General features: G+C 42.1%; 7 protein-coding genes and 1 non-coding gene across 18 annotated transcripts; 5 read left to right on the top strand and 3 right to left on the bottom strand.

Annotated features, from left to right (window-relative positions):
* Positions 1–3,707: 3,707 nt before the first annotated feature.
* Positions 3,708–6,626, top strand: LOC115147839 (beta-1,3-galactosyl-O-glycosyl-glycoprotein beta-1,6-N-acetylglucosaminyltransferase 3-like). Its single transcript, XM_029690115.1, has 2 exons — positions 3,708–3,914; positions 6,155–6,626. Exons 1-2 carry the CDS (start codon positions 3,724–3,726, stop codon positions 6,624–6,626), a joined length of 663 nt encoding a protein of 220 aa, XP_029545975.1. The 5' UTR covers positions 3,708–3,723.
* Positions 6,627–25,883: 19,257 nt separating this feature from the next.
* Positions 25,884–27,485, top strand: LOC115207120 (beta-1,3-galactosyl-O-glycosyl-glycoprotein beta-1,6-N-acetylglucosaminyltransferase 3-like). The gene has a single exon (XM_029774112.1). The coding sequence runs from the start codon at positions 25,963–25,965 to the stop codon at positions 27,301–27,303; it is 1,341 nt and encodes a 446-aa protein (XP_029629972.1). The 5' UTR covers positions 25,884–25,962; the 3' UTR covers positions 27,304–27,485.
* A 9,171-nt stretch (positions 27,486–36,656) lies between these two features.
* On the bottom strand, positions 36,657–54,992 carry tmem178a (transmembrane protein 178a). Of its 3 annotated transcripts, none has more exons than XM_029776583.1 (4): positions 54,128–54,992; positions 40,112–40,225; positions 37,876–38,013; positions 36,657–37,057 (listed from the first exon to the last, which is right to left on the bottom strand). In XM_029776583.1, exons 1-4 carry the CDS (start codon positions 54,537–54,539, stop codon positions 36,816–36,818), a joined length of 906 nt encoding a protein of 301 aa, XP_029632443.1. In that variant the 5' UTR covers positions 54,540–54,992; the 3' UTR covers positions 36,657–36,815. The 3 variants fall into 3 exon arrangements, with proteins under 3 accessions (XP_029632443.1, XP_029632445.1, XP_029632444.1); XM_029776585.1 differs by having other exon boundaries at positions 54,829–54,992; XM_029776584.1 differs by lacking the exon at positions 54,128–54,992 and adding an exon at positions 43,220–43,841.
* Positions 54,993–58,499: 3,507 nt separating this feature from the next.
* map4k3a (mitogen-activated protein kinase kinase kinase kinase 3a) lies at positions 58,500–145,519 on the top strand. Of its 2 annotated transcripts, XM_029776581.1 has the most exons (34): positions 58,500–58,756; positions 88,558–88,615; positions 97,128–97,218; positions 97,775–97,839; positions 100,109–100,164; positions 100,836–100,883; positions 101,696–101,738; positions 102,433–102,505; positions 106,593–106,724; positions 107,326–107,388; positions 107,815–107,896; positions 109,278–109,400; positions 114,379–114,451; positions 119,185–119,246; positions 120,470–120,532; positions 123,439–123,497; positions 131,791–131,829; positions 133,682–133,741; positions 134,562–134,619; positions 135,009–135,228; positions 136,354–136,460; positions 137,273–137,314; positions 137,717–137,801; positions 138,281–138,360; positions 138,650–138,710; positions 139,320–139,437; positions 139,529–139,587; positions 139,906–140,009; positions 141,451–141,622; positions 141,792–141,860; positions 142,143–142,235; positions 142,437–142,507; positions 142,648–142,703; positions 143,733–145,519. In XM_029776581.1, exons 1-34 carry the CDS (start codon positions 58,661–58,663, stop codon positions 143,818–143,820), a joined length of 2,769 nt encoding a protein of 922 aa, XP_029632441.1. In that variant the 5' UTR covers positions 58,500–58,660; the 3' UTR covers positions 143,821–145,519. The 2 variants fall into 2 exon arrangements, with proteins under 2 accessions (XP_029632441.1, XP_029632442.1); XM_029776582.1 differs by lacking the exon at positions 120,470–120,532.
* trnaa-agc (transfer RNA alanine (anticodon AGC)) lies at positions 105,865–105,937 on the bottom strand. The gene has a single exon. It is a non-coding gene; the product is annotated as a tRNA-Ala (tRNA).
* Positions 145,520–146,284: 765 nt separating the features above from the next.
* Positions 146,285–216,722, top strand: sos1 (son of sevenless homolog 1 (Drosophila)). Of its 2 annotated transcripts, XM_029776579.1 has the most exons (23): positions 146,285–147,325; positions 160,357–160,482; positions 165,331–165,462; positions 169,544–169,708; positions 172,560–172,769; positions 173,087–173,230; positions 173,492–173,602; positions 174,777–174,875; positions 180,357–180,484; positions 183,436–184,097; positions 197,678–197,759; positions 201,571–201,693; positions 203,992–204,095; positions 204,293–204,515; positions 207,783–207,902; positions 209,484–209,646; positions 209,947–210,064; positions 210,405–210,577; positions 211,146–211,262; positions 212,826–213,096; positions 213,788–213,832; positions 214,652–214,773; positions 215,032–216,722. In XM_029776579.1, exons 1-23 carry the CDS (start codon positions 147,239–147,241, stop codon positions 215,608–215,610), a joined length of 4,104 nt encoding a protein of 1,367 aa, XP_029632439.1. In that variant the 5' UTR covers positions 146,285–147,238; the 3' UTR covers positions 215,611–216,722. The 2 variants fall into 2 exon arrangements, with proteins under 2 accessions (XP_029632439.1, XP_029632440.1); XM_029776580.1 differs by lacking the exon at positions 213,788–213,832 and having other exon boundaries at positions 146,286–147,325.
* Positions 216,723–226,667: 9,945 nt separating this feature from the next.
* On the bottom strand, positions 226,668–228,295 carry gemin6 (gem (nuclear organelle) associated protein 6). Its single transcript, XM_029776578.1, has 2 exons — positions 227,955–228,295; positions 226,668–227,649 (listed from the first exon to the last, which is right to left on the bottom strand). Exons 1-2 carry the CDS (start codon positions 228,080–228,082, stop codon positions 227,262–227,264), a joined length of 516 nt encoding a protein of 171 aa, XP_029632438.1. The 5' UTR covers positions 228,083–228,295; the 3' UTR covers positions 226,668–227,261.
* Positions 227,861–242,799, top strand: LOC115208485 (serine/arginine-rich splicing factor 7). Of its 7 annotated transcripts, none has more exons than XM_029776574.1 (9): positions 227,861–227,975; positions 231,146–231,326; positions 231,677–231,853; positions 236,157–236,225; positions 238,956–239,027; positions 239,153–239,206; positions 241,896–241,940; positions 242,389–242,447; positions 242,527–242,799. In XM_029776574.1, the coding sequence occupies exons 1-8, from the start codon at positions 227,915–227,917 to the stop codon at positions 242,444–242,446; spliced, it is 717 nt and encodes a 238-aa protein (XP_029632434.1). In that variant the 5' UTR covers positions 227,861–227,914; the 3' UTR covers position 242,447; positions 242,527–242,799. The 7 variants fall into 7 exon arrangements, with proteins under 7 accessions (XP_029632434.1, XP_029632436.1, XP_029632430.1 ...); XM_029776570.1 differs by having other exon boundaries at positions 227,871–227,975; positions 242,389–242,424; XM_029776572.1 differs by lacking the exon at positions 227,861–227,975 and adding an exon at positions 228,402–228,482 and having other exon boundaries at positions 242,389–242,424.
* Positions 242,800–249,888: the final 7,089 nt, after the last annotated feature.

Genomic DNA, 249,888 nt, shown 5'->3' with positions numbered 1-249,888 from the left:
ATGCTAATGATGGGGATTTGGGCCTGGTCCGGGAGCAACAGTATATCCTTCGCGTCAGACTCATTAAAGAAAACATCTTTGTCCAGTTCCAGGTGAGTAATCGCTGTTCTGATATCCAGAAGCTCTTTTCAGTCATAAGAGACGGTAGCAGAAACATTATGTGGAAAATAAGTTACGAACAATGCGAAAAAACACACAAAATAGCACAATTGGTTAGGAACCCGTAAAACGTCAGCCATCGCCTCCGGCGCCATTATCTTAGCAGTGACTACAATGGTGACTTTAAAAAAGTTATATAGAGTTTAATGGCTGTGATAGGCGAAAACTGAGGATGGATCAACAACATTGTAGTTACTCAACAATATTAGCCTAATTGACAGAGTTAAAAGAAGGAATCCTGTACAGAATAAAAAATATTTCTGCAACAAGGCACTAAAGAAATAATGCAAAACAAATGTGGCAAAGCAATTAACTTTTTGTCCTGAATACAAAGTGTTATGTTTGGGGCAAATCCAATACAACACATTACTGAGTACCACTCTCCATATATTTAAGCATATCACATCCGGCTGTATCACATCTGGCCGTGATTGGGAGTCCCATAGGGCGGCGCACAATTGGCCCAGCGTCATCCGGGTTTGGCCGGGGTAGGCCGTCATTGTAAATAAGAATTTGTTCTTAACTGACTTTCCTAGTTAAATAAAGGTTAAATAAATAATTAAATTGTGGTGGCTGCATCATGTTATGGGCATGCTTGTAATCGTTAAGGACTTCAGAGTTTTTCAGGATAAAAAAGAAACGGAATGGAGCTAAGCACAGGCAAAATCCTAGAGGAAAGCCTGGTTCAGTCTGCTTTCCACCAGATACAGAGCTTGAAACATTTTGAAAAGAATAATGGGCAAATGTTGCACAATCCATGTGTGGAAAGCTCTTAGAGTCCTACCCAGAAATACTCACAGCAGTTATCACTGCCAAAGATTATTCTACAACATACTGAGTCAGGGTTATGAACACTTATAAAAATTAGATACTTCTGTATTTCATTTTCAATACATTTGCAAAAATTGCTAAAAACATGTTTTCACTTTGTCATTATGGGGTATTGTGTGCAGATGGTTGAGACAAAAATATTTTTTTATCCATTTTGACTTCAGACTGTAACACAACAAAATGTGTAATCAGTAAAGGGGTATGAATACTTTCTGAAGGCACTGTACATGTATCTATATTATTCCTCATATTTAAGGAGTGTAATTCATCTTCAAGACTGTCACGGTAGTCGTAGGGTTGAGAACAAAACGCAGCAGGTATATGTACACTCATCTTTTATTAGGATAAGAAGGTAAACCAAAAACGTATACAAAAACACAACGACGATAGACAGTCCTGTAAGGCATAACGCTAAACACGGAAATAACCTCCCACAAAGTGACAGGTGAAAACAGGCTCCCTCAGTATGACTCTCAATCAGCAACAACGATGTACAGCTGTTCCTGATTGAGAGTCATACCAGGCCAACACAGAAATACAAAACTAGAACAGCCCCTTAGAAATACAAACACAAGAACATACCCAACACCCCGGAACACATAAATCAAATACCCCTCTACAATACACACACACACCTCGAACCACCTAAATCAACTACCCCCTCTACATCGACACTTACACCAATAAACCCCAGAAACACTCTACACAAAATATCCCTCTAAACATATACACAAAACCATGAAAACAAATACCCTCTGCCACGTCCTGACCAAACTACAATAACAAATAGACCCCTTTACTGGTCAGGACATGACAAAGACACATTTGTTTAGTAATAGTTAGCATGCATTGTAAGTAAATAATGTATACATTATAATCAAGTAATTGCTAAATAACTATATGTTATGTGTGCTACATAAAGTAGTGGTACAATGGAAGTTCGCAAATTTCACTTCCAAACCTGTAACGGCTGTCGTAGGAGAGAGAGGACCAAGGCGCAGCGGGTTGCATACTCATCATTATAATTTATTAAATAAACGTGAACACGGAAAACAAAGAACGACAGACCGACAGTTTCACAGGCTACAATAATAACAGCAGTGCGAAATACAACTACCCACCAATCCCCAGGTGAAAACAAGCATCTAATATATGACTCCCAATCAGGAACAACGACGTACAGCTGTTCCTGATCGGGAGCCACACAAACCACACAGAAATAGACAGACTAGAAAACCATAGAAAACCAACACTAGAACAATTACTCAACCCCCAGACTACATAAACCAAACACCCCTTAAATAACACACACAACCCGAACCATATGAAACAAATACCCCTCTGCCACGTCCTGACCAAATATAATACAATTACTCCCTCTGCTGGTCAGGACGTGACAAAACCAGATAAACTGTTCACCTCAAGCAAATTAATAACAAGAGAGTAAAAGACTAGAAGTATATAGTCTATTGCAATGTTCCCTCTAATCAGCGCACTTGTCAACATTTCCCTTTCTTGAGGGAATTGTGATCAATCAATGCAATATTAACCACTTTCAATGCAACATACCGAAACAAAACGAACTATGCAAGACTTAGTATGCAAAACTAACTATGCAAGAGATTTTGTTGTAGGCAGAACGCATCGGAGTAGGATTCTATTGCATTGACATGCATGACTCAGCCACACGACTCAGCCATACTCTCTGGGTACATGAGTACGACTCAGCCATACTCATGTACCCACCTGTGCATATTTGTTCACACCCTTTGCTAGATAGTGAGTTATTAGCCCAGTTATAGATAATTTGTAGTCAGCAATGGGGGAGTGATTGCTTCCTTCAAGAGCAGAAAAACTGTACATTTCTAGAGTCTTGTAAATAGCTTTTTTTTGTCTTAAAGGGGCATTTTGAGACAGGCTTGAGTAAGCTAAGTAGCCAATAGGCAGAGGGTAGCGTAATTTGTCTGATTCTCTGTAAAAAATATTATGGGAATAATAATTGTATTCTGTAAAGTGGTTTCTTGCATCAATCAACACAACATCTTCAGTCATCTCCTTGTCTGAAGGACAAGTGCATAAACAGGTTAATGTCAAGCCTTTTCAAAAGTCATGGAATGTAGGCCAACATTGAACACCACACATTGGCTGCTACTGTAGGCTGAATGATAGAACAGCTATTTACATGTTAAAATGTTATGGGATGCCTTTTATCCATTGTTTTTGATGGTAGCCCACTCTAGTAGGTCTACATTATGATCAAATAGCCACAGTAGGCTACTTGACCACTGTCTGAAACTGTAACTTAAAGCGTGTACAGCCTCAGTGTTCACAGTAAACGCGTGCTGGAAGTTGCACTGAATTTTTAGAACATTCAAGTTTGCGCTCAGAAGACCAGAAATTAGTGGGAACATTGGTCTATTAATTGCCTAGTTGCCTTACTCTTTAACTCTCCTTTTCATTTGAAAAGAATGCCACCTGCTGACTGAAATGGGGTATTGCCCCATTGCCCATTTGAACTGATAAGGAACAGTTCATGATCTCTTTTTCGTGATATGTTTGTTTTTAATTAGTAGGTTTGGACTTCATGAGAGCCAGTTTTGTCATAGCGGTTGGTGGTTTTTGCAACTGCACTTGAAGAAACTTTCAAAGTTCATGAAATGTTCCGGATGTACTGACCTTCATGTCTTACATAGAATAAGCCCAAGCTTCTGTCGGAGGCGTTCTACCACGACCATGATGCCCCTGAGTGTGGAGGAGAGAGACTTCCCCATCGCCTACTCCATGGTGGTCCATGAGAAGATTGAGATGTTTGATCGACTCCTGCGTGCCGTGTACACACCTCAGAATGTATACCGTGTGCATGTGGACCAGAAATCCTCAGAGGAATTCAGGACTGCAGTAAAGGCTATTGTGTCTTGTTTTCATTTACATTTACATTTAAGTCATTTAGCAGACGCTCTTATCCAGAGCGACTTACAAATTGGTGCATTCACCTTAAGATATCCAGTGGAACAACCACTTTACAATAGTGCATCTAAATCTTTCGGGGGGGGGGGGGGGTAGAAGGATTACTTTATCCTATCCCAGGTATTCCTTAAAGAGGTGGGGTTTCAGGTGTCTCCGGAAGGTGGTGATTGACTCCGCTGTCCTGGCGTCGTGAGGGAGCTTGTTCCACCATTGGGGTGCCAGAGCAGTTTTCCCAATGTGTTTGTGGCAAGTTAGACAGAGTGTGTAGTTTACGCATCCTATTCGTTATCTACTTCATCTTTTTACTTTCAGTGATTGTGAATTAGGGCTGTGGGGGTCATGACATTTTGTCAGCTGGTGTTCGTCAAGCAAACAACTGCCGATCTCACGGTGATTGAGCGTTAATTAACAAAAACACATTTATCATCTCCGGCTTCCACGCATATCCTACAAGCAACTGATGCACAATGGCTCTCTCAGATATCTCAATTCTTATTAGCCAATGCCCATCATGTGATCGGGTCCTTCTCACAAGCTACAAGTGAAGACAGACACATCCAGGATGCAATTGAATTCTGAGGCGCATATTAATGGTGTTGGAAGAACTGTCCACATTTACTTTTCGTCAGCCAACAAGATGAGTAGGCCTAATGAACAGCGACAGCACTAGCCTATGTAAATCTACTATCCCCCATAGTACAAAGGTCAACCTATTCTATTCTGTTGGAGAATTAAATATTCCAAACATATTCCGGCACAATTGTGGCATGCAATAGATCCCAAATGAATACAACCACTACTATCAACAAAAAAAAACATTTTAAAAGCAATGAGGCTGATGCAACAGATCAGAACGTTTAGCTTAAAATGTTGATAAACTATTAGGCTATTTCTTCACGTTATAAGTGCAGCAATGCCCACAAGGCATCAGGCTAGAAGTGAGAATGTTCCAAAATGCAATCAATTAAAGGGAAACACTATTCTCAAAAGTGACCGCAAATGCGATTATGCATGTAATGCTTTTATTATAAAGGTGCATTTTTATGGTGAAAATGACCTTCCTCAATCTTGAAACTCATGTGCTGCATATGTATGCCAGTTAGGCTCGACACCCGTTGTAAAGCGGATTCATTTGCTTAATTGTAAATAAGTTATTTGGCTACTTTAGTTGTGATACAAACCTTATCAAAATGTATAGGCCTATTGTCTAGGCTACATGAGGTGTGCGACATAAGTGATAATATATCATTCACAAGTGATAGGCTAATATTCTCACCCATCAGACTATTCTTGATTTAATCCTGTCTTTACATATACTAAATAATATATGTGTGAAATTGGTTTTGATTTAGAATGGACCATTATCATGCATCTGTCTCGAAAATACATGTCATCTATGCACTTAAATAGCAAATGGAGGACGCTTTTCCCATGGTTCATTTTCATGCCAGCCAGGTAGGCTATACTCCTATTGTAAAGAGAATCAATGTGCTTAATATTGGGAAAGTTGAGAAATAAATACAATAGAGCTAGCCCATAGAAAGCTGATGGGATACTCCTCTTTTTAATAGAGGCCATCAAAGCTCTGTTTTCTCACTCAAGCCGGATGTGGAGGTTGGCGTGGTTACACGTGGTCTGCGGTTGTGAGGCAAGATGGATGTACTGCCAAATTCTCTAAAACAACGTTGGAGGTTATGTTAATTTATGGAAGATAAATTAACATAACATTCTCTAGTAACAGCTCTGGTGGGCATTTCCTGTAGTCACCATGCCAATTGCACGTTCCCTCAAAACTTGAGAAATCTGTGTCATTGTGTTGTGTGACAAAACTGCACATTTTAGAGTGGTATTGTCCCCAGCACAAGTTACACCTGTGTAATGATCGTGCTGTTTAATCAGCTTCTTGATATGCCACACCTGTCAGGTAGATGGATTATCTTGACCACCTTTCTTTCTTCAAACATGCATACAACATTGTGTAAAAATATCATAAAGTAAAAAAAAGGTATTACCCACAATCCTCTAAAAAGGAGCCACTTTAAGTTGTTCCAAGAACTTCATATTCTTAAGCTGAGAGAAAATATTATGAAATTGAGGTAAATTAAACACAAATTTCCCCAAATAATCATTCAGATTTTGCAGTATAATAAATAGAATTGACATTTTCAACTGTCATGCTTTTTGAACACATTAAAATGAATGTGTTTTTGGCAAATAAGACAGAGAGTGTAGTTTATGCATTGTGGTCTCGAGTGCAGGCAGATCTCAACTATATGAGAGACCTGTTGAAGTCAGCTGTCCAGTGGAAGTACCTACTCAATACCTGTGGAACAGATTTCCCCATTAAAACCAACACAGAGATGGTTCAGTCACTCAAACTGCTCAACAGGAGGAACTGCATGGAGTCTGAGACCACCGTCGACTATAAGAAACGCCGATGGCAGTATCAGCACGATATGACCAATAACATAGTAGTCAGAACGGGCGTTACGAGGAGCCCTCCTCCAATCAGCACCCCCATGTTCTCCGGAAACGCCTATTTCGTGGTCTCCGGGGACTTTGTCCATCACGTGTTTGACAGCCAGGAGGTTCGGGCCCTGCTGGAGTGGGAGAGGGACTCTTACATTCTTGAGCACCTGTGGGCCACTCTGCAACGCCTTTTCTTTTAAAGAGATTTTCACCTGCTGACTGAAATGTGATGTCAAATAGTCCTTAACTGCTCATTTGATTTGATATGGAACATTTTATGATCTCTTTTCTGTGATATTATTGTTTTAATTAGTTGGTTTGGACTTTACCACACTGTAAAAAAATACTTTTAAAACATCCGGTAACTGTTTGCATCTGCTTATTGAGTATTTCCAACATGAGCGGCAGGTAGCTTAGTGGTTAGAGCGTTGCGCCAAGGATATAGCCCATCAGTCGAGGTTGCGACAACAGGAATTAAAGAGTGTTGCGAATTCGGGGGCCATTTTCTACCAAGAATGAACATACTCGCCGATGCCGACCCTGTATCGAATCCCAACACGTCTGCAGTATTTAGCCTTGAATCTTTTTTTAATGCTTTCTTTTCCTTACCGTGACAATCTGAGAGTAGAAAAGTATCGGGCTTCATCCGACAATCCTCGTTCCTCTCAGCCTGTAAATCTGTCATCATCATCCATAACGTTTTATTATGAAAACCCCGTCTCTTTTTGTCAAACTGCTCACCCTCTTCAGAATTCCAATTTATAGAAGGGTAGCCGAAGTGTGTTAAGCCACAGGAGTAAAATCTTGTTCATCTCAAATAAGAGAAATGGCTTAATTTATAAATGTAATATCAAGTTCACATTGAAAACGTAATGTTGGCGAAATTGATCAAGGAAGGAAATCAAGGAAGTAATTGAAGACGGAATTGGAGGAAGACGTGAGAATGACAAATATACTGTAATTGTTTGAAATCAGTGCACAAGGTACACAAGCAGGAAAATGAAATAGTTTATACAATGGAGCATTCAAAGACTGACATTAATTGATCAAAATGTAATTAGAGAATTCAACTAAGGGCTTTTGTGCCCTTAGTGAATTAAGGGGAGAATACTTTTGACACCACAGAGGGACAAACAATTGAACACAAATAATTACAATTATATATAATTCACTGAAAATGGAGAGCGACTGATCGCTTGCTCCATCAGAATGCCAAGCCCATAAGGAGCAGAGGACGGGGCTGACTGAGTGTCAGCCGAGCATAGGTGTCGAGCACGGACAGGGTCCAGCCGGGCACGGGTGTGGACGTCATGAACAGAGGCCCAGCCAAGCACGGGTGTCAAGGCCACGGACAGAGAACCAGCTGGTTGTGGAGTAGTCCGTACAGGAGCGGAGGACTGATGTGGTTAGAGGTATAGAATGGATGCTGGGACTCCTACAAAGTTATCTGATTGGCAGCATGTTTTTTTGCATTACTCTTCATCAATGCCACCAAATACCCATCATACCACAGAGCATTTTCAACAACCTACTTGAAGGTCTGCTTCCTCTAAAGGCTGAACTGCATCTCGTGTGCCTTGTTGCTGGGTTGCCAACTCTGAGCAGTACAGCCCTCCTGGCCAAAACTATCTGGAGATATAGCCCTGGTGTATTCCTTTTTGAACTATGTCTGCTGAAATGGCAAGCATCCTTACTGTCAAAAATAGAATCAAATTCATCAAATCCAATTTTATTCATCATATATACAGAATACAGGGGGGTGTAAACAGTGCAATGAAATGCTTACTTGCAAGCTACCTCAACATAGCCCTTGTCATACAACATGTCTTGGGGGTATGATATTTGTGCGTCTGTAACTTTCTCATTCATCATTATTCACAATTCACCAGGACTATCCGTAATCCTGGTAGCATCCACATTAATGTAGAAGTGTTTAGAAAAGTATTCTATTCTTATTTACAATAAGTGACTCCAAAATGACACAATACATTATTTATCAGTCATTTCTATTGGGCACAAAATAATCTGAAACAACCAAAATAAAGACCCAATGTTTGTAGAGTCACAAGCTTGATGTAATCATTACGTGCTAGGAATATGGGACCAATTACTAAACTTTTGACTACTTTAATACACATAAGTGAATTTATCCCAATACTTTTGGTTCGTCTTAAATGGGGGGGACTATGTACAAAAAGTGCTGTAATAAAAAGTGCTGTAATATGGATGAAAATACCCTCAAATTAAAGCTGACAGTCTGCACTTTGTATCATTGCAAATCCAAAGTGCTGGAGTACAGAGCCGAAACAACAAAACATTTCACTATCCCAATACTTTAGATGGAGTATTTGGCTGTTTTGACTGCCAGAGCCAATTCACACTTTAAAATATAATTTATGGTCCATAGACTAAGGAGTAACGTTAGCCCGAACAGGAACGTAGGACAGGGGACTGACAAGCACAGGTGTGGAGGATAGAGGCCCAGGTCCTGGAGTAGCCCGTACAGGAGTGGAGGACAGGGGACTGACAAGCACAGGTGTGGAGGATAGAGGCCCAGGTCCTGGAGTAGCCCGAACAGGAGCGGAGGACAGGGGACTGACAATCACAGGTGTGGAGGATAGAGGCCCAGGACCTGGAGTAGCCCGTACAGGAGCGGAGGACAGGGGACTGACAAGCACAGGTGTGGAGGATAGAGGCCCAGGTCCTGGAGTAGCCCGAACAGGAGCGGAGGACAGGGGACTGACAAGCACAGGTGTGGAGGATAGAGGCCCAGGTCCTGGAGTAGCCCGAACAGGAGTGGAGGACAGGGGACTGACAAGCACAGGTGTGGAGGATAGAGGCCCAGGTCCTGGAGTAGCCCGAACAGGAGTGGAGGACAGGGGACTGACAAGCACAGGTGTGGAGGATAGAGGCCCAGGACCTGGAGTAGCCCGTACAGGAGCGGAGGACAGGGGACTGACAAGCACAGGTGTGGAGGATAGAGGCCCAGGACCTGGAGTAGCCCGTACAGGAGCGGAGGACAGGGGACTGACAAGCACAGGTGTGGAGGATAGAGGCCCAGGACCTGGAGTAGCCCGAACAGGAGCGGAGGACAGGGGACGGACTGATACAGCTGTGGACCGGATGCTGGTAGAGGGGGTGGGAGTAGGACTAACAGCATACAAAACAAACACATGGGTACAAAACCCGTAGCGCACCAGTAACACATAGCACGAGTACTTACAACATAAACAATTCCCGACAAGGACATGGGGGAAACAGAGGGAAAATATACAACATGTAATTAGGGAATTGAAACCAGGTGTGTGTGAAAACAAGACAAAACAAATGGAACATGAAAAATGGATCGCGATGGCTAGAAGACCGGTGACGTCGACCGCCGAACACCGCCTGAACAAGGAGAGGAACCGACTTCGGTAGAAGTCGTGACAAGCCTTATAATCCTGCAGCACCAAACCAGTCTGATCGAAGAGGTACTCCAAACCTTTCAGCTCCCCTAAAGAAAAACAACTGCATAAATATATGAGAATAAACCGGACTGAGAAGGGAATAATTCTATAATAACATTTCACAAAGAGAAATGTGTTGCTTTTTGTTTTAAATATAAAAGCTGCATTAGATTATTAATTACATAAAAATTATATTGCCATTACCAGTGTATTTGCAAGTAATCACTATAAATACTTCAAATACAGGCTGAAAGGGCTGAAAAGTAGAACTATTAATTTAATTAGATCAATAGATTAAAGACCATCAGAAGACAATCCTTTGTTTTACTTATCTATTACCTTCATAAACTAAACATCATTAATGAAAATGATAACTCCAGATTAGTATGAAAATAGTGGGGTTAGCAGACTATTTTGATGGTCAGAGTCATCGGACGTTAAACTAGCTATCAATCACTTTCAGTGATCATGTTTTAATGTTCCATATTTTTTTCATGTTTTTAATTATTAGCCATTTAACCCACTTTAGCAGTCATTGTTGAACACAGTGTTAATTCTAATAGCAGTAAGTGATCCACAACACCTCATAGCACAGCAAATTGCGTAATACTAATATAGAAATATCCTTTTATTTCTTCAAACATGCATACAACATAGTTTAAAAATACAATACATTGAATTACCCACACAATCCTCTAAAAACGGAGCCACATGTCAAGTTGTTGCAAGAACTTACAATTCTTAAGTTGAGAGAAAATATTAGGAAATTGGAATAAATTAAAACTTCTTAAGGATCGGTGTCCCGCCATCGGTACAACTTCCAGTGAAACTGGAGGGCGCGTAATTCAAATAAATTCGAATAGTTATTTTAGCGGTTAAACATTTAGGTACATAAGTGGCTGAAACCTTAAATTCTTGTTAATCTAACTGCACTGTCCGATTTACAGTAGGTATTACAGCGAAAACATGCCATGCGATTGTTTGAGGACGGCGCCCCACATCAAAATATTCTTTCCACCGGCACAGGTTTCATACATTCACATATAAAGAGTAAATATTCACTTACTTTTTGAAAATCTTCCTCTGATTTGTCATCCAAAGGGTCCCAGTGATAACATGTAGTGTTGTTTTGTTAGATAAAATAATTTTTTATATCCCAAAAAGTCTGTTTAGTTGGTGCCATCGATTTGAGTAATCCACTCATTCAACTTGCAGAGAAAGGAATCCAAAAATCTACCCATAAACTTTGTTTCAACAAGTACAAATACATTTGTGTTTACTCCTCAGACACCCTAAAATGTAATCAAACTATAATATTTCATAAGGAAAGAAGTATGTTCAACAGGAAACCGATTTTAGCAGGTGCGCAACTTCATCATGGTGCGCATTGACACGGATTTTCAAGACTGTGTCCTCATACAAAAACTGTTATTTCTTATTCGTTTTTGAAGTTACAAGCCTGAAACCTTGAACATAGACTGCTGACACCCTGTGGAGGTCATAGGAATTGCATCCAGGGAGCTATTTTATAATATGAGCTTTCTCTTGCATTTCTAAGAGGATGGTCTCTCTCAAAAAAATATCTGTTTGGTTTTTCTTTGGATTTTCTCCTACCATATCTATTGTGTTATATTCTCCTACATTATTTATTATTTCCCCTACATTATTAACGTTTCTACGAACATCAAAGTGTTTTCTTTCCAATGGTACCAATTATATGCATATCCTGGCTTCAGGGCTTGAGCTACAGGCAGTTTACTTTGGGCACGACATTCAGGCGGAAATGGAGAAAAAAGGAGTCTATCCCTAAACACAATTTCCATTGTAGTTGTTTTTACACGCAAATAATTGTTTAAATTTTGCAGTATATTAAATTGAATTTACATTTTCGAATGTCATGCATTTTGAACACAAAAATGTTGTCACGTCCTGGCCAGTATATAAGGTTAATTGTTTTGTAGTTTGGTCAGGGCGTGACAGAGGGTATTTGTTTTATGTGGTTCGGGGTGGTGTGTTTGTGTAAAGGGTGTTTGATTTAGTATGTCCGGGGTTTGGTTTATGTCTAGGTAGTTCTATGTGGAGTCTAGTATGTCTGTTTCTATGTCTGGTGAATTGGTGTTGGGACTCTCAGTTGAAGGCAGGTGTTTTCTATCTGCCTTTGATTGAGAGTCTCATAAATGAGGGTGTGTTTGTGTTTGTGTTTGGTGGGTGATTGTTCTGTGTTCAGCCCTAGGCTTTGCCAGACTGTTTTGTTGTTCGTTTGTTAGTTCTAGTAGTTTTGTTATTTTGTATTCAGTTGTTTTTGTAAGTTAATAAATCTAAATATGAGCATACACGTACCTGCTGCATTTTGGTCCTCATTCACCAACGACAACCGTGACAAATGTTACATTTTACATTTAGCAGACGCTCTTATCCAGAGCGACTTACAGTAGTGAATGCAAACATTTCATACATTTTTTTTTCTGTGCTGGCCCCCCGTGGGAATCGAACCCACAACCCTGGCGTTGCAAACACCATGCTCTACCAACTGAGCTACAGTTGAAGTTAAATCAGAAACCTGCATACTTATGTGAAAATCATCATATTTACCAAGCCCCTGAATACTTTTCTGGGTGGTTTGGACTTTACCAACAACTTTTCAAAAGGAAATAATTCAGCAGAAATAACATATTGTCTTCACACCTCTTCACTTTTTCCACATTTTGTTGTGTTACAAAGTGGGATTAAAATGGAATAACTTTTCATTTTTGTGTCAATGATCTACACAAAATACTCTGTAATGTCAAATTGGAAAAACAATTCTAACAATGGCGTAGCAGTTCAGACGTCCTGTCGTGTCCCGTATATATATATATATTTACATATTTTTTCTTCACTTATCTTTTTACATTTTTTTTATTCTAAATACTCAACCTCAAAGCACTCTCCTGCAACCCGCCTCATCAATTAAAAAAAAAAAAGAAAGTATTATTTACCTCATCTGAATTCCACGACAGAAGCTAGCCAGAGGTTAGCCATTTTCACTGGCTAACGTTGAAGTTCAGCTAGCTACGGTTAGCTGTCCTCAGCTATCCATTAGCTCGAAAAGCTATCGCCAGTTTTTGTACAGCGCGACTCAGACCAGAGCATATCGGACCTATTCTCTCTCCTTTCCTCGATTTCTACCGCAGGCTCTGGACATTTACACCTGGATCTTGCAGCTAACTAGCTGCTACCTGAGTGACTATTGGCAACGTCGGTCACGGAATTAACACACACTATTACGGAGCTAGCTAGCTAGCCAGCTGAAGAGTTCCGTCAGCCACTCGTGGGCTATTCCTGAGCTAGCCAGCTGAAGTGTCTCCTGGGCTACAACTCACCTATCCTGACCCGTTTTACTGCCGATGCGGAGCCCCATTGGGTCTTCACGACTGGATCACCGACGTTATCTGCCCGAGGGAGTTGTCCAACTGGCCCCTCCGTCGCGACGTAACCTGATCGCCCATCTGCGGCCAGCTAATCGTTAGCTGTCTTTTCGGCTGCGATCTGAATAGGTCTGTCGGACACTTTTCTTGGGCCACTATAACTAACTATTTTGCCAACTTGGACAGGTCCCCCCTTCCACACGGAACCCCACTAACCCACAGACGGAAACGCACGAGGCGGCTAAAAACAGACCTCCCTCCCATCTTCCACCAGCTTGCTACCTATGGCCCGGCTAGCTGTCTGAATCTCACTGGACCCTCTGATCACTCGGCTAAGCATGCCTCTCCTTAATGTCAATATGCCTTGTCCATTGCTGTTCTGGTTAGTGTTTATTGGCTTATTTCACTGTAGAGCCTCTAGCCCTGCTCATTATACCTTATCCAACCTCTCAGTTCCTCCACCCACACATGCTATGACATCTTCTGGTTTCAATGATGTTTCTAGAGACAATATCTCTCTCATAATCACTAAATGCCTAGGTTTACCTCCTCTGTACTCACATCCCACCATACCTTTGTCTGTACATTATACCTTGAAGCTATTTTATCGCCCCCAGATACCTGCTCCTTTTTCTCTCTATTCTGGACGTCACAGACGACCAATTCTTATAGCTTTTAGCCGTACCCTCATACTTATTCTTCTCTGCTCCGCTGGGGATGTAGAGGTGAATCCAGGCCCTGCAGTGCCTGGCTCCACACCTACTCCCCAGGCGCTCTCTTTTGATGACTTCTGTAACCGTAATAGCCTTGGTTTCATGCATGTTAACATTAGAAGCCTCCTCCCTAAGTTTGTTTTATTCACTGCTTTAGCACACTCTGCCAACCCGGATGTCCTAGCTGTGTCTGAATCTTGGCTTAGGAAGTCCACCAAAAACTGTGAAATCTTCATCCCTAACTACAACGTTTTCAGACAAGATAGAACGACCAAAGGGGGCGGTGTTGCAATCTACTGCAGAGATAGCTTGCAGAGTTCTGTCCTGCTATCCAGGTCTGTACCCAAACAATTTGAACTTCTACTTTTAAAAATCCACCTCTCCAAAAACAAGTCTCTCACCGTTGCCGCCTGCTATAGACCCCCCTCGGCCCCTAGCTGTGCTCTGGACACCATATGTGAACTGATTGCCCCCCATCTATCTTCAGAGCTCGTGCTACTAGGCGACCTAAACTGGGACATGCTTAACACCCCAGCCATTCTACAATCCAAGCTTGATGCCCTCAATCTCACACAAATTATTAATGAACCCACCAGGTACAACCCCAAAGCCGCAAACACTGGCACCCTCATAGATATCATCCTAACCAATGTGCCCTCTAATTACACCTCTGCTGTTTTCAACCAAGATCTCAGCGATCACTGCCTCATTGCCTGCACCCGTAATGGGTCAGCGGTCAAACGACCTCCACTCATCACTGTCAAACGCTCCCTGAAACATTTCAACGAGCAAGCCTTTCTAATCGACCTGGCCCTGGTATCCTGGAAGGATATTGACCTCATCCCGTCAGTAGAGGATGCCTGGTTATTTTTTTTAAATGCCTTCCTCTCCATCTTAAATAAGCATGCCCCTTTCAAGAAATTTAGAACCAGGAACAGATATAGCCCTTGGTTCTCCCCAGACCTGACTGCCCTTAACCAACACAAAAATATCCTGTGGCGTTCTGCATTAGCATCGAACTGCCCCCGCGATATGCAACTTTTTAGGGAAGTTAGAAACCAATACACACAGGCAGTTAGAAACGCCAAGGCTAGCTTTTTCAAACAGAAATTTGCTTCGTGCAACTCCAACTCTAAAAAGTTCTGGGACATTGTAAAGTCCATGGAGAATAAGAACACCTCCTCCCAACTGCCCACTGCACTGAGGATAGGAAACTCTGTCACCACCGATAAGCCCACTATAATTGAGAATTTCAATAAGCATTTTTCTACGGCTGGCCATGCTTTCCACCTAACTACCCCTACTGCATTCAACAGCACTGCACCCCCCACAGCTACTCGCCCAAGCCTCCCCCATTTCTCCTTCTCCCAAATCCATTCAGCTGATGTTCTGAAAGAGCTGCAAAATCTGGACCCCTACAAATCAGCTGGGCTTGACAATCTGGACCCTTTCTTTCTAAAATTATCTGCCGAAATTATTGCAACCCCTATTACTAGCCTGTTCAACCTCTCTTTCGTGTCGTCTGAGATTCCCATAGATTGGAAAGCAGCTGCTGTCATCCCCCTCTTCAAAGGAGGTGACACTCTTGACCCAAATTGCTACAGACCTATATCCATCCTACCCTGCCTTTCTAAGGTCTTCGAAAGCCAAGTCAACAAACAGATTACCGACTATTTTGAATCCCAACCGCACCCTCTCCGCTATGCAATCTGGTTTCAGAGCTGGTCATGGGTGCACCTCAGCCACGCTCAAGGTCCTAAACGACATCGTAACTGCCATCGATAAGAAACATTACTGTGCTGCCGTATTCATTGACCTGGCCAAAGCTTTTGACTCTGTTAATCACCACATCCTCATCGGCAGACTTAGTAGCCTTGGTTTCTCAAACGATTGCGTCGCCTGGTTCACCAACTACTTCTCTGACAGAGTTCAGTGTGTCAAATCGGAGGGCCTACTGTCTTGACCTCTGGCAGTCTCTATGGGGGTACCACAGGGTTCAATTCTTGGGCCAACTCTTTTCTCTGTATACATAAATGATGTCGCTCTTGCTGCTGGTGAATCTCTGATCCACCTCTACGCAGACGACACCATTCTGTATACTTCTGGCCCTTCTTTGGACACTGTGTTAACAACCCTCCAGACGAGCTTCAATGCCATTCAACTCTCCTTCCGTGGTCTCCAATTGCTCCTAAACACAAGTAAAACTAAATGCATGCTCTTCAACCGATCGCTGCCTGCACCTGCCCGCCCATCCAGCATAACTTCTCTGGACGGTTCTAACTTAGAATTTGTGGACAACTACAAATACCTAGGTGTCTGGTTAGACTGTAAACTCTCCTTCCAGACTCACATCAATCATCTCCAATCCAAAGTGAAATCTAGAATTGGCTTCCTTTTTCGCAACAAAGCATCCTTCACTCATGCTGCCAAACATACCCTCGTAAAACTGACCATCCTACCAATCCTCGACTTCGGCGATGTCATTTACAAAATAGCCTCCAATACCCTACTCAACAAGCTGGATGCAGTCTATCACAGTGCCATCCGTTTTGTCACCAAAGCCCCATATACAACCCACCACTGCGACCTGTATGCTCTCGTTGGCTGGCCTTCACTTCATAATCGTCGCCAAACACATTGGCTCCAGGTCATCTACAAGACCCTGCTAGGTAAAGTCCCCCCTTATCTCCGCTCACTGGTCACCATAGCAGCACCCACCTGTAGCACGCGCTCCAGCAGGTATATCTCTCTGGTCACCCCTAAAGCCAACTCCTCCTTTGGTCGTCTCTCCTTCCAGTTCTCAGCTGCCAATGACTGGAACGAACTACAAAAATCTCTAAAACTGGAAACACTTATCTCCCTCACTAGCTTTAAGCACCAGCTGTCAGAGCAGCTCACAGATCTCTGCACCTGTACATAGCCCATCTTTAATTGAGCCCAAACTACTACCTTTTCCCCTACTGTATTTATTTATTTTATTTATTTTGCTCCTTTGCACCATATTATTTATATTTTAACTTTTAACTTTCTTCAAACTACAAATCTACCATTCCAGTGTTTTTCTTGCCATACTTTATTTACTTTGCCACCATGGCATTTTTTTGCCTTTACCTCCATTATCTCACATCATTTGCTCACATTGTATATAGTCTTATTTTTTTCTACTGCATCATTGATTGTATGTTGTTTTACTCCATGTGTAACTCTGTGTTTTTGTATGTTGTCGAACTGCTTTGCTTTATCTTGGCCAGGTCGCAATTGTAAATGAGAACTTGTTCTCAACTTGCCTACCTGGTTAAATAAAGGTGAAATCAAAAAATAAAAATAAAAAATAAATAAAAACATTAATACATCTTGATTAGATAAGTATTCAAAACCCGGAGTCAATACATGCTAGAATCACCTTTGGCAGCGATTACAGCTGTGACTCTTTCAGAGTAAATCTCTAAGAGCATTCCACACCTAGATTGTACAATATTTTCCCATTATTACTTTTTAAATTCTTCAAGCTCTGTCAAGATGGATGTCTCCGTTGAATATCTTTGGATGGTCTGGTCTTTTTTGTTATCGGGTGTAAGTCTCTGATTGTTCACAAGATGTCACAATATCCTTTCTCTTAGTTGACTGTTTCCTTGCATTCGTTCTGTAACAGTGTTCTTCTCAGGATGGCTAATCAGCAATGTAGATTATCCTAGCGTGGGTATGAGAGCAGTGTAGACAAACTATGACTTGAAGAGAATAACCGGGTGGTCCTGCTTGAATTCACCTTCTTAGATACAGTACTCGACCGTAGCATTGATTGCTGAGAGGTTCTTTTGTCCTCTTCAATCTCGTGTTGCGATTCGGGGTCGTGACTACTCGTGGACCTCGGCTGCAGCGGGTGGTCCTCTAGTCTGATATGTAAATTCTTAACTCACATGTTTTATACCCTAGGGTAGAAAGGGGGCATTTCCGTCTTTATGACACGCTCTCTGCGTTCCCTGGGGCGTAGCTATTTACGAGGCAAGGTATCACAATTTACTATGATCTTGTTAGACAACTAAAATCACAGCCTCATTGTCACAAAAACATAATTTTTAATCTGGATATTTTCTACTGTCGTGATGTTGTATTGATTAATGTGACGACTGCTGCTCGTCGAATGATTAACATTTTATAATTACATGATTAAATTAATCAGGCAATAATTAACTCATTAACCTGGGGCACCATGGGAAAGTTTTAGCTTTATTGAGTTTCTATTTCCCAAATTAACTCAAAGAATATCAGAATATTGATTTCACAACAGTCACTAATTAATCAATTTCCTCTACAGTCTCATTCTGAATGTCGCATAAACCGGGAATCTGCACAAACCCGAGTCTCACCAAATAAGTCCGTACCACACCAATTGAGTTGATTATTTATTTGCTAACAAGCTAAAATTATAATATAAGAGACACATACACAAACACACCGTCTAGGCTATTGATTGATGATCCTCACAGGCCAGTCATGACATCTGTCACGTCCACTCCCACTACTTCAATAAATGGAAGCAGCAGTTAACCCAGACATCTCCCAGATGGTTGGCAAACAGGGACACCTACTTCGTCAACACCATGACCATTTGGCTCATTTGGGGACAGCTATGGATGAGGTCCTCCGCGTTCTTCAATGAGTCGACATTACTCAAGGGGCATCATCTCCAAACAGCGGAGGATTCTCTACCACAAGTTGACCCAGCGAGCCAGTACCCCAGCCCATCCAGCAGTCCGTCCTGGTCAGCGATGCCCGATTGTCCCTCCCAGACAAATATGACAGGACTCCATTGAAATGCCGTGGGTTCCTACTCCAATGCTCCCTCTATTTCGCTCATCAGACGGGATCCCCCACCACAAGAGGTCCAAAGTTGTCACAGTTATTTCTCTGCTGACTGGATGGGTGTCTCTCCGTGGCTGAGCAACGGCGTCATAGACAGCTGGGGCTCTGTCCTTATTGCGGACAGGAGGGGCACCGGCTTCAACGGTGTCTGGTATGTTCTAATCCGGGGGTCCACGGGAGCAGAGGGACTGCCACCTGATCATCCATCTCCCGGGTTAGGTGTGAGTATTCCATCATCATCACTTTCTGCCAAACCCTTCCTAGTAATGATTTCACTGACTGGCTGTCCTTCATGTTTCGCTCCTACAGCTAAAGTGGACTCCGGTGCCCCAGGGAATTTTATTGACCAGGCCCTCGGCTCCTCCCTTAACATCACCTCATACCCGCTCTCCTCTCCTTGTCCAGTTCAAGCACTGGATAGTCAACCACTGGGATCCGGGAGAATCACACACGTCACAGCACCACTCACTCTCACCATGGAATCCATACACAAGATTATCCTTGAAAATCACAGACTGGGCACCCTAATGACGGAATACCTGCATACCCATTCCCTGTGGTTCCACATCGGTTGAGAGTCCTCTGGTTGCCCTTCAGCCCAACATCCCGGAGTTATATCAAGATTTTCTGGAGTTTTTTCAAAGACCCACGCCACTTGTCTCCCTCCTCATTGCCCCTGGGACTGTGCCACCAACCTGCTTGCAGGCTCTGCACCTCCGCTAGGCCGCATCTACCCTCTGTCGGTGGCCGAAACCAAAGCTATGGAGGAGTACATCCAGGAGGCTCTCCAGCAGGGTTTTATTCGCAAGTCCAACTCCCCTGCATCGGCTGGCTTCTCCTTCGTGACCAAGAAGGACGGAGGATTGCACCTGTGCATCGATTACAGAAATCTGAATTCCATCACAATGAAATACTGCTACCCTCTCCCGTTGGTGCCAGCCACAATTGAACAACTCCGTAGGGACCAGTTTTCACCAAGTTGGACCTGCGGAGTGCCAACAGGTGGTCGCATATATCGACGACATCCTGGTCTACTCGGCTATCTTGGAGGAGCCAACTTCTACCGCTGATTCATTAAGAACTTAAGCTTGATCGTCTCTTCTCTCACTTCTCTCCTCAAGGGTGGTCAGCTGACGAAGCCTTCCTCCTATTGAAGGGTCGTTTCACCTCCGGCCCATGTGCATATTACTCAAAAAAATATGTCTCCTGCAGAGAGGAACTATGATGTTGGCGATCGGGAGCTTCTGGCGGTGAAGTTAGAGGAGTGGAGACACTGGCTGGAGGGCGCTCAGGACCTATTTCTCATCCTCACCGACCATCGGAACCTGGAGTACATATGGACAGCGAGGCAAATGAGCCCACGTCAAGCCAGGTGGGCCCCTTTCTTCACCAGATTTCATGCTGACATATCGCCCAGGTTAAAAAACATCAAAGCCGATGCCCTGTCCCATCTCTACGATTCGGGAGAGGTTCCTGTCTTGTGTGCACCCATATTCCCACCCTCTCGAGTCGTAGCCCCTGAGCTCTGGGACGTAGATGTGGACATTCACCAGGGCCTGGAGAGGGACCCCGCACCTGCTGCCTGTCCTCCTGAGCGCACCTACGTTCCCACGGGGATAAGGGGTCGGCTATTGACCTGGACACACACAGCTGTCGTCACTGGACATCCAGGTATCACCTGCACCATTCAGTCCATCTCTGGAAAGTACTGGTGGTCACCTTGGCGCAGGATGTCACTTGTTGTGCCAATCCGAATCCCCCCAGAACGCTTAGGGAAAGTCCTTCAGTGCCTCAGCCTGGTCTCATCTGTCCATTGACTTTGTCACTGATCTCCCCTCTTCTGATGGTTTGACCACCATTTTGGTGATAGAGGACAGATTCTCTAAATCATGCCGTTTCATCCCTCTCTGGTCTCCCTACCACTCACCAGGTTGCTGAGGCACTGTTCCAGCAGGTCTTCCGGCACTATAGCCTTCCGGAGGATATCATCTCTGATCGTGGCCCCCAATTCACATCATGTGTATAGAAAGCTTTTATGGAGAAGCTGGGGGTCACGGTCAGCCTCACTTCTGGGTACCGGCCTCAGTCTAACGGGCAAGTGGAGTGGATGAACCAGGAGCTGGGGAGGTTCCTGAGGATCCACTGCCAGGATACGCACAGAATTCATTGTAACACTCCTCCACAGAGCTGACTCCCTTCCAGTGTGTTCTGGGTTATCAGCCAGCACTGTCTCTGTGGACTCCTAGCCTGATCGAAGCTCCTGCGGTGGACGAGTGGTTCAGGTGCGCAGAAGAGGTATGGAACAATGCCCACAAGAGACTCCAGCGTGCCGTCCACCATCAGAAAGAGCAAGCGGATTGCCACCACAGTGATGCTCCCATGTTCCATGCTGGTAATCGTGTCTGGCTCTCCACCAGGAACCTCCTGCTCCGCCTGCCCTGTAAGAAGCTGAGTCCCCGGTTTATGGGGCTGTTCAAGGTCCTCTGGAGGATCAAAGGGGTACCTTACAGATTAAACTTCCCCACTAACTACCGGATCTCACCATCTTTTCATGTTTCCCTCCTCAGGACGGTGGTTCCTGGTCCCCTGGCTGATGCCGTCCCCCACAACACCCCTCACCTCCCTTGGACATCAAGGGGAGCGCCACCTATGCCGTCAGATCCCTCCTAGACTCACAACGTTGTGGGGGTCGGATACAGTACCTTGTGGACTGGGAGGGGTACAGTCCAAAGGAGTTGTGTTGGTTTCTGGTGGACAACATTCTAGATCCCAACATCATCTGCGATTTCTACCTTCGTCGTCCGGTCCGGCCTAACCTCGCTCTCGGGGCCATCCTCTTGGCCGGTGACATCCTGTGGCTGGAGCCGCGTGTCAGGGGGGCGTACAGTCACGTCCACTCCCACTCCGGCACTCGAGGACACTGGTCTACTAACCACCAGTCCTGGCAACCCATCTTTACGCACACCTGGCAACCATCATTACGCACACCTGCGTCTCATCATCAGTCCCACCTGGACTTCATTACTCCCTTGATTACTTACCCTTTATATAGCACTCTTGTTATCAGTCATCAGGTAGTATTGTTTATGTTCCTGTCAGATGCTTCTTTTGTTTTGTATAGCTTCATTATTATTAAACTCACTAACTGCACCTGTTTCCTTACTCCCTGCGTCTACGTTACAATATCCCTGTTAGTGAGCATTTCTCCTTTGCCAAGATAATCCACCTAGCTGACAGGTGTCGCATATCAAGAAGCTGATTAACCTCTCTAGGGTATGTGGGACGAAATCGTCCCACCTACTCAACAGCCAGTGGAATCCCGTGGCGCGATATTCAAATACCTTAGAAATGCTATTACTTCAATTTCTCAAACATATGACTATTTTACACCATTTTAAAGACAAGACTCTCGTTTATCTAACCACACTGTCCGATTTCAAAAAGGCTTTACAACGAAAGCAAAACATTAGATTATGCCAGCAGAGTACCCAGCCAGAAATAATCAGACACCCATTTTTCAAGCCAGCATATAATGTCACAAAAACCAACACCACAGCTAAATGCAGCACTAACCTTTGATGATCTTCATCAGATGACACTCCTAGGACATTATGTTATACAATACATGCATGTTTTGTTCAATCAAGTTCATATTTATATAAAAAAAACAGCTTTTTACATTAGCATGTGACGTTGAGAACTAGCATACCCACCGCAAACTTCCGGTGAATTTACAAAATTACTCACGATAAACGTTCACAAAAAACATAACAATTAATTGAAGAATTATAGATACAGACTCCTTTACGCAATTGCGGTGTCCGATTTTAAAATAGCTGTTCGGCAAAAGCACAATTTGCAATATTCTGAGTAGATAGCTCGCCATCACGGGCTAGCTATTTTGACACCCACTAAGTTTGGCACTCACCAAACTCAGATTTACTATAAGAAAAATTGGATTACCTTTGCTGTTCTTCGTCAGAATGCACTCCCAGGACTTCTACTTCATCCACAAATGTTGTTTTGGTTCAAAATAATCCATAGTTATGTTCAAATATCCTCTGTTTTGTTCTTGCGTTCAAGACACTATCCGAACGGTGACGCGCCGGCGCGTATCGTGACAAAACATTTCAAAATATTCCATTACCGTACTTCGAAGCATGTCAAACGCTGTTTAAAATCAATTTTTATGCGATTTTTCTCGTAAAAAAGGGATAATATTCCGACCGGGAAACCCTGTTTTCGTTCAAAGACTCAAAGTTGAAAATGGCCTCGTCTCGTGCACGCGTGCGCCCGTCTCATTGTTCTCAGATCGACCACTTACCAAATGCGCTACTGTTTTTCAGCCTGGGATACCAGAGTCATCATTCAACGTTCTGGCACCTTCCGAGAGCCTATGGGAGCCTCAGGAAGTGTCACGTTACAGCAGAGATCCTTTGTTTTCAATAAAGAGAGTGTAGAAGGCCAAGAAATGGTCAGAGAGGGCACTTCCTGTACAGAATCTTCTCAGGTTTTTGCCTGCCATATGAGTTCTGTTATACTCACAGACACCATTCAAACAGTTTTAGAAACTTTAGGGTGTTTTCTATCCAAATCAAACAAGTATATGCATATTCTAGTTTCTGGGCAGTAGTAATAACCAGATTAAATCGGGTACGTTTTTTATCCGGATGTGAAAATACTGCCCCCTACCCTAGAGAGGTTAAACAGCGTGATCATTACACAATTGCAACTTGTGCTGGGGAAAATAAAAGGCCACTCTAAAATGTGCAGTTTTTGTCACAAAACACAATGCCACAGATGTCTCAAGTTTTGAGGGAGCGGGCATGCTGACTGCAGGAATGTCTACCAGAGCTATTGCCAGTGAATTTAATGTAATTTCCCTACCATAACCCGCTCCAACGTCGTTTTCAGTTTACTTCCTGAATTGAGTGAATTGACCACAACCAACCCCAGTCTCTCATGACTGGTTTTAACTATTAAAATTATTAGCTGGAGATTTGGTCCTGGGTGCAGAGATGGCCTCCAACCATGACCTGCATATGGCCAAGTGTTTTAGATGTTCATAATTCTATATAGAATTTTTGGGGGGGTATTATCCAACAATATTGGTTGCGTGGGGTAAGTTGGTTAGAATTGTGTAATTTAGAGCATCATCCCAATACTTGGAACTTCTGAAAAGTGTGGTATTGTAGGCTAGTAATTCTAATAAAAAATATTTCTAGACAGTATAAAGCCATGCCTACTAAAGTTAATGATTACCTACTCATTTTAAAGTGAGGTGTGTGTGTGACATTAATAATTTAACAGAAGTTAGGCTCCCAGGCTATGGTCTGCACAAATAAATAGATAAATAATTGTGGGTGCTCTCAGGTCAGATCACATATACGCTTCTTCAGAAACCTCTTTTAATTATGTTTTGTCTTTATCAACATTTCAACTGATGTGAAACGGCACATTTAGTAAGGATCATTATGCTATGACATAAGTGAGTCTTGAAAGTGCTTTATAACAACATCATGCAAGCTTTGTAACACAGGTAACACACAGAGACAAAGATCAACATAAGGCACGTCATAATCTCTTAAGACACGTTCTTGTTGATCATCTTTTATTTACAGCTCAATTTAAATGTCAATCTTTGAACATCTTTGCCCAAAAGTTTTGATATTCATTCATCATCATCCATTACACCTCATAGCACAACAAACTGCTTAATACCAATATAGATATATATTACTTTTCTTTCTTCAAACATGCATAAAACATTGTGCAAAAATATCATAGTCAATAACAACAAAAAATACCCACAATCCTCTAAAAATGAGCCTCATGTTAAATGTTGCAAGAACATAACATTCTTAAGTTGAGAGAAAATATTATTGAAGTTGTTTTTATATGTAAATAATCATTCAGATTTTGCAGTATACTAAATTGAATTTACATTATCAAAAGTAAATTAACTTTTTTAACACAAAATTTAAGTAAAACCAGAAACATGCCTTCATGTGAAAATCATTACATTTACTAAGCCACTGAATTATTTAATAGCAGTGCACCAACAGGTGGTTTGGACTTTACCACCACCTTCTCAGAAGGAAATCATTCAGCAGAAATAACATCCTGTTTGACTGTGTCATTTGTCACTATAACTGTCAAGCAAAGCCTTGTTCTTGCCTCTCTAATGACACAATTGAAGCAATAAGGAAAGCTGTGATGGGAATTTCAGTTTACTTCCTGAATTGATCTACTGTAATTGACCAACCATTTCCCTATCATAACCCACTCCAACGTCATTTTCAGTTTACTTCCTGAATTGAGTGAATTGACCACAACCAACCCCCGTCTCTCATGACAGGTTTAACTATTACAATTAGTAGCTGGAGATTTGGTCCTGGTTGCCAAGATGACATCAAACCATGACCTGTATATGGCCAAATGTTTTAGATGTTCATAACTCTATATGAAAAAATATATATTGTAATATCCAACAATATTGGTTGTGGGGTAAATTGGTTAGAATTGTGTAATTTAGATGCCATTCATTGGAACTGCTGAACATTTTGGTATTGTAGGCTAGTATTTAATTTTCAACCCACATTTGTTCCAAGTTTAGTACCTTTTAATGTAAAGTATTTCTAGACAGTATAAAGCCATAACTACTAAAGTTAATGATTACCTACTCACTTTAAAGTGAAGTGTGTGTGTGACATTAATCATTTAACAGAAGTGCTCCCAGGCTATGGTCTGCACAAATACTAACAATACATACAGTACCAGTCAAAAGTATTGTATGTGTCCAACAATATTGGTTGTGTGGGGTAAGTGGGTTAGAACTGTGTAATTTAGAGCATCAAGCCAATACTTGGAAATGCTGAAAAGTGTTGTATTGTAGGTTAGTAATTCATTGTTCCAAGATTACTACCTTTTCATTTCAATCGTTTGTAGGCAGTATAAAGCCATAACTACTAAAGTTAATGATTACCTACTCACTTTAAACTGAGTTGAGTGTGTGTGTGAGACATTCATTATTTAACAGCAGTGCTCCCAGACTATGGTCTGCACAAATACTAATAATACATACTTTAGATAAATCATTTTGTTATGGGTCCTCTTAGGTCATCAATATCACATATATACTTCTTCAGAAACCTTTTTCTCATCCTAATGTCTGCTTCAATCTCTCTTCTCCTCTGGAACACTCTGAGACGCCCAACCTGTTCTGAGAGAAGCTCGCTCCCAGCACCTGACCTCCTGCCACAAGACTACGCAGACGACCTGCCAGCCTGCTCAGCCATCATCAAAGGAGACCTGAAGGGCATCGACAAGGAGCAGCTCAGAAGACTTCTGAAAACAAAGAATAAGCCCAAGCTACTGACTGAGGCGTTCTACCACGACGTGACCCGAAACTGTAAAACGTACGTTACAGACAGAGGGTTCGTCATGATGCCCCTGAGTGTGGAGGAGAGAGACTTCCCCATCGCCTACTCCATGGTGGTCCATGAGAAGATTGAGATGTTTGAGCGACTCCTGCGTGCCGTGTACACACCTCAGAATGTATACTGCGTGCATGTGGACCAGAAATCCTCAGAGGAATTCAGGACTGCAGTAAAGGCTATTGTGACTTGTTTTACCAATGTGTTTGTGGCAAGTAAGACAGAGAGTGTGGTTTACGCATCGTGGTCACGAGTGCAGGCAGATCTAAACTGTATGAAGGACCTGTTGAAGTCAGCTGTCCAGTGGAAGTACCTGCTCAATACCTGTGGAACAGATTTCCCCATTAAAACCAACGCAGAGATGGTTCAGTCACTCAAACTGCTCAACGGGGGGAACAGCATGGAGTCTGAGACCACCGTCGACTATAAGAAACGCCGGTGGCAGTATCAGCACAATATAACCAATAACATAGTAGTCAGAACGGGAGTTACGAAGAGCCCTCCTCCAATCAGCACCCCCATGTTCTCCGGAAACGCGTATTTCGTGGTCTCCAGGGATTTTGTCCATCACGTGTTTGACAGCCAGGAGGTTCGGGCTCTGCTGGAGTGGGAGAGGGACACCTACAGTCCTGATGAGCACCTGTGGGCCACGCTGCAGCGCATGCCCTCAGTGCCAGGGTCTAACCCTCCTCACATCAAGTACCATGAATCAGACATGAACGCCATCGCTCGCATGGTGAAGTGGAGTTACCTGGAAGGAGATGTGAGGAAAGGAGCCCCATATCCACCCTGCTCCGGTGCCTCCAGGAGAGCTGTGTGTGTCTACGGGGCTGGAGATCTCCGGTGGCTCCTACAACACCACCACCTCATCGCTAACAAGTTTGACCCAGAGGTGGATGATGTTGCCATTAGATGTCTGGAGTCATACCTTCGTTTCAAAGCAACATATGGTTCATCTGGAAGTATCTGGAAAAAGCTACGAAATGAAAAAGGGTTGCACGTACCGTAATGTACATTTTTTTAAATTGTGTTTTGGTATAATTGTTATATGTGGTACTTTTACCTATTGAATTGAACGCACTGATTGGACATGGCTATGGATAAGAGCATCTGCTAAGTTATACCAAAAATGTCATGTTGCATTTAGAATACACTGTCTATACAACAGTTATATATTTACACAGTCTATATGATGTCAATATAGGTTGTAAAAAAAATCATTATTGGGGTGTTCAAATAAAAATATTTATTTACGACCTATGGGGTATTCAGAACTGGGAATAGTGGCACAGGAGAGTCTGAAACGAATGAAATACCCTAACCCTGTTCAATGTCAGCAGCAATTTCCAGTGAGAAATTAGACAGTCAGAGGTATACCCCATTCCATTCAGCTTCAGGCAACTTTGATGTAAGGCTTGATCACACCTGTACTGAGTACTTCTGTCCGTCATGCCCATTGTTGCTCGTCGATTGTTCACTAGAAAAGGCAATCACTTGGTTGTCGTCACTGATAAACTTGGATAGCTGTGGATTAGTGAGGAATGTGGGCTGAGGTCAGGTCAGATGAAGGGAGAACAAACTGTTTTATTACACACTTCACCTGCCGAGCAACAAAGATGTAGTGTTTAGAGGTGCAAAGAGGAGACTCTGCCTAAAGGAGGGTATAAATAATGGTGCTGGTGGGAACATGTTTTGTCTTTTCAGCTGTTTGACCCAGTGGGTGAATAAACTTGGTTTGAGCTTTGACCAGTTTTTCACTCGGTTTGAACCCTTGACTTTTTCCACATTTTGTTACAGCCTTATTCTAAAATTGATTCAATTGTTTTTTTCCCCTCGTCAATCTACACACAATACCCCATAATGACAAAGCAAAAACAGGCTTTTATGTTAGCACACTTCTAAAAAATTTAAAATTAAATATCAAATTTACATAAGTATTCAAACCCTTTACTCAGTACTTTGTTTTAGCACCTTTGGCAGTGATTGCAGCCTCGAGTCTTCTTGGGTATGACGCTAAAAGCTTGGCACACCTGTATTTGGAGAGTTTATCCCCTTCTTCTCTGCAGATCCTCTCAAGCTCTGTCAGGTTGGATGGGGAGCGTTGTTGCACAGCTATTTTCCGGTCTCTCCAGAGATGTTCGATCGGGTTCAAGTCTGGGCTCTGGCTGGGCCACTCCTGTGTTGTCTTGGCTGTGTGCTTAGGGTAGGTGAACCTTCGCCCCAGTCACCACCATGCTTCACAGGTAGGGATGGTGCCAGGTTTCCTCCAGATGTGATGCTTGGCATTGAGGCCAAAGAGTTCAATCTTAGTTTCATCAGACCAGAGAATCTTGTTTCTCATGGTCTGAGAGACTTTAGGTGCATTTTGGCAAACTTCAAGCGGGATGTCATGTGCCTTTTACTGAGGAATTTCTTCCATCTGGCCACGCTACCATAAACGCCTGATTGATGGAGTACTGCAGAGATGGTTGTCCTTCTGGAAGGTTCTCCTATCTCCACAGAGGAACTCTAGAGCTCTGTCAGAGTGACCATCAGGGTTCTTCTCCCCCGATTGCTCAGTTTGGCCAGGTGGCCAGCTCTAGGAAGAGTCTTGGTGGTTCCAAACTTCTTCCATTTAAGAATGATGGTGCCCACTGTGTTCTTCGGGATCTTCAATGCTGCAGTAATGTTTTGTTACCCTTCCCCAGATCTGTGCCTCTACACAATCCTGTCTCTAAGCTCTATGGACAATTCTTTTGACCTCATGGCTTGGTTTTTGCTCTGACATGCACTGTCAACTGTGGGACCTTATATAGACAGGTGTGTGCTTTTCCAAATCATGTCCAATCAATTGAATTTACCACAGGTGGACTCCAATCAAGTTGTAGAAATAGCTCAAGGATTATCAATGGAAACAGGATGCACCTGAGCTCAATTTTGAGTCTCATAGCAAAGAGTCTGAGTACTTATGTAAATAAGGTATTTCTGTTTTTTTGCTTTGTCGTTATTGGGTATTGTGTGTAGATTGCTGAGTGAAAACATGTACTTTATCTATTGTAGATTAAGGCTGTAACGTAACAAAATTGATGAATGTTGTGTTTATATTTATGTTCAGTATAATTAGTAAAAATGTCAAAAATATAATTCCACTTTGAAATTATGGAGTATTGTGTGTGGGCCAGTGACAGAAAATCTCAATTTAATCCATTTTAAATTCAGGCTGTAACACAACAAAACGTGGAAAAAGTCAAAGGGGTGTGAATACTTTCTGAATGGGAATTTCAGTTTACTTCCTGAATTGACCCCAACCAACCCCAGTCCTCATGACAGGTTTAACTATTAAACTAACTGGCTGGATAAGAGTGTCTGCTATATCAGTAGACAGTATATTTGACGTCAATGGATGTTGTAAAAAAACCTCCTATGACTGGTGTTCAAAGAGGTGGATGATGACCCAGAGGTGGATGATGTAGCCATTTGATGTCTGGAGTCATACCTTCATTTCAAAGCAACATATGGTTAAGATGGGAGTGTCTGCTTAGTTATACCAAAAACATATTGTCATAAACCTGGGACACATAGAATGCACTGTCTTTACGACAGTTAATTCACTAGGCCTACGCAGTATAAATAACATAAATGGAGGTTGTAAAAAAAACTCATAATAGGGGTGTTCAAATAAATCAATACATTTGCCTTTCATATAAAGTTGGTTTCACTAGTCAGTAACACTTGCTATCTGAGCGTCATGTCTGTCATTACAGGAAATGTATCAGTATGTGAAATTGTATAAATGAGAAAACATGTTCAAAGAACAACAGCTGTCAATTCTCATTCCTCCACAACACACCTGTTTTTACAAATGAACCGCTACTGAGAACAGCGGAGTCCCTGCATAACCTTCCGAAAACATTTGAAACCCGACTTCTCTGAAGAGTAGGCCTATCTTAAATAACTTTCACCGCGCACCCGACGCCGTACCACCACAGGGTGACTCACAACACTGTGGTCAGAATGGAAGAGCCCTCATCCAATCATCTTTAAGACAATAGATGCTTGTTCCCAAATATATTTAGATGAATAAAAATATATGGCTCTGGTTGTTCCTAAATCCATGTGAAAGATCACTTGAGTTTATTTTGGCTTGCTATGCTATGGCTAAACATCCACCATCATGTCCATCAGTAACATAGACTATTGTTTGTCTTTCTCTATCAAAATGCTATGGTTGAGTTTTGGTATTTATTTTCTTCTGTTCATGGAATGATTTGTTTTCCAATTTTTTCACTGTTTCCAAACAGATTAAGTTCCAGAAAGTAGATGAAGAAGAAATTAAGATTTCTAATTTATTTAAAAGGTATTACAGTGTTACTAATTTGTCACCAGGAAACAAACCAGTTGCCTTAATTTTTCACTTATTTTTCATGAGTAGACTGCCATCTTCTGACGTGCGCCTGAAATGCAATGGTCAAAAAGGTCTATAATGACCATTTGAATTGATGAGGAACATTTCATGACCTCTTTTCCGTTATATATTGTTTGTTTTTGAAAGCCATTTGTATTGTTGCACAGTCACTAAACTCAGTGGTATTATTGTACCACCACACTATTTTATTCCTATCCGGGCCTGGCCAGTTTGATGTGCAGTTCTCCTTTCTCTCATGACAAATGTTTACATGTAACTCACATATAAATTGTGGAATCAAAGTACATAACTGACAGATGTTATTATACTAATTAACCCCTCCACCGCCACCCCCCCCCCCAAAAAAAATATGTATATGATGATGTAATCCTCACGAGCCATGTGTTTAAGTTTGTGTCTGCAGAGCCATTTACTTTATATTCATATTCTTATCTTTCATTATTTCTTACTGTTGCATTGTCGAGAAGGAACCTGCAAGTAAGCATTTCGTTGGACAGTATATATCATGTGTATCCTGTATATATGACTAATAAAACTAAACTTGTGTGTTCCACTTAAAAATTCCCTGATTGCCGCTCTTTGAGAAAATAAATTGAATTCAAACTGGAATTTCTGTTTACTTCCTCAATTGACAGAATTGAAATGGATTTGACCCCAACCCTGATGTGAGCGGAATATCAGTGACAATGCTCCCTTCTCTTTCTGGCATTTGTGCAAGCTGACGTCTTCTGCTTTACACCAGCTGGCTGCTGTCTTGCTCCAAATGTAGCCAGACCGACTGGCTTCTTCCTCTGTCACTGCTGCTACAGTTTAGGCCTCATGGACTGGCTCAGTTCCTGATCGAGACTATACCTCAGCTACTTCCAGGAAAGGTACACGGACACCTGACTGGCATTGGCACTGGCCTCCACATGCTTCACAGAACTCTGTGACAGATCTGGATGCTGCAGGGCCTGCTGGGTCAGCTCAGGACACGACACAACCTTCTGAGTTAAGCCTAGACAACCAAATTTCTTCAGGATCATCTTGATGGCAGAGGGTTTTCTGGGGTCAGCACACAGGATTGACTCCCAGAGGACTGTGGCCTTGCGCTGGTCAGCAGTTCCAGCACGGTAAGTGGCTATGACTTCGGAGTCAAGAGATGGAGCTGTGGTCGGGTTGTTCTCACCTGAGAACAGAGACTTGACTGGTAGGCCACTTTCAATATGGAGACTGAGGTTCTCTAAGGTGTGTCCTATGGTAACCTCAGCACACAGATCCAAGAAAATGTGTTTTCTCTCAGAAGAGCGAATTAGAAGAGACTAATCCTATGGACACCTGAAAAATGGGGATAGTATTTAGATTTTACAAGCTAGTTGAATTTACAGTATTTCTTAAAGACCCACTCCAGCCTCCCTAGCACCTCAGTTATCACCTGATGTACTTAACGAAAGGTGCATTTCAGTAGCTGGTGCAGATCTCCTCATGACATGGCACAAGTGGAGGGGTGATCCGTTTGTCCTCTATTGCTCCTCTATTGTTCCAGCAATCAAGGGGGAATGCTGATGACATCTGAGTACACCCATCAGAGAGACTACTTGAATAAATTTTTTTCTTCTTCTGAAAAACACTATTTTGCCCAGGTATGTTTACTTCACCCTTACGTGCCGGTTCTTTACTGTATATATACTCGGAATATCGTTTTTCAATGGGGGAAGTAAAAAAAATTGCTGGAGAGGGGTCTTTAACAAATGGACGTCTTGATTTGAAAGGCTCTGGGAAGATAATTTTTTTGACTTTTTAGAGTAGTTGTCATAGGCCTACAGGTCAAACCAGTACACTTTCTACTAATGTAGTTTATGAAAGTTAAATCAGAAAGGCTGGTCTGAATGCATAGCCGCAGGAAGTAGGGGTGCACCCTCAGCACCCCCTGAAAAATCTGAAGAAATGTTGTAATATCTTTAGTTTTTTGTGGGGGGGGGGGGGGGGGGGATTCCCAACAAAATTAGTGCACTGTGCTTTTAATAGTTCTGTATTAGCGGACCAAGAAAGCCGTCTCCTCCTGCTCAGCATCATTCTGTTTCTCCAAACTTCAAATGTTGAAGTTGCTCCAAACGTCAGAAGTTAAGGGTTAAGGTTTTTGATAAGGTCAAAACATAAAGTTTAGGCAAACATTCTGAATTGTTAAATTAAGGTTTTGGAATACGGAAAACAATAAAAAAATGAGTGTGTACCACTGGGATTAAACACGCAACCTTCAGATCCAGAGTCATGCGATTACGCCCATCTGCCACCCCGTCCACAACGCCCTAGCAAAACCCAAGCCTACTGCCCCTAGTGGGCGGTTTTGAAGGCATTTGCCATCATCCTTCGGACATTTTAAAGTGATCTTGAGTGATCTTGAGCCTGATGTGGTGACTATTGGGAAAGCAGCAGGTAAAATGAAAGCGCTTATATCTAACCTGTGCTAATCCCAAATCGTGCAATTATAACAGTGCACACGTAAATAATGTTTCAGAACCATGGACAGTACTGCAATTTGAGGTAAAAATAGAAGACAGTTGATTGCTGATTTCAGCTCCTTGGACACTGAACAGCATTGCACACAGTGCCGCTCCCAGCTCCCACCATAGACGATTATGGCAATACTGCTCCAGATCTCTGGTATCTAGTATTTTAACCATGCTCTGATGTGCTACAATGGTATACTGACAAGACTTTGTCATGAGCGCATGAAGGATCATTATGATATGACATTATAAGCGGGTCTTGAAAGTGCATTATAACAACATCATGCAGGCTTTTGTAACACAGGTAACACACAAAGACAAAGCTCAACATAAGGCATGTCATAAACTCTTTAGACACATTCTTGTTGATCACCTTTTATTTACAGCTCAATTTAAATATAGAAGACTTGAAGCTCAATGTACCATCTCAGAAATGCTGCTCTGCTTCTGACACAGCATGCTGAGTTGAACATACATAACCTGCAAGGTCCACACAAGTCATTTAATGTCCCCACAAGCCATTCAAGGTCCCTACAAGTCTTCCAGGTCAGATAAAGTCGTTGCGAAAGCTGGCCATTCCATGGGGCAGCATGTAACTTTCAGGGCCCACCCCTCACTGTTGGCTGCTCAGAACATGTGTGATGACGGTCCAACGCAAAAGTCTTACATCCATTCACGCGGCGTGTCAACATGATCTCATCCAGTTTCCACTGTTTTCACATTCCAATGTTGAATCGTGCATCATTTGTGTCCATGAGCGAGAAAAATGACTTTTTTCAACTTTGTAAGCAACAATCCCTGTAGTCCTTCGTCTATCATTGTCAGTATTCTTCTCACAGTCTGGCACACATTTTGAAATTATTAGTGATTATGCCTCATCTATTTGGGAAGGGACTGGTTAATGGGTTCGCTAAAAACTTTGTACAATTTGATTGCCGCAACTGAAATTACCAATAGAATCCGTCGGAATGTCATAGGCTGTGGATTACAGTTTTTTTCAATCCCTTTGGTGTAATTTTCACAAGTATGTGGTGCAATTTCACAACAAGCATACAAATCTAAACAGATCATTAAAATGGCTCATGTTTCAAAACTCTAAGCACATTTTCAATTGACTGAGTACAACAAACAAGTTCACAGTTATTGCATCATATCACTCTTTCAATTTGGATGTATATTCAATCTAAGTACCTGCTTTTCAAAATGCAGTATTCCCTTTATTTTTGATATGATTTTCTTATAATTTGTTAAGAATACAATTATCTATCCCTTAATACATCTGCTCAAAACTGAACCAAAATGATGTAATGCCTACTTTACGTATATAATGATGTAATGCCTACTTTACGTATATAATGATGTAATGCCTACTTTACGTATATAATGATGTAATGCCTACTTTACGTATATAATGATGTAATGCCTACTTTACGTATATAATTCGATAACTGCTGAACACTTTACATTTCTATATTTTTACCTCATAAATGTATCAGTTTGACATCAATTTATGTTGTAAGGTAAATCCAAATCATATATGGATGTGACTGTAAATACTACATCATTCTTTGTCAGCCAGTGTGCTCCAATAGGACAAAATGGAAAGAGTCACTCTATGTGCTATCATTTGGAATGATAGTGTAGTGTTGAAATACCTGTATTGTGTATAATAATATATTTCACTCATCATCTGAATTTCATTGGTACATTGTAAGCTGATGAATTTCAAGCAGAGCGACAGGCGATACTGTATTAGTTGACAAGTCACGTAGAAAAGGTGATCTTTCACAATGTTGCATGCGGCAGAAATAGCATACATCACCGTATTACGTTTTTACAGTAGCCAACTGCTTTACAATACCACTATTTCTGATGATTTGTCCTAAACTGTGCTGTATAAGGATTATGAAACTGTTAAACTGACATATTTCTCAACATGCTCACAACCTGCCATTGGATACAAATTGTTAAAAAAAATGGTATGTCAAGTTACAGTCAAATACTGTATGGAAAAATATATTTACCATCTAGTATTCTTTCTATTCAGCACTTCAAAAAGAACAGTTTTGAAATGTGTATCAGCAGTGCACAACCCAGGTATTTCAGCAGTGCATTGTGCACTACACTATAATCCCAAATTGCAGCACATAGTGACTCTTTCCCTTTTGTCCTATTGGAGCACACTGGCTGATGGAGAATGATGATGTAGTACTTACAGTCACATCCATATATGATTTGCTTTTACCTTCCAACATAAATTGATGTCAAATTGATACATTTAGGTAAAAATATAGACATTTACTGTGTTCAACATAGTATTCAACAATACGTTAACTAGGCAGTACATACTTGTGGTTCAGTAGTTATCAGTTTTGAGCAGTTTGATTAAGTGATAGCTTATTGTATTGTTAGCAAATGACAAGAAACTCATATCAAAATTAAAGTGAATATTGCATTTAGAAAAGCAGACACTTAGATTGATTATGTATTCAAATTAAAAAAAGTGATTTGGTGCAGTGAACAAGTGACTTTTGTTTGTTTTACTCAGTCAATTGAAAATGTGAGTTTTGAAACATGAGCGATTGTGATGATCTGTTTTGTTTTTTTGTGCTTGTTGTGAAAATGTACCGCATACTAGTGAAAATTGCCAAAAAGTGATTGAAAAAAACAACATCTGAAAAGGGTAGTTAAAATGACTACATGGTGAGCCGATCATTATCCTGATGTATTGGTGACCAAACAAAATGTGCTCATGGTATTTCATGGAAAACTTTGTTTTTGCATGAATGACTCAGGGGTGAAAGATGTGAAACCCCAATGAATTACACATGTCATCAGGTTAGAGTTTTGTACTTAAGAGTTTTGAAAATATATCACTTACATCTGAAAAAAAGAGGGTTCTTGCTTTTAAAGTGATACTAGTATTTTTATACAATGTCCATTTGATTCAATCTTACCAAACCACCCATAAGAATTATGCCTTTTTCGTATATATATGCTAATATATACACACATGTTTTAAGTGTGGGTTATGCCTGTGGGTATTTGCTTCGTTTCATGTTATTCACTCTCATTATTGTTCTCCATGTCTTGGAGAGAGAGAGAGAGACAGAGAGAGAGAGAGAGAGACAGAGAGAGAGACAGAGAGAGAGAGAGAGAGAGAGAGAGAGAGAGAGAGACAGAGAGAGAGAGAGAGAGAGAGAGACAGAGAGAGAGAGAGAGAGAGAGAGAGAGAGAGAGAGAGAGAGAGAGAGAGAGAGAGAGACAGAGAGAGAGAGAGAGAGAGAGAGAGAGAGAGAGAGAGAGAGACTGTGTGTGTGCTTGTGTACGCGTGTGTAGGTCCATATGTATGTGTGAGTTTGCCTGTGTGCACATACAAACACACACATAACACATCATAACAGCTGCACCTTCCATAACACCTCGATAAAGGATGGCGAGAGTCTACAAAAAAGACCAACAAGATTCTCACATCTCACTGTGGAAACTATGTTTTCATCTCTGGTTTCGTACAAATAAAACATCTCCTCTTATATTGGTCTTCAGTCAGCAACAAAATGTCCACACCAACAATTTATCCTCCGAATCTACAGGGGGCGCTCAATTCTCTCACACTGCTCATACCGCTCATACCGAGGACTCCCGGGCGGTTTTGGAGTGCAGGGCCTTGGTTTGGCTGAAGAAGGGGTAGGTGGTGCAGAGGCAGCCCGATGCCACGGTCAGTCCCAGGCTGACCCAGGCGCAGAAGATGGACCAGCCGTAGCCATGGTCCACGTCGCCGGGCAGTCCATAGATGAAGGGTGGGTTCCGGGAGAGGTCGTAGGAGACGCTGGCGGCGTAGGTGCACAAGGAGATGGTGCAGAAGATCCCTGGAAGGGACACATTTTTAGTTCCAAGATTTTTATTAAAGAGGTCATACAGGATTCAAATAACAACAAAGGACAGGCTAGACAGTTGAAGTAAGATCATGAGGCATTTATAAGTTATATTCTTCAAGAATCAATGGCTATATATTATTCATTAAAAAGTCTAAAAATTGATGTACCAATCCCGAATTGCCACTTTAATAACCATCTGCATGGAATGGTAATTCATGAGAATAACATCAATAAATAAACAAAAAAAAACAACTGAAATGAAAAATGAGCCGTCCTATTGTGTAATGTTGTAAATATGTTATAGGAATGTTTGCATACAACCATAGTCTCCTGTTTGTAGCGATTAGCTATTATGAATGGCTATGGCATGTTTTATTATGCATATTAACACCTGTGTGTAAGGTATTATGAATGCATCTGTATCCATTAGGCATTTACAAATTCTGCTAAAAAGGAGCCTTTACTGTATGTGTTTGATGAACACTTGGGAGGAAGATTTGGACGAGAGAAAGAGAGGGAGAGAGAGCGAGAGAGAGAGAGAGAGGGAGAGAGTGAGCGAGAGAGAGAGGGAGAGAGTGAGCGAGAGAGAGAGAGAGAGATAAAGGGGGAGAAAACTAAAGATAGAGATATAGAGATAAGCTGCTGTAAAAGAGGCACAGAGAGACAAAAGTTGAAACCAACAATGAAAGGGAAAGAGAAGCACACACTCTCTCTATATCGCTGTCTCTCTCTCTCTCTGTCTCTATATATCTCTCTAACACACACACACATAGGAGAGGTAGGGTGTTGGTAGTTGGCAGGCTTTGTACCTGCCATGAGGAAGAGCAGGCCGGAGACGTGCTGGGTGAGGCTCTCCTCCCAAAAGAAGCCCACTGTGGCCACAATGCTGCCACACAGCAAAACGGCAGCCGCCATCCCAAGGAACCCCGCCGTGATTCGCCGCAGATCTGAGACACACACACATATAAACATAGCACACACACACACAAGCAAGTACACAAAGATACAGACACCAGCATACACAAAAGCGAACACATGCACACACACACACACACACACGCGCGCGCACACACACACAAGTGAAAACATTAGCACACATGCACACACCAACATTTCCATGACAACCACCCCCTAGTAAACCCGCTCATGCTACCCCTCAACAGTCTCCAAACAAACACGGGAAACGTTTGATTTTATTAGGTAATACTTAGCTTTTTGTCTCCCCTGTCCTACATTTGTTACAACTCTGTCATAAGAATGACATGACGCCTGTCATAACGTAAAATGGCCAGCAACGACTGTTAAAAATAGGTGAATTTGAATGATTCCCTTAATGCGTCATGACAGAATTGTGCCTTGTTTTTCTGTACATGTTATGGCAAGCATTATGTTACTCAACACCCAACAGTGTTATAGCGGGATATGTAGATGGAAATATTCACTTCTTGCAACTATACTGTAACAACATTATGACACATTGATCATAAATCACATATCCGATACTATACTTTCCCCCCCAAAAAAATGTAGGCCTAGTCTGCATCTCATACATTTGTCAGATCGAGTTGCAGTATCCTAACACAGGATCTTACTCGAACAGGAAAAACACTGGTAACATCCCAAATAACACCCTATGCACTTAATAGGGAACAACTGTGCACTCAAAAGTAGTGCACTTAATACGGAATAGGGTGCCATTTGGAATGCGAACACTGTCTAAAGGTGGCAGGCAGACAAAGAAAACCAATCGTATTTTGACTTTGATGAATGTTCTTCCTCAGACTAGTTGTGCAGTAATAATAAGTGTGGAGTTAATATGTTTTTCTTTTACAAGCTGACATTTACTTCCTCCCTGTGAACATTTTCTATAACCATGTAGTAATCCGGTCATCAGGGGTCGGACACTGGAGTAGGAATGCTAGCTTCGAACGGTTAGCTTAACATATTCAGCATGTGGGTACAGTATTAGCTTCATTACAGATCATGGTTATCTGAAGAGATCACTATGGTTGTCTGAAGGTTCTAAAGGTTCCACAGCATGAAGCCAAATGAATATGGAGCACTGGGATTTGGACTTCCACTGTTATTTCATTATCAAACCTAGACACAACAGACATGTTCAGAACCTTTAGTCTACAGTACTGTACGAAGCACTGAAAAACACACATACAAAACATGTAACTATTTATACAAAAAAACACACAATACAAGAAGAAGAGCAAGTAACAGTAAAAAATTTACCCAATAAATAATGGAAATAATATGGGTAGGGATACAATGATATTGTTTGAGCAAAGATGGTGGTAGAAATTTGCCCCAAATCCTTAAGATGAAAGTTAGGGTCGCTATGTTTTTTGCACCAACCACTACCTGGAAAAGCTCAACTTAAAGGGCCCTAACACTACTCATGACAGACGTCAGACTATCCCATCGCAGACACCAACATAGATCAGTTGTAGGGCACCTAGAATCAAACTTCTCACACCACACCAAGACCATCTAACCATTGTTCAAAAGACTTTTGGCTCAGACCAAACCGGAAATGAGCTAGCATTTTCTACCTCTGGTTCGTTGGGCATTGCTATGGGGGAAATTAATGGGGAAAGAATGGGATTTTATGATAAACTCTGAAAATAAGATCTGAAGTTAACACAGGCTTAGGAGATCTTAGATGTTTTGTTCTAAGAGATAATATCAGTCAATTTACATGACCTTTATGAATTCTAAAGTATTTATGTGCTATATTTTTGATTACATAAATGCTTCAAAATTCACAAAGTGACATTAACTGAGGAAGATTATCTCATCGAACGAAACGTATAAGATCTCTTAAGCCTGTGTTTACCAGATACCTTATTTTTTGGCATATATCCACCCCCCCCCCATACATTTCCCCATAGGCTTTGGCCAATGAGCCATGTTGCAGTTAGCCTCCTTTAGTTCCTACAAAAAGACACCATTACTATTTCTCTCTATAAAAAACAGCTAGCCATGCAAGCGGTTTTATTGCTGATTGTTCTGGGACGTTGAGTTGGCAATACATACGTAAGAGATGCCATTCATCTTGCTGAATGGTTCTCGTCAGGTTGAGCGGGATGTTTCGAAGCCGAATAGGCTGAGAGAAATGGTACTTGACAGTTGTGCATCGGTCCGCAATACCTGTAGAGAGAATGGATTACTAAAAAGCTCTACGTTTTAACATTAGCACGTATGACTTTTGTTATGTGAAATCTTTGCCCTACTTACATATATTTACTTGACATTACCATAAGATGTATATGGCATAATGCCATATTATAATGGTTTATAATCATGTACTGTATAAAAGTTTCATTTAACTTTTAATGTCATAACAGCTTTATGTCAGTGATCGTTAACCTCTACGGGATCCCCCCCTCGGGATGGTTGAGCTAACGTAGGCTAATGTGATCAGCATGAGGTTGTAAGTAAGAAAAAAAAAATCCCAGGACATAGACATATCTGATATGGGAAGAAAGCTTAAATTCTTGTTAATCTAACTGCACTGTCCAATTTACAGTAGCTATTACAGTGAAATAATACCATGATATTGTTTCAGGAGAGTGCACAATTATGAACTTGAAAATGTATTAATAAACCAATTAGGCACATTTGGGCAGTCTTGATACAACATTTTGAATTGGATCTGTCTAAAACTTTGCACATATGCTGCCATCTAGTGGCCAAAATCTAAATGGTGCCTGGGCTGGAATAATACATTATGGCCTTATCTTTTACCAGATCTAATGTGTTACATTCTCCTACATTATTTTCACATTTCCACAAACTTCAAAGTGTTCTCTTTCAAATGATATCAAGAATATGCATATCCTTGCTTCAGGTCATGAGCTACAGGCAGTTAGATTTGGGTATGTCATTTTTGTGTCATAAACCAGGCATTGCATATTATACATTTACATTTACATTTTAGTCATTTAGCAGACGCTCTTATCCAGAGCGACTTACAGTAGTGAATGCATACATTTAATTTCCTTTTTTTTTTTTTATACAGGGAATGCTTATAACAGTGATATAAATTTGATGTGTCAGGTCACATTGTAAAGGGCAATACTCAATAAAACTTTTTTACCATCATTAACTGCCTCAAACTGTGACATTTGAGCTCTTGTATTTCCATGCAATGGCTAACTTGGTTTGAAAATAGTAAACACTGTGACATTTACTTGGCTTTGAAGCAACCTATGACTTGGGCTGTCCAGTTTCCTTTACACGCATGGCAGGCCTAGGTCTACTGTAGAGTTGAATTGGTATAGTAATCAACTATATGCAGGACAAATTCATTTAACTTGGCCTGTGCTGTTGCCTATTTTGTTATCTTTCCAAACTGGACAGGTTTAGACAGGTTTACATAGTGAGTTCTCAGTAACACTTTATAAGGTACCCTTTTTAATTTGTTTATAATGTATTTACAAATGATTAAATAACTGTTATAAGCCGTTTAGAAAAGGTACCTTTATAAAGGCTGCCTATAAAGTGTTACCAAGTTACCTTTGCTGATGTTACAGTGTCTCTAAAGGTGAGCTACTGTAAAATGTTGTCTCTTTCTTATATGAGAGTACAGTTGTCACATGTGTTCCCTCTCCGGCCTCTAGGTCACCAGGCTGCTCGTTATGGCGCCCACCTGTCACCATCATTACACACACCTGCGCATCATCAGACTCACCTGGACTCCATCACTTCCCTGATTACCTTCCCTGTATATGTCACTCTCTTTGGTTCCTTCCCCAGACGTCATTGTTTCTGTTCCAGTGTTTAGTCTGTGCGTTGTTCGTGTTTCTTGTTTTGTTTTATGTTGTGTTTATTTATTAAAACACTCACTCCCTGAACTTGCTTCCTGACTCCCAACGCACATCGTTGCAGAATGACGCCTCACCTAAGGGAAGTATCAGGGAGTGTTTTTATTTTGTTTGGTGGGAATGACGTCGGGTTCGGGAGCCGCTACAGGCTCTCATGCCTCAGACAGATCGCCACGCTCCCCTGCCTCCACCGGTTCGTCAGGCTCTCATGCCTCAGACAGATCGCCACGCTCCCCTGCCTCCACCGGTTCGTCAGGCTCTCATGCCTCAGCCAGATCGCCAGGCTCCCCTGCTACAGCCGGCTTGTCGGGCTTTCATGCCTTCACCGGATCGCCAGACTCCCCTGCTTCCACCGGCTTGTCAGGCTCTCATGCCTCAGCCGGATTGCCAGGCTCCCCTGCCTCAGCCGGTCTGTCAGGTTCCCGCGTCCCAGTTGGCGACAGGTTCCCACACATCAGCAGGGTTGACCGGTCCGCTCCTGATCCCCAGGATCGTCCCTTTGGTTGGCGTCCTGTGGCTGGAGCCGAACGCGCCGGGGAGGGGGTACCTTCACGTATGCTCTCTCCAGCTCTCTAGGTTGCCATGCTCCCGCGTCTCAGGCGGACTGACTGGTTTCCCGCGCCTCAGCAGAGGTGACCGGTCCGCTCCTGATCCCCGGGATCATCATTTTGGTCGGCAACCTGCGGCTGGAGCCGCGCATCGGGAGAGGTTACTGTCACGTGTGTTCCCTCTCCGGCCTCTAGGTCACCAAGCTGCTCGTTATGGCGCCCACTTGTCACCATCGTTACACGCACATGCACGTCATCAGACTTACCTGGACTCCATCACTTCCCTGATTACCTTCCCTGTATATGTCACTTCCTTTGGTTCCTTCCCCAGGCGTCATTGTTTCTGTTTCAGTTTCATGTCTGTGTGCTGTTAGTGTTTCTTGTTTTGTATTATGTTTCGTTTATTTTATTTGCTTCCCGACTCTCAGCACACTCGTTACAACAGTAGACGCCCCATGAGTCCTATGTTGCTGGTGAGAATAGACTCTTTGAACTTCTGTCCTTATTTCCGACTGAGCTCCTACAACTTGAATTGGTGGGACAAAATCTAGACAGTTTCCCATCGAATGAAGCACTGATGCTCTTTAAAACACTTTTTTATTCAAAATCTTAACACACATTCAAAAGAAGTATCATAGGAATCATTGTAGATCAGTCTGTGGTCCACATCTATATAATGCATGGGAACCGCTACCATTTCATACTTGGTAGAAATTATGAAACATCATCATGTGCATATTGAGAGCATGCTTTGAAGTGAGTGCTCACACCTGTGTTTGATCTCTCACTGTGAGGATGAGGCGTGTGAGGCTGCGAGCTGAGTATCTGCATCTCATGCTCAGAGAGTTGGGAGGTTGTGTGTTTATTTACAATAGCCAACACTCTGTGCCTTTGCATAGATATGAGTAGCTCTGTTCGCAGTCCCTGGTTGTGTCCCAAATGGCACCTTATTCCCTATACACTCTTAGAAAAAAGGGTTCCAAAAGTGTTTTTCGACTGTCCCCATAGGAGCACCCTTTTTGGTTCCAGGTAAAAACCATAGACATTAAAATCAGTAGATAGTGATAGCGCTGACGTCATCCATGTATTCCTATGGAAAACTCCCGATTGGCACATGAAGCCGGAAGTATTTTAATTTTAAGCACGCCATATTGCTGAATGGGGCAAAATGGCCCCCCAAAAATTGTTAAGGATCATGGTGAAAGTGGCTGTAACTAGCAAAGGATCATGGTCGATGTAGTCGTTTTCATCCTGCCTGAGAGAGTCAACTGGGAGCCTCCTCGTAGCCTTCCGGCCATGATTGGTCTGTGTCAGCACGTGGTCCTGTGTGACAACAAATGTAGTAGTCAGAATGGATCCCTATTTAATTAAATATCTCGGTTTGTCAAATGAAATCAAATTTTATTGGTCACATACGCATGGTTAGCAGATGTTAATGCGAGTGTAGCGAAATGCTTGTGCTTCTAATTCCGACCGTGCTGTAATGAGTAATCTAACAATTTCACAACAACTACCTTATACACACAAGTGTAAAGGAATGAATAAGAATATGTAAATATAAATATATGGATGAGTGATGGCCGTGCGGTAGTTGGTATAGAATACAGTATATACATATGAGATGAGTAATGTAGGATATGTAAATATTATATAAAGTGGCATTGTTTAAAGTGACTAGTGATACATCTATTACATCTATTTTTTTATTATTAAAGTGGCTAGAGATTTGAGTAAGTATGTTGGCAGCAGCCACTTGTTTAACCCCTGGTCGGGCTCATACGGGACGGACATCCAGCGAAAAATCCTATCGCCATTAGCATAACAAAATGTAATATATATATTTTTTCAAATATAGGACTATGTTATATCGTTTTATAGATACACCTCTCCTGAATTGAACCACGTTGTCCGATTTCAAAAAGGCTTTACAGCAAAAGCAAAACATTAGATTATGTTAGAGGACTATATCGTAAAAGTAGCCACATAGCCATTTTCCGACCAACCACATGCATCACAAATAACCAAAAAACAGCTAAATGCAGCACTAACCTTTGACAATCTTCATCAGATGACACTCCTAGGACATCATGTTACACAATACATGCATTATTTTGTTCGATAAAGTTCATATTTATATATAAAAACAGCATTTTACATCGGCGCGTGACGTTGACTAATTATTTTCCCTCAAATGCATCCGGTGAAACAGCGCTACAATTTACTAAATTACTATTCGAAAACATTTTTAAAATGTAATATTGTCATTCTAAGATTTATAGATGAATATCTCTTGAAAGCACCTGTAATGCCAGATTTAAAAATAACTTTACTGGGTAATGTCACATCCTGACCATATACTTAGGTAATTTTTGTATTATATTTGGTCAGAACGTGGCAGAGTTATGTTTGGTTATGGTATAGTGGGGTTGTTCTGTGTTGAGCTTTGCTTTGCAGACTGTCAGTTTATCGTTCGTTTTCTTGTTTGTTGTTTTTGTATTCGTGTTGATTTCATTAAATGTTCAAGATGAACTCTATCGACTCTGCTGCGTATTGGTCTACCTTTTCCGATGACGATTTCGCACTATCGTCAGAAGACGAAGACAACCGTGACAGAATTACCCACCAAACCAGGACCAAGCAGCAGAGGAACGAAGAGGAAGGATGGACATGGGCCGAGTTAAGGAGGAGCATTGCCAGGGCGATGGAAGAGTTTAGGGAGACCGAGAGGCATCCCCAAGAATTTTTTAGGGGGGGGCACAAGGGCTGTTTGACGGGGCAGGAGCTGCCCGCCAGTCAACAGTCACCAGAGCTGCCCGCCAGTCAACAGTCGTCGGAGCTGCCCGCCAGTCAACAGTCGTTGGAGCTGCCCGCCAGTCAACAGTCGTCGGAGCTGCCCGCCAGTCAACAGTCGTCGGAGCTGCCCGTCAGTCAACAGTCGTCGGAGCTGCCCGCCAGTCAACAGTCGCCGGAGTGGCCAGACTGCGCTGAACTGCCGGAGTGGCCAGACTGCGCTGAACTGCCGGAGTGGCCAGACTGCCCTGAACTGCCGGAGTGGCCAGACTGCCCTGAACTGCCGGAGTGGCCAGACTGCCCTGAACTGCCGGAGTGGCCAGACTGCCCAGAACTGCCGGAGTGGCCAGACTGCCCTGAACTGCCGGAGTGGCCAGACTGCCCAGAACTGCCGGAGTGGCCAGACTGCCCTGAACGTCCCGATTTGCCAGACTGTCCCGAGTTGCCAGACTGCCCAGACTGTCCCGAGTTGCCAGACTGCCCAGACTGTCCCGAGTTGCCAGACTGCCCAGACTGCCCCGAGCTGCCAGACTGCCCCGAGCTGCCAGACTGCCCCGAGCTGCCAGACTGCCCAGACTGCCCAGAGCTGCCAGACTGCCCCGAGCTGCCAGACTGCCCAGACTGCCTGGAACGGCCAGAACCTGAGCCGCCTCCAATATAGGTGGGTTGGGGAGGGGGGGTGTAGCACTGTGCCGTCGTTGACGGCAGCCACCCTCCCTTCCCTCCCTTTAGTTAGGGGGTTAATTGTGTGTTTTTGTTTTTTTCGGTTGGTTTGGTGCATTCAGTGTATGCACCTTTAAGGGGGGGTAATGTCACATCCTGACCATATACTTAGGTAATTTTTGTATTATATTTGGTCAGAACGTGGCAGAGTTATGTTTGGTTATGGTATAGTGGGGTTGTGAGTGTTGGGTTAGGTTCTAGGTTAGGTTTTCTATGTGTAGGTGTATGTCTATGTTTGGTTAATTGGGGTTGGGACTCTCAGTTGAAGGCAGGTGTTGTCTATCTGCCTTTGATTGAGAGTCCCATATAGTGGGGTGTGTTTGTGTTTGGGATTTGTGGGTAATTGTATTTTGCACTGTGTTTCGTTTCACCTGTGAAACTGTCACCTTTCTCCTTTGCGTATTTATTTTGTTTTGTCGTTCCCATCTATAATAAATATGATGTGGAACAGTCAACCTGCTGCGTATTGGTCATCGAGTGATTTCGATATATCTTCCGATGAGGGAGAATACGAGGATCGTGACAGGTAATCACACTTTGCGATAAAAGGGGATGCGATACTCAGAAAAATAGGCTACCGTTACAGGTCAGCGCCATCTTGGAACAATCGCATATCAAATCTACTCTTGTATACTATTGTCAATAATCCCTTACCTTTGATTTTCATCAGAAAGCACTTCCAGGAATCCCAGGTCCACAACAAATGTATTTTCGTTCGAAAAAGTTAATCCTTTACGTCCCAATAGCTTGTTCTTGTTAGCGCGTTCTGAAGGCTGCTCCAAAACTTCTGTCGGCTGCGGGACTCCTCTTTCAATAAAATGCATTTTTTTTTAAATGTAGGTTCGTTCAAACATGTCAAACGTTGTATAACATAAATCTTTAGGGCCTTTTTCAACCAGAGCTCCAATAAGATTCAAGGGGGACGATTGCATTGTCTTTCAAAACATTTCGAAAGGGGAGGGTAGCCAGGGGCGCCGGCGTCATAATGGTGATGGCCCTCCTCATGTGACCACTTTCCACAGCGTCTCATTCAGTCAGTTTTCACAGTAGGAGACTCAAACCACTTTGTAAAAACTGGGGACATCTAGTGGAAGCAATAGGAAGTGCTCAATGAACCATTGCTCACGGTGTGATTTATAGGCAAAGTGATGAAGTTGAGTCCGCAATTCAGAATTCCACATCCTGTTACGATCGGTCTCGGGGTTTTGACTGCCATATGAGTTCTGTTATACTCACAGACACCATTCAAACAGTTTTAGAAACTTTAGGGTGTTTTCTATCCACAAGTTTAAAATGGGCACAAATTTTTTTCAAAAATCGCTGTAGCGCCCCCTATCCTAGGCGACCGTCAAGAGGTTAACAGTCTGATGGCCTTAAGATAGAAGCTGTTTTTCAGTCTCTCGGTCCCAGCTTTGATGCACCTGTACTGACCTCGCCTTCTGGATGATAGCGAGGGTGAACAGGCAGTGGCTCGGGTGGTTGTTGTCCTTGTCCTTTTGGCCATCCTGTGACATCGGGTGCTGTAGGTGTCCTGGAGGGCAGGTAGTTTGCCCCCGGTGATGCGTTGTGCAGACCTCACTACCCTCTAGAGAGCCTTATGGTTGTGGGCGGAGCAGCTGCCGTACCAGGCGGTGATACAGCCTGACAGGATGCTCTCGATTGTGCATCTGTAAAAGTTTGTGAGTGTTTTCGGTGACAAGACAAATTTCTTCAGCCTCCTGAGGTTGAAGAGACGCTGTTGCGCCTTCTTCACCACGCTGTCTGTGTGGGTGGACCATATCAGTTTGTCTGTGATGTGTACGCCGAGGAACTTTCCACCTTCTCCACTACTGTCCCATCGATGTGGATAGGGGGGTGCTCCTCTGCTGTGTCCTGAAGTCCATGATCATCTCCTTTGTTTTGTTTGACGTTGAGTGTGAGGTTATTTTCCTGACACCACACTCCAAGGGCCCTCACCTCCTCCCTGTAAGCCGTCTCGTCGTTGTTGGTAATCAAGCCTACCACTGTAGTGTCGTCTGCAAACTTGATGATTGAGTTGGAGGCGTGCATAGCCATGCAGTCATGGGTGAACAGGGAGTACAGGAGAGGGCTGAGAACGCACCCTTGTGGGGCACCAATGTCGAGGATCAGCGGGGTGGAGATGTTGTTTCCTACCCTCACCACCTGCGGGCGACCCATCAGAAAGTCCAGGACCCAGTTGCACAGGGAGGGGTCGAGACCCAGAGTTTTGAGCTTAATGACGAGTTTGGAGGGTACTATGATGTTAAATGCTGAGCTGTAATCGATGAACAGCATTCTAACATAGGTATTCCTCTTGTCCAGACGGGTTAGGGCAGTGTGCAGTGTCATTGCAATTGCGTCATCTGTGGACATATTGGGGCGGTAAGCAAATTGGAGTGGGTCTAGGGTGTCAGGTAGGGTGGAGGTGATATGATCCTTGACTAGTCTCTCAAAGTACTTCATGATGACGGAAGTGAGTGCTACGGGGCGATAGTCGTGTAGCTCAGTTACCTTAGCTTTCTTGGGAACAGGAACAATGGTTGCCCTCTTGAAGCATGTGGGAACAGCAGACTGGGATAGGGATTGATTGAATATGTCTGTAAACTCATCAGCCAGCTGGTCTGTGCATGCTCTGAGGATGCAGCTAGGGATGCTCTCTGGGCCGGCAGTCTTGCGAGGGTTAACACGTTTAAATGTTTTACTCACGTTGGCCGCAGTGAAGGAGAGCCCGCAGGTTTTGGTAGCGGGCCATGTCAGTGGCACTGAATTGTCCTCAAAGTGAGCAAAGAAGTTGTTTAATTTGTCTGGGAGGAAGACGTCGGTGTCCGTGACGGGGCTAGTTTTTTTTTTGTAATCCGTGATTGGACTGTAGACCCTGCCACATATGTCTCGTGTCTGAGCTGTTGAATTGCGACTCTACTTTGTCACTATACTGACGCTTAGCTTGTATGATTGCCTTGCAGAGGGAGTAGCTACACTGTTTGTATTCAGTCATGTTTCCGGTCGCCTTGCCATGATTAAAAGCAGTGGTTCGCGCTTTCAGTTTTGCGCGAATGCTGCCATCAATCCACGGTTTCTGGATAGGGAAGGTTTAAATAGTCGCCGTGGGTACAACATCACCGATGCACTTGCTAATAAACTTGCTCACTGAATCAGCGTATACATCAATGTTGTTGTTGAGGATATCCAGAACATATCCCAGTCCCTGTGATGGAAGCAATCTTGAAGCGTGGAATACGATTGGTCGAACCAGCATTAAACAGACCTGAGCACAGGCGTTTCCTGTTTTAGTTTCTGTCTATAGGCTGGGAGCAACAAAATGGAGTCGTGGTTAGATTTTCCGAAAGGAGGGCGAGGGAGGGCTTTGTATGCGTCACGGAAGTTAGAGTGGCAATGATCCAGAATGTTTCTAGACCAGGTCGCGCATTCGACATGCTGATAAAATTTAGGGAGCCTTGTTTTCAGATTAGCTTTGATAAAATCCCCAGCTACAATAAATGCAGCCTCAGGATATATGGTTTCCAGTTTACATAGAGTCCAATTAAGTTATTTCAGGGTCGTCGAGGTGTCTGCTTGAGGGGGGGGGGATATACACGGCTGTGATTGTAATTGAAGAGAATTCTCTTGGTAGATAATGCGGTCGGCATTTGATTGTAAGGAATTCTAAGTCAGGTGAACAAAAGGACTTGAGTTCCTGTATGTTGTTGTGATCACACCACAACTCGTTAATCATAAGGCATACACCCCCGCCCTTCTTCTTACCAGAGAGATGTTTGGTTCTGTCGGCACGATGCGTGAAGAAACCGGGTGGCTGTACCGACTCTGATAACATATCCCGAGGGAGCCATGTTTCCGTGAAACAGAGAATGTTACAATCTCTGATGTCTCTCTGGAAGAAAAATCTTGCTCGAATTTCATCTACCTTGTTGTCAAGAGACTGGGCATTGGCGAGTAGTATACTCGGGAGCGGTGAGTGATGTGCCCGTCTACGGAGCCTGACCAGAAGACCGCTCCATCTGCCCCTTCTGTGGCACCGCTGTTTTGGTTCGCCTACTAGGATCCGATCCATTGTCCTGGGTGGTTGTCCAAACTGAGGATCCTCTTCGGGAAAGTCGTATTCCTGGTCGTAATGTTGGTAAGTTGACGTTGCTCTTATCTCCAATAGATTTCCTAGGGTAACAATGTAAGAAATAATACATTAAAAAAACGAAATACTGCATAGTTTCCTAAGAACGCGAAGCGAGGCGACTATCTCTGTCGGCGCCATCTCGTTATTGTAGCAAACTTTTAAATAATTCACTGAGGGGATCGAACTTGACCATAATAAACTGGATTGAGCCCAAAATGGCAACCCTTCCAAATAAAATTTGGCCGTTCAGGGGATCGTAATTTACATAGATTTTCTAGGGCAGACAAGGGCTTTTGGCACCACTAGGTTGCTACACAGTAGCCAACCAGCAGAGCGTGTGACTTCACGCTCCAGACTGGACACCGGGAGCCTGTGTAGAACCCTTTTTGGTTCCAGGTAGAACCAAAAAGGGAACCCAAAAAGGTTCTACCTGGAACCAAAAAGGGTTCTTCAAAGGTTTCTCCTATGGGGACAGCCGAAGAACACTTTTAGGTTCTAGATCGCACCTCAGGGATGCTGGCCTTCTAGGCAGAGTTGCAAAGAAAAAGCCATATCTCAGACTGGCCAGTAAAAATAAAATATTAAATGGGCAAAAGAACACAGACACTGGACAGAGAAACTGCCTAGAAAGCCAGCATCGCGGAGTTGCCTCTTCACTGTTGACGTTGAGACAGTTTTTTTTGTGGGTACTATTTAATGAAGCTGCCAGTTGAGGACTTGTGAGGTGTCTGTTTCTCAAACTAGACACTCTAATGTACTTGTCCTCTTGCTCAGCTGTGCACCGGGGCCTCCCACTCCTCTTTCTATTCTGGTTAGTGCTAGTTTGCGCTGTTCTGTGAAGTGAGTAGTACACAGCGTTGTATGAGATCTTCAGTTTCTTGGAAAATTCTCGCATGGAATAGCCTTCATTTCTCAGAACAAGAATAGACTGATGAGTTTCAGAAGAAAGTTATTTGTTTCTGGCCATTTTGAGTCAGTAATCGAACCCACAAATGCACAGGAATGATGGTTGCTGATAATGGGCGTCTGTACGCCTACGTAGATATTACATAAAGAATCTGCCGTTTCCAGCTACAATAGTCATTTAAAGCATTAACAATGTCTACACTGTATTTCCGATCAATTTGATGTTATTTTAATGGACAAACAAATTGCTTTTCTTTAAAAAATAAGGACATTTCTAAGTGACAGCAAACTTTTGAATGGTAGTGTAAGTATTCAGACCCTTTGTTATGAAACTCGAAATTTTGCTCAGGTGCATCCTGTTTCCATTGACCATCCTTGAGATGTTTCTACAACTTGACTGGAGCCCACCTGTGGTAAATTCAATTGGTTGGACACGATTTGGAAAGTTACACACCTGTCTATATAAGGTCCCACAGTTGACAGTGCATGTCAGAGCAAAAACCAAGCCATGAGGTCGAAGGAATTGTCTGTAGAGGACAGGATTGTGTCGAGACACAGATCTGCGAAAGGGTACCAAAAAATGTCTGCAGCATTGAAGATCCCCAAGAACACAGTGGCCTCTATCATTCCTAAATGTAAGGTTGGAACCACCAAGACTCTTCCTAGAGCTGGCCGCCTAGCCAAACTGAGCAATCGGGGGAGAAGGGCCTTAGTCAGGGAGGTGACCAAGAACCCTGATGGTCACTCTGACAGAGCTCCAGAGTTCCTCTGTAGAGATGGGAGAACCTTCCAGAAGGACAACCATCTCTGCAGCACTCCACCAATCAGGCCTTTATGGTAGAGTGGCCAGACGGAAGCCACTCATCAGTAAAAGGCACACGATAGCCCGCTTGGAGTTTGCCAAAAAGGCACCTAAAGGACTCAGACCATGAGAAACAAGATTCTCTGGTCTGATGAAACCAAGATTGAACTGTTTGGTCTGAGTGCCAGGCGTCACATCTGGAGGAAACCTGGTACCATCCCTATGGTGAAGCATGGTGGTGGCAGCATCATGCTGTGGGGATGTTTTTCAGTGGCAGGGACTGGGAGACTAGTCAGGATTGAGGGAAAGATGAACGAAGTAAAGTACAGAGAGATCCTTGATGAAAACCTGCTCCATAGCGCTCAGGACCTCAGACTGGGGTGAAGGTTTACTTTCCAACAGGACAACGACCCTAAGCACACAGCCAAAACAACACAGGAGTGACTTCGGGACATGTCTCTGAATGTCCTTGAGTGGCCCAGCCAGAGCCCGGACTTGAACCCGATTGAACATCTCTGGAGACACCTGGAAATAGCTGTGCAGCGATGCTCCCCACCCAACCAGACAGAGCTTGAGAGGATCTTCAGAGAAGAACGGGAAAAACTCCCCAAATACAGGTGTGCCAAGCTTATAGCGTCATTTCCAAGAAGCCTCGAGGCTGTAATCGCTGACAAAGGTGCTGAGTAAATGGTAATTTGCAAAATTAATTTACTGAGTAAATGGTAATTTGCAAAAATATCTAAAACCTGTTTTTGCTTTGTCGTTATGGGGTATTGTGTCTAGATTGATGAGGGGAAAAAAACTATTTCATTTTAAAATAAGGCTGTAACAAAAAAATGTGGAAAAGGTCAAGGGGTCTGAATACTTTCCTAATGAACTGTATATATGGTTCTATGTAGAACCCTTCATGCCTTCCCAAAGAATCCTTCTTGCCTTCCAATCATCATATAACCCTTTCTTCCAAAAACGGTTCTTAGGATGTTAAAAGATCTAGGTTAGAAACCTTCGCCTTCCAAAGAATCATGTCTTCCAAAAAGGGTTCTTCTGATCAAAACGGTTCTTGGTAGAACCCTAACCTTCCGCAAAGAACACTTTTGGAACGCTATTTTCTAAGAGTGTATGGGCACAATTCTTCACAGGTTGAAGCAGGTATCAAATGAAATCCACATTGACAGAAATCAAACGGTATGTGTTGAAGCTCGAGGTCCTTCACATGACACCTCAGCTGTTTTAAATGCAAGGTGGCAAGTGGGTTTCGGTGACATTTAACCGCTGGCTTAATCAGAGCGACATTAATCTTGATGGACTGGACACTGCGTGGAAAAGTTATCCTTTCATCCTGATCGACTTTTTGAATTTCAACCTTAAAAAGACTTTGTAGGAACTTGAACTTCAGCACATTGGGCATGAATTCAGTTTTAGAAAAAGGTTTATTCTGGCGTTTCCCTGAAGGAGATCCCTTTATGGTTGTAGGTAGAACACTTTCAATCAAATAAACCTTTTAGATCCCTTTTTTTCCATAGAGAAGGTTCTTAAGAACCCTGTAGGATTCCATGTTGAACACTTTTCCATGTAGAATAAAAAATTGCTTCAAAGGGGGTTCTTCGTGGGTAAAAAAAAGGTGATATCTGGAACCTAAAAGGGTTCTTAGGCTGCCCCTTCCAGATAGAACCCTTTTGCTTCCAAGTAAAACCATTTTGGGTTCCATATAGATCCCTTTCCACAGAGGGTTTAACATGGAACCCAAAATGGTTCTACCTGGAACCAAAAAGGGTTTAACTGGAATCAAAAAGGGTTCTCCTATGGGTTTCTAAGTGTAGCCAGTCAACACTTTGGCTTTTGTAGCCCTATAGATGGCTCTATTGACAATTTCACTGGGATAACAACATAAACAAACATTTCCCAGGCCTGTCTACAACGATTACCACTGTGGGAAAATGAGAGGGAAATAAATGTAAAAATGTTCCTAATAAATTAGCCTATTAATAACCTAAATCATTAGGCTATAATTTCCCAGCACCCTCATCATGATGCGACAATTATAGAAATCATAATAGCCTACTAAAGCAAGCCTTGGTAATGAGTTTGAAATAGCAATTAATGTTCCTGGAAATTAGTTTGGGCGTGTATAATCATGAGCCCTTGTGTATGAGCCCTCATACACCTTGTTTTGACGCAATGCACGTATGCAGAATCATCACCACAGATGGAGCTACCTCGATTAACGGGATGCAAAACAGTACTTGCCTATAGTCAGGGATTATTGACAGCACATTTGACTACTGTTTTTCTTTTCTCCCACTTTTAAGTGTGCACATTAAAACTTACCCTTTGATATGAGTTTATCGATATCCCGGTCCATGCCTTGAAAGTAGCATTTTCTCCAGAGTCCAGAATATGTGGAGAACAACGGACGCCCACATTCCGTCTCAAGAATCCCCATCCCCAGTATCGCCCTCCAGTTCTCAAGTAATTCCTCCTCTCTACTCCCGACGTGAATCGGCTTCATAAGCGCCACGTTCCGTTTGGAGTTGCCGTTGTCCACAAGAGGCAAGTGGTATATAGGCATCTCCCTGTTTTTCTGGTCGTTAGAATCCGACCCATACTTGTCGCAGTTCTCCTTATGCCTTCTGGTGTCTGTCTCGTACCAATGGTCGGTGAAGATAGCGGTGACCAACAAGAGTAAAGAGATAACGCTCATGGACAAGCTCAGAGCCGTTGCAAGAGCTTGTTTCTCCATGGTTTGAACATCAGCGCTCGGCGCTATGCGCACAGTTCAGACGTGTTGACAGTTGGACGCCCTTCTTCCAGCACCTGCTATTCCAGTTACTACGCATTTTTACGCATCCTCTGACCTGCGAACATGGTCCACAGTCGAGAGCGCATTGGCATTGGCTGCTTCCCACCCGCGGGTTGCTGAAAATGGAAGACACAACAACACAGGTGGATCGGTACGGTGTCCGCAAGCGTGCTGGGTGTGGGGTAAACTCCGCACTTGCCTCTCTGTGCTTGAGATTACTAGTGTTTACCTGCAGAAACCACACCACCCCTATCGCTCTTTCCCTCTCCTCAGCACCTGGGCTTGTCCTCTTCGTCCGTGACACAGTCGGGTAAAACTGAGGGCTCCTCCTATTCGCATGGAGAGGAAAATGACCATCTCCCGGAGGCGACATACAGCGTGTGTGAGGGAATGTCAAGGTTGTCCTACTCTTTCACAGTCAGTAATAAAGATGGGTGTGTCTATAAGAGAAAATAATGGTTTCCTGTAACTTAACCCTTGCATCCTCATTTTGATAAAACATCAATTCCCCCAATACACCAAGTAACAAGTAACAGTTTGATAATTTTAATGTGTAAAACTTACATTTCTCTCTCTCTCTCTCTCTCTCAGATGCAGACACACACACACACACACACACACACACACACACACACACACACACACATCAAACATACGAAACAGGCCGAAACGTTTGTCTATCTACCTACCCCTAAATTAAATTAATACTAAAAAGAAACCTTGAATCTCCTTTTTGAGTGCGGACCAGCTACAATGTTGGAATTCTATTACATTTTCGTCAACGCACCTGTTCTGAGCACAGTGGTCACACAAACTATGAATGATATGAGCCATTACTGCAGTACTCTCTCTCTCTTACACATACACACACACACTACCAAAGAATTGACTACCATTCAAAATCCTATTTTCACTAACCCCTAAACCTAACCATTAAACCCCTAATCCTAAACCAGACCCAAACTCCTAATTCTAACCCTAACCCTAATTGTAACCTAACTCCTAAGCCTAAAATAGCCTTTTTCCTTTTGGGGAAGGATGGCGAAAAGTCCCCAATTTTCCTTGTTTTACTATCCTTTACTGTCCCCACAAGGATAGTGAAACCAAATACACACACACCCACACAATGGCCATATCAAAGTGAACTAATGAACAGAGTTCATGAACTGTACATAAAGCTTTCAGGGGACATATCCAAAATGTCAGGATTTTCAACAGTCCCCAAACAAATGATCAATAGCCATTTCAGCATCATGCTATTGCAAATCTATTCTGTCACAGTATCAAAGTCTGAATTGAGCTCATAGTGATTAAATAATTGCCACAAAGCGAGCATTGCTGAAATAGATTTGTGGGTGTTTATTTGGCTTTTTTGATCTGCGCCCTTGCCAGCTCTAATAATGGCCCATTAAAATGGAGCCTGGATGTGTGCCTGGCATGACAAAAATTGCATAAATAAACATGTAAATGATGATGACAATGATTGCAATCTGTACTGCTGGAGTGAACATTGAGCAATTAAATTGGCACATTTCCTAGGTTGACCAAATTGGTACAAATCACAAATAAAATAAAATATTTTGTCACATGCGCGAATACAACAGGTGTAGACCTTAGAGTGAAATGCTACTTAAAACTGCATTGTTGGTTAAGGGTTGTAAGGAAAATAAGTGTAAAGAAAGTAATAAATAAATAAATACTAGAAAAATAATAATAACAAAATATAAAAATAACAAATACTTAAAGAGCAAAAATAAAATAACAGTAACGAGGCTATATACAGGGGGTACCGGTACAGCGTCAATGTGCGGGGGCACAGGTTAGTTGAGGTATTTGAGGTAATATGTATATGTAGGTAGAAGTAAAGTGAGGGGGGGGGGGTCAATGCAAATAGTCCAGGTAGCCATTTGATGAGCTGTTCAGGAGTCTTATGGCTTGGGGGTAGAAGCTGTTAAGAAGCCTTTTGGACATAGACTTGGCACTCCAGTACCGCTTGCGGTGTGGTAGCAGAGAGAACAGTCTATGACTAGGGTGGCTGGAGTCTTTGGCAATTTTTAGGGCCTTCTTCTGACACCGCCTGGTATAGAGGTCCTGGATGGCTGAAAGTTTGGCCCCAGTGATGTACTGGGCCGTACGCACTACCCACTGTAGTGCCTTGCGGTCAGAGGCCGAGCAGTTGCCATACCAGGCGGTGATGCGACCAGTCACGATTCTCTCGATGGTGCAACTGTAGAACTTTTTGAGGATCTGAGGACCCATGCCAAATCTTTTCAGTCTTCTGAGGGGGAACAGTCTTGTCGTGCCCTTTTCACAACTGTCTTGGTCTGTTTGAACCATGATAGTTTGTTGGTGATGTGGACACCAAGGAACTTGAAGCTCTCAACCTGCTCCACTACAGCCCCGTTGATGAGAATGGGGGCGTGCTTGGCCGTCCTTTTCATGTAGTCCACGATCATCTCCTTTGTCTTGATCACGTTGAGGGAGAGATTGTTATCCTGGCACCACACTGCTAGGTCTCTGACCTCCTCCCTATAGGCTGTATCATCATTGTCGGTGATCAGGCCTACCACTGTTGTGTCGTTGGCAAATTTAATGATGGTGTTGGAGTCGTGCTTGGCCATGCAGTTGTGGGTGAACAGGGATTTGGATGGTGCTGAGCACGCACCCCTGAAGGGCCCCCGTGTTGAGGATGAGTGTGGCAGATGTGTTGTTACCTACCCTTACCACCTGGGGGGGGGGGGGCCGTCAAGAAGTCCAGGATCCAGTTGCAGAGTGAATAGCATTCTCACATTGATGTTCTTTTTGTCCAAGTCGGTAGTCATTTAGGCAGGTTACCTTGGTGTTCTTAGGCACAGGGTTTCCTTGAAACATGTTGGTATTACAGACTCGTCATGCTCACATCCTGGTAATCTGTTTGGTCCGGTGCCTTGTGAATGTTGACTTGTTTAAAGGTCTTACTCACATTGGTTACGGAGAGCGTGATCACACAGTCGTCCGGAACAACTGGTGCTCTCATGCATGCTTCAGTGTTGGAAAAGGTTACATTGTGTGGGTGATTGTCTTTGTTGAATACATTTTTTTGTACTGTGCATTCAGATTAGTATAGGCCTAGGGAGTAGGGACAGATCCATCTAGTGACACCTGTTTTTCTCTGGAGGATATTACACAAAGAAATTAAGAATAAGAGTGATGTGTGATATGGTCAAATGTAATTTGCATTGACTAATACAAAGCATTGGCTTTGTATTAGTCATTTTTCGATCATTCAGTAATATGGACTTTTTAATAGTACTGTACAATAATACATTCAATCAAATAGTAAGTTATACATAATACATGTATTGCAAACTTTCCACATGCACAAATGCCTAGTAATTCTGGCTCACAAGACAATAGATTATAATAAATTCACACAATATGATTGACTGTATGGTTATTATTTTGTGTGCCTTCCAGTTTTACTAAAAAGCAATACAATGTATCTATATAGTAGCCTAATGCAGCATATTATCTATTATACCATAGTTATTGATTGATATAATCAAACTCATAAGATCGTTTTTCCAAGTTTATGATCTTATTTTCCTAATTCTCAAATTCTATGCTATTCTATTCTATTGCACTCTGGATATTTGTGAGAATGAGAAGAAATGATCCAGCTGTAAACAAGTAGAGAATTACTAGGGTATTCATGATCCTCGTGTCAAAGACATTTCTGTAGGATACGCAAAACCAAACTAGTCGCTCCTAAACTCTGGTTTCACGATTGAGAATTTGTGGACGCTAAACTGATCCTACATCTGTGTCCAGGGGTAGAATTCTACCAGAGACCCCAGCCAGCCAGCGACCCACCCTCTTGTCGCCCATTCCTTGCATTCCCCTCTTGGACAAGCTGGCTGCGGCGCACGCGCAGTGCTCAGAGGAGGCCATGTTAAAGTTACAGTGAAGTCAGGCTGTGATATTTTCTGACGACGTGTGTTTATATTGTATGTTTTTCGTTATATGTGGTGTCAGTGTTACAACAAATATAGCGACTGGATAACTAAACCGGGGACCGAAAAATGGCTTCCACTTTCGACCTTTCAAGGCGAAATCCGCAGGAGGATTTCGAGCTAATACAGAGAATTGGGAGCGGGACCTACGGAGATGTATACAAGGTAAAAGGGATTTTAGCTATACATTGTCCTCTTTTTGATAAACCATTGATATGCTACCAATAAAGACATTGTTATTAGTAACCTGACTACAATGTAGGAACTTGGAGCAGCCTTCAGGAGTTTAGTCAGTCTGGAAATAACAGTGGTTGTTGAGATAGTAACTACTGTATATCCAAGCTGTTAGCATGTTTACCAACTCGCTACAGATGTGTTCCAATTCACAAAGCCTACCTACTACATCCGTAAGGAATTCTACCTATTATTGTAATACATGTATACGTATCCCGGTCAAATTCCACGAACGATATTGTTATAATGTTTCAATTTGCTTTCACAGTGTTGTCATCGCTATCCTTAGTACAATAGTGGACAAAAGTAGCCTAACATTATTCCTTATACTCAAAGGACCTTACATGTTCTGTTACTTCTTCTATGGTATATTGGCGATCGCACAATGTAATGTGCATCCCGCCACCTACTGTACGGGATGGAAACAGGATTCCCCCACAAAAATAAATAAACTAAACTAAATCAAAAACTTTTCTGATAAGAAATAAAACCGATCTGATGGCTACACAGGCTCAAGGGGAAAGTGGGAGGGCGGGTCTTCTGTAGCCAGTACCCCTTGCAAGTCTTCCGATGTAAAATCCTTAAGTCCCAAAAACGTTTCTGCCACAGCCACAATAATGTCCAGTTTCTTAGACTTCTTTGAGACTTGTGACGTAGAGTTTATAACTGTGGCAATGAACGCCATAAAATCCACCTTTTTTAACACACAGGGTATCTTTTGACTGGCAGCAAACATTTTACTACAGGCTGTGGTCGGTCCACTACCATATCTTCACTAGCATCACTTGTTTTCTCAAACCTTTTAATCACCTCCGCATAGGAGATTTGATTGACCGCTCTAACTTTTGCCACCTCAATCTCCTTCACCCTTACAGGGCACTCTAGGAACTCGGGATCATGATCCCCACCACAATTGAACACCGGCATCCTACACACCATTCTTCAGTATTCTCTGTCTGTCTGCACCTCACTTGAAACATGGCCAAATCCTTTACAATTCTTACACTGCAATGGTTTGGGGAAGAAAGCTCTAACAGTGTATCTTACATAACCAAGCTTCACGTGTAGGTTTTTGCTCTTTATCAAAAACAACAGGACCGACATACTTACTTATTTTTCTCCGTTCACCCAATGGGTCAGACGCCGGGCACCAATCACATCAGGATTTCTCTTCAGGTATTCAACCTGAACATCCGTCGTCACCCCTGAGATGATTCCTTTGACAGGTGATCTACTCCAAAGTTCAAAACTTCTGTTGTCCGGAATCTTTTGAGGCTCACTGAAATCTTCCTCTGTTCTTCAGAAATACAATTAAATCTAAATAAGACCACTCCTGTTCACTCTGAAAAACTCCACTTTTCACAGTGCATACTTCACCATTTTCGACACCTCAAATGGGTCTCCTGCATATATGCATCCTTACTCAACAAACGCATCTCAACAACAAGCAATTCATTATCATTCATATACGTATCCTCCACTCCAATTTTAGACAATTTCCTTTTTGTTCCAGTTTTTGATACTACTGTTGTCCATTCAGAACATTCGTCTTCACCAACTTTTCCCGTCGCGCTGCTTGATTCGACCTCAGCATCCACTTCCGCCATCTTCCCTCCTCTGCCCCCTCCCACATGTTCTATTTAATGCTTAAGACCCCAATAGAATGGCGGAGTCGCCTCTTCACTGTTGATGTTGGTGTTTTGCGGGTACTATTTAATGAAGCTGCCATTTGAAGACTTGTGAGGCATCTGTTTCTCAAACTAGACACTCTAATGTACTTGTCCTCTTGCTCAGTTGTGCACCGGGGCCTCCCACTCTTTCTATTCTGGTTATAGCCAGTTTGCGCTGTTCTGTGAAGGGAGTAGTACACAGGGTGGTATGAGATCTTCAGTTCCTTGGTAATTTCTCACTTGGAATAGCCTTAATTTCTCTCAGAACAAGAATAGACTGACGAGTTTCAGAAGAAAGGCATTTGTTTCTGGCCATTTTGAGCCTGTAATCGAACCCACAAATGCTGATGCTCCAGATACTCAACTAGTCCAGCTACAATAGTCATTTACAACATTAACAATGTCTACACTGTATTTCTGATCAATTTTATGTTATTGTAATGGACAAAAAAATGTGCTTTTCTTTAAAAAACAAGGACATTTCTAAATGACCCTTTACTTTTGAAAGGTGTGTGTGTGTATATATAGATATCTATACACACACACACACACACACACACACACACACACACACACACACACACACACACACACACACAACCGGTCAAAAGTTTTAGAACACCTACTCATTCAAGGGTTTTTCTTTATTTCTAATATTTTCTACATTGTAGAATAATAGTCTTGAAGGAGTTCCCACATATGCCGAGCATTTTTTGGCTGCTTTTCTTTCACTCTGCGGTCCGACTCATCCCAAACCATCTCAATTGGGTTGGATTGTGGAGGCCAGGTCATCTGATGCAGCACTCCATCACTCTTCTTCTTGATAAAATAGCCCTTACACAGCCTGGAAGTGTGTTGGGTCATTGTTCTGTTGAAAACAAATTATAGTCCCACTAAGCTCAAACCAGATGGGATGGCGTATTGCTGCAGAATGCTGTGGTAGCCATGCTGGTTAAGTGTGACTTGAATTCTAAATAAATCACAGACAGTGTCACCATCAAAGCACCCCCACACCATAAATCCTCCATGCTTTACGGTGGGAAATAGACATGTGTAGATCATCCGTTCACCCACAACACGTCTCACAAAGACATGGCGGTTGGAACCAAAAATCGCATATTTGGACTCCAGTCCAAAGGACAAATTTCCACCGGTCTAATGTCCATTGCTTGTGTTTCTTGGCCCAAGTCTGTTCATATTATTGGTGTCCTTTAGTTGTGGTTTCTTTGCAGCAATTCAACCATGAAGGCCTGATTCACGCAGTCTCCTCTGAGCAGTTGATGTTGAGATGTCTGTTATTGAACCCTGGGAAGCATTTATTTGGGCTGCAATTTCTGAGGCTGGTAATTCTAATGAACTTATCTTCTGCAGCAGAGCTAACTCTGGGTCTTCTATTCCTGTGGCGGTCCTCATGAGAGCCAGTTTCATCATGGCTCTTGATGGTTTTTGCGACTGCACTTGAAGAAACTTTCAAAGTTCTTGAAATGTTCCATATTGACTGACCTTCATGTCTTAAAGTAATGATGGACTGTCATTTCTATTTGCTTATTTGAGCTGTTCTTGCCATAATATGTACTTGTTCTTTTACCAATTGGGGCTATCTTCTGGATACCTCCCTCTACCTTGTCACAACACAACTGATTGGCTCAAACGCATTAAGGAAGGAAATAAATTCCACAAATTAACTTTTAAGAAGGCACACCTGTTAATTGAAATGTATTCCAGGTGACTACCTCATGAAGCTAGTTGAGAGAATGCCAAGAGTGTGCAACGCAGCCATCAATGCAAAGTTTGGCTATTTGAAGAATGTCAAATATAAAATAGATTTTGATTTGTTTTGCTCTTTTTTTGGTTACTACATGATTCCATATGTTTTATTTCATAGAAAATAGTAAAAATAAAGAAAGACCATCAATGTGGCACCGTCATAGAATGCCACCTTTCCAACAAGTCACTTCGTCAAATTTCTGCCCTTCTAGAGCTGCCCGCTCAACTGTAAGTGCTGTTATTGTGAAGTGGAAACGTATAAGAGCAACAACAGCTCAGCCACAAAAGGCGTTCTCTGGAGTGATTAATCACGCTTCACCACCGACAGACGAATCTTGGTTTGGAGGATGCCATGGGAACGATACCTGCCCCAATGCATAGTGCAAACTGTGTTTTTCATGGTTTGGGCTAGGCCCCTTAGTTCCAGTGAAGGTAAATCTTAACGCTACATACAATGACATTCTAGATGATTCTCTGCTTCTAACTTTGTGGCAACAGTTTGGGGAAGGCCCTTTCCTGTTTCAGCATGACAATGCCCCGTGCACAAAGCGAGGTTCATATAGAAATGGTTTGTCGAGATCGGTGTGGGAGAACTTGACTGGCCTGAATAGAGCCCTGACCTCACCCTCATTTGAACACTTTTGGAATGAATTGGAACGTCGACAGCGAGCCAGGCCTAATCGTCCAACATCAGTGCCCGACCACTAATACTCTTGTGGCTGAATGAAAGCAAGTCACCGCAACAATGTTCCAACATCTAATGGAAAGCCTTCCCAGATGAGTGGAGGCTGTTATAGCAGCAAAGGGGGGACCAACTCCATATTAATGTCCATGATTTTGGAATGAGATGTTCGATGAGCAGGTGTCCGCATACATTTTGTCATGTAGTGTATGACACCACATTCATGTCATTAGGAATAACACTCATTTTGTATTACATTGTGTAAATACAAAAAACCCTAGAGTATTTCAATTGTAGTAAATTACTCACTTAAAATGTATCAAGTATAATATATTATTTTCATATAAATAAAACAATTGTCCAAAATGTGACGAGAGGATAATATTCAGATGGTTTTTAAAAACCCACACAAAGTAGGCTATTTGATTTCTGTAGCATTGTAAAAATTCAAGCTATTCAGAGACTATTTCAAAATGTTGGTAACCTTTCTCAATAAGATTTAGTACAGACCAGGCCTGACAGAAAATGTAGAAATAGTAGCCTATTTTGACAACAATTCAGTGAACGCAACAAGTATTCGATAGAGAAGATACAACAAAAGATTTGTAGGAGAAATTCTTATTTCACACTGTCACTTTAGTATTGGCATTTAGCCTACAACATGTCATGGAACTTCTGGAAGCACTGCCCCATCCTGCAAAATGGCACAGAACACATAGAGCACCCAAAATACATTTCTACACATCTCTCACTCTTTGCCCTGTGTCCACTCCAGATGCACACCACTCCCTCTCTTGCGCCCTTCAAATTTCACCTGCTTTCAAATTAGTTACAACTCGGTCCTCCCCTCTTCCTGCCACTGTAGCCATATCACAAAGTGAAAGCACAAGCTGCATTGTGAATGCCTTCAGGGACCAGAGCCTGGGGTTTCTGGGAAGGGGCCTTTGCAGAGTACCCCACAATGTACACATTTATGATGGCAATGTTGAGCATCCCCCAAAACACATACTTCCACCATTTTCTGCCTGTGCATCCAACATTGTAATATCTCCTCAGTTGCTCAAGATGGTCAACCCAGTCCATTGTCTTTTTGAAATCCATTACTCTGGAACAGCTCTGGAACAGATAGAAGTTCCTACCACTTTTAAAAACAACTCCAAAACCTCTGTGCTTTAGTCCTAGGCTGTGACATGGCAAATAGGCTCCCATTCTCTGTGTGTGTGTGTGTGTGTGTGTGTGTGTGTGTGTGTGTGTGTGTGTGTAAAAAAAAAAGAAAAGAAATGTCCTCTCACTGTCAACTGTGTTTATTTTCAGCAAACTTAACATGTGTAAATATTTGTATGAACATAACAAGATTCAACAACGGAGACATAAACTGAACAAGTTCTACAGACATGTAACTAACAGAAATTGAATAATGTGTCCCTGAACAAAGGGGGGGGGGGGGGGGTGTCAAAATCAAAAGTAACAGTCAGTATCTGGTGTGGCCACCAGCTGCATTAAGTAATTAAGTACTGCAATGCATCTCCTCCTCATGGACTGCACCAGATTTGCCAGTTCTTGCTGTGAGATGTTACCCCACTCTTCCACCAAGGCACCTGCAAGTTCCCAGACAATTCTGGGGGGAATGGCCCTAGTCTTCACCCTCCGATCCAACAGGTCCCAGACGGGCTCAATGGGATTGAGATCCGGGCTCTTCACTGGCCATGGCAGAACACTGACATTCCTGTCGTGCAGGAAATCACGCACAGAACGAGCAGTATGGCTGGTGGCATTGTCATGCTGGAGGATCATGTCAGGATGAGCCTGCAGGAAGGGTACCACATGAGGGAGGAGGATGTCTTCCCTATAATGCACAGCGTTGAGATTGCCTGCAATGACAACCTGCTCAGTCCGATGATGCTGTGACACACTGCCCCAGACCATGACGAATCTTCCACCTCCAAAATACAGGCCTCGGTGTAACACTCATTACTTTGACGATAAACGCAAATCCGACCATAACCCCTGGTGAGACAAAACCGCGTCTCGTCAGAGAAGACCACTTTTTGCCAGTCCTGTCTGGTCCAGCAATGGTGGGTTTGTGCCCATAGGCGACGTTGTTACCGGTGATGTGTGGTGAGGACCTGCCTTACAACAGGCCTACAAGCCCTCAGTCCAGCCTCTCAGCCTATTGCGGACAGTCTGATCACTGATGGAGGGATTGTGCATTCCTGGTGTAACTCGGGCAGATGTTGTTGCCGTCCCGTACCTGTCCCGCAGGTGTGATGTTTGGATGTACCGATCCTGTGCAGGTGTTTGTTACACGTGGTCTGCCACTGCGAGGATGATCAGCTGTCCGTCCTGTCTCCCTGTAGCGTTGTCTTAGGCGTCTCACAGTACGGACATTGCAATTTATTGCCCTGGCCACATCTGCAGTCCTCATCCCTCCTTGCAGCATGCCTAAGGCACGTTCACGCAGATGAGCAGGGACCCTGGGCATCTTTCTTTTGGTGTTTTTCAGAGTCAGTAGAAAGGCCTCTTTAGTGTCCTAAGTTTTCATAGCTGTGATCTTAATTGCCTACCGTCTGTAAGCTGTTAGTGTCTTAACGACAGTTCCACAGGTGCATGTTCATTAATTGTTTGTGGTTCATTGAACAAGCATAGGAAGCAGTGTTTAAACCCTTTACAATGAAGATCTGTGAAGTTATTTGGATTTATATGAATTATCTTTGGAAGACAGGGTACAGGCTCCACCGCTGATGTGCTCGCCTGTACCAACCAAGTTATCATGACATGACAGGATATGCTATTCCCAAAGTTTCACAGTATCAAACATCAACAACATCAAACCTACAGTGTTTTCAGAAAGTATTCAGACCCCTTGACCTTTTCCAAATTCTGTTACGTTACAGCCTTATTCTAAAATTGATTAAATTGATTATTTTCCTCATCAATCTACACACAATACTCCATAATGACAAAGCAAAAACTGTTTTTATCAATTTTAGCAAATGTATTAAAATAAAAAACTGATATTACAGTTGAAGTCGGTATTTACATACACTTAGGTTGGAGTCATTAAAACTCGTTTTTCAACCACTCCACAAATTTCTTGTTAACTTCTTGCAGATTAGTGGGACGCTACCATTTCGAAAACTTCCGGTGAAATTGCAGAGCGCCAAATTCAAGTGAAATTACTCTAAATATTAAACTTTCATGAAATCACAAGTGCAATACATCAAAATAAAGCTTAACTTGTTGTTAATCCAGCCGCCGTGTCAGATTTCAAAAAGGCTTTACGGCGAAAGCAAGCCATGCGATTATCTGAGGAAAGCGCCCAGCAGACAAATGCATAACAAATCATTTTAACCAGGGAGTTGTGACAAATAGCGATATAATATGCCTTACCTTTTGAAGATCTTCTTCTGTTGGCACTCCAAAAGGTCCCAGTTACATTACAAATGGTCCTTTTGTTCGATAAAGTCCTTTTTTATATCCATAAAAACTCAGTTTAGCTGGTGCGCTTCAGTCAATAATCCACTCGTTTCCCTCCTTCAAAATGAATCCCAAACATTACCAATAAACTTATCCAAACAAGTCAATCAGCGTTTATAATCAAACCTTAATCAAACCCTAATACGCAAATAAACAATAACATTTAAGACGGAGAATCGTTATTGTCTTTACTGGAAAAAAATACCAAAGAATGCACTCTCATTCATGCGCTTGGAAACACTACAGCCAAAATGGGAGCCACCTAGAAAAACTTCAATTTCTGGCTAATTTAAAAAAAAATCAGCCTGAAACTCTGTCTAAAGACTGTTGACATCTAGTGGAAGCCCTAGGAACTGCAATTGTGTACGATTTCGCCCTATTATAAAAGTGCCAGCCATTGAAATCAGTGGTATGATGATTTCTTTTGGGGGGGATGGTTTGTCCTCGGGGTTTCGCCTGCCATTTCAGTTCTGTTATACTCACAGACATTATTTTAACAGTTTTAGAGTTTTCTATCCAAATCTACCAATTATATGCATATCCCAGCTTCTGGGCCTGAGTAGCAGGCAGTTTACTTTGGGTGCGCTTTTCATCCAGACGTCAAAATACCACCCCCTATCCCAAAGAAGTTAACAAACTATAGTTTTGGCAAGTTGGTTAGGACATCTACTTTGTGCATGACACAAGTAATTTTGCCAAAAATTGTTTACAGACCGATTTTATTTAACTTATAATTCACTGTATCACAATTTCAGTGGTTCAGAAGTTTACACACACTAAGTTGACTGTGCCTTTAAACAGCTTGGAAAATTCCAGAAAATGATGTCATGGCTTTAGAAGCTTCTAATAGACTAATTGACATAATTTGAGTCCATTGGAGGTGTACCTGTGGATGTATTTCAAGGCCTACCTTCAAACTCCGTGCCTCTTTGCTTGACATCATGGAAAAATCTAAAGAAATCAGCCAAGACCTCAGAAAAATAATTGTTGACCTCCACAAGTCTGGTTCATCTTTGGGAGCAATTTCCAAAGACCTGAAGGTACCACGTTCATCTGTACAAACAATAGTATGCAAGTATAAACACCATGGGACCATACACAGCCGTCATACCGCTCAGGAAGGAGATGTGTTCTGTCTCCTAGAGATGAACGTACTTTGGTGCGAAAAGTGCAAATCAATCCCTGAACAACAGCAAAGGACCTGTGAAGATGCTGGAGGAAACAAAAGTATCTATATCCAGAGTAAAGCGAGTTCTTTATTGACATAACCTGAAAGGCCGCTCAGCAAGGAAGAAGCCACTGCTCCAAAACCGCCATAAAAAAGCCAGACTACGGTTTGCAACTGCACATGAGGACAAAGATCTTACTTTTTGGAGAAATGTCCTCTGGTCTAATGAAACAAAAATAGAACTGTTTGGCCATAATGAACATCGTTATGTTCATTATGCACGGGGGTGGCAGCATCATGTTGTGGGTGTGCTTTGCTGCAGGAGGGACTGGTGCCCTTCACAAAATAGATGGCATCATGAGGTAGGAAATTATTTGGATATTTTGAAACAACAGCTCTAGACATCATTCAGGAAGTTAAAGCTTGGTCTCAAATTGATCTTCCAAATGGACAATGACCCCAAGCATGCTTCCAAAGTTGTGGCAAAATGGCTTAAGGACAACAAAGTCAAGGTATTGGAGTGGCCATCACAAAGCCCAAGTTAAACAATTTAAAGGCAATGCTACCAAATACTAATTGAGTGTATGTAAACTTCTGAACCAATGGGAATGTGATGAAAGAAATAAAACCTGAAATAAATCATTCTCTCTACTATTATTCTGACATTTCACATTCTTAAAATAAAGTGGTGATCCTAACTGACCTAAGACAGGGAATTGTTATTAGGATTAAATGTCAGGAATTGTGAAAAACTGAGTTTAAATGTATTTGGCTGAGGTGTATGTAAACTTCCAACTTCAACTGTACGTATGTATTCAGACCGTTTAGTCAGTACTTTGCTGAAACACCAAGTCTTCTTAGGTATGACGCTACAAGCTTGGCACACCTGTATTTGTGGAGTTTCTCCCATTCTTCTCTGCAGATCTTTTCAAGCTCTGTCAGGTTAGATGGGGAGCATCGCTGCACAGCTATTTTCAGGACTCTCCAGAGATGTTCAATCAAGTTCAAGTCAAGGCTCTGGCTGGGCCACTCAAGGACATTCAGAGACTTGTCCCGAAGCCACTCCTGCGTTATCTTGGCTGTGTGCTTATTGTTGTTATCCTGTTGAAGATGGCAAAGGGTGGTCACACCAAATATGGATTTGATTTAGATTTTTGTTCTGCTCACTCACTTTGCATTTAGTTAATTGATAAATATAATCTATTAACATGTCTCTTTTTGAAAGCATTCTTACTTTACAGCATTTTTTCACACCTGCCTAAAACTTTTGCACAGTACTGTGTGTGTGTATGTTTTATTATTTTCTTGCTGATAAGGAACTGAGAGTCATGATCAAGGGCTATGCTCTCCCCTGTTATATTTATCAATGTACATTGTATATCTAAATATGGACAGGACAATAGTCTACAGATGATAACTTTTTCATTTTCCTATTGTTACATTCACAGTAGCCTATCTTTAACAAATGTACTTTTCACGCCCAAGAAAACAATCGCTCAAGGGGCTCCCAAAGATAAGTGCTGGCTTACACGGTTAAGGGTTTCTCAGTTTTAACTTATTATGTGAATGTGGGTCATGTTTTGAAATACAAGGCGACATATTTCTGTGTAATCTTTGGCTAAGCTTGAATATTTTAAAAAGACTTCAAGCCTACTTTGTTTTTCTTACCCTTTTAAAAGGTGCATCGATGACTGTTCATATAATGAGTTTATATCCATACTTCAATGTTGGGATTCAACCCACTACTCAATCTTTTCATTCTGAAGGTTTTAGCTTACAAGCACCAGAGTGGCCCGAGTTAGGCCAGAAAATTAGCTACTATACCAATTTTCTATTTTGAAGTAAATTGGTCCATTTCAGAAACCAGCTAAACAGGCCCTCTAAAGGGTTTCTTACTTTCTTTCATGAAATACTTGGGTAATTCTGTCATGACAGTTGGCACACGATTATTAACAAGCACTTATAATAATACGCAAACTTCTTTTTAGCGTCAGTGCCCACAATGCCCCTAAATAAGAGTGGTAAAGGAGATGGCCTATACTGCAATAAATATAGATTTGTTTTAGGTAGGCCTATCACACCAAAAGTGCACTACACATCAAAGATCTTGTGCATTTCCTTTTCCACACTATTTCTCTTGAAATAGGCCTAATTATCATTGTGCTGTAGTATCCATTAGTGCTAAGTCAGGCACTACTTATTTCATGAGAAAAGCATTGTGAAAAGGAAGCCTTACTCAAAGGTAAGGGAAAGGGAAGCAGTAGGGTCAAAGCCCTTGTCATGTGACTGAAACTGGAAAAACAAAGAAACAATTAGGCTATGTACATACTCTCTCTCTCGTGCTCAACACAACTCATTGTCTTTGGGCCATAAACAATGCTTCCTACCTTTTCTCTTACCATATTTTTCCCCCCCGTTTCACCCCTCAAACTACAGTGTGGTCGGAAATGATTGACACCCTTGATAAAGATGTGCAAAAATGACTGGGTCCAGGGGCACCTTGTTAAGGTCAACGGCATCATTAACTTTACCCAGTACCAGGACATTTTAGACAAAACACTGGTTGCTGAAACTTGTCCACAAGTGGATTTTCCAGCAGACAATTGTGGTGGTTAATTTCTGTATTACCAAATGAGGAGAAACAAACTTCACACACCAGTCAGAGTTATACTTAAACTACATCTTTAATAATAAGAGCTTTGCAATAGCATTGACTTTCAACGATTCCCTGTTTCTAATGAACCGTTGAGAGTGACAACACAAAAGTACAAAGATCTTTTATAGCCAAGATACACCCCTCTCAACCTACATGACGAACAACAGATACATAGAATGGTCACAAGGTTAAGATTTGTATGAAAGATATCTATAATACATAGCAGACAGCATCTGCTATGTCAACAGTTTTCATTGTACAGACCAGTGTCTGGTCCTCCGACCCCAAACTGGAACTGTCTCTTCCTGGTGCGGTATAGAACAGAACCGTTAGCTCATCCAATGGTATAACTCAATTGTCAACTCTAGATACTCCCATCTCAAGTAAAACCCCTTCTTGACTCCTCTCCTGGACAAGCTCACTGAGGGGAGTGAGTCTCTAGGTCATATACTATCCCAGGATAAGTGCAACATCAGAGAGGACATACAATGGTTCCATACACTGCCATACACCTCCCCCCAATGCCAAAGGAGGGAGTGACTTGCGCACAGACATTGTGGAGACAAGTTATTGGTTCCCCTTTAATCACGCCATCCCTTCACATGGTTTAAGAATAGGTAAAGACACATTCACATATGAAGACAATGTTCCATCCTGTCCTCTTCCCTTTCTGATATTCTGCATAGCACCAGAGACATGTAAAAGACAAGTCTGACCTCTCCCCTCTCTGTGCCCCAAGTGACTGAGCCCCAGCTGAGGGAAGAAGTGCAACTGCCAACACCGGAGTCCAAAGGGATACATTCTAATAACAAGTATATCACATAAGCATATTATGCAGATAAGACATCTTAATTATCTATGTTACCCAACTAATTCTGATTCATCCGCCACACAATAACCCCAAGCACACATCAAAATCCACAAAGAAATTACCATCTTAGTCTTAGGATTTGAAAACCTGTGATTTGAATTGAAGAACCTGAGGCGCAGACGAAGGATATCAAGGATCTGGAATGATTCTGTATGTAGGAATGGTCTAAGATGTGTTCTCCAACTCATAAAACATTTCAGAAAAGGCTCAGTGCCCTTATCCTTGCAAGGTGAGGTATTGAAACATATTGAAAACAGGGGTGTCAATAATTTTGACCCCTACCTTTTTGAGAATAAATAATATTGCTTTTTAAACAACATATCTTTCTCTGAGCAATTGTATTATTATAATATAATTTCCCCATTTTATTTGTTGCATGTAATATAGCTCAGTATTTAAATGTTATTTTATACAGTCATTTTTGCTAAGTGTTATGATCAATAATTTCAGATCCAACTGTATGTCTAAAAATGCCAATTGAGTTGATCACCAAAATATTGTATTGTAAATGTATTGACAACCCAGTTGACGGACCTTTTTTTTTAAACTGCCTAGATAGACTTGCTATTCAAAGTGCTGAAATAATGAAAGCCATAGTTGTTCCATTTATCTGTTTTATTTGCCTATACCCTGCAACCAATTTCATAGCTGCTGGGTTGTTTTCAGTCATCAGCATCATCTCTGCAAGTGAGAACATTTGGTAACATGGGAATGTACGCTACTTACAGTGCCCTGCAAAAGTATTCATCCCCCTTGGTGTTTTTACTATTTTGTTGCATTACAACTATAATTTAAATTGATTTTTATTTGGATTTCATGTAATGGACATACACAAAATAGTCAATTGGTGAAGTGAAATGAAAAAAATAACTTGTTTCAAAAAAAAAAAGAAGAAAAAAAAGTGGTGTGTGCATATGTTTTCACCCCCTTTGCTATGAAGCCCCTAAATAAGATCTGGTGCAACCAATTACCTTCAGAAGTCACATAATTAGTTAGATTGCACACAGGTGGACTTTATTTAAGTGTCACATGATCTCAGTATATATACAGTTGAAGTCGGAAGTTTACCTTAGCCAAATACATTTAAACTCAGTTTTTCACAATTCCTGACATTTAATCCTGATAACAATTTCCTGTCTTAGGTCAGTTAGGATCACCACTTTATTTTCAGAATGTGAAATGTCAGAATAATAGTAGAGAGAATGATTTATTTCAGGTTTTATTTCTTTCATCACATTCCCATTGGTTCAGAAGTTTACATACACTCAATTAGTATTTGGTAGCATTGCCTTTAAATTGTTTAACTTGGGTCAAATGTTTTGTGTAGCCTTCCACAAGCTTCCCACAATAGGTTGGGTGTATTTTGGCCCATTCCTCCTGACAGAGCTGCTGGTGTAACTGGGTCAGGTTTGTAGGCCTTCTTGCTCGCACACGCTTTTTCAGTTCTGCCCACAAATTTTCTATGGGATTGAGGTCAAGGCTTTGTGACGGCCACTCCAATACCTTGATTTTGTTGTCCTTAAGCCATTTTGCCACAACTTTGGAAGTATGCTTGGGTCATTGGCCATTTGGAAGACCCATTTGCGACCAAACTTTAACTTCCTGACTGATGTTTTGAGATGTTGCTTCAATATATCCACCAAATTTTCCTACCTCATGATGCCATCTATTTTGTGACGTGCACCAGTCCCTCCTGCAGCAAAGCACCCCCACAACATGATGCTGCCACCCCCGTGCTTCACAGTTGGGATGTTGTTCTTCAGCTTGCAAGCCTCCCCCTTTTTCCTCCAAACATAACGATGTTCATTATGGCCAAACAGTTCTATTTTTGTTTCATCAGACCAGAGGACATTTCTCCAAAAACTACGATCTTTGTCCCCATGTGCAGTTGCAAACCGTAGTCTGGCTTTTTTATGGTGGTTTTGGAGCAGTGGCTTCTTCCTTGCTGAGCGGCCTTTTAGGTTATGTCGATATAGGACTTGTTTTACTGTGGATATAGATACTTTTGTACCTGTTTCCTCCAGCACCTTCACAAGGTCCTTTGCTGTGTTATGGGTTTGATTTGCACTTTTCGCACCAAAGTACGTTCATCTCTAGGAGACAGAACGCGTCTCCTTCCTGAGCAGTATGACGGCTGCGTGGTCCCATGGTGTTTATACTTGCGTACTATTGTTTGTACAGATGAACGTTGTACCTTCAGGCATTTAGAAATTGCTCCCAAGGATGGACCAGACTTGTGGCAGTCTACAATCATTTTTCTGAGGTCTTGGCTGATTTCTTTTGATTTTCCCATGATGTCAAGCAGAGAGGCACTGAGTTTGAAGGTAGGCCTTGAAATACATCCACAGGTACACCTCCAATTGACTCAAATTATGTCAATTAGCCTATCAGAAGCTTCTAAAGCTATGGCATCCTTTTCTGGAATTTTCCAAGCTGTTTAAAGGCACAGTCAACTTAGTGTATGTAACCATCTGACCCACTGGAATTGTGATACAGTGAATTATAAGTGAAATAATCTGTCTGTAAACAATTGTTGGAAAACTTTCTTGTGTCATGCACAAAGTAGATGTCCTAACCGACTTGCCAAAATTATAGTTTGTTAACAATACATTTGTGGAGTGGTTTAAAAACAAGTTTTAATGACTCCAACCTAAGTGTATGTAAACTTCCGACTTCAACTCTACACCTGTTCTGAAAAGCCCCAGAGTCTGCAACACCACTAAGCAAGGGGAACCACCAAGCAAGCGGTACCATGAAGACCAATGAGCTCTCCAAACAGGTCAGGGACAAAGTTGTGGCGAAGTGCAGATCTGGGTTGGTTATAAAAAATAAAAATACAGTTTTTACATCCCACGCAGCACCATTAAATTGATTATTAAAAAATAGGAAGAATATGGCACCACAACAAACCTGCCAAGAGAGGGCCACACAGCAAAACTCACGGACCAGGCAAGGAGGGCATTAATCATAAAGGCAACAAAGAGACCAAAGATAACCTTGATGGAGCTGCAAAGCTCCACGGCGGAGATTGGAGTATCTGTCCGTAGGACCACTTTAAGCCGTACACTCCACAGAGCCGTACACTCCACAGAGCTGGGCTTTATGGAAGTGTGGCCAGAAAAAAGTCACTGCTTAAAGAAAAAAATAAGCAAACACATTTGTGTTCGCCAAAAGGCATGTGGGAGAAGGTTCTCTGGTCAGATGAGACTATAATTTTGCTTTTTGGCCATCAAGGAAAACGCTATGTCTTGTGCAAACCCAACACCTCGCATCACCCCAAGAACACCATCCCCACAGTGAAGCGTGGTGGTGGCAGTATCATGCTGTGGGGAATCGGCAGGGACTGGTAAACTGGTCAGAATTTAAGGAATGATGGATGGTGCTAAATAAAGGGAAATTCTTGAGGGAAACCTGTTTGTCTTCCAGAGATTTGAGACTGGGACCCTAAGCATACTGCTAAAGCAACACTCAAGTGGTTTAAGTGGAATCATTTAAATGTCTTGTAAAGGCCTAGTCAAAGCCAAGACCTCAGTCTAATTGAAAATCTGTACCATGACTTCAAGATTTCTGTACACCAGCCGAACCCATCCAACTTGAAGTAGCTGGAGCAGTTTTGCCTTGAAGAATGGGCAAAAATCCCAGTGGCTAGATGTGCCAAGCTTGTAGAGACATACCCCAAGAGACTTGCAGCTGTAATTGCTGCAAAAGGTAGCTCGACAAAGTATTATCTTTGGGGGGGGGGGTGAATAGTTATGCACTCTCAAGTTTTCCGTTTTTTTGTCTTATTTCTTGTTTGTTGCAAAATATTTTTGATTGTGAATCTTCAGAGTTGTGTAAATCAAATGATACAACCCCCCTTAAAATCCATTTTAATTCCAGGTTGTAAGGCAACAAAATAGGAAAAATGCCAAGGGGGTGAATACTTTAGCAAGCCACTGTATATGCGTTCACATTCCAGAAAACACTTGCATGAGTGCAATATCAAGACTATTACGGAGGCCCATAGAGGCTTTCTAATGGTGATTTACATTTACATTTACATTTACATCATTTAGCAGACGCTCTTATCCAGAGCGACTTACAGTAGTGAATGCATACAGTTTTTTTCTGTGCTGGCCCCCCGTGGGAATCGAACCCACAACCCTGGCGTTGCAAACACCATGCTCTACCAACTGAGCTACAGGGATGGGTGGGTTTTTACCTAGATGCAACATGACAGGATTTTGCGCTCCAGTGAAAAAATTCCCGTAGGTACAGATCTAGAATCGGCTGCCCATCACCCAATCCTAACCTTAACCATTAGTGGGGAAAATGCTAAACTGCTCCAAGATCTGTGTCTAGGGGCAACTTCACCCTACTCCCTGTGGCTCCATTAGATTCCTCAACGTCTATCATCCTTGACTTTAAGTTAACATTCTTGCATGTGAAAGAATGCTAATGAAATGTCTGAGTTCCTTCAATGTTTTTTTGTGAGTAGGAGGACTTGGCTTTTCCAGACAGTGTGCTTCAAGAATGACGGAACAAGTACAGTAATAATCTAATAACTATGAATAATTTGCCATTGTCAGGAACATTATTGTCATATGCTGAGACAAAAGTTGCTCTGGATAAGAGCGTCTGCTAAATGACTAAAATGTAATCTACATTTATTTACCTATAGAGAGCTTGGGATTATGAGATTCTATCTGCAGAAAGATGACTCTGAGATAATTGGCTTTAAAGTTCCGAACCCTCATTGGTTTGAATGGTGTCAGCAATTTCTGTCTTGTATTCTTTTGAACTTAACAACATTTTCATGGCGTATTTAGGTAGAGGCAATTGAACAGAACAAGGCTATGTCAAATAACAACATTTTGACAAAAATGCAGATAGAACCTTAGAGTCCCAAGCTCTCGCTTTGTCATTCTTATGACTATGTCATGAAGGCGTTATAACTGTTATTGTAATGGACAGCATACCAGTTGTTTGCTAACAAATGGCTTATACTTAGTGGCCAAAAATATCCTATCACTGTATTTTTCAAATTTTGGACGGTATTTAAGTTTTTCAATAATAAAAGTTCTTAATTTGCTTTATAAGTGATTTAAATGGGTCTTTCTCAATTCAAATTGTTTTATTCAATTCAACCTAAAATATTTTCCTGCATTTCTATCAATTTCTGCATTTCTTGCACTCATTTTGAGGTCATTTCTACGCTGCCACATAGGGCTGCACGATATGGAGAAAGAAAACTAGGCCTTATTTTTAACCAAATGTTGCGATTTGACTTGCGATTTAGATCGAAATACTTGGGTGAACTGTTGGAGTAATGGAAATACACTGAACAAAAATCTAAATGCAACATGCAACAATTTCAAAGATTTTACTGAGTTACAGTTCATATAAGGAAATCAGTCAATTGAAATAAATTCATTAGGCTCCAATCTATGGAGTTCACATGACTGGGAATACAAATAAAGCATCTGATGGTCGCAGATAAAAATACAAACAAAGGTTGGTGCGTGGATCAGAAAACCAGTCAGTATCTGGTGTGACCACCATTTGCCTCATGCAGCGCTTCACATCTCTTTCACATAGTTGATCAGGCTGTTGATTGTGGAATGTTGTCCCACTCCTCTTCAATGCGAAGTTGCTGGATATTGGTGGTAACTGGAAAATGCTGTCGTACATGTCGATTCAGAGCATCACAAACATGCTCAATGGGTGACGTGTCTGGTGAGTATGCAGGCCATGGAAGAACTGGGACTTTTTTATCTTCCAGGAATTGTGTAGAGATCCTTGTGACATTGGGCCATGCATTATTATGCCAAAAAATGAGGTGATGGCGGTGGATGAATGGCATGACAATGGGCCTCAGGATCTCATCACGGTATCTCTGTGCATTCAAATTGTCATCAATAAAATGCAATTGTGTTCGTAGCTTATACCTGCCCATACCATAACCCCTGTTCACAACGTTGACATCAGCAAACCGCTCTCCCACACGACGCCGTACACGCTTTTTGCCATCTGCCCGGTACAGTTGAAACAGGGATTAATCTGTGAAGAGCACACTTCTCCAGCGTGCCAGTGGTCATCGAAGGTGAGAATTTGCCCACTGATGTCGGTTACGACGACAAACTGCAGTCAGGTCAAGACCCTGGTGAGCACGCAGATGTGCCTGAGACGGTTTCTGACAGTTTTTGCAGAAATTCTTTGTTTGTGCAAACCAACATTTTCATCAGCTGTCCGGGTAGCTGGTCTCAGACGACCACGCAGGTGAAGAAGCCGGATGTGGAGGTCCTGGACTGGCGTAGTTACACGTGGTCTGCGGTTGTGAGGCCAGTTAGACGTACTGCCAAATTCTCTATGAGGTGGCTCATGGTACAGAAATTAACATTTGAATTATCTGGAAACAGCTCTGTTGGTCACTCATGCAGTCAGCATGCCAATTGCACGCTCCCTCAACTTGAGACATCTGTGGCATTGTATTGTGTGACAACTGCATATTTTAGAGTGACCTTTTATTGTCCCCAGCACAAGGTGCACCCGTGTAATGATCATTCTGTTTAATCTGCTTATTGATATGCCACAACTGTCAGGTGGATAGATTATATTGGCAAAGGAGAAATGCTCACTAACAGGGATGTAAACAAATTTGTGCTAAACATTTGAGAGATATACACTTTTTGAGCATATGGAACATTTTATGGGATCTTTTATTTCAGCTCATGAAACATGGGACCAACACTTTACATGTTGCATTTTATATTTTTGTTCAATACATAATGTTTATTCTAATTCTATGGTTGGAATATAAATAATAGTGGGCACTTTGAATACAGTGTTGTTTGATATTACAACAAAGGAAAATGCCAGGGAGGAATTATCATGACAGGGTAGGAACCAAAGTGATGGTCAGTGTTTCCTTGGAGACCCTATAATCTTTGGCAACATTAAATGTTTATTCAACTAGCCAAAATATTCATGCTTTGCCTATTCCTCTTTGATTTAAAAGATACTGTTGCACAAACAACATGCTGATTTAGGCCTACTACAGCACTGGTATCAGGCTGTATTAGCTAGCTACGTTTGCTCTGACTCTGTTCATTTATTAGCTAGCTAGCTAGCTACCTAACTAGTGATTAGCATTAGCGGGCTAACACGATTTAGCTAAATCTTGCTAAGAAAATCCTGCATGTGCTGCATTGACCATGCAGACTGAACGCAAGTGTCTCGTGGTCATGCAACAACAACTCCTTGAGTGACATTGGGCAGGGCTAAGTCTGTGTGGAAAGTGGCATGGAGAGAGCGGAGAGGGATGACTCAAGTAGTGGTGTAAACTATAAAAATGGACGTTACACAAGGCATATCACATTTAACATACCAAACTTTCAAATACCGTTATAGAAGGTAAAGTAAAAACCCGTAACCGGTCCGTGCAGCAATACCGGTATATAGTAAAATACGGTATACTGCCCAGCCCTACTTATAGCTGTGTCTCTCTACTATGACATTCATATGACTGTGGCATGAGAGTGTTATAGCATGGTCATGATAGTAAGTGTTAACTGTTATTGTAATGAACACCAAGTCCAGGTAGCAGACAATGTACCGACCCTAACATATATTTATGTAGTTGGTGCTGTATATTAACTAATATACATGGGTTCTTGAAAAATGGGTTCTTGAAAAATAATTGTTTGTGTACAATTGTACAGTTTATGCTCCCTGCGTATAAAAGCCTTGAAAACTGATGGAAGATTGTAATTTCTATGACTCACACGGTGGAGGAACATGTTGCCTGTAACCTACTGTACTATGGTAAGCTGTAAGTGGCACTTCACTTTTTAATATGGAAACGTCTGTCAGGATTTTTCTACAATATATCAATTATATGTGGAAATATGTGTTTGATTTAGCAAGCAGCTGATGAAACCAAGTGAATTCTTTCCTCCCTCTCTCCCCGGATTTAGCTTGTGGCTTTCATTGTCTAGCTGGCTAGGTTTAGGATATTTACTATCCCATAGCAGTGACAAACTTAGTTATGTATTCAACGTATGGCAGTACACAAAATCTAGCTCACTTATTTTGCTAGCTAGAAAGAAATGGCCAGAAATTGATTCAGAAAAGGAGGAAGAGGATAGCTAGCTACGGCATTGGAATGTTAGCAGCTGCCTCTTCAACAAGAAGCAACTGTGACAACATTGATCCTAAAATCAAAAAAGCAGGCTGTATAGAAAACTCCACCGGAGCCACAGAATGGCCGAATTACCACAACATGCAGCCCCCACAAACACCTTGAAAACTTGCTCTATACAGTAACAGTGACGTCCGCGGCCAAAATGACTATTTCTCATAGGCTTGTGCTGTCCATAGCAGTGATCACCAACCTTTTCTGAGTCCAGATCACTTTCGCAGTTAAAAAGCAAGCCGAAAGCTACTGCTCAGATTTTTTTTAAACATGACTTAAAAAAATATAAGCCTATGCAACATTAATAAAAACAGTTCTGTAGGACTGAAGTTTGTGCAGTAGCCTGTATATACTGTATTATCACAGCATATTGACTATGTGCTTAGCCTGACAATATTGTTCTTTTAAGACCATATTATATTCCAAAACACGAGCTTTGATAACAAAAATAGATCAGTTGTTGTATCACTTGCGAGGCACAGCATAAATTGAAATAATTAGCTTTTTTTTATTTTACTGGACTGATGGTGCCTGCATCTGATGGTCAGTCTTAACGGAGGGAGGGAGTGAGCAGCAGAGGGTCTGCCTCTCACTGTCCCTGCTTTCTCCTTTCCTAAGGTGAGACTGACAAGTGAGGGGATACCGTCCTCCCACTCCTTTTTAAATAGCTGAACTGCCTGTTTGGACAGTACATCATGCTTGGGTCGGGTTGTTTTGATAGTTCTGCGGCTTCTATGCATCTAGAAAATGGTTTTGTATTGATTTCAACAATCTGAGGAAGCCCTATTGGGAAGGGAGTGTGTGGAGTTGGGGGATGGAAAGATGAAAAATGGAGGGGAGGGGGAGGCAGATGGATAAATAGATAGAGAATGTGCGGGAAAGTGAGAGGGACAGTGAACAAGAGAGATATAGTGAGAGGCAGAGTGCGGGTCTAAAGGAAATATGGTGACGTTGCATATTTGCGTCGCAGTCCTGGTTTGAGTGGAATTTGTTCGTTCTCTTTCTAAGGGCTGTGGTGGTTAACTGGGAAATGGATTGTGTAAGCAGATCTCCTCAGACAGAGTTAGGCCTCCTTCAAACTCAATGGCCTTGTTAGAATACTTATGCATCCTTCCTTGCTTCCTTGAGGTAATCAACAGCTCTATAAGTGATTGGAAAGATGAAAGCAAGGTTACCACCCCATTATTTCACTGATCCAACCAATTCCGATCTGTGATTACTTCAAGAAAGAAAGGATGCATTTGAAGTATTCCAACAGGGCCATTGATTTTCCTGCATTTCAGGAAGTACTGCATTTCATGTGCTCAACTTTCAGGGGTGTATTCACTAGAAACCAAACAGAAGAAAACAAATGAAATGAGGAGGGACCTACCTGAATTTGTCCGATAGAAACTCGTTGCGAAACATTTTGCTACGGTGTACACTGAATACACCCCAAGTTCAGCTCAACCGGAACTCTTTGAAGTTTGGGGCTGAACTTTGAATAGACATTGACTGGATGTGGTCCAGCAGCAGCCATTGTGTAGAGAGAGTGTAGTGAAGAGCCTACTTGGCATCCAGTCATCTCAGTCCATTTAAGCTGTCCAGAGGCACGGCTATGGGGGGGATACTCTTGATTTGGTTAAGGTGATAAACACTTTAGCTTACTAACCCTCTTGTCTTGATCCTTGTTGACCTGCCTTCACAACACATACTACACTCTCTCTCTTTCTGTCTCTCTCTCTTTCTCTGCCTCTCCTGTTCTCTCTTCTCTTCCTCCTAGCCAATTAGATACTAATCTGATACACATTCAGTCTGTTGAGATCTCGTTCTCTCTATCACTCTCTCACCATTAATCTTTCGGTAGGCCTACATATCTCTTGGTACGTCTTTCTCATGGTATGAAAATGAAATCAAAAGTCTACCCTTAGCTAGGAGACAGTGAAGCCATCCTTTTCATGTGTCAATACAAAGCATATATTTTACAGTATCAATTAACTGTCTTTGTATAAAAAGACTGTTGCGAAACACAGTGTTCTTTTCCTCGGCAAACCCTCATAAATGTTGTCACCCAATCCTTTCACACTTGGAATTTTTCATCAATTATTTACCCGAGTCCCACAACTGGGCCATTGTCCCTTCCTGTTCCGCTATCACAGCGCCGAGATTGGAATCTCCCCATGCGGACCAACCGGGGCTCACGACCCTGACTTTGAACACACCTGGCTCTGATATGTCGTCGGCAGTGCTTTATTTGAAGGGTACCTACATAAGGCCTTCATAACACGTTCATAACCCTTACATAACACATTCATAAGAGGTATATGAGCAGTTCATAAATGCTTATGTCACTACTGCTTTAAAATAGCCTAACACTTTGTTTTAAATATGTCGTCATAATGCCTAGCTACATAAGGATGTCATAAACACTACTTAATTGACGTTACATTAGAAGTTGACAAATGCTGTCACATAACCAGATTCTGTCTGGTATGAAGCACAAGACCCTAAACCCATCTCCTTACTTTGTGCTTGAATGACATGCTGATGACACCTCTATGTAGGCATTATAAAGGAGCTTTTAAATAATGAATAAATATTTCTAACATTACAGAATGGAGTTAATGGTCAGACACTGAAATCACACTAGACTGTCCTTCACAGGCACTTTGTATGAACGTGTATCCACATCCGGGAATCGTCAAAAACACCCTATTCAGGAGTCAAATGCTTAAAATAATAAAAGGCCTCCTTTTTTTGTCTTAGCACCCTTTCGGTTCCCCATCTACCCTTTTTGTGGCTATGGTTAGCATTAGGGATGTGCATCTTTCCCTTTCAAGACGATTCGATACGTATCTAGATACATGGCCTCTGATACGATACAGGAATGATACGTTTTAGTTTGAATTGATTCGGTGCAATTCGATACACGAACATTTGTTGCATAAATACATTAATTTTCCATTCTAAATTCAAAACTACTGCTGATGGCACTCGTGCTGGGCCTCTCTGTGCTGGGCCTCTCTGAGCTGGATCTCTCTGAGCTGGATCTCTCTGAGCTGGATCTCTCTGAGCTGACCTATCTCTCTCTCTCTCCGTTTGTCTGTCTGTGTGTGAGAATTATATACATGTGTAATGTAGGCACCTGTGCTGAGCCATAAGGGAAACAGGGTGTCTACCACCGCACTATCAGATAAGGGAGGCAATGTTTGCTTTTTCTCCCTCCACTTTTGATCTGAAATCACCATCACCCACTAATTAATTAGTAATTTTTGCAGATTCAAAGTGTTTGAGCTAGTAATGTAATCAATATTTATCTTTAAAAAATTAATATGACATAGCCAATGAATATATAGCACAACTTTGGGTTTCACCCATTTTGGGTTTCACCCATTTTTCACCCACCCCCCCATGTCAAACCGTTTGGAAGTTTTCTGTCCTCATGAAATGATCAACTTTACCCTGTATATCTAAAAATGACCAAAACTATTGCTGATGGTAAACCTGAACAATTGAAAATGAAATGTAATGTAGCCTAAGCCCCAATCAGCAGGTATTATAGCCTATAGCCAGATGAGACGTTTCTCAGGCAGTAGTTTAGGCTACTTTATTCCGGTAAAAAGCACTTTTCAACAGCGCATTTGATTACAATAATCTAGCAAATTACATTGCCTGTCACTCAACTAATAAAGCCTAATAATGCGCAAGCCATTTTACAAACATTTGAATGCTGAAGGTGACGCGCGGCCTACCTCTTGGTCAGCTTGCTAAGCCGTGCGCCGAGCGCAGTTTGACTAGCCTACTGATAATGCCTGGGTTGTTTGGCATGTAAAATGACTTGTTCATCAATGACTGTCAACACAGTTGCTTAGTTCGACACTGAAAGAGAGGACGCATCAGTTGTCGACAAATATGAGGTATTTTCGGAAGGTAGATATGAGCAAAACATTTTCGTGTACCGCCGATTCATAATGTTTGAATCAATTTTGTGACCGATTCATGCTAAATTTGGATCAATTTGGGGACCCGGGGACATTTGAACCGGGACCAATGCGTATTGCTGAATCGTTACATCCCTAGTTAGCAGTTGATTTTGACCTTGATCTAGGGTCAGTTTCTTTTTGCATCCTAAGTAATTATCGGGTCATTAATATGCAATTACCATTTATATGTATAATATATGCCTTTTAGCAGATGCTTTTAGCCAATGCGTCATACAGTCATACCCGCATACATTTTTCATATGGGTGGTCCCAGGAATCGAACCCACTATCCTGGCATTGCAAGCGCCACGCTCTACCAACTGAGCTACAGAAGACCATAACGTTATTTAACATTTTATTAACATGACTGACAAGTAGCCTAAATAGAGACCTGTAAAACAAAGTGAAACAAAGACTTGGACCCAGGGGCCTGAGGAGGATGCATGTTCAGATAGAAATGTACTGTGTAGAACATGTTGGATTATCTGTCATGGACAGTAGAATAGGGAGTTGTCAGCTCTATTCATACTATTTCTATCTGCAATGGGGCGTGCTTCTAATCGTTTATTTTTATGTACCCCCCTCTCACAGAGGTGTCACCCAAAGGTGTGAGAGGCTGGACACAGAGGTTTTCTCACTTTTGGACCCTGTGGTTTGGAAAGCTGAGGAAATCCTCTCTGTCAGCTCTTAACGGACCTGTTCTTCAGTAGTCTTGAAAACCCGACCCTAAGCAACCGTAATTATGGTCTGGTTTCAATGACGGACTCTTTAGGTATAGAGTAACTACGTCACTGCCCACATCACGATCTTATCCGCTTGAATAAAATACAAAGTAGTATCTAGCAAGATGGAGATCACAGAGGTTATTTCTAATGAGTGCATTTTGCAAGTTGCTAGTTTGCTTCCGCTACCTTCACTAAAACCACTGCAAAGGTTTTGACTGAAAACTTTGGTTTCAAATTGCAACGTTCTGGCATGTCTGTCTCGTGATTTGTTGAGAGAGTTGTCTGTCTGAAAAGAATCCACCCTGGAATTTTTTTCCCCCTTATCGAAGTTGCCAAACAGTCTGTTATTGAAACCAGACCCTAGTCACTGTTTCCTAGGGTTGAGGTTTTGAGACTTGTTCCTCAGGCCTTGAAGTTGAGCAAGTTGAGCAAACATTGAGCTAGCAACGTCAATATCGCCTGTGAAACTCCCGCAGTGATCACATGCACTTACTGAACAATAAGTCGCTTTGGATATAAAGCATCTGCTAAGTGACATGTTTTATTATATTATAAATATGTCATTGAGTGTCTGTCCAAAGTCAGAAGTACACTGTTGACATTAAAGTGGCTTGGATTCTATCAAACCTGCATTAAAAATTTGTGGCTGTATTTTTGTAAAACATTTTGTGGTTTGCATATTTCAGACGGCAGTCTACCTGGTATTTTATAATGGTCGCTACGCAAAACCATACACCGGTTTTACTTGACTCAGGAAACTGTTAAAGGGTTAGTTCACCCAAATTACAAATTACATATTAGTTTCCTTACCCTGTAAGCAGTCAATGGACAAGGTGTCTTGCTTTGGTTTTGTTTACCTGGCGACTGTCTCCAAGTGCTAACTTTTTTGCATTTAAGGCACAAGTACAATGCAAGTCAATACATGCCATTTTGTAATTTGGGTGAACTATCCCTTTAACATGTTAAATACTTCATGGATGCCTTCTCTCCACTGTAACATTTTTCAGTACAAATTCAAAGGAGTTCTTCTCTTTCCTCACCATGAAAGATTAGCATTTAGCATTAGCCACCCCGATCTGTCATACTCCCTTTGTAAACAAAGCTGCTGGATCAATGGTAGTTCTTGTTTCACTCAGACCAGGAAGTGAGTGGAATTCCACAGCACTGCTATGAGCAGGCATGCAGAAGGGAAATAGGGTCATTCTGTGTGAAAATGGAACAAAACATGACTTATTTCTCAATCCATTTGGAGACAGATGTGAAATGTATAATAAACATCTTTCCTCCAAAGGTCATTTCTATGGGTTACATTTCAGAAAAGTCCACAACGTCAGGGTCATTAGTTGCTCCATTTTCACATTAAATGACCCAATAAAGACAGAAGTGTCTGCCATGAACATCCTCTTTTTAGTCTCCCTCCTGACATGTCTCTGATGTTTGAGTGTTGACTTTCAGGAATATTTTGATCAGACACAGAAAACAACATGCCTCACTACATTTCTGCATTATACTTCCATCCGTTATTCTTACAAACAATGACAGTAATTACATCACACATTAAACACCACATAACCGCTATAGCTGACCACATCCAAAAGCAACAAGCCTACACATTGCCTTGAACATGTATTTATCTCATTTGCTCAAAATGCAGTGAAATAAATGCTGCCCTGGTGCAAAGAACAGGTTGCTTCAGATTCTGCTCTACAGTCTGTGCGAACCCTGTGGCCCGTGTCGTTTTGGCCTATGTTGAGATTTATTTTCTCTGGCTGTAATTACCTGCGATGGTAGCCAAAGGGCCTGCTGTGCCCTGCGCCTGTGCTGCCTAAGCTTGGCTGAGTGCATGGCACTGGGGCGGAGGAGAGTTGGGTCAGCGTTCCTGATGGAGGGGAAAGCTGTATCTTGACCCTGTGTTGCCTTGGCTGAGTGGCACTGGAGCGGTTGGGGTGGGGTTAGTGCTCCCAATGGAGGGAAAGGGGCATGGGAAGGTTGGAAGGAGTAGGGGTTGAAGTTCCTAGAGAGGTCGGAGAAGAATTAGGTGGGGGCCGGTCAGAGTAAAGGTTTCATGGCCTGTCTGCTTCTCCTCCTTTTCCTTTGCCACCGTGACGACATTTGCTCTAAGCTCATTTGCTTTAATCACTCGCCGACAGAGTGCGTAACATAAATGTTCACGCAACGTCCGTCAACAGACTCTGGGATGCGGCAACTAGCGAGGAACATTGTTGCACTGCACTGGGTTTGCGTCACTGGTTATATTGAGGAATCACAATTTCGCAGGGCGGGGCATCCTTTGAATTTCGGAAGGGGAGGTGACGTTTTGGCCCCTTAGACTTGCGGAGAGGGGGATGCAGCCACCAAAGACTTTCCGGCTCCTATCTAACACAGAACCTAATCAAATAGATTACAATTTATTTTTGGTTCAGGGTTACTGAAGTGATGTCCCGTTGAGAGCTATTGAGTCTTGTTCTCCTGTTCTTGACGATCAGAAATCTGAAAAGCCTGGATAGGTGGATTAACATGACAGTGACTTGTTTCCGATTGCCCGTTCTAGCATACTGTACAACTTCAAATGCATGTATTGGAACATAGCCACTTGACTCTAGAAGGCTAGATGATGGTGCCATTCTAGTATCTAACATATATGGAGAAACTAGACAGAGGGGGAAACCCAACGGACTTAACCATACCGAGACCTTGTGACATGATCATCATCAACCAGCCCCTTCCTCTCCCTTCGCCTCCTCAAGGGCACTGGTCGATACGCGGTGGGTGGTTTCCCACGGTCCTCAGCTCTCACCGTAGGGTGGGTGGTGGGATGAGGTGGGGGTGGTGTGCTGGTGGTGGTCGTTGTACTTCACAGGCGCAGTTGGCATTTAACACGCGGTAATGGCCAATATGATTTGCCATTTTCTACGAAATTAGATATCGACCTTTGGTAGAAGTGCCTGTTAACACCACCAGTGCGGTTGATCCCGCTATTGATCTTCGAGCGGTCTACGTTTCCCATAAGGTGCTAGTTAATCTTTTGAAGGTGTTTTTCGCAAAGCGCGTCCAGGTCATTAGTGAAAGACTGAGCAGAAATTTGTATTCAATTTCACCAAGGCTTTTTACAATCGCTTCAAAGGAAGCGCGGAAGTGTCACCTTTGCTGTGACACATGCCAAGATGCCATTATAAGTATGACATTGATTCTTGATGCACTTTGCTCCCGGGGTCAGCTATGTTGTATAGTAAGTCTATCCACAGGAACTTGAGTATCTTATGACTACCCTGCTGGCGTTTTCATTTTATGTGTCATTCTCTCCAAGCTCAGCCCTTCCTGAATATAACATACAATGTGAGCTTGCTGGCTCTGAAGAGTTTTTTTTCTTCATTTTGCGGTGAATGATTTTCTTGCTCATCACATCTGCTGCTAAACTGGGATTCTCTGCATCTGATGGTGGAGCAGATAGAAGGCATGGAAAAATAGACTCAAGTCATTGATCCTGCGTCTTGTTTCCTCCCATGCCTTCCATCCACTGCCCCCCTTGTGCTTTTGTGGAAGAAATTACTTTTGAGAGTGCAGTCTGAACAGGATGAGTGCCCATACATGTTTAATGCTTGGCAGTGGTAACCCTAACCTTAACCCCCCCCCCCCCAACCCTAACCCTAGCTCTAACTTAACCCTTACCTTAACTCACCTCTCCTAAACTCAACCTCAATCCTAAACATATTTCGATTAACCTTTGAATCCGTCAGCTAAATGTCTGCCTTTATGCTTCTTTTCTGTGTTTTGATTTCCCCGTCTAGTAATAACCTGTATTGAAGGTAGGCCTAATGCATTTCTCCACAATAAAATATGCGGATTATCTAAATGATCATTCCCTGATCCTGAATGACCACATGTTGGTTTTCAATCCATAATGACTTGAATATCTTCTCACTGAACACATGAAACATGAGTTTCCTTGTGACCGTCAATTCCGCACTAGTCAGGTTGGGATTAAAACCAGAATACACAGTAGTCCCATTATACCAGAATCTTGAAAAACCGGAGTCATCATGACTATGCAAGTTTTATCTGTAGCTATTTAAAGGCCCAGTGCAGTCAAACGTGATTTCCCTGTGTTTTATATTTCCACACTATGAGGTTGGAATAATACTGTGAAATTTCAGCCTGCTTTGGTGTGATGGCGTTTTGGACACCAGGCAGATAATTAGATAATAGACCAATAAGAAATAGAGTTCCAAACCAGTCTACCAGTAACAGTTAGTTTTCAGTGTTCCTCTCCCCACTCAGACCACTCCTCGACAGTCATAGCAAAATTCTTGCTTGAGAAATTGCTCTTTGCTAAGAAAAGATTTTTGTTTGTTTTCATTTAAAATGGTCAAAAAGAATCACAGTAAGGTACTTAATTGTTACACAGAAAGGATTTTATATTCAGATAAAAACATCTCCGTTGGACCTTTTTAAGTCGTGCCCCGGTTCCAAAACACATCCTCCTCAAGGTATGCTCTTGGGCAGCTTTCCATCAATTGCCCGTGGTTTTCTGTGTGTGGAGACTGGTCGATGTGCTCACCCTCTGTCTTGTTTGTCTTCCAGGCTCGGAACGTCACCACAGGGGAGCTGGCGGCCATCAAGGTCATCAAACTGGAGCCCGGTAAGAATCTTTGCCTCCATCTTCTCACACTCTGGGGTGAAGTTTCCCCTATGTACAAATCTAGGATCAGCTTCCCCTCCACCAATCAGTGGGGAAAATGCAAAACTGACCCAAGCTCAGCGTCAAGGGGCAACGTCACCCTACACCTCATCTCACTGTCTCAGCTGGTTTAGCCTCTCCTGACCTATTATTCCATTTGACTTACTTAAATCTTCTCTCCCCCACCATCCTACTTCTCCAGTCATTACTGTGCCTATTTCTGAGACCCACTAAACATTTGGAGGAATTGACTTAAGACCCTAGGCAAAATACAAAAGCGTTATGCAAATTAAACCCACCTGAATGCCCCAGGCCATATGCATGGAAGTACAGTATATTATGACCCAGTGAGAGCATAACATTAGTGGTTAAGTTGGTTGGAGCATGTTGCTTACAGTAGAGTTGCGGGTTTAAATCCTGTATAGGCCACACACCGGCCTTATTAGCGTAAAAGGCATCTGCTTCATACCTACCATTATTGTTACCCATCGCTTTAGATGAGAGTGGTGTGTGTGTGTTTATTTGGGGCTTTTTCTATAATAGTCAGGTAGGCCTGGTTGCGTCCCAAATGGAATGTGTCCCACGTCAGGCCAGGAATGTGGAGTGGAGCTAGCCTTGGGAGCCATATCAGACCAGATTTACCTTAATCTCAGCCTCAGATGGCAGGGCTTGATTAAGTTGGAGTGTTAGAGTAAACCTGTTGGAGCTTGCGGCCAAGCTCTTTGTCTGCTCCACAATAAGATGATCATTTTCTAATAGAGAGGAATATCAGATTTGGAGTCTCTGTGTTATTTCAAAAGCTGCCTTCTTATATCGAATGCATCAAAATCCAAGATGTACTTATAATTTGATAAGATGATAATGATGGATATGAATTGTTATTCAGAAAAACTTAAAGTAACACTGTTGATATTCTTGTAGAGCTGTTGCTAGTAAGTACCCTGGAGGGATCCCGTGCAATTTCACATTATTGCATAGCAGTGAAACACAGAGCTCAAATGCCTTGTATTATTAAAATGCATTGAATGTCACATCCTGTCACGATGCAACAATGTGTGAAGATTGCAGGCGAAGTGTTACCTGTTACTCTACATCAGTGCTGCTTGTCCATTTGCCTGACACTCTCAGTGGGGTACATGTTTTTATTCTAGCCCAGCACTAACACAAAATATTCAGAATAGGGTTAAAAAATTCCTTATTCTGGTAATTTTCCAACCGGGATTTCTGGAAAACCTGGTAATTTTGGGAAAGTTATCAGAATTTTACAGCCCTAATTCTGAACCCACCCCCCCACACACACACACATCCTTGTTCATAAGGATAAACTAGGCGTGGTATAGACCAACTGACTCACTACTCCAATAACCTATAGAGGCGATGTCTAACAATCCAAAAAGCTATTTTTATTGTAGTGTTTTTCTTAGTTAGCATTAGCAGGCTAACTCATTGATCCACAGTTAGTCATAATTGCTACCATAAAACAGCCTAATTATAGTTGGTTTGTGCTTGGTGATAATCTGTCACCGGTCAGTTGCGCAATTGAATTCTGCTATGAATAGCACGTTATCAGTCTCCTTGCAATCTCTAAACTGCATTCTGTTCTGTTGCTTCCATATGTGGGAATAATAGCAAACTAGCTCTTGGATGCTAACTTTTTTTTGCCTAAGGCCATTTCTGTCTCTTGGCTATGATACGTGGATTGATTAGGTCATCTATTGAGGTTGAATTGATCATATGTAAGTAATGTTAGAATTAGTTTGGTAATGACGTTCCATTCACGTGAAAGCCATTACCACGAGCCCGTCCTCCCCCAATTAAGGTGCCACCAACCTCCTGTGGTTTCCATTCTAGTAATCATAATCTATTCATTTGGTAAGGATGTTTGCTCTGTGTGAAAACGCAACCTTAAGGAAACACTCCATTGCTATCAGCGGTCTCATACTTTTGAGCTACCTATAACACTATTTCCAAGTCAACCGATCGCTCTAACACCTCTTAATACGAAATCGGAGCGGTTCGGATAGATATAAGCCATATCACGAAAACGTTTGAAGACAAAGTGGAGCTATTACTTTATTCCTTATACCTATCCAATCCTTTCAGATCTACAAATGGGTGGCTAGGGGTCAATGTGGAATTCTCATTTTGTACAGTCATATGATATTATATTGGTATTTTACTGATTCTAATTGGTATGGTGCTATTAGAATCCCGAATCAAACAACAACTCAATACATCTTATTAACATTTTGGTCTTAGTCAATTTTCAGAATCATTTTACAGTTAACTGTTGATGCTATAGTCGGGACGAACCAACCCAGGGGGTGAAAACTGGTGGGTGTAGGCTAGGCTAGAGACTAAAGAAATGTTTACTTACATTTTCTTGCTATAAATCAACAGGGATTCACTTTGAGTTTGACTTGTCAGACTGGGTGTCAGAAGGTGGTAGGCTTGATGGACTGTGAGTGTGCGTGAGTGTGTGTGCGCGCAGAATTGTGTATAGGCATGTGTGCGGTTATCTGTTTGTGTGTGTACAGATTTGCAGCCTGAGGCTTGTGGGGGGGTACCATCTGACATTGTGTCTGGTAAGAGTTCAAACAGGAAGAACTAGCTCCTATAGAAATAATGAACACTACTGCAGCCCCTGCTTGTGTGAAGCACGCTTGTGTGTGTTACCAGTAATGTTCCACATTCATGCAGTCCGTTAAATCTACAGTACAGAATAGGATCATAATTTGATTATGATCCTATATTGCAGGAGAATATTCCTCCAGTACAGGACATTTAAAACGTGTGTTGTATTTGCGGTTTTAAAAGGCTTCTGAAGTTTGTAATTTCCACTTTGACATTTCAGACTTCATTTTCCCTTACAAAAAATGTATCAACCCCTACAAAAATGTCCATAAATTATAATAATTCACATTTCCTGTTGCTGCAGGATGATTTTCCTGCTGTAGCAAACTGGCTCAAATGAAGTTACTACATCTGTAGCTATCCAATGTTAACTTTCATCATTTTGTGTTTGTGTGTGTGTGCACGTGCGGCCGTGTGTGTTGTTGTCCTTGTACGTGAGTGTGTTCTTCAACAACCAAAGCTATTCTTGGGCGGAAGGTTGAGGGGTCAGTCATCATTGAACCGCCCCCTGACTCTCCCAATCCTCTCCTTTTAATGTCAAACCACCTCTTTACCATATCCGCTGTGACAGCTCCTGCCTTGCTTTTGGTGTGTGTCCCAAATGGCACCCTATTCCCTATTTAGGAAAAAAAATGGAAATAATCGTGCACTACATAGGGAACTAGGGTTCCATTTTGGAAGCGGCTTTAGTATAGACACACAAGACTGGAGTATTTCTGCAAGGCTTTTGGACTGGGGGACCTCTGTCGTAGCACTTTTAACGTTAATAGGCACTATTGATTTGCTGCAACTTTCCTCTCCCTTCGTGTGTCCGTTCTTGTAAGGACACTGCATACTTCTACAATAACAGGAATTGATTTGGGGTTTATTTGTGGCATATTCTTAGGTTGCGCTTGTGCCATGGGCATTTCAAACATTTGATTTGTGTCAGTTGTATTATCATCCACAGCTGACTGTAAACCATGTTTTATTTATATAAAGGGATAGTAAGCCAAATGACAAAATGACATATTTGTAACCTTACCTTGTAAGCAGTCCTTACAGAGTATCATTGTCTTCTGCATGTAGTCGCTCAAGGCACTTTTTTCAAAGCCCCCTTTATGAAAGACCATCAATGTTAGGTGTGTGAGTCTGTTTATCATAAAAGAACACTGTACTGTGATGTCTCTGTGTTGTTGGGAATACCAGTCACTTCAAGGTTGCGTTTCAAATGACTATTCCCTATATAGTGCACTACTTTTTACCGGGGCCCATTGGGTGTGGACTTATCATTTGTTACATGTTCGTCGCCTAACCCACTGGCTCCAGGTCATCTATAAATCTTTGCTAGGTAAAGCCCCGCCTTATCTCAGCTCACGTGTCACCATAGCAACACCCACCCATAGCACGCGCTCCAGCAGGCATATTTCAATGGTCATCCCCAAAGCCAACACTTCCTTTGGCCGCCTTTCCTTCCAGTTCTCTGCTGCCAATGACTGGAACGAATTGCAAAAATCACTGAAGCTGGAGACTCATATCTCCCTCTCTAACTTTAAGCATCAGCTGTCAGACCCTGTACACAGCCAATCTGTGAATAGTCGACCCAACTACCTCATCCCCATGTTGTTATTTATCTTCTTGCTCTTTTGAACCTCAGTATCTCTACTTGCACATCATCATCTGCACATCTATCACTTCAGTGTTAATGCTAAATTGTAATTATTTTCGCCTCTATGGCCTATTTATTGCCTTACCTCCCTAATCTTCTACATTTGCACACACTGTACATAGATTTTTATGTTGTGTTATTGACTGTACGTTTGTTTATGTGTAACCCTGTTGTTGTTTTTGCTTTATTTTGGCCAGGTCACAGTTGTAAATGAGAACTTGTTCTCAACTGGCCTACCTGGTTAAATAAAGGTGAAATAAAAAAAACGTGACACATCCAAGGGCTTAAGACAACATCCAAGATGGGGTTTCTGATGTCGTTTGAACTTCCCTTGCGGATGTTTAGGGTTGAAATGCTTATTGTCTTCTTACAGTGCATTAGAGGTAGAGAATGCAGCGGACAGGCCTTTGATGGTTTGCTAGATTGACGGTGACAATTGGAGCTAGAAAGTGGTCAGAAGCTTTAAAGAGAGAGAGTGTGTGCCCGCATTTATCAGGTGGACCACATGCTGTGGAGTTCAGCCCGGAGGTCTCTTATTAGCCATTCCCGCTAACGCACTGCAGGAAGCCCATCTAACATTCATGCTGCCAAGGTTTTCGCCCTACCTCTTAAAATGCCAACAGCGCGGCAACACGAGAGGAAGGTGCCACAATCCACCGTGACAGCGTGGAGTGACATGGAGTTGCTTGTCAGTACGCATCACGGCCAGGGCAGCTGGCACTCTCGACAGATGTCGCCATGATGTCCAGGAGTTTGTTTCATGGCGACAGGGTCGATGGCTCGAGGTGTGTCGCCAATGCCAGGACCATGGAAACCTACGTAGGCTAGACATAGGCTGACAGATTGACTATCATAGTGTGTGGAGTGGACAAACACACAGACACACACACACACACACCAAGGGTGGGCGGTTAACACCCTCTAACATGTCACAGTTAACCAACGCTGGACACCATATCCAGCACCTTGTTATATCTGCCTGTCTGTTTCAATCTCAAGTGTAAAACTGTTTCCCAAAGATGCTTTCAAAGCTTTAGCCCAACTAATATTCCCTAGCAACAGTTTGCTGGGGTCTATTTGGCTTATCTCGCTTTAGTGGCGTGCTGTGCAGAATTCAAAGAAGTAATTTAATATTTGCATTTTTTTTTTACTTCTTCCAATTTGTTCTAATTTGTGCTGTTTGATTTTCAGATGGCATCTCGGTCACAGTTTCCTTTTCATTTGGGCTGGCTGCCAGGCTTTATCTTCATCTTGTGCTTTGTGCTGTCTGTGTACAGTCCAACAATCTGGCTTAGAGGCTGCCAAGATCTGTGTAACTGCTCCAATAGATCACAGTCTGTTTCCATAAGGCCCCCTCCACCAAATCTGGATCCTGTTCATTAGGGCATGCAACGGGAAAAGTTTGAAAACATTTTGCAACGGAAAACCAAAATGAGCATTTCCGTTTTTAATTCCTTTTTTCTTCCGTTTGGTGCCTAATGAGCACAACCTTGATGGCTTCCAGTCGTCCATGGTATCTGCCAACTCTAAGCAATTTTCTGTTCTGTTAGCCAACATGAGATTGTGGTTGTATAGCCATCACATTATGTGGTCCTTGCTTGCTATCAGTATATGTGTGCATCCCAAAGGGTGCACCCTATTGCATAGTGCACTGTTTTTGACCAGAGGCTTAAGCTGCACTGGTCAGGGGGTAAAGCTGCAAAGAAACTGACCTTATGTCAGAGCTTAAGGGCAACCGCATTCCATTATCCTTGTGCTAAGGTAAGCTCGGCTCTTCTGGGCTCAGCAATATAAGTCTTTATTCCATGTCAAACATTCACTACTGTTTGATAAATAGCCCAAATAAAAAACGACCATTTGGTCCATACAGTTACAATATGTAAGGGCTTAGTGACCAGAATGTAAATATTAAACACTGTTTTGTAACTGCAGATAAATACTTCAATCCATGTATTTGTAGGATATTGTGATCAAAAAGAATACATAAGAGTCAATGAATGACAGAAGAAAAAAATACTTTTAGAATTATTCATTGTTAACGCCAAGTTCTTAACTTAAAAAACAATGATGTAGGCAGTTCAGCTTACATTACATCTCTGTAGTAAGCCAGTAAACCTCCACTTGTGTTCTAAATATAACATATTTATAAATTGTTTTGAGTCCAAAGACTCATTCTGGCAAGCTCGAGATAAGTGTGCAGGAGTTTATCCAAAGTCACTCCTTTGGTGTTAGCACGTAGAGGCGATTGCAGTCAGTAGTAGGCTTCTCCCCCAGTCCTACATGCCCATAGACGCTGATCTTGGGTCAGTTTAGCTTTTTCCCAACCAATGGTTAAGGTTATGATTGGAGCAGGAGATGCTGATCCTGGATCTGTACCTAGGGGAAACTTCACCCCCAGAGCATCCTATACAGTCAGCCCCTCTCTCCAATCCCCTCTGTGCTGGAAAAATGTCACCGCGTCACTGGAGAAGGACAAGCTCACCACGACAGGAAGCACCAGGGCCATCTGACCTTGGTCACTGTTGAAAGTGAATCCTGGGACACTCCCTCAAGAGGAGGCCGTAAGCAGAAAAAGACCCGCAAAACCTCCCCCACCGATATTTCATTCATCATTGGGTCCGATTAAACTTTATTAATAGTTATTTTTTTGCTGCAGTGCCAACGCTATAGACAACCCTCGCCTTGCATATCCAGCACGTTACATACATTTTAATGAGCCATTACGTAAGCCAGCATACATATTTATTTTCATCTCTCATTGAGACTACAGAAGGAATTTTGAACGCGGAGCAAGCGACCGGCTTAGAAATATTGAATAGTGGCGAGAGAGAAAAAAGAGAGGGAGGTGTACATTTAAAAAGAAAAAAAGATCAGCTTTTTAATGAGGCCTGGAGCGTCCATCATTAAGCCAGCAGTCACACTAAAGTGACTTTGTTCTCTCTCGCTCTCCTCCAAAGCGTTTGTCCCGGCGCACACGTTTATAGACATTGAGACCCGAGACGGAGATCAAGGTCAGCCAAGATCGGCGCCGTCAGGTCCACGAACCCCAGGGGACATTGTCGAAAAAGAGAGATTCTCATCCAATCAACCAGGCCCCGCCGTCTGTCCCTCGGGCCAATCGAAGGCGAGGGAGAGCTTCATGGGCAGTCATTTCTCGTTAAAACCAATAAACGTGCCCAGCTTCTCCCTCTGAAGAAGCATCGGGTGGAGCTGCGCTCGATAGCTCTGCCTGGGAGAAATGCGCTGACCTAGCAACAGTGCTAGTGCTAATGTGCTGATGGAGAGTGCCGGGTTTGAATGTGCAGCACGCATCCCGTATTGACAGAGCTGCTAAAAACGAAAAGCATGCATCCCCAGCGGGTTTTAGTCAAGGGCTATTCACTGCTGCCTTGTCATTGAGAGAATTTCTTATCTGTGAGTGTGTGTGCATGTGTTTGAGTGTGTGTTTTGAGTGCACCCTCAAGGAGACAGGCCCCCCAAAACGTAGCTTCTATTGGTTTCTATTTCCCCAGTTTCCAAGTCCATCACGTTCCCCCGCATTAGAAAAGCGTTGAGTGTCGGGAAACACTGGCCTTCTGGTGGTGTTGACAAGCTGCCAAACTGAATATTCCCAGCCTGTGTAATTATGATCTGTGGAATTGATTCCCCTCGGCGATCGTAGTTGGACGTCGTGCGGCTCATTGATTCTGAGATGTATGGTCCTCATTTGGGAGGTGTGGAGCTTAATGTTTGCAGTGATAGCTTTGCCAGTTTGACAGATGCCTTCATCAAAAGGGACTAGCATAGATTACAAATAACGCATTGATTCTGCTAAATCAATCCTCCGAGCCATTATCTCTGCACATCCGGGTCAGTATGCAGACTAATGCACAGTTGGTACTTGTTTAGGGCCAGAGAGGAGTCTACTTACTTTTTTTTGCCAATTCTCTAAGTTCCCAGCTAGTCTTGCCAGAGTGCTTTGGTTCAGCAAGGTGGTCTAAGCGTGTGTCTGTGTCTGCATAAAAAAATGAATAATTCAAACTTATTTTATGCCATTTTATTCATGTAGAAGCAACTGAAGTTCCTTTTAAAGTTATTCAAGTGTGTTTACATTTATGTGTGTTTGTGTATGTGTTTATAAATGTGTGTTTATGTACGTATGTGAATTTGTCTCTCCTCACCTGCTCTCTCACGTCTGTCGTCTCTCTACAGGGGAGGACTTTGTGGTGGTGCAGCAGGAAATCGTCATGATGAAGGACTGCAAGCACTCTAACATCGTGGCCTACTTTGGCAGTTACTTAAGGTAGCATATTTAAAAACCCGTACCCCGCGTTCCCTCCGTCACCACCCCTAACCTACCCTTCCCTCCTCCACCCCTGCCCTGGCTCAGTCAATTCCCAGCCACTCACAGGCTTGGAAGTACACACACACACACTCACACACAGGCTCAGCGTGGAGTCTTACTCCACTGCAGTCAAGCTACAGTCAGAGCCTCCGGTCCAAGCCTAGCCGCACTAACGCTAGCTAGCGATGTGGCTAATTGCTAGCTCTGGGGAAAGGCTTTGTATTGAACTGCTCAATACAAAGGGAGGTGAGGGAGGTGGAGGGTGGCCATATTGAGAAGTTGCAGGGAAGTTTTAATCCGTTGGTTGCCCGGAGGGCGGTTGTGGCCTAATAGCCAAACCGCATCATGCTGTGTCACGACCTACAAAAGACTCCCAAAAGCATTCATCCTCCTCATACTCTCGCTCTACCCCCCCAGACTCCACCCCGCCCCCTAGCGTTTGCTTTTTACTCAGACTATTTTGAGACGTACAGTGTCGATTGTAATGTCGTTTGTTTCCTTTTGCTCTTTACAGGAGAGATAAATTATGGATATGTATGGAATATTGCGGGGGAGGGTCCCTACAAGACATATATCACGGTAAGCAAACACAACAACATACAGCACACACACTTGAAAAATGACAGCTGGTTCAACCGGTACGATGAAGCCAAATTCAATACGTTTCAGTGTGTGGTTTTAAGCTAATTCCTCACTCAAGCTAGGCGTCCTCTTACTAGGGTACGTCCCAAATGGCACGACCCAAATGGCACCCTATTCCCTTTATAGTACACTACTTTATACCACTGCCCAGAGGGAATCGGTTGCCGTGTAGGAAGTAAGGTTTCTTCTCCTACCACATAACCAGACAGTTAACAGATTCTTATTACTCTTCTTCTTCTTGTCTCGGTCGTTAAAGGGAGAATCTGCAGTTGCTACGTCCATTTTTGGACCTTAAAAGAGATGATATGTACCCATTTTAATTCTGGAAGAATATAATTTAGAAATTGCCTCGCGCATAGTTCAACTGTCTTACCCCATCACAACCCAAAATATAAGCTGGTTTTTACGCCAATGTTTGTAAACATTGTAAGTTGTAAACAAACACTGTATAGGTTTAAAACATGGCTAAAACTATAAGTTTGATGTCATGGATGGTCAGTCCTTTCATCCATAGCTCCATCTATACATTGGAGTAGTTACATTTCTCCAGCCCCATCCCGGAGTTATGTACGAAAGCACTGGTGGCGTGACCTCTTTGTAATTGTTTGAACTGCAGATTGCCCATTTAAAGCACAGGTCATTATAGCGGCTGTCTTAAGCAGCTGTTGTCGCACTTGTGTGTGCGCGCGCACACACACACACACATGCACTCACAGAGACCGTGTTGATTCTGCTCTTAATGACTGTGCTGGGCTCAGTCGGCTGCGAGGCCCCTCATTAGAGAGACAGAACAGCAGTCGACACCACCAAGTACCGTTGATCTCAGCCTCCCACATATCAGCTCCCCGCTGCCACGGAGACGACACGCTGCTCGTAATGTCCCCAACCCTAGGCTCTGTCTACGTCTCCGGAGTAAATAGAGGGTCCCCGAAACGGAAGGCCTTCGAAATGCCCTGTAGTTTCGTTGCGTCTTCACATTCCTTGGACCTTTTAACCTCCGTCGTTTTAGATGTTGGGTATTCTTAACAAGGCTTTAGACCCGCCCTGTAGGCAGGTGGCGGGTGAGGTCAAGGGGGCATGTCGATAGTCTAACATAGCTTCCTCTCCGTCTGCATTGATCTGAACATGGAGGATAGATGAAAGCAGTATGGTAGACCATAGCTGGGAGTATGCTGTCACCTGTATAGGTTCTTTCAGGTCAGTGCCGATGAAAGAAAGAAAGAATATAAAGGTAGGAGGTCATTTTCGACTGAGTTTTCCAATTGAAACAGGGTCAATGAGTTTCCAGCTAACCTGTGTAAATATTTGGAAGTAACGTCATCATTTTTTGGAAAGATAAGCTTGAAATGGGAATGTTATAATTGATTGAACGGACTAACTTGGTGACCCTGCTTTTTGTTATACCCCTTATAGGCCTAAGAGAAAGTTAGTTTAATTAGCCCTGTCATGTGACTGACTGCACCTTTTAATCAGACCCCAATCAACTGGTGCTATCATGGCTTGCAATCTACTTAGTAGAGACTTTAAGAAGATTAGCCTCTCAATGGCATGGCCAAAGCACTCACACAGCCTAGGATTGAAGCAGGATGGTGTATGATGTGTGTTCTCACTCAAACTGCAGGCAGGGCAGGCAGGGCAGGGCAGGGCAGGGCAGGGCAGGGCAGGGCAGGGCAGGGCAGGGCAGGGCAGGCAATTCCGGAGGATCATGTTTGAATAGACAGTTCTTTTATTTGTCTATACAGGCGATCTCATTGAGAATATGCAGTTTATAAATGATATTGAAATCTAAGAAGGACCTAGGAGTCTAGCTCTGTCTAATTCAGTAGCACATCTATTTTTGTTCCGTTTTTAAAAGGGTCCTGTTGTGCCTGGTCTGTTCTATAGTCCCGATAATGACCTTGAAATAACCTAACGTTGCCAGGTAAAGCTGTCAGATCAACATCCAGTTGTGGACCCTATTGTTGATTTGTGGTTGATTTGATGTGATTTGGTTGAAGCTGGGGTTAAATGACACAAATACTTCAAATGTGGCTTGAAATGCTGATATGTGCCCAAATAAGACCTTTAGCTTAAATAATATTAAAGAAATACATGATACATTTGAGTTCAGGTACCAGATGTTGTCTCAGGCACCAACAGCCGAGGAACATTTTGATAAAGCATGTGTGCTTCTCAGGCTCTAACCATGTCTCTCCTTATCTTTCAGTGACTGGGCCTCTCACAGAATCACAAATAGCCTACGTGTCTCGAGAAACTCTTCAGGTACGTCGATTCAGTTTGCCTCCTCCAACGCTCAAGCGTTCACTCTTCTTCTGACACAGGTCTTTCATCTCAAAGTGTTGCCTTTGAGCGTCCTCTTACCTTTGATTTGATCCATCCACTCGAAATGAGACCAAAAACAGCCTTTAGCAATAGGAAAGGAAAGGGGGATACCTAGTCAGTTGTACAACTGAATGCCTTCAACTGAAATGTGTCTTCAGCATTTAACCCAACCCCTCTGAATCAGAGAGCTGCGGGGGGCTGCCTTAATCGACATCCACGTCTTTGGCGCCCGGGGAACAGTGGGTTAACTGCCTTGCTCAGGGGAAGAACGACAGATTTTTACCTTGTCAGCTCGGGGATTCGATCCAGTAACCGCCCAATGCTCTAACCACTAGGCTACCTGCATAGCAACATCGCAGGACTATTGTTGTCGTTGATTTCTTTGATTTTGATACACAACTATTATACTATAATAAATCCATTATTACAAATCCCCAAAAATAAGACTATTGCTTTCCTGGTAAAATGACTGCTCTCATGCTTTGGAAAAGTATATGTGGCTGATTTTGGTTGAATGTGAATTGGCTAAAAAGGGACACCATATTTGGATGGGATATTATTTGTGAAGAGGTCAATGGACTGACTCACTGTAGGCATTTTTCCCTCCACAGGGTCTCTACTATCTACACAACAAAGGGAAAATGCACAGAGACATAAAGGTAAGGTGGGAACATGCACAGACACATAAAGGTAAGGTGGGAACATGCACAGACACATAAAGGTAAGGTGGGAACATGCACAGAGACATAAAGGTAAGGTGGGAACATGCACAGAGACATAAAGGTAAGGTGGGAACATGCACAGAGACATAAAGGTAAGGTGGAAACATGCACAGACACATAAAGGTAAGGTGGGAACATGCGCAGAGACATAAAGGTAAGGTGGGAACATGGCAGATTGTAGCAGGAATACATGGCTTCCATTGCATAGAATAGAATAGAGTGCACAAAGACAAAGGTAAGGTGGGACTGGGACAATAACCGTTTCAAGCAGGAATACATTGTGTAAATTAGAATAGAGTTTATTGTCCTCTTTAAGGAAATAATTTTACACAAGCTTGTACGCACACACAAATAGACCAACAACACCTTTACCCAGACATGTACAATTACATTGACAGTAGTTTTAGTGTGCTCCTCTGGAATTTCTTGGCATAGATGTGCAATAGCCATTATAAAAACATTTCTGACACTAATGGTCACCATTCTAATCCCCAACAAGACATCTTTCAAAGTCACTCCAGGCTTTTCCCGTTTTGGTCTTTTCCCTGTGAAGTTTCCTTTTGATAGATGGCCTTGTTAAGAGACTGCTGCAGAAATGAAATTGCACTGAAAATGTGCAGATACAAGTTAGTTAGATGTTTGATATGTTGTTGAGGGGAAAAATACGTAAAAACGTACTAAACGCTTCCATAGGCCTATGCAACTGCAGATCCATTGTGACGTTTTGATCTTCTTTTATGTGTACAAAGGGAGCAAACATACTGTTGACAGACAACGGGTACGTCAAACTAGGTAAGGAGTCCAGACGTGCAACTGTTTTCTTTGATGTGTGTGTGTTTCAATATGATGAATCATGGCAATTTGGTGAGTGTGTGAATCATCACCTGGCGAAGATTGACAAGCTGTTAATTGCGCTTGGCTGTGAAGAGCACCTTCTGCTTTCACATTCTGTCTCTCTGTCTGTCCTCTCTCTCTCTCTCTCTCTCTGTGCGTGTGTGCGTGCGTGCGTGCTTTCCTATTCAATGTGTGTAATAGGCGAAATCAAGTCTGCGACGCACGCACAGCTTGGACAGTGATAATTGTATCAGTGCTAACACTACGTTTTATATCGTATTCCTTTTGGAATATTACCTGCGCCAGCTTACAAAAGATGTATAATTATTACAATACATGAACATTGCATGATTTTAATTGATTTCAACTTCGTTATGCATCGTTATGCATAGTTTATCATCATCATACATGTATTAGACATTCACTGTATTCATGATAAACTGTTGTTGATTGCATTTGGACATTTATTTGCCATTTATTCATGATAAACTGTTACTGTATTAATGTAACTCTGACTTTTAACAAATCATTTACAAATCATTCATTGGTGAGTAACGACATGTTAAAAAGGCATAATTCATTTTGCTTAATGGAGGCCTCATGTAGATATAACTACAAAGTCAGGCTTCTCATGTCTTTCTTATCTTGGCAGCTGACTTTGGCGTCTCGGCCCAAATCACGATGACCATTGCCAAGAGAAAATCCTTCATCGGCACACCTTACTGGTAACGTCCTTCATCACTTCCCCCCCTCTTCTATCGATTCTCTCTGTCCCTTTATACCCAAGTCAGGTGAATCTATCCATGGATCTATCATCCACCATTTTGTCAAGCAGGATATGAATGTGCCCTTCAATTGATTTTAAAAGGTGTTGGACCCCCTAGAGCCGATTTCCGCGGCCCGCATAATAAAAACATCCCCATCAAAATCCATCAGTTTAAGCTAGAGAGATGTTTTTTTCTGCATTGCATCCGCTGATGTTGCACTTCCGCATATGCAGTTAGAGCGGTGTTTGTCGGACCATGAGACATCCCGAGAATGGGTCTTCTTGCGAAAACGTGTGTAGCATTCGAACGGTTTGGCCTACAAAAACTATTACGACTATTGAAAGATGAGATGCACAAACACAACGGTGTTCTCTGTTTTGCTATACGGCCCCCACAAGCCTCACAAGACTTGTCTGAAGGTACATGTTGAAACATATTTTTATGTAAGTGTATATATGGAGAAAGTTTAGTGACAAAAATTAGGGCTTAAATACACATTTCAATGCTTGTCTGTCACCAGAGATTTTAACAGTTTGAGAATGCTTGACAAAAAGATATGCAAGCCTAAACATGTTTTGCATTTCAAACTACAAAGCTAGTAGAATATATACAGTGGGGGAAAAAGGTTGTCCTCTGAATCATTCAGATGTTCATTGGCAACGGGCATGTATATTCATTCAGACGGGCATGTATATGTATTCTTGATAAGGGGGACCTTGCGGGCGCTGCAGGATTTCAGTCCTTCACGGCGTAGTGTGTTACCAATTGTTTTCTTGGTGACTATGGTCCCAGCTGCCTTGAGATCATTGACAAGATCCTCCCGTGTAGTTCTGGGCTGATTCCTCACCATTCTCATGATCATTGCAACTCCACGAGGTGAGATCTTGCATGGAGCCCCAGGCCGAGGGGATATTGACAGTTCTTTTGTGTTTCTTCCATTTGCGAATAATCGCACCAAATGTTGTCACCTTCTCACCAAGCTTCTTGGCGATGGTCTTGTAGCCCATTCCAGCCTTATGTAGGTCTACAATCTTGTCCCTGACATCCTTGGAGAGCTCTTTGGTCTTGGCCATGGTGGAGAGTTTGGAATCTGATTGATTGATTGCTTCTGTGGACAGGTGTCTTTTTTACAGATAACAAACTGAGATTAGGAGCACTCCCTTTAAGAGTGTGCTCCTAATCTCAGCTCGTTCCCTGTATAAAAGACGCCTGGGAGCCAGAAATCTTTCTGATTGAGAGGGGGTCAAATACTTATTTCCCTCATTAAAATGCAAATCAATTTATAACATTTTTGATATGCGTTTTTCTGTATATTTCTGATGTTATTCTGTCTCTCACTATTCAAATAAACCTACTATTAAAATTATAGACCGATCATTTCTTTGTAAGTGGGCAAACGTACAAAATCAGCAGGGGATCAAATACTTTTTTGACCCACTGTATTTGTTTTTTTTTTTTTCTAAGCCCAATCCCACACATTACCCTAAACTGGGTTTGTATCCTAACCCCAATCCAGCCCCTTACCCTAAACTGGGTTTGTATCTTAACCCCAATCCAGCCCCTTACCATAAACTGGGTTTGTATCCTAACCCCAATCCAGCCCCTTACCATAAGCTGGGTTTGTATCCTAACCCCAATCCAGCCCCTTACCCTAAACTGGGTTCGTATATTAAGTCCAATGCCGCCCCTTACCCTAAACCATGTTTGTATCCAAATCCTGACCCTATCCTCCCCATACACTGATACATCACACTCTTTCCCTGCTTTGAGCCCACCCCTTTCTTTATTCATGTTTTGTTTAGTCCGATGTTTTGTTTTGACTCCTATTTTGTAGTTTTTCTTTTTAATATCTATAAAGCGCAATATCATTTAAAAACAAAAAAATGTTCAGGGGCAGGACGACAGATTTTTACCTTGTCAGCTCAGGGATTCGATCTTTCAACCTTTTGGTTACTAGTCCAACGCTCTAACCACTAGGCTACTTGCCGCCCCATATAAGTATTATTATAATTATTATGCTTGGCGAAAACCAAACACTGCATTCCACAGTAAGAACTTCATACCAACGGTCAAGCATGGTGGTGGGAGTGTGATGGTTTGGGGATGCTTTGCTGCCTCAGGACCTAGACGATTTGCCTTATTAGAAGGAACCATGAATTCTGCTCTGTATCAGAGAATTCTATAGGAGAATGTCAGGCCATCCGTCTGTGAGCTGAAGCTGAAGTGCAGCTGCATCATGCAGCAAGACAATGATCCAAAAACACGCAATCAAGTCTACATGAAAATGGCTAAAAAGCAACACATTTTTAGTTTTGGAATGGCCAATTAATGTCCAGACCTAATCCCAATTGAGATGATGTGGCAGGACTTGAAACGAGTAGTTCATGCTTGAAAACCCACAAGTGTTGCTGAGTTACAGCAGTTCTGCATGCAAGAGTGGGCCACAATTCCTCCACTGCAATGTCAGAGACTGATCAACAACTACAGGAAGCGTTAGGTTGGAGTCATTGCAGCTAAAGGTGGAACAACCAGTTATTGAGTGTAAGGGGGCAATTACTTTTTCACACAGGAGCATTGGGTGTTGCATAACTTTGTTAATAAAATAAATAATCATGTTTTTTGTTGTTGTTATTTGTAAACGCAGGTTCCCTTTATCTAATATTAGGTTTTGATTGAAGATCTGATAACATTCAGTATCAAAAATATGCAAAAATAGAGAAAATCAGAAAGGGGGAAAATACTTTTTCACGGCACTGTAGGACAGACACTTCAGAACAAACTTCCTTTAGATTTTTTGGGGGGTACCATCTGTTGTTCCATGTAGTGACTGTTATTCAGTATGTTCGTATGGGCTAATTCAATATTTAATCAAATAATAGTTTTATTCATTTTTTTTTAATTTCAAGGGGTCTTAAAATTCTAAATCAAATAACTAAATGATCTTTGGTATGACCTTAAAGCAATTCCATATGTTAGCTCAGTAGAACCCCCCGCCCAGCTTAGGCAGGGGTCCGACTCTAGTCTAGGGAGTTAACGAGTCAAACATATTCTGATTATATTGATTTGGTGGTGGTGATGATGATTGATGATGGGCGGCAGGTAGCCTAGTGGTTATGCCTGTTGGGCCAGTAACCGAAAGGTCGCTGGTTTCAGTCCCTGAGCCAACTCGGTGAAAAATGTGTCTGTGCCCTTGAGCAAGCAACTTAACCCTAATTGCTCCTGTAAGTCATTTTTACATTTTAGTCATTTAGCAGACGCTCTTATCCAGAGCGACTTACAGTAGTGAATACATACATTTCATACATTTTTTTTGTCCTGGCCCCCCGTGGGAATCGAACCCACAACCATGGCGTTGCTAACACCATGCTCTACCAACTGAGCCACAGGGGGCTCAGTTGGTCGCTCTGGATAACAAGTCGCTCTGGATAACAGCGTCTGATAAATGACTCAAATGTAATGATGATGTTGGTCTAAATTCTATCATCAAATCCAATTTAGACCAGTGTATTCGATTTAGATTTTTAAAAGTAGCCTGTTAAACAAGTCAAACGATTCTGATTATATTGATTTCAATGATGATGATAATACAATGATGCTGTGATGATGATGAGGATGACTGCTGGTATCATGAAATTAATTTAAGACCAGTGTTTGGGTTACACTTTATAATGATTTTCATGAATAAGCCCTATAAATGCTTATGAATTTTAACACTTACAAAAGTGCTGGCTGTAGCCATTTGGGGCCTTAAGCGAGATTTGGGTGGGTTGCCACCCCCGACCGTGGGGGCAAAACATTTTAATGGCCCCCCACTTGGCCGCCCTAGTGGTCGCGCCACCGCTAAACAAAAGTTTAGAAATATTTACAAAATGTGTTCATGTTTATAAACATTTATAAGCGAGTTATTGGCACAGTGGGTTATACAGTGTGAGTTGAGAGGTCAGTGTGAGTTGGTTGAGATGACCCTGTAGTGTTAATTGCTATTGACTGTGCCAAGGCTATGTGGTGAACGGTTCATTTGACTGAGCCGACTCCCTGTCTGCAGGATGGCACCCGAGGTGGCAGCCGTGGAGAGGAAGGGCGGGTACAACCACCTGTGCGACATCTGGGCAGTGGGCATCACCGCCATCGAGCTGGCAGAGCTGCAGCCACCCATGTTCGACCTTCACCCAATGAGGTTAGTGTTTGGACCCGTTGGCATCAGACCAGGGTTCTTTTTTTTTTAAAGGAGAGTGGACTCTCCTTTCGTATTTTATTGTTTTTGACAGAGACCGTTATGAAATGAAGAGCAGACAGAGAGAAGGGGCCAGTAGGTGCCGGGAGTCTAATCCATGCAGGCAGGGGATTCGTATACACTCACACCCCCCATATGTACTTGGACAGGGAAGCATATATTTTTTGGAACTCTATACTCAAGGATTTTGGATTTGAGATAAAATGTTTCATATGAGGCGACAGTACAGAATGGCACCTTTTATTTGAGGTTATTTTCATACTTATCTGTTTTAGCGTTAAGAAATGAAAACACTTTATGTTGCTAGTACCCCATTTTGAAGAAGTCTGAAGTATTTGGAGAAATTCACTTATAGTGTATTGAAGTAGTCAAAAGTAGACAAACTCGTTGTATGCATTTGCAGAACATAGAGAAAGCGGAACATAATTATTTTAAATGTATGCTTAATAAGTTAGCACCTCTGAGTAAAAGCAAGGATTATAAGTGTAAGGACTGATTCCTTGAAATACACAACTGAACTTTTTTTTTTCTTTTTTTTTCTCAGAGCCCTGTTTTTAATGACCAAAAGTAACTTCCAGCCGCCCAAGTTGAAAGACAAGGTGAAGTGGTAAGTGTCTTTTAGGCTTGCTGCCTGCAACATTACCTACACCCTGGCCAGTTCTATTTCGCTACTTGAACACACCGTCCTCTCCCACCCCAACTCTTATACATTAGAACTGGATGGAAAAGAGACGTAATACATTATTAACGAATCGAATCAAAATGCTGCTAAAATATTAACAGTCAGACACGCCTGTCACGGCGGTAAAGGAGCCTCAGATTCGTGTCGATGTCATTTGACTCAGAGAAAGGCTGTTTTTTTTTTTGTGGGGAGGGGCTGGAGAATTGACAGCCTAACTCGATTTACACATAATATGGGGTCAGGTTTCATCCCAAAGAGGTTTGATCGTTATTAGCATATAAATGGAATATTTATGATCGAATAGGCGGAATATATATATTTTTTAATCCAATTTCGTTCTCCCTCCCCAAGGACCAGTAATTTTCATCATTTTGTAAAGATATCGTTGACGAAAAATCCAAAGAAAAGGCCCTCTTCAGACAAGCTGCTGCAGGTAAGATGATCAGCAATGGGATTGTAGTGACGTCATTGTGTAGATCAAGGGATTTGGTTGCCGCAGTGACAACCCACAGAGCATTGTTAGTAAGTAACTCTTTCAAATGTTCTCAAGGTCAAGATTTAGTGAAACAGTGTGAATATTTGGAACTAGAGCCCTCTTTGCATTTGTTATACGTAGACTGGTTAAACGGGCAATATGAAGTTTAAACAATAACACAGCAGTTACCCCGCCACTGTTTTTGTACACAGCTGAGTGATGGTGCTGGAGAAATGTAACCACTCTCAAATGTATAGAAAGAGCTAACCGATGCAAGGACTGACCATTCATGATAGTGTATCAAAATGATAGTTTTGAAGGTATGCAGTGTTTGTTTTCTAGTAAAACAAGCTTATATTTTGGGTTCTGATGGGGTACAACAGTTGAGCTGAGCTCATGAGGCAGTTAAAAGATTCCTCAAGAATCAATGGGTAAAAATGATTTAAAAGCCCAAAAAGATGTCGCAATCGCAGAAAGTGCTGCAGTTTTTACATAGCAACTCTTATTTACTAGTAGCCTGAGGTTTGTGTTCTTAGAACTCTTCCATGTTTATTAGTCAAATAAACATGGACAGAGGAACCCACCTAACTCTTACAAGCTCAAACCTTTTTTATATTTTATCTTAGAAATCTTGTTTATCAAATCATTTGAAGATCTACTGCACTTATAGTGCCTTTTACACATTACTCTTTAGCCTTTTAATAATCTATTGCACTGGCATGTGATAAAAACAGCATAATATCTTGTGTCATGCTTGTCTGAGGCAAATGGCACCGTATTCCCTATATAATGCACTACTTGACCAGGGCCCATATTTGGGACGCAGCCATAAATGTTTTGTGTCTGTCTGGTGTTTGTATATCAGTTCATATCAGATGCAGCACTTTAGCCCTGAATCGAATTGTCCTAAGGGATGGATAAAGTTGTATCTTATCTCATCTTAGATAACATTTTCCCCATGCCAAGCCAACTCCTATTTTATTCAACTGCTATTTGGCTCAAGAGGGAACAACCATGGCAGGAAATGTATTTATCATTTTTTAAATAATTGAGTGCTATGACTAATTTGACAATATAGGTACAAAAAAAAAGTTTTTTATTCGATTGCATTTCTCATAATGCAATCTTTCTGACACATGGATTTTCTTGACTGAATCTGGCCCATAGTCTCCTACAGTTAGTCCCAGTCCCAGATTTGTTTGTATAGTCTTGCCAACTGCTATGATTATTGCCGCACCAATAACCATAGGATTTGGCAAGACAGCACAAACAGATCCGAGACCAGGCTATCCTACAGTATGAACTCAGCTTCATTGTTGTCCCCTGATGTTTTCCCCAGCATCCCTTTGTCTCGCAACCCCTGAGTCGAACACTGGCCATCGAGCTCTTGGACAAGGCTAGCAACCCGGACCACTCCTCCTTCGACGACCACTTAGATGACGAGCCCGAGGAGCCTGAGGAGGTACAGTGGAGCTGCAGACACTAACCAGTAACCTTTGCCTCTAGCGAGGGTGCTAGTCTGTTTCTGCTATCTTGCCAACTCCTTGTCACTCAGCGTCAATCCAAACATTTGGAATGACTATTCCATAAGGAGTTGGCAAGATAGCAGAAACAGATTGGCACCCAGGCTAGGTTGCCTCGGAGGTTGCCATTTTAAAATGGTGACATCGATTCTCACAGTGGAATAGTAATAATTTAGATTTTTGCTTTCTTTCCTGTATTTCTGGTTACCGGTTTTGATTGATCAAGGCCCTAAATCATTTTAATTGACTGTAGAGGACAATAATTGGTTAGAGAGCATCAAATGTACTTTGTTATACAGAACACTTTGTCACTGTAGGTTTTAGGGGTCAATTTAGTCTGTGTATAATGCACAGCAAGAGCTTGACGAGAGTGCTTTTGCTATTCATAGCCACAGTATTCACACTCAGCAGTACTTTCTATCGTTGCCAATATTATACTAGAATACACTGACTGAACATTCTGTCCTGTTCATTGGCACTGTTCATTGCATATTTGTTAGACAATTACAGAATGTATAATATTATACAGCATCTATATATTTTTGTTTTAATTTTAAAAATGTACTAGCCTTAGCATAAGCGTTAATTAGCCTCTGGCAGCAGTCACTTTGTCCAAGGTCCATAATACCTGTCTGTAGGTGTTGACTGTAGGTGTTGGAATTCTTTAGGCCGTTTCACCCCCTGCCCGGTCCTCAACTGCTCCGGGGTAAAGTTTCCCCTAGGTACAGATCTATGATCAGCTTCCCTTCCCCCAATCCTAACCTTAACCATTAGTGGGGGAAACGCAAAACTGACCTGAAGATCAGCATCTAAGGGCAATTTCACCCTACTCCTCCTCAACTCCTCTCATCAGTTGGGCTGAGTGTATCTGCCTCTCTCCTTCACCCTTAGTTGAAATACAAGAGGGTCGTTTGGCTCATACTGGGGTGTGTTTCAACCTGTTGACCCCCCCTCCCCCTTTCTCTGCAACTCCCACGTATTGCCGTTGGCAGAGAGGTACCGTGTGTGTGTGTGTGTGTGTGTGTGTGTGTGTGTGGAGGCATTGTGGGCCTACATGTATGTGTTTGCCTGCTCTGGTAAATTAGATTGTGTGGACACAGACATAGATGTTTTGTGCATGAGAAGTGTGTTTGGGTGTAACATCAGAAATGGACATGTGCTGAAATTGTTTGACGTGGAGAATGGTGTGATACCATTGGGTCCTTGCTAAAGCTAAAATCTATGCTAAACCTTACCTTTTGAGTACTTAGTCCCACTTAACAGTGGGTGACCATAATAAATATTTACATCAGGTAGTGTAATTACAGTGTAGATACTGTAGCTCTACATGTAAATACAAAGGTATCGGGGACACTTATTGTAAATTGGAACCAAATGCTATTTGTTTTTAACGGTAGACCCGTGTGGCTCAGTTGGTAGAGCATGGCGCTTGCAACGCCAGGGTTGTGGGTTCAATTCCCACGGGGGACCACAAGAAAAGTATGAAAAATGTATGCACTCACTACTGGATAAGAGCATCTGCTATATTAATAAAATATAAAATACAGACAAGAATAATCCTATAATATATCCCAAGATGAAGTTGTGCTGGTGAGGGTCCTTCAACCGCCCTTCGCTTCCGATGGTTTGGCTCTAAATGCTTTTAGTCTCTTCTTCAAAACAACCAGGCATTGAAGGATGTCATTCAACTGCCATTTTGTGCCCTGGAACTGTCAGTTCCACTGTGAGCCCTTCACATAAAGTAAAGTGCATGTCCTCTGATGCACGAGGGAGGACACACTGCTAAATAAATAACAGTGGAAGCCATCCTGGGACTACCTTGGTTGCCCCCAAATGTCACCCTGGTCCCTTCGTAGTGCACTACGTGGGCTGCTGTCAAAATTAGTGCACTATATAGGAAATGGGGAGCCATTTGGGATGCACACCCATCTTATAGTCATGACACAGAAGAAGACTGGCCGCCAACTAATGATTTTCCCCACAGGGCTTAGTGGGAGGGCGGATATAAGGTTGACGACCCCCCCCCTCGGAAGGGTCATTTTCATTACGCATGTGTCATCAAAGTGCGACATTCAGTGGTGTTATTTTTACACCAGCCTTTTTAATCAGGGAAACATGGAAGGTTGCCAGGAAGATGTGACTCACCTGAGTGTCCCAAATGGAACCCTATTCCCTATATGGTGCACTACTTTTGACTAGGGCCCATAGGAGTCTGGTCAAAAGTAGTGCACTATAAAAGGAACAGGGTGCCATTTGGTACTCATGCTCCGTCTGCAAAGACGGTTACACATTTGAATTCTTGTTCTTCTCTCATCATCGTTATCGCTGATTGTCGTTACATTATATTGATCTTATCAGAGAGGAAGAGGCGAAGCAGGATGTTTCACTTTCACCAAAATCTAAGCTTGTCGCATGCCTTCCGCCTTTTTGACAACAATTCCCATTGTTAGGGCGGAGACATGAGCATATATACAGATCTCTGATCTTACCTCTTGATGCTATATACAGTACATTCGGAAAGTATTCAGACCCCTTCCCCTTTTCCAAATGTTGTTCTTATTCTAAAATGGATTAAACAAAATAAAAATCCTCATCAATCTACACACAATACCCCATAATAACAAAGCGAAAACAGGTTTTTAGAAATGTTCACACGTTTTATGAAAAATAATAAACAGAAATACCTTATTTACATAAGTATTCAGACCCTTTGATATGAGACTCGAAATTGAGCTCAGGTGCATCCTGTTTCCATTGATCATCCGTGAGATGACCGTGTGTTGAGGCACAGCTCTGGGGAGGAGTACCAAAACAATTCTGCAGCATTGAAGGTCCCAAAGAACACAGTGTCCTCCATCATTCCTAAATAGAAGTTTGGAACCACCAAGACTCTTCCTAGAGCTGGCCGCCCGGCCAAACTGAGCAATCGGGAGGGGAAAGGACCTTGGTCAGGGAGGTGACCAAGAACCCGATGGTCACCCTGACAGAGCTACAGAGTTCCTCTGTGGAGATGGGAGAACCTTCCAGAAGGACAACCATCTCTGCAGCACTCCACCAATCAGACCTGTATGGTAGAGTGGCTAGACGGAAGCCACTTCTCAGTAAAAGGTACATGACAGCCCTTTGAGACGCGGTGTGAGTGAACGCATGATCACCGCATGTGTATTTCCCACCGTAAAGCATGGAGGAGGTGTTATGGTGTAGGGGTGCTTTGCTGGTGACACTGTCTGTGATTTATTTAGAATTCAAGTCACACTTAACCAGCATGGCTACCCAGCATTCTGCAGTGATACGCCATCCCATCTGGTTTGGGCTTAGTGGGATTATCATTTGTTTTTCAACAGGACAATGACCCAACACACCTCCAGGCTGTGTAAGGGCTATTTTACCAAGAATGAGAGTGATGGAGTGCTGCATCAGATGACCTGGCCTCCACAATCCCCCCGACCTCAACCAAATTGAGATGGTTTGGGATGAGTCGGACCGCAGAGTGAAGGAAAAGCAGCCAACAAGTTCTCAGCAAATGTGGAAACTCCTTCAAGACTGTTGGAAAAGCATTCCAGGTGAAGCTGGTTGAGAGAATGCCAAGAGAGTGCAATGCTGTCATCAAGGCAAAGGGTGGCTATTTGAAGAATCTCACTTTGTTTTAGTTACTACACTTTTTTGCTTACTACATGATTCCATATGTGTTATTTCATAGATTTCATGTTTTCACTATTATTCTAGAATGTACAAAATAGTAAAAAATAAAAAAAAACCTTTGAATGAGTATTCTCATGAGTGTTCTAAAACTTTTGACTGGTAGTGTATGTAAATGTGATATTTCAGTATGTTCTTTTTTATAAATGTGCGAAAACTTCTAAAAACCTGTTTTTGATTTGTCATTATGGGGATTTGTGTGTAGATTGATGAGGGAAAAAAACAATTGAATCTGTTTTAGAATAAGGATGTAACCTTACAAAATGTGGATAAAGTTAAGGGGTCAGAATACTTTTTTTACACACCCCTCGCACAGTCTTCACATTTTGCTAAAAAAGGATTACACTGGATTTTTTACCTACAGATCTACACAATCTACTCCACATTTAAAGTGATAGAAAGTTTGAGAAAAATGTTTAAAAGATGTCTTGATTGCATATGTTAATACTTGGTGGAAGCACCTTTTGGCAGCCATTACAGCTGTGAATAATATTCTACCAACTTTGCACAACTCTTTGGGCAACATTTGTCCATTATTTTTGTCAAAATTGCTTCAATAAATTTGGCTAGGAATCATTGATGAACAGGAATAATTGAACCATATCTCTGATTTTCAAGCAAATTTAATTCAGGACTGAGACTAAACCAGTCAGGAACATTCAACACTTATTGGAATGCCATTCTGGTTTGTCTTTGGCATAACAATGTGTGTAATTGCCTTGCTGAAAAATGTAACTCTCTAGGTTTTCAGAGGACTGAGGCTGGTTTTCCTTTAACTTTTTACATGGGCTTTGCTCCTTTCATATTTCTTTTGATCCTGACAAATTCCCCAGTCCCTGCCGATGACCAGCATACCCATTTCATAAAGCTGCCACACAATACTTGAAAATACAATTTAATCCCTTTTTAGATGTCATTTTAAGGCAGTGTCAGATGCGTACAAGCACATTGAAATAATATCAAACACACATAACAGTGCTTTACTTTCAAATACAGGGTTTTTGTGAAGCTTTCATAAACGGTACTGTAGGTGGAATGTATGTCAGAATGCCTGCATCCAAAAATGCTACATTTTTGACTAATGTATTACTAGCCTGGTCCCTGATCGGTTTGGGCTGACAATGACCTTAAAAGTTGGCAATACAGCACAAACAGATCTGGGACCAGGCTAGTTAGTGTTGTACTGTTTTCCTCACTCCACTTCATCTGTTTTGACAGCCCCCTGTACCGGTGCCGCATCGGATTCGCTCCGGGAACACACGAGAAGGGAAGACCCTCTCTGAGATCAACTGTGAGTGTCTTCAGTAGCATTTGTCTTTATCCCTCTGGTATTAGACTGTTATAAGAATTACATTAACATGCCGTAGTATGTCATAAGCAGTCATGACCAGGGCTGTTGCGGTGACCGTATTACCTCCACACCGGCGGTCACGAGTCACGAAGGCAGTCAAATTCCACATGACCGTTTAGTCACGGTAATTAGGCTTCTCCAAGCTCTGATGCCGCTGATGGTCATTAGTTGCCTATCAAACTTGCTAGCTGCCTGGTACTCAGCATTCTATTGTCCTTCTAATCACTCTGACATCAATGCAAATGTTTTCGAAAATCTAATCAAAGCCCATGAGATCATGTTGCACAACATTTCTATAGGCTATGCAATTGCGCGAGAAAACAGAGTAATGGCCTCTACTAAAAATAGGAGGGTCAGCTTTCTATAGGCTAGGCCTACTATATTTATTTCTCAACTTTCCTAATATTAAGCACATTGCTTATATTTACAACAGGAGTACCTAGCTGGCATGAAAATAAACCACAGGGAAAGCGACCTCCATTCGCTATTTAAGTGCATAGATGACGTGTATTTTTTCCCGCTGCCCCTGTTTCGAGACCGGTGCATGATAATGGTCCATTCTAAATAAAAACAAATTTCACACATATATTATTTAGTATATGTAAAGACAATATTAAATCAAGAATAGTCTGATGGGTGACAATATTAGCCTATCACTTGTGAATTATATATTATCACTTCTGAATGATGCCCAGCATAAGAAAAAAGGACGCTTTTTTAAAAAACTTTTTGAATCATAGTCGCAAACCTCATGTAGCCTAGCCCATAGGCCTATATGTTTTAGTAAGGTTTGTGTCACAGCTAAAGTGGCCAAACAACATTAATGCGCTTTACAAGGGGTGTAGAGCCTAACAGGCATACATAAGCAGATCGTGAGTTTCAAGTTTGGGGAAGATAATTTTCACCATAAAAATTCACCTTTTTAATAAAAGTATTACATGCAATGGTGTTTTCCACTAATGGAACATTTACGCTTATAGCGTACTACCATGTGCGCATTGCAGCGCTTATAATGGGAAGAAATAGCCTAATAGTTTATCAACATTTTAAGTTAAACGTTCTGATCTGTTGCGTCAGCCACATTGCGTAAAAAGTTTTTGGGGATGCTAGTGGTTGTATTAATTTGGGATCTATCGCATCCCACAACGGTCCCAGACTATGTTTGGAATATTTATTTCTCGCACAGAATAGAATAGGTTGACCTTTGTACTATGGGGATAGTAGATTGACATAGGCTAGTGCTGTCGCTGTTCGTTAGGCCTACTCATTGTTGGCTGACGAAAAGTAAATAGACGGGTCTTCCAATATCTTCAATATGCACTTTGGAATTGGATAAGGACTCACTCAGTTGCGTCCCCGATGTGTCTGTCTTCACTTGTAACCTGTGGGTAAGACCCGATCACGTGATGGAGCACTCAGGACAACTCAGAGTATGATATTCTGTTCTTCTGAAATAGACTACATTTTCTTTATATCATGTCTAAAGTAAATAATGGATTTATTGTGAAGGTGTAGGCTATATTAAATTGATTTATTAGACTTTTTAAAATGTAGATGTTCCTAAGATCTGCATCAGTGGCTTGTAGGCTATGTGTGGAAGCCAGGAGATGCTAATGTCTTTGTGCTAATTAATGGTCAATTACCGTGAGACCGACAGTTATTTGCTTGACTATCACCGGAAGATTAAAAACGATAAAAAAAATGTAAACCTTCTGTTTTTGACTCAACGTGTTGTTTTATGGCTCATACACGCATAATAAACAATCTACAGTTCTCTCCAAGCGGATAAAAGCAACTGAATACTTACTTTCGAACTTGTCATCATTGAGTGCATGAGATTACGCACTCGTGCCTGTCATGTAGTGAACGTGCGCTCTGAAGCAAGTTTTCAAGTGCCTGCATGGCTTACCATTAGTTGATTTGATAACAGCAATAAAAACATCAAGTACATCGATCAAATCCATGCATCATAAATTAGAAAATATCTGAAATTAGAAATTATATATTTTTGACAATTTGTTTTGTAATCTAGCAGACACTCTTATCCAGAGCGATTTACGGGAGCCATTAGGGTTAATTACCTTGCTCAAGGGCACATTGACAGTTTTTTCACCTAGTCGGATCAGGGGTTCGAACCAGCAACCTTGTATTTTGTTAGAATTTTTGAATATATTGTGCAATAGGCTATAAGGTTTATTATACAAGGCGTGTCCATCCATTCCGTTCGTGAATCGCAAGTGTGACACAACACACACAACTGTAATGCGCTCAAGAAAAGTATACTGCAAATTTTCACCCACTTTAAATTATCAGCCCAACTTTATGTTGTGTCAACCATACATTCAAATCAAATAATTCCATGTGTCCACCTTTTAAACTTTCACACATGTATGATTGGGGTAATCTCAATGTGGGCAACACTGCAGCTGTTGATTGCCAGCGATCATCATTCATCACGTTGGCATATAATATAATCAATACACGACTTTCAAAGAGTAGGACATTTGATGCAAACACACTATATATACAAAAGTATGTGGACACCCCTTCAAATTAGTGGATTTGTCTATTTTAGCCACACCCGTTGCTGAGATGTGTATAAAATCGAGCACACAGCCATGCAATCTTAGTAGACAAACATTGGCAGCAGAATGGCCTTACTGAGAGCTCAGTGACTTTCAACATGGCGCCGTCATAGGATGCCAAGTCAGTTCGTCAAATTTCTGCCCTGGTAGAGCTGCCCCTGTCAATTGTAAGTGCTGTTATTGGTCTAGGACCAACAACGACTCAGCCGCGAAGTGGTAGGCCACCCAAATGCTGAAGTGCTTAGCGCGTAAAAATCTCCTGTCTTCTGTTGCCAACACTCACTACCGAGTTCCAAACTGCCTCTGGAAGCAACGTCAGCGCAATAACTTTTTATCGGGAGCTTCAGGAAATGGGTTTCCATGGCTGAGCAGCCGCACACATGCCTAAGATAACCATGCTCAATGCCAAGCGTCGGTTGGAGTGGTGTAAAGCTCACCGCAATTGAACTCTGGAGCAGTGGAAACACGTTCTCTGGCGTAATGAATCACACTTCACCATCTGGCAGTCCAAAGGACAAATCTAGGTTTGGTGGATGCCAGGAGAATGCTACCTACCCCAATGCATAGTGCCAACTGTAAAGTTTGTTGGAGGAGGAATAATGGTCTGGGGCTGTTTTTAATGGTTTGGGCTAAGCCTCTTAGTTCCAGTGAAGGGAAATCTTAGCACTACAGCATACAATAATATTCTGCACAATTCTATTCTTTCAACTTTGTGGCAGCAGTTTGGGGAAGGCCCTTCCCTTTTCTTGCATGACAATGCTCCCGTGAAGCGAGGTCCATACAGAAATGGAATGTCGAGATCAGTGTGGAAGAACTTGAATGGCCTGCACAGAGCCCTGACCTCAACCCCATCGAACACCTTTGGGATTAATTGGAATGCCTACTGCGAGCCAGATCTAGTCGCCCGACCTCACTAATGCTCTTGTGGCTGAATGGAAGCAATTCCTCGCAGCAATGTTCCAACATCTAGTGGAAAGCCTAGTGGAAAGCCTAGTGGAAAGCCTAGTGGAAAGCCTAGTGGAAAGCCTAGTGGAAAGCCCAGAAGTGTGGAGGCTGTTATAGCAGCAAAAGGGGGACCAACTCCAAATTAATGCCCATGATTTTGGAATGAGATATTTGACGAGCAGGTGTTCTCATACTTATGGTCATGTAGTGTAGAAGTATACATTTTCCATTGTTTAAAATGACATTCTAACATTTGCTTGCTCGTTTGCTCATATTAGTCTGATGACACCATACCCTACAACGGGAGCAAGCCTGCCAACAACCGAACTTGATGGACAATGTTGATTGGCAGGTGGAATGAGGTCCAATAAGGTTGCAAGTTTATAGTGGGAGGCGGGATCAGGTCAGCACAGTGTTGTCCAATGAGGTTGCGGGGTGAGACCAACATACACATCCCCACATGTACGGACGTTGTACACAATTGTGCACAATGTTCGGGGAACCATTTTGGCTCGTGAGCGCTTCTTTCAAAACTACTGGCTGAAATGATACGAATCCTTTATAACGCATCTTTACAACTGCGTCAAGTGAGTAGCCACAATCTAACGTCTACTAAGGTCACTGTGACTGGTTAGGACATCTATAATGTCACGTTTATAACAATGTAACGAAAGCTTTTCAGATTTCTTCCTGATCGGTCCTTCTCATGACCTTGTGGTTAAGTATGGAAAACCACTTCCTCCCACATCTCTCCAGCTCTCATTTTTGTCACTCAGAGTGGCAGAGACATCACTTCCCAAGAGACTTGAATATTCGCCCTGCATCTGCAAAAGGCATATGGGGAACTGCTTACTGTTCATTCAGGGATTCTATATGTGAGGGTCTAAATATTTGCCATTAAGTTTTGACTCCTTGCCCACAGGGATTATGGGGGAAGGTACCTGCACTAGTAGGAATATGCCCATAAGCAATCTTTAGCGATCTTTAGCGATATGTTGTGCTTATGTTACTGTTCGACGCATGCGTTTTTAATAATTTTTTCTTTGCCAGGCCACTGGGACTATATTTCGAAATGTGTTGTGTGTTCATTTCTTAGGACTGCAGTTTGTTTAATTCACTGTTTAATTTTTTTAACCCTTATAGTTGATCAAGTCAAGTTTGATCCCCCGCTTAGGAAGGAGACTGAACCTCATCACGAACCAGCAGTGAGTGACTCTCCTAACACACACACACACCCAACCCAACACACGCTTGCCCATCAACATTTCACACTTTTCGACCAACCAATCACGCTTTGCTACTGCTATTACTATTGCACTGTTATTATCCCTTAACTGTGCATTGTATTTTGGATGAGGCGTACTACAGAATTATATGTTATATAGACTATATTAACTGTATGTGGTACAATAGGGATGACAGAGGCCTCATGCAAAGCTATATTGGAAACCCAGAATGTGTGCTCCAAATGACACCATATTGTCCCTGGTCAAAGGTAGTGCACTATATATGGAATAGGGAGTCATTTGGGACGTACCCACAGTCAACAGATAGGGGTTGTAGTTTGTGTGTGGACTTCAAAAATACCGAAGGGGTGAGAGACTCGCGTTGTTAAGTACATTTTCTAACCCTTCCAACAATGAAATATCTAACCTAGTCTCAACAGTCTCAACAGTGTTTGAATGTAGCAGTGTTTGAATGTGTGTGTGAGTGTGAATTAACAATCAGTTATAAATTCTGTACACAGTGCCTTCCAATCCTCCAGTCTTGAAGTATTGTCATGTTTTATGCTTTTTTTTCTAATACCCCCCCCCCCCCCCACCCCACACACACACACACACACACACACACACACACACACACACACACACACACACACACACACTCCACTCGGGGGACTAAGCAAAATATTATATTTGTAACTTTTTTTCTTTATTATACTAAATATATTTTTATATTTTTGCATGGAGTGTTTTTCTTTTTATTTATTTTTTTGTCAACAACAAAAAAATCATAGGCTTGTAATACCACGCTCTTTCTCTCTCTCTCAACTTCTGTCTTTGATGTGCTTCTGTTGGAGGGGAAGGTCGGCCACTTGTTTTAGAAGCGCACGTCCATGAAAGTACATTTTCTGAAGGCCCCACTTGCATGGTATCCTTTTGGTCCCCTGGCTAGCCTTTTGGTCCCCTGGCTAGCCTTTTGGTCCCCTGGCTAGCCTTTTGAGTTTCTCACCCCTTATGTGTATTTTTTATTTGTGTATACATTTCTTAACCCAACCATCATCCCACCTCTTCTGAGAACAACTTAAACACCTCAACATTTTTTATGCTGTGTGTGTGTGTGTGTGTGTGTGTGTGTGATTCTTATTTTTTGTAAATACCAGATGACTGTGAATAATCTATATTTTCTTGGTCTGTCTACTAAACAGCCCGACTCTGACGATTTTTTGGACTGTGTGGAAGAACAATACTACACTGCAAGATCTAACATGGTACTTTTTGTTCTTATTTTTGCCCATATTTGACCTCCGTTTTGTGTTGTCTCGTCCTCATCGCAGTTCATATGTTGTCAGTTCACGTTTGGACGCTTTTCACTCTGAAGCCCGCTGTCTTGCTGCTGTCGTTGGCATCCCATAACACTTTCACTTGTCGTTGCATGTAAAGACATAACCTGTGCCCTTGCAACATGTACTCTCTTTTGTAACATATTGTTTGCAGCTTATAGTTCCTTTTGGTTATTACAGCGTCATGCGTCACTGCATATTTATTGATGCCCTGTATACCTTACGGTATGATTTGTATTCCTACCTGGTTTTGACGTGGATGATGAAATAACGCAGTAATATCAGCATGAAAAATCACCAAACAGGTTAAAATGATGAAATATATTGCATGTAAGTCGTCCCCTAGCCTATTTTGTAATAAGTTTTATTTTTTTAGCATATGCTTGTTGTTTACAGGGGTACAAAAGGGCTTTATTTTTAGGCCTTGTCACAATGCAACGCGTCTCTTTTTCAAAGAGATAGAGGTTTAAAGAGAGGGGGATGTTATCAAAGTGCAACGCCCTCTCAATGATGGCAGACTCAGACGAGGGAGGACAGGGAGCTGGAGAGAGGAAGAGGGGTTGGGATGGAGATATAGGGATGGAGAGGGAGAGAGGTTTAGAGAAGGAGCGAGTTTTAGAGAAGGAGCGAGTTTTAGAGAGCAAGGTTTAGAGAGAGTGAGGTATAGAGAGCGAGAGAGCGAGGTTTAGAGAGCGAGAGAGCGAGGTTTAGAGAGCGCGAGAGCGAGGTTTAGAGCGAGAGAGAGAGACCGAGAGCGAGGTTTAGAGAGACCGAGAGCGAGGTTTAGAGAGACCGAGAGCGAGGTTTAGAGAGACCGAGAGCGAGGTTTAGAGAGACCGAGAGCGAGGTTTAGAGAGACCGAGAGCGAGGTTTAGAGAGACCGAGAGCGAGGTTTAGAGAGACCGAGAGCGAGGTTTAGAGAGACCGAGAGCGAGGTTTAGAGAGACCCGAGAGCGAGGTTTAGAGAGACCGAGAGCGAGGTTTAGAGAGACCGAGAGCGAGGTTTAGAGAGACCGAGAGCGAGGTTTAGAGAGACCGAGAGCGAGGTTTAGAGAGACGAGAGTGAGGTTTAGAGAGACCGAGAGAGAGAGCGCGAGGTTTAGAGCGCGCGAGGTTTAGAGAGCGCGCGAGGTTTAGAGAGCGCGCGAGGTTTAGAGAGCGCGCGAGGTTCAGAGAGAGATGTTGAGGTTAAGAGAACGCTTGAGAGAGGGGGGAGAGGCAGAGGTTGAGAGAGAGAGAGATGTTGAGAGAACAAGGGATAGAGAGAGTGGTTGAGAGGAGGTTGATAGAGAAAAGTATCATTGTTTGTCCCATCGCACTCCCCTGTTGAGTTGGACAGGGGAGTGCTGCCTAAGCACCCGCCGCAGATGCTTTTTGTAACAAACGGTACATACAGCAACTATACAACAGCTGCACCGCGGTAAAACAGGCTTCCGCTTAGCCTCACAACCTCCCCACAACCTCTGCATGAATGTGTTGTGATGTGGTAACATTTTACAAAAGGTAGGGTTTATTGTCAAGTGTTTCCCATTAGGCCATACAGCAGCAATGTGCCCTAGAAATATAATATTGTAATATGGAATTTAGCTGATGCTTTTATCTAATCTAAAGATACAATTATGCACACATCTTATGCATATATTTAGTTGGACATATACGCTGTAGTTGTACATATATATTGCCATGATTCACTATGTCATCACGTAGATACTAAAGATGGTAGCTGAACAGTTTCTTAACTGCACCCTCTGAGATTCTGTGTACATTGGGTTCAAGGCTGACACCTGGTTTGTCCCAAACGGCCCCCTATTCCCTATAGGTCACTACTTTTACTGCTCAATATAGGGGATAGGGGGCCATTTGGGACGCAGCCCCGGCATCTCTGTGACTAAGAGACCGTTATTATAGGGGAAGGAATGGAAGAAAAGCAATGGGGACGGTTATCAAAGCGCATCGCCCTCGCAATGATGGCAGACTCAGACGAGGGGGAGGACGGAGAGATGAGAGGCGAGGGATGGAGGAGGGCAGAGAGGTGACAGAGTCACTGAGCTGCAAAGCCTGGGATCTTCTGCCAACTCTCCTTCCCTCCCCCTCTCTTTCTCTCTATAGCTTCCTTCCTTCCCTCTCTCACTCCCTCCCTCTCTCTCTCCCTCCCTCCCCCTGCCTCCCTCTCTCCCTTCTCCCTCTCTGAAAATCCCTCCCTCAGCAGAACGCAGAGCGGTGAATAACGAAATTTCGTCTGATAATCTAGGGGTGAAAAAAATCGATGCGGTTTTGCATGACTGAGAGTTCCGCTCCAAAGGCAGAAGGTGGTAAATCTGATTAAGACAGATGTGTCATCCACACAGTTTATCCAGTCTTTACTGTGGAGATAGAGTTTAAGCATAGAGAAAAGAGTTAAAAGGCCTTTGCCAGTAGTTTACCCCTCCTACTCTATACAATCTTAAAGCTAAAACGTGCTTAACCAATTCAATTGTTATTATTAAGAGGTATGATGTATTTGCATGCATGAATGAATGACTGCCATAGGGCATGCCAATGAATAGAAGTTCACCAACTGAATAAATCAAAAATAAATCACATTGCTTTTCAACTAGAATTACACTATACATAGCACCTCTGCACAACAAAACCTCAATGTCACCTATCACTCAAAAGAGATGGAGCTTTAACATGTCATGATTTAATTTTGGTCCAACCTTATTCATTTATTTCTCATTTCTAATACTCATCATCATGCAGTTATAATGACTTTCTGACTTGTGAGGAATGGAACATGCAAAGTGAAATGAAATAAGACTTCTGTCTTGTGTAACGGTCTTCATTTCTCCTAGGACTTGCAGATGGATTACGAAGAGGGATCTCCCAAAAGCTCCTTCTTGGGAGGGCATAAGTAAGTGAGACTGCATGCATGGAGGTTTCAAAAAGTGCAGTGAAATGCTAATGCTAGCTCTAAACCCAACAATGTAAGCATTTTCGCTACACCCGCAATAACATCTGCTAAACATGTGTATACGATCAATAAAATGTTATTTTTGATTTGATTTGCAGTAATCAATATCAATGTAGTAGTACAAATAACAAGGTTGAACAAAAACACAAGAAATAAAAATAAGAACAGAGGAAAGTAAGTAAGCTACTGTATATACAGGGTCAGTTTCAATACCATATTTACAATATGTAGGGATACAGGAGTGATAGAGGTAGATACAGTGCCTTGAAAAAGTATTTGCCTCCTTTCTGATTTTCTCTATTTTTGCATATTTAATACTGAATGTTATCAGATCTTGAACCAAAACCTAATATTAGATAAAGGGAACCTGAGTGAACAAATAACACAACAATTACATACAGTGAGGGAAAAAAGTATTTGATCCCCTGCTGATTTTGTGTGTTTGCCCACTGACAAAGAAATGATCAGTCTATAATTTTAATGATAGGTTTATTTGAACAGTGAGAGACAGAATAACAACAAAAAAATCCAGAAAAAACCCATGTCAAAAATGTTATAAATTGATTTGCATTTTAATGAGGGAAATAAGTATTTGACCCCCTCTCAATCAGAAAGATTTCTGGCTCCCAGGTGTCTTTTATACAGGTAACGAGCTGAGATTAGGAGCACACTCTTAAAGGGAGTGCTCCTAATCTCAGTTTGTTATCTGTATAAAAAACACCTGTCCACAGAAGCAATCAATCAGATTCCAAACTCTCCACCATGGCCAAGACCAAAGAGCTCTCCAAGGATGTCAGGGACAAGATTGTAGACCTACATAAGGCTGGAATGGGCTACAAGACCATCGCCAAGCAGCTTGGTGAGAAGGTGACAACAGTTGGTGCGATTATTCGCAAATGGAAGAAACACAAAAGAACTGTCAATCTCCCTCGGCCTGGGGCTCCATGCAGGATCTCACCTCGTGGAGTTGCAATGATCATGAGAACGGTGAGGAATCAGCCCAGAACTACACGGGAGGATCTTGTCAATGATCTCAAGGCAGCTGGGACCATAGTCACCAAGAAAACAATTGGTAACACACTACGCCGTGAAGGACTGAAATCCTGCAGCGCCCGCAAGGTCCCCCTGCTCAAGAAAGCACATATACATGCCCGTCTGAAGTTTGCCAATGAACATCTGAATGATTCAGAGGACAACTGGGTGAAAGTGTAGTGGTCAGATGAGACCAAAATGGAGCTCTTTGGCATCAACTCAACTCGCCGTGTTTGGAGGAGGAGGAATGCTGCCTATGACCCCAAGAACACCATCCCCACCGTCAAACATGGAGGTGGAAACATTATGCTTTGGGGGTGTTTTTCTGCTAAGGGGACAGGACAACTTCACCGCATCAAAGGGATGATGGACAGGGCCATGTACCGTCAAATCTTGGGTGAGAAACTCCTTCCCTCAGCCAGGGCATTGAAAATGGGTCGTGGATGGGTATTCCAGCATGACAATGACCCAAAACACACGGCCAAGACAACAAAGGAGTGGCTCAAGAAGAAGCACATTAAGGTCCTGGAGTGGCCTAGCCAGTCTCCAGACCTTAATCCCATAGAAAATCTGTGGAGGGAGCTGAAGGTTCGAGTTGCCAAACGTCAGCCTCGAAACCTTAATGACTTGGAGAAGATTTACAAAGAGGAGTGGGACAAAATCCCTCCTGAGATGTGTGCAAACCTGGTGGCCAACTACAAGAAACGTCTGACCTCTGTGATTGCCAACAAGGGTTTTGCCACCAAGTACTAAGTCATGTTTTGCAGAGGGGTCAAATACTTATTTCCCTCATTAAAATGCAAATCATTTTATAACATTTTTGACGTGCGTTTTTCTGGATTTTTTTGTTGTTATTCTATCTCTCACTGTTCAAATAAACCTACCATTAAAATTATAGACTGATCATTTCTTTGTAAGTGGGCAAACGTACAAAATCAGCAGGGGATCAAATACTTTTCCCCCCCCACTGTATGTGGCTTTGTGTGGAGAGTGCTAGCTACACAAGTTGTGGCTAAGCTAAATTACCATTTAATGATTATTACTAGCACTGTATAAGAACAGCGGACGCCACATTCCTAGGATGTGTGTGGAAAGCGCTAGCTTCACATGTTATGACTAAGCTAAATTACCTACAAATATACTGTATTATTACTAGTACTGTAGAAAGGATGCTACGTTGCTATGTGTGGAAAGCGCTAGTGACACAGGTTGTGGCTAAGCTAAATTACCATATTATATTATTACTAGTCCTGTATAAAAGACAGGATGTTACATTGTTAGCGTGGAAAGCAATAGCTAAACGGGTTGTGGCTAAGCTAAATAACCAAATTATCATATTATTACTAGTACTGTTATGTTGCTCTGTGTGGAAAGCCCTAGGTACACAGGTTGTGGCTACGCTAAATTACCCGATTGTCATATTATTACTAATAATGCATAAGGGTGCCGCATAGCTTTGTCTGGAAAGCTCAAACTTCACAGGTTGTGACTAGGCCCATCTGTTAGTGTAACTGGGAGCAGCACCTCTCGCCTCTGTCTCACTCATGTGTCACTCCATCTGTCTCGATGCCCCACCGGCCTTCTCAAATCTCCATCTTCCCCTCTTATCCCCCTCCCCTTCATTAATGGCTGTCTCTACAAATAAACAATAAAATACTTAAGGAGAGTGGAAAAGTTTGGAGAAAAAAAACAAAAAAACTCTACAGACACTCAAGATTCCCGTCAAACCTCCATGTTTGACGGTGGAGATGGTGTTCTTGGGGTCATAGGCAGCATTCCTCCTCCTCCAAACACGGTGAGTTGAGTTGATGCCAAAGAGCTCCATTTTGGTCTCATCTGACCACTACACTTTCACCCAGTTGTCCTCTGAATCATTCAGATGTTCATTGGCAAACTTCAGACGGGCATGTATATGTGCTTTCTTGAGCAGGGGGACCTTGCTGGTGCTGCAGGGTTTCAGTCCTTCACGGCGTTGTGTGTTACCAATAGTTTTCTTGGTGACTATGGTCCCAGCTGCCTTGAGATCATTGACAAGATCCTCCCGTGTAGTTCTGGGCTGATTCCTCACCGTTCTCATGATCATTGCAACCCCACGAGGTGAGATCTTGCATGGAGCCCCAGGCCGAGGGATGTTGACAGTTCTTTTGTGTTTCTTCCATTTGCGAATAATCGCACCAAATGTTGTCACCTTCTCACCAAGCTGCTTGGCGATGGTCTTGTAGCCCATTCCAGCCTTGTGTATGTCTACAATCTTGTCCCTGACATCCTTGGAGAGCTCTTTGGTCTTGGCCATGGTGGAGAGTTTGGAATCTGATTGATTGATTGCTTCTGTGGACAGGGGTCTTTTTTTACAGGTAACAAGCTGCGGTTAGGAGCACTCCCTTTAAGAGTGTGCTCTTAATCTCAGCTCGTTACCTGTGTAAAAGACACCTGGGAGCCAGAAATCTTTCTGATTCAGAGGGGGTCAAATACTTATTTCCCTCATTAAAATGCAAATCAATTTATAACATTTTTGACATGCGTTTTTCTGGATATTTTTGTTCAAATAAACCTACCATTAAAATTATAGACTGATCATTTCTTTATCAGTGGGCGAACGTACAAAATCAGCAGGGGATCAAATACTTTTTTCCCCTCACTGTACTTATTTCCTTATCACTGTACTTACTACTATGCAGACCCTGGCAACATCTCTGATCCAGTACCACTATGACTATGCTTGTATCTCATGGTCCAGTGGCATAAAAAAAAAATCTGAAGGGCAAACTTCAAGTGGCCCAAAACCAACTGATGAGAATTATACTCAACTCAGCCCTAGAATGCACATTTGTCCTAATAATTTCAGGGAACTGAAGTGGCTTCCAGTTGACCGCCGGGTGGTGCAGATCCAAAAAATAGTTTTTAAAGTGACCTTGCCCCCAGTTACTTGTCTGGGGACTCTCATAGCCATCACACCAGAGGCATTGTTGCCAATATCAGACCGCTGCACTATAGGAGCTTGGCTGGAAAAAGCTATTTCCTTAACACTGGTGCAGGGGAATGGAATGGTGTACGAAACAATATAAAATACATCCCTACGCAAAGGAGTTTTAAGATGAACAAAACAGGCTCATCAGTTTTAACTCCGGTTTAAACCTTCACCCAAATGACAAAATAACATATTGGTTTATGACAGCAATCCATGCTTTGGTTTAGTTTCCCTGGGACTGTTCCAAATGCATTTGTGGCACAAATCCCATTCAAGTCATAGGACCGATAATAGCATTTTTCACGCATCATATTCAAAACATCTACAATTTTAGATACTTTCGGATGATTTGAACATGATGTACGAAAAATGCTAATATCGGTCGTGTGACTTGAATAGGATTTTTCCCACAAATTGTAAAACGTTAGCATGTGGAAACGGTGACAGGGAAACTAAACCATATCATGGATTGCTGTCATACCTTGTCCATAGACTGCTTACAGGGTAAGGAAACCAGTGTGTTCTTTTGTTATTTGGGTGAACTGTGCCTTTAAGAAATGGTTTATGGGTAAAATGCTTTAAAGTGACACAGGCTAAAAGAAAGTATAATTGGATCAATGAAGGTTACTTAGTCATCTATTTTATTCCTTTTACTCTTTCCTCCCTATTGATGAGATGTATTTTAGATGTACACTACCATTCAAAAGTTTGGGGTCACTTAGAAATGTCCTTGTTTCTGAAAGAAAATAAATTTCTTTGTCCATTAAAATAACATCAAATTGATCAGAAATAAAGTGTAGACATTGTTAATGTTGTAAATGACTATAGTAGCTGGAAAAGGCTGATTTTTAATGGAATATCTATAGTTGAAGTCGGAAGTTTACGTACACTTAGCTTGGAGTCATTAAAACTCGTTTTTCAACCACTCCACAAATTTCTTGTTAACAAACCATAGTTTTGGCAAGTCGGTTAGGACATCTCCTTTGTGCATGACACAAGTAATTTTTCCAACAATGGTTTACAGACAGAATATTTCACTTATAATTCACTGTATCACAATTCCAGTGGGTCAGAAGTTTACATACACTAAGTTGACTGAGCCTTTAAACAGCTTGGAAAATTCCAGAAAATGATGTCATGGCTTTAGAAGCGTCTGATAGGCTAATTGACATCATTTGAGTCAATTGGACGTGTACCTGTGGATGTATTTAAAGGCCTACCTTCAAACTCAGTTCCTCTTTGCTTGACATCATGGGAAAATCAAAAGAAATCAGCCAAGACCTCCAGAAAAAGAATTGTAGACCTCCACAAGTCTGGTTCATCCTTGGGAGCAATTTCCAAACGCCTGAAGGTACCACGTTCATCTGTACAAACAATAGTACGCAAGTATAAACACCATGGGACCATGCAGCCGCCATACCGCTCAGGAAGGAGACGGGTTCTGTCTCCTAGAGATGAATGTATTTTGGTGCGAAAAGTGCAAATCAATCCCAGAACAACCGCAAAGGACCTTGTGAAGATGCTGGAGGAAACGGGTACAAAAGTATCTATATCCACAGTAAAATGAGTCCTATATCGACATAACCTGAAAGTCCGCTCAGCAAGGAAGAAGCCACTGCTCCAAAACCGCCATAAAAAAGCCAGACTACGGTTTGCAACTGCACATGGGGGACAAAGATTGTACTTTTTGGAGAAATGTCCTCTGGTCTATTGAAACAAAAATAGAACTGTTTGGCCATAATGACCATTGATATGTTTGGAGGAAAAAGGGGGATGCTCGCAGGCCGAAGAACACCATCCCAACCGTAAAGCACGGGTGGCAGCATCATGTTGTGGGGGTGCTTTGCTGCAGGAGGGACTGGTGCACTTCACAAAATAGATGGCATCATGTGGTAGGAAAATTTTGTGGATAAATTGAAGCAACATCTCAAGACATCAGTCAGGAAGTTAAAGCTTGGTCACAAATGGGTCTTCCAAATGGACAATGGCCCCAAGCATACTTTCAACGTTGTGGCAAAATGGCTTAAGGACAACACAGTCAAGGTATTGGAGTGGCCATCACAAAGCCCTGACCTCAATCCTATAGAACATTTATGGGCAGAACTGAAACTGAACTGAAAGAACTGAAAAAGCGTGTGTCGTGCAAGGAGGCCTACAAACCTGACTCAGTTACACCAGCTCTGTCAGGAGGAATGGGCCAAAATTCACCCAACTTATTGTGGCAAGCTTGTGGAAGGCTACCCGAAACGTTTGACCCAAGTTAAACAATTTAAAGGCAATGCTACCAAATACTAATTGAGTGTATGTAACCTTCTGACCCACTGGGAATGTGATGAAAGAAATCAAATCTGAAATAAATCATTTACTCTACTATTATTCTGACATTTCACATTCTTAAAATAAAGTGGTGATCCTAACTGACCTAATACAGGGAATTTTTACTATGATTAAATGTCAGGAATTGTGAAAAACTGAGTATAAATTTATTTGGCTAAGGTGTATGTAAACTTCAACTGTACATAGGCGTACAGAGGCCCATTATCAGCAACCATCACTCCTGTGTTCCAATGGTACGTTGTGTTTATCACTTTAAAAGGCTAACTGATCTTTAGAAAACCCTTTTGCAATTATGTTAGCACAGCTGAAAACTGTTGTTCTGATTAAAGAAGCAATTAAACTGGCCTTCTTTAGACTAGTTGAGTATCTGGAGCATCAGCATTTGTGGGTTTGATTACAGGCTCAAAATGGCCAGAAATAAATAACTTTCTTCTGAAACTCGTCAGTCTATTCTTGTTCTGAAAAATGAAGGCTATTCCATGCGAGAAATTGCCAAGAAACTGAAGATCTCGTACATCGCTGTGTGCTACTCCCTTCACAGAACAGCGCAAACTGACTCTAACCAGAATAGAAAGAGGAGTGGGAGGCCCCGGTGCACAACTGAGCAAGAGGACAAGTGCATTAGAGTGTTTAGATTAAGAAACAGACGCCTCACAAGTCCTCAACTGGCAGCTTCATTAAATAGTACCCGCAAAACACCAGTCTCAACGTCAACAGTGAAGAGGCGACTCCGGGATGCTGGCCTTCTAGGCGGAGTTGCAAAGAAAAAGCCATATCTCAGACTGGCCAATAAAAATAAAAAATTAAGATGGGCAAAAGAACACAGACACTGGACAGAGGATCACTACCATCATCCCGGAGTCACCTCGTCACTGTTGTGTATATTTTGTTTTTAAAGTACTTTCAAGAGGACTACAATGAAAATACATTTTTAAACTCATCCTCAATGATTTTAATGCCATTGTACTGTATCCACGTGTGATTGTATTGTGTTTAAATGGTCACCCCCCCAAAATATATATTTTTAAATCATAGTAATTATGGTAATATGGTAATTTAGTGTAGTTGCAACCTGTGTAACTAGCACTTTCCAAATAAAGCAATGTAGCGTTCTTTCTTATACAATACTACTAATATGATGTAATTTCGATGCATACATTTTAGCAGACCCTTCCAAAGCAACGTACAGTTAACCTATACCCAGTGTGGCCCGTGCAGGAATCAAACCCACAACTATTGTATTGCAAGCATCATGACATAATTAACTGAGCCATCGGAACCACCAATAGTAGATTGAGTAGCCTACTGCTGAGCATAGTGTGTTTGAGAGGTTGTTGTGCACTAGCAGGGAACCCTGTCAGCTTTGATGTTTGTCTGTGTTTGTTTTTGAATGTTCAGCCAACATTCTTTCTACCTATCGAGAGGTTTCGCCGAGTGCTAATTCATAAAACATAAGTAGGCTTTTTTTTGTTGCTCTTCCACAATCACTTGGCAATTTGTTTGTTGGAGCTGCCCCCAGCGCAAGACCCCGGGTCGCACTAAATAATTCAAATCCAAGACATGGAGAGTCTAGATTGGAGAAACATGCGGCAAAGTTCTTTTACAAAAAGGAATATGGCTCCACTGATATTTTTAGACAAGAAAGTGGCGGTGGTTGTGTACTTTCACAGCATCTTCCGAAAAACGGACGGGAAATCGGCCTTTGAACAATCGACATCAATCTAGCGCCACTTCAAGTCAATAAAAGCCTTTTTCTAAAAGTGCTTTGGTAAATCGTCTCCCTCATCCTCAACCACCCCCTGCAAGTACCTCTTGTGTGCAAATGTAAACATGACAGTATCTATCTCCTTTTATCTGTTTTGTCTCATATTATCTCCTGTCTTTATCTCGCAACAGGAGTCTTCTGAAATCGGTGGAGGAGGAGCTAATCCAGAGGTAGGCCCAGCTGTGCTTTCCTTCCTGTCCCCTTTTTTCTAGTTTTTACTCCTCTTTCTCTCTCTCTCTCTCTCTCTCTCTCTCTCTCTCTCTCTCTCTCTCTCTCTCTCTCTCTCTGTCTCACACACTCTTTCTATCTATCTCTTCCTCTCTTTTCACTGAAACTCTATTTCTCTCTTTCTATTTTTTCCTATCCTATCCTCTCTTCTCATTTCTATCTCTATATTGGGCAAATAAACGTGGCTTCCCTGTTAAATAAAGAATTTAGAGATGATAATAATTTTTATTTTATGTCATCTCTTTCTCAACTATTTTATTCTCATCCCTTTCCCCTCATCTTTTTCTCATCTTCAGCCTCTCTCTCCCTCTGCCTCTCTCCCTCGCATTCTCACTCTGCTTCCCTCCCCCTCTCTTTCTCCTTCCCTCACTTTTTCTCTCGCTCGCTCGTTCTCCCTCCCCCCACCCCTCTCTCTTGAGCCGCTTGCTCTTGCAATACTCAATATTTAATGTGACCTAACCTTCTGCCTCTGTGCTTGTCCGAGTGATATGGACGACTAATTTGCTTTAGAACCACTCCCGTGAAGACCGGGGGGGATTTCTCACCCTTGCTGAGGCGTTAAAGCCGTATGGCCAGTTATAGTGCAGCGGGAGCTGAAAACTGGCAGGGTGTCCGCTATTGTTTATTGTAGTCTTTGTCTCTCGGGTGGTGTGCCACTGGCATGCATTAATTCTCAGCGTTAGGGTAAAAAAAATACACCTCATGCAGGAAAGATACCTGCACACTGATTTCCAATACACAAGTGACGAGCAGGTCAGCTAGCCTGGTCCCAGATCGGTTTGTGCTGTGTAGCCAACTCCTATGTTCGTTGTCTTGCCACACGTGATGTTTGGCAAGACAGCACAAATAGATAGCTAGACTCGGTTCAAAATAAGGCAATGGCTGTTTCGGATGTCTTCTCTACTTTCATCTTTGTTGATGAAATGGCACTTACAGAAGCAGGGCACTCTCAAATGTTGGCCGGTTCACTACTAAAGGCGTCAGCTGCTGGCGGCTATCCAAAGTCTGCTAGGCCGAACCGAATGAGTGTGCTCGGATACTCCCTTAAAAGATCTCTGCTTGAAAACCCTGAAAAAAGCGGCAATAGTACTTTTGTTCATTTTGAGATGCCATAGCCAGTATACACTTCCTCAAAATAGACAGAATGAATCAAAAATAATTCCAGAAATATCATTCATTTTGACGTTTTTGCCGAGTAGACCTTAGTCGTGCAATTTTACATCTAACTAAGATGTTTGGTGCAGTATTTCTGAACAACAAAAAAAATGCATGAAAACGAGTCGCTTCGTTGAATGACAACAAAGACTTTAATTGAGGAATCCCTACTGTTAAACAATCACTGATGAAAAAAGAACTGTGTGCCCGAAAAATCCCTCACCGAAGTCAAAAAACTAACAAAAACCTCACAAAATATCGTCATAATATATACACAAATTCTTCTGATCGGTTTCGGTTGGGAAGCATGTAGACAGACACCTTAAGGTAGACCTCACATTGAAATGGATAATGGTGCTTAGTATCAAATTTCACTGTTGAAATGTTTTGGACATGAGGTGCCTACTAACAATTTAGTAGGATTGTTGTTATGGGGTGGATCTTTCCTCGTCTCTCCAAAGCCCTTAGAAGGGAGCGCTCAGCTGATTCTGAGCCACGATTGAGAAATGCCTCTCTACGACTGTACCTATTCAATACAACTACAAATAATTGTATTGTATTAATCCCAGAGGGGCAATTACAAAGGCATTAATAAAGTTGTATTGAATTGAAATGTACATCCCTCTTCTTCTCCCTTAGGGGACACGAGACTCATTTAGATGATGATGATGGTGGTGACCATGATGATGAAATGCAACAGTAAGTCCTACTGTCTTCAACCGCTTTCTCCTTTAAACTTAACAACTGGCCTCTTAACATTTCATCTGTAAACTGTAGTTATGAATGTTTCATTATGCAAATGATTGGAACTGGCTACTCTGCTTAGGGGCCAGGTTCATGTCCATTAAGCGTTGCTTATTGGACAAGTCCAGATAGTCCGTCTTTTATTTATTCTGTTTTCTTCCATTTGATGCTTAATAATGCTTAATAATGCCTAATAGTGCCTAATGAACGTGACCCAGGATGTACACTGAGTGGTGTATGAACACCTGCTCTCTCCATGACAGACTGAATCCAGGTGAAAGCTATGATCCCTTATTGATGTCACTTGTTAAATCCACTTCAATCGGTGTAGATGAAGGGGAGGAGACAGGTTAAAGAAGGATTTTTAAGCCTTGAGACATTGTGTATGTGTGCCATTCAGAGGGTGAATGGGCATGACAAAATATTGAAGTGCCTGTGAACGGGGTATGGTAGTAGGTGCCAGGCCCACCGGTTTGTGTCAAGAACTGCAACGCTCAACAGTTTCCCGTGTGTATCAAGAATGGTCCACCACCCAAAGGACATCCAGCCAACTTGACTCCTGTGGTATGCATTGGAGTCAACATGGGCCAGCATCCTTGTGGCATGCTTTCGACGCCTTGTAGAGTCCATGCCCTGACGAATTGAGGCTGTTCTGAGGGCAAAAAGAGAGGTGGTGTAACTCAATATTAGGAAGGTGTTCTAATACACTCTACACAAAGGTATAACTGTTAGTACAAAAATGTGTTCTAATAGTTATGCCCTCTCTCTCTCTTAGTGCCAAGGGCTCCACATTACGGCCCAAAGAGCCTCCACCACCGCCTCCCAACGTCAAGGTATGTGTTCTTCAAGGGACTCATTGTCCATCGTATGAGACTGAGACCATAGTGTTTCCTCACATATCAACCTGTAAGATGATCTCTTTTCTAAAGTGTACACACAGGAATCATTTTTGTGGCACCACTTTAAATTGAACATAGCACAACGCTTGTTCATATTTCCTATAGCCCTATTGTGTGCAGTAGAGCATAATACTTTACATACAACGATGATGATTACATGTTGACGCGTGTGCTTTTATGCCGATCACGTAGCATTGTGGGTCACGTCAATTTCAACTTATGATATATCTTTTTTTTTTTACAAATGTCATTTGTTTAAATTCAATTGACTTCCTCCATTAAATGGGAATTTACCAGAACCGTGTTTTGGCTTTTGCTCTCAGCCCATCCCCATTCCACAGGATAGTGCCAACTCCCACGCTCACCATGGCTCCCCTGCTCACCATGGATCCCCCGGTCTCTACGGCTCCCCCGGTGATCATGACGACCACGGGGGGACCATAAAGCGGTGTCCGGCCACAGAGAGCCCCGCCCGCTCCGCCACCCATGTTCCGCCCAGGCCGCCGCCCCCCAGACACACCCCACACAGGCAGCTTAGCTTAGGTAGGTAATGTAGTCTACAGGCATGCTCACAAACTGAATGGGTGCATTCTGGGAGTGGTGGTATCCCCTATGTCAGAAATGCATTAATGCTGGTTTTCTTATATCCCCTGCACTTAATTGGAGAACCAAAGCTGTGGTCCCCTTGAATGAATGAATGAATAAATGGGTTGGTGGGTGAATGAGTCAATTAATAAATGAATTAATCAGTCAGTCACTTCAATTCAACTCATCACAATACCAACCACAATACCCAACCCGGATCACTTAGACAATAAGTGTGATGATGCTGAGATAAAAGCTACCACTGTTTTCATGGATCTCTCCTTCCAACCCTGCCAACATCTATCCACCCACTCTACTAAACTCAAGAAGCTCCACCCCACTTCCTCCCTGTCTTAGCCAGTCAGCTTTTCCAAAGTGGACCCTGTGTGTGTGTGTGTGTGTGTGTGTGTGTGTGTGTGTGTGTGTGTGTGTGTGTGTGTGTGTGTGTGTGTGTGTGTGTGTGTGTGTGTGTGTGTGTGTGTGTGTGTGTGTGTGTGTGCCCCAGCTAGTATTTATAGCCCGTTTAATTAGGAGCAGTGGTGTGACTGGTGTTGTGAGAATGTCACATACCCACTCTGCCACATGAGTCACCTTCCAGTACACACACACTCACACAAACTTCCCCAGTTTCCACATCCTGTCTGCTTCGAGTAGTCTGGTGGCAGGGGCCAACTTTCAAACAAAGCTCCCCATCCCTCACGTGCGCATCGCAATAGTTTTCCTCCCCTCATCAGCTTTCCTTCGTCTGCGCTTGATGTGAAAGAACTGGACTAGTACCTGGGCAATTCCATCCTATTGCATTCGCCTGTCCTGTTGTTTTCAGATATGTCAAGGAGAAGAGACGAGGACGCCACTTTAGACTATTGAGACAAAGTCTTAGTTTAGTCACCGTGGCGATCTTAGTCGTATCAGTGTCTTGTTTCAGCACAATTGTTGGAATTGCTCAGTTCCCACAGAGCCACATTTTCTCTTGCTTCCTTTTCACTCTCCACAGCACCATTCAGATTGTGGCTATCAGGGAATCGTTTAAATAAATCATGTAATATTTAAAAATGAATCCATAATTAATTTCCCTCCCAACAGGCAATGGGTTCAGCTCATCAGAAGTGAGCGGGGATGCTGGTGGTGCCGAGAAGCAGTCTACTATGCCACCTAGCGTCACCACGAGGAAGGACAGGAAAGAGATTCCGGTAACACCATAGTAATGTAGCCTTGGTCAGAAGCTGTGCGTAAAAATTGGTGGCAACACTTTCTGTGAATAACTTGTGTATAATGCACTTAAAGTGGATTTTGTCAAATCCATAGTGCATTATAAGACTTCCTGTAAGCATTGTGTTAAACATACAGGTAGTAAAGTGCATTATATTGGTAAGTGGTCATGGCTGTCATTAATTCATTAATACCTATAGTGAGGTGTTCATTATATACATAATGCATTTTTGCATAATGTATTCATAATGAATTACACACAGTGCTGGTTCATAGAAAGTGTTATTTAGTTATTATGTGTTACTAGAAAGTAAGTTATTTGGACAATAATTTATGTAAATGGTGATTAATTCGTTAACATGTCCGAACAGCTTTGATAACAGGCTTACATTTTCATTGCAACATATATAATTATGCGTTTTTGCATTATGACTAAACGTAAATATTCTCATTCTTCTTAGAAGTGGATTTTTATTTGCACCCAGAGCTCTGAAAAAAGAGCATTTATTTTATGTTTACCTCATTAGTTACTCATTAATAAGCAACGACTCATGAATTAAAGATCACTTACAGTGCATTCAAAGTGCTACCGTGTCATTCCCAAGTTATTACAGCACTGATAAAGACAGAATGATACCATTGTTAACGTATAGTTAAATAGAACTCTATAAGATCCACATATGATTTTTTATATTTAACAATATTACAGTATAATATACAGTATATTTGAACTATGATTGTTAATCATTCTACGCTGACCTTGGTATGATGATGTCATTTCCTGTTTCCTCAGAAACCAATCAGTAATGGCCTTCCCCCTACGCCAAAAGTCCACGTAAGTCTTAACACCCCTTACCTGCTCTTACACACACGCATTGTCAAGTAGAAAACTATAACTCTGCACTATAGGAAAAAGCAAATGAGCACTAAGATACAGAAACAAAAGCACAAATGTGTTGATTACACATTCATTATCCAAATAATTTATGTGAATTGTAATTCATTCATTAGCAACCTAAAAGTAGTAGTGTTGAGTTCATAACACATTTGTAATTACCGTGACTCTCACGCTAGAGATCCTGCCACAACTTTGTTTCAAAATAAGCGATTTATTATATTGTACTGAATTTCTAAAGGGCTTTTCCAGGTGCTCTACATTGTGATATGCTCTACATTGATCAACTATAACTTAACACCTACATTCCTCTACATTTTGTTTTCTATTTTCGCTGCACAGATGGGAGCCTGTTTCTCCAAAGTCTTCAATGGTTGCCCTCTAAAGATCCACTGTGCGGCGTCTTGGATCAACCCCGACACGAGAGGTGGGCCTTGTGCCAATACATTTCTGTCTAACTGCCATGGACCCTGATTCCATCAATTGCAGATAACAGGAAACTGTATTTATGCTGTGTTTTAAGGACAGATGTGGTTTTGTGTCAATGTTCAATGACCGCAAAGGGTATGCAGGGTGTGACAGACCGAGTGCGGTTAATATTTTGACCGAACCAGCTGTGCGATTTACCTTTATCTGCAATTGATTGAATTGAAGCATTTGATAACTTTATTTTTCAGTCTTGCGCTACCAGGCGTCCCACCTTATTCTTGTTCAAGAAAGGCTTGGAGAAACCTAGAGCAGGAGTCGAAGCTAACTTGATTTTAGTTTTACCCCATTTCTTATTTGCAGTTTGCTTGTGCTACTATTAGTTTCCTTCTTAGGCAGTGTCCTAAGCAATGTGTGTATTATCCAAGTTTGCCAGTCTCTCTCTGCTATAATACTTAATCGTTTCATTCTCTGTTTTAGACCAATACCTGCTATTCGGCGCCGAAGAGGGCATTTACACTCTAAATCTCAACGAACTGCATGACTCCTCCATGGAACAGGTCAGTGTCTCATTTCATTTGTATTATCTTTTTGTCAGTAAATTAAAATTGTTCTAACTGCTTCCAATGTTTTTACAGTGTAATGTGTAAAACATAATCAATGTATTTATGTGAAGGTGGAAAATATTCTCTTATCACATCATACTACAGATTATAGTTCAATTTGAATGCTTCTTTCTTTGTGACGCAAGGAAAGGATTTGAGGTTTTATCCACAACTGGTCAATAAGACACGGATTATGATTCATTGTACCACCTATTAAAAACTGAAACATGTTTTTATTCCCTAGCTCTTTCCCCGGAGGTGTACGTGGCTTTATGTCATGAGTAATAGTCTGCTCTCCATATCTGGTAAGGATTCATCATAGAAACCTGCATTGCCACACATTGCTAATATACCTCAACAAATAACTGTAGTGCACACTCAAAGTTTTACGTTGTTTTGTTTTATTTGTAGTTTATAGAATAGAATAGATTCTCCAGACACATCATATAAAATGTACCTTTGGCCACACACACATTTAAAAAAAAATATATATATATTTAACTAGGCAAGTCAGTTAAGAACAAAATCTTATTTACAATGACGGCCTACCAGGGAACAGTGGGTTAACTGCCTTGTTCAGGGGCAGAACGACAGATTTGTACCTTGTCAGCTCGGGGATTCAATCCAGCAACCTTTCGGTTACTGGCCCAACGCTCTAACCGCTAGGCTACCTGCCGCCCCAATGCCAGTGACAGACATTAAAAACATAAACCATAAGCAGCAATATGTCATCAAGAGCATTAGTCTAATTTTATCATTAAATATGCACTCGTAAATAGAAATCGTAAATACTACTTGTCAATACTTGCTTCAGATATACAAGCAGTTAGACACTGCACTGTTTGCGTGAAAATCAAAGATATTATAATTGCCTTCAAAGCATTCAAAGGTGTGTTCGTTGTGTTTTTTGGCAGGAAAAGCTTCACAGCTGTACTGTCACAATCTGGCGGGTCTGTACGAGCATGCTCGACAGATGCAGAAGCTGCCAATGGCCATCCCCACCCACCGGCTCCCAGACAAAATCATTCCAAGGTAAAAGGATGGCAATATCTCAGGGTGTAGGAGTTTTCTGTGGGAAGAGTTCCACTTTTCTGACTAAATGCCTTGTTATTGTGGTTTTTAGGAAATTTTCCATCTCCAATAAGATTCCTGACACCAAGGGATGTCAGAAGTGCTGTGTGGGTGAGTAGACATGGACGTTCTCTTTTTCTCTCTCTCCCCCTCGGTGTTCCTCTCTTTCTACATCCAACCCCTTACTTTCCCACAAGTTACTACGTCATCTTGCTACAAGATTGAGAGTAGTTGCTACACTGTGTTTTTTAGATGCATCACTTCACTACATGTAATAAACACAATACTTCTCCATTCCCCTTATAACCAATTATGACAACAACCTCTTCATCTGAGTACCAATAGTACAAAGGTCTTTGAAATACATTATTGTGGTCACAGCTTAGTATAATTGACAACCCCAGCTGACTACCAACTATTCCCCCTTAGTGAGAAACCCTTACACGGGCCACAAATACTTGTGTGGGGCCTTCCAGTCGAGTGTGGTCATGTTGGAATGGGTGGAGCCCATGCAGAAGTTCATGCTTATCAAGGTAAGAATTTTTGCATATGTGTGCATTTATTTAGCCATCTCTTTGTGTTTGCCAGGCTCACGGTTGACTCTCCAAACCTTTGAGGAGTGCTGACAGCCCATGTCATAGTTATGAGGTTTCAACCAAAAACAATAAAGCATTGACGGTAGCTATGCTAAGACAATCCACAACCTTCCGCTAACTGTCCTATCAAATGGAGGTGTTTGAGATATGTTAAGAGACATCCCTTTACTTTGTAGCCTACATGCCCATGGAGGTGTTCGGGTTTGAGATAATCATGCCAACATAGACTAGGCTACCCTTACTGTGTAATCTACAAGCTAATGCTAACTCTAGCCATAATTTTAGATTAGTGTGCTAGAGTCTAGATCAGGGAGTTTTTAGGTCAGTCAGGATAGTAGAGTTGACAAGTTGCAATTTCGAAATTTGATTGTGCGTCAGCAGTTTTTCTCTTATGTCAGTCACTGATAGTCAGTCAATTAGCCCATGTCAGCAAACACATTTTTCGATTGCTAAAGTTAGTTTAGCAGCCAGCTACTAAACTTGTTATCGTGATCGAAATACCGGTCGGGGGCCCCCATTGATTTTGTTAGTCTCACTTTATCATATTAAAAACTGCAAACATTTCTCTCCACCATATGGAAAAATGTGTAGAATTGCAGGAAATTAACTGTAAAACAAACAATTTTCTTCTCCACCCCATGACAAAATTAGTAGAATTGCAAGAAATGTGTTTTAAAATTGCTAAATCTTCTTTCCACTCCATTGCAAATGTATATAATTGCAGCAAACTTGCATTAAAACTGCACCATGAAATTAACTCTAAAACTTAAAAAATGTCTCTTAACAGAAGGGGGTCACTCAAATGTTTTGATGTCAATTAGCCTATCAGAAGCTTCTAAAGCCATGACATCATTTTCTGGAATTTTCCAAGCTGTTTAAAGGCATAGTCAACTTAGTGTATGTAAACTTCTGACCCACTGGAATTGTGATACAATGAATTATAAGTGAAATTATCTGTATGTAAACAATTGTTGGAAAGATTACTTGTGTCATGCACAAAGTAGATGTCCTAACCGACTTGCCAAAACTTTAGTTTGTTAACAAGACATTTGTGGAGTGGTTGAAAAATGAGTTTTAATGACTCCAACCAAAGTGTTTGTAACCTTCTGACTTCAACTGTATATCGTACATGTTGTCAATAATACTTTGATTGTAAGCCAACCCCATCTGTTTTTACTTTGTGGTTGCGCGCGCATCGGTTTTGTTGGTAAACACCCCACCCATCTACATGCCTAATGCTAACTCTCCTCTACTCCCAAGAACATCAAATTTGAGATTAGCATGCTAACATGCTAGTCTAGACCAATGTATCATAATGATAATGCTAACCCTCTCTTTCTAACATTGACATAGCTAATGCTAACCCTCTCTTCCTAAGAACATTGACTTTCCTCTGCCCTGCCCGATGGAGGTGTTTGAGATGCTTGTGGTGCCCGAGCACCAGTACCCCCTCATCTGTATGGGCGTCAGCAAAGGCACGGAGCTCAACCAGGTGGTACGCTTTGAGACGCTGGACCCCAACACCGCTTGCCCCTGGCTCAAAGAGTCCGGTAAGGTCTCATTCAAAGACTGACCTTAACTCCTCATTGACATAGACTTGACACAACTCTAGAGAAAATATAGTCCTATTTGATTCCATTCATAATGGAAAATGTTTGACGCTAATAAAGCAACAGATTAAATGGTTAGTTGATGTTTTTATGTTTTATCTCCTCCTAGACACTCCACAGACCTGTGTTATCCATGTGACTCAACTGGAAAGAGACACCATTCTTGTCTGCCTGGATCGTGAGTCTAGCAGCATGTCTTGGCTATCCAAAAATCTGATTTGCATTGTAATATTATCTATTTAGATTATTCATGCATTGTACGTTCATTGAATGCATTGCTAATAACATAATGACAATATATTAACAGAGATCATGTTTTATCACTGAGCAGTCCTTTAAATGAGATGGAGGGAAACTCACCTGAATAGCCACCAATGTGTTGCACCCCGCCTGGGTGGACGGCATTTTGTGCCTGAATGTCTTCAGTTTCTTGTAATAGCATCATTGTTTAACTCCTCAGGATCCATTAAGATTGTGAATCTGCAGGGGAGGCTGAAGTCCAGTAGAAAGCTTTCAGCTGAGCTGACGTTTAATTTCCAGATTGAGTCGATAGGTAATCGCCCTTGACCCCTTTGCTAGAGTTTAGCCAACACACACACTGACACACACACACACACACACACACACACACACACACACGTATCAACAGCTATAGAATGGAGAGCAGAGTATCACAGTCATGTTATGATGAATGACATTCTGGTAAAATTTTGAATTTTTCATATGGTATATTAAACATCCATCTTTTCCACAGTCTGCCTTCAAGACAGTGTTCTGGCTTTCTGGAGACATGGCATGCAAGGACGGAGTTTCAAATCTAATGAGGCAAGTTATGTCAATGCCCCGGCTGATGCAATAACTGTATATAATAATAGTATTTGAACTGTGTATTGTTGTTGTAATATGATAAATATGATAATGACTGCGATGACGTGAATATTAGATCCTGTCCATATTCCCACCAGATTACACAGGAGATTTCCGACAACACCAGGATATTCCGACTCCTAGGATCAGACAGGTGAGAAATCCATTTTTAGATTGAGGCTAAATCCATTTAGCAGGGATCATCAACTAGATTCAGCCTCAGGACTATTTTTTTGGGGGGAAGCGGATGGTCAGGGGGCCCGGAACATAATTACAAAGAATTTGTGAACTGCAAATTAACCGCAAGAAGCCCAAATGGATAGAATATGTGACTAAAACATAATCATGTCAAACTTTGCTTACATTTGTATACGATCACAAACTGTATGTCTCTCTATTATGCGTGGGAATACTTTGGAACAGATTTCCAAAATTAAAATCACTTGGAGCTGATATGCTGGTGTTTTTACAGTCTTTTATGTCCGACAATAAAATAACACATTTAAAATAAGCATTTTTTATTTTATTTTTGCTCATAAAACTTGCAAATAAAATCACCACCATTTGGGGAACCCTGTGTTGTGGATACAAATTAATTTAGCGACCACTGCTGACATGGGTACGAATCCCCTCTGTCCTTCTCATCGATCTGTCCCTCTACACATATCTCCCTCATTTCTGAATGTGCTGTCAAATGAATAAATAAAATATGCAAGGTTAATATATAAATATATATATAAATATATATATATATATATATACATAAATATATATATATATATATATATATATATATATATTTTTTTTTTCAGTGCCTCAATTATTGCCTGTAAAAGCTATGGTGGCGTTCCAGATCTTATTTTTTGCAGTCGCATCTCAGAAGATTGCTATATCGTTTTCATGCAGTTCATGCTATGTTTAACACTTATCCAAGCATTGTGAGATCTGATCGTCTGTGCCATCGAGACTGAAGTCGGTCTGCGGCCATAACGTGACTTAGGGCTGTTCAGGAGTATGTAACAATATAAAATGTTCAGATAGAAATGTATTGTGTAGAACAGATATGATTGTCTATCAGATGGAATAGGTACAGTATTTGGGCCGGCTCTATTCATTTTATTATCTGCAACATTAAGAACATTTCACATCACTGAATACACCCATGTTGTACCTTTGATTGCAGGGTTGTGGTGCTGGAGAGCAGACCCACAGACAACCCTACAGCACACAGCAACCTATACATCCTGGCTGGACACGAGAACAGTTACTAACCACCCTGCGCTCTGGGAACCAGGGTCCTGTTCAGTAGGCATAAAACTTTCTGAAACGGAGTGATACAGGGATGTACAATCTGAACCTGTCCAATAAGAAACCTTAGTTTCATTGTCGGTTGCAAAACATTTTTCCATTGTATGCCTTAATGAACATGGCCCAGGATTGGTTTCAGTTACATTTTAAGAGGTTATAAATCTGAATGAAATTCATTCATTGAAAATTGCAATTAGGTTTATTTTTCTATTCATAAATTGGAATTCATGTCCTGAAATTAAACTATGGAACTGACCCCATCCCTGATGGGAACAGAATATGATGAGGAGGACATGTCTGACTCTGCATCTGAGACCAAGGAGTTGCAATCGGACCATTCGTCGAGCAAGCGACCTTGGATGTGTCCGGTTTTTAATTGAACCTTATGATTTTAATTTAAAGTCGACATTTATAGTAACACAAACCCACATTCCTGGATATCACACTATTTCAGTATTGACCAACTTCTGAGCGCATCCATCCTTACCTAACAAGTGCTTGACCAATGTGTTTGTAATTAATGTAAATAGAATATTGAGGTTGTACACTATAAATATGTCATGTAGATAACCATGCTGCATATATTTTGTACAGTTGCCCCCCAACTTGAGAGATCTAAAGAGTTGTTGCCTAATCAATGTGGGGTACTGCTTTTAAGGGCTTGTCAACTAATGTAATTTTACAAAACTTAGTGGTAGGATGTCAAAGAGCAAAGTGTCTGTTCATTTTGATCATGCGTTGCCTTTTTTTAATATGTTAGACTCATTTTGATATGAAGCCATATGCAATGTCATTTTATTTTCACACACTTTAATTCCAACCCCATAGAAAGTTGTCAATGCTCAGATATGCACTGGTTGTGGAATTTTGCACATAGCTGTACGCAATAAAACACTTTATTCTTACATTTAAGGTATGGTTAAGTTGTGCTTATAACAAAGTATCTGCATGAGTGCATTAGAATACATCATACTACACACTTTCGATGTAATCTCAGACAAATTTAACCAGGCAATATACGTTTTTTTTTTTACATATACGCCAAGCTATTGTTAAAACTGCAGTCAAACTGAAGAGACTTTGGGCAGTCGTACCATCTTAGAATCCTTTTCCTTATGGTGGCCAATGAGTTGAATGTTGAATGTTTGCTAAATTGCATTGTTCATATTGTTTGTTCTGGTGTTTGGGCGTCATAGTAAGACCTCTACCTCATGCATTGGGGAGTCAATGGGAATATGTGGGGCCAAATTGAACATGTAACACTAAATGTCCCTTGCTGACTCCATGTAGCTTACACAACTAAAGGAGGGTATGATGAAGTACAAGGATCTTCTGACTTGGTTTCTTTCCATATTGCTTTTGTGTCATGTAAATACAGTAAAATAAAATTGCTTAATTGTGCCTGTACAACTGCTAATATTCGAACATGTTACATATTAAACATTTTAACTCATGATGGGCTAAATTGATTGACTGATGAGCCATAGGAAGCCTGTTTTTTTCTCCAAAATTTTAGACGGTATGATAAAGTATAAGGATCTTCTCACTTGGTTTCTTTCCATATTGCTTTTGTTTCATGTAAATACTGTAAAATAAAATTGCTTAATTTTGCCTGTACAACTGCTATATTTGGACATGTTAAATATTAAACATTTTAACTCATAAAGGGATACATTGATTGACTGATGAGCTATATAAATAAATTAAATAATATAAAAAATAAAAATAAGAAAGCCTAATGTTTTTCTCTGACATTTTAGTGGATATATGTATTTTTAAGCCTATTAAACCTATGGAATAATTTATGCCAAGATGTAGATGTGTATTTTTAACATTGGGAATACTTACTATACCATGAACTGCTCCACCCAATTAGTTAGTGGAGGTATCTGCTTTGGGAAGTCTCCACAAAAAGATGAGTGCTTTCCATTATGTTTTCTCTGGGCTCTGTTAGTCAAGTCTGCGACCCCACCGCGTGAGCACAAAACTAGCACTAGTTCACATGCATCGTTGGTATATTTGAAGTTTCATGTTTTAATGTCACATGCACAAGTACAGTGAAATGCCTTTCTTGCAAACTCAACCCAACAACGCAATAATCCAGAACAATGTATTACTAGAAAAAAGCACAAGGGAAATAATAAGAAATACACAAAGTAATTAAGTAAGCATACTATATACAGAAAATATTTGTAAAGTCAGTTCCAATACTATATGTGCAGGGATACTGGAGTGACGGAGGTAGATATGTACAGAGGTAATGTGACTAGGCACATTGAGTATGCAATGGTTTCAATTGATCTTCCTTATCAAACGATAGTTTTCATGCTATCGTTTAATCAATTATTGCTCTCGGTTTATCCAGATTGTATACAGATCAGCGAATGTGGGCAGGCGCGATGATTATCGAAAACAAGCCCTAACGACGTCATTAGCTATCCTCTGCGCCTGTGCAATTCTTCTACCAGCAACTGCACCCGACCCGAGTCATAACAATCGTCTAAATAAATCATTTTGACTAAAGGTAAACTGGTAATTAAAGCCAGCCTTTGCGTGGATTCTTGGTTTTCTCGATAACCAAACAAAAAGCTAAATAGTCCGGAGACATGTTTTGGAAATGATAAATTCATTGAGGATAACACGGTTATCAATATCCACTCTGCCGAAGATTCGGTGAAAATGGGCGATTATGTACCGAAGAGGTTTTTTTTGCCCAAAATATAGGGAATGATTCAACTGGCCGAAAAGGACGAACAGTATCGCATTTCCCGAAACGTGAAGTGACACATTCACTCCCAAGTTGGATACTAGCTAATCAGCTACGCCACTGTCCACATATTGCTAGTTCATCACTACTAACAACCATCATCCGATTCGGATCGATCGGTTACGGCTAGTAACATCACCAGCTCGGCTGTTAGCTAGCTACTACTAGCTTGCTAAATTAGTTAGGCTAACGTTTGTTGCCACCAACAACGTCAGTTCGGAACTTGGAATAATTTCCATCTGCCAACGCAACGCAAGCTTGCTAGTTAACGTTTGAAGTATCTTTTGGTTCGTGAATTTTAGCTTTTTTAAACTCTCGGTGTCCGAAAGAGCAAGCCTGTTAGCTAACGATAGCTACTTGCTTCGGCAGCTGGAGACGGCTAGCTAGCAGCTATCAAAATCTGTACACTGCCGATGCAATGGTCGCATTGTTAACTTTTTTGGTAGAGGAATGCTCATTTGGTGGATATTCTGAGGCAGCGGGCCGCACAGAATATTGCACCTCTCAGTTCCAACCACAGGCCACACTATATACTGTTTTGATGTGAAAAGTGGCCGTGAACACACATCGCTCACTGGCTGCAAGATAGCGCACGAAGACGGGCAGCTGAAGCCATGCAAGCGGCCCAGGTTCAGTACGACTTTTTCAGCGAGGAGAACGCACCGAAATGGCGGGGGCTATTGGTACCCTCCCTGAACAAGGTAGGCTAGGAAGTTGGCAGGTGCCAAGCGAACAAACTAACGTTAGACGGCGAGGGTATGCATTACAAGCAAAGTAGCTATTATTAGCTAGTCAGCTAACGTTAATTAGCTACCTTAAACTGTGTTGTAGGAATTGATTTTTGCAACAAACAACATTTGATGGTGCCACGTCAAAACACACCATGTTGCCAGTGACACATGGTTTGGTTGGTCAAATCACATTTTATTTGGTGCATACACGTATTTTAGAAGATGTTATTGCGGGTGTAGCGAAATGATTGTGTGTGCTAATAGTACCAAGATAACATTATATATCGACTACTGTTAGCTAGCCCCGCTAATTATTGGGGTGCACCTGTGGGGACGCGATGCTTCTATATGACACACACAGCCCTATGTTTGACTCGTGGTTTTGTTTGATTCCCACACCTAAACTCGAATGCCACTAGTTCCCCATCCATTACACCATTCCTAAAAATGTCCCCTTTTATCTGTATCTGCTATCTTAGCGTCACTGTATGCACATCTTGTCCACAGTGTCAGTTTGAGTGTGACGGCACTGGAAGCTAATGTGGGGGAGGACGCTGTCACGCTAACAGAACGTCGTCGTCCCCCCTCGGCAAAACTGCATCACTTTTTCCTAAGCTAAGGGGTCCATAGTAACGTTGAAACTGGGCCCTCAATTTCAGACATAGACTAAATAAAGTACTTGCTAGCAGCAACCCTGAATATTGTAGTACTAATCATCATCATGAAACGAGTCATTTGTTTGTTCTTGTCCCTGAAGGCAGTTTTGGAAATTCTGTGATGGTGGACTGTCATAGCCTATCCGTGACCAATAAATGACTATTTGACCATTTACATGGACAACATCATTGACACTACAGTAGTTGTTGCTAGATTAGTCCTAAGTATTTATTTTGTTGTTGTTGTGATACTCTGCTTTACTCTACCCCCACCAAAGAAAATAAGAACATGCAAATTGCACACCTAGACTTGCCAGGTATTTAAAGAGAAATTAGGTTTTGAAACATTACATGGGTCACAGCTCATCAACATTGACGCAGCACCTTTTTTCAAAGTAGGTTCTGACTCAGTCTTGATATTTTGGGACACCCTCATATAGTCCCATGAAGGTGGTGGCCATGTTTTGGGTGATTTACAGACTCGCTGCTGAGTGAAATTGTTGTTATTGATCAAACATATCAGCCTTTGGGTGGTTTGAAATAACATGTCTGATGTGGGCAAATTTTAGTGACACACCACACACTTTACCTTGGCCAACACAGAGTGAACACTGACTAGCGCCTCTCTGGTGTGTGTGTTGGTAAATAGAGGCCTATAGCTGGCGTGAGGCGATTAGGGTGGGGTTTTTCAGCAAGATGCTGCAAGCAGGGGAATGCCGAGTCAGTGAACGAACTTCAGTCACAGCTCTCAAGTGAGATGTTACAATAACAGTTGAGCAAATTTTCTTTTTTGTTCACCCCAGTGCTTTCTTAAGATGAGTGTTGTCAATGACTTGCATATATTTAGTTCACGACAGCCTAGGCCTTGCCCAAGTTTGGGCACTGTAACATTCTTAGTTAAAACCACTCCAGACTGACCAACTTATGCCTAAACAGAAAAATTATTAGGCCTATATAATGGTAGTATTCAAGATGAAAGGACACCAGAATAACAAACACAATAAGTATCCCAATTTATAATGGGAGATTGACATGAAGGGGTAGGCCCAGCCTAAGCCCCTCTGTGTCACGTTGGACCAGAGGTAGCGATCAGGAGAAGATAATGCTAAGAAGAACTGGAAGAATCAGAACAGTAGGTTAATAATACTGAAACTGAATTCTAGCCTACTGAAAGAAAAACATCCTAATGGACCGGCTAGGACTGAATTATGTAATGATAGTGTGCCGCTTGATATGAATCTGGAAATGAAAATGACCTTTGACATGCCTCGGTTAATCTTTTAGCTAACGCTGCAGAAACGGTACACTGTGAATTATGTTGAGAAGTTGGTCTTATGTGGGAGATTGAATGAACTGTGGAGGAATGCCGCAGAGAAACAGTTCAAGTCTTTGCTCGAGTTCCCACTTTTGGATGACTGGCACATGTGGAATCCCAACGAGGGGGGATGGCCTCTGCATTCCTATTGTGTGTAGACTGGCAAGGGCCGGCAAATGCCAAAGTGCGATGATGCCGTAGCAATGCAATGCCACAGGCATGGCAGGAATGTAGCCCAATGCATGAGGTCAGAGCAAGTCAGCCCTTGCAGAAAACAGGAGTGAGAGACAACGAAGGGGAGGTTATAGCCCCAGTGGGTCGCATTAAGGACATTTTTGCGACAAGCTTTTACCCCCCTTTCCTCCAAACCACCCCCATTGGATCCCTCAAGTGTTGCTTTCCCCGCTCAAGCTGTGTCAACAAGTCTAGGAGCGGTTATGGAAGACTTCAAAAGAGCCCCATGGCAAGACCAGCTTCTCCTCATTGAGCCGTTCAAAGTTGACACACCCTCTGTTCACCCTATTGATTTAGCCACTGGCCTATCGGCTTTAAAAAAAAATGGTTACATTTGTCTGGAATGTGCTGGCACAGGGAACTGAGAGGATTTGAAAACGTGCATGCGTTCCAGTGGATGAGCATTGTTCAGGTTTCTGCTGTGGAATGAAATGGGGAAATCGGGTTTGTTTTGTCATGCCATTTAAAAAATATCTATTTTCTCCATGGTTCACTGCTCAAGACATTTTGGCCTGCTTTGCCAAAGCCAAAATGCCAGGTTTGCCAGCCCTGCCAGGAAAAGCTTTGTCAAGAGCAAGTCCTCATTTTAGCCTCCCCACACATTTCCAATGGAGTGAGTTTGCAAAGTCTTTGAAGTTCTCTGCTGGAATTTTTTAACTTTTATGCACAGAGTAATTTGTTCATTTTGTGGGGAGAAGTTGTGGTCAGGTTTTTCAAAAAAACAGCTGTAGTCTGTAGAATACCCCCTAATATTCTCCCAGCCCTGCTAAACATCAATGGACATAATCTTAAATTGGGGATGGAAAATGTCACACTGACTCTTCCATATGTACTTACAAAGACTTTTCACATTACAATGGCATTAACATCCAAACATGCTGCATCTTGCGTCTACTCTTGGGCGATAATCAATCAAATGAATCAGTTTACCATCTGCAATAATCACAATTTTCAAGCGCATATAAACGGTGTGCCCGAATTCCTCTTTCTGTTTCCCTAGTCTGTTTGCTAGGGATGTAATGATTCACCGATATGCATCGGTCCCCGATTCAAATATTTAACGTCGGTCCGCGGACCCCAAACCGATCCAAATGTAGCTTGCATCTGGTCATAAAATCGATTAAAACTTTACGAATCATCCATTCACAATTTTTGGGGAGTTGTATTACATTCTTTCTACCTTCTGAAACTACCTCGTCTTTTGTCACAACTGATGTGTCGAACTGCATGTGACTGTTGACAGTCATTGATCTACAAGTCATTTTGCATGCTAAACAATCCCAGACATCATCAGTAGCCTAGACAAACTGTGCTCAGCTTTGGGCGCTGACCAACGTGGGGTAGGCGGTCTGTTCCTGATATTGCACCTTCAGCATTCAAATAGTAAAATAGCTTGCCTGATATTAGGCTTGATTAGTTGAGTAAAAATCTATGTGTTTGCTGGGTATTGTTATCTATGCACTGTTGAAAATTGTGTTTTTAGGGGAATACAAGTAAGCTACCGGAGACAACGCTCATCTTGATTTAACTGCCGAACAGGGCTTAAAATACATTTTATTTTGATCAAGTCCACCATCAGCAATAGTTTTGTCTGTATATGGTCATTTTTATATATAAAGGGTAAAGTTGATAATTTCATAACGAGGACCGCAATCCTTTTTGCAAGGCCCACTGCATGGTTGAAGCGAGAGTAGAAGAAAATGTCACGCTCTTAAAAACTTCAAAATGGTCAAAACCATTCGATTTTGAGATGGGGTGAAATCCAAAGTATTGCTATGTGATAGCTAATTAGTAAACGATAAATATCGATACAATACTAGCTCAAACAATTAATCCACTAATTAACTTGTCATTTTAGCAGGTGGTGGGGATTTTAGAAGTGGGGTTGACAAAAAACAGGCTCCACACCCCCCCCCCCCCCCCCCCCCCCCCAAAAACCCCCCGAATAATCTGATAGTGGTAGTGGGGTGGTAGATGCCTAGTCTCCCTTATGGCTCAGCTGAGGTGCATACATAGTACACCATAGACATACATCATTTACGCACAGACACACACAAATCAACTCTGACAGATCCAGCGCAGGGAGGCCCAGCTCATGAGTTCCATCAGCAGATGTTTATTTCGAATGGAAAATGAATGTGTTTATACCACAAATGTTAGTGCGTCGAACTGAATTGAATTAATTCGTTCTCCAATCAAACAGAATCGTTTCAAACTAAAAAAGTATTGTTCCTGTATGTGAAAGATGCACATCCCTACTATTTGCATGTCGTGCCGTGCAGGCCCGCACTGGCTGGGAATGAAATTCCTGGCATTGCTTTGGGTTAGTCTGGCATGCAGGAACCAGGGCCTTCTCTCCACCACACCTACCTGCCTGGGACAGGCAGCTCCGGCCTGGATTCCTTCTGCTCTTTTCCCCCTTTTCCTAAACCCTTAGCCCCTTCTCACATAATTAGCACAGACCTGACAGGACCAGGACAGGTGGAAGCAATATGGTGGAAGTGCTATTGGAGAGCTAGGTTGCAGATTAGGAGATCTGTCTGGTCCCTTCAGTTCTGTTAGGACTCTTGAGGAAAGGGCTATGGGCAAGGGTTGGGGACCGGAGTTGAGCTGGGATTGAGTAGATTGAGGGAGGAGCACCTGGATACACCAGTTTGGTTGTCATCGGCAACCTCTGGGCCAAGAGTGACACAGGATCAGGTGACGAGGTCATGTGGGGCTTGGGCTCACAAGGCCAACTTGCACATCTGGAGTCAATTCACTTGAGCTTGAATCGTCATCAACAAACTTGATTCACATGATCAGCAGCTTACTCTGGATTTGAGACTCCCATGCTTCCTTCTAGAACGACACTCAGTCCACTCATAACCTGGGGTTGGAGAGTGACCTTGGATTTGCAACCAAGTATTTCATTCTACTCTTTACTTGACGTTGTCTATCAGAGGACTACACTGCTCTACTACACATCTCTGGAGGTGAGGACACGGCTTGAAGAACAAGGCTTGAAGAACATTTAAAACACACAACACGTTTTGAGTTGAAGTCCACCTTAGGCATTGTTTCTGTGGGGGAGCATTGAGTTGGCCCCCAATTTTCAGCTGTAATAATGAGCCTTTCTTCCAATTTTTCTGGGAGCTTCCCATAAACCTATCCTCCATATATTATTTTGTTTGTGTCCAGATTTTATTTGCAACTTATTTATTCAGATTATTGTTACCTCATTATAATAGGTTTTAAGGCTTGTTTTCACATTTTAGTTTATTTCTCATTTGCCTTCACAAGGAGGCAGAGCAAAGGAAGAAGTCTGATCAAACGGTCTAAAGAATTGCAGCATGCAATGTATTCCAGCATACAGGTTATCTACAAGCAGAGCTTTCTAGTCAATCTTCCATCCCCCCCCCCATTGGCAATCATGATGTAACCTAACACGAGCCTTGTGTCAGGCTAGGCTACGTCTTTTACATTATCTCAGGACCTCCTGTTAGACCTTGATCGTTCCCCACTCAAAACACACTTCTGAAAGCACCTACGTATATGCCCACGACAGATGAATACCTCTGTGCGTTCCGACGCGAGGTGAGAAAGGTAGGTAGGTGTGTGTCAGTGACGGTCGTTGCAGTTTTAGATGAGGGAGGATGATCTTTGTTTATGAGCATTGTCTTTCTATTACAGCATATTGGATGACTCGTTCATGTTCCATTCACCCAGCTCAATGTAACGTCGATAGTTTTAGGCTCCTATATGCTACTCACATTTTCCCTGTACCCATCATGAGATTGCTTCAACCTAGCCTATGAATCAAAGTTTACAACGTAGGTAAACCAGTCAAGAGAAATTTGAGTAATTAAGGTGCGAGACAGTGACGCATTCAATACCGCCTTGCACACTCTTGCCTGTATCTAGCTGATCTAGGGTGTAATCATTAGTCCAACAGTTACAAATGAGTTTCTATTGTACAAATTCAGGTATGTTCATCCCGCTTCCATTTTAAGGAACGTTTTTCACCCGAATCGGTGGGATCAATACACCCTTGATCACACGCAGACACAGTTCACATTCGTAGCAGCCATAAAAAAAATAGCATGCTCACTTTGCTCGTTGTATATATAATTCCTTCTCGCAACTATCGACTCGCTTTCCTCCTATCACCTTTTCCCATCGCTTGTGGACTTCAATGCACAACACATCAGCTGTCTGACCAGGCGAAAAAACCTTTCCAAGCCAAACCTTCATATCAGGACCGCTGGCCGCTATACACAGCCTACATCGTTGTCCCGTCATAGTCAACATAGCTGCTAGAACTCACATGTTACTAAACCGGCTACAGTCATGCAATACAATGTACAGTCAGGAAGCAGTTTAGCAGTTACACCGGTGGCTATAAATTAATCAAACCAAAAGCTTGAATTGGAAGAGTTCCAGTGTTGGATAGCCAGCTAGCTAACATGGCATCCCTCTCTGTTTGAGTAGGCTTAACAAGCTAGCTGCATTCGATAGCTAAGTGAAAGTAAAAAAAAACATCCAACCATATATCTCACTCTCGCTTCTCCTTAATTTTTGAAGAAATTGATGTTCAAAATTGTTCAACTGTCTTTCTTGCTCTGAGTCAACTACTCGCCACGTTTTATGCACTTCAGTGCTAGCTAGCTGTAGCTTATTTTTTCAGTACTGGAGTCATTCTCTGATTCTTTCATTGGAAGGACAACATGTCAGTTCATGCTGCAAGAGCTCTGATAGGTTGGAGGACGTCCTCAGGAAGTTGTAATAATGACTGTGTAAGTCTATGGAAGGGGGTGAGAACCATGAGCCTCCTAGGTTTATTATTGAAGTCAGTGTACCCAGAGGAGGACGGAAGCTAGCTGTCCTCTAGCTACACCATGGTGCTACACTACAGAATGCTGTTGAGGCTACTGTAGACCTTCACTCCAAGACAGTATTTAGTTTTATTTCTATTAAATTCACTGAGGAGGATGGTTCCCTGAGGAGCCGTGTGTGTGTGTGTGTGTGTGTGTGTGTGTGTGTGTGTGTGTGTGTGTGTGTAATGGAGGCATTAGAGAACATTCAGGCTTTATAGACCCAGTACAGCAACCTCTGTATTTCCATAGAAGATGGGCATTTTCTTTGCCTTGTGATGGGAGAAGATTGCACTTCAGCTGCAGTACGGTTTTCGCCACGTTCCGATTCTCTGCCTTTCTATCTGAAGTTTTGTCACTTGGTCACTTCCTTGTTGAATTGGTGTTTGTCATGGGCTCGAATTGGTTTCCACCATATTTCTTGCTCCAGTGAAGTGTCAAGCGTGTGCAAAGCTGTCAAGGCAAAGGATGGCTACTTTGATGAATCTCAAATATATTTTGATTTGTTTAACACTTTTTTGGTTACTACATGATTCCATATGTGTTATTTCATAGTTTTGATGTCTTCGCTGTTATTCTACAATGTAGAAAATAGTCAAAACAAAGAAAAACCCTTGAATGAGTAGGTCTGTAAACTTTACTGTTACTGTATGTATTTTGGAGTTTGTATTTAGTTTTTTATTTTATTTTAATTGTTGGACATAAATGACTGTTAGCAGCAGGAAGTCAGCTCCAAGTGATTTTAATTTAGGTAATCTGTTCCAAAGTATTCCCATGCCTAATAGAGAGATGCGTGTAATTGCATACAAATGTAAGCAAGGTTTGAAATGTATTATGTTTTAGTCAAATATATCTGTTTGGGCTTCTTGCGGTCAATTTGCAGTCTACAAATAATTAGTAATTATGTTGAGAAAATCATCCCGTGGCTGAATCTAGTTGCTGATCCCTGCAGTGGGTTATAGTCCCCTCTTTACTTACCTCCCTTTCATTTTGCTTTTCACGCCATCTGTGCCTTTTTTTCTTTTATTCACACTCTGCACCATTTTTAGCGCTCAGTTTACTAGTTTATGCAGTCTCTCCCTTAAAATGAAATGGCATATTCATAGAAATAGAAAGTAAAACTATTTCTAAGGTCTCCATCTTATCACTATCTGACCTCAGTTCCAAAACACCCTCTCTCGCTCACACTTACTCTCTCCCTTTGTAACTCTCCCTCCCTCTCTGCCTCTGAGGAGCTGCCGAGTTGAGTAGAGACCGTGCCCTCTCTAAGAGGAGGAGGGGAGTATAGACTCTTAGAGCTTGCTTAGTCATGCTCTGATAGGAGGCCTCGGCTGGCGAGGCGAACTGAGGAGACCGGAGTGTCTACGCTGTGCTCTCGTCACTGGGCTCAGTCAGTTACCAGGGACACGGCTTTAGAGGCAGTAGTCCCACTCCACGAGCTACAATCGCAAATGTATGCTTATTCCAACCTCAACTCAAGTAGCCTAATTGTGTACTTTTCCCCTAACGTATTTGACCCATTACCAGCCATAAAGTTAAGATTGATGTATTGTCTTGTACCAACTCAATGGATGATGGTTAGGAGATGCAGGACCAAAAGGTGGGCCTCAACGTTAGAGTAATGTGTCTTTATAGTTAGAGTAATGTGTCTCTATGGTTATGTTTGTAGCGACAACCCTTCATCGCTGGTCATCTCTTTTTCTAGTCATGTTTGTCACTGTTTGAGTGACTGCATGAAGTGGGCACGAGTTCGGCAGTAGTCAACACAAAATTAGTTTGGGATAATGAGTTCTTAAATAGCAATTTCCTGCTTGAAATATATGAATTGACTTGGAAAATAGCTTTCATCAATAATCATGTAGCCTATGTCTAGTGTTTGATTTAAAGCCAACCATGGGCTGTGTTCAAGGAGTTTTAGGTCTATGTTATGATGTGCATGTTCTGCAAGAACTCCTCATGTAGGTCTTTCTATACAGTGACTTGACTGTTATGATGGAGTGCACTTGACTGGAATGCAGATGGGCCTATCCAGAGTAAGAATGTGTTTGAGTAGGCTAGGTACTGGTGAACACAGCACTCTGAATTTGCATTTAATCTGGTATGCCTAATACTAGTGGGCTGTGTTGCAATTTGCAAATGTGTATCTAGAGGCCATTTCTAAAGGGGAGCCACACTACAAGCCTATTTGTCTTTTTTGTTCTTTACATTATATTCCACCGCATCCTATCTCTGAGTATCTCTGAGACTGTGAAGTCTAGCCTACTTTCAGTAAAAAGTTGACTATTATTGTATTCTGTCTGTTTTCGAGTGGTCCAAATGAGAAATCCCTATTTATTTAATTTTTACGAAAGGTATTTTCTCATAGTCCTCTTTAACGCGAACTCCGGGGCAAAAAAAAAAAATCTAAATAACTAAATCCTTTGTATTCACACTGCCCTTGCCTTTGAATGAGGACTCAACTCTCTTGCCAGTTCACTTCACCAATTTTGTGGTCTGGGTCCTCTTTGTATTCACATTTGCTAAGTTTAGAAAGGATCCATAAGCTTTTTCCAACATTCCCTGAATGCACTCTGGGTTTTTACAAAGTGCAGGATAAGCCATTCCATCAGAATTGATCAGACAGCTAGATATACCTACTTACAATGGTGGAAAAAGTACCAAATTGTCATACTTGAGTAAAAGTTAAGATACCTTAATAGAAAAACACTCAAGTAAAAGTCAGTCACCCAGTAAAAAACTACTTGAGTAAAAGTATTTTGTTTTAAATATACGTAAGTATCAAAAGTAAATGTAATTGCTAAAATATACTTAAGTATTAAAAATAAGTATAAATAATTTCAAATTCCTTAAAGCAAACCAGAAGGCACAATAAAAAATAAAACATAAAAAAAGATATATATATATATATAGTGGTAGATATATATCGGTTGAAAGCTTGACTATTATTGTATTCTGTCTGTTTTTGAGTGGTCCAAATGAGAAATCCACGTTTTATTTTTTTTTTCTTGCAGAACATGCACATCATAACATAGACCTAAACTCCTTGAACACAGCCCATGGTTGGCTTTAAATCAAACACTAGACATAGGCAGTAGGTTGGTAGATGTTTTTGCGATTTGAAGGTAGTATTCCTATTACCTTCCAGTGTAGTGAGTGCAACTTTGTCATAGTGCTACGTCATACCGTCCGGATTCTGCCTGCTTGAACGCCAATAACTCCGATACACATGAAATCACCCAGGGTATCGATAGAACATCACTCGGAGATGCACAAAAACAATATAGCATTCAGAATAGGTGAACCTTTCCTTTAAGTACTTAACACCACTGTCTACATACATTTTGTAAGCTAATAGATTGCAATTATGTCTAATCTTTTAACTAAATGCAATCAGAAGATACTATTAACATGTAAATATTATAGGTAACAGAATAAATAGAAGAATAACTGCGGATTAAATAATGCTGTAATTGAAAATTGTATACTGAATGTATGCTACTGCCCCTTTGAGAGAGAGTGTTTTACACCCCAGGTTTTGATTTTCACCAAGTATGTTCTCTTCTCTCACTTTTCAAACCCCACAATCGAATAAATGGCGTACGAAGCTATTTTAGCCTATAGATCACATATTGCAAACAAATAATCTGAATAAAAACTCCACACATTTGGAATTTCTGTGCATCCTTGACAATCGCTAATCGGTATCCAAGAACAACTCTTATTTTTTTCCATGAATCTGCAAATCATCTTCTAACACTTTACTTGACACCCAGTGTCATGACCGTGTCATAATGTGTTATAACCATGTCACATGTCATAACAGCTGTCATAACCAATATATTTACACCTGTTGTGACATATAGTGCGTTATTATGTGGCTGGTTATGACACCTACTTAAAACAACTCTGGGATAGGCGTCCCGCAACTTCCGGTGAACTGGAGGGCGCGCAATTCAAATAAATAATCATAAAAATTATGGATATTAAACATGTAGGTACATACAAGTGTCTTATATCGGTTGAAAGCTTAAATCTTGTTAATCTAACTGCACTGTCTGATTTAAGGTAGCCATTACAGCGAAAGCATGCCATGCGATTGTTTGAGGACGGTGCCCCAAATCAAAATATTTATCCACCGGCACAGGTTTCATAAATTCACAAATAGCGATTAAATATTCACTTACTTTTTGATAATCTTCCTCTGATTTGACATCCAACGGGTCCCAGCTATAACATGTAGTGTTGTTTTGTTAGATAAAATCTTTCTTTATATCCCATAAAGTCTGTTTAGTTGGCGCCATCGATTTGAGTAATCCACTCGTTCAACATGCAGAGAAAGGAATCCAAAAATCTACCACTAAACTTTGTTAAAACAAGTCAAAATAAGTTTCTATTGACTCCTCAGATACCCTAAAATGTAATCAAACTATAATATTTCATACGGAAAGAAGTATGTTCAATAGGAAACCGATATTAACAGGTGCGTCTTGTCTTCCTTGCGCGCCCAAACACGAATTTCCAATAGTGTGTCCCAGTATTAAAACTCATTCTTTTTCGTTTTGGAAGAAACAAGCCTGAAACCTTGAACATAGAGGGCTGACACCCAGTGGAAGACATAGGAATTGCATACTGGGAGCTAGATTTAAATATTTCCCTATACTTTCCATTGTAAAAGCATGGGCTCTCAAAAAAATAATTTCCTGTTGGTTTTTCTTTGGATTTTCTCCAACCATATCTATTGTTTTATAGTCTCCTACATTATTTTAACATTTTAACAAACTTCGAAATGTGTTTTCTTTCCAATGGTACCAATTTATATGCATATCCTGGCTTCAGGGCCTGAGCAACAGGCAGTTTACTTTGGGCACGTCAGTCAAGCGGAAATTGAGGAAAAAGGACCCTAGCCTGAAGTGTCAGAACCCACATTTATTCAAATAAGTTTTTTCTCTGCCAAGAAGTTTCCCTTCCACTCTTATGTAGGTTTCATAACAGACATAAAATAACAGTCACAACAGGTCTAAATATGTGTCATGACAGTGTTATGTCAACTGTTAGGACATGACATGGTTATGACCGTGGAATAATGTGTTATGACTCTGCGGGTCAAGTAAACGGTTACTTCATCTTCTCTCTTTTGTGGCACCAATGTGAGGGCTTATGGCAGGGGAAATAGTGTTGCAGTAGTCTAGTGTGTGGTGCGGAAATAATGACAAGCAAACTTGGGGAGCTTTGTTGACATTGCTCTAAAAAGAGAACCAAACCACGGAATTCAAGCAAACCGAATTCGGACCACCTCTCGCGATGGTCTCAGCTTGGTGTGCTCTTTTGAGGGGTCTAAGTTCCTTTGGAGTGTTCACACGGCACAAAAAAATTAAGCGAACCGCACTGAGTTCACAAAAATTGGCTGAAAACGGACTAAGTGTGAAACTATACTACACTAGAAAATATCTCTCCAGTTGCACCCCAAGGTTTTTTTAAACATAGACGTCACTTCAACGTCTAGTTTTGATTTACATTTGATTGAGTTTTCAACTAACGTGGAATCGACAAACATTTTAACTGTGTCATTGGATTTAGGTTCAAAGTTTGGTGAAAAAATTACAAAATGTCTCTAAATTCCTTTACGTTGATGAATTTTTCCAAGTAGATTCTATTCCATGGAAACACCATTGATTCAACCAGTTTGGGCCCAGTGGGAATCTATTCTGAACTAGTAGCCAAGCCACATCTCTCTTAGTTTCTGTGTAAAGGTGCTGAGCCAGATAGATGCACCTTGAGCTTTTTAACAGTTTATAAAACATTTAAAAAAGTGTAATGATAATCAACTCAACCTATACTGAACTAATACATGTTTACCACGTTTCTACCGATCCAACCTTTTTAAAAAAAATTTTTTTTTTTAATCAGCTCATACTGAACTAATACACATCTCTCTCTGTGAAGGTGCTGAGCCAGGTACATCCCAAACTGTCGTCCCAGGAGGATGCGCTGCAGTACATCGAGGAGCTGATCCTGCTGCTGCTCAGCATGCTCTGCCAGGCACAGCCACGCAGCGTGCAGGACGTGGAGGTGAGGATCTCCGTCAATAGTGCAACAGTGTCTGGACCTAAAACCTTGTTGACCCCTTTTTTACAGAGTGTAAACAGAGGGGGTCTTACAAACTTCCAAAGCAGTAACAGGAGCTTTGGACAAAAAGGTCCTTTACATAGAGAAAAGGGGAATGTGTGCTCAGTGTTGTTTTGCCCTCAAATCTTTTACTGAAGCTTAGGTCCAGGTGATAAAATCACATTTCAATCACAATTAAGTTGAATCGTTGTGATTGTGTTGTCAAAGCTGTATTATTAAACGATCCCGTTTGGAAGCAGAAAAACAGTGAGCAGGCCTTCCCTTTTGGAGTTCCTCAGGGCATCAACAACAAATCAATGAACTGTGGCGAGGTAGAAGTTGCCTCTAAATCACAGGTCTAGGATCAGACAACTGTTCCCCTGATCCTCTCATGTAACCTATCGTCTGGGAAATAAACTGACCCTTGACCAGTGATGGGGGCTACTTCTACTTAAAGGGGCAATCAGCATTTGCTACACTGAACAAAAATATAAACGCAACATGTAAAGTGTTGGTCCCATGTTTCATGAGCTGAAATAAAAGATCACAGACATTTTCCATATGCACAGAAAGCATATTTCTCTCAAATTCTGTGCAACAATTTGTTTACATCCCTGTTAGTGAGCATTTCTCCTTTGTCAAGATAATCCATCCACCTGACAGGTGAGGGATATCAAGAAGCTGATTAAACCGCATGATCATTACATAGGTGCACCTTGTGCTGGGGAAAATAAAAAGCCACTCTAAAATGTGCAGTTTTGTCACACAACACAAAGCCATAGATGTTTCTAATTTTGAGGGAGTGTGCAATTGGCATTCTAACAGCAGGAATGTCCACCAGAGCTTTTGCCAGAATTGAATGTTCATTTTTCTACCATAAGCCGCCCCGATGTCGTTTTAGAGTATTTGGCAGTACGTCCAACCGGCCTCACAACCGCAGACCACGTGTAACCATGCCAGCCCAGGACCTTCACAACCGGCTTCTTCAGCTGCGGGATAGTCTGAGACCAGCCGCCCGCAAAGCTGATAACTTTGGGTTTGCACAACCGGAGAATTTCTGCACAAACTGTCAGAAAACGTCTCAGGGAAGCTCATCTGCGTGGTCGCCGTCTTCACCAGGGTGACACAATTGCAACGAACACAATTACATTTATCGATAGCAATTTGAATGCACAGAGATATACCGTGACGAGATCCTGAGGCCCATTGTTAAATCAAATCAAATTGTATTTGTCACATGCGCCGAATACAACGTGTAGACCTTATTGTGAAATTCTTACTTACAAGCCCTTAACCAACAATGCAGTTCCAGAAATAGAGTTAAAAAAACATATATATATTTTTTTATTATAAAATAACAATAACAAGGCTATATACATGGGGTACCGGTACCAGGTCAATGTGCAGGGCTACAGGTTAGGCGAGGTAATTTGTACATGTAGGTAAGGGTAAAGTGATTAGTCTGGGTGGCCATTGGATTAATTGTTCAGCAGTCTTATGGCTTGCGGCTAGAAGCTGTTAAGGAGTCTTTTGGACCTAGACTTGGCGCTCCGGTACCACTTGCCATGCAGTAGCCGAGAGCACTGTCTATGACTTGGGTGACTGGCGTCTGTGACAATTTTTTGGGCCTTCCTCTGACACCGCCTGGTATATAGGTCCTGGATGGCAGGAAGCTTGGCCCCTGTGATGTACTGGGCCGTACGCACTACCCTCTGTAGCGCCTTACGGTCGGATGCCGAGCAGTTGCCATACCAGGCGGTGATGCAACCAGTCAGGATGCTCTCGATGGTGCAGCTGTAGAACCTTTTGAGGTTCTGAGGACCCATGCCAAGTCTTTTCAGTCTCCTGAGGGGGAATAGGTGTTGCCGTGCCCTCTTCACGACTGTCTTGGTGTGTTTGGACCAGGATAGTTTGTTGGGGATGTGGACACCAAGGAACTTAACTCTCGACCTGCTCCATTACAGCCCCGTCGATGTTGTCCACGATCAGCTCCTTTGTCTTGCTCACATTGAGGGAGAGGTTGTTGTTTTCCTGGCACCACAGTTCCAGGTCTCTGACCTCCTCCCTATAGACTGTCTCATCGTTGCAGGTGATCAGGCCTACCACTGTTGTGTCATCAGCAAACTTAATGATGGTGTTTGAGTCGTGCCTGGCCACATAGTTGTGGGTGAACAGGGAGAACAGGAGAGGACTAAGCACGCACCCCTGAGGGGCCCCCGTGTTGAGGATCAGTGTGGCAGATGTTTTGTTGCCTACCCTTACCACCTGAGGGCCGCTCATAGGGAATTCCAGGATCCAGTTGCAGAGGGTGTTTAGTCCCAGGGTCCTTAGCTTAGTGATGAGCTTTGTGTGCACTATGGTATTGAACGCTGAGTTATAGTCAATGAACAGCATTCTCACATAGGTGTTCCATTTGTCCAGGTGGGAAAGGGCAGTGTGGAGTGCTTTCAACATGATAATCCACGGCCCCATGTCGTAAGGAACACAATTCCTGGAAGCTGAACATATCCCAGTTCTTCCATGGCCTGAATACAAGACATGTCCCCTGTTGAGCACATTTGGGATGCTCTGGATTAACGTGTACGACAGTGTGTTCCAGTTCCCGTCAATATCCAACAACTTTGCACAGCCATTGAAGAGGAGTGGGACAACATTCCACAGGCCACAATCAACAGCCTGATAAACTCTATGCGAAGGAGATGTGTCGCGCTGCATGAGACAAATGGTGGTCACACCAGATATTGACAGGTTTTCTGATCTACGCCCCTACCTTTTTTTTAAGGCATCTTTGACCCACAGATGCATATCTGTATTCCCAGTCATGTGAACTCTATAGATTAGGGCCTGATTCATTTATTTTAATTGGCTGATTTTCCTTTTATGGACTGTGACTCAGTACAATCGTATAAATTGTTAAGTTACGTTTTTTATATTTTGGTTCCGTATACATCAATTTTGGGACTTAAATTTATGATTTGTTCGTATTGATTCTTGAAGAATATAATTTATAAATGCTTCATGAGCTTAGTTCAACTGTCGTACCCTATCAGAAGCCAAAATATAAGCTTGTTTTACTCCAATGTTTGTAAACAAACACTATATACCCTCAAAACATGGTTAAAACTATAATGTTGATATCATCGATGGCCAGTCCTTGCATCCATAGCGCTGTCTATGAATTTGGTTGGTTACATTTCTCTAGCCCCATCCCTCAGCTTTTTACCGGGGCGGGGAGTCCACTTTGTTATTGTTTCTACTGCTGATTGCCGCTTTAATGTCCCTCACAGTCACAGCATAGCATTTAGTTTCATTTTATTCTGTAGCAGACACACTTTTTATTGACAGCTGGTGAAGTCAGGGTTGTAGAAAAAGAGGATGTTAATTTTATGTGCCCACCCAAAAAGGGGAAATTATCAGTGTTTGTGAAGTTAATTTCTTTTAAGCTCAGGTCATGGTGTACTTTAGACGGTTTGTTTTGCACTGAGATAAAACTCAGTTTTCATCCATTTGTAATTCTTACAAATCCAATCCATTTACCCAAAGTGACAGGTAGAAAAGTTAAGCTATTTACGGACATGTATTTTTACTCATATTGCTTTGACAATCATTTGAACAGAACTCACAACATTCTCATATCTTGTTTGGTTTTATGTCATTGAACAATAGAACGTTTTCTTGCGCATCATCACACTGTTGCTTTTTGCTTTCCTGCAATGATAACTGAAATGAGCTAATGCAGAAAACATCTGAAATCTTGCTTTGTTCAGTCCATGTTTTAGATGGCCAACCTGTTTTCACTTCTTGTTTTTGTTTTGTCCACCTTGACTCATTTTTTGCGAGCAGACGGATCACGTGAAATCCGGAGGTGCTTTTTACGGTCCATGGCCGTAAAAGGTCTCTTTTTACCATATTTACTCCTCCCTTAGTTCTGTGTTCTCTCTTTCTGTTGACCTCTCCCTGTGACCCTGTCTGTGTGAACTTTAACCCTTGACCTGCCTGGGTTGGTGACTGACCACACTCCTTTGTGCTTGTGTATATTGTAATTTGTGACCCATTGAATCCAACTGATTGCGGGAAATTTGTATTGTTTGTGTACTATGTATGTTCCCTACATAAGGACTACATAACGCATTCATAAAGAGCTCCTTAATACCTTTGTAAGCACAACATAAATGTTTGATTCCCTCAAATATACAACACAAACATTTTGTAAATGCCTAGGCCTCAGAAAGCCTATGTCAACTTGAAGTTGTTGACATAAGCGCTTATGACTTTTTATGTAGTGCTTATGAAGATGTCCTCCGTTAACTGTGGATGTATTGTGTAGTTCTCACCCTTTTTTTAAAGGGTTACAGTAACTCTTAGCCTAACTCATACGTCAAGGGAGGGACATCCTGGTAGTGCCTGCAGCAGAAGTGACATGACACTTGACATGTACATGTCATGTACCCGTCCTCCCATTGACATAAGCTGTTAGATATCCCTTTTTAAGGGAAAAGTCCCATGTGAAACGTCTGCGACAATAAAACAATGGTGAATGCATGGAAATGCTTATGTCAAGTGTCATAGGGCAGTTTGAAAGAGGAGGGGGCATGTTTGCTTTGCCTATGGATGCAGCATCAACAGAGGACCAGGAAATATGTAATTCAAGTAAATAAGAGATAAGTAAGGCCTGACTGCAGCCCAAATGGCACCCTATTCCCTATGTAGTCCACTACGTTTGACAAGGGCCCATAGGGCTCTGGTCAAAAGTATTGCACTATTGAAGAGGTCTCAATCTCCCTCACTCCTTCCCTCCTTTTCTCCCCTCAGGAGCGAGTGCAGAAGAGTTTCCCTCACCCTATCGATAAGTGGGCTATCGCCGACGCCCAGGCGGCCATCGAAAAGAGGAAGAGGAGGAATCCTTTGGCCCTGCCGGTGGATAAGATCCACCCGCTGCTCAAGGTAACCCATAATCCCAAATGTCTCTGGGTCATGTTCAGTAGGGCAAAGCAATTTGAAATGGAAAGCGAAAATGAACGTTTCTTACTGGACACTTTCAGCAGGATCCGACATTAATGATGGCCCGCTGGCCAGTAAAAACATGTTGGGGCAGTATCTTCTCCGCGCATTTTGTCGTTCCAGTTTACCTGCTGTGTCGCAGTCTGCTATTGAAAACCATTGAAAACTACACACTGAAAAGTCATGCTATTTGTATTTGAGCAAAATGATTGGCCGTTAATTCAACCACGCTCCTCGCAAGTCAGAACTTCTTGAGCACTCGCACTACATGAGTTGATGCCTTCACACGGCACACGTGAGCTGTCCAGAGTAAAAAGAAGAGCTCATCAATCTACTCACTAAGCTTATTTATTTTAGGGAAAGTGGTTTACAAAAGTAAAACTTCAATAGTGAACATACTAGCAAAAATAATACAATGTCAACATTGCTAAATTATATTAGTTTTTAATACAGTACATACCATAATAACCAAATGTAGCCTATTACGAGCTGAATATATACAGACCAAGCATATCAACCTAGGCCCTGCATGACCCTAATGCATTTACAAAGAAAAAGTTAACAGTTGGACCCTGATTTCAGGTAGTTCATTGCTGTTTTAAAACGTTTTGTGCCTACTGAACATGACCCTGGTGACTAGACCAATCATAATGAAGGGACATGTAAGGTCAGGATGTAGCTTCGGTCTTCAGCGCCAAGTACATTAGTCAAGCTGTGAACCACTCTGAGGAAACAGCTGGGTGTATTCAGTGATGTACAGTGCCTTCAGAAAGTATTCACACTCCTTGACTTTTTTTTCCCAAAAACATTTTTCATATGTTGTGAAGGATCTACACAAAATACTCATGTCAAAGTAAAAACAAATTATAATCATATCTTGATTAGATTAGTATTCAACCCCCTGAGTCAATACTTGTTAGAACCACCTTTGGCAGCGATTACAGCGGTGAGTCTTTCTGGGTAAATCTCTAAGAGCTTTGCACATCTGGATTGTACGGTATTTGCCCATTATTCAAAAAATTCTCCAAGCGCTGTCAAATTGGTTGTTGATCATTGCTAGACAGACATTTTCAAGTCTTGTCAAAATCAGCTTGAAAATCGGTCTAACTAGGCCACTCAGGAACATGCAATGTCGTCTTGCTAAGCAGCTTCAGTGTATATTTGGGCTTATGAAAGGTGAATTTGTCTCCCAGTGTCTGTTGGAAAGCAGACTGAAGCAAGTTTTCCTCTAGGATTTTGCCTGTGCTTAGCTATATTGCTATACTCTTTTTATCCCCAAAAATCTCCCAAGTCCTTGCCCGAGATGAGCATACCCGTAACATGATGCAGCCACCACCGTGCTTGAAAATATGGAGAGTGGTACTTGGTGATGTGTTGGATTTGCCTAAAACATAACGCTTTGTATTCAGGACATAAAGTTGATTTCTTTGCAAACATTGTGTGCAGTATTACTTTAGTGCCTTACTGCAAACCGGATGCATGTTTTTGAACATTTCTATTCTGTACAGGCTTCCTTTTTGCTCTGTCATTTAGGTTAGTATTGTGGAGTAGCTACAATGTTGAAGATCCATCCTCAGTTATCTCCTATCACAGCCATTAAACTCTGTAACTGTTTTAAAATCACCATTGGCCTCATGGTGAAATCCCTGAACGGTTTCCTTCTTCTCCGGCAACTGAGTTAGGAAGGATGCCTCTATCTTTGTAGTGACTGTGTGTATTGATACACCATTCTAAGTGTAATTAATAACTGCACCATGCACATAGGGATATTCAATGTCTGCTTTATATTTTTATTTTACCCATCTATCAATAGGTACCCTTCTTTGCGAACCATTGGAAAACCTTGCTGGTCTTTGTGGTTGAATCTGTGCTTCAAATTCACTGCTCGACTGGGGGACCTTACTAATTGTATGTGTGGGGACAGAGATGGGGTAGTCATTTCAAAATCATATTAAACACTATTATTGCACACAGTGAGTCCATGCAACTTATTATGTGACTTGTTAAGCACATTTTTACTTATTTAGGCTTGCCATAACAGAAGGGTTAAATACTTATTGACTCAAGACATTACAGCTTAGATTTTTTTAAATTAATATGTAAACATTTCTAAAAACATAATTCCACTTTGATGTTATGGGGTGTTGTGTATTGATCAGTGACACAATCAAAATGTGGAAAAAGTCAAGGGTTGTGAGTACTTTCTGAGGGCACGGTAAAAAGTCCTGAATGTTGCAAATAGGACTGTCTGTCATGTATTCATTTATTAATCCATTCTAGCTGTTCTACACAATATATCTGAAAGTGTTTTAACGTTACATCCTCCTGAACAGGGCCCAGTTACTGATATCTTAAAAAAACAAAAATACCTTTATTTAACCAGGTAGGCCAGATAAGAACAAGTTCTCATTTACAACTACGACCTGGCCAAGATACTGCAAAGCAGTGCAACACAAACAACCAACAGAGTTACACATGGAATAAACAAACTTAGTCAATAACACAATAGAAAAGTCTATATACAGTTTGTGCGAACGAGGTAAGACAATAAATAGGCCATAGTGGCGAAATAATTACAATTTAGCAATTAATCACTGGAGTGATAGATGTGCAAGTAGAGATACTGGGGTGCAAAGTAGCAAAAATAAATAAATGACAATATGGGGATGAGGTAGTTGGGTGGGATATTTACAGATGGGCTATGTACAGGTGCAATGATCTGTAAGCTGCTCTGACAGCTGATACTTAAAGTTAGTGAGGGAGATGTGCGTCTCCAGCTTCAGTGATTTTTGCAATTCGTTCCAGTCATTGGCAGCAGAGAACTGGAAGGAAAGGCAACCAAAGGAGGAATTGTGCTCTACACTTAAGAAAAATTTTTATGAAACAGACAAAGGATTCATTGAACCGCTTTTAACGTGACTCAATAAACAAAATACACATTTTGGGTTTTCTGTGTCCAAAATGTTTTCTGTTTCGGTGCCTACTGAACACAGCTCGAGGAGCAGTATTGGCCACTTTTCTCACTGTACCTATACTGACCAATAGAGGGAGACATTTAACTGTTTTGTGGAATTGGTCACTTATTGAAAATCCATGATGAACCTGTGATGCTTAACAAAATGTATTCACCCATGCCAAATACTTTCATTTAGATGATATTAAAGGGGCAATATGCAGTTGAATCAATAACACATTTTGGTTAAAAGCTGTAGGATGGTTATGGAGAAATGTCGAAAGACAGTATGAGGGTTTGCGCTCAGGCTAGAATGAATGGTGGCTGTAGAGTTCTCTGTAGAGTTCAAAGGGTACTCGCACTCAAACCATGAAAAGGAAAATTCCAAGGAGGCCGAGATGCAAAGATTTACTTAATTTAGACCATGCTTAAAGAATACAAAAAGTTTTTGTTGTATTCTTTCACCTATTGCCCCTTTAAATAAGGAGTGATAGGATTTACATTTTAGTATGCTAACTAAGAACCTAACCATATAGATGCTTTATGAGTGACCAAGCAAACTTTAAAAACATGTCTCTTATTGGATACTTGATAAGAATATTCCACCAATATTCTTTAGACCTTTTTTGCTATGAGCTGGTAGTGCTCTTTGTTTTACAAATACACATACTGATGTGCAGCAACAACATAATTACTTGATTGACAACATTTTAAGAACACCGGTTATACAATTCTGAGCCTTGCATAACCGTATTACATGACTTAATTAGTATTTAAAGTACCTATTGTGCCCAATTACTGTTCAATGATGTAACTAAAACGCATAAAGGAATTCTTACCCGGCACTTTCTGCGCTCTGTGTACCATTCAGGCCTGCACCGTTTCCACTGGTTTGAAAGTACGGTGGTCAGATTGTACAGTAGTCAAACCACACTGACCCTGCTTTTTACCCATGATTCCTCTCTTTCTGGGTCATGTTCAGGAGGCACTAGGGTACAGGACCACCAGTACACAGTAGGTATATGTGTACCTAGTGGACTCATTTTCCCATAATCCCTCTCCCTTCTTCAGGAGGTACTAGGGTACAAGATTGACCACCAGGTGTCGGTGTACATCGTGGCCGTGTTGGAGTACATCTCAGCAGACATCCTGAAGCTGGCAGGGAACTACGTGAGGAACATCCGCCACTACGAGATCTCCCAGCAGGACATCACCGTGGCCATGTGTGCCGATAAGGTGAGAGTACACACCTGTGTTGTGCTTCACAGTGTGTTGTAATGCATTATGAAGAGGATCATCAACATCAGCTACTATGAGATCCCCCAGCAGGACATCACTGTGCCACTAAACAATTTCTAGTGTTCTTCAAGATTGACTGTACCAATCCCAGATTGCCCCTTTTATGTTGCTATGACTGAAATTAGATTGGCTTGTAAATGCTATTGTTGTTGTTGGCCTAAGTATGGCTGGTGGCGTGAGATGGTGAGATGTCTCAGGAACCACACTGACTGGCCAATATACAACTTAAGCTGGAGTCCGTAGGGTCATTTCTGAACGTAAGCTGATGAAGAATGCCAGCTGAATGAGCGAGAATGTGTGCACGCTTTTGTTCGCCTGTGCGTTCACATGCATGTTTCTAAGCTTGGGTCTCTCGGGATCCATTTCAATTCAGGAAGTAAACTGAAATTCAAATTCCATGTTTTCTTTACAGAAAATGACTGAAAAAAATTGGAATATCAGTTTACTCCCTGAATTGACTGAACTAAAATGGAATTGACTCCAACCTGGTATCTATGCTGATGTCCCTCTCTGTGTGACTATTCAATCTATTAATTTTATTTCTATTGAACCTTTATTTAACTAGGCAAGTCAGCTAAGAATAAATTCTTATTTACAATGACTGCCTTCCTCGGCCAAACCCGGATGATGCTGGGCCAATTGTGCGGCGCACTATGGGCCTCCCAATCACGGCCGGATGTGATCAGCCTGGATTCGAACCAGGGACTGTAGTAGAGGTTGACCGATTTTGATTTTTCAATACCGCTACCGATTATTGGGGGACCAAAAAGGCCGATACCGATTAATCGGACGATTTGTTATGATGCTTTTTTAAAATATGTATATATATACACACACACACAGCTCTGAAGTGACAACGATACTGAAGAGTCTGCTTAGGAGACAAATACTCTCAACTGTTTGAATAATAAAAATAGAGTTTAAGTTACCTGTGATGAATGCTGAAAACAAAAACTATATGCAGGAAATCCTATTTTAATAATGGGCATGGTAAGAATTGACTACCAAAGTGCGAGTCATAATTCCCATGACACCTTCTAGCAAAATCTGAAAAGCGGTTCCTTCATTTATTCCATAGGATATTTTTAGATTAACTTAAAATAAGGTCTGTGTTTGGTTTAGGCTTACACCACCTTGCCAGTTTTATAACTGTGTAGATATCCATAGGATATAAGAGAAGATCATTTTTTTTGTAGAGTGGATTTATGAAAATATGTTGACAAACGTTACCTAGTGAGATTTACACGGGTATCAAAACACCGAGGCGGTTTAAGCACAAAACACAGACCTTATTTGAAGTAGATCAAGACATTCTCTATGGAAGACATGAACGGTAAAATAACGAAGGAACCCCTTTCAAGTTCAGCCGCAAGTTATTACAGGAATTATGACGCGTCGACTATTTCTCTCTAAACCATATACCTTTGACTATTACGAGCCTGCTGCTGCCTACCACCGCTCAGTCAGACTGCTCTATCAAATATCAAATCATAGACTTAACTATAATATAATAAACCTTAGGTCATTAATATGGTCAAATCCGGAAACTATCATCTCGAAAAGATTATTATTTTCAGTGACATACAGAACCGTTTCGTATTTTATCTAATGGGTGGCATCCATAAGTCTAAATATTCCGGTTACATCGCACAACCTACAATGTTATTTCATAGTTCCGTAAAATTCTGGCAAATTAGTTCGCAACGAGCCAGATTCTGTATACCCTGATTCTGCGTGCAACGAACGCAAGAGAACTGACACAATTTCACCTGGTTAATATTACCTGCTAATCTGGATTTCTTTTAGCTAAATATGCAGGTTTAAAAAAGATATACTTCTGTGTATTGATTTTAAGAAAGGCATTGATGTTTATGGTTAGGTACAGTCGTGCAATGATTGTGCTTTTTTTCGCAAATGCACTTTTGTTAAATCATCCCCGTTTGGCGAAGTCTGCTGTCTTTGTTAGGAAGAATAGTCTTCACAGTTTGCAACAAGCCAGGCGGCCCAAACTGCTGCATATACCCTGACTCTGTTTGCAAGAGAAGTGACACATTTTCCCTAGTTAAAAGAAATTCATGTTAGCAGGCAATATTAACTAAATATGCAGGTTTAAAAATATATACTTGTGTATTGATTTTAAGAAAGACATTGATGTTTATGGTTGGGTACACGTCGGAGCAAAGACGGTCCTTTTTCGTGAATGCGCACCGCATCGATTATATGCAAAGCAGGACAGGCTAGATAAACTAGTAATATCATCAACCATGTGTAGTTAACTAGTGTTTATGATTGATTGATTGTTTTTTTTATAAGATAAGTTTAATGCTAGTTAGCAACTTACCTTGGCAACGTAAAGCAGGTGGTTAGAGCGTTGGGCTAGTTAACGTAAGGTTGCATCCCCAAGCTGACAAGGTAAAAATCTGTCGTTCTGCCCCTGAACAAGGCAGTTAACCCACCGTGCCTAGGCCGTCATTGAAAATAACAATGTGTTCTTTAACTGATTTTCCTAGTTAAATAAAGGGTTAAAATATATATATATATATATATATATATATATATAATCAGCAAATCGGTGGCCAAAAATACCGATTACTGATTGTTATGAAAACTTGAAATCGGCCCTAATTAATCGGCCATTCCGATTAATCGGTCGACCTGTAGTGACGCCTCTTGCACTGAGATGCAGTGCCTTAGACCGCTGCGCCACTCGGGAGCAAAAAGTGGTCCGTAACACTCTTTGAGTAATTGGTAAGAATATGTCTGGCCGCTTCTATTCCCCCATCTCCAGGTTCTGATGGACATGTTCCACCAGGATGAGGAGGACATCAGCGGTTTCCCCCTGATGGACGAGGAGCCGTCCACTAGCGAGGAGCAGACCTACTACGACCTGGTCAAGACCTTCATGGCCGAGGTCCGACAGTACCTGCGTGACCTCAACCTCATCATCAAGGTGTTCCGCGAGCCAATCGCCTCCAACGCTGTGTACTTCTCCCACCATGTGAGTAGTGATGGAGGTAGACTCGTACACACTTGCACATGCATGCACATCTATGGTCTTCCATCAGGACTTTGTTTGACTCTGGCCTTTTTCCACTCCTTTTCTCTCCTCTTACCACCGCTCTCACTTCTCTACTGCCACCTTCCTGCATTACTTTCCTCCCCTTCTCCCCCTTCCACCCATCTTTCCATCACCGTCCCCCTATTCCCATGACTCTCGCTCTCTTCCCCCAACTCCCTGCCTCCCTCCCCTTCCTTAATTCCCTGTCTCCCATCCTCTCTCGCTCTCTCTCCCCCTCTCTCTACTACCCCCTGCAGGACGTGGAGAACATCTTCAGCCGCATCGTGGACATCCACGAGGTCACCCTCAAGTTGCTGGGCCTCATTGAAGACACGGTGGAGATGACAGACGAGGGGAGCCCACACCCGCTGGTGGGCAGCTGCTTTGAAGACCTGGCCGAGGTGGGTGTGTGTTTGTCTTTGTGGGGGGGGGGGGGGGGGTTGGTGCGTGTGTGTATGTATGTTTGTGTGTATGTAAGCTGGGAGCCCAGCTTGTTTGTGGTGGGCAGCTGCTTCAAAGACCTGGCCAAGGTAGGTGTGTGGTTGGGGGGATTGTTATGCATGCGTGACCCCACTTACACCCTATGGCTGTGGCCATTGTCAGCAGCACGACTGTAATAAAACACATTTCATATTTGATACATCTTTCTTTTTTATTTCCAGGAGCTGGCCTTCGACCCCTATGAGACGTATGCTCAAGACATTCTGCGGACTGGCTTCCACGATCACTTCCTCAGCCAGCTGTCTAAACCGGGAGCTGCCTCCTACCTCCAGGTCAGATGCCACACCCCCCAGCCCCGCGCTGACCACACCCCCCCAGCCCCGCGCTGACCACACCCCCCCAGCCCCGCGCTGACCACACCACCCCAGCCCCGCGCTGACCACACCACCCCAGCCCCGCGCTGACCACACCCCCCCAGCCCCGCGCTGACCACACCCCCCCAGCCCTGCGCTGACCACCTCTTATCATAACCCCAAAAGTCAGACTTGATTACTCCATTGTACTCCATCATGTTTTTGTTGTCATAGGAGACATTGTAAACAACTGATGTATTCAAATTATGTTTTAACAAAGTTATGAGTTGCTCTGATGGAATGGAATTAATCGTGTACTACAAATATTAATCACGCGCTATTTACATGTGAATTTAATTGGAAGCATTTGCTCATGAACTTTTTTGTTGGTGGCCATTCTTGGATGTGCAGCTAGCAGAGTTGGGTGTTTAAATTCTGACTGTTAGGGCAACCAGGTAAGGTCCACACCAGGAAGGCCCAGAAATATTTCTGGTGTCCGATTGTTCTGGAAATTCTCACATAGGAACTTCACTGTGTGGAAGGATGTTTGACATGCTTTATACATTTGTATCGCAAACACATTTTTTTTAATCGAGATGAGTGGCCATTTTAAGCCCTTTTTAGACCTGTACATGCCTCGTGTAAAAGCTTTGATTTGTGAACCATACATGATACAGACAACATCTTGGTGTCATTGTGCTCCAAAATATGAATTAGAATTAATGTGAACAATTGTAATTCAGAATCTAGACATACTCCATATTTTAGAGCACACTACAATGAGTATAATTGCATCAAGATGTTGTCTGTATCATGTACGGTTCATGGATCATAAGGTCTTACAGGAGGCATGTATAGGTCTAAAAAGGGAATAAAATGGCCACTTTAATAAATAAAATAAGTTATTAAAATGTAAAAAGAATGTCAAACATTCCTCCCAACGAAGTCCCTGTGAGAATTGCCAGAATAGTCTGAGATACTAGAAATGTTATCGGCCATTTCTGGGTGGATTTTCCCTAAGGTAAGAACTTTATAAGACTTTTCCCTCCAGACCACTGTTTGCATGTCCCTGGTCTATATACCTTGATAAGATTTGACACTGTATTACCTGCCCAAGTTAACACTCATCTCTGTCTGTTTCTGAACCCCCCAGTCTATATGCGAAGGCTTTAAGGAAGCAGTCCAGTACGTCCTGCCCCGGTTACTCCTGACACCTGTCTATCATTGTCTCCACTATTTTGAGATCTTAAAGGTAGGCATATATGAGCATTCATAATGTGGTTGGTCCTCTGTAGCTCAATTGCATTGCATTGCCAGGATTTTGGGTTCGATTCCCAGGACAATCCATACGTAAAATGTATGTACGCTGGACTGGAAGTCGCTTTGGTTAAAAGCATCTGCTAAATGGCATATATTATGTTTAATAATAAACTTTATAAATAGGTTGTGTATCTATTACTGAAAGGTACTGCATATGGATCAGAAAGCCTTGGTTTCTCCCCAAACGATGATCCACCAGCCCACATTTGATTGGCTCAATGTTTTTCAATCTCAATGTTTTTCTTATTTTTTTTCTCTTAATATCTCCAGTTCAAAACAACAACAAAGGGGTCCCAGCTAAGGGATGGGGCAGGAGAAATGTAACCGCTCTCAAATTCATAGACCGATCAATGGATTCAAGGACTTGACCATCCATGAGATCAAAATGATAGTTTTAACCATGTTTTGAGCCTAAATAGTGTTTGGTTACAAACAATGGAGTACAACAAGCTTATATTTCAGTTTCTGATGGGGTACGACAGTTGAACTAAGCTCATGAGGCATTTTTGGGGTTATATTTTTCAAGAATTAATGGGTATATATCATTAATTTAAAAGTAAAAAATAAATGAAATGGATGTATCAATTGCAGATTGAAATTGCCCCTTAGAAGGAGAGTGAGGTTCCACTCTCCTCATATTCTTTAACTTATTCAGACAGGTTTGAAATCAGAAGGGAAAGTAGGTGGGAGGGACAGATAGTAGAAAGGGAGGATCTGAAGATTGGGCTCTGGTTGGTAGTCATGCATGTGTTTAGAGCAGAAAGTGTTACTGCTGGACCACATGATCTGTACTAGTGTGGAATATCTGCTACCCAAACCATGTGCCCCCTCCGAGAGAGCCTTAGTGTTTGGGCTCCTTGTTCACCCTTAGGCCTAGATTTGGCCCCCACAGTCCATATTCTCCAGTGAGCCTCTTTCCAGCAAGCCATGGAGGTGGCGGCTGCTCTGCAGAGGGATAAATCGCTGAAATCCCTCATCTTTTATTTTTTTTCTACCCCCAGCTTACTGCGAGTCCAGGGTAAAGGAAAAGCGGGTGTGGCGAGAAGTAGTTTCTTTCCTTGTCTTCAGATGGCATAGCCAAAGGGACAGACTTAGGATGCAAACACATGGGTTATGTTCATTAGACATCAAACGGAAGACAACAGACAAACCGGGAGGGACTACCTTTTTTTGTGCAAAATGCTTTTAAAACCTTTTATATTGCATGTTCTAATGAACATGACCTCAGTTTCTCCATCCACTCCTGGAGGTGCGTGGTTTCTCTATTTTCTCACAAGGTGGCAAACTTATGGTGTCTCAAGCCATTCCAAGATGTAAAAACATGATTATCCTGGTTTTCAGGGAGATAGTTATCTTCTATCGTTGTGCAAATACAGTGGGGTAAAAAAGTATTTGATCCCCTGCTGATTTTGTACATTTGCCCACTTACAAAGAAATTATCAGTCTATAATTTTAATGGTAGGTTTATTTGAACAGTGAGAGACAGAATAACAACAACAAAAATCCAGAAAACCGCATGTCAAAAATGTTATAAAATGATTTGCATTTTAATGAGGGAAATAAGTATTTGACCCCTCTGCAAAACATTACTTAGTACTTGGTGGCAAAACCCTTGTTGGCAATCACAGAGGTCAGACGTTTCTTGTAGTTGGCCACCAGGTTTGCACACATCTCAGGAGGGATTTTGTCCCACTCCTCTTTGCAGATCTTTTCCAAGTCATTAAGGTTTCGAGGCTGACGTTTGGCAACTCGAACCTTCAGCTCCCTCCACAGATTTTCTATGGGATTAAGGTCTGGAGACTGGCTAGGCCACTCCGGGACCTTAATGTGCTTCTTCTTGAGCCACTCCTTTGTTGCCTTGGCCGTGTGTTTTGGGTCATTGTCATGCTGGAATACCCATCCACGACCCATTTTCAATGCCCTGGCTGAGGGAAGGAGGTTCTCACCCAAGATTTGACGGTACATGGCCCCGTCTATCGTCCCTTTGATGAGGTGAAGTTGTCCTGTCCCCTTAGCAGAAAAACACCCCCAAAGCATAATGTTACCACCTCCATGTTTGACAGTGGTGCTCTTGGGGTCATAGGCAGCATTCATCCTCCTCCAAACACGGCGAGTTGAGTTGATGCCAAAGAGCTCCATTTTGGTCTCATCTGACCACAAAACTTTCACCAGATGTTCATTGGCAAACTTCAGACGGGCATGTATATGTGCTTTCTTGAGAAGGGGGACCTTGCGGGCGCTGCAGGATTTCAGTCCTTCACGGCGTAGTGTGTTACCAATTGTTTTCTTGGTGACTATGATCCCAGCTGCCTTGAGATCATTGACATAATCCTCCTGTGTAGTTCTGGGCTAATTCCTCACCGTTCTTCTGATCATTGCAACCCCACGAGGTGAGATCTTGTATGGAGCCCCAGGCCGAGGGGATATTGACAGTTCCTTTGTGTTTCTTCCATTTGCGAATAATCGCACCAAATGTTGTCACCTTCTCACCAAGCTGCTTGGCGATGGTCTTGTAGCCCATTCCAGCCTTGTGTAGGTCTACAATCTTGCCCCTGACATCCTTGGAGTGCTCTTTGGTCTTGGCCATGGTGGAGAGTTTGGAAACTGATTGATTGATTGCTTCTGTGGACAGGTGTCTTTTTTACAGGTAACAAGCTGCGGTTAGGAGCTCCTTAGTGTGCTCCTAATCTCAGCTCGTTACCTGTATAAAAGACACCTGGGAGCTAGAAATCTTTCTGATTGAGAGGGGGTCAAATACTTATTTCCCTCATTAAAATGCAAATCAATTTATAACATTTTTGACATGCGTTTTTCTGGAAATTTTTGTTGTTATTCTGTCTTTCACTGTTCAAATAAACCTACCATTAAAATATTAGACTGATCCTTTCTTTATCAGTGGGCAAACGTACAAAATCAGCAGGGATCAAATACTTTTTTCCCCCACTGTACAGTATGTAGACTTATACCATGGCATTGTTAAATACTTGTTTCTGATTGGCTTTAAGGGCATTCTAGAGTGCATTATTTCCATATAGGACACGGTATATCAGCACGGTAGAATTCAAAGGCTATATTTAATCCTCACATGTTCTATGTTTGAGCTGCTTTTGAAAGCAAAAGTCAAATTGAAAACATTTGCCATTGATGAATTAGATTTTCATAATAGCATGTCTGGTTGTTTGGTTACCAAGGCAACTAGTAAACTTGCTAGCTACTTCAGTGGCTGTCGAATACATTTCTACCTGCAAATTAACACATTTTTAGCTGCAAATGTGTTTAATTATAGCCATGGTATAAAAGGGATAATCAACTCGGGGCTCTATGCGTTCTCTGGAAAATAATGCAACTCCATGGGAGGTTAGTTCCACTCCGCTAGCACATCGTAGAACACTCCTTCCACGTCGTTCATTGTTTTCCGTAGAACGCATAGCCCCTCATTGATTATCCCTTACATGTCATGTGTTTGTTCAGGTATATACAAGACTATATCAAACCATAATATAGACACTGTCACTACAGATGCAAAAGGTAGGGCTTTGTGTACTTTAACCACAGCATGCTAGCAACAGCCTTATTATAAAATTGATTAAATCATTTTTTCCCTCATCAATCTACACACAATATCCCATATTGACCCAAAAACAGGTGTTTAGATTTTTTTGCAAGTGTATTAAAAATAAAAAAACTGATATCACATAAGTATTCAGACCCTTTACTCAGTACTTTGAAGCACCTTTGCCAGCAATTACAGCCTTGAGTCTTCTTGGGTATGAGGCTACAAGCATGGCACACCTGTATTTGGGGAGTTTCTCCCATTCTTCTCTGTAGATCCGCTCAAGCTCTGTCAGGTTGGATAAGGAGCGTCACTGCACAGCTATTTTCAGGTCTCTCCAGAGATGTTCGATTGGGTTCAAGTCCGGGCTCTGGCTGTGCTGCTCAAGGACATTCAGAGACTTGTCTGAAGCCACTCCTTCATTGTCTTGGCTGTGTGCTTAGGGTCGTTTTCCTGTTGGAAGGTGAACTTTCACCCCAGTCTGAGCGCTCTGGATGAGGTTTTCATCAAGGATCTCTCTGTACTCTCCTCCGTTCATCTTTCCCTCAATCATGACTAGTCTCACAGTCCCTGCCGCTGAAAAACATTCCCACAGCATGATGCTGCCACCACCATATTCCACTTTAGGGACTGTGCCAGGTTTCCGCCAAACGTGACGCTTGGCATTCAGGCCAAAGAGTTCAATCTTGGTTTCATCAGACCAGAGAATCTTGTTTCTCATGGTCTGAGTGCTTTAGGTGCCTTTTGGCAAACTCCAAGCGGGCTGTCATGTGCCTTTTACTGAGGAGTGGCCTCTGTCTGGCCACTCTACCATAAAGGCCAGATTGGTGGAGGGCTGCAGAGATGGATGTCCTTCTGGAAGGTTCTCCCATCTCCACAGAGGAACTCCGGAGCTCTGTAAGAGTGACCATTGTGTTGTTGGTCAGGCCATTTTCCCCCGATTGCTCAGTTTGGCCGGGCGGCCAGCTCTAAGAAGAGTCTTGGTGGTTCTAAACTTCTTCCATTTAAGAATGATGGAGGCCACTGTGTTCTTTGGGACCTTCAATGCTGCAGTAATTTTTGGGTATCCTTCCCCAGATCTGTGCCTCGACACAATCCTGTCTCGGAGCTCTACGGAAATTTTCTTTGACCTCATGGCTTGGTTTTTGCTTTGACATGCACTGTCAACTGTGGAACCTTATATAGACAGGTGTGTGCCTTTCCAAATCTTGTCCAGTCAATTATATTTACCACAGGTGGATTCCAATCAAGTTGTAGAAACATCTCAAGGATGATCAACGGAAACAGGATACACCTGAGCTCAATTTCAAGTCTCATAGCAAAGGGTCTGAATACTTATGTAAATAAGGTGTCTCTGTTTTTTTTTAAATAAATTTGGCAAAATTTCTAAAAACCTGTTTTCACTTTGTCTTTATGGGGTATTGTGTGTAGATTGAGGAAACTTTTGTTTTTTTAATAAGGCTGTAACGTTAACAAAATGTGGGGAAAAAATCAAGGGGTCTGAATACTTTCCGAATGCACTGTATATATAAAGAGGGAGGGCAAGACTTGCGTGGTATATCACAAAGGGTCATGTGGTGTCAGTTGAATGTTGGTAGCCATTTTGTTCCTAGGTCGTCGCTAAAGAAAGTAAGAATTAAGGGGAAAACACTGGAGTTGAGGGGGTTGGGAATAAGAGAATGATGGAGAGGGCGAACGATGAAGAATTTATTCTTTACTCAGCCCTAATCTTGCTCATGAGTTTGGCCTTATACCGACCGCATCATGATCCTTCACCGGACTCCCCCTACCAGCGAAACCACCTGACCCAACATTTTATTCTCTACCCACTCTTTCTCTGACCCCCACCTTTTTCCACAGCAACTGGAGGAGAAAAGTGAGGACGAGGAGGACAAGGAGTGTCTGAAGCAGGCCATCACGGCGCTGCTCAATCTGCAGAGTAGCATGGAGAGGATCTGCTCCAAGAACATGGCCAAGAGGAGGCTGAGGTAGGCAGGGGAGCGCCAACTTACAACCTCTCCTGGTCCATCCACACCTGGTTCTCTTTACCCAAGAAGATACGAAGCTAGCTCTGACACACGCAATACATTTTGCACACACACTGACTGATGCAATAATAGAAATCCACAAGCAAAATATGGAAAGATAACTCAGACACCCACATCATGGCACAGACCAGAGAAGCACATATGTACCACATGTGCATCAGTAGGTGGATATGTCTCAAATGTGCACTATGTATGCTCAGAGGCATTAACACTTGCACAACGCACACATCACGATAGACACACACAGCAATTCATACTACTGCCTCATTGGTGTACTCCTCCCATCCTCTGCACACCCCCCACCCTAAGCTCAGTTCTGAGTTTCCCTCTGGACCTAAAATAGACCTGTGGGGGGAGGGAGAGGGTTGGAGGGGGGCTCGCCACTGTGTTGTCGGAGGGAAGTTGTGTCAGGAATTGGGCTGTCCTGTTCTGGTATTATTGTTCCCGGCTTTGAGAAAAGAAAAAAAAGGCGAGAGAGTTTGAAAGGGGAAAAAAAAAGAATCCCCTTGCTTTCAGCAGTGGACTTTAGCATCCCAACCTTGCAGACCATTTTTCTCTCCATCCCTCCTTTTGTATTGGTGAAGCAAACAGGGTGTTTTTTTGGTTACATGCGGTTGTTGCTCGTTCTTTCCCTGCGTGGAAGCGAAGAGCGTTGAGTATGAGGACGTAGGGTATAAACCCCAAACATTACCCCTTTGTTGCTGTTCTTTTTTCTTTTTTTCATGGGGAAAGGATGGCTTATCTTACGGTATGTCTTTGCACCCTATACTTTGGCGGGAACGTGGGGATGGTGACACAAACAGGAGGCTAAAATGGACGGTTCGAGAGGACACACTCAGTTGGGGTACCCGACAAGGGTTACCTTTGTTGACTTTGGCCGTTTCGCTACACCTTTCCTGTCTCTAGGGGTCTTTGTATTTCAAGAGCCAGAACAAAGAACAACCCAAGAGTTCTATTGTCACAGCCATTTGAATTATGCTTGCTCTTTTGCAAGCTTGCTGTTCTTTAGAAAAATGTAATAACCTCTTAGTCGCTAATGCTCTGGCAAGGTCCAACGCTGCCTGGAATAAATTATGGTTTGATAATGATGCTCGTTTATATATATTTTTTGCTTTAATTAACTACTTCATTTCATCATAAGACTGCTAGTTTAAAGATGAATGTAAATGCACTTCAAATATAACCTCTGATCAGACTTGAGAGTAGGCAAAGTTTTGACTTTCTTTCTGTATATAGTTTTTAGAGTTTCACACTTAATGGGACTGGGAATTGAAGATTTTGGGGCAAGTTTTGAGTGTAGTCTAATTCTGGCCGGTTGACAGTCATCCTGTACTTTGAGGTGCCGGTATGAAGACAGGCGCGCACAAGTTGGCTTTGCCTGCCTCCCCTGCCTCTCGGGAGTGCTGATGTGAGTGGTGCATCCGCGAAAAACAAAGTAAGCTCCCCCCTGCGATTGTTTACTAGTAGGTCTAGTTCAGATGCACTGTACTAGCGGGTGTTAAATCCTTGTTGATTTTTTTTCTCCATCCCCTATCACCCTCTCACTCAATCGATTGTAGAACCCCCAACAAATTTTTAACCCCCCCAGTGGCTCAATGTTGTTCTATTATTCTAAGTAGTGGTTTTAGAAGTGATCATTGAAATTATTATTATTGCTTAGCTGATTTGTCATGTGCAGTAGAGGTGAGATTCTGGTTCTGGTGGGCCGCAGAGCTTTCTCGTCTTCTGTTTACTTACGTTTTGTCATTCTGGTTTTGAAAGACCACCGCATATGCTGGTTTTCACTCAAACCAGTCTTTTCGTAGTGAATTTCCGAAAGAGTTTTGAACGCACTCCTCACATGACCTAACTATTACAGGGGGCATGGCCCTTAATAATGAATAAAGACTGAAATAGACATTTGTATAATATGAGAATAAAGAGATTGATTAAAACAAAGACTAGTCTACATTGTGCTCCTAAAATAACTGGAATGAGAGATACTCGTACCTCATTTTTGAATATGATAGTCATACCATAGACCATATTAAAGGTATGATGAACCAAAACAATATTTAAATAGTGTCTGGCTCAAAGAAATATAATCAGATGCTCTTTATTCTTTTAGACTCATTCTATTCTTATGCACTTTCTCAGTTGGTCCTCCGAGGCACCCTGTTAACCATGGGTGTGGGCCCTTCCTCGGTAGACTACCGTTTTGTTCAACTGCTGGAATGGTGAGGAAGTCTAGTCAATTGGCCTGCTGGTCCACCAGTGTTGGGTGGAAACTGAAGGGACATGACTGACCAGCAAACCGATATTAAATTACCTAATTTGTTCTGGTTAGGTTAAGTTTAGGGTTATTGGTGTGGTTAAAGGAAAACTCTACCCAAAAACAATCTTTTGGTATTTAGTCCACTGTTGATAAAGTTACAAAATGTTTTACATGTCAGCAATCCAGTTATCAAGATATATGCAAAACGCATCATATTGGCTGATTTCTGTATTTGAAAGTTATATATCTTGAAAACCTGATGAAACAAATACCACAAGATTGTTTTTGGGTGGAATTTTCCTTTAAGGTTAGGGTCAGGATTATAGTTATGGGTGGGGATGCCAGTCACGTCTCTTCAGTCTCACCCAGTGTTTTGTTAATGAGATGTTGTCTGTAGGAACCCCCTCCTGGACTAGGTTTAGTTATACCGCTGCTTTAGAAACTCAGCCACCCACACTGACCCTACACTCCATCTCAGTCTCGCTGGCTTTGTTGATTTGTTTTCCATTGTCATTGTTCTGTGAACATCAGACCCACATTTCCCTACCTCTCTCTCCCCCCCTCTCTCTCCCTTTTTTTCTCTCATATTCTTTCTCTTACATTCAACTTTTCCCCTCAAACTCTTTGGTGGCGCCAGCGAGTCGGCCTGCCGCTTCTACAGCCAGCAGATGAAGGGCAAGCACCTGGCCATCAAGAAGATGAACGAGATCCAGAAGAACATTGACGGCTGGGAGGGCAAGGACATCGGCCAGTGCTGCAACGAGTTCATCATGGAGGGGACGCTAACACGCGTGGGCGCCAAACACGAACGGCACATCTTCCTCTTCGACGGCCTGATGATTTGCTGCAAGTCCAACCACGGCCAGCCGCGCTTGCCTGGCGCCTCGTCCACCGCCGAGTACCGCCTCAAGGAGAAGTTCTTCATGCGCAAGGTGCAGATCAACGACAAGGACGACAAGGAGGGCGAGTACCGGCACGCCTTTGAGATCATCCTCAAAGACGGCAACAGCGTGGTGTTCGCTGCCAAGTCGGCCGAGGACAAGAACGGCTGGATGGCGGCGCTCATCTCGCTGCAGTACCGCTCGACGCTGGAGCGCATGCTGGACTCGGCCATGCTGCAGGAGGAGAAGGAGGAGCAAATGAGGCTGCCCGGGGCAGAGCTTTACCGGTTCGCCACGCCCGACTCTGAGGAGAACGTGGTGTTCGAGGAGAACGTGCAGTCCAAGTCGGGCATCCCTATCATCAAGGCGGGGACAGTGCTCAAGCTCATCGAAAGGCTCACCTTCCACATGTATGCAGGTGAGAAAAAGCACACGACACAGAAAGGTTTTCCTGTGTTGACCTGTTATGACCTTTTGAAATGCATGCCTTTTTCATTCAGCGGGCTATACAAATACCTCCCTCAGATGTGTGGAGTGACAGTAGTTGATAAATCCTGAAAGAGAACATCTTGCAGACCCTTTCCCATTGTAGAACAGGGGGGAAGGGGCAGGGTTTTGGGGTTAAAAAGTAGTCGATAGGAGTCAATTTGGTGTTTAAACAGGTTTAACCCTTTACACTTGTGTGAATTGGCCTATATGGATAGGGCTAAATTGAAATGTTTTTTTACAGAAGAAATATGAGATTATGGGAACATTATTAGACCAAAGTTGAGGACACGATAGTTCACCTTTCACAAGACTGAATCCAAACATTACACTGTTGATTTTATGTGCATTTTACATGTACTGTACTTTTCGCCGTGTTTGTTGATAATGAAATCTGAAAATACTCTGGATACATTCAGTAACATGATAACAATATTCCTGGAAAATGTGGGGTAGGTGCAACCTCGGATAAAAAATAGTTTGAGTTCGAGGACTAACTGGTGTGCGGAGTTCCTAAGTAATTTCAATGCACTTTAATGACTCAGTCTTCAACTATAAGGTGCTTTTTTGTGTTCTCCTAGCTGAGCTGTTAAGGAACTAGAGCAAGCACACTTGTAGTTGTTTTGTTTGTAACACAGACCTGCATCACCGCTGTCACACAATTACTGTTGTTCATGCAATCCAAAAACGGACCATTATAAATCGCAATCTGAGTCAGCTGGGCATCATGAAAGCTTGTTCTATTGCCAACATGATGACTAGCTGAGTTATAAAATACTATCTTACAGTGTTAGGCTTTCACAGGGCAATTCAGAGAAACGGGTCGTGATTTTGGTGCAGATAGAAAAGAGTCATGCTTTAGACAAACAGGCTCATTCTGTTCAGAACAACCCAGGGTATGACGCCACCATCATCATACATGGTGATCATAAACGTTGACACTGCATGTTATTGTACTGCCACTGTGTTCCAATTTAGGTGCTTATCAGTGCCCAAATATGCTATTTTCAACCCGTATACAGGTACGAGTATATATGGCTACGAGGAGCAGGAAGTAGACATGGGTCGCATCTTTTATGGCTCCCTCTCCACCTTTTTTTTCCTGAATGTGAGAGAACTGGACAGGTGAAAGCGAATTCCTAGAAACCTAGATATTTTCTGTATCTTGTTAATTTTGTCCTGACTTTTTTTTTTTACTCACGTGTCCACACCATTGTACACCTCCAATGTTTGTGTTTATCCAATTATGCACTTGCCCAGTTCCTGGCGTGCCTGTTCCTGTTATCACCTTGTTTTACACACAAAACCTTGAACTTGGCGCAAACGCAGTTTATGCTAAACATAAAAGACAAGATAGTGGAAGGCCTGTTTCTTCCCCCCACTTTCGTCATCCCCGCATCCATTTATAGCTGTTTTCACACTGCTCGTAAATATTTGGCCACAGTTGACGTCAGAACGCGGATATGTGATGACCTGCTTTGTTTCAGTGTCATTTTAGCCCCAGATAACACAACGAGAACTGATAAAGAACAAAAAACAAGTGGATGAAGCCTATTCATCTTCACGTTGCCATTTAGTAAGCGACCGTTAGGCAAATTACAGGCAGGAAAGATCTGCTACTATCTGTTTAGTGTTTAAAGGGGAAGTTCAGTATCCTCACCTTGTGCGTAGCTGTTTAAAGAAAACCAAACCACGGATTACAGTTTTTTTCAGGCCCATAGACTACTTTCAGGGTTAGGAACCCTCTAACATCAAGTTATAAAATACTGAACTTCCACTGGTTGATGCTTATTTATAAAAGCCTCTTAGGCCTCACTCCCCGCTATCTGAGATATCTACTGCAGCCTTCATCCTCCACATACAACACCCGTTCTGCCAGTCACATTCTGTTAAAGGTCCCCAAAGCGCACACATCCCTGGGTCGCTCCTCTTTTCAGTTTGCCGCAGCTAGCGACTGGAACGAGCCGCAACAAACACTCAAACTGGACAGTTTTATTTCAATCTCTTCATTCAAAGACTCAATCATGGACTCTCTTACTGACAGTTGTGGCAGCTTTGTGTGATGTATTTTTGTCTCTACCTTTTTTCCCTTTGTGCTGTTGTCTGTGCCCAATAATGTTTGTACCATGTTTTGTGCTGCTACAATGTTTCTACCATGCTGTGTTGTCATGTGTTGCTGCCTTGCTATGTTGTTGTCTTAGGTCTCTCTTTATGTAGTGTTGTCTCTCTTGTTGTGATGTGTGTTTTGTCCTATTTTTATATTGTATATATTTTTTATTTTTAATCCCAGGCCTCTGTCCACGCAGGAGCCTTTTGCCTTTTGGTAGGCCGTGATTGTAAATAAGAATTTGTTCTTAACTGACTTGCCTAGTTAAATAAAGGTTAAATAAAAATACAATCTAAATACAGCCCTTTGTGGAATGTTGGTGAGCTAGCCATTACAGTGTTGTTGAGCTAATCACTTTGCAGACTTCAGTGACACCTGAACTCCTTTAGTGATTCCTCACTAAAGCCAAACAAAAAGATGCCATGATTTTCAGGATGTTCACGAAATGTAATCCGTAAAATAGTCCTTTGGAGACAGGGTTGTTGACATATACAGTTGAGGTCGGAAGTTTACATACTTAGGTTGTATTCATTAAGACTTGTTTTTCAACCACTCCACACATTTCTTGTTAACAAGCTATAGTTTTGGCAAGTCGGTTAGGACATCTACATTGTGCATGACACAAGTAATTTTTCCAACAATTGTTTACAGACAGATTATTTCACTTATAATTCATTGTATCACAATTCCAGTAGGGTTCAGAAGTTTACATACACTAAGTTGACTGTGCCTTTAAACAGCTTGGAAAATTCCAGAAAATGATTTCATGGCTTCTGATTGACTCAAATGATGTCAATTAGCCTATTGGAGGTGTACCTGTAGAAGTATTTCAAGGCCTACCTTCAAACTCAGTGCCTCTTTGCTTGACATCATGGGAAAATGAAAAGAAGTCTGCCAAGACCTCAGAAAGCGTCATGTTGTGGGGTTCTTTGCTGCTGGAGGGACTGGTGTACTTCACAAAATAGATGGCATCATGAGGGAGGAAAATGATGTGCATATATTGAAGCAACATCTCAAGACATCAGTCAGGAAGTTAAAGCTTGGTCGCAAATGGGTCTTCCAAATGGACAATGACCCCAAGCATACTTCCAAAGTTGTGGCAAAATGGCTTAAGAACAACACAGTCAAGGTATTGGAGTGACCAACACAAAGCCCTGACCTCAATCCTATAGAAAATTTGTGGGCAGAACTGAAAAGGTGTGTGCGAGCAAGGAGGCCTACAAACCTGACTGTTACACCAGCTCTGTAAGGAAGAATGGGCCAACATTCACCCAACTTATTGTGGGAAGCTTGTGGAAGGCTACCCAAAACGTTTGACCCAAGTTAAACAATTTAAAGACAATGCTACCAAATACTAATTGAGTGTATGTAAACTTCTGACCCACTGGGAATGTGATGAAAGAAATAAAAGCTGAAATAAATCATTCTCTCTACTATCATTCTGACATTTCACATTCTTAAAATAAAGTGGTGATCCTAACTGACCTAAGACGAGGAATTTTTACTAGGATGAAATGTCAGGAATTGGGAAAAACTGAGTTTAAATGTATTTGGCTAAGGTGTATGTAAACTTTCGACTTCAACTGTATTTATCTAAAAGTTGGCATATTTATGACATTTTGTGCTTACCCAGGCCTCCTTTAAGACTCCATAATGCTTCATCTGTAGGTGCTACAAAGCAGAAATTGTCTTATGAAGCTTTACCACTAAAGAATTTTCATTATATTGTGGAACATAATATGCTCTACAGGCATATCAAAGTTCCAGAGTGGGATCTCAGCTAGTTTTAAAGTTATGGCCCATTTTATATAGAGAAATTGGCGTAGTAGGCAATGTAACCAATCACAGCCCTCCTTTTACTTGTATCCTGCATATCACCAGCAGAGGGCGACCATTTTGAATACATTTTCACGTTCACTGTTGGTAATGCTTACAAATTGGATCATGACTCTAAGATTAGCAGAGATCCCATCTGGAACTTTGATATGCCTGTAGAGTAGGCTATATTTTTTTAAATGCCAAATCAAAAAATCAAAATCTTCATGTTTTATTGTTCTATATTCATAAATTAATGTAGAAAAAGTGATTGAAACCAAATTACTACTCATATTACAGAGCAAGCAATAAAACTTAATATGACACCAATGTTTGCTTAGCAGCACCTACAGATGAAACACTATAGAGTTTTAAAGGAGGCCTGGATAAGGCCAAAATGTCAGAAATATGCCAACTTGTATTAATTCTTTCTCAATTATGCTTTTAGATACCAATGTCAAATATATGTCAACAATCCTTCAACCTAAGGACTGTTCTATGGATTATATTTCGTGAAAATTCAGAAAATCATAGTCATTCTTTGTCTGGGTTTCGTGAGAAGTCACTAATTAGAAAGGCTAAATGACCCAGCATGCATAGTAGTTCTTAGACCATGGGGTCTGTATTCTTTTCTACTGACAGGTGCCATTGTACCTAAACAGATACAAGGCTGCGATTGGACCAATAAGCTCTTCATTAATTAAAAGTAATGACGTCGTTTTGGGGAAATAAATCACCAAATTCAATCGCTCAAAGTCCAAGTGGATGTGGGCTCTGGTAATCTGGGGAGCAAAACATTTAGGCCAAGCGCTTCTGAATTTGGTCTGTTTCTATGCATTGTTATTCAGTGTCATGCAACCATACAGGTGTTGTATAAAATCTTCTTAAAGACACAAGTTCTCCTTTGTTCAGCACGGAATCCTTTCTGAACTTACACATATGTTTGGGTTTTGTCTTTGCAAGTCTAGAGCAGTGTTTCTCAACTGTGGTCCATCAGTACCCCCAAACTGTCCACTTTTGTTGAAGCACACCTGATTCAACTAACCCAAGTGCTTGATGATTAGAAGACTAGTTGATTAAGGTGCGCTTGTTCTGGGCTACACCTAACCTGTGTGCTGTGGGGAGTATTGAAGGACTGGAGTTAAAAAACACTGGTCCAAGGTTATTCCAGCACAATACAAAGCCAGGAGAGAACATTCCTCTTATGGGTGGACTGTCCAGCTCACACCCCTGTGTAAACTTCCTCCCCCGAATAAAGAGTAGGGTGTAAATATAGGCCACTATTTTCCTTTTTAGTTTCCAACAGTCTGTGTGCTACTGATTTCAAATAAGCCAAGGGAAACAAGCCTTTTGAGGAAAAGTGTGTCTGTGTGGCCAGGGTAATTTGAAAAGGGGAAAAAGGTGCTTCCTGTGCGATGCACCTCATGCCTGGACACACACCCTACTCCCACCCAGGAGACAGCAGGGCAGGGACAACACATACTTTTTCTCTTATCTCTCTGTCCTGACTATCTGCATTACAATTTGCATGGAACTATGCTTCTCTTTTGCCATAAATTGTAATCAAGAATCCATATAGTCCATGAGCCAGGAGGGTCGGTCGGGCTCACTTGGGACAACGATGTCTCTTAGTGATTATTTTGAAGGTCTATGTCCCTAGAGTTGGAAAATGTGTGATAGCAGTGCAGCAATGGTAGCTTTCTGCGTGTTGTCTTTCATCCCATCTGTTTTTCCCATAGGGATTTTACCCTATGACAAACAATATCACTATACAACAAGTTATTGCTCACTTGTACCCTTTAATCTTGTCATTGGAAAGCTTAGAGATTCAGACACATTTTCGGAATGTTCAGGTCAACAGAATGTTGACCATTGACCCCTCTGGTACATAACAGCAGTGGTGGAAAAAGTACTCAATTGTCTTGAGTAAAAGTAAAGATGCCTTAATAGAAAATTACTCAAGTGAAAGTCACCCAGTGAAATACTACTTGAGTAAAAGTATTTGGTTTTAAATGTACTTAAGTATCAAAAGTAAACGGAACTGCTAAAATGTATTTAAGTATCAAAAGGAGAAGTATAAACCAACCATTAAAAATTCCTTATATTAAGCAAACCAGACGGCACAATTTTTAAATATATTTATATTGATGGATAGCCAGGGGCACACTCCAACACTCAGACATAATTTACAAATGACGCATTTGTGTTTAGTGAGTCCGCCAGATCAGCGGCAGTAGGGATGACCAGGGATGTTATCTTGATGTGTGTGAATTGGAAATGTAACGAGTACTTATGGGTGTCAGGGAAAATGTATGGAGTAAATAGTAAATTACAGATGCACTAAAGTACTGCTTAAGTATAAATACTTCAAAAAATTACTTAAGTAGTTTACACCACTGCATATCCGAATGACCTGTAAGCCATTAAAAAGGACACCCGGATACATTTGAAACTTTATTTGACAAGTGGTTCTTTCATGACCTTTCAAATGATCTATAATACAGTGCATTTGAAAAGTATTCAGACCCCTTGACTTTTTCCACATTTTGTTACATTACAGCCTTATTCTAAAATGGATTAAATACTTTTTTTCGCCTCGTCAATCTACACACAATACCCCATAATGACAAAGCAAAAAAACGTTTTTTAGAAATGTTTGCAAATGTATATAAAAAATATATTTAAAAAAATATCACATTTACGTAAGTATTCAGACCCTTTACTCAGTACTTTGTTGAATCACTTTTGGCAGCGATTACAGCCTCAAGTCTTCTTGGGTAGGACGCTAAAAGCTTGCCACACCTGTATTTGGGGAGTTTCTCCCATACTTCTCTGCAGATCCTCTCAAGCTCTGTCAGGTTGGATGGGGAGTGTCGCTGCACAGCTATTTCCAGGTCTCTCCAGAGATGTTAGATTGGGTTCAAGTCCGGGCTCTGTCTGGGCCACTCAAGGACATTTGGAGACTTGTCCCTAAACCACTCCTGTGTTGTCTTGGCTGTGTGCTTTGGGTCGTTGTCCTGGTGGAAGGTGAACCTTCACCCTAGTCTGAGGTCCTGAGCACTCTGGAGCAGGTTTTCATCAAGAATGGTCTGAGTCCTTCGTCTGAGAGTCCTTTAGGTGCCTTTTGGCAAACTCCAAGTGGGCTCTCATGTGCCTTTTACTGATGAGTGGCTTTAGCCTGGCCACTCTACCATAAAGGCCTGATTGGTGGAGTGCTGCAGATATGGTTGTCCTTCTGGAAGGTTCTCCCATCTCCACAGAGGAACTCTGGAGAGCTGTCAGAGTGACCATCGGGTTCTTGATCACCTCCCTGACCACGGCCCTTCTCCCCCGATTGCTCAGTTTGGCCGTGCAGCCAACTCTAGGAAGAGTCTTGGTAGTTCCAAACGTATTCCATTTAAGAATGATTGCGGCCAGTGTGTTCTTGGGGACCTTCAATGCTGCAGAAAGGTTTTGGTACCCTTCCCCAGATCTGTGCCTTGACACCATCCTGTCTCTGAGCTCTACAAACAATTCCTTTGACCTCATGGCTTGGTTTTGCTCTGACATGCATAGTCAACTGTGAGACTTTGTATAGACAGGTGTGTGCCTTTCCAAATCATGTTCATTCAATTGAATATACCAAAGGTGGACTCCAATCAAGTTGTAGAAACATCTCAAGGATGATCAATGGGAACAGGATGCACCTGAGCTCAATTTCTAGTCTCATTGCAAAGGGTCTGAATACTTATGTAAATAAAGTATTTGTTTTTTATTTGTAATACATTTGCTAACATTTCTAAAAAAACTGTTTTCGTTTTGTCATTATAGGTTATTGTGTGTAGATTGATAAGCAATTTTTATTTAATCCATTTTAGAATATGTAACGTAACAAAATGTGGAAAGTCAAGGGGTCTGAATACTTTTTCGTGAGTGTGAGAGGGACCATTTGCTCACACACAACATGCACACACATTTATACTGACTCTATACACACACACACACACACACACACACACACACACACACACACACACACACACACACACACAATCATCATATAGGCTGCTACTCTGTTTATTATATCATCCTGATGCCTAGTCACCTTACCCCTATACATATTTACAGTACGAGTCATAAGTTTGGACACGACTACTCATTCAAGGGTTTTTCTTAATTTTTTATATTTTCTACATTGAATAATAGTGAAAACACAAAACTATGAAATAACACATATGGAATCATTTAGTAACCAAAAAAGGCTTAAACAAATCAAAATATATTTTATATTTGAAATTCTTCAAAGTAGCCACCCTTTGCATTTCTGACAGTTTTGCGCACACTTGGCATTCTCTCAACCAGCTTCACCTGCAATGCTTTTCCAACAGTCTTGGAGTTCCCACATATGCTGAGCATTTGTTGGCTGCTTTTCCTTCACTCTGGAACAACTCATCCCAAACCATCTCAATTGGGTTGAGGATGGGTGATTGTGGAGGCCAGGTCATCTGATGCAGCACTCCATCACTTTCCTTGGTCAAATAGCCCTTACACAACCTGGAGGTGTTTTGGGTCATTGTCCTGTTGAAAAACAAATGATAGTCCCACTAAGTGCTAACCAGATGGGATGGCGTAATGCTGCAGAATGCTGTGGTAGCCATGCTGGTTAAGTGTGCCTCTAAATAAATCACAGACCATGTCACCAGCAAAGCACCATCACACCACCTCCTCCATGCTTCACGGTGGGAACCACACATGCGGAGATCATCCGTTCACCTACTCTGCGTTCCACAAAGACAAGGCAGTTGGAACCAAAAATATTTTAAAAATATCAAATGTCCATTGCTTGTGTTTCTTGGCCTAAGCAAGTCTCTTCTTGTTATTGGTGTCCTTTTAGTAGTGCTTTCTTTGCAGCAATTTGACCATGAATGCCTGATTTCACGTAGTCTCCTCTGAACAGTTGTTGTTTGTCTGTTACTTGAACTCTATGAAGCATTTATTTGTGCTTCAATCTGAGGTGCAGTTAACTTCAATGAACTTATCCTCTGCGGTAGAGTTAACTCTGGGTCTTCCTTTCCTGTGGCCGTCCTCATAAGAGCTAGTTTCATCATTGCGCTTGATGGTTTTTGCGACTGCACTTGAAGAAACTTTCAAAGTTCTTGAAATGTTCCGTATTGACTGACCTCTCTGTCTTAAAGTAATGGACTGTCGTTTCTCTTTGCTTATTTGAGCTGTTCTTGCAATAGTATGGACTTGGTGCGCGATGTCTAATATCAAAGAAGTCTCAACGTATTGCTTGCCTGAGGTAGAGTACCTTAAGATAAGCTATAGACCACACTATCTACCAAGACAGTTCTCATATTATTCGTAGCCGTCTATTTACCACCACAGACCGATGCTGGCACTAAGACCGCACTCAACCAACTATAAGGCCATAAGCAAGCAAGAAAATGCTCATCCAGCATCAAATGCAGGCAAACGTAAATCAATTTCACCAGATTTTTACAAGCATGTCACGTGCTACCAGAGGAAAAAAAACTCTGCAACACCTTTACTCCACACACAGAGATGCAAACAAAACTCTCCCCCGCCCTCCATTTGGCAAATCTGACCATAGTTCTATCCTCCTTATTCTTGCTAAAACTAAAGCAGGGAGTACCAGTGTCTCGCTCAATATGGAAGTGGTTAGATGAAGCGCATGCTACGCTACAGAGTTGTTTTGCTAGCACAGACTGGAATATGTTTCAGGATTCATCCAATGGCATTGAGGAGTATACCACCTCAGTCATCAGCTTCATCAATAAGTGCATCGACAACGTCGTCCCCACAGTGGCGTGACCGTACGTACATATACCAACCAGAAGCCATGGATTACAGGCAACATTCGCATCAAGCTAAAGGCTGGAGCTGCCACTTTCAAGGAGCGGGACACTAATCCGGACGCTTACAAGAAATCCCGCTATGCCCTCAGACGACCCATCAAACAAGCAAAGCGTCAATACAGGATTAAGATTGAATCCTACTACACCGGCTCTGACGCTCGTCGGATGTGGCAGGCTTGAAAACTGTTTCGGACTACAAAGGGAAACCCAGACACGAGCTGCCCAGTTACGCGAGCCTACCAGACAAGCTAAGTGCCTTTTATGCTCGCTTCGAGGCAAGCAACACTGAAGCATGCATGAGAGCACCAGCTGTTCTGGATCTGTGTGATAACGCTCTCGGCAGCCGACAGATCCACAGATGACGCAATCTCAATTGCACTCCACACTGCCCTTTCCCACCTGGACATAAGGAACACCTATGTCAGAATGCTGTTCATTGTCTAAAGCTCAGCATTCAACACCATAATGCCCACGAAGCTCATCACTAAGCTAAGGACTCTGGGACTAAACACCTTCCTCTGCAACTGGATCATGGACTTTCTGACGGGCCGCCCCCAGGTGGTAAGGGTGTCAACAACACATCTGCCACGCTGATCCTCAACACTGGGGCCCCTCAGGTGTGTGTACTTAGTCTCCTCCTGTACTCCCTGTTCACACAACAGTGGTAGGCCTGATCACCGACAACGATGACACAGCCTATAGGGAGGTCAGGAGGTCAGAGACCTGGCAGTGTGGTACCAGGGCAACAACCTCTCCCTCAATGTGAGCAAGACAATGGAGCTGATCGTGGAATACAGGAAAAGGCGGGCCGAACAGGCCCCCATTAACATCAACAGGGCTGTAGTGGGTTGTGGGTCCACTACAGCCCCACAAGTCTTGTGTAGACCTCCACAAGTCTGGTTCATTCTTGGGAGCAATTTCCAAACGCCTGAAGGTACCACGTTCATCTGTACAAACAATAGTACGCAAGTATAAACACCATGGGACCACGCAGCCGTCGTACCACTCAGTGTCCTAGAGATGAACGTACTTTCGTGCAAAAAGTGCAAATCAATCCCAGAACAACAGCAAAGGAGCTTGTGAAGATGCTGGAGGAAACGGGTACAAAAGTATCTATATCCACAGTAAAACGAGACCTATATCGACATAACCTGAATGGCCGCTCAGCAAGGAAGAAGCCACTGCTCCAAAACCGCCATAAAAAAAAAGCCAGACTACGGTTTGCAACTGCACATCGGGACAAAGATCGTACTTTTTGGAGAAATGTCCTCTAGTCTGATGAAACAAAAATAGAACTGTTTGACCATAATGTCCATCGTTATGTTTGGAGGAAAAAGGGGGAGGTTTGCAAGCCGAAGAACACCATCCCAACCGTGAAGCACGGGGGTGGAAGCGTCATGTTGTGGGGGAACTTTGCTGCAGGAGGGACTGGTGCACTTCACAAAATAGATGGCATCATGAGGGAGGAAAATGATGTGGATATATTGAAGCAACATCTCAAGACATCAATCAGGAAGTTAAAGCTTGGTCGCAAATGGGTCTTCCAAATGGACAATGACCCCAAGCATACTTCTAAAGTTGTGGCAAAATGGCTTAAGGACAACAACGTCAAAGTATTGGAGTGACCATCACAAAGCCCTGATCTCAATCCTATAGAAAATGTGTGGGCAGAGCTGAAAAAGCATGTGCGAGCAAGGAGGCCTACAAACCTGACTCAGTTACACCAGCTCTGTCACGTGTGAATGAGCCAAAATTCACCCAACTTATTGTGAGAAGCTTGTGGAAGGCTACCCAAAACGTTTGACCCAAGTTAAACAATTTAAAGGCAATGCTACCAAATACTAATTGAGTGTATGTAAACTTCTGACCCACTGGGAATGTGATGAAAGAAATAAAAGCTGAAATAAATAATTCTCTCTACTATTATTCTGACATTTCACATTCTTAAAATAAAGTGGTGATCCTAACTTGACCTAAGACAGGGTATTTTTACTAGGATGAAATGTCAGGAATTGTGAAAAACTGAGTTTATATGTATTTCGCTAAGGTGTATGTAAACTTCCGACTTCAACTGTACATGTACAAATTACCTCAACTAACTTGTACCCCCGCACACTGACTCTGTACCGGTACCCCCTGTATATAGCCTTGTTATTGTTACTTTATTTTTTACTTAAGAAAATATTTACCAAATAAACTAAACTCTTCTTGAACTGCACTGTTGGTTAAGGGCTTGTACGTAAGCATTTCACGATAAAGTCTACACTTGTTGTATTCGGCGCATGTGACAAATAAAGTTTGATTTGTTTGTATTTTACCACATAGCGCTATCTTCTGTATACCACCCCTACTTTGTCACAACACAACTGTCTCAAATGCATTAAGAAGGAAAACAATTCCACAAGTAAACTTTTAACAAGGAACACCTGTTAGTTGAAATTCATTCCAGGTGACTACCTCATGAAGCTGGTTGAGAGAATGCCAAGAGTGTGGAAAGCTGTCGTCAAGGCAAAGGGTGGCTACATTGAAGAATCTCATATATAAAATATATTTTGATTTGTTTAACCCTTTTGGTTACAACATAATTCCATGTGTGTTATTTCATAGTTTTGATGTCTTCACTATTGTTCTACAATATAGAACATAGTAAAAATAAAGAAAAACCCTTAAATTAGTAGGTGTCCACACTTTTGACTTGTGTGTGAAATAAATTACAAAATAAGGTTTGGGATGGTAAAACGGGTTCAGTGTAAACTTGAATGATTCAATCCAGATGTAAAGTATGTAGAAAAGATAATGGAGCTGTATATTTTTTTTAATAAGATCATCTTTGAGAACTAACCACCACCAGAATAAAAACTAAACTGTCAGTGAGAATCTAAAATTAATTTTGTTTTAAAGTTTGAGTCACTCAGATAGCATAAGAACACAACATAAGCCAAGGCAAAAAAGGGGTAAAATTGCAGGAAGTTAACTTTAAAGTAACTGCCCAGTGAATATCTAACTTTTTATAAGTTCATATTCTGTTGAGTCATACCCAAGTAATGTTGTTGACTTGTCCTACAGTATACTTGTATTTGTGGCCAAAGCCTAGGAGAAACACTGCAGTGTGTCTGTCGGTGGTGGGAAGGGCAGGCGGGTAATCTATTTTTAAGCGTGTGTGTGGTAGAGTGGCAGTTGCGTGCGTCAGAGCAGCGTCTGTTTCCTGGCTGAAATGGTTCCAGGCCGATTGTTTGTAAATCCACACTGAGGCAGCTATTGTTCCCCCCCCCCCTCCCCCCCAGCTAGACCCGGCGCAAGGGCTTGGACAGATCCATCATGTGAACCACTAGCTAACAATCCTGTTCGGACTGCAGAAGATCTAGCCCTTGCTAGGTGCCCTGTAGCTCCCACTCCAAGACCCGCATAACCACAGCATCCGCACTCGTAATATACACACAGACCTGGGTCATGTTCACTAGGGAATGTTTGACATTTTTCTTATTGGGCAAGTCAAGTGGTCCTCCATGTTTCAGTCCGTTTTTTTCTGTTTCGTACCTAATAATACACATGACATTGGTTAGCATATCTTAGACTGTTAACTTAATAGTTATAAGATATCTAGCTGGCAAACAGTATCAAATTTCATACGTGATCACTGAAAGTCATGAAAGAAAAATAGATACTTGCACACTGCTGGGATTGATTAATAACAAAATGGCTGACAATCCCATTGTTTTTCTCTTCTTGCAGATCCAAATTTTGTCCGAACATTTCTAACAACCTACAGGTCCTTCTGCAAACCTCAGGAGCTGCTGGGTCTTCTTATGGAGAGGTGAGAATGTTGATGCCATTCTACGATTTGGGCTCCACTGTTATTATTCTATGAAGAACCGCCTTTGTCTAATATTGTATCATATTTTTCAACATCAGATACATTGCCTTACACTTCGGAAAATGTTTTCAGTCAACAAGATATTTGTCCGTGCTCGTTGACTCTGACCTTTGTTCTGACAAAGACAGAGATGTATTTGTCATGGACAATATATTCCTATATCCATTTATAGAAACTAGGGCTGTCCCTGACTAAAATAAATCTTGGTCAACCGAGAGTCGTCTGTTCTTTCGACCAATCGATTGGTCTACATTTTTAAACGTGTATTTTTCCATATTTTAAACGTGTATTTTTCCATTTGAAATAAAATCAGCTATATGTAGCTTGTCTGATGCTTTAAGCACACTGTTTGATTAAATAATTGAGACACACAAATCACTCGAGAGAGAGAGAGAGCCAGAGACCAAGATGGCCTAGACAGAAGGGAAAAAAACCTGGGCCGCCCTCCTCCCTCTGCTGCTGGCCTTCGCAGATAATAGGCTACAGCAGGGGTCGGCAACCTTTTCCATTTGGAGTGCCAATTTATGTTACCATTTCTACCGTTCTGCGTGCCAGTTAGGGTTATCAATTAAGTTTCATTTCATTTATAATAAAGTCTTCGTATCTCAAAATCTTTGCCATGTGGTTCATCTAAGTTCTATCTAAATGAATATAAAACAAATCTAAAAGTAACTTATATTGCCATTGCCAACTCTGTAAAAAATAGCCTACATAAAGCCAACAAATATTAACATTGCAGCCTGCAGGTAGAAAATATCGTGATTTAAAAAAAAATATGTATATCCTATAATAGCCTGTCTGCATCGAACTTGAAACATTGTATCAACTAGGGCAGTGGTTTCCAAACTTTTTATAGTCCCGTACCCCTTCAAACATTCAACCTCCAGCTGCGTACCCCCTCTAGCACCAGGGTCAGCGCACTCTCAAATGTTGTTTTTTGCCATTGTAAGCCTGCCACACACACACTATACAATAAATTTATTAAACATAAGAATGAGTGTGAAATTTTGTCACAACCCGGCTCGTGGGAAGTGACAGAGCTTTTATAGGTCCAGAGCACTAATAATAATAATAATAATCAATAATTTTGCTTTTTATTTAATCATCTTACATATGAAACCTTATTTGTTCATCGAAAGTTGTGAATAATTCACCACAGGTTAATGAGAAGGTTGTGCTTGAAAGGATGGACATAACTCTGCAATGTTGGGTTGTATTGGAGAGAGTCTGTCTTCAATAATTTTCCAAACACAGTCTGTGCCTGTATTTAGTTTTCATGCTAGTGAGGGCCGGGAATCCACTCTCACATAGGTACGTGGTTGCAAAGGGCGTCAGTGTCTAAACAGCGCGATTTGCCAAGGCAGGATACTCTGAGCGCAGCCCAATCCAGAAATCTGGCAGTGGCTTCTGATTTAAATACAATTTTCACAGAACCGCTTGTTGCAATTTCGATGAGGCTCTCTTGTTCAGATATCGGTAAGTGGACTGGAGGCAGGGCATGAACGGGATAACGAATCCAGTTGTTTGTGTCATCCGTTTCGGGAAAGTACTTGCATAATTGCACACCCAACTCACTCAGGTGCTTGTCTATATCACATTTGACATTGTCTGTAAGCTTGAGTTAATTTGCACACACAAAAAAAATCATACAATGATGGGAAGACCTGTGTGTTGTCCTTGTTAATGCAGACAGAAAAAAGCTCCAACATCTTAATCATAGCCTCAATTTTGGCCCGCACATTGAGTATAGTTGCGGAGAGTCCCTGTAATCCTAGATTCAGATCATTCAGGCAAGAAAAAAACATCACCCGTATAGGCCAGTCGTGTGAGAAACTCGTCATCATGCAGACAAGTGAAAATTATGGTCAGTAAAGAACTTTAAGCTCGTCTCTCAATAAATAAAAAAAAGTCAATACTTTGTCCCTTGTAAAAGCGTTACATGGTCGTTGCCCATATCATTGCATAGTGCAGAAAATACACAAGAGTTCAGGAGCCTTGCTTTAACAAAGTTAACCATTTTCACTGTAGTGTCGAAAAACGTCTTTCCAGCTGTCAGGCATTCCCTTGGCAGCAAGAGCCTCTGGGTGGATGCTGCAGTGTACCCAAGTGGCGTTGGGAGCAACTGCTTGCACGCGCTTTACCACTCCACTATGTCTCCCTGTCATGGCTTTTGCGCCATCAGTACAGATGCCAACATGAGCAGCAGCTACATTTGGCTACATACGGACCATTAGTGGAATTCCCGTGAGAGAGTAACGGTTAATGTGATTGGATGTTAATTATTTGACTAGGCCACCTGTATTTGACATTGTTGTTGTTTCGCTGAACACTAGATGGTGTCATTTTATGTTTGGCAGTGAAAGAGGCTACTCAGGCGAGAAAAAAACCTCACCCAAATGTATAGCCCCGTTGGAAAATATAAATGGACTGTTTGAAAAATGCGAGGGAAAAAAACAACATTTATTATTATAAAAAAATACATGTAAATCACATTTTTATATGGCGTACCCCCGACGACATTGCGTACCCCAGTTTGGGAATACCTGAACTAGGCTATCAACTGGATCCGGGCCCAAAGCTCGCGCTAGCAAACTTGCAACATTTTATAAAATGTTCTGGGCCCTCAGAGTTTCCTGCACCAGTGAACTCGGGACAGACAGACACAGCTGTAGGCTATTTGTGTAAGGGATAAGTAATTAGGTATTTTATGATGTTTGCACTGGATCAGAACATTACATTTTTCCCTTTGATGCTGAGTGGTTCGATCGAAAGGGAGAGAGCTGGAAATATTTTTCAAATATGTTGAGGAACCATTGTCATGATCAGTAAAAAACACACCTTTACTCGCTGTTTGAGGTGAAGAATAAATTACTTTGAGAAGCTCAACAACTAGAGAGGCGCAGCGGTCTAAGGCACTGCATCTCGGTGCAAGAGGCGTCACTGCAGTCCCTGGTTCGAATCCAGGCTGCATCACATCCGGCTGTGATTGGGAGTCCCATAGGGCGGCGCACAATTGGCCCGGCGTCATCCGGGTTTGGCTGGGGTAGGCCGTCATTGTAAATAAGAATTTGTTCTTAACTGACTTGCCGAGTTAAATAAAGGTTAAATAAAATAAAAACATTAGTGGTGGTGAGTTAAGACAATCAGACATTTTTTTCTCACAAATGTAGGATAGGTTGTGAGCTCTGCAAACAAAACAAGTTGTCCACTCCGACGATGAGAATGGTAAACAACTGTAATAATGATATATTGAATCCATTAACAGAAATGACTGTAACCGAACAAACATTATAGATTAGAAATTATGAGAATTAACAGTAAATGTGCTACTCTGCTGATGATATATGTAATGGGGGATTGCGCGCGAAATGTCGGGAGAGAGACATTGTGCATCTTAACCACACTCCCCTTCTTCTTGGATCTCCGCGGCCTCTGCAAATTCCACTAAGACATGCGTGAATCAGACAGGTGTCTTGTATGCCATGAAAAATATATATATATTTGCGACTGCTCCGCTCAAAAACTCTCGGCTGACCAACAGCCTATCGACCAAACAATCGAACAGTCGACTAAATGGCGTCAGCCCTGGTAGAAACATACCTAGGTGTTGAAGCATTTTGAATTAAACCAATCTTTTATTGTTGCCATCTAGTGTATTGCAATCACCATCTACAGTCTGGTTAAAGGTGTCTCCCAGATTCCACACTGTTGTGTCTTCTCAGTTGTGATTTTGTTTTCCGGAACCTTCCAGGTTTGAAATCCCCGAGCCAAAGCCCACAGAGGCAGACCAGATGGCCATAGAGAACGGAGACCAACCTCTCAGCGCCGAACTCAAACGATTTCGCAAGGAGTTTGTCCAGCCAGTCCAACTCCGGTACTTCTCCACCCCTCCCAATTTACCACACCTAATTCCAGAGGTTGTATTCATTACGGACTGTAACAAAAAACATTTGACAGCTAAAAAATTCTTATTGGACAAGTTGAGGTAGCCCCTGTCTGTTTTCTTTCATTTTGGTGCCTAATGAACATGACCTAGGGGTCAACAGAACATCCTGGTTTTCTTGTGATACTTATGGTGCCACATGGAGGGTTGTCGGTCCTGATTAGCAGAGAAAGGTTTCAAACTGTTTCAATGCTGGGTTGAAACAGAAGCATGCACTTTTTTTCATTTCTTTTTATATACAATGCATCCGGGAAATATTCAGACCCCTTGATTTTTTTCCCCCACATTTTGTTACATTACAGCCTTATTCTAAAATGTTATTTTTTTTATCCTCATCAATTTACACGATACCCCATAATGACAAAGCGAGAACAGTTTATTTAATTTTTTTTGCAAATGTGTTAAATATAAAAAACAGATACCTTATTTACATAAGTATTCATAGCCTTTGCTATGAGACATGAAATTGAGCTCAGGTGCACCATGTTTCCATTGATCATCCTTGAGATGTTTCTACAACATTTAAGTGATTTAAGTCCACTTGTAGTAAATTCAATTGATTGGACATGATTTTGAAAGGCACACACTTGTCTATATAAGGTCCCACAGTTGACAGTAAATGTCAGAGCAAAAACCAAGCCATGAGGTTGAAAGAATTGTCTGTAGAGCTCAAAGACAGGATTGTGTCGAGGCACAGATTTGGGGAAGGGTACTAAAACATTTCTGTAGCATTGAAGGTCCCCAAGAACACAGTGGTCTCCATCATTCTTAAATGGAGGAAGTTTGGAACCACCAAGACTCTCTTCTTAGAGCTGGCCACCTGGCCAAACTGAGCAATCTGGGGAGAAGGGCCTTGGTCAGGGAGGTGACCAAGAATCGGATGGTCACTCTGACAGTGCTCCAGAGTTCCTCTGTGGAGAAGGGAGAACCTTCCAGAAGGACAACCATCTCTGCAGCACTCCACCAATCAGGCCTTTATGGTGGAGTGGCCAGACGGAAGCCACTCCTCAGTAAAAAGCACTTGACAGCCGCTTAGAGTTTGCCAAAAGGCACCGAAAGGACCACAATTGAACTCTTTGACCTGAATGCCAAGCGTTACATCTGGAGGAAACCTGGCACCATCCCTACAGTGAAGCATGGTGGTGGCAGCATCATGCTGTGGGGATCATTTTCAGCGGCAGGGACTGGAAGATTAGCCAGGATCAAGGGAAAGATGAACGGAGCAAAGTACAGAGAGATCCTTGATGAAAACCTCCTCCAGTGCGCTCAGGACCTCAAACTGGGGCGAAGTTTCACCTTCTTACAGGACAACGACCCAAAGCACACAGCCAATACAACCCATGAGTCACTTCAGACAAGTCTCTGAATGTCCTTGAGTGGCCCAGCCAGAGACCAGACTTGAACCCAATCGAAGATCTCTGGAAAGATTTGAAAATAGCTGTGCAGTGACACTCCCCATCCAACCTGACAGAGCTTGAGAGGATCTGCAGAGAAGAATGGGAGAAACTCCCCAAATACAGGTGTGCCAAGCTTGTAGCGTCATACCCAAGAAGACTCGAGGCTGTAATCGCTGCCAAAGATGCTTCAACAAAGTGCTGAGGAAAGGGTCTGAATACCTATGTGATATTTCAGTTTACAATTTTTTATAAATGTGCAAACATTTCTAAAAACCTGTTTTTGCTGCGAAAAACAATTGTGGACAAAGTCGAGGGGTTTGAATACTTTCCGAATGCATTGTAAATATGTTTTTGTAAATATATAGAATTTTTTATGCATATATTTTACTACTTTATTATTTTCCACTAACCCTACCACCCCTCCCCTAATTGGAGTAAACTAATGGGCAACAATACTTAGGCTTCCACTTCAGGTTATACATACTACATAGATTTCACGGACAATACATTTTACATTAGTTATCTTTTTGTTTGTTTTTAGTCCCAGCCTTCAGCTACCCTCAACCCTTCCCATCTATCTCTGAAGAACATCCAGTTTTCGTTTCTAGCTGCCATATATTTTTCCAGCATGCACTCTTTGTAGGTCTCAATCTGTGGCTCTCTGGTCTCTTATCAGTCAACTCATTGCTTTCCCAGTTTCTTTGGAGTTGATTTAAGTTGCTAATCCAGGGTCAGATTTATTTCGTTTTTAGGTCAGGATTTGTAGTTAGTGGTCTCTTGCTGGTCTGTAACTGGTATCTAAATGGTTTTGACCTACTCTCTCTTCCTGCAGAGTACTGAATGTATGTCGCCACTGGGTGGAGCACCACTTCTATGACTTTGAGCGGGACTGCCAGTTACTCAAGCGTCTGGAGGAGTTCATTGCATTGGTGCGAGGTATGTGTGGATAAATCGGGGCAAGGACTTTCTCTTCTTCTCTCATTGCATATCCTCTCTTTTTGTCTTGTATTTTCTCCTCTTCTTTTCCTCTTTTCTTGTCTCTTCCTCTCTCGTCTCTTCTATTCTATTTTCTTCTAATTTAGTGTATCTTCTCTTCTCTGAGTGACAATCTCCCTCTCTGTGACCTCTCCCAGGCAAGGCCATGAAGAAGTGGGTGGAGTCCATCACCAAGATCATCCAGAGGAAGAAGCAGGCTCAGGCCAACGGGCCCAGCCACAACATCACATTTGAGAGCTCGCCACCGCCCATCGAGTGGCACCTCAGTAAGCCAGGCCAGACAGACCAGTTTGACCTCATGACCCTCCACCCAATTGAGATCGCCCGGCAGCTCACACTGCTCGAGTCCGACTTCTACAGGTAGGCCTACAGTACCGTATGGCCGTCCACGCCAGTGTTTTTTAACTCCATTCCTTTTTGTTCCTGTCCAGTACTAAGGCACCTCAATTTATCACTGGCTTGATTACTTGGATCAGCTGTGTAAGTGTTGTCCTAGAGCAAAAATGCGACCCACCACCTGGATTCGGTCCTATGTAGCAAAATTTGAAATGGTGTCTTTTACATTGGATAAAAGTACAGACTCAGAGCTAGAAATGTGATATCATACACTCCAGTTGAGGAACATTGAGAAAGTAATTCTGCTTTGAAAGTTGATAAACTTGTAACCCCACTTTTGAGAAAATGTCCCTTGAATGTTTTGGTACACCTACTTGGAGAGCTTTTCTTTGTCTACACCCATTCAGCATCGTTCACACCCTCTTAAGCCTTAGCCCAACCCATCTCTTTAAGGATTCACATTTGAGGCCATGTGCTAAACAGACTGAGTAGTGTAGTAAACAACCAAGGATTTCAAGACTAAAAGTGCTAAAAGTAGTAGCCTACAATAAGTAAAAGCTCCAGGAAAAAATACACTTTATCTAGTCCTTGTCCTATATCCTAACTTGACTTTGGTGCAGGTCATGTTTTTCTTTACATTACCATCTCTGGTAAACAACACACTATATCAAATAAAATCAGAAAATGTATGTGTCACATGTACAGGAAACAGAAGGTGTAAATGGTACTGTGAAATGGTTACTTGCATATCAGCAATATCAAACATAGAAAGTGTCCTGATAAAATATAGTGTCAATATTTTATCATTATTAGATGATGCTTACCCAGACAGACTTGTCTAAATTGATAGGCCATGTGAAAGAAATGCCATATCCACCCCCCAGCCACATCTAGCTAAGTGGATGGGTCACTATTGTCTAGACTCCGTTTTGTTTGTAGCTACATCTTGCTTGGCCAGCGTTGTGTTAAGTCACTCCGGTTCACACTGACCGTGGCATGTGCAGAAAGTAGCCCATCACAACTTTTTCCAACTGATCTGTCGATAGCGCCTGCTAAATTCAGGGCATCAATGTTGTTGAGAAAAGTAGCAAAACTTTTGTAGTTCTCAATAGCTAACGTTATATCTTTCAAAAATGGCGCAGTAGAAATGACTATCAACACATACTAAAGAGTTCACGTTATAGACAGAAGCAAGCTACATGGCAGACCAATCCAAACTCATCTCCCGGCATGTCCAGCCCGTCATTATCTCAGCCAATCATGGCTAACGGGTAGGTTCCTGCCTTTTTCCATGGCTAAACCAACTAGGCTTATAATTTAACAATTTAATTCGTATTTACAGATGGAATACACATTTTCTATTAAGGCACATGAAAGTTCACATGTTCCAGAAGGTATTTCTGCTCAAAAACACATTTTGATTAAAAGTAAAAGACGTTCAAATGCCTCTCCTGTGAAGTGCGACATACGCCTAGCTTCCTGAAATGGGGCACAAATGTGCTGTATTTGTTGCCTTCATACCAGGTGGGGAATGAAGGGTGGAGGTGTACCACTTTATTTAGTCCCCTTAATACCTGGTAATTATTTGTTACATAATTTCATGTAATTAGAATGTTCTGTGGTAATAGGACTTTAAAAAACGAACAACTGTAGTTTGGGATATTCTTTCAGGATTCATATCTTTGCAGTTGCACCCAGATCCTCCTAAGAGGTCGCTTACATTGGAAGATACTCCTTCATGGACATTTCAATTGATGTTCTTATGGCGAAGTGATACATTTTTTTTTATACATTTACATTTTAGTCATTTAGCAGACACTCTTATCCAGAGCGACTTACAGTAGTAAATGCATACATTTAATTTCATGCATTTTTTTGTTGTTGTTTTTTTTGTACTGGCCCCCCGTGGGAATCGAACCCACAACCCTGGCGGTGCAAACACCATGCTCTACCAACTGAGCCACAGGGAGTGAATAAAATTGAGTTCATGATTCGTCACGCTTGATGCAGTCTTCACTTTGGATCCACCTCTTGCCTGAACGTGTTTCTATGTTTTCCCATTTTGTCCGATTGTAGTCGTTTATAGTACAATAGAGGACACATGCGCACACGCACAATTTTTCTCACATATACTTACACACAAACGTGCAGCACCAGAGAGGGGACGCAAGGACACACTTCCCCCTCTGACATCGCTGGGCCTGTGGGAACAGCTAGGGTGGGCCGTACCCAAGGTTATCCCCTCACCTCTTTCCCACGCTCCGGGGTGAAGTTTCCCCTAGGTGGAGATCTATGATCAGCTTCCTCTCTCCCAATATTAACCGTAACCGTTAGTGGGGAAAATTCAAAACTCAATGTATGTACTGTAAGAATATCAATTGAAATGTCCATGAAGAAGCTGGTCCTCATTAATGCCCCGTTGGTCACTTCATTGCTCCCTATTTGTTTACTATGCAAGCTTCTGATTTACCTAACTTTGTTGTTGAAGGATAAAAACATGAGTTACAAAACGCATTCACAGGGTTGGTTAACTCTCGAGGTTCCTCGGGTCTCCACCGAATTAGGTAAATCCGCTTTTAGTTTTAATGCGCCCCACTGCTGGAACAATTTACAGATCTCATTAAAACTGGATGTTCTGGTGCTGCTCGGGTGTTGATTGAAAACCTACTAGCTGAGAAATGTAGCTGTTTATGATTGTGTATTTGCGTTTTGCATATATAAAACAAAAAACTCTTATTTATGCATGTGTAGTTTTAAATGTGTATATTGATGTGTATTGTGTACACAGTGCTCCCCTGGAAAAGAGACCCTTGGTCTCAGTGCAGACTACCTGTTAAAATAAAGTTCAAATAAAAACATTCAAATATTTACCTTACTCCATTTCCTAGGACGAGATCAAAACACACCGGCTCGGTGGCCCAAAAATGGTTGCCGGTATTGTCTGAAAATCTTACCGCAATGCTGGCACAGAAAGCTCCCTTAGCTGCCAAGACTGGAGTCGGTAGAAGTTTGCACCTAACCACTGACACAGTCAGATTTGTTTTGTTTTTCATATAACTAATAATGGTGGTCCTCTGTGGCTCACATGGTGAATGCATGGTGCTAGCCACACTAAAGTTGTGGCTTCAATTCCTGCTGGGATCACATGAACATACAGTATTGTGCCTGCATATATTTTTTTGTAAGTCGCTTTGGATAATGGCATTGAATAGTTAGGGTATATGGTAATCTCCTCCTGCATCTTTGGTCTGGAGCATTATTGACCTCTCGCTGACCTATATCTATCTACAGGGCGGTGCAGCCGTCAGAGCTGGTGGGCAGCGTGTGGACAAAGGAGGACAAGGAGCTGAACTCGCCCAACCTTCTGCGCATGATCCGCCACACCACCAACCTCACGTTGTGGTTCGAAAAGTAAGAGCGGCAATTTTGTTTTTTGGCAGCACAAAGAATCAGTCCTCATGTGAAATGTGACCGTGATACTCCTTACACTTGCAGTGTTGACCAAGCATTTTCTATGATGAATTTATGGCATGATAAAGTAAACTATGTAGCTGTTATGTAGCTCAATGTATTCTGAACAAAAATATAAACACAAGTATAGTGTTGGTCCCATCATAAACTGAAATAAAAGATCCCAGAAATGTTCCATAAGCACAAAAAGCTTTCTTCTCAAATGTTGTGCACTAATGAGTTTGCATCCCAGTTCGTGAGCATTTCTCCTTTGCCTAGATAATCCATCCACCTGACAGGTGTGGCATATCAAGAAGCTGATTAAACAGCATGATCATTACACAGGTGCACCTTGTGCTGGGGACAATAGAAGGTCACTCTAAAATGTGCTGTTTTGTCACACAACACAATGCCACAGATGTCTCAAGTTTTGAGGGAGCAGGCAATTGGCAGGCTAACTGCAGGAATGTCCGCCAGAGCTGTTGCCAGAGAATTGAATGTTCATTTCTCTACCATAAACCACGTCCAACGACATTTTAGAGAATTTGTCAGTATGTCCAACCGGCCTCACAACCGCAGACCACGTGTAACCACGAAAGCCCAGGCCCTCCACATCCGCCTTCTTCACCTGCGGGATCGTCTGACAGCTGATGAAACTGAGCAGTATTTCTGTCTGTAATAAAGCCCTTTTGTGGGGAAAAACTCATTCTGATTGGCTGGGCCTGGCTCCCCAGACAGTGGGCTTGGCTCCCAAGTGGCTCCCAGGCCCAACCATGGCTGCGCCCCTGCCCACTCATGTCATATCCATAGATTAGGGCCTAATGAATTTGTTTCAATTGACTGATTTCCTTATATGAACTGTAACTCTGTAAAATCGTTGAAATTGTTGCATGTTGCGTTTTTATATTTTTGTTCAGTATAGTTATGTCATGTCCTTTGCATACAGATGTTATGAATGCATTTATGTAGGTGGCAGAATTTCACCCTAAGTAAGGCTGTGATTACTTCTATCCTCCCTGTGTTGATTCTCAAGGGGAAAAGGAAGGAAACATTTGGGACTGTTCTTTGTGTATGAGTTGCTAATCCCTGTCTGATTTTACATGTGATATTACACCAGGCTTGATATCTCCAGAGACTTCCTGATTAGTTTTCAGGGGCCACTGAATTGGTTGAGTGAAATGTGTCCTTACACTGACTTAATAGCTCACCATGTTACTAAATGAGGACTAACAGGTCAATATGATGTTACTAATTAAACACATTTGGGAGCATTAAAATGTACCAGTGCTTATTTTCTTTCCCCAACTTACTATAACGCCAGCTGTGGAAGTTATTGACCGAACTATGCAGACCTGAGTCATGTTTATTAGGGCTTGCAGCAGAAAATGTTTTGCAATTCAAAACAAAAATATGTGTTTCTTGTTGGACAAATCCAGGTAGTCCCTCCATGTTTGTCAGTTGTCCGTTTGGTGCCTAATGAACACAGCCCTGGCGCCTGGGTTTAAATGGCATTTGTTTTCAATGTACTATGTTCTACACCAGGTGTATCGTAGAGACGGAGAACCTGGAAGAGCGGGCAGCGGTGGTGGCGCGTATCATCGAGATCCTGCAGGTGTTCCAGGAGCTCAACAACTTCAATGGCGTGCTGGAGGTGGTCAGCGCCATGAACTCCTCGCCCGTCTACCGGCTAGACCACACCTTTGAGGTGAGGAAAGCCAGAGGGGTTCTTTCTGCAAGATTCTTTGGTGGTGTTAGGAAATAGTACCAAGACAGTGTTATCACAGTATCTGGCATTGCATGAATCCAATGAAAATTGCGGTACCAAATAAGTGCCTAGTGTTGATGAGTATTGAAATTAGTACATCTCTACGTTGAGGTAACATAAAATGACAGATTTCTTATCAATAGAAGCATGACACAATGTGCCTCTGTGTACCATAGAGATGCATCTGTAGGACGAAATATATACACTTGTTTTGACTGTGAACTTTTGCCCCCTTTCCAGCAAATTCCAAGCCGACAGCGGAAGATTCTGGAGGAGGCCCACGAACTGAGCGAGGACCACTACAAGAAGTACCTGGCAAAACTACGCTCCATCAACCCCCCCTGTGTCCCCTTCTTTGGTATGTTCTAGAGCAGTGTTTCTCAACCTTTTTGATACCAAGTACCAGGAAGCTATGGTCCCGTTTGTGTCAGGGACTCACAAGTAATGTACAGTTTTTTTTTTTTCTTTTGTATACAGCAGTCCTGTGTGTATAAGACAATTTCCCCCTCGGGAACATTGAAGTTGATCCTGTCCTATGCTATCCAAAGCTAAGGTTTTTCCTCCTTGGAGGACCACTTACATTAAAACTAGTGTTGGTTAACCATCTCGGAGACCGGCCAGCAACATTCCACGGACCGGTGCCAGTCCATGGACATGATCGCTCCACTCTCTCATGTCTTTTCTTTCTCTCTTCTCAGGGATCTACTTGACGAACATCCTGAAGACAGAGGAAGGCAACCCTGACTTCCTGAAGAGGCATGGCAAGGAGCTGATCAACTTCAGCAAGCGACGGAAAGTGGCCGAGATCACCGGGGAGATCCAGCAGTACCAGAACCAGCCTTACTGCTTACGGGTGGAGAACGATATCCGGGTAAGGAGCGAAAACAGTGATGTCACACGTTCCATTGAAGTCGATTTCCACTATATGGCCAGCCTGCATAGTCAACATTTCTGTAGAAATTGTAATACTTCCGGCTTTGCAGCATGATCCGACCCATCAACGTTTCACAAATACCATTTAGTTACGTGGAATATGAATGGGTGTAAATATTGAGTAACACAAGGAAGTAATATGAAACATGATTGGCCTGTAGCCTTTTCACGATTTCAGCTCTACAGTTACCATGTACAGTTCTGAGAGTTTGCCAGGTCATAGCAACCTATTTGTTTTTGATTAGATATACATTTTAATGGTGATCCCTAGCTTCAACTTTAGTCTCATTGACATCAATGCATGACTAAGTGAAAGTTCGACATAAGTGGAAGGTAGGATTCACAAATTAGTAGAGAGTTACTGCCACTCAGCTCCTGACATGTACTATTTGGTCATTTATCCAATTGTCCCCAATCACCCGCACCCTTGTCTATCGTCATTAGGACAGCTATGTATATTTCACGATGGATCTTTCTGACGACTCCCTCTCCTTTGTGTAACACAGAAGTTCTTTGAAAACCTCAATCCAATGGAGGACAAGGCAGAGAAGGAGTTTGCTGACTATCTGTTCAACAAGTCACTGGAGATCGAGCCTCGGAATGCCCGGTCATTGCCTCGATTTGTAAGTGTCTTGTTCCTCTCCGTCTTACGGTTCACGTGATTGTCCTCTCTCGGACTCCCTATGCAGTTTGATCAGTTGTTGTATTTCAAAAATGTGTTAGAATGACATTGGATCTTCTTGAGTTCAGATGAAAAATACGCTACTGCAAATGTTCAACTTAGACTTACAAGCATGAGGGAATACAATAACAGGCAAAAACATGTTTAGTTTTAGCTAACGTCATGGCTCGTTTGACAGTGTCATCTTCTGTGTCTGCGCTCACTTCATACCTGACAAAAGTGCAACGTTTTGTAGATCGTCGCCATCTGGTGTTCAGAGTTATAACTGAAACCAGGGGCTCTTTGGATAGGTTCAATAAGAGCGGCTAAAATCCTATGATAATCAAATTGTATTGGTCACATACACGTGTTTAGCAGATGTTATTGCGGGTGTAGCAAAATGTTCTAAGGACTAGAAGCGAGGCGGCCCTCTGTTGGCACCATTTTTTTAGGTTCCGCAAGGGGTATAGGGATCGCTTTGAATTGCATTGAATGAGATGGCTTGAGAAGCTCTCTGGAATGCTGGAACTACGCTGCCGATTACAGCAGCACATTTTCTTTTTGAAAACTCGATTTGTAATCTAAATGCAGCAATTTATATACACAAACTTGATATTATTACAATATTTTATAAATATATACATTTTTGTAAATCCATTTTTATCTCATTGCTGCCAGGTGGGGCGGCGTCCGAGCGCCCTCTATGGACGCAACGCCCCTGCTATTATTAAGGTAGAAAAAAGACTGACAATTTGTCAGCAGAATTGATACCTATAACAATTACATGTAACTGCCAAAATAAAGGAAACACTTAAGTAAATGAAGGATATAAAGTATATTGAAAACAGTTGTTTCCGCACAGGTGTTCCTGAGCTAATTAAGCAATTAACATCCCATCATGCTTAGGGTCATGTATAAAAATGCTCTGTTGCCCATTTTGGCTACCATGGCTAGAAGAAGAGATTGGTGACTTTGAAAGAGGTGTCTCAAAGGTGCATAGAGGGTTTAAAGTGTGTGTGTGTGTGTGTGTGTGTGTGTGTGTGTGTGTGTGTGTGTGTGTGTGTGTGTGTGTGTCACTAGATCTCACCCAATTGAACACTTGTGGTAGATTCTGGAGCGTCACCTGAGTCAGCGTTTTCCACCACCATCAACAAAACAGCAAATTATGGAATTTCTCGTGGAAGAATGGTGTCACATCCCTCCAATAAAGTTCTAAACACTTGTAGAATCTATGCCAAGGCGTATTGAAGCTGTTCTGGAGGCTTGTGGTGGCCCAACGCCCTATCAAGACACTTTGTTGGTTTATGTATGTTGGTGTTTATTTTGGCAGTTACCTATAGGTAACACACTAACCAGATAGTTCCCCAATCTTCCGACATTAATTTATCAATTAACTACCAGATAGAAAAGAACCAGCAGCACTTGAGGGCTGAGGGTCTGCAATTGAGTAGCCCTGACATTATAGTGTTGCCCTGACCTCTCCTTCACCTCTCTTCTCCCCCTCTCTCTCCCTTTCTCCTTCCAGCCCAAGAAGTACAACTGCCCGCTCAAGTCCCCCGGCGTGCGCCCGTCCTCGGTGCGCCAGGGCACCATGCGCCACCCGACGCCACTGCAGAACGAGCCGCGCAAGATCAGCTACAGCCGCATCCCTGACAGCGAGATGGAGAGTGCCGCCTCTGCGCCCAACTCGCCGCGCACGCCACTCACGCCGCCGCCAGCCTCGGCCGCCTCCAGCTCCACGGACATTGGCAGCGTGTTCGACTCGCCCCAGGGCCCCTCCAGCCCCTTCCACTCCAGTAGGTGGTCCTTCGAGCCGGACGGGGGAGCACGGCGGAAGGGAGGGGAGGTTGGGTGGGAGCGCAGCTAGAGCTTATAGAGAAAGTGTTTGAGAGTTTGAATATAAGGTGGTACCTAAAGAAAACGGTCAAAATGCTTCCTTCCTCCCCTTGGAGTAATCACTGAGCTAAGGTAAGTGATTAGCTAGGTGAATGCAAAGTGTTCCACTTCTTAGCTTTCACCAATCCAGTCATGTCAGATCAGTGAATACTCCAAGGAAGGAAGGGAGGAAGGAAGAATGCATGCAAGACCAGTCAGAGTGCAATTGAGTGTTATCGCTGTGAAATGTTTGGAGCCGACATGGATAATGCCAGTATTCCAATTTATTTACAGTATATGGTTCTGAGCACAGCCAACGGAACACAACCTCTTGCCCTAAAGATACTAACTCTGAACTAACCCATTTTACATTACCCTGTAACTCACATTATATCAGTAACTTTCCCATTTTCAGAACCCCGTTGTAACAAGGCGTGTGGGGGGGGTGATGACGCCCACAGTCCTTTCAGAATTGTGAACAGTGAATACATAAAGGGGTTAATGGATGATAGGTCCAGTGGTCCGAAATGAAACTGGTCCAGCCGAATCAGTCTCTCCTCTCAGGGCCTTTTCTCTTCTCTTTTCTCTCCTCCGGCCTCTCCCTCCGTCCAGACTGCGACAGCATCTTTGCCCCGGTCTCTTTACCACACGGCCCACGTTAGTATGACCCTCTCAACGGCCAGCCTACCTGTTGTCAGTGCCCCCCCCCACACCCCATCCAAGCAACTACATCAACTCGCCCCCCCATCTCTCACTCATTCTGACCCTCCCAAGGCCAACTTGCCTCTCCCTACTTGCATGCAACTGACATCCACCTCATTGCTCCCATCTCCGCCCACTGTTGCACCTGTCCGTCTCCATGGCAACGAACGCTCTGTCGTCTGTGTGTGCGTTTCGTAGCTCCAAGTAGACATTGCCCACGGGTACAGATCTAAGATCAGTTTACCTCTCTCTGAATACCGACCCTAACCAGGCTACTAACCAGCTAAACTGACCTTAGATCAGTGTCACCTCCTCCTGTTCTCCTGTCCTGAATTCATTGTCACTGTGAGGTTTTGCTCTAAGCATCCTTGTACAATATCACTCTGTAGTGTGTAGTTAGTTATTGAAGTTGGTCGACGTGATTGCCTCGGACATAATACTTTAGGGGTGTCGTTTGCATACACTACCCGAAAGGAGAGTGTCTATTACCCATCCATTCGTCATCCTCTATTCTAAATGTTTTCATTTTACGTGTTTTCAATGCTTGTTTTTACTCCATTCTTCGTGGGCCTGAATGTCTGGAGATATTGTCTGATTAAAGACCTAGGAAACAGTCAAGTGCCAAGCAAAAGAGAGAACCCCCAGACACTCAGTTGCCCATCCCTGAGTTGTAGAGTCCTGTATGGGATGAATTTGGGGAATTTGGGTTAAATATGTGTAATTACTGTCTTCCTGTAAGACTTAATTTGAGTTCCTGAATTCCTTCTATTCCAGGGTCCTCCTCGGTTTCCTCCATGGTGAGTCTCCACAGGAGCACTGAAGACGCAACCGTCCCCCCGCCTGTGCCCCCTCGCAGACGCCCCGAATCCGCCCCCGCTGAATCTTCCCCTTCGAAGGTGACTATTTTGACATGTTTGCCACCTAAAGTTGTTCTGAGACTGTACCATTAGGAGGATTCACGATTGATTGATTAAAGAGTGTAGATGTGGAATGCTAAATATCCAATGAAACACAACTAAGTTGCGCTGTCAGTTATTTGCTAGAGATTTAGATGACAATTTTGAGAGTTTGTCGAGTCGTCCTCCCACACTCTTCATAACGTTTGTGCTTCTCCTCCTTTCTCCTTTTCCACCTGCATGTCTCTCACATTCCAGATGATGTCCAAGCACTTGGACAGCCCCCCCGCCATCCCCCCGCGGCAGCCCACCACCACCAAGGTCTACTCGCCGCGCTACTCGCTCTCAACCGAGCGCACCTCCGTGTCGGAGCCGCCTGACAGCCCACCCACCCTGCCACCGAGGGAGCCTGTGAGAACGCCGGACGTCTTCTCCAGCTCCAACAGCCCCCTGCACCTGCAGCCACCCCCACAGGGCCGCATCCGCAGCAGCGAACCCACGCTGAGCCAGACCTTCTTCCCCCCCTCACCGTTCGGCCCGCTCACCCCGCCACCACCCCCGACTCCCTCGCCCTCGCTGGGGCCGCGCAAGCACCTGCCCTCCACGCCCTTACCACTGCTGGGGCCCGGCGGCCCAGACTGCTGCGGCGACTCAGCCCTCCTCCCTCCGGGGGGTGCAGCTGGCCCCCCTGTGCCCCCCCGCCAGAGCACCAGCAGCGCTGCTGCCCAAGCCATCCCCAAGCTCCCCCCCAAAACGTACAAAAGGGAGTCGGTGTCATACCCATCCCTAGTGCATCGAGACGGCCCGCCCCTGCTGGAGAATGCCAACCCCTTTTAAAAAGACTTGTGATCTGGGGGAGATGTGATCTGGGGGAGATTATTGAACACTAAAGACTTGGACAAGAAAAAAAAGACAATACCAGTGTAGGTTCTTAGCTACCTGGAAAAATAATCATGTGCCCTTATAAAAAAAAATACTTAAGCGAAAGATGATTGTCCTTTCTCATTCGTGCAGACCATTTGGAGATTACCTATAAAAACCCTTTCGGGGGGGTATCTTACTGTTTGTTTGTTTGTTTTGTTGTGTGTGTTTGTATGTACAGTATGTCGTTTGTCATCGTCCAATGTTTTATTTCATTTTTTATTTTTAAGTGAATCGATTGCAGCATTACTTGTCTATGAGCTCGGTGGCCTACCCATGCACATACAGCTTAAACCGTAGTAAACCATAGACCAGGACCACACAAGTCCACCGCACGCTGGATGACGGAACGATAAAGACTACAGCCCAGTTTGAACAGACTCCAGGAGAAATCCACAAACTTAATAGTGTTTTAACTCCCTGTGGGCTAAACCATCTACTAAAGTGGCCCATATTGTCCAGAGACGGACCAGAGAGGACTCAAGCTATCACGCTGTCGCAAACCCATTCAACTCCCCCATAACAAATGTCTGTCGTTCAATCCACCTCACTCAGATGGAAAAAGGGACTTGGGAAATCATGTTGTTAGATGGTGTTTAAGGCTTTGTGTAGAGACTCAGTCCGAGGCGAGCGTTTTTTGTTGTTGTGCCAGTAGATCGACCAGAGTACCATGATTTAAGGCAGGGTTTCCCAACCTCGGTCCTGGGTGCATGTTGTTTAGTTTTGCCCTAGCACTCCACTGCTGATTCAAATAATCAAAGCTTGATGATGAGTTGGATAATTGAATCAGATGTGTAGTGCTAGGGCAAAAAAACGAAATGTGGGGGGCCCAGGACCGAGTTTGGGAAACCCCGATTTAAGGTACCCATCCACACCAAAGAGGTACTTTTCAAGAAACACAAGAAGTGATTGTTCTTAAGTTCGTGTTAGTACTTTTATGTTCTGATTCATTTCTGCCAATGAGTATGTAAAGAAAATTACGATTTGACTTCTTTAAACAAGGGAATAAAAGTGTTTCTACCACTCTATGCAGTAGGTCCGCTATGAAACTAGTGAAGAGCTGGCATGCAAAGGCCCAGTTAGAATATATTTGTTTAATGGTTCCTTCCTTCCTTCAAAATGGTCACTGATCTGACATGACTGAAGCTGATAGAGCAAGGCCTCCAGTACATAACTCGATCAGTGACGTCATAAAGAGTCTGTATGGAAATGTAGTTGCTAATTGTTTACCTCAAATTTCAGCTTGTGTATATGCCCCATACATGCAAGACTCATTTTAAGGTTTTTACATTTTAGTCATTTAGCAGACGCTCTTATCCAGAGCAACTTTACAGTAGTGAGTGCATATGTTTTTCATACTTTTTCATACTGGTCCCCCGTGGGACTCGAACCCACAACCTTGGCATTACAAGCGCCGTGCTCTACCAAATGAGCCACACGTTACAATTTCTTAACTCATGAAACCACACAATCCTTAGTTTTAGCCTACAATATGATTTTGCTCATGGGTGTCAGGAGATAAGCGCCTTTCTGTCCAATGAGGTCATTTCTGGGCACGGTTCGAGTTACACAGGCAATATTTCTGTGACTCAAGTGCACCCCAGAGGCAAACGTTCCATATAACCCAATTTTTAAAGGAAGGATGAAGGGATGCCTTTTTAAAGCATCCAAAAAGGGCCATAGCAAAATGCAGTTCAATTGCTGGCGCTACCTAGATGGCTAAATATGAATGACTAGCCACAAAGAATTGTCTTTGTCCTTATTTTGCTTGATCATGAATACAATTCATTTAATCACAGGTAGACCACACTCTAGTCAAATGTTACCAACTCACTAAGGAATGGTCATATAGTAACAGTACATCTTGAGTACACCACATTTTAATTAAGAGAACAATAGCCTGTGACTGTGGCAATAGTTTATGTATGTGAAATCAAACAATTTGGTTAATTTGAAGAAGTACAAGTGTTCCACCTTCAGGTTATACTATGGTTTGTTCCCTAGGGTCAAAATGTGGGCTGTGAGTCACCCAAATGGCACCCCATTCCAGACAAAGTGCACTACTTTTGACGAGCCCTATGGACCCTGGTCAAAAGTAGTGCACTATATAGATTCCGTTTGGGACGCACACATGATGAATAGCCTAAAGTAATTAACCTGGGTTTGTCGTTCTCATTGTAATCATTCTTGGCTATTCTCCCAGGTTTCTTCCCAACGGACTAAGTGCCATAGGGTCATCCTGTCAGTTGCTTCCAAAAACATGTTATTTTTCTGGCCCAAACACTATGTAATGGCTGGAGTTTGAGAATCATAGAAATCGAATGACTAGAACGTGCATTCACATTCAAGTCACGTTCCACGATGAGTCAACTGACGGCAATATCAGTGTACCAATATCTAGGAAAGTAATAATGACCTTTTAAGGAAAGTTACTTGAATTTAGCAACCAGGTTGTATGTGTGTACTGTATGTATGTGATCATCTCATTGACAGTGACTCTGGTGTTTACCAGCAATACTGTGAAAAGGCCTTGGCAATAGAGACCTCTTGAACCCACAACACGTTGATGCAGTGTCAGAAACAATAATTGTGCCACATCGGTAATAAACGTATACTGCTGACCATGACTTCCAAGCGTTTAAGTCGAGACTGCAGCAGTGAGATGTGCAGTCAGGTAAAATTAGATGAGTAAAGGAATTTGTTTCACTGCTGTGTTGAGTTAGAATGTCAACAGACACTCATATTTCACTGTCACAAACTACATAGGAATACCTATTTAGCCATTAGTCAAATGGGGCACTTGGGGGATAAGTGCTAGGGGATAATTGGTTGACTGATTAATGTTAGAGTTGTGCTGAAGGTCCTGCGGTGCAGCTGGTCACCTAGAGACTGTGGCTAATATGTGTGATTTGAGTGTTTCTGATAGTATTGGGAGTTGATTACGCAGTTTCAGGAGGAAACTTTAATCATACGACACGTCCCATACACAGCTGGAGTCTTTCTAAGCAGTGATTTCCGGGCTCAACCTTCCATCGTCTTGCCCAATCAGGCTTCCTGCACAATGGGGGTGACGGGTCACACCCTGTCGTAAATTAAAGGAGAGGAGAGAGAACATCCCTCTCCAAATTTTACTGAGGAATGTGCTTTGTCTACAGAGGTTTCCCGCCGAATCTCTAACACGTTCTAAAGTGAATACTGGAAAAAATATTCCTAACAGAGAACGTGGGGAATGGTCAGTAGAAAATTTGAAAACTAATGTCATATTGGTTTTTATTTTGTGTTAAGTGTTATAAAGGAAAGACTGTAACTTGGAAAGTATATACACTACATATATGAAGTCTCCATCCTTTACATTGTGCATGAAATATGAACAATTATGAATGTTTTTTTGTTAAGATATGAATGTGATTTTAGGAGCCATGAGATCAGATAATTTGTGTCGTATAAACTTTGCACATTAAGTAGCCACGCCCCTAGTGAGCTCAGAGAGCGTGTCAGCCTGACGGAACCTCCCTTTCGATCAGAGTGCATAAAAGGATTGGTAAAGAAACAACAGCGAGATCAGAAAAGCATGAAGCGGGTGCTACACATTTAAAATGATTGGAACTTTGAACCTCAACACGAGGTGAAGAAAGTAAACTCACCTCGGAGACCAGAACGTCGCCGGACTGCAGCTGCACGTGTAAAGTGGTTTGAACCCTGAATACCAACACAAGGGGAGAAAACTCAACTCTCGGACAATCACTGGTACGGCTGAATAGCTGTCCTAAGAAAAGTATCTAGAAAAGTGAATTTAAGTGGGACCATTCTACTACTCTTCCAACCAATGTATTCTACTACTCTCATCACCACTGAGAACCATCTACACAGCTGGCTAGCCTATCTTCAAGTAAGCTTCAGGAGCAAATGGAAAGTAGAATCAACTCTAGTTCTGTTCAGGACTACACGACAAGTTAACGGGCAGACAGTAGAAGAGACGGATGAACGACCCCTTTTGGACAATTGGAGCCTTACAAGCATGCCGCGAAAAGGCCCAACAGTGAACCAAGGCATTGACACGTACATTCATGATTTCTTACTCCAAACGGGCGGCAGTTCGTGTGCAAAGTATATGATTACTGTGAGAATAGTTTCTAAAATGTATCAACGATAAATGTCTCTTTTTCTCTCTCTCCCCCCCTCTCCATCTCCTTTTGTAAAAAGCAACCATATTGTGTCAGTCCACTAGGGACCCTTTCCTACTGTATTAAGTGTGTATGTTTATCCTCTGTTATCATTTAGTTAGCTAGTAAATAAACAATTAAACCAATTTGTGTAGTACTGAATCATAAGTAAGGTTAGGGATTTTGCAGGTGCAGAAGGTTACGACTGTTCAGAATGATGATATGATGCGAAGTTATGATTAATACGTCAACTGTTTAATGGATGTGATAGGTAAAGCCCTTTAGAGTTTAATTCGGGAGATGGTAACTCTAAACAAGCGCTCTTATGGTGCCCCAAATCCTAATGAGTTAATTGTTAGATGATTAATTGAGTAACAGTTAAACATAGTTGATTAGATAAATAACAATCATCAGATTAATGAAAGTAAAGTCACGACAACAACTATGGCCGGGGATTGGCACTGCCAGCAGGCTCAACACAGTCTGCAACTGGGGGCTGATCCGGCCAGGAGGCCAGCTACCAACCTCAGTCCACGGCCGGGGGCTGGCCACTCATGCCATACTCTATCTACTACCACCCCTTCCAACATGTTTGTCAAATGGCGAGAAGCCAAACTAGTGAAATTTGGTTTCCCATAATGATATTACATCACAAGGACTTTGGTTTATCTGGAATGACGCCACTAGTCTGTCTGTCCCTCTTGCCGCCCCCCACCCCTCCCCATACCTCAAGCCTGAAAATATAAAAAATATGTTCCCTTAACCGAGCTTGCTCGTTGTGCTGGGTAGGCAGAAATAGAACTTTCTGACCAATGGAATGCTTTAAAAAGAGAAAACTCCCCCTACATGGCATGCTGGGTGAGCTGAATTGACACACAAAAACATACAAGTATTGCTAACACAGATAGAGGATTCAGATGGACAGCAGCAAGGGATCATCAAGTACCTGGGTGTTCTGTATTTCTCACCAAACAAAATGTTTAGCCTGTTTTAAGAGCATTTTAAGAGTCTATACATGTGTTATGATTGATTCCTTATTAAAGTTTATAAACTCAGCAAAAAAAGAAACGTCCTCTCACTGTCAACTGCGTTTATTTTCAGCAAACTTGACGTGTAAATATTTGTATGAACATAACAAGATTCAACAACTGAGACAAAAACTGAACAAGTTCCACAGACGTGACAAACAGAAATGGAATAGTGTGTCCCTGAACAAAGGGGGGGTCAAAATCAAAAGTAACAGTCAGTATTTGGTGTGGCCACCAGCTGCATTAATTACTGCAGTGCGTCTCCTCATGGACCACCAGATTTGCCAGTTCTTGCTGTGAAATGTTACCCCACTCTTCCACCAAGGCACCTGCAAGTTCCCAGACATTTCTGGGGGGAATGGCCCTAGCCCTCACCCTCCGATCCAACAGGTCCCAGACGTGCTCAATGGGATTGAGATCTCTGGCCATGGCAGAACACTGACATTGCGGTCTTGCAGGAAATCACGCACAGAACAAGTAGTATGGCTGGTGGCATTGTCATGCTGGAGGGTCATGTCAGGATGAGCCTGCAGGAAGGGTACCACTGTAACGCACAGCATTGAGATTGCCTGCAATGACAACAAGCTCAGTCCGATGATGCTGTGACACACCGCCCCAGACCATGACGGACCCCCCACCTCCAAATCGATCCCGCTCCAGAGTATAGGCCTCGGTGTAACGCTCATTCCTTAGACGATAAACGCGAATCCGACCATCACGCCTGGTGAGACAAAACCGCGACTCGTCAGTGAAGAGCACTTTTTGCCAGTCCTGTCTGGTCCAGCGACGGTGGGTTTGTGCCCATAGGCAACGTTGTTGCCGGTGATGTCTGGTGAGGACCTGCCTTACAACAGTCCTACAAGCCCTGTCCAGCCTCTCTCAGCCTATTGCGGACAGTCTGAGAACTGATGGAGGGATTGTGTGTTCCTGGTGTAACTTGGGCAGTTGTTGTTGCCATCCTGTACCTGTCCCGCAGGTGTGATGTTCGGATGTACCGATCCTGTGCAGGTGTTGTTACACGTGGTCTGCCACTGCGAGGACGATCAGCTGTCCGTCCTGTCTCCCTGTAGCGCTGTCTTAGGCGTCTCACAGTACGGACATTGCAATTTATTTCCCTGGCCACATCTGCAGTCCTCATGCCTCCTTGCAGCATGCCTAAGGCACGTTCACGCAGATGTGCAGGGACCCTGGGCATCTTTCTTTTGGTGTTTTTCAGAGTCAGTAGAAAGGCCTCTTTAGGGGACCTAAACTATAAGGCCTTTGTGTTCGAGAAAGTCTGGCAACCTAAGTGGGGTGGGGCGAAAACCAATCCCCCAAGGCAAAAAGTACTAAACTCCTTCAATACAATACATAAGAAGATCCCCTTATATCGCTGTGCACAAAGCAAGTGTTATTATTGCAAGGAGGTGAACACAGCTCACTGTTTGGAGGGCTACAGTGACTGAGTGCACTCCTTCAAGTCCAGCTGAGCCAATGAAGCCTCCTGTATCTGTAGAGGACTGTCAACCTCTCTCTCCCTTCATCCCTCTCTCTGTCTCTCACTGTCCCTTTTTGCCCTTTCCTCAGTATCTCTGTCCCTCCTTGGGGGAATCTCAATTGGTTTTGCTTGACTCCTCACGTCCTCTCCTCCATCCTCTCCTCACCTCCTTTTGAAAAAGGTCAAAGGTAATCAAAGAGAGGAGCTGAGGAAAGGAAATGTGCAAACAAATGTGCTTGTATGAAATGACTCTTTCACCAGCACGTCATCAGGCAAATTACATTTACAAAGGAGTAATCCCCAAATACATGTGTTAAGTGGTAAAAATATATGTAGCTGGTTGCGCTAGACATTTTATAGAGAGATAAGTATTGTATCGTTTTTTAAATGTGGGCATGCTTTTCTCAGAGAAAACAATAGCTGATTCAAAGGGGGTGTGGCAGATTTTAAAACACTTTCGCGTTACCCGCTGGGAGGATACATTTGTGCTCAGGCTATCGAGGAGAGGAGGACCACTTTTTGGTTTCCGGGTCCCGGTGGAGAGGAGGACAAGGGAGTGGATGGACTTTTTCCCAATTTGAGAATCCCCTTCCCTTATCCTTGTTTCTCTCTATCCTTCCCTCCCTTTCCTTCTCTTTCACTTTCTCCCCCACGACAGTTCCACAGTTCAATAAACTACACTATTACAGGACCATCTCTCTTTTCATTCCTGTGTTGTAGGTGAGGACGTAGTGGCAAGAAAGGTGGATAAGAGAACAATAGATAAGACACAAGCTGATTTGTCATGAGGATGTTATGTCACACACAGGCAGTGTAACAATGTTCTGGGAAACAAATACGAATATCTCAATGTATAACAAGTTTATGAAAATGATTTGCTGGCTAAACAATGAGACAAGAATATGAGACAAGAATGACACAATCTTATCATATTTTAACAAGGTTATGGCATTCGTGACAGTAACCCAAAGAGATGGTAACACATGTTTGTAACTGTGTATTATGTTATAGTACTAGTTTATCATTAGGTTAACGTTAAACAGTCTGTAACCGTATCCTATACAGTATTTATATCAATGCAAGGTTATCAGAACAATAAGATGCATTGAAAACCTTTAAACTACAGTGTGACTGCAGTTGAGGCCTATCATTGTGAGGCACTATGTTCTACTTTATTGGCTGTGACATTACATAAAACCCTCCTTCTCTTTGTCAAGTGCCCATTTCAAATCGACCCCAACATCTGTGAAGTTGTAGAGCTCTGGAGGACTACTTAGTTATAACACACGATGTAATACTGTAGCTCAATGTGTGAGGATGAGATTCCCTTATGTATTGTTGGAAGGGTTGGACGGTATCCAGATTTTCATATCGCCATACCATCCTTCTCTCATACTGGTATATTTAAGCAATAAGGCACGAGGGGGTGTGGTATATGGCCAATATACCACGGCTAAAGGCTGTTCTTCAGCACGACGCATTGCGGAGTGTATGGTCACACAATTTGGCCATATACCACAAACCCCCGATGTGCCTTATTGCTATTATAAACTGGTTACCAATGTAATTAGAACAGTAAAAATACATGTTTTGTCATACCCGTGGTATACGGTCTGATATACCACAGTTGTCAGCCAATCAGCATTCAGGGCTCAAACCAACCAGTTTATAAATAGTATTACCGGCTTGGTACACAAGATTGCGCCAAAGAAACACAAAAAGCGCCATTGGGCGTGTATACCAGAATGCTAACAACATTTGCACAAGTAATAGCGAATTTCAATGGAGGCTGCTCGCTGAATATGCTAACAAAAATAAACCAATTGCAAAGACAGACAATCCAGCTCATAAAGTAAAAAATACAGTACCAGTCAAATGCTTGGACATACCTACTCATTCAAAGGTTTTTATTTATTTTTACTATTTTCTACATTGTACAATAATAGTGAAGACATCAAAAGTATGAAATAACACATTTGGAATCATGTAGTAACCAAAAAAAGTATTAAACAAATCAATATATATTTAATATTTTTGATTCTTCAAAGTAGCCACCCTTTGCCTTGATGATAGCCTTTCACACTCTTGGCATTCTCTCAACCAGCTTCACCTGGAATGTTTTTCAAACCGTCTTGAAGGAGTTCCCACATATGCTGAGCACTTGTTGGCTGCTTTTCCTTCACTCTGCAGTCCATTCATCCCAAACCATCTCAACTGGGTTGAGGTCGGGTGATTGTGGAGGCCAGGTCATCTGATGCAGCACTTCATCACTCTCCTTCTTGGTGAAATAGCCCTTACACAGCCTGGAGATGGGTTGGGTCTTTGTCCTGTTGGAAAACAAATGATAGTCCCACTAAACCAAAACCAGATGGGATTGCGTATCACTGCAGAATGCTGTGGTAGCCATGCTGGTTAAGTATGCCTTGAATTCTAAATAAATCACAGACAGTGTCACCAGTAAAGCACCATTACACCTCCTCCTCCATGCTTCACGGTGGGAACCACACATGCGGAGATCATCCGTTCACCTGCTCTGCGTCTCACAAAGACACGGCGGTTGGAACTAAAAATCTCACATTTGGACTCATCAGACCAAAGGACAGATTTCCACCAGCCTAATGTCCATTGCTCGTGTTTCTTGGCCCAAGCAAGTCTCTTATTCTTATTGGTGTCCTTTGGTAGTGGTTTCTTTGCAGCAATCCAACCATGAAGGCCGGATTCACGATGTTTCTCTAAACAGTTGATGTTGAGATGTGTCTGTTACTTGAACTCTGTGAAACATTTACTTGGGCTGCAAGTTCTGAGGCTGGCAACTCTAATGAACTTGTCCTCTGCAGCAGAGGTAAATCTGGGTCTTCCTTTCCTGTGGCGGTCCTCATGAGAGCCAGTTTCATCATAGCGCTGGATGTTTTTTGTGACTGCTCTTGAAGAAACTTTTAAAGTTCTTGACTGGCTTTTCTTTTTGCTTATTTAAGCAGTTCTTTACATAATAACGACTTGGTCTTTTACCAAATAGGGCTATCTTCTGTATACCCCCATACCTTGTCACAACACAACTGATTGTCTCAAACGCATTTAAGGAAAGAAATTCCACAAATTAACTTAACAAGGCACACCTGTTAATTGAAATGCATTCCAGGTGACTACCTCATGAAGCTGGCTGAGAGAATGCCAAGAGTGTGCAAAGCTGTCATCAAGGCAAAGGGTGGTTATTTGAAGAATCTCAAATATAAAATATAGTTTGATTTGTTTAACACTTCTTTGGTTACTACATGATTCTGTTTGTTATTTCATAGTTTTGATGTCTTACTATTATTCAACAATGTAGAAAATAGTAAATATAAAGAAAAACATTTGAATGAGTAGGTGTGTCCAAACTTTTGACTGGTTCTGTATTAAGGTAGGAGCTACCGAATGTCATTTTTTGTGAGTTTGGACATTTACAAGCGAATGTGAACTAGTGACATTGTGCAAATGTCTTTATTTTTTTTTGCATTGTTTGTAGCTTTTTGTGTACTTAATTTCCTGGTTCAGTTGCACTTCTCCACTCAGGTGAGAATCCACAAACAGGCATTCTATGAGCATACAGCGCTCTGACTGATTTGTAGCTATACTGAACAAAAATATAAACCCAACATGCAACAATTTCAACGAGTTTGCTGAGTTACAGTTCATATAAGGAAATCAGTCAATTGAAATAAATAAATTAGGCCCTAATATATGGATTTAACATGACTGGGCAGGGGCGCAGCCATGGGTGGGCCTGGCTCCCCAGTGGGTGGGCCTATGCCCTCCCAGGCCCACCCATGGCTGCGCCCCTGCCCATCATCTGATGAAAATTAAGCTCTTTTCTGCCGAATGTGTTGCACTAATGTATTTTCTGTGAAGAAAAACTATAGATGCACATCCCTGATCACTCTATTGATGCAAACTTTTAACATAAAATGCAACTCCTGACAATACCCACCTGGACTCACCTGCTTCCTCCCATTGTGCTATTTACAAACAAACCCGTGACTGGCTCAACTGTTCTGGGGAACTAAGGTAAGCATCATAATGCAAAAAATAATGTGAGAGGGGTAAAATGAAAAAACCTGATCTGCTTTATCTCTTAACATATTGCACAAGTTGACTGCAGGTATTTACTTAAAAAGTAGCTACAAGTATTCAAATGTATTTAAAAAAACATCCCGTGGCTTTTTCCAAATACCCCGGTGTACAGTATACTGCCCATACCTAATTATTGGAGATTTATTCAAGTTTTATCAAGTAAAATGATTTAGGATTAAAGATTCATAACATAGATTTTATAGGCACAGGTATTTTATTGGTCTTTTTTATAGATATTTAAGTGTAGCGGGACAGATGCAACTATTGGTTTGTAAGTAACAGTGCACGTTTAATAACAAAAGTGCATTACAAAATCACAAAAAAGGTATCTTTAGAACCAAAACTTTACATTTCTAAATGTTGCCAACTGTTTGCTTTGTGATAGCAATGTCCATTGTTGAATATGATTATAATAACATTTGAACCATCAACAATCCAAAGCATTTTAAGTGTCTCTCAGTTCATCCCAACAGTCTAGAGTGGCTTTCCCTCCTCCTCTCCTCGACCTTCACTTATCTAAAAACGTAGGATAGGTGAAAGACATGGCCAAGACCCAATTCCCAGTCCATTTTTTCCCCCCACATAGAGGCAGATGAAGGAGACGAGACCATTTTAGACTATTGACATCCACTATGAGCTGGTTTCCCTGACACAGATTAAGCTTAGTCCTGAACTGAAAAGCTATTTCGATGGAGATCAAGAAAATAGACAATGTATTTTATTCCAGGACTAGGCTGAGCCTGATCTGTGTTTGGGAAACTATCCCTATATGTCAAAGTGAATCCTTCATCAGGAGTTGGCAGGCTGGTCTGGAGTTGAATCAGGGTTGCTCTCCACCAGGCTCTGCACTCGGGCCAGGATGATCTCGTTGGAGCTGCTACAGTCTTCCGCTCCGTAGGGGGCACTCACTGTCAGCACGTTGGCCACGCACAGCATCTCGCCCTTCTCTTCCACGGGGATGCGGTTCTTTTCCAGCCACATGCGGAGGCTCTCTTTCCTGTGCCTCACTTCTTCCGGGCCAAGGGCGTGGGCTCCTGGGGGTGTGAAAATTAACCTCAGCCGCCCCGCCGTTTCTTCATTGCCCTCCTGGAGGACCTCTACTTCTTGCACTGCATGGCCTGTCACAACTCGGACCGTCGGCGTGCCTCCTTTCTCCTGGAAGGTCACTAGGACTATACTGGGGGAGGGAAAATAGGTAATGCATTGAGTGTCAACTCAGCTGATATACACCCCTTTCAAAGCAACAATCCTGGTATTGTCTATGACTGAGTCACATCAAAAATATCACACTGTAGCTTGGGATAGCAGTTACGAAGTAGGATGCTCAAACGTAGGTCTCATAACAGAGTGGTGTCGTCACTGTTGTAGCTAGGTACCACACTATATAAGTGGTGTATTATTTTCATATCATAGCCTAAGCTATCCATCAACAAATTGTGCACATGGCCATGAAGAAGAGTACTGAGAAGGTGACGAAATTACCTGGCAGATACTGGATCAACGGTAAAAACCCAACCATGATGTTGTTGTTTCTCGTGCGCTGTCACTTTGACCTCTTTGTTGACATATTTACACCACTCCAGCGGCTTCAGTTGACGCCACGTGTCCATTATTATTTCAATATACTGACCGAGAATAAGCTACACTGGGCTTTAATCTCCAAATCAGGTGATTAAACTGGCTACTGGCTAGCTGGATTGAGCCGGTGATTAAATTTGTCCGACGGTCTAATGTGTCGTAGAAAACAGTGATACAATTCCAAAGGTTCCAGCCGGAAGAATTAAATAGCTCGTTACACATTACTAACCTCTTCACCAACCTAATACTCTACTGTGTGATTCATGGTATGAAATATGAGTGATTTAGCATTTTATTGCATTGCACGAGTACATTTAGTGAACCGTCCTGTCTCTGACAGTCCTCTCAGGAGAACCAGTTTGACACACGCATGCGCAGATTGATTGTAAAGCGGGCCTTGAATCATGTCAAGACACGGTCGAAACGGAGGAGGTAAACTAAATAGAAAAACAGATTTTAACTTCACAAAAAGATAACCTAACGCATGTTCAATAGTAGACAAAATACATATTGACGTCAAACTCAGTATTCGTGAAGATAATCTCATGCTTAGTTAACTAGCCAGCTATCTAACGTTAGCTGCATTAGGCGTAACGTTACTTAGCTTTCCTAGCTCTTGCCCTAAACAAGCACACCCGATTCTCTAATCAATGGCTTGATTATTTAGCTTTTTTTCGATCAAAATGTTTTAAAGTGGCAATCTGCAGTTGCTACATCCACTTGTGTACTTATAAATTAATGAAATGTGCCCATTGTTTGTTGAAGAATTGAAAGGTGCAATATGCGGAAATCTATCCGCCATTTCCTGGTTACCAAAATTATAATAGTTTGCGACAAAACAAGCAGTCGTTGTGTAGAGAATCATTGTACCATCTAACCCGCTGTGAAATATATTTTCCATAACAAAAAGTTACATATTGCAGCTTAAATGCCTCATGACCTTAGGTCAACTGTTGTACCCCATCAGAACCCAAAATATAAGTATGTTTTACTCCAATGTTTACAAACAATGTAAATGTTAACAAATACTAGCTATAAATCTTCAAAACTATAATTTTGATATCATAGGATGGTCATTCCTTATATCCATTGCTCTATGAATTTGAGATTTTTAGCAAAACAGGGGTGGGGAAAGCTTTGTTATTAATGCCATACATTTGTTTGGAAAATTTCCTCTCACAAGCCAGAATGTTGAATTACTTACATTTCTACAGACAACCTGTAAAGTGAGACAGTATATTCACAGGAAAGTATACTTACATTAACTTTTCAAGGCGCTGGTAGTGTGTTCAGATTTTTCACCTGAAGCATGCGCAGAACCATGTAAACACATGCACGAACTCGGCAAGTATGCGTCTCTTGTGTGCATGCTTCAGGTGATAGAAATCTGAACCCACTACCATGCTTTGAAAACTTTATGTATTTATACTTCCTGTCGATATGTCTCACATTCCTACCTGCAGAAGGACCAACCACATGGACAATTGGGAAAGTGAGTAAAAATATAATTTTATCTGTGTCATAGCCAGCCGTGACCAGGAGACCCATGAGGCGGCGCACAATTAGCCCAGCGTCGTCCGGGTTAGGGGAGGGTTTGGCCGGCCGGGATTTCCTTGTCCCATCGCGCTCTAGTGACTCCTTGTTGCGGAACCAGGTGCCTGCAAGCGGACTTCAGTCGTCAGTTGGACGGTGTTTCCTCCAACACATTGGTGTGGCTGGCTTCCGGGTTAAGCGAGCAGTGCGGCTTGCCGGGGTTGTGTTTCGGAAGACGCATGGCTCTCAACCTTGGCCTCTCCCGAGTCCGTAGGGGAGTTGCAACGATGGGACAAGATTGTAACTACCAATTGGATATCATAAAAAAGGGGGTAAAAGTACAAAAAACAAAAAAAATATTTTATTCAACATTCTGGCTTGTAGAGGTCATGAAAGCAAACTTTCCTGATCCAAATGCCAATTTCTGCCTGACGTAGTAATCAATGCAATTCAACTTCGGGTCTTTAGGCTAAACTGCCGATTGCGGCTTTAACTATATGTGTAGTGATTAGTAGACAAGTTGAATTAGGTGTGCTAGCTCTGGAATAGATCAATAACATGTAACATCTGTGGTCCCCAAGGCGTTTGAGAACCACTGATAACTTTAGTATAGCTAAAGAGTCTGGGTTAAGGTGCTAAACTCTTACCTTTGTAGAGGGCAGCTCATGAGTCAAAAATGGGTCCGCAAAATTTGACCTTATTTGCAGTTTAATTAGGCTAAGTAACAAGAAACAAAATCCTCACCTCGCTAGCTGTTCCACCTCCTTAGTTGATGTGTTGACTCGTTCACCACAGAGCCAAACATAGCTACGCTTGATGACAACACCATGCCTCTGTAACGTTAGTCGGTGTCATAAATAATTCAATGGTTATGTATGACATATGTTAGGGGATGGATTACATCTAAATTCAAAGAGCAAATTACACGTTCACTTGGCAAGTAATGCAAATCCAACATGGGCCTAATCATAACCCCATAAACCTTTTGTCTTATCATAAAGAAAGGGAAAGGGGGATACCTAGTGAGTTGTACAACTGAAAGCATTCAACTGAAATGTGTCTTCCGCATTTAACCCAACCCCTCTGAAACAGACAGGTAGCAGATTGCAGAAATTGATAAATTACTAGATGTTGCGCAATCTAGTAGCAAGATATGGATATAAGGTTGATCCTTTGCCTAATTTATCACATTTTCAGGCTTCAAATATTTGCTCTAGTGTGATTTAGGAGATACGTAATTGCAGTAAATCACTACATACAGCTCATTGTCATGTGGAAAAGTAAACAATATATTCATATCCCTAACACTAATAATTTCTAATTTTATTTAGACCATAGCATGAGGAACTGCCTCAGACCAACCCTATGCTAATCATTCACTGACCTCAATACATGGGATGCCTTGAGAGGGCCGCATTTCAATGTGATTTTTACATTTGTGCAGTTACTTACAGCAACCCTTTTGATACTGAGCTTAGGGGAGTGGGAAATCAAAGGCCTCTCAGAACAGAAGTCAACGAGTTGCAGCAGTGGTGGCACCTCTTTCTGTTTTTCCTTTGCAGACGCTAAGATTTACGTCGGTAACCTGGGCACTGGTGCAGGGAAAGGAGAGCTAGAGCGGGCGTTCGGGTATTACGGACCATTAAGAACAGTGTGGATTGCTAGGAACCCCCCGGGCTTTGCCTTTGTGGAGTTTGAAGACACCCGGGATGCAGAAGATGCGGTCCGAGGCCTTGACGGCAAGTAAGTGGTACCTCAAGACTCCAGACTTTGCCCCCAAGTTTAGCCTACTTTCCAAGACCTACAAGCTGAAAGGGCTCAAAGGGCACCTGTGTTGTTGACGTTTGCCAATCAATAATGTAATTTGCTCTTTGCAAATATTGAAGGTTTTTATTGGTTTAGGGACATCTATCAGTAGAAGGTAAGCAGGTAGCTGGTATTATCTTGTTACTCATTTGCTACTATCCATATCATACACTTTAGGTATGTTCCTAAATGCTTGTTACACTTAAGATGGGTTTCCTTAAGTCCTCTTTTTAAAGTGAACTATGCCATTGCGCAATTAGCTGACTGTCGAACTGACTGTTTTTCAGGTTGATTTCTGGATCTCGAGTTCGAGTTGAATTATCTACAGGGATGCCGCGGCGATCTCGGTACGAGCGTGCGCCCACCAACCGGCCCTTTGACTCCAACGACAAGTGCTATGAGTGTGGTGAGCGGGGGCACTATGCCTACGACTGCCACCGCTACGGTCGACGCAGGAGGACCAGGTAAAGCCTCCTTAACCAATGCATCAGATTTAGCTTGTTTTGGTCTTTTCTTATTTTGATAGTTGTCGCTTATTTTCCATTGTCTTGATTTTTCAGTGTCTTATGTAGATAAAAAATAATAATTAAAGATGATTATTATACTATCATACAACCTGTTGTTGTTGTAACTTTTGTCTCTCCGTCTGTCACTTAATCCCTTTTAAAATGTGGAAATACTTCTGAACTGTTATGTGGGTTTTTTTTGTTAACAACTCACCTGGTCAAAACATTTCAGGTTTCGTCGTTTGATTCAGAGTGTCACGATCCTTAACGATTTCATGAGGCATCTAGCAAATTCCACACTTTCAATCCTATGACCATGGGGTTGATCGATCAGCCAGACCTCCCCTTCTCAAGCAACTGCCACTTCTAGCTGCACCTTAAAGATTTCATAGAGGGCTGACAATTCACCAGATGATTTGGTTATCAATTTGAGCCTGGGGTTTTGTAAAGAGGACAACCTGGTAGACCATGGTCCCGTCTAGACAAATCGCCTTGCATCTATCAAGTCTCAATCAAGCGATTTGGCTGTCAATACAATCATCATCGTTAGAAATCGAAGAACACGACTAGATGCAGAGGTCGGCTGATAGATACTTCTAGAACGCCTAGATCTGCTCGAACCTTGGTCCAAAGTGGGTCACCTGGGCAAACTCGCAAGGTTTATTTCAAGTACCAATTGTGTTTTTATCTCCAATGTATGACTTGACAATAACATTCCTCTCTTCCACTCTTTACTAGAGAACTGAAAGGCCTGCTTTAAGCAGGATACATTAGCTCCATGAACAGCTATGTCTATATTAGAGGTCGACCGATTATGATTTTTCACCTCCGATACCAATTACTGGAGGACCAAAAAAAGACCGATACCGATTAATCGGCCAATTTTTATATATACAGTTGAAGTCAGAAGTTACATACACCTTAGTCAAATACATTTAAACTCAGTTTTTCACAATTCCTGACATTTAATCCTAGTAAAAATTCCCTGTCTTAGGTCAGTTAGGATCACCACTTTATTTTAAGAATGTGAAATGTCAGAATAATAGTAGAGAGAATTATTTATTTAAGCTTTTATTTATTTCATCACATTCCCAGTGGGTCAGAAGTTTACATACACTCAATTAGTATTTGGTAGCATTGTCTTTAAATTGTTTAACTTGGGTCAAACGTTTTGGGTAGCCTTCCACAAGCTTCCCACAATAAGTTGGGTGAATGTTGGCCCATTCTTCCTTACAGAGCTGGTGTAACTGAGTCAGGTTTGTAGGCCTCCTTGCTCGCACACGCTTTTTCAGTTCTGCAAACAAATTTTCTATGGGCTTGAGGTCAGGGCCCTGTGATGGCCACTCTAATACCTTGACTGTGTTGTCCTTAAGCCATTTTGCCACAACTTTGGAAGTATGGTTGGGGTCATTGTCCATTTGGAAGACCCATTTGCGACCAAGCTTGAACTTCCTGACTGATGTCTTGAGATGTTGCTTCAATATATCCACATAATTTTCCTCCCTCATGATGGACTCTATTTTGTGAAGTGCATCAGTCACTCCTGCAGCAAAACACGTCCACAACATGATGCTGCCACCCCCGTGCTTCACGGTTGGGATGGTGTTCTTCGGCTTGCAAGCCTCCCCCTTTTTCCTCCAAACATAACGATGGTCATTATGGCCAAACAGGTCTATTTTTGTTTCATCAGACCAGAGGACATTTCTCCAAAAAGTATGATCTTTGTCCCAATGTGCAGTTGCAAACCGTAGTCTGGCTTTTTTATGGCGGTTTTGGAGCAGTGGCTTCTTCCTTGCTGAGCGGCCTTTCAGGTTATGTCGGTATAGGTCTCGTTTCACTGTGGATATAGATACTTTTGTACCTGTTTCCTCCAGCATCTTCACAAGATCCTTTGCTGCTGTTCTGGGATTGATTTGCCCATTTCGCACCAAAATACGTTCATCTCTAGGAAATAGAACGCGTCTCCTTCCTGACCAGTATGACGGCTGCGTGGTCCCATGGTGTTTATACTTGCGTACTGTTGTTTGTACAGATGAACATGGTACCTTCAGGCGTTTGGAAATTGCTCCCAAGGATGAACCAGACTTGTGGAGGTCTACATTTTTTTTCTGAGGTCTTGGCTGATTCTTTTTGATTTCCCCATGATGTCAAGCAAAGAGGCACTGAGTTTGAAGGTAGGCCTTTAAATACATCCACAGGTACACCTCCATTTGACTCAAATTATGTCAATTAGCATATCAGAAGCATCTATAGCCATGAGATCTTTTTCTGGAATTTTCCAAGCTGTTTAAAGGCACAGTCAACTTAGTGTATGTAAACTTCTGACCCACTGGAATTGTGATACAGTGAATTATAAGTGAAATAATCTGTCTGTAAACAATTGTTGACAAATTTACTTGTCATGCACAAAGTAGATGTCCTAACCGACTTGCCAAAACTATAGTTTGTTAACAAGAAATGTGTGGAGTGGTTGAAAAACAAGTTTTAATGACTCCAACCTAAGTGTATGTAAACTTCAGACTTCAACTGTATATATGTAATAATGACAATTACAACAATACTGAATGAACAATGAACACTTATTTTTTAACTTAATATAATACATAAATAAAATCAATTTTATTTATGTATTATATTAATTTAATTAATTATGTATTATATTAATTTAATTAATTATGTATTATATTAATTTAATTAATCAATTTAGTCTAAATAATGAAACATGTTCATTTTGGTTTAAATAATGTAAAAACAATGTTGGAGAAGAAGGTAAAAGTACAATATGTGCCATGTAAAAAAGCTAAAGTTTTAAGTTCCTTGCTCAGAACAGGAGAACATATGAAAGCTGGTGGTTCCTTTTAACATGAGTCTTCAATATTCCCTTTAAGAAGTATTAGGTTGTAGTTATTATAGGAATTCTAGGACTATTTCGCTATACCATTTGTATTTCATATACCTTTGACTATTGGATGTTCTTATAGGCACTTTAGTATTGCCAGCCTAATCTCGGGAGTTGATAGGCTTGAAGTCATAAACAGCGCTGTGCTTTAAGCATTGCTAAGTGCTGCTGGCAAATGCAGTTAAAGGCTGTTTGAATGAATGCTTACGAGCCTGCTGCTACCTACCACTGCTCAGTCAGACTGCTCTATCAAATATCAAATCATATACTTAATTATAATATAATAAACACACAGAAATACGAGCCTTTGGTCAATAATATGGTCAAATCCGGAAACTATCGAAAACAAAATGTTTATTCTTTCAGTGAAATACGCAACCGTTCCGTATTTTATCGAACGGGTGGCAACCCTAAGTCTAAATATTGCTCTTATATTGCACAACCTTCAATGTTATGTCATAATTATGTAAAATTCTGGCAAATCAATTACGGTCTTTACACAGTTAGCAACGAGCCAGGCGGCAAAAACTGCTGCATATACCCTGGCTCTGCTTGCACTGAACGCAAGAGAAGTGACACAATTTCCCTAGTTAATATTGCTTGCTAACATGAATTTCTTTTAACTACATATGCAGGTTAAAAAAATATACTTGTTTATTGATTTTAAGAAAGGCATTGATGTTTATGGTTAGGTACATTTGTGCAATGTAAATGCTTTTTCCGCGAATGCGCTTTTGTTAAATCATCACCCATTTGGTGAAGTTGAAGTAGGCTGGAATTCGATGATAAATTATCAGGCACCACATTGATTATATGCAACGCAAAACAAGCTAGATAACCTAGTAATATCATAAATCATGTGTAGTTAACTAGTGATTATGTGAAGATTGATTGATTGTTTTTTTATAAGAAGTTTAATGCTAGCTAGAAACTTACCTTGGCTCCTTGCAGCCACACGGTCCTTTTGATGCTGCACTCGCGTAACAGGTGGTCAGCCTGCCACGCAGTCTCCTCGTGGATTGCAATGTAATCGGCCATAATCGGCGTCCAAAAAGGCGATTAACAATTAACCATTGTTATGAAAAACTTAAAATCGGCCCAAATTAATCGGTCGACCTCTAGTCTATATAGTGACTCCTACTACCAGTACCATTGCACGTGTAATGCTAAATCTAATGTAATCCTCCTCTTTTTGTGTGTTGATTTTGAGCCAGTGTCAGTGGGCTTAGGGTGATTGTTGTTGTCAGAGGCCAGGTCAGAATTAAAAGCAGACTGAGGCAGTGTTATGTGGGGCTTCGCGGGGCCTGCTCTGAACTGTCCATCTTTCCCTCCCTCCCTCCCCCTCGTTTGGATGTGGTTTAGGTCCCGGTCTCACTCCAGGTCCGGTGGGAGGAGGTACTCTCGCTCTCGCAGCCGGGGCCGTGGCAGGAGGTGAGCACTCTTATGCACATTTTTCTCGTTCCAAAGGCGCTGTTGTCCAACTTCCTCGGGAAGAGTGTCACATCAATAATCAATGGATTTCCTCAGGGGTCTATTCTTGGACATCTTTTTTTTGTAACACATTATGAAATAAAAAATGATTGTACAGTGCATTCAAAGTATTCAGACCCCTTGACTTTTTACACATTTTGTTACTTACAGCCTTATTCTAAAATGTATTAAATTGTTTCCCACCTCATCAATATCACATTTACATAAGTATTCATACCCTTTACTCAGTACTTTGTTGAAGCTCCTTTGGCAGCGATTACAGCTTAGTCTTCTTGGGTATGACTCTACAAGCTTGGCAAACCTGTATTTGGGGAGTTTCTCCCATTTTCTCTACAGTTTCTCCCATTTTCTCTACAGATATGTTCGATCGAGTTCAAATCAGGGCTCTGACTGGGCCACTCAAGGACATTCAGAGACTTGTCCCAAAGCCACTCCTGTGTTATCTTGGCTGTGGGCTTAGGGTCGTTGTCCTGTTGGAAGGTGAACCTTCACCCCAGTCTTAAGATCCTGAGCGCTCTGGAGAGGGTTTTCATCAAGGATCTCTCCGTTCATCTTTGCCTCACTCCTGACTAGTCTCCCAGTCCCTGCTGCTGAAAAACATTGGCACAGCATGATGCTGCCGCCACCATGCTTCCCCCGTAGGGATGAAGGCATCATTGGTGGAGTGCTGCAGAGATGGTTGTCCTTCTGGAAGGTTCTCCCATCTCCAAAGAGGACCTTTGGAGCTTTGTCAGAGTGACCATTCGGTTCTTGGTCACCTCCCTGACCAAGGCCCTTCTCTCTCGATTGCTCAGTTTGGCCGGGTGGCCTGCTCTAGGAAGAGTCTTGGTGGTTCCAAACCTTTTTCATTTAAGAATGATGGAGGCCACTGTGTTCTTGGGAACCTTCAATGCTGCAGAAGTTTTTTGGTACCTTTCCCCAGATCTGTGCCTCGACACAATCCTGTCTCTGAGCTCTACGGACAATTCCTTCGACCTCATGGCTTGGTTTTTGCTCTGACATGCACCGTCAACTGTGGGACCTTATATAGACAGGTGTGCACCTTTCCAAATCATGTTCAATCAATTGAATTTTCCAGCATGATGGAGCACCTTGCCATAAGGCAAAAGTGATAACTAAGTGGCTCGTGGAACAAAACATTGATATTTGGGGTCCATGGCCAGGAAATGCCCCAGACCTTAAATCCCATTGAGAATTTGTGGTCAATCCTCAAGAGGTGGGTAGACAAACAAAAACCCACATTCTGACAAACTCCAAGCATTGATTATGCAAGAATGGGCTGCCATCAGTCAGGATGTGGCCCAGACGTTAATTGACAGTATGCCAGGGCGGATTGCAGAGGTCTTGAAAAAGAAGGGTCAACACTGCAAATATTGACTCTTTGCATCAACTTCATGTAATTGTCAATAAAAGCCTTTGACACTTATGAAATGCTTGTAATTATATTTCACTATTCCATAGTAACATCTGGCAAAAATATCTAAAGACACTGAAGTAGCAAACTTTGTGAAAATGTATATTTGTGTAATTGAAAAAACTTTTGACCGACTGTAGATTGATGAGGAAAATGTGTTGTTTAATCCATTTTAGAATAAGGCTGTAACAAAACAAAATGTGGAAAAATGGAAGGGGTCTGAATACTTTCTGAATACACTGAGTGTATAAAACATTCGGAACACCTTCCTAATATTCAGTTGCACCCCCTTGCCCTCAGAACAGCCTCAATGCATCAGGGCATGGACTCTACAAGGTATCAAGTGTTCCACAGGAATGCTGGCCCATGTTGATTCTAATGCTTCCCACAGTTGTGTCAAGTTCTCTGGATGTCCTTTAGGTGCTGGACTATTCTTGATACACACGGGAAACTTGAGCGTAAAAAAACAGCAGTGTTGCAGTTCTTGACACACTCAAACCAGTGCGCCTGGCACCTACTACCATTCCTCGTTCAAAGGCACTTACATCTTTTGTCTTGCCCAATCAATCAAATGTATTATAAAGCCCTTTTTACATCAGCAGATGTCACAAAGTGCTATACAGAAACCTAGCCTAGAACCCCAAACAGCAAGCAATGCAGATGTGGCTATGAAAAACTCCCCCTTCACCCTCTGAATGGCCCACATGCACAGCCCATGTCTCAAGTCCTTCTTTAACCTGTCTCCTCCCCTTCAACTACACTAACTGAAGTGGATTTAACAAGTGACATCAATAAGGGATCATAGCTTTCACCTGGTCAGTCTATGTCAGGGTTCTCCAACCCTGTTCCTGGAGAGCTACCTTCCTGTAGGTTTTTGCTCCAACCCCAGTTGTATGCAACCTGATTCAGCTGCTCAACCGGCTAATTATTAGAATCAGGTGCGCTAGATTAGGGTTGGAGGGAAAACCTACAGGATGGTAGCTCTCCAGGAACACGGGTTGGAGAGCCCTGGTCTGTCATGGAAAGAACAGGTGTTCCTAATGTTTTGTACACTCAGTGTAGAGTAGATTGTCATTGCACGGTTATGCTGTACACAACTCCATATACATACATGCATGCATACATTCACCACAGATAAATATACAGATTTGTATGTGTTACGGTAGTATGATAGAGTAGTTGATCAGGAATGGCAGTGCAGAGTTTACCGGGTCTGAATGTATGTTAGCTAACAGCTTTTGATATTTATGTTCTAGATCAAGATCCTTCTCTCCACGCCGCTCTCGTTCTCCTAGAAGATCTAGAGCCCTTACCCCCAAGAAATCAAGGTAAAATGTAGAAAATTGGACTTGCTTGTATTATTTAAAGATCCCACATTGTGTAAAACAATAACATTGTTCACTTATTTAGTAAATGATGGGTGTTGATGCTTTTCCCCCTAATTTCTTTTTAGATCTCGATCAAAGTCCAGATCAAGGTCTAGGTCACTTTCTCATGCAAAGACCAGGTGAGAAATATAACTGTTTCAATGCTCTGATCAGCGTTGCGTTGCTATCGTCAACAATGCAGCTATATAAGTTGAGTAATTAACACTTAATGCAACAGTTTGTGTCAATCCCCAAAGATTGTCACTTCTGCAACAAAATACAATTTTGTGTTGGTATTGACCGTTTCGGGTATTACAATTTAGACATTTGTCCCCTTGATATATTACATCACTGACTTAAGAGACTAGAGCAGGTTCTTCATTCCATGGAGGGCATAGTGTCTGCGGGTTTTCCCTTTAGATGAAGAGAGAGACAACCAGGTGAGGAGAGTTACTACGCTGAACAAAAATATAAACATAACAATTGTTGGTCCCATGTTTCATGAGCTGAAATAAAAGATTCCAGAAATGTTCCACAAAAAGTTTTTCTCTCAATTTTAGTGCACAAATTTGTGTACATCCCTGTTAGTGAGCATTTCTCTTTTGCCTAGATAATCCATCCACCTGACAGGTGTGGCATATCAAGAAGCTGATTAAACAGAAAAATGTGCTGTTTACACACAACACAATTCCACAGATGTCTCAAGTTTTGAGGGAGCTTGCAATTGGCATGCTGACTGCAGGAATGTTCAGCAGAGCTGTTCCCAGAGAATTGAATGTTCATTTCTTTACCATAAGCCTCCTCCAATGTAATTTTAGAGAATTTGGCAGTAGGTCCAACCGGCCTCACAACTGCAGACCATGTGTAACCACTCCAGCCCAGGACCTCCACATCTGGCTTCTTCACCTGCGGGATCGTCTGAGACCAGCCACCGGGACAGCTGATGAAACTGTGGGTTTGCACAACCAAAGAATTTCTGCACAAATTCTCAGAAACCGTCTCAGGGAAGGCAATCTGTGTGCTCGTCTTCCTCACCAGGGTCTTGACCTGACTGCAGTTTAGTGTCGTAACCAACTTCAATGGGCAAATGCTCACCTTCAAAGGCCACTGGCACGCTGGAGAAGTGTGTTCTTCAAGGATGAATCCTGATTTTTAACTGTACCAGGCAGATGGCAGACAGCCTCGTGTGGATCGAGTGGTTTGCTGATTGTGAACAGAGTGCCCCATGGTGGCGTTGGGGTTATGGTATGGGCAGGTATAAGCTACGGACAAGGGACACAATTGCATTTTATCGATGGCAATTTGGATACACAGAGATACCATGACGAGATCCTGAGGCCCATTGTCGTGCCATCCATCCGCCACCATTACTTCATGTTTCAGTATAATAATGCACGGCCCCGTGTTTGGGATGCTCTGGATCAACGTATACGACAGCGTGTTCCATTTCCCACCAATATCCAGAAACTTTGCACAGCCATTGAAGAGGAGTGGGACAACATTCCACAGGCCACTTCTTTTTGGTTTGTTGAAGATATGTGACCAACTGATGCATACCGTATCTGTATTCCCATGTGAAATCCATAGATTAGGGCCTAATGAATTTATTTCAATTGGCTGATTTTTTTATATGAACTGTAACGCAGTAAAATCTTTGAAATTGTTGCATATTGAGTTATATCTTTGTTTAGTGTAATTAGTGACCTAATTTCATCAATCAACAACAAGGGAAGAGCAAAAACCCACAGGCACTCGGCCCTCCGTGGAATGAGTTGAAGTGAGGCCTAAAGCCTTGTTCACACTGCAGGCCTTAATGCTCAAATCAGTGGGGGTTTTTCAAATCAGTTTTGTAATGGTGACTGTTCAAACAGCAAGTTACAAGTGACCAAATCCTACTTGCCCTTTGTGCTGTTGTCTGTGCCCAATAATGTTTGTACCATGTTGTGTGCTGCTACCATGTTGTGTGCTGCTGCCATGTTGTGTGCTGCTGCCATGTTGTGTGTTGCTGCCATGTTGTTGTCATGTTGTGTTGCTACCATGCTATGTTGTTGTCTTAGGTCTCTCTTTATGTAGTGGTGTCGTGATGTGTGTTCTGTCCTATATATTGTTTAATCCCCAGGCCTTTTGCCTTTTGGTAGGCCGTCATTGTAAACAAAAATGTGTTCTTTGCTGACTTGCCTAGTTAAATAAAAAGACGTGTGTGTTCAGATAGCAGTCATTTGCTGACATGGCTACACTAGTTGTCATAGTAATGATTGGTGTGTGTGTGTGCAGTGGTGGAGGCTGATTGGTGGTGGTGCTCGTGCTTCCCATTACTCAGAGGTTTTGTTGCAAACCTAAGGTGACAACAATGTTTGCCATGGACTTTTACCCAGTTGCTTTGAATGTTCAAAATCATTAGTGTAAGAACACTTTTAAAGCCTCAGGATAAGATGATCCAACTTTCCAAGCTAGTCCTTTTTAGCTAGCCGCAGCAGTCAACTAGCTAGCTAGGTATCTGTTTAGGTTTGTAGTACATTCACTAATTTGTTTATAAGCAATTAACAAGCTAGCTAGCTACAACGTCACGTTCTTGTCAAACTCAACAAAGTATCTTGAGGGCAAATAAATTAGATTTGACTGTTCAGACAAGTCGCATTGCCAGCAATCAGATTGAAGGTGGTTTGCAACGGTGGCTTGAAATATCAGATTCCATGTCGCTTTTGAATGTTTAGACTGCAGGAAAAGTAACAGAAGTGATCTTAACCCATTGGTGGAGATAAAAACAACAATGACAAACAAGAAAAAGGGACACTAGAATATGAATGCCTTGTATGTTTACTTCTTCAGGTCTGGTTCTGTGGGCAGATCCAAGTCTGGTTCCCCCACGAGGAGGTATGCAGAAGTCTTGAGTCTGACCCCAATTTTCTTTCCACCATTCTCACTCTCTAAACGAGCTGTGGAACAGTTTGACAATGCATGATAAGCAGCAAAACGAGACAATGAAAATGTTGTCCATGCGGGAGGGCAATCGTTACGCATGGTTACAGTTAACGGTGTAGATGCATGATGGTTCATTAAGTCAGGCTACTTAAGCATTGCAAGTGAAAGGTAGACTCTGCAATAAATCAACAACAATTACATTCAAATATGTAATTCAATATGTGAAATATGTATTAAAAGGTTATTTGAATTTTATTCTTTAAATTCACCCAAATAATACATTTTGCATGACGAACTAAAATTAAATGCACGGTCTTTAAATACTTTCTTGCTACAAATTGCCACTGTCGAAGTCTTGTAAGAATGAGCTCTAAAATGAAAATTCTATTTTAAATCCTAGCTGTTCAAAATCTAAAGCTTCACCTCAAAAACTAAGGTGCGTTTTTCCTCCCAGCTGAGGTAATGACTTTTAATTTGGGGTTAATGCACAGAAAATAAATGAAGAGGGAAAACTAATATCTGTTTTTCTCTCTTTCAGCCACTCTACCTCGAGGAGTCCTCGTCGAAGTGACAGCTCGGAGAGGGACGACTGAACTTGGGAAGTTTATTTCTTTATGTTAGCATCTCTTGTGACTAAGTTCTTTTGTAAACCCATTGTATTGTATCATTTGAACATATGTGGTGTTGTTAATTTCCTCCTGAGGCATATTACTGACGTTTCAAGAAGAAGCAATGGGGACCCAGTTTGGAATGCTTTTGTGTTTGTGTTTTAGAAATAGTTGTTGGTTAATAAAGTATATTTGATTTAAAATGGTTGTGATGCTGTTTGATGCTGTGTTGTCCATCTGGGCACAGTTTGTCTTTATATAGCACAACTAAATGAAATAGTTGATAAGTTAAATGTTTTGGATTGAGTGATACCTATAGAGGGCAATGTTGCACTTGCGAAATGTGCTCTTTGAATTTTGAACTCAGGATCATAGCACACTGCTCTTGTCTTATCCTTGATACCAAATAGCTATTACTTTAAGCTCTTCCCTATACAAATGTGTAGGTTAATATTTTATTTCAGACATGTGACTTCCTTGTGTATGTACTGACATGTATCTGTAACTGATAGATGCACACCAGTGGCGGTCAGTGCCATTTAAGATGAGGGAGGACCATTTTTTTTTCATGAGCATGGCCTTATTTCTATTACAGCATATTGGATAACTCTCATTCATATTCCATTCACCCAGTTCAATATAACATTGATAGGTTTAGGCTACTACATGATACTCAAGTTTTCCCTATCACCATCATGAGGTTGCTACAACCTAGCCTATGAATGAAATTTTACAGCGTAGGTGCACACAGGTCGAGAAACAAATTTAAGGTGACATACACGGACACATGGACAGACAGTGACATTCATTACCGCCTTGCACACTTGCCTGCATCTAGCTGACACATTGCCTTCGGAAAGTATTTAGACCCCTTGACTTTTTCCACAATTTGTTACGCTATAGCCTTATTCTAAAATGGATTAAATGAATAAAATTCCTCAGCAATCTATGCACAATACCCCATAATGACAAAATAAAAAACAGAATTACCTTATTTACGTAAGTATTCAGACCCTTTGCTATGAGACTTGAAATTGAGCTCAGTTGCATCCTGTTTCCATTGATCATCCTTGATATTTCTACAACTTGATTGGAGTCCACCTGTGGTAAACTCAATTGATTGGAAATGATTTGGGAAGGCACACACCTGTCTATATAAGGTCCCACAGTTGACAGTGCATGTCAGAGAAGAAAACAAGCCATGATGTCAAAGGAGTTGTACGTAGAGCTCCGAGACAGGCTTGTGTCGAGGCACAGATCTGGGGAAGCGTACCAAAAAACTTCTGCAGCATTGAAGGTCCCCAAGAACACAGTGGCCTCCATCATTCTTAAATGCAAGAAGTTTGGAACCACCTAGACTCTTCCTAGAGATGGCCCCCCAGCCAAACTGAGCAATCGGGGGAGAAGGGCCTTGGTCAGGGAGGTGACCAAGAACCCCATGGTCAATCTGACAGAGCTCTGGAGTTCCTTTTTGGAGATGGGAGAACCTTCCAGAAGGACAACCATCTCTGCAGCACTCCACCAATCAGGCCTTTATGGTAGTGGCCAGGACGAAAGCCACTCCTCAGTAAAAGCCACATGACAGCCCACAAGGAGTTTGCCAAAAGGTACCTAAAGACTCTCAGACCATGAGAAACAAGATTCTCTGGTCTGATGAAACCAAGATTTAACTGTTTGGCCGAATGCCAAGCGTCACGTCTGGAGGAAACCTGGCACCATCCCTATGGTGAAGCATGGTGGGCCAGGCTGTGAGGATGTTTTCAGCGGCAGGGACTGGGAGACTAGTCAGGATCGAGGCAAAGATGAGATCCTTGATGAAAACCTGCTCCATAGCACTCAGAACCTCAGACTGGGGCGTAGGTTCACCTTCCAACTGGACAACAACCCTAAGCACACAGCCAAGACAACGCAGGAGTGGCTTCAAGACAAGTCTCTGGATGTCCTTAAGTGGCCCAGCCAGAGCCTGGACTCAATCGAACATCTCTGGAGAGACCTGAAAATAGCTGTGCAACAATGCTCCCCATCCAACCTGACAGACCTTGAGAGGATCTGCAGAGAAGAATGGGAGAAACTCCCCAAATACAGGTGGACCAAGTTTGTAGCCTCATACCCAAGAAGATTTGAGTCTAATCGCTGCCAAAGGTGCTTCAACAAAGTACTGAGTAAAGGGTCTGAATACTTATGTAAATGTAATATTTCTTTTTTTTTCTTCAGAAATTAGCAAAAATTCTAAAATCCTGTTTTTGCTTTGTCATTGTGGGGTATTGTGTGTAAATTGATTCAATCTTAGAATAAGACTGTAACCTACCAAAATGTGGAAAAAGTCAAGGGGTCTGAATACTTTCCGAAGGCACTATGTAGGGTGTAATCATTAGTCCAACAGTTGCAAACAAGAGTTTCTATTGGATGAATTCAGGTATGTTTATCCGTGTCTTGTTCTGTTTGCGTAAACACAGTTCACTTTCATAGAAGCCATGTTGTATTCCTTATTGCATCTATGTGCTCTCCTCCTCTCACGTCTTCCCTTCCCTTGTGAACATCAATGCACAACACATTAGCTGTATGTTACCAGGGGAAAAAACCTTATCAGGCCAAACGCAGCCTACATCGTTGTCACCATATTAGGTAAAGTAACGTCATTGTCAGCATAGCTAATATAACTAAGGCTTTAGTAAACCCCTCTACAATCATGCAATAACATTATAGTGTACAGTCAGTAAGCAATGACATCGGCGGTCCCCGGTGGTAATAAATTAGTATCACCAAAAGCTTACCTTGACTTAGAAGAGTTCCAATGTTGTGTTGGAAAGTCATAGTCAGCTATTTAACATAGCATCCCTCGGTTTTAGTAGGCTAAACTAGCTAGCTGCATTTGCTTGCTAAGTAAGTGAAACTGAGAAAAAAATGACAATCTCTCACTCTCTATTTCTCTCTTGCTTCTCCTTCATTTTGGAAGAAATTAAATTGTTCAAAACTGTTCAACTATTGTCTTTCTCTCTTTTTGAGTCAGCTACTCACCACATTTTATACACTGAAGAGCTAGCTAGCTGTTGGTTATGCTTTCAGTACTAGATTGATTCTCTGATCCTTTGATTGGGTGGACAACGTCAGTTCATGCTGCAAGAGCTCTGATAGGCTGGAGGACATCCTCCGGAAGTTGTCATAATTACTGTGTAAGTCTATGTAAGGGGATGAGAACCATGAGCCTCCTAGGTTTTGTATTGAAGTCAATGTACACAGAGGAGCACGGAAGCTAGCTTTCCTCCAGCTATACCATGATGCTATACCCTACAGAGTGCTGTTGAGGCTACTGTAGACCTTTGCAAAATAGTGTGTTTTAATCAATTATTTGGTGAGGTGATTATATTTAGTATAGTTTTATCTAAAAAGGATAACTTTTAAAATGTTTTACAATTTGAATTTTTATGACATTTGCAGAGGAGGATGGTCCTCCCCTTCCTCCTCTGAGGAGCCTCAACTGATGCACTGTAATGTTTTTACATTTATGTAAATTGTAAAGTATTTTGTCTGTAATGTCTTTTTCATTATGTGTCGGACCCCAGTAAGACTAGTTGTCGCCGGCTAATGGGGGATCCTAATAAAATAAAATCGTAAACACATTTGATTGTGAAAACGCCCAAGGTCACACAGACAAAGGAGGGGGTAAGAGATGGTCATAAGAGATGATAACCATGATGCAGTTGATGGGCCTCCAGTTACCCTCTCCACTCAGTTTCACTTGGCCAAAGATTTGACAATAATAAAATAATCTCATGGTGAAGTAATATCTGATGTGTTTTTCAGACACGCCAACATGCTGTTGGGCAAGTAAAGACCAGAGAGCGTTTAGCCTATAACAGCAGTGGGAACGAGGCCTTTATGTGCATCCCAAATCGCACCCTTTCCCCTATATAGTGCACTACTTTTGACCAGAGCCCTATGGTCCCCTATTGGCACTAGTCAAAAGAAGTGCACTATATAAGGAATAGGGTGCCATTTGGCATGTACTCATTGAAATGCAGCTGTTTACCGCTTGTTTCTCCCCCCTTGTTTTTCCCTTTTCCTCCCAGCTGTTTGATCATAATCCAAAGAGACTGCTCATATCTTTTAATAGCCTCATTAGCCAAAGGCAAAATGTCAACTACCTAATGTGCATGACCTTATTCTGGTATGCAACGGGTTCGAAGATGAATCAAGGTTGTGTGGTGTCTTGGGGAAATGGGGAATTAAATCCTCTCATATGAGGAAGACATGTATAAGACAAACAATCATCATTGAAGCCTAAGTTTATATCATAATGTCCACCTATATTTTGTTGATACGGCAAGTGCTGTTTCCTGCTGCTTCTGTTTATCCATGTAAACCCTATTCACACCCCTGAGTCAAAAATATGTAAGAATCATATTTGGCAGCGAATACAGCAGCAAGTTTTTCTCGGAAAGTCTAAGAGCTTTGCACACCTGTACTGTATACTGAACAAAAATATAAACGCAACATGTAAAGTGTTGATCCTAGAAATTTTCCATATGCTCAAAAAACATTTTGCAAAATAATAGCACTAATTTGTTTACATCCCTGTTAGGGATGATTTCTCCTTTGCCAAGATAATCCATCCACCTGACAGGTGTGCCATATCAAGAAGCTGATTAAACAGCATGATCATTATACAGGTGCACCTAAAATTTGCCGTTTTGTCACACAACACAATGCCACAGATGTCTCAAGTTTTGAGGGAGCATGCAATTGGCATGCTGACTGCAGGAATGTCCACTTGAGCTGTTGCCAGAGAATTTGTTAAATTCTCTACCATAAGCAGCCTCTAATGTTGTTTTAGAGAATTTGGTAGTAGGTCCAACCGGCCTCACAACCGCAGATCACGTGTAACTACGCCAGCCCAGGACCTCCACATCCGGCTTCTTCACCTGCGGGTTGGTCTGAGACGAGCCACCCGGACAGCTGATGAAACTGTGGGTTTGCACAACTGTAGAATTTCTGCAGAAACTGTCAGAAACCGTCTCGGGGATGCTCATCTGCATGTTTGTTGTTCTCACCAGGTCTTGACCTGACTGCTGTTTGGCATTGTAAGCGACTTCAGTGGGCAAATGCTCACCTTCGATGGCCACTGGCATGCTGGAGAAGTATGCTCTTCACAGATGAATCCAGATTTCAACTGTACCGGGCAGATTGCCGACAGCATGAATGGCGTTGTGTGGGCGATCAGTTTTCTGATGTCAACGTTGTGAACAGAGTGCCCCATGGTGGCGGTGGGGTTATGGTATGGGCAGGCATAAGCAGTGGACAACAAACACAATTTCAATTTATCTATGGCAATTTGAATGCACAGAGATACGAGACACGATCCTGAGGCCCATTGTCGTGTCATTCATCCACTGCCATCACCTCATGTTTCAACATGATAATGCACGGCTCCATGTCGCAAGGATCTGTACATAATTTGTGGAAGCTGAAAATGTCCCAGTTCTTCCATGGCCTGCATACTCACAAGACATTGTCGCTCATTGATCGGGTTTAGGATGCTGTGGATCGACATGTATGACAGTGTGTTCCAGTTCCCGCCAATATCCAGTAACTTCGCACAGCCATTGAGGAGGAGTGGGACAACATTATATACGCCACAATCAACAGCCTGATCAACTCTATGCGAAGGAGATGTGTTGCGCTGCATGAGGGAAAATGTGGTCACACTTAGATACTGACTGGTTTTCTGATCCACCCGTCTACCTTTTTTAAAGGTATCTGTGGCCAACAGATGCATATCTATTCCCAGTCATGTGAAATCCATGGACTAGGGCCTAATTAATGTATTTAAATTGACTGATTTCCTTATATGAACTGTAACTCAGTAAAATCTTTGAAATTGTTGCATTGTGCATTTATATTTTTGTTCAGTGTACAATATTTGCAGATTATTGCTCTATTGCATTTCTTTTAATCCTAAAACTCCCTAGTCCTTGCCGGAGACGAGCATACCCATAACATGATACAGCCACCACCATGCTTGAAAATTTGAAAGTGGTACATAGTGATGTTGTGTTGGATTTGCCCCAAACATAACGCTTTGTATTCAGGACATAAAGTGAATTTCTTTGTCACATTTTTTGCAGTTTTACTTTAGTGCCTTATTGCAAACAGGAGGCATGTTTTGGAATATTTTTATTCTGTACAGGTGTCCTTCTTTTTACTGTCATTTAGGTTAATATTGTGGAGTAACTACAATGTTGAAGATCCATCCTCAGTTATCTCCTATCACAGCCATTAAACGCTGTAACTGTTTTAAAGTCACCATTGGCCTCATGGTGACATCCCTGAGCATTTTTCTTACTCTCCTAAAACTGAGTTAGGAAGGATGCCTGTATCTTTGTAGTGACTGGGTGTATTGATACACCATCCAAAGTGTAATTTATACTAATAGGTGCCCTTCTTTGCGAGGTATTGGAAAACCTCCCTGGTCCTTGTGGTTGAATCTGTGTTTGAAATTCACTGCTCAACTGAGGGACCTTAAAAATAATTGTTTGTGTGGGGTAAAGAGATGAGGTAGTCCTTCAAAAATCATGTAAAACTCTATTATTGCACACAGAGTGAAACCATGCAACTTATTATGTGACATTTTTACTCCTGATCTTTGCCATAACAAAGGGGTTGAATACTTATTGACTCAAAACATTTCAGCTTTTAATTTTTAATACATTTTTCTACATTTCTAAAGACACAATTACACTTTGACATTATAGGGTATTGTGTGTAGACCAGTGACACTAAATCTAAATTTAATTAATTGTAAATTCAGGCTGTAACACGACAAAATGTGGAAAAAGTCAAGGGGTGTGAATAGTTTCTGAAGGCACTGTATGTCTCAAGCCTGCTCATAGAATCATGAAGCTGACTAGGGAGGGACACTGGCACACATTGTACATTGTCTTCTCAACGTAAATAGCTGGCTACATTTTAATATAGTATATAATAGGATACTTAATTAACCATTAGTACATCTGATTTGCATCATATTACTGGCAGATGTGGCCCACAGACATCACGAGACATTTTGACAAGGCAAATAAACACAATATATATGGTCCTCGTTTGTGTCAATGAAATATAATTTGAATAAAGATAGTAAAAGCAACTAGTCAGTGGCGATAAAATTAGGCCAGCATCGTGTTGTGTAACAATGTTTCAGACTGCCTCTGAAATGTACATTATCGATCATAGTCTGCTGCTGGAAAAACCTATGTGTTATGGCTTTACACCCTCTGCTATACTGTGGACAAAGA

This window comes from Salmo trutta, chromosome 14 (assembly GCF_901001165.1).
Source record: "Salmo trutta chromosome 14, fSalTru1.1, whole genome shotgun sequence".
Taxonomy (NCBI): domain Eukaryota; kingdom Metazoa; phylum Chordata; class Actinopteri; order Salmoniformes; family Salmonidae; genus Salmo; species Salmo trutta.
The sequence above is the reverse complement of the archived record's forward strand: the minus strand, read 5'-3'. Positions and strand labels throughout refer to the sequence as shown.

Excerpts from the sequence above, each read along its gene's own strand:
- tmem178a (XM_029776583.1), bottom strand. The coding sequence starts at position 54,539 with ATGGAGAAACAAGCTCTTGCAACGGCTCTGAGCTTGTCCATGAGCGTT. Across the intron at positions 40,226-54,127 it reads CGATAAACTCATATCAAAGG|GTATTGCGGACCGATGCACA; the intron begins GTAAGTTTTAAT and ends TTCTCTCTACAG. Across the intron at positions 37,058-37,875 it reads CCTGCTCTTCCTCATGGCAG|GGATCTTCTGCACCATCTCC; the intron begins GTACAAAGCCTG and ends TGTCCCTTCCAG.
- gemin6 (XM_029776578.1), bottom strand. The coding sequence starts at position 228,082 with ATGGACACGTGGCGTCAACTGAAGCCGCTGGAGTGGTGTAAATATGTC. Across the intron at positions 227,650-227,954 it reads GTTGATCCAGTATCTGCCAG|TATAGTCCTAGTGACCTTCC; the intron begins GTAATTTCGTCA and ends TCCCTCCCCCAG.
- sos1 (XM_029776579.1), top strand. The coding sequence starts at position 147,239 with ATGCAAGCGGCCCAGGTTCAGTACGACTTTTTCAGCGAGGAGAACGCA. Across the intron at positions 169,709-172,559 it reads TGGCCATGTGTGCCGATAAG|GTTCTGATGGACATGTTCCA; the intron begins GTGAGAGTACAC and ends CCCCATCTCCAG. Across the intron at positions 209,647-209,946 it reads GGCTAGACCACACCTTTGAG|CAAATTCCAAGCCGACAGCG; the intron begins GTGAGGAAAGCC and ends CCCCCTTTCCAG.
- LOC115207120 (XM_029774112.1), top strand. The coding sequence starts at position 25,963 with ATGGGTCCTCTTAGGTCATCAATATCACATATATACTTCTTCAGAAAC.
- LOC115147839 (XM_029690115.1), top strand. The coding sequence starts at position 3,724 with ATGATGCCCCTGAGTGTGGAGGAGAGAGACTTCCCCATCGCCTACTCC. Across the intron at positions 3,915-6,154 it reads GCTATTGTGTCTTGTTTTCA|GAATGTGTTTTTGGCAAATA; the intron begins TTTACATTTACA and ends ACACATTAAAAT.
- map4k3a (XM_029776581.1), top strand. The coding sequence starts at position 58,661 with ATGGCTTCCACTTTCGACCTTTCAAGGCGAAATCCGCAGGAGGATTTC. Across the intron at positions 138,711-139,319 it reads TAGTCTGCTCTCCATATCTG|GAAAAGCTTCACAGCTGTAC; the intron begins GTAAGGATTCAT and ends GTTTTTTGGCAG. Across the intron at positions 139,438-139,528 it reads CCAGACAAAATCATTCCAAG|GAAATTTTCCATCTCCAATA; the intron begins GTAAAAGGATGG and ends TGTGGTTTTTAG.
- LOC115208485 (XM_029776570.1), top strand. The coding sequence starts at position 227,915 with ATGGCCATGAAGAAGAGTACTGAGAAGGTGACGAAATTACCTGGCAGA. Across the intron at positions 239,028-239,152 it reads CTTACCCCCAAGAAATCAAG|ATCTCGATCAAAGTCCAGAT; the intron begins GTAAAATGTAGA and ends ATTTCTTTTTAG. Across the intron at positions 241,941-242,388 it reads TCTGGTTCCCCCACGAGGAG|CTGTTCAAAATCTAAAGCTT; the intron begins GTATGCAGAAGT and ends TTTAAATCCTAG.